The sequence below is a fragment of the Fundulus heteroclitus genome, chromosome 23 (genome assembly GCF_011125445.2).
Source record: "Fundulus heteroclitus isolate FHET01 chromosome 23, MU-UCD_Fhet_4.1, whole genome shotgun sequence".
Taxonomy (NCBI): Eukaryota; Metazoa; Chordata; class Actinopteri; order Cyprinodontiformes; family Fundulidae; genus Fundulus; species Fundulus heteroclitus.
In genome coordinates this window covers 4134830-4418068 of record NC_046383.1, presented here as the reverse complement: position 1 = coordinate 4418068, position 283239 = coordinate 4134830, and the positions used below count along the sequence as shown (strand labels likewise).

At 39.5% G+C, this 283239-nt stretch overlaps 20 protein-coding genes and 1 long non-coding RNA gene across 40 annotated transcripts; 10 read left to right on the top strand and 11 right to left on the bottom strand.

Moving 5' to 3' along the window:
* Nucleotides 1–20015: 20015 nt before the first annotated feature.
* vimr2 (vimentin-related 2) lies at nt 20016–46605 on the bottom strand. Of its 2 annotated transcripts, none has more exons than XM_036127468.1 (10): nt 46435–46605; nt 44792–44936; nt 44554–44712; nt 44260–44379; nt 39397–39492; nt 34475–34603; nt 33209–33331; nt 26745–26855; nt 26499–26623; nt 20016–20130 (listed from the first exon to the last, which is right to left on the bottom strand). In XM_036127468.1, exons 1-10 carry the CDS (start codon nt 46548–46550, stop codon nt 20088–20090), a joined length of 1167 nt encoding a protein of 388 aa, XP_035983361.1. In that variant the 5' UTR covers nt 46551–46605; the 3' UTR covers nt 20016–20087. The 2 variants fall into 2 exon arrangements, with proteins under 2 accessions (XP_035983361.1, XP_012717132.2); XM_012861678.3 differs by having other exon boundaries at nt 46441–46605.
* Nucleotides 46606–49960: 3355 nt separating this feature from the next.
* ocrl (OCRL inositol polyphosphate-5-phosphatase) lies at nt 49961–79320 on the bottom strand. 4 transcript variants are annotated; one of them, XM_012861786.3, is made up of 24 exons: nt 78894–79320; nt 78393–78472; nt 73672–73763; nt 72462–72500; nt 72001–72114; nt 67065–67244; nt 66719–66944; nt 66464–66634; nt 64659–64760; nt 64444–64558; nt 63491–63607; nt 63218–63399; nt 62933–63044; nt 62460–62569; nt 60878–61013; nt 59097–59207; nt 58809–58974; nt 58363–58592; nt 57689–57712; nt 56517–56636; nt 54098–54182; nt 53165–53292; nt 52596–52707; nt 49961–51734 (listed from the first exon to the last, which is right to left on the bottom strand). In XM_012861786.3, exons 1-24 carry the CDS (start codon nt 78933–78935, stop codon nt 51610–51612), a joined length of 2919 nt encoding a protein of 972 aa, XP_012717240.2. In that variant the 5' UTR covers nt 78936–79320; the 3' UTR covers nt 49961–51609. The 4 variants fall into 4 exon arrangements, with proteins under 4 accessions (XP_012717240.2, XP_012717241.2, XP_012717243.2 ...); XM_012861787.3 differs by lacking the exon at nt 57689–57712; XM_012861789.3 differs by lacking the exon at nt 78393–78472 and having other exon boundaries at nt 78942–79320.
* Nucleotides 79321–82210: 2890 nt separating this feature from the next.
* si:ch73-335m24.2 (protein eva-1 homolog C) lies at nt 82211–90089 on the bottom strand. Of its 2 annotated transcripts, XM_012861670.3 has the most exons (8): nt 89955–90089; nt 87782–87987; nt 87572–87695; nt 85901–86053; nt 85660–85803; nt 85505–85576; nt 85335–85415; nt 82211–82906 (listed from the first exon to the last, which is right to left on the bottom strand). In XM_012861670.3, exons 1-8 carry the CDS (start codon nt 90049–90051, stop codon nt 82521–82523), a joined length of 1263 nt encoding a protein of 420 aa, XP_012717124.2. In that variant the 5' UTR covers nt 90052–90089; the 3' UTR covers nt 82211–82520. The 2 variants fall into 2 exon arrangements, with proteins under 2 accessions (XP_012717124.2, XP_012717125.2); XM_012861671.3 differs by lacking the exon at nt 85335–85415.
* A 14929-nt stretch (nt 90090–105018) lies between these two features.
* clic2 (chloride intracellular channel 2) lies at nt 105019–113953 on the top strand. The gene is made up of 6 exons (XM_012861825.3): nt 105019–105356; nt 108206–108315; nt 108801–108926; nt 109042–109142; nt 111262–111443; nt 113060–113953. Exons 1-6 carry the CDS (start codon nt 105303–105305, stop codon nt 113216–113218), a joined length of 732 nt encoding a protein of 243 aa, XP_012717279.1. The 5' UTR covers nt 105019–105302; the 3' UTR covers nt 113219–113953.
* Nucleotides 113802–116805, bottom strand: urp1 (urotensin-related peptide 1). Its single transcript, XM_036127425.1, has 5 exons — nt 116645–116805; nt 116345–116473; nt 116194–116234; nt 115645–115750; nt 113802–113889 (listed from the first exon to the last, which is right to left on the bottom strand). The coding sequence occupies exons 1-5, from the start codon at nt 116745–116747 to the stop codon at nt 113858–113860; spliced, it is 411 nt and encodes a 136-aa protein (XP_035983318.1). The 5' UTR covers nt 116748–116805; the 3' UTR covers nt 113802–113857.
* Nucleotides 116806–120726: 3921 nt separating this feature from the next.
* On the top strand, nt 120727–126350 carry c1galt1c1 (C1GALT1-specific chaperone 1). Its single transcript, XM_036127443.1, has 3 exons — nt 120727–120773; nt 120811–120893; nt 124370–126350. The coding sequence occupies exon 3, from the start codon at nt 124384–124386 to the stop codon at nt 125341–125343; it is 960 nt and encodes a 319-aa protein (XP_035983336.1). The 5' UTR covers nt 120727–120773; nt 120811–120893; nt 124370–124383; the 3' UTR covers nt 125344–126350.
* Nucleotides 126351–128058: 1708 nt separating this feature from the next.
* Nucleotides 128059–131566, bottom strand: mcts1 (MCTS1 re-initiation and release factor). Its single transcript, XM_012861862.3, has 6 exons — nt 131371–131566; nt 129052–129204; nt 128845–128942; nt 128637–128770; nt 128410–128477; nt 128059–128329 (listed from the first exon to the last, which is right to left on the bottom strand). The coding sequence occupies exons 1-6, from the start codon at nt 131379–131381 to the stop codon at nt 128248–128250; spliced, it is 546 nt and encodes a 181-aa protein (XP_012717316.1). The 5' UTR covers nt 131382–131566; the 3' UTR covers nt 128059–128247.
* On the bottom strand, nt 130007–130959 carry LOC118557450. The gene is made up of 2 exons (XR_004927875.1): nt 130595–130959; nt 130007–130107 (listed from the first exon to the last, which is right to left on the bottom strand). It is a non-coding gene; the product is annotated as an uncharacterized LOC118557450 (long non-coding RNA).
* A 2490-nt stretch (nt 131567–134056) lies between the features above and the next one.
* On the top strand, nt 134057–158244 carry cul4b (cullin 4B). Its single transcript, XM_012861781.3, has 20 exons — nt 134057–135019; nt 141293–141408; nt 141489–141592; nt 141690–141759; nt 145993–146066; nt 146150–146312; nt 146515–146604; nt 149253–149335; nt 149416–149483; nt 150825–150943; nt 151057–151249; nt 151329–151433; nt 151507–151617; nt 151717–151802; nt 155003–155110; nt 155211–155324; nt 155413–155518; nt 155608–155780; nt 155862–156014; nt 157019–158244. Exons 1-20 carry the CDS (start codon nt 134551–134553, stop codon nt 157112–157114), a joined length of 2601 nt encoding a protein of 866 aa, XP_012717235.2. The 5' UTR covers nt 134057–134550; the 3' UTR covers nt 157115–158244.
* Nucleotides 158245–161058: 2814 nt separating this feature from the next.
* Nucleotides 161059–178235, top strand: lamp2 (lysosomal-associated membrane protein 2). Of its 3 annotated transcripts, none has more exons than XM_036126908.1 (9): nt 161059–161231; nt 165184–165296; nt 167505–167715; nt 167800–167964; nt 168053–168300; nt 168380–168496; nt 171438–171492; nt 171577–171744; nt 176559–178235. In XM_036126908.1, the coding sequence occupies exons 1-9, from the start codon at nt 161186–161188 to the stop codon at nt 176699–176701; spliced, it is 1266 nt and encodes a 421-aa protein (XP_035982801.1). In that variant the 5' UTR covers nt 161059–161185; the 3' UTR covers nt 176702–178235. The 3 variants fall into 3 exon arrangements, with proteins under 3 accessions (XP_035982801.1, XP_035982800.1, XP_035982802.1); XM_036126907.1 differs by lacking the exon at nt 176559–178235 and adding an exon at nt 175632–175789; XM_036126909.1 differs by lacking the exon at nt 176559–178235 and adding an exon at nt 172962–175506.
* Nucleotides 178236–182029: 3794 nt separating this feature from the next.
* On the bottom strand, nt 182030–189645 carry atp1b4 (ATPase Na+/K+ transporting subunit beta 4). The gene is made up of 9 exons (XM_036127367.1): nt 189452–189645; nt 189235–189291; nt 188516–188732; nt 186251–186379; nt 186036–186140; nt 185489–185688; nt 184014–184070; nt 182430–182522; nt 182030–182338 (listed from the first exon to the last, which is right to left on the bottom strand). The coding sequence occupies exons 2-9, from the start codon at nt 189286–189288 to the stop codon at nt 182177–182179; spliced, it is 1017 nt and encodes a 338-aa protein (XP_035983260.1). The 5' UTR covers nt 189289–189291; nt 189452–189645; the 3' UTR covers nt 182030–182176.
* Nucleotides 189646–195834: 6189 nt separating this feature from the next.
* tmem255a (transmembrane protein 255A) lies at nt 195835–213957 on the top strand. Of its 4 annotated transcripts, none has more exons than XM_036127229.1 (10): nt 195836–196209; nt 198305–198447; nt 200671–200733; nt 203557–203646; nt 206652–206717; nt 206844–206929; nt 207452–207520; nt 207894–208056; nt 210322–210486; nt 213002–213957. In XM_036127229.1, the coding sequence occupies exons 1-10, from the start codon at nt 196122–196124 to the stop codon at nt 213143–213145; spliced, it is 1077 nt and encodes a 358-aa protein (XP_035983122.1). In that variant the 5' UTR covers nt 195836–196121; the 3' UTR covers nt 213146–213957. The 4 variants fall into 4 exon arrangements, with proteins under 4 accessions (XP_035983124.1, XP_035983122.1, XP_035983121.1 ...); XM_036127228.1 differs by having other exon boundaries at nt 207888–208056; XM_036127231.1 differs by lacking the exon at nt 203557–203646 and having other exon boundaries at nt 195835–196209; nt 207888–208056.
* A 3802-nt stretch (nt 213958–217759) lies between these two features.
* Nucleotides 217760–222859, bottom strand: zbtb33 (zinc finger and BTB domain containing 33). Of its 2 annotated transcripts, none has more exons than XM_012861699.3 (2): nt 222773–222859; nt 217760–219758 (listed from the first exon to the last, which is right to left on the bottom strand). In XM_012861699.3, exon 2 carries the CDS (start codon nt 219754–219756, stop codon nt 217948–217950), a length of 1809 nt encoding a protein of 602 aa, XP_012717153.2. In that variant the 5' UTR covers nt 219757–219758; nt 222773–222859; the 3' UTR covers nt 217760–217947. The 2 variants fall into 2 exon arrangements, with proteins under 2 accessions (XP_012717153.2, XP_012717154.2); XM_012861700.3 differs by having other exon boundaries at nt 222710–222822.
* A 1070-nt stretch (nt 222860–223929) lies between these two features.
* On the top strand, nt 223930–229434 carry LOC105925725 (NFKB activating protein). Its single transcript, XM_012861702.3, has 8 exons — nt 223930–224472; nt 226116–226196; nt 226290–226354; nt 226490–226585; nt 226672–226711; nt 226805–226999; nt 227152–227301; nt 228977–229434. The coding sequence occupies exons 1-8, from the start codon at nt 224063–224065 to the stop codon at nt 229149–229151; spliced, it is 1212 nt and encodes a 403-aa protein (XP_012717156.2). The 5' UTR covers nt 223930–224062; the 3' UTR covers nt 229152–229434.
* Nucleotides 229435–229762: 328 nt separating this feature from the next.
* Nucleotides 229763–233069, bottom strand: ndufa1 (NADH:ubiquinone oxidoreductase subunit A1). The gene is made up of 3 exons (XM_012861708.3): nt 232815–233069; nt 232614–232703; nt 229763–229887 (listed from the first exon to the last, which is right to left on the bottom strand). Exons 1-3 carry the CDS (start codon nt 232914–232916, stop codon nt 229867–229869), a joined length of 213 nt encoding a protein of 70 aa, XP_012717162.1. The 5' UTR covers nt 232917–233069; the 3' UTR covers nt 229763–229866.
* A 726-nt stretch (nt 233070–233795) lies between these two features.
* On the top strand, nt 233796–240573 carry upf3b (UPF3B regulator of nonsense mediated mRNA decay). Its single transcript, XM_012861701.3, has 10 exons — nt 233796–234035; nt 234229–234335; nt 234425–234531; nt 234620–234718; nt 236674–236784; nt 236878–236921; nt 237626–237817; nt 237897–238054; nt 238135–238441; nt 238521–240573. The coding sequence occupies exons 1-10, from the start codon at nt 233925–233927 to the stop codon at nt 238668–238670; spliced, it is 1386 nt and encodes a 461-aa protein (XP_012717155.2). The 5' UTR covers nt 233796–233924; the 3' UTR covers nt 238671–240573.
* Nucleotides 240574–241487: 914 nt separating this feature from the next.
* Nucleotides 241488–244493, top strand: rpl39 (ribosomal protein L39). The gene is made up of 3 exons (XM_012861709.3): nt 241488–241633; nt 241921–242024; nt 244296–244493. Exons 1-3 carry the CDS (start codon nt 241631–241633, stop codon nt 244342–244344), a joined length of 156 nt encoding a protein of 51 aa, XP_012717163.1. The 5' UTR covers nt 241488–241630; the 3' UTR covers nt 244345–244493.
* Nucleotides 244494–246082: 1589 nt separating this feature from the next.
* On the bottom strand, nt 246083–248143 carry sowahd (sosondowah ankyrin repeat domain family d). The gene is made up of 2 exons (XM_036127338.1): nt 247806–248143; nt 246083–247673 (listed from the first exon to the last, which is right to left on the bottom strand). Exon 2 carries the CDS (start codon nt 247559–247561, stop codon nt 246590–246592), a length of 972 nt encoding a protein of 323 aa, XP_035983231.1. The 5' UTR covers nt 247562–247673; nt 247806–248143; the 3' UTR covers nt 246083–246589.
* Nucleotides 248144–252002, bottom strand: pttg1 (PTTG1 regulator of sister chromatid separation, securin). 2 transcript variants are annotated; one of them, XM_021316017.2, is made up of 6 exons: nt 251882–252002; nt 250572–250664; nt 250335–250474; nt 250166–250250; nt 249516–249665; nt 248144–248273 (listed from the first exon to the last, which is right to left on the bottom strand). In XM_021316017.2, exons 2-6 carry the CDS (start codon nt 250657–250659, stop codon nt 248197–248199), a joined length of 540 nt encoding a protein of 179 aa, XP_021171692.2. In that variant the 5' UTR covers nt 250660–250664; nt 251882–252002; the 3' UTR covers nt 248144–248196. The 2 variants fall into 2 exon arrangements, with proteins under 2 accessions (XP_021171692.2, XP_035983232.1); XM_036127339.1 differs by having other exon boundaries at nt 250166–250247; nt 251882–252001.
* Nucleotides 252003–252429: 427 nt separating this feature from the next.
* sept6 (septin 6) lies at nt 252430–275733 on the top strand. Of its 5 annotated transcripts, none has more exons than XM_036127337.1 (11): nt 252430–252563; nt 255009–255123; nt 258991–259186; nt 261194–261380; nt 263835–263996; nt 264409–264505; nt 266269–266437; nt 266525–266657; nt 266768–266958; nt 269212–269258; nt 274610–275733. In XM_036127337.1, exons 1-10 carry the CDS (start codon nt 252534–252536, stop codon nt 269213–269215), a joined length of 1284 nt encoding a protein of 427 aa, XP_035983230.1. In that variant the 5' UTR covers nt 252430–252533; the 3' UTR covers nt 269216–269258; nt 274610–275733. The 5 variants fall into 5 exon arrangements, with proteins under 5 accessions (XP_035983230.1, XP_035983228.1, XP_035983227.1 ...); XM_036127335.1 differs by lacking the exon at nt 274610–275733 and adding an exon at nt 270956–271951; XM_036127334.1 differs by lacking the exon at nt 269212–269258.
* A 1427-nt stretch (nt 275734–277160) lies between these two features.
* nkrf (NFKB repressing factor) lies at nt 277161–281810 on the top strand. Of its 4 annotated transcripts, XM_021316042.2 has the most exons (4): nt 277174–277287; nt 277322–277326; nt 277919–278049; nt 279507–281810. In XM_021316042.2, the coding sequence occupies exons 1-4, from the start codon at nt 277252–277254 to the stop codon at nt 281738–281740; spliced, it is 2406 nt and encodes an 801-aa protein (XP_021171717.2). In that variant the 5' UTR covers nt 277174–277251; the 3' UTR covers nt 281741–281810. The 4 variants fall into 4 exon arrangements, with proteins under 4 accessions (XP_021171716.2, XP_012717146.2, XP_012717145.2 ...); XM_021316041.2 differs by lacking the exon at nt 277322–277326 and having other exon boundaries at nt 277161–277302; nt 277922–278049; XM_012861692.3 differs by having other exon boundaries at nt 277161–277570; nt 277922–278049.
* The last annotated feature ends 1429 nt before the right edge of the window (nt 281811–283239 follow it).

The following is a 283239-nucleotide window of genomic DNA, read 5'->3' as shown; positions in this document are numbered from 1 at the left end:
TAATAACAAATGAGAACGTTGAAATGTTTTATCTCACTAATAAAGACAAAATTGTGCATTTGTAAATTATATGTTTTATGTGCGATCATAGTATTGCTTAAAAATACAAGGATATATGTAATATCTAAAACCTGCCTTATGTACTTAAAAAATTTACTGGATATTGCAAACAGCAGATGCTTCACAAGATCCTTTTTATAGATTGAAACCCATTATATAATCTTTAGAAAGGCATTAAAAAAATGTTTGTCTATCTGCGAGGACCCAGGCACCTGTTTGTCACCGTGCCCAGTTAACCAAACGTCTGCACAAATTACAGTGCAACACAATTCATCTCCACAGAACAGAGTATATTTCTGTCAAATACCCTCTGCAAGCAGATGTACTGATATCACCGCTCTATTTCATAAATGCCGATTCAAACAACTATCATTGTTTCTAAACACTTCTTCACAATGTTCACTGACAAGTTCGACCTCTGATAGGTAGTTAGAAATAGAATAGCGAATGTGAGTTACATACATGCTCTATTTTAAGTAGGATTTATGTCAACTACCAATTTCTAATCAATATTTGTTATAACTGGTCTGGCCTTACACTGTTTCATGCAGGATATAGAGAGGTTGTCTTAAACAGTAATCTGTGCTTATGAAAACTGTGCCTATTGGCATTTCTCACCTGCTGCAGTTCTTCATAAAATATGAGTTGCACACATGGTTCCAAGCAGGTTTTATAAAGGCTATTTCAACCAGCAGTCAGTGTTCATAAGCAATGCTTGGATTGCTAACCGGTACTTTCTACCTCTGACAGGCAGCTAGAAATACAACCTCAAACTGGAGTTGCAAACACTGTTGCAAGAAGGCTTTATAAAGGTAGATTTAAACGATAATCAGAGTTATGAACACCATTAAAAACACTAAGCAATATTATTTAGGTACGTTTAATAGTATTGTGTATGGGAGTTACACACACACTTCCAAGCAAGATGAACAAATAAATAGTTTCCTTTATAGTCCCACAGATGGGGAAAGTTGTCCTTTCCATTTAACCCATCTTTTAGGGAGCAGCGTGCTGCAAGACTGAGTGGTAAACAGGGAGTGGAGTGAAGGTTTCAAACCGGCAACCCAAAGGTTGACGATCTGAAATTGTCCCAAACACCTGGCTCTCCATTGACTAGGCCACCGCTCCCACATCAGGTGTTCTCCCCATTGTGTGACAGGTAGGGATACTCACCACTTTGCTGACGACGAGAACCCTCCGATAGCAGACATCAGCATTTGGTAGCTGCAAAAGACGGATGCACGATTATGAGTGGAACTGTGACGTGCGTCTTAAGACTTGGTCTAAAACAGCAGCTGCAAAACAGTGACTTTCAATTATTTCCTTGGAGGTAATATTAAAATAGACAGCGGGAAAATGCAGCATGATGACTGTCTAAGGTTTAAATCCTGATCTAAATTCCTCCAGTATTAAAGCTAAAGTGTTTATGTTTGTTAATGTCTAAATTAAGCTGAGTGGAAGAAAATTATTAAACAAATAACAGGCTGTTAGGCTCTATGATCTCTTCCCCAGCCCCCCTACAGGAAGCGTATTTACATTGTGGCTTGGAAAAAAGCTGAACCCATTATAGAACCAGTTTCCCCAGTTAGCATTGGTATTTCTGCCAAGAGTTAACTACAATTCAAATGGATAATATATTTAGAATTTTAGGTGATTTTTTTAGCAGGCTCCTCTCCTGTGGAACCAACTCCCAATTTTGGTCTGTGAGGCAGACACCCTGTCTACTTTTAAGACTAAGCTTAGAAATTTTCTTTTTGATTTGATTTTCTTTTCTCTCACTCTGCTGAGCTCTAGTTTGTTTTCGTGTCAACTTCTAACTTTTTGTTCTCTCTGTCTTTCTTTTTCTTTATAGTAGGTACACCTGGTCTGGCGTTTTGTTAGCTGTGATATCATCCAGGGGGGCAGATCATCCACTATTACCATCTAACATTGAAAGTACTCCTGGATCAATGTGTGCTTCTGTGTTTTGTGTCTCTGCTCTGTCTTCTCTAACCCCCAGTCAGTCGAGGCAGATGACCATTCACACTGAGCCCGGTTCTGGTTCTGCTGGAGGTTTTTCTTCCTGTTAAAAGGGAGTTTTTCTTTCCACTGTCGCTTCATGCATGCTCAGTATGAGGGATTGCTGCAAAGCCATCAACAATGCAGACGACTGTCCACTATGGCTCTATGCTCTTTCAGGAGGAGTGAATGCTGCTTGTCAAGACCTGATGCAATCTGCTGAGTTTCCTCAGATTGGAAACTTTTGACCAATCAAGGCACTTTACAAAATCTTAATTTTGTAAAGTGCCTTGAGATGACATGTGTTGTGAATTGGCGCTACATAAATAAAATGTAATGGAATTTAATTGATGCAGTTTGCCAGCTGTATGCCAGTCAACATATAGATTTATTTTTTTTACGTGTGCTGTGTGTGAAACAGCACATTTACAAGCAGTGTGTCAACTTTAGTGTGTTTGGTGAAAAGTACTGCTAAAGGTTGCATAATGTGTCTGGGACTGCCCAGAGCAAATTTGTCTTCTGTTTGGCCAGAGCGCCTTTAAGTGCAACCGAAGTAAAACTGAGACCTCCCTGATATGTGTCTGACCCATCAGAAGGGAATATTATTCTCTATACATCACTAACAACATGTCCTCCAGCCTGCAGAGGAAAAGAAGAAGCCTGCTAGTTATTAGCTCACAGTTTAAATAACATCCCGTGCACATCTGTTAAGAGCTGCACATCTGCAAACAGGCACATGGATTTTACTGGTAAACAGTACATACATGTTTCAGAACAGCATAAGCTGCCACCCAGTAAGACAAACCACACTGTGCATGTCTTACAAAAGCAGAGCTTTGGGGTAACAAAGTCCAGGTGCTATAGTGGGCTGCCTGCAGACCAGGTTTGTCCCACAGTGAAAAGAGGCGGTTCTTTGCGAATCTAAAAATACAGCTGCTGAGGTTCCTTAGCAGTGTAATGAAAAAAAGATTCAGCCTGAGTGTAGTAAACTCACAGAGACTTTTATTAGGACTTTAACGGGCTTTTTATGTGCATTGTTCGGCTCCTGCTATCAAATTTATCAAGCAGGCCACTTTGAACTTTGTGTGAAGTATTTTTGTCTCATTAAGCAGCTTCACCAAGAAGCAACACTAAGATAACAACAATTTATTTGCTTGAAATGACTTCCTCACAAAGTATTCATACACATTAAACTTTTTTTCCTTCTGCAAACCTTTTTATTTGGATTTTACATAACACACAAAGACAAATTATGGGACAACTGTGAAGTGGACGGAAATGATTAAATGTTTTTTTTTAATGTTTATGCAGAAAATTCAGAAAAGTGTGGCATAAAAGTTGATTCAACTTCCTTTAGTCTGATAATCAGTAAGAATATATAAAATAAAATACTGTTCAACTAACTGCCTTCAGAAGTTACCCAATTTAGTAGAGTTCAAACTTCCTCATTTGATCTCTGCATAAATAAAGCAGTGTACATGCGAAGTGTAAACTAGCATTGCTCTTCGCCTTGAACACAACAATCCAATGATGTAACATGGTGGTGGCAGCATTATGCTGTGAGGATATTTCATCAGCAGGGGCAGAGAAGTTCACCAGAGGTGATGGAAAGGTGGGCGAAAGAAGAAAGTGGGTAAATCTGAAAGAAAATCTGTTAGAGGCTGTAAAATATTTAAGATTGAGGCCAAGGTTCACCTTCGAAAAGAACAAATCTGATTGCATGCACTGTAAAACGCAACATTCAGTTTAATTAAAAACTTCAAGTGAATTTAATTCTCTTCAACTTGCTGTTTTTAACTCATTTTCGATTTGTGATGTAAATAGTTATATAAAAAATGCTTGATAACTTAAAATATTTAAGTTCAGTCCATGCATGAAAATTAAGTATTTGAAATAGATGGAGACTTGTGGAGATCGGTTTAACTGCAGATTTTTTTTTTTTGCCATGGGTGTGGCCAGACAACACCATGAGCAAATTTTCTGTCACGATTAATTGGATGTATTCAGTATTATAGAATAAAGGACTTCCTAAGAAGCTGAACACTTTGATCTGTGGGTTGTTTGAGGAATCAAACATAAATGCTTTACCCATAGAGTCCCAGGGACCTGAATAATAAGTCTTGTCAACTTGCAAATGCAGAATTCCATGAACAACAACATGGAAAAATAATAAGGATATATGGAAAGTAGCTTGGGATCCAGACTGGATGCTCCCAAGCAGATGAACTCTAAAGGCTAATTCTCCAAAAAGAGCTTACTGTCATTATTAAGTTAAGTCTACTCTAAATTATTAAGAACATAGAGTTGTGCAAGCTTAATATTTACAACTTTCACATACTAACATTTTTTAAGTTTACAATGATTTTTTTGAGGCAGCAAGTTGGCATATTTTTAAAAGCAAAGTCAACTTAATGCATCTTACAGCCAGAGATACAATAGAACGTTTTAGATCAATGTCCAATTGTAGCAAAGGCCTAGTCAAAGTTTACATCTAAATCCAATTTGCAATGAAGAATGAGCACAAGAAAAAACAAAAATTGTCTCTAGATGGACTATGCTGGTAGAAGCAACCCTGCTGAAGATTTTCAGATATCCTCTCATTAAAAAAAGTGATAAAATGTTTAGTTTTTCTTCCTCTTTACAATTTTTGCACGAAGTCATTTTTCAATGCAGAGCGAGACGCGGCACGATCAACATCACCATTTCTACCAGCCCCAGTTGTGTCATCTGCTGAAATAGTTTAGCCCCACCTGGGTGGCCGCAGTCATTTGGGAGAGAGGAAGCATCATTTAAAATATATTTTCAATTTATTTTCATATAAAGACCATTTCATCCCAAAACAAGCGGAGAACATTTAATAGTCTTTTCACATGATGGGAAAACAAATATTCCCACAAATGAGGACATCTTAATATAAAAACTACAGACAAATTACATCATTTTAGATTCAGTGTATTATTTTCAAGCTATGCTTTCCTTCTACGCGGGGTATTGCATTTCCTCAAATATAAATATGTTCCCATAGATATAAGCATGAACAAACAAACTGAAACAAGGAAGAAAACAGAGGTTTCAGTTTCCTCTGTTTCTAAAGTTAGCAGTATCTGGGATATATCCCAAAAAATTCACAAGGACATTGTGTGGCCATGTTTAAGGAGGCCAAGGCTCTAATTATCAATTAACTGGGTTATTATTCTCTCCTAGCTCAGCCAGGCGGCACATATGTGCAGCTACGTATGTGTGCAGGATGCATTGATTAAAGCTAATAAAATACTTTACTTGCACCATTCACAAGCAATTTCCTGCAAACGCAGTAATGTATCCGGTTTATTGTTCATTTCATGGTGCAAAAACAAATGTTAAGACAACCACATGAAAACGATTAAAACATAACTGATGTACTGTATGTTTCAGCGGTGAAACTTGCTGGAGGCTACCGGCTAAATTAGAAGAAAGAATGCACCTTTGACACCTCCTGCTTACAGTTGGCCGATAAAATGAGCGGTCTGAAATCCTCGGGGTGCAGATCTGATGCTGCTGATGCTTTGCATGCTCCCCCCTCTTTACGCATTTATCTTCATCTGCAGAATGGCTGCTGGCTCTGGCCTCGACGCCAGCTCCTTTTTGTTGGTTTGATGATTAAATACGTTTTGATTTGTCAGGCCATGTTGTAAACTTCCTGTGTGGTTGCACCGTCAGTTCTGTGTTCCACACCACCTCTCCCCAAAGGACTTGCATGAACACCATTATTATCCCTGCAAATTAGCCCAGTTAACCTGCCCCTGCTCCAGCTCACTCTTTGTTAACCCCTCATTTTTCACTGTGTCTGGATTCAAGACCAAAGGATAGTATGACCCTCTCCTCTACCCCCTCCCCTGCAGATCCTAACCTCTGTGAATATTAAACAGCACAGAGTGCAGGAATTTCTTGACTAAATTGGCAGCAGATGTTGTTGAGGGCGGCTTTGGTTTTGAGGTGTTTTGTCTGCAAGCTGAGCTGTAAAACATCGAAGGCCTGACGGCCGGGTCTTCTGGTGAGTCTCTAAGGTGAAATGGCACAGAGGCAACATTAGGCTTGGACAGTCAAATGTCTGTTGGTCTGCCTAATGGTCACTTATGCAAAAAAGGTTTTAAACATGAGAAATTATGGTCACAAGTTGCAACAGTTAAAAAAAAAAAAAAAAATGTCAGGCCTCGCTATTTACCAAAAATCATCCATTATTACAGCGCAGTGACAAAGTATCCTATTCGTTCCAGATTTAGACTTTTTTTTGTTTGTTTTTGTCACACATTTTTCAAATCATTAGACAATTATATGAGACAAAGATAAGGTAGATATAGATAAGAGTAAGTAATTGCCTCATAAATCTAAAAGCACCATTAGCCACCCTTGGAGGCAACCACCACCATCGACCATTTGCAAAAACAAAAAACTGACAATGAGTCTTTTCCATCGCAGCAGAGGAGTTTTAGGCCACTCTTCTTCGCAAAATTGTTTGAATTCATATGACATTTTAGGCTTTTTAGACCACAATAAAGTCTATTTTAAGTCACGCAAAAGCATCTCAACTGGATTTTAATTTGGACTCTGCCTAGGTCACCCAAAAACCTTCATTTTGTCTTTTTTCAAGTTTTCAACTTTTGTTTGTCAAGCCAAAGAATAAATACTAAAAGTATTGGGATCATCAACACTGTTTTTGGCAAAGGTAACAAGAGCTTTTCTGCTCTGCTGGTTTCGGAGCTCTCTCTGCATTTCTAAAAGTGTCTTTGTTATAGTAAAACCATGATCACTGACCTTATCTGAGGTAAGTGAGACCTACAGTTCTTTAAATGTTGTTCTGGGTTGTATTTGACCTCATTAATCCCTTGCTGATGTACTCTTGGAGTAATTTTAGTGAGCCAGCAACTTCTTGGAAAGTTCACTGATGTTCTATGATTTCTCCAAATGTGGATCATGGCTCTCACTGCGGTTCCTTGGAGCCCCAAAGCCTTTGAAATGTATTTGTGACCCTTTCAAGAATGTATCCCCTACTGCTTCTAATCTGTTCTTTAATGTTTTTAGATCTGGGCAGGGTGTGCTGTTTATATATATGTATATATATATATATATAATTCAATTCAATTCAATTTTATTTATATAGCGCCAAATCATGAAACATGTCATCTCAAGGCACTTTACAAAGTCAAGTTCAATCATATTATACAGATTGGGTCAGATTATACAGATTGGTCAAAAATGTCCTATATAAGGAAACCAGTTGATTGCATCAAAGTCCCGACAAGCAGCATTCACTCCTGGGGAACCGTAGAGCCACAGGAAGAGTCATCTGAGAGACGAGAGACAGACACAGAACAACAGAGGAGAAGAGAGAGAGAGAGAGAGAGAGAGAGAGAGAGAGAGAGAAGAGAGACACAGAGAACAGGAGAGAGACACACATAGACACATAGAGACAGAGAGAGAGAGAGAGAGACACAAAGAGAGAGACAGAGAGAGAGAGACACAGAGAGAGAGAGAGAAGAGAGTACACAGGAGAGAGAGAGAGAGAGAGAGTAGACACAGAGACAGAGAGAGAGACACACAGTACAACAGAGAGACAGAGAGAGATAGTAGAGAAACAGAGAGGATACATATATAGAGACACAGATAGATATATATAGATAGACACAGATATAGATATATGAGATATACACATATACATATATATATATATATATATATATATCATATATATATAGATATTATATCATCTATATATATAATATATATAATATTTATATAGTCTACATGTTATCAGACAGGTTCTATTTTTCAATTACATTGTTTTCAATTCAATTATATTCACATAGCCACCAATTCGCAACTTTGAAAAGAAAAAAAGACAAAGACAACAAAAGGTTAAAAGTTGACATAAATAAGGCAAAATTGGAGAACAGTAGGAGAACTCAGCAGAGTTAGAAAATTAGACCCTCATGTCCTCCAGCAGCCTAAGCCTATAGCAGTATAACTACAGAGATAGGTCAGGGTAACCTAAGCCAGTTTTGAGTCCAGTCCTAAAAATAGATAGGGTGTCTGCCTCACGGTCCAAAACTGGGAGTTGGTTCCACAGGAGAGGAGCCTGATAGCTAAAGGATCTGCCTCCCATTCTACTTTTAGAGACTCTAGGAACCACCAGCAGACCTGCAGTCTGAGAGCGAAGTGCTCTGTTAGGAACATACGGGGTAATCAGAGCTCTGATATATGATGGAGCTTGATTATTAAGGGCTTTATACGTTAGAAGGAGAATTTTAAATTATATTCTTGATTTAACAAGGAACCAATGAAAGGAGGCTAAAATTAGAGAAATATGATCTCTCTTGTTGATTTTCATCAATCAGGACTCGTGCTGCAGCGACTATTTAAGCAATTGTTTGATTCTTCAGCTCTGGCAATAATCAAACCTGAGTTTAGAGAGTTAGGGTGATCCCGGTGGTCCAAAGCATGTGGTTAAAGTCAGTTCAGTCAAAGGGGGCGATTACTTTTTTCACAAACGAAACGAGCAGGTTGATTTGGACATATATATTTTCCCTTATGAAATGATATTGATGTTTGAAAGTGACACTTTGTCTATAACCAGATCATTTTATTGGGATCCTTTGATAATCTGCAACGTGAGGGTGTGTGGGGGAAAAAAAGCAAAAACAGAATAAATCTGTAAAGGAGGAAATAGTATAAGATTTCTTTCAATAATACATAGAGCATAGTTTAAAATGTGGAAAACATGCTAACTTCCAATTAGATTACACATCAATGGCAGTAAAATACACTTAAAAAAAACTACATATGGTCCATGAATGGAAAACATTGCTTACATGTCAGTCATGTCAGTTTGAGCCGAAGCAGGCCTGAGATGTCTGAGTGTCTGGGTGGAAAAAGATGAATGACTGCTGCAAAGGGAAAATGATTTCGTACTTTCTTCCCAATTCTGAACCAGCTATTGCTCCAGGCCACGACTCTCGACATAAACTGTGACACATGTTTTTTTTTTCTCTCTCTCTCTCTCTCTCTTTTTTTAACTCCCATTCCCCATTATGATAGTTTGGACTACTGGTGCTCTGGCTCCGAGTCCTCAGAGGCGAAGCAACAGAAACTGTTTGTGGGCCAAAATGAATCGAAAGATGGTAACAGGAAAGAATGTTTTGATTGGCCTTGTCTTGATTTATTTGAGTGAATTTAAAGCAAACCTTAGCAAGAAAAATGTAAATTGGGCACTTTTGGTGGTAAAGCAAATAAACTAAGTGTATGGCAGCAGTAAAGCAGTGTTTTTCAAGGCTGTAATAAATGTGCATCAAAAAGATTTACTGAGTACAAAGAGAACGAAGCGTTTTTGATATTCTTGTTTTCCCCATGGTTAAACCACAACTATGAACTGCCTTTTGGTGTCTTCTTTACTGACGCTTTGAACTCACCATCCATAGTTGTTTGGATTGGCATCATTTTCTTACAAAGCATTTTTAGCGGCCCAACAAGAAACAAGAAAAAATACAATTTGTAGGACCAACTAACAATTAGCAACTTGAAAAGCACAGCTAGCAACAAGTTAGCTAGCAATAGCTCATGATAGGATTTTGAAGGCATTCCTGTTATGCGAAGAACAGACCATAGCATTAAACGTTTTCACAAATTAGTTTTCTGTATTTCATCAACACTGTAAGTAGGTAGCACAAGTAAACTTTATTACAGACTACTGGGTTTTGCTCAAAATTATCCCTGTATTTATTACCATCCACCTTTCCCACAAAAAGGACCAGTTCCCCAGTCCCTGCTGCTGAAGAACATCCCCACAGCATGATGCTGCCACCACCGTGTTTCCCTGTGGGTATGGTGTTCTTGTGTTGGGTTTGCTTCATACATTGCAATTTTCTTGGTGGCCAAAACGTTTAAATGCTATTTGACTAACTCAAAATGTGTCTTCTTATTTTTAACACTAAGTAATGGCTTCTTTTCTGGCCTCTCTTTCTTGAAGCCCAGCTCTATGGAGTGCAGGGCTTACTGTGGTCCTACGGACAGATCCTCCAGTCTCTGCAGCTCCTTCTGGGTTACCTTTAGTCTCTTTGCTGCCTCTCTGATAAACGTCCTCCTTGCCTGGTCTGTGAGTTCTGGTATTTTTTATAATCTCACCCTGACTTGTACATCCCAACAACATTGTTCCTGACTTGTTGGGTGAGCTCCTTGGTCTTCATGGTGTGATGCCTCTTGCTTAGTGGTGCTGCAGCATCTGGGGCCTTTCAGATAAGGAGTTTTTATACTGACAGGTCATGTGACCCTTAGATCGCACACAGGTGGACTTCATTTGCCTAATCAGGTGATTTTTGAAGGTAATGAGTTGCACCAGAAAATTCTAGGGGCTTTGTTACAAAGGGGTTGGATACAAGTGCACATGCAAATAATTCTTCTCATTCTTTTTTGTATTGTTTTAATTATTTCTCTTTACCAGCATAGACAATTTCATGCAGAGTGATCACATAAATAAGATTAATAAACATTTGAAATATTACAATGTATATTTGATATCTAATAAATGAAATAAAAATTATACGTATAATTGTTTTTACTTTACATTTATACTTTCTCTTTGGGAGAGCCTTTAATTGAACTCTTGCCCTTTTACTTATTGTCTTTGTTTATTTTATCATATTCTCCATGTGTTTTTATTTAGCACTTACCTGTTTTACTATGTAGCACTTTGGGATTTGTATAAATATAAAGTGCATTACAAATCCAGGTAAGACAGATCACCCGCTATTACCATCTAATGTAGAACAGATTACTGGATCAATGTGTGCTTCTTTGCTTTTTTGTCTCTCTTGTTGTGTCTCTGTTCTGTCTTCTGTAACCCCCAGTCGGTCGAGGCAGATGACCGTTCACACTGAGCCTGGTTCTGCTGGAGGTTTTCTTTCCTGTTAAAGGGGAGTTTTCCTCTCCACTGTCGCTTCATGCTTGCTCAGTATGAGGGATTGCTGCAAAGTCATAGACAATGCATACGACTCTCCCTGTGGCTCTACGCTTCTCCAGGAGTGAATGCTGCTTGTCGGGACTTTGATGCAATCAACTGGTTTCCTTATATAGGAAATTTTTTGACCAATCTGTATAATCTGATTGAATTTGACTTTGTAAAGTGCCTCGAGATGGCATGTTTTATGAATTGGCACTATATAAATGAATTGAATTGAATTGAAATTCAATGTATTATTACTATTATTATTACTATTACTACTACATTTACATGTACTATGAGGAGCTAGAGACAGTACATATCCCCTTACTTGTAGCTCAATACTACAATGTTTCTACAGTAAAGTAGAGAGGGCAAACTAAAGACATGGACAACAATGGGCCTTTCACGTTTAATGTGGACCACATAGATTGTGCTTCACATTTTAAAAGAGAAGGTGGATAAAAGGGAAGAAGGAGGGCTTCAGTTTCTGGTAAACGCTTATGTCACCACTAGAAGGCAATACGGTTTTCTCTTAATTGATGTTTAAAAATTTCAAATCATTTCATTAATATATTTTTGAAATATGCTTGTAAATGCACTTTTCCATCTTACCTCTTTAAGAAGTACACACTTCATGATTGAAATATATAATTTTACAGAACTTTATACAATATATCAACAGAAAAAAAAAACTCCAGAGAAGTAATCAGTTTAAGTGCATTGCAGGAAACGTGTAACAGCTTTTCCCCATTCCTTATGAGAACCCATTACATTGCCAGGAGATATGTTCCTGCATGTACTAAGTAAAGGCGCGGAGCAGCTCGTTTATTGACAAGGTGAAGCTTAACATGAGCACTACATCCAAGGGTGGCCAAGCTCCATGCAGGCCATCTGCCAAGAATCCAATTCAGCAAATGGTTGGATCTGCGTAAGCCTTAAGCTGAAAATAGAGTCACTGTGCTTAAAAAGATGCTAACATCCTTTAATGGGTATGAAAGCCGCTGCAGGAGAATACAAATCTTGCGTGTTTTCTCCTGCCTCCCAGACTTTTATCCCCCTTCCATCCAGCATGTCCTGTGAAGTTGATTAATTGAACTCTTTGGGACAAAGGCGAGACGTTTAACAACTTTGAAGTGACTATCCCACTGTGTGGACTTACAGGAAGTTAAAGAGGAGAAAAAAAAAAGCTTATTTTCCTTTATCTCCTGATCATAAGACGGGCCAAAGAAAAAAAGGAATGAATTATTATGCCACAGAAGAAGCAAAGATGAGGGTTCAGGATGAGGACTGGTGGTGTCTGCCACCTGCTCGGGGACAAAGGTGAGAGACGTTTGGGGTAAACGTGAGGCCGCTGCTGTCAGCGGTGTCTCAGTTATACAGGCCGAGCGAGAGAGATACGAGCGGGGGCAGAAACCGAAGCAGTTAGATGATGAGGGACATGGGGGCTGGTGCAGTCAGCGCCGCTACTTTCATTCAACTTTGCATGGCTTATAAACTCTGTGTGAGCTGCGGTATGTGTGTTTGTGTGTGTAAACATTCCTTTCGGACGGTTTTCTCTCAGGACTCGTCTTATACATAGTGCTCCCACAGTGGAAGGCTGTCCGTGACCCCTTTAAAAGGGAGAGAGATGCCCACTTCCTTCCACCCTCAGGCATGCCAGTCCGTCCACAGGGGAATAGGGGCCCCCTTAATTTATTATTTGTTCCCCTCTTGTTAAGGAAATACTTTCTCAATGGCTCGTTCTCCTTTGTATATTTTTACTGTTCTTATTTTCTTCCTAGATCCAACCCTGTCCTCTCTTATTTATTTGCTTTCTAAACACCGGCTTGGTTCGCTACACCCAAGCTGCCGAGAAGAGGCTTTAAAAAATGGCTTTTGTCCACTCTGAGGACAGTGTTTATTTGCCTGAGTGAACCTGAAGGGCTACAGGATCTTTTTTTAGCGATACCTATGCGTAGGTGACAACATGCAAGCTGACCTTGGTTAGAATTACCTCCGGCCTTAATCAGATTCCTGCGCTGCAGATTGAAGATATGTTGACTGATACAACGAGCTCACATGTCATAATTTATCAGCCCGGCCCTGCCACTCTTAATGTAAAGCCGTTCCTGCACCATGTGAACTTAATTGAATGTTATGAACGCAGCACATGTTGTGCGAAATGGCTTCTTTCAGCGAAATCAAACGGCACATTCAATCTTTTTCCAATCCAAAGCGCTCACTTCGGTGTTTGTTAGTATTAGTCAGGTTCTGCCGCCTTCTCCACCCCCTCCCCCCTCTTGCAGAGGGACATTTAAAACAGAAAAACCCAAGGCTGACCACCTCTCAGCTTTGAAAGTCTCAGCCTTCCACTCGAACCGCGATTCTTCAAGGAGAGGAGGCGCTGAACCCCTGCCCTGGGTCACTCAGTGTCACCGACCATCTTTAAAGGGGTTAATACGCATTTTCCTCAGTTATCACAGATGTTTGATGTCAGCAAAAGAAAATAAGGGTCACAAGGGTCACTACATAAACAAAATAAAAAAAACAAAATTTTTTTCAAACGTTTTTTTAAACTTAGATTATTTTTTTTACTTTTATTAGGGTAAATTTAAATCAGCTTTGTTTACTTCACCCTCATCTGTCACAAATACAAATAAATGTTTCGTCTTATTCTGTGCAACAACAAAAAAAATCACTCAGTTGCTCACACTGTCCGCTTTTGGACTCATAGAAAAACAATGAAGATGCTTTGGATTACCGTAACTTTTTAAAAGTCAGACCTTCCTGCTGTTCAGAAGATTAACCCTCCAAACTTTGTAGTCGGCTTACTTTAACTCGAGTGGAACAATGAGTTCTGAGTAAAACACAAATAAATGTTGCACATGAATTGCAGCCAGCTCTGATCTGTGAACAAAATGTAACAACATAAAACCGTGCTTTCCAGTGAATCATTAGTGCTAACAACTTTACAAAGCTCACATTATGTTCTAGGGTAAATATGTTTATTGAAGGTGCAACTCTTTCTTAGCCAGTTGTGCTTTCTAAATGCATCCAAGGGTGCTTTCAAAAGCTTTCCAAAGGCATGGCTAGACGGGCCCTAAAAGAAAGACATGAAGCAAGGTTTTCCCATCTGGTCACATGTCCCACATGTCATTACAGCAAAAAAAAAAAAAAAAATCGAAAACAATTGAGGCATAATTTGTAGCGTGTGAAAAAAGATTTACATGTAAAGAAATGTCCACACTTTTAAGGTAATGAATTTCACATTTTGTTACAGATTCTACACCGCCTGTATTTAACAAAGCAGTTTCGCAAGAGCTTCTCATTGGGTAATTAGTTCATGGAATATTATATGTAGCTTCTCTTTTCCTAAATATTCAAGTCACGTGGTGATGGAAAAGATGCTATACCATGCATGAAGCAAAGAAAATGTCAAATAAGATTATTGAAACAACTAAAATTGGGTTTATAGTCCAAAACCAGAGCTACCATCTTTGCGGAAAAAAAATATACACAAAGAATGATTGTTATCAGTAATCACTTAAACATTTGGTGAATAAAAATCATTTTTAAAAACAACAGTGGTACCCAGGGCTATGTTCGACGGTGAAAGTAAAACCACAGATGAGGAGGGGGATCAAGGTATTGGGACGAAACAGCTGCGTAGACTTAGGAAAACAACCGATCAGTGACAATAATCAGGGAGAGAAAAGGCTCCAATTCACCAGGGAGCACAAAGATTGGTCTCTGGAGCAATGGAAGGAGGTAATGTGGTCTGACGAGTCTACTGTAATTAGCTCGTGTGGCACAAATGAGGGAAAACATTTAAAATGCAATGCGAAAAAAAGGAGGAACCTAAGGTTAGCCTCCATATGTTTTGCTCATGGCTCTTAACTTTATAATTTCCAAATGTGAAACCTGTCTGTGCACGTTATTGCACAATGTAATTTACATGTGTCCACATTTTGCTACACAATGTCCACATGTGAAACACAATCAACGTGTGGAAAAACCTTCAACGTGTGAAATGTTTTCTCACACTTTAACACAGACTATAATTTCCACGTGTGAAACATGGTACTACGCATTACAATTTCCACACCTGTTCACATTTTACTACAGAATGTCCACATTTGAAACATTTGGTGTTTTCTGTTGGGGCGTATAATTAGCAAACAGGGAAGTGTCCCCGTGTAACAGCATGAAATACTTTCTAAATCTGAAATATGCTGAATTTCGTTTCACATGATACTTCAAAATAAGGTTACTCCACAGAATGATTGGCAAATGGGAAAAAGATGTAGTTCCACATATGTAGTTAAAACTCAAATTTGTATGAATTCCTTCATTAAATTATCTTATTCTCAGTCTTAGCGTATGATAATCTAAATGTGAAGGAAATGTTTGCATTTACCTTTTTCACTCACTACTGTTATCATTTACACACATCAATGGCCCAGGAGTGACAGATGCTATTTTCTTCTGTAGGGATCGCTTTGTATGATTGTTATTCTTGGTGTTGATGGTCTGCACCATCAACACCAAGTCAAATTCCTTGTAAGTGCAAACCTACTTCACAATAAACTTGATTCTGATTCTTGGTTTATCTGGTGGGATGGATGGTGCTCAGTGGGTTGAGTTGTTGTCTGGTTGTCATCTGGCTATGAGTTGTGAATTTGGCCGAGTTACCAAAGCCAAAGTAGCCCATTGGTCTGTATATAAATGATTATGGTCGTGTGAATGAGGCTTCTGTTTTTGTGCCAGGTATGACTAGAAAAGCACTGGGACGGTCCAGTCCATAGGTTTCACATAGACATCACATGTAGTTCCCGCAATGTCTCATGGGAACTCATATGATCTTCACACAATATGCCAACATGTGTTTTACATGTGATTTGATGTGAAACTTCTCATACGACTAATTACGTTCACATGTGGCTGCATTTTCACATGGGGTGCAGGGCCGGGGGTGCAGGGTGACTAAAAAATACAAATACTATTGACAGCAATAGAAAAAACAACAACATTCATGACACAACCAGGCAACATACAGTTCCCATTGGATCCATCAGGTGAAATTATTGACGAGACTGACGCTTAGAGGGACAAATTAATATTTGTACCTTTCTGGATTACACTTTACTGCCACGTATATATGCAAGCCAATGGCAGAAACCTGTAATTCTCATAAAAAAGAGACAATGGTTTGGGTCGACAAGGATGGTTTTGGTCTTCCTTTTGACGTGACAGCTCAAAAGTCTGATCTGTTAAACTTTGCTGTGCATCTTTACATGTGACATGTGCTGTTGTTTTATTTATCTGGTAGGCAGCCGGGAACTGATTTCTGGAAAATATTTTTTTTTTTACATAAATTTTTCAAATACATTTATAAAAAAGATAAATATTAACCTTTAATCTCACGCCTTGATTAACATCTTTATAAATATCAGTAAATGTTTGTTAGCGAATCACTTCCTGTAAAATGTCAGCGAGTGACTCAAATCAGTGTGGAAAATGTCTGCCTTTAGTTTGAAATTTGGTAGTTTAATCCTAAAATCCTACACTGTGCCATGTGTTGGGGGGTTCTTGGGTAAGATTATAAAACTATTAGAGGTTCAGACAGGCTTTGTGTAGCAAACACACACACACACAAAAAAAAAACAACAACTTAGTTCTGATGAGAGTTTAAAAACATTGTGGACTAATTCACAACTACACAAAGGAAACCCTTGCATGAGTGTTCGTGTGAATTAACAGGTAGAAAGCATGTCAGACAAAAGCTAAGAAGTGAAAACGCAGCTTTGATGATATCATCAGGTTAACTACAAAAGGTATTATTATATATTTTTTAAAGCATTAATACCTTCTCATTATGTGAGCTCGCTCGGTGTCCTACACATGCCGGTTTTTACTTTCCTCTGATCTGACTTGATTTTGGGTGGAGTTGGTAATTTAGCAGCTGTTTTTTTTTTTAAGTCTTTGCTGGAATAATCCCAATACTTCCCATTCATGTTTTTTTTGTAAATTGCCTTGAGACAATATAAGTTGCCAATTGGCGTTAAATAAATTGAACTGAGTCAAGGAAAACCTGACAGTGCTGGGACGAGCAAAAGAAACATGACAGAACCCAAGAGTTATGTAAGACTGACACCAGAGTGAGTGTCTTTTTGTTTGTTTTAACCAGGGTTGTTCGAGTGTGTTCACACGCAACTAAAGCAACAAACTACTAAATCCAGCTAGCTACACTGCAAAAAGACAACAAAAAGTAAGTAAAATGTTCTTGAAATTAGGGAATTTGTCCTTGATTTGAGCAGGTAAATAAGACTATCTGTCAGTGGAATTAGTATTTTGACCCCTAAAATAAGATAATTAGATATACTTCACTTGGAATAAGATGATGGAGAGGACTTGTTCCTATATTAAGTGCAAAAATCTTATTCTATTGGCAGACCATCTTATTTTCCTGCTCAAATGAAGGACAGATACACTAATTTCAAGAAAATTTGACTTACTTTTAGTTCCTTTTTGCAGTGTAAAATATCAACATATTCAGTGACCTGGGGTCAGGTAGGCAGTTGGCAACACAGAGTTGTGCCAATGCCAATATTTAGTAGGTATGTAAAACTTTATTTATTTTGCGCATCTCAACATAAAAAAACATAAAGTGCTTTACAGCAGAAGATAAAAAAAAGACAAAATAAAACAAAAGCAGACTTAAAAAGGTTTTTAGCTGGTATTTAAAAGAAAACACAGGAAAAAAGCTGCCGAGGAATATTTACCCGAACATTACTGGGTGTCTATGGATGTATTAGAGACGGTGTGTGGATTAGAAAAAAAAATCCATAAATCAAATGTGGTTCCTGTTTTAAGGTTGTTTCCACTTTATTAACCAAACAAATAATTAAAGGGGATATATCATGCTTTTTGGTTATTCTTTTTCAAATTTTAGTCATTCAGGTGTGGTCCATATGAAGTGGAGCTGCAATGCTTTGGTCTGAATTCCTCGTTAATTTATCCCCATGTGCCCCATTTATACACCTGTTCTGAGGTGCATCTAAGAGCAACTCATTTTGATCTGTCTCTTTAAATCTAAAGGCGGCCATTCACATCCCGTACCCCTCCAAGTCATAGAGGGTTCCACTCCACTCCTTTTACCCATTTTTAGAGTATGCCGGAGGAAGCTTGTAGCTTCAGTATTTTTCAGCTTAGACAACAAAATCACTCAAAGAACGAAAAATGACAGATTCGTGAGATTGTAAAGCTGGAAGTCCATGACCTTGTTTAGTAGCTCTACAGTAATACAGAACAGGGAAAATTGAATGGGTTGACAAATATGACCCAACCAGAATATAAAGATATCTACGCAGCACCTGGAGAAACTACATTCAACAATACAACAAAATGTAGGTAAGGGCTAAAAAAAAAGTGGATTTTGCATGATATGTCCACTTTAAACACCCAAAATTTATTTCGTATCAATCAGTTTATGTCAATTCCTTGAAATATCCTCCTATTTATGACCGTAAAAAGACAAGAACACTGATTAGACAAAAGGAAAAGGAAAGGTTAAAAAAAACTTTCCAGTAGCTTTTTTGCGCTAAGAAAACAGAGATCATCGTATTTTAGTAGACATATTTTAACATCGAGTATATAGTGCTTTTATAGTCATATTAATCCCTCAAGGCACTTCACATTACAGCCCCACTGACCCACAGATACGTAGATCAGTAGTTAGCCCAGGGTTTGGTGCATTGCCCAGGGGCGTGTTGACATGTGGCAGCGGCAAAGCTAGAATTGAACCCAGACAACTACGCTTCCCCCTGAGCCACAGGCATCCCTCAAAAAAGTCATCACTGCCAAGGACCTCTTCATCAGAGTCGGATCTACGTCATCACTCAGGTTCTCAAGTTCCCCAAACCGTCTCTGATCCGATCTGATCCGATATTAGCAGCATTTTTCTGCTCGATGCCGGAGCTAACAAGCCTTTGAGAACCTTAACAGCTGGGAATGTTAATAATCTCATGAAGAGGATGAAGATCAATGAAAGCTGGAGCGCTCCACATAAATCATTCTGCTCTCCTCGGCGTTTTACAGCACGCTGAAGGTCTGGTGTACGAGCAGCTCGCATGAAACCCATGGTTGTTATGGAAGAAGTCACACAGTGTGTGGAGAGTTTTTTTCAAGCAACTACATTTATTCAATCTAAATCTAAAGTACATTTTAATGCTTGTGCAGAGGCGGGAGCCATCCAAAGAAAAAAAAAAGGATGATTGATAACAGGCAGCTTTGATACAGTGTTGACAATAAGGAAAAGATTAGTGAGGAATGCATTACCGAACACTTATTCGTGAAACGACATCAAATTGGGACACTGCTTTTCAAAGAGGAAACAATGAATCACTCAGAGTTTTCTTGCGGACAGATCCAGGTGCTCATTTAGGAGAAGGTTGCACACAAAAACAACTTCACGAGCCATTTGCAAAGCAAACACGCCGCGGCGCACAGTTGACTCTCAAAGGCGGCATGAACACATGACTGTAAAAACAAAAGCAAGGTGGGACGCTTTCAGCGACTGAGGAGGAGCCTGTCGGTGTGTTTGATTACAGCGAGGGGGTCAAAGGTTAAGAGGCGGCAATCAGAAGGAGTTTGAGTGACGGACGAGGTGGGATCAGAGCAGGAGTGGCTCTGCGGAGCCTAACTTGGCGTGTGTCTGAGTTTAAGAGCGAATCTTGTTTTACAAAGAGGGAACAAAACATTTATGAATCAGCGAGCGGGAGGAGATAAAACCCACTTAAGGAAATATCAGTGCCAGATTTAAGTTTCAGACAGCTCCATCTTTCCCCGGGAGTTTCCAGGTCATCTGGACGCGACCTGTTATCAGCGGCGTGGCTCAGGGGCCCCAGACAGTGTTAATCTGTCCGGATAAGCATACAGCAGCTAGAACTGGTGCATCGGTGCCTTAAGCGTCATCAAAGTGCTCGTTTCGGGTCTATTTTTCATGTTTTTTTTGGTCTGTTTTTCTAATCCACGTGTCAGGGAAGAATCCAGCAGAAATCCATCGGATCAGTCCAAGTCACAGGCTGCAAAGTCTCGCCTCCTCTTCTTCCACCAGACTCCTGCATTAGCAGCAACAACACCAAATGTCATGTAAATAAAACAGGAAATGCACAGACAATTGCAGAAATTAGGCAAACTTACATGGTGTTTCAGAGAAAATTAAACACTATGTAATTTTGTTTTTAATATCAATTAGTCTGAAGTTTATAGCAACTTAAATATCAGCTGTAAATAGATAAAAACAGACTTTGAGGAAGACATTAACAAAACATGGCCAAAAACCAGATACTGCACTCGTAATGTTTTTGCCAATCAATAGCAAATAAATGATTAAACATGCAGTGTATAAATAAACCCTGTGTTTGTCTGCTTATTCGCTTATTTAATTTGTTTTCAAAAAACATTAATTAATACATATTTCTTTACTATTTTTAAAATTTAACTTTTCTGATTTCTCTGTCAGCTTATTACATGTGTCCTTAGTTTAAATGTAAAGGCTCGTTATAAATGTATGGCAAATATTTCTATAGAGGCCAGGCATTGAATATACATATAGTGGCTTGCAAAAGTATTCATACTCCATGAACTTTTCCACATTTTGTCACATTACAACCATAAACGCAAATATATTTTATTTGAATCGTATGTGAAAGACCAACACAAAGTGCAATACAATTGTGATGTATAGCAAAAAAATATATACATTATTTTAAAAAAATCAAAATAAAAAACTGAACAGTGCTGTCTGCTAAAGTAGTCAGCCTCATTTTCTCTGAGTGCAACCAGCCTTCAAAAGTTGCCTGATGATCACTAATGACTGAATAAACCTGTGTGCAATCTAATCTCAAACACAGCTGCTCTATGACGGCCTCTGAGGTTAGTTGAGAGAATATTAGGGAGTTAACGGCATCATGAAGTCCAAGGAACACACCGGACAGGTCAGGGATAAAGTTGTGGAGAAGTTTAAACAGCTTAGGCTATAAAAAGACAAAAAAAAAAAAAAACATATCTCACGGAGCACTGGTCAATCCATCATCCAGAAATGGAAAGAGTACGGCACAACTGTAAACCTACCAAGACAAGATGTCCACCTAAACTTACAGGCCGAACAAGAAGAGCACTGATCAGAGATGCAGCCAAGAGGCCCATGGTGACTCTGGACCAACTGCAAAGATCCACAGCTCAGGTGGAGGAATCTGTCCACAGGACAACTACTAGTCGTGTATTGCACAAACGTGGTCTTTTTGAAAGAGAGGCAAGAAGGAAGCCATTGTTAAAAGAAAAACATAGGAAGTGCTGTTTGCAGTTTGCCAGAAGCCATGTTGAGGACACAGCCAACACGTGGAAGAAGGTGCTTTGGTCAGATGAGACCAAAATGTAACTTTTAGGCCAAAATGCCAAATGGCCGAGTCAAAGTCAGGAACTAAACCCAATGATAAGACCTGGAAACTGCTGTTCACAGATGCTTTCCATCTAACCTGACCGAGCGTGAGCTGTTTCGCAAAGAAGGATGGGCAAAAATTTCCATCATTAGACGTGCAAAGCTGGTAGAGACGTTTCCTAAAAGACTTGCAGCAAATGGTGGTTCCACAAGGTATCGACTCAGTGGGGCTGAATACTTTTGCACAATGGCCTTTTGAGATTTTCTTGTAAAAAAAAAAAGAAAAAAAAAAGAAATCATGTATAATTGTTTTCTATGTCAGAATTGTATACCACTTTGAGTTGTTCTTTCACATGAAATTCCAATAAAATATATTTATGTTTGTGGTTGTAATGTGACAATATGTGCACAAGTTCAAGGGGTATGAATACTTTTGCAAGCCACTGTATAGCCTGAAAAAAAGCACAGGATAGATGGAGGCACTGCAAAAAGGGAACTAAAATTAAGTAAATTTTTCTTGAAATTAGTGCATTTCTGTCTTGATTTGAGCAGGTAAATATGATTATTTGCCAATGGGATAAGATTTTTGCACTTAAAGTAGGAAAAATTGATCTCCATCATAATTTTTCAAGTGCAGAATAACTAATTATCTTATTTTAGGGATAGAACTGCTAGTCCCGTTGGCAAATAGTCTTATTTACCTGCTCAAATCAATGAAAAATTCACAAATTTCTAGAAAATTTTACTTACTTTTTGTTCCCTTTTTTGCAGTGGGATGGATGGATGGATGGATGGATGGATGGATGGATGGATGGATGGATGGATGGAGTAAAATGAGACAAAGTGGGGCCTCCTGTAGCTACTGTGGTTTTAAATGTATTAGATCAGCTAAATAATCAGATGTATGCAGGGACTTCAGAAAGCTCTACTAAGACAATTATAAAAGATATAAATATATATTTTATAATATGTTAATATTTATAAATATAAAAATAATTTGTAAATATAAAAAAGTTAACCAAAAATGACTCACAAAGATTCAGATGTTATAACTCAAAGTTTAACTATTGCTGTTAATTTTACAAGCTACTACAACATGAGCTGCATTGCTTGTTTTCAAGAGTATTCTGTTTGCTGACTAAGTTTTCTGTAAATAGCCTTCATCCCTTGTGTCATCTCCATTTGTACACCTCAGGTTGTATTTACCTACCATTTAGGACAACGTGAAAACAGACTGAGGCAAGCAAAACCAGATGTTTTATCATAGCGTCCTGTTACTGTATGTGAACCTGAGCTGGGAGGGTGGAGCGTGACATAAATCAGGAAGGATCGCTGTGTCACGCAGCAGCACAAGAGCGACTGCAGAATGAGTTACGGCGTAATGTTGTTCGCATTCGCTGCAAACTAAAGCACCGAGCATCTGCCGGAACCGCTCGCAAATACTTTCACGGGCCATAAGCCACCCAGTAATGGCAAACTGGGCTATTTAGCGTTTGTGGTGGAGACAATTTGAACAAAAATAAAAATGTTTTCCTATTTATGGATCTAATTAAGGATAACAAAACATCCAGTAAATAAAGGAAAGTAGAGGAAAACCTTGGCTAGGCCTGTGAGGCTTTTCTGTGTGTGAGTCTCTGTTGGGCTATGAAGGGGAGCTACAGCCGTGGCGAATCAGTAAATGTGTCTAATGGGGGTGTGCTGACATTAAAAGGCTGGCACAGAGAGCAGCTGACTCCCATTCTCATGAGTCTCCCAGCCCCTGTGGGTCAGAGGCGGTGGGACGGGTAGCAGAGGGGGTAAGAGGATGTCTGTGGCAACGAGATGGGATGGCAGAAGTGCGTCACTTCACATAGCCGGATGGCAGATGGTTGACCAACCTCGGCGAACCGAGGGGAAATGACAAGAAAGCTTCAAGGCCACAAGCAGGAAACGGCATCACATCCAGGAGCTGTTTCCTGTGACCCACGCAGACAGGGATGTCAGCGCTGCCTGCAGGGTTTATCTTGAAAAGAAACCGCGGATTTCCAGGTGAGATTACGTGAGGTGGACCACGAAATAACCTTCGCATTTCTCCCGCTGACGCTTTTTGCAGAGGTTTTCACCGAGATGCCGCGAAAAAAGTTCAGAATCCTGGAGAAATAATGATCATATCTCAAAAATAAAAGCCTTTTAAAGATTAACAGAAACATTTAGATGTGACTCAAACGTCATTTTCAAAACAAACGCAAATTTCAGCAGTTAGCTGCACACTCTCTCATGAAAGAGAGTTAAGAAAAAAAAGGTGTTTTAAGAAAGTCAGGTCACACGTGGCAGAAGGTGCTCTGGTCAGATGACACCAAAGTTAACAATGAACACCCAGAACACAGCGTCTCCATGCGTTCCAGACCATAGATGCTCTTCAGGAAGCCATCTTCACCATGTGGAGCAACTTTTCCACCAGGCCACTTGCATCAAACATGACTAAACATATTTCTGAAGTAAGAGACAAGAACTGTGGCGCTGTCGACCTGTGAGTCCTTTTTTGGATGTTTTTAGTTTGTTTCTTTGGGTAATGGTCTTATTGATCCACCAATAAACAGTCTCTTGAAGTTTAAATGCAGTTTTTAAGCCAGTCTGCTTGTCTTTCTCTTCTTTTTCCATTCTGAAGCTCAGCTTATATCCTTATTACCACCCAACAGGGTAATACATGAGTACTTATTTTGGTCTTAAGATTTTTATCAGGAGCAATGGCAGCTTGTCAATAGGGGGTGCTCAGGTGCCACAAAAGTGTAGACGCAGTAAACGTAAATCATGAAATAAAAAGGAATTACCATATCTGTTTACTCATAAAATTGTGTCTGACTTTTGGTTTTTCAGCATTCCCATTCCATTTTGGGTTTATTTAGGCCCATTTATTTGGTGTATGCCTAATTTTAATGATTTAAAGCTGATGGATGCTGGACAGGTGTATGCATCCTTGTAACCTTTTGGCTTCATGCTGGTCTCTAATTGGTTAAAGATTCTCCTCGGGGTGCAGCTCTCTGCGCCCGTGGCCAATCAGCTTTTCTGTGTCAGTATTCATCCAATCAGATTAATTCAGGATTCCTGTCAGTCAAAGCCACACCAATGGCAGCTTTGATGTGCAGCGGCGAACGTCGAAGAGTCAGACAACAACAAGACGGGAGGCAACGGCGCAGCGAAAGAGAATACAAATCATTTTACTAGGATTTTGCTGGAGGACAAAAAGAAACTTGGACCAGACAGACCAGAATTAAAAGTCCAGCAGCAGGCAGGGGACCTTCTAGGTATTGTAATCCCCGACCTCTACACTGCAAAAACCAAACTAACAATAAGTACAATTTTGTATCTGTCTTTGATTTGAGCAGGTAAATAAGATGATCTGCCAATAGAATAAGATTTTTGCAGTTAAAATAGGAGCAATTCATCTCCATCATCTTATTTCAAGTGCATGATGTCTAATAATCTTAATTTAGGGGTCAAAATACTCATTCCATTGGCAGATTATCTTATTTACCTGCTCAAATCAAGGACAAAAACATTATGTTTAAGAACATTTTGCTTATTTTTAGATACATTTTTGCAGTGTTGTGCGCCTCCCCCCCAAAAAAATCAATTCACCAGCTGCCACTGATCAGGACTATTTATGCTTCACACACTTCCTATCATTTTCAATTCACGTATCATGTTCCTTATTTTTTTCCCAATCATGCACCAATTTGTATTGATCCATGATGTGAAATCCCCTAAAAATACAGAGAAGTTTGTGATTTCAACACAATTAAGCCACTATGAATGTGCATTTTTTTTTCTGGTGAAGAGCTACTCATCGGTTTATGTGTAAAAAATGTCAAGCTCAGCATCCAGTAGATTAAAATCTAACATAAACATCCCAGGACCACCATGAGCCTTCCATAAGACCCACCAAAAGACACGTCTTAAAGGGGAACATTGTTGAGCGCCATCTGTTTTCCTCTGACCCCCTACCATGGAGAAACAAATTCCCAAAAGATGTCAGAAACGGTTTGAAATCTGCGGGTTAACACAGCAATCAGACGTGATGGGGACATCTAAGAGGTTGACAAACCTAACTGTGAAATCCTTTCGTGTAGTGTTTTTCTTTTAATAAACCTCCCTCCTACATGCCTTCATTTTGACTGTCAGTCACACTAACATTCAAACTTAACTTTCCCCAGATCTTCTCGGGTCTCCACTATAAACCCTTGTGGCAACGGCGCGATGAGTGTCCTAAAACAGTTTTTCTATGTTTTGAATGATGGTCCACAGCTCCACTCTGTGAGCTTTGTATTCATGGTTGAGACATGAATCAGACTTTTGCTCCTTGGTATTGATGCCAAGAAGAAGAAGCTGGTCTTCCTGGGAGGAGGAGGCAAGTTTAGTGTTGTGTTTACCTCAAAACACGAGTCAAAAGCTGCTACTCACTGATCTATTTACAGCCACTTACATTGTGCATTGAATTTTTTCCTAGCCTACAAACAAGCAGAAGAAATTATTAAACTACAATGTAACAGTCTGGGATTTTTTTTTTTTTTTTGCAATAGCCATGGCCCATGCAAGCAAATTAAGCACCAATTCCGGGCAAATTTCAAACGATGGAGGTTTTACAGCTGTTGCATTTGTCAAACTGTGCTTTTTTTTTTATCCAAGTTATCTTAGGGTCCCTGGGTCAACAGTGGGCCCCAAAGCGGGTTGGACGTTTGGGCCAGCCCTGGATGGAGTACCACCCACTGTGTGCATGCAAAACCAGGCACACAGACACAGCAGCGACGGTTGATGCATCAGACAGCTTGGATAGGTAAGGGGAAGAGTAAACCATCACATTTAGCTTGAAAAATGGATCCAGCTCTCAAGAGGAAACTGTCGACTCTTCTGTGGAAGTTAACTCATTTTCCTGAAAGCCTCCTAAAAGTTCATGAAACCAGTTGCCTCTCAATAATTACATTTTGTTTGCCGACCCCAGAATGAATGGAGCTCAGTTCATTTTCACCTACAGGTGAGTCCACAGCAGCGGACATCAGACTTTCTTACCGATAGGCGGCTATCTCCATGTCTCTTGCCATCTTCTCAGCGAGCAGCTCCTTGTACTCCTCACACTGCTCTCTCATCTGGGATTTGAGGTCTTCCTCCTGCTGCTTCATTTCCGTTATAGTAAACTGAATAACAGGCAAACAAAGGTTTTGGGGGTGTATAAAAAAAAAACCAGAGAGATATATTTATAAAATCAGTTCAAACTGGTGCAGGTTGTGAAAAACATCAATCGTCCCATCTCCATACCTTTAACTCTGCAACCTCGTCCATGTAAGCAACCTTTTTCACCTCAGCTTCATCCAACAGCTCCTCGTTGCTCTTCTCAAGCTCATCAAGCTCCTTCTGCAGGTCTAAAATCTGCACAAATACATCCAACACCAGCCAGTCGTTTATAATATGGCTGCAAAACGTTTTCGGCTACCAATCTGTATTTTTGGAGAGCGTAAAAAGATTCAACAGGCAAACTTTGAATAAAAACATTAATGCATAAAATAATAATAGAATACCAGAATCTGGGATGAAGGATTTGGCTTGTAATTGTTTAAATGCTGCAAATGTGATGCTTATTGGATGTGTTCTGTATTTATAAATAACCCTGCTATTTTGCACGACCTGTATGGTCATATTTCTGACCACTTGATGACCACAAATCCCAAATTTTCTTGTCGTGCAACTCTTGATTTGGCCTCATTAGAGCTATTAAACAGTGCTTGCAGCCATGTCGGTACAATGCCCCAACCAATGTGATCCAGATGGAAATATCTGGATGCATACTTAATGGATTGCCATCAAAATTCACGCAGACCTTCATTGTTTCCAGATGGTGACTCCCACCGACTTTAGCGATCCCCCTGACGATTCATCCACTGCTACCACAAGGTTCACATTTGTGGTTTTAGGGTGAAATGTTTCAGCATTAATTGGATGAAAAGCGATGGTCAGCATGATTGTAAAACTTTTATGATTACTATCACTGTGAACAGGAAAGAGGCGAGATCAATTAGCAAATCATAAAAACCACAACAATGAGCTACAATGAGTGGGTTCTTTAAAACTAACCATTGTAACATATTATTATACTGCGCAAAAGAGCGGAAGTACTTTTTAAAGCCTTATGTTTTACTTGAATGCAACTTTCCTTTAAAGTGGTCTTGGCATTTATTTCTTGAGACTTTGTGAATCTTTCAAAGTTTTCCTTATGACTCAGGTTGGTTTTTACCATTTTTTTCAGTCCATTAGCCTATTTCAGACAAATATTTTGCTTTTATTTGTTGAAGTTATGATTGACCAAACCCTTTCAGGGTCTCCAACTAACCAGATGTAGCAGAGTCGCCTCTGCATATGTGGTCAACTTTGTAAAGAACCACTTTAAAAGCTAATTGTAAGGGAATATTTACTAGAAGCTTGTAAAAAAAACACAAATTGTTCCAATATTCAGTATTTTCTCATTGAGGGACAATGAAGGTATTGTTTTTTTTACCCTATATCATCATATCAAAATGTCAGAGTTTGGACAACTAGTCTATATGGACTAATCTTGCCAGAGTGGTAGTGTGGTGTGTGTGTGTGTGTGTGTGGGGGGGGGGGGGGGGGGGGGGGGGGCGTCGGACTATTTAGGATTAGTTTGGCTCCTACTGCAGGGGTTCTGATCGTCTTTAGTAACTCCTCCTATTTACTGTTAGGTTTACATTTACTCATCAGGTAATGTAGAAAAACATCAAAAGCAGAACCTTCAGGCTGCTATAAAGCCTTCTGCCCCAAACTGTGAAAAAATAACTGGCATAAAAAAATGTCTTTATATTATTTAACTAATTTGCATTGATTTGTATTGTTTTTCTCAGTTTTTTTATTTTTGTTATTGTCTTTTTGTATTTTTTTAACCATTTTTCAGTCTAATCTAAATTATTTGTGGCCCTCCGAGGGATTGTGGGGGATTGGCCCCTGAGCACAATTCAAGAATGGTACAAACTTGACACACCAACACGGGCAAATACACCTTTTAAATTTCCTTAGGGTAGGACAGAGAAAATAGAACCTCAAAAAGTTAATTATAACACAGCAGCAGATGTTAAAGGTAGTTCATTAACCATTTTAATTTCCTAGTGAAAAAAACCACGAACACACACAAACCTTTACTCAAAAGGAGACCTATGGTATTTTTTTTCCAAGGATGAATGGTCCATAAGCTGTTCTTGTTGATGATAATGGACTAAAAGATTTTTCTAGTTAAAGAAAATAGAAATAATTTCAAGAAATTGTATTGTTTTTGTTTAATAAGACTTGCTTTGGAAGTGTGATTTGCAGAACCCGTTTCTACAAAATTCAGACTACTTTGTTTAGTTCTGATTTTGTATGTTTAGTTTATTGTTGAACAAGTAAAAATAGAACATTTTGATGTAAAACTATTGTGCAGTGTTTAACTTTAAAAACGCGACTCTCTTCATGATGATTTTGACCCAGGTGACAAAAACTCTGGAAACAACAGAGTTATTATTGCCAGGTACGATGAATGGACCGGGAAAAGCTTTCACAGTGTCTAAAAAAACTACAGATCCAGACCTCTTTGAAGGATTACTTGAAGGTCTGGCTCCTTGGATGCAGAAAAAAAAATCTTTTATAGAGCACTGTACACAGAAATGTGTGTTTTTGTCCTAAAAAATGATGAAAGACTAAGTTGGAGCTACTTAGAATAAAGGCAACAAACCCAATTAGGCAAGGTTAGTTCATGTATCGGAGCATCTCTCTCTCTCTCTCTATCAGTGTCTGTTACGTTCTGCCATGAGTAATTACAGCAATCATAGAAGTTCAACAATTATCTGTCACAACCAGATGGAGATCAGGCTCGCATTTCAGAGGAACCGTCTGAGCAGAAGACAACCCGGTTCCTGCCTGCGCGCTTCCTGATGACTTCCCAAACTGGTCCGAGCCAAGTCCAAGTACTCTCCTTCCTTCGCCCTTGGCATGATAAGTGGAGCGCAGTCATGTATGTATATGCAAGCAGTGGCATTGGACGCCATCACAGCCTGCGCTATTATATACAGTCCTGAGTCAGGGCTGATTTCACTGCAACGTGTTTGTTTGGTCATGTTGTGTCTCGGTGAGAAACCAGACCCTGAGCATCCATCAGAGGCGGGAGAGGAAACAGAGCAGATCGAGCCGAGCTGTCCATCCGTCAGGCGGCGCTGACCTGAGCGGGGCCTCGTGTCGGGGAGAAGTAGATGATGTCGGAGGGGCTCCGCTGCGGTTTCAGAGGCTCCGTGTTTATTTAGAGAGCTGGAAGTGGAGCCGCGGCCTCGGTAATGAGAACCAAACCACCAGGTTTGTTACAGATGTGGTCAGGTGCCAGTTGTGGTGAGACCGCTGATGGATGTTGACGAGAGCGAGGCGGGACTGAGAAGGGAGGTGGTTTCTGCTTCCATCTGGTGACTTCACCTGAGCCACATTATCGTCCAGTAATCTCCTCAAGGCCTCTTCTGGGATCTTTTCTATCAGGGTGGATGAAAATAAATGTTTGATCGAGATTTATTCCCGCTTCTCCAACTGCAACAGATGTCTTGAGGCAGTGTGTATAAACTTTTAAGACTTTTATTACTCCTCTGCCAATCTGAAAGGCTGTGCTTAATAACTGAGGCCACTGGGGGAGATAAATCCTGTCTGAGCTGCAGACGGGCCTTTCACATCTCCTGCTGAAAGTGTCCTCAGAGTAAACACTCTGGTCAGCAGGATCTCCCACACTGCTGCTCCCCTGTCACTCAGCTGCTCTTCACTCCCTTCGCCCGCTGTGGGAAACCAATCTTTTTCACTCGATAGATGATATGAAGCCAATTGTTGATTTTACGTCTTATCTGTTCTTTGTCATTAAAGGAGCTCAAAATATATTATGAGAGGATCTGGACCAGTGTGCTGTAACAAAGGGAGATAAATTATGAGGTAAATATTAAGGTTTTCTCTCTGGCTGTGGTGGAGCCTTGCAAAATTATGTCTTATCAGCAATTTACAGCTGATAAAAATGTCAAAGACCTTGAAAAACAACCAACCATGAAAAAAAACAATACGTTTTTTCAACTTATTTGTTAGCCTATAATAAGACGGCAACTAAACAGAACATTTTGAAGTTTAAACCTTGAAAAAAAAGCCTTTCAAAAAGTTTGAATCGTTCATCTTCAGTGGTGGATAAGTGCTGTTTTAAAGTTTTTAGACCTCACTGTCGCCTTTGACCCAGTAAGCCATTGTGTTCTTGTATCTTGTCTGTAGTTGTTAACTCCATTTCATGCACTGCACCAATTTGTCAGACAGGATCTTCTCATTATTCACTCAGGACATTATTCGTCATCAGGTTCCACATTTATATTTAGAATACCTCAGGGCTCTGTTCCGGGCCCATTGCTGTTTTTACCCTGTTTGTTATGCTTTAACACACACACACACACACAAGAGTCTTAGATGTCTGCAACAGAATAACTGGTCCATTAGCTTTTGTCTGCCACCCAAAAGCCAAAAACGTGGTTCTATTTTTGATACACATTTCAAAATGTCAAAATTATTCACACATTTATCTCCTTACACTTTTACTCTTTGTCCAGTGTCTTGGATCAGTCTAAATTTAGTTCCCAATAAGTCCCTCAAAGCTCAGGTACTTGTTCTTCTTACCAGAGCTAAACAGCATGACCAATTTACCCCAGTTTTGGCTTCCATGCATCGGCTTCCAGGATATATTTACAAGTTCCTTGGTCAGGGCTAAAAATTAAGTGAACCAGGCATTTTTCTGCATGAAATCCAGGGAATGATCTTCCAGTTCAAGTGAAATTTGTCCAGTACCATGTATTGTCAACTGTATTATAACATTTTAGACTGATCTCCAAGCTGTCTTTGAAAAATGTTGGAGAGAAATAGTCTATATACAGTTGATGGACTTTTTAACGGCACATAACCTTTTATGTACAAAGTCATGTCACTGCACAGGATCTGCATTGCTCAGAGTTTTGTGTGATCTTGGTTTTATTGGGTTTAACAGCTGCATTGGATACTGTGGATCACAACATTTTAATTTCTCGATTAGATTAGGCATTCATGGGACTGTCCTCGAATGTTCAGGTCCTATCTGACAGAGAGGACATCCTGTATCAGTCTGGCCAAGTTTAAATCTGCTTCTATTTCCCTTTCCTGTGGGGTCCCACAAGGCTCCGTTCTTGGGCTTCTTTTCATTAAATCTGCTTCTCTTGGGCTTCATTTTTAGGAAGCACAATTGTGCCTTTCACTTTTACGCTGATGACTGCCAGGTTTATGTTCCCCTGAAACGAGAAGAAACCTTCTCTACACAATCACTGTTTGAGTTCCTTGACAAAATAAGAGTCTGGATGGCTCTTAACTTCCTTAAATTTACTGACAGGTTTGTTTGTTTTTTTAGTCCCGTTGTCTCCAGTGGGTCATCCTGCGGAGAGCTTGGCCCTGTGGCACAGTACATAAAACCCATTGTCACCAACCTCGTGGTAAAACGTGGACATTGGTTTTAATCTTGACAGGCAGATCAGTTCTGAGGTGAAATCTAGTTTTTACCAACTGAGACAACTGGCAGAAGTGGACTCTGAAACTGTAATCCATGCTTTTATCACAACACATCCTGATTACTGCAACTGTCTATACTATGGTGTCTCACAGATGTCCCTGTCTCTTCTCCAGCTGGCGCAGAATGCAGCTGCCCGCCTTTTAACTGGTACACGAAAGAGAGAGCACATCACTGCTGTTTTAGCCTTATTACACTGGCTGCCTGTTCAGTTTAGGGTTCATTTTAACATTTTTTATTTACTTTTAAACCTTTAAATGGTCTGGCCATGCCCTACCTCTCAGAGCTTTTGCAATTACATTGCCCTTCCCATTCACTCAGGTCAGCGGACGAGCTCCTCCTGGGTGTGTAGAGGACGCCTATAGGGGACAGAGCTTTTTCTGTGGCTGCTCCAAGGCTTTGGACCCTACTACCATCACACATCAGACAGGCCTTTTCACTTTCTATTTTTAAATCTGCTCTGGTTACTCATCTTTTTTCATTGACTTTTGACCCAGCATGAGAGCTAATTTTATTTATTGAAGTTGTTTATTCAATTCAATTTTATTTATATAGCGCCAATTCATGAAACATGTCATCTCAAGGCACTTTACAAAGTCAAGTTCAATCATGATAGACAGACAGACAGACAGACAGACAGACAGACAGACAGACAGACAGACAGACAGACAGACAGACAGACAGACAGATAGACAGATAGACAGATAGACAGATAGATAGATAGATAGATAGATAGATAGATAGATAGATAGATAGATAGATAAACTTTATTCCGGACTCATGGTCCAATAAATACATACATAAAAACATGAATAAATGGATAAGAAGATATTAAACAGATTGGGTCAGATTACACAGATTTATAACAACTTTTATGTGTATTCTTTTGTTTTAATGCATGTAGATGATGTTTGTTCATCACTTTGTTGAGTTATGCTGTTTTAAAGCGCTTATAAATAAAGTTGACTTTGCAGTAACATGAATATGAAAAAACGTCTTAAAATATGTCGCTTTAAGCACCATTTTTGCTTGCTGGTGGGTTCTACCTCAATGCTTGTGTGATTTTCTTGACACCTTTTTGACAATTTTAGTAATATAGAGGACTTTATTGTCTAAAGAAGTTAAAAATAGGAGGAAGCCCACTCACCAGAGTCTTCATCTCGTCCACATTAATTATCTCTGTTGGGTCTTTGACCGTTGACCCATCGGCTCCTCCCACTTCCAGTCCCTCTCCATCACCTTTGCCAGTGGAGGATGCCCCAAACTCCAGCTGGAGAAACAAACAATTAGGAGACAGTGCAGCTGTACAAGTGTGCAAAGTTGAAAACCCGGAGAGACCACAGGGGCATCTCTTTGAGTCAGGTGAGAGCTCATTGAGAGACAGAGCAAGTCCTTTCAGAGGGCTGGATGAGTAAAGCGCTCTCACCGTGCACCTGATTTGTAATTACATGGGAGGGACCACGCAGCCGAAAACAAGCAACATGAGGGGCCGCAGGTGTGTGGGAGAGGGCCAACAATCACCATTACCATTTAAATCCTGCAGCAATAATTTTTACATCGAGACAATCATGTCTCATAATGGAGGCCAGGCTCAGACAGGATGCTGTCCAGCTGGCAAAGGGAGACGCTGAGTCGGGGAGAGAGAGAGAGTAAATAGATGGGATTCAAGCGAAGAAACCAGAACACGGTCACTTCTAGTCAGACACGCAGATAATTCAAATATAAATGGACCAGAGATTCCTCTCTAATGCCTCTAAAACTGTCCACTCCAAAAGCTGAGAGGGAGCCTGGGAAGGCGGCCTGCAGTCTGATTACATCCCTGACCTCTGATCCGGCAGACATCCTCGCCCCAGATGGGGTCAGACCCACCGGAGTTCCAGCCTGACCCCGGTGCTGTACCTTTGAGCTGCTCTTCTCCTAACAGAGGTGGACTAAAGGCATTCTGTCCGGGCCCAGAACTGCAACCCTGATTCTCAGGTTCTCCCTTCTCTGTTGTGTTAGGAGGTAAAGAAAACAAGTAGGGGTGTCGCGCAGTGATTTGTGAAAGCTGAGATTTATGTGGAGACCCGACCGGGCCGTTATAGAAGGGGGGGGGGGGAAGAGGTGATCAGCAAGGAGGATGAGGAGCAGCTGTCTGAAGAACCCTGCTTAAATAAGAACCTGTGCAATAAAATTGAGCAAAACATTCTTTTAAAGAAAAAGACTTGAAATTTAGGGTTCAGAAATGTATGCTTCTCAGTATAAAATAAATTATAGGCACCAGAAGAATGGACATTATCTGCGGGGAAAAAGTACATCTTGTTTTATGAGGGTTGTCTGGACATATTCTCGAGTCTAAAGCCAGAAACAGAGCAGTACATTATTTAACCTCCTCTTGGCATGTTTTGTGTCTTATGTTACTTATGTTTTGTACCTGGAGGCTCTTGGCCAGCTGGCAGTGGTACTCCTTTACATCCAAGGCTGGGGTGATGTCAGGGCTGCCAAACCTAATCGCGGCTGCAGTCAGAGCCCTTTCATCTGGCTGCAGCAGGCTCTCCACTTCCTGCATGGACATCCAACATATACATAAACACACTGATGATCCTCTACAAAGCAGCAATTACATTCAGACAGTGCACCGCTCATTCAATACATCACACATTATCAGGCCCAAGAAGCGACGGCACTGCGAAGGATTGTTGAAAATTGACCTGTGACTTCCTAATTGTCTGTTTGGCGACTTTAAAATACTAGGAAGTTTACACAGTTTTGCAGGAACATGAAGCTGAGGGAACATTTTGGTGTTTCAACTTTACATGAAGTGGGCATGGTAAAATGGGTCATGAGAGCCCCATTAACTGCAGACCTTTGGACCAGTTTTATCTTAGAACCATGAACATTTTAGACTGCATGAGGGAGGCCAGAGTACCTGGAGAGAGGACACACGCGCACACGGAGAACACGCAAACGCCATGCAGAAAGAGCCCCAGCTGGGATGTGCTGCAAGGCACCCCTTAGGTTCAATGCACTCAACTTATTATGATGAGTTTTTGACGCAGAACTTAAGTTTGTGTGTTTTCTGATGTTTACCATATGGTTGTAAATTGTCCTGACTTTACTTAAAGGTACATAGCCACATTATTTGACATCTTTAAAATGTATACGTTGGTAGCTCACTCTGGTTGCATACAAAGCTAAAGCTGCTGATTACTCAGATGTGACTGAAGAGTTGATTGACATGAGTAAACCTCCTTATTAATACTGTGATAATAGTAATAGCAATGATCTTCTTAGCCTCTATAGTTACAAACAACATTATAAATAGATCGATTGGTTGGTTTTTACCTTGACGCTGTGTCCCCGTTTTCATTTATGAACGGGAATTTTCTTCCTCCTTGATGTTCTGATATGAGGATCTTAGAGCTGCTGTAGATCGGTTTATTTAATTAATACCGGTTGGTCTACAATCATTGGGGTCAGGCTCGGTCTGACATTACTTAGTAGTGATTCATTAGTCGCCATCTGGCTTTCTGATAGTTCTGCAATACTGCCTGTAGATGGCGCCATGTCCGTTTATCATCGCGCCTGGTGCTGGGTTGTATTTAGCCTCGAAAAGCACCATCAAGACACTATCAGGATGGACGCTTGGTGTATATAACCTTATTTTATCATGACCAAATGTTTTTATATATTATATATATATATATATATATATATATATATATATATAATATATGCACCTTTAAATTGGGAATATGCTAATCTCAAAGCCGACTTTATTTGCAGTTTTAAGGCAGCTTTTGAACTTTTGTTTCTACATTGCAGAGACTTAAATGTATTATTGTAGGTTCTTTGATTAATCGGCATTATTTACATCAGAAAACTGCGAATAAAATATGTAATACTGACACAAGTAAAACACAAAGAAAAAAGGAAACGAGTAGCAAGAAGCCAAAGATCATGTATAATAATCAGATACTGGGTAGGGTTCCTGTGGTTTGAAGGAGCTGTTAAAGCTGAACAACGCCACCAACACAGTATCCACCTCTGCATGGATTTCTTCAACTTTCAGTACATAGAGTTGCACATTCATTACTCAGATGCAACTCGACTAGCAATTTTCTGCTTCTCGTCGCACCTGAATAATGACACAGCTCCTGATTTGTCAGGAGAAAATCGGACGTGTGGGAGTGCCGACAACAACGAGCGATAAAACGAGAATTTCTGTTTTTCTTTGGGATTTGGCCACATTTCCCACGCGGTGCGTCACGGAGGTAGGTCCAGCGGGAGCAAGCGTGTTTCAGCGGCGGGCAGCAGAGGAAAACGGAGCGATGGAGTCGCTCCTGCTTCAGCTGTGAGGCTGGGCTGTGTCTGTCATCTTCTGGTGAGGTGGAGGATAACTGTGAAAGGTGCAGAGAGGCAGGGTGTGTGCAGCCATGATGCATGGTTGCAAACAAAGCTATTTTTAAAGGACCACTTCAACATTTTGGCAAAAGAACAAGTAAACAATTAATACTGCTGTATTGTGCATTAGTTAAATATGGAGATTTTTTGTTTGGCCCTGCTGCCAAAGTAAAGACGGCACAGATGTTAGCTGTAAAATAGCTGTCAACACAATGGAAGAAAATGTAAGTTTCTCTATTTTTTAAGCTCAAGTGGAAACCAAGATGCTCAGCAAGTAAAATATCTTAAATAGCCATACTTACTCCTAAAAGCTACTTCCAAATAAGATCAAATTCCACAGAATTTCACGTCATTAAACTAGAAAAAAAAGGTACAGACAGGCCCTTTAATTAATATGTGATGGGTTAAATTGACAATTATTGAGCGCTCATTAAGATCTGAAGCCTTTTAATGGTTTTAATATCTCCAAAGTTTGCTGATGGACAGCTCTAATTAACTGTTGTGTTGCATGCTTCTCTTTGTGAGTCTTCAAAGAACTTCTAGAGCTTCTGCTGAAGGGTTAAATAGGGATTTTTTTTAATACACAGATGATCAGTTCAAACAGATTTGTAGTGAGATAAAGGGGACTAAATATGCCTTTAGTCTAGTAGTTCATTATGTTTCTCATTATGTCATCTAATGCCCATTTAGAGGTTTATCATTTTAGGACTATAACTAATATATCCATGTACAATAAATTGCTGCTGCAACGCCTCACTAAAACTAAAAACAGGAGGCTAAAACATGTTATTAGTTAAAGGTGTCCCAGACATACTTTGAGGCAAGAAAATTGACAAAAAAGTTCAGAAACAAAAATAAATAAAAAAACCTTTTTTGTGCAAACTTTGGGCAGTCTAACTTTTCAGACAGTTTGGAAAGAAAAAGGGATAATTGCTATGCAAAACATGCATTTTAAATAGAACCCTAAAATAAAAACAGAGAAGAAACAGAAAAAAAGTGGAAATCCCCAGAAAAGAAACTGCTAGCTATTTACGGCCAAACCAGACGTCTGGTTACACTTTGATATAAAACTAATCTGTTATTTCCCTTAAGCTCCTTGGTTTCTCTCTCATTTTTTTTCTTCCGTTCTCTCCTTTAAAGTGCCGGATGTTGATTCATAAAGCAACGGATACGATCCAACTTGTTTCTCGAGGATGAAACAGTTACACTTCCATACAGGCTTTATTTTGACTCTTGTCTTCTAATTAATCTTTATTGACAGTTTTTACAGGAATTGACACAACAGCTGTCTAGACTTACTTTTGAAGTATATGCCCCATATATATATATATATATATATATATATTCAGGTTACCATAGTCTTCATAAAGTCCAACACCATTTGAAGCAGAAAAGCTTGGTTTTATGAACAGTAGAGTGAAGAAGGTTTTTTTTTTTTGCTCCCAAGCAGCCAGGATTTTTGCAATGTTTTGAAGCAGTCTTGAACAGCAACTCCCTGTACTTTTGTTGATTAAGTTTTTTTTCTTCAGACCAGTTGAAATTCCTGAGACGTTGAAACATCTCACTATGATAATCAGTGTGCCTGAACAGGCCTAAAACAGCCGTTTTGTGACAGTCCTGTCCTTAAAAACAATAAGAAGGAAAACCTCTGAGCATGATCTGAGAGATGGATCCCCTTCAGTCAGTTCATCTACTGGATCTATACGTTTTTGGGAATCACCATTTTGCACATTTTGTTTTTTTGGGTAAAGCCCAACCAAGAGGAGATCCTCAAATTAACCCCATGAGGGATTAAGCAGATCAGAAAATGAATGGATGGATAGATGGAAGTTTAATAACGTGTTTCCAATAAGTTTTAAATAGTATTGATCTTCCATGTTCTATCTCTTAATCTAGAGACAGATTATGGTAATGTGCAATGTGTCATGTAATTACGCATCCATATCAAAAAGCATAGACTCACATTTTCAAGTTCGCACAAGGCCTCGCACCTTACCTGCGACGGTCCTGGCCAAGAGGCCCATTTTTTTCTCTGGAGGAGCTGCAGAGAGCAACTGCTCACCACATATCTGGCCTTTATGTGTCTCAATCTAAAAACTGTTCAGTTTCTTTTCATCCAGTCCAATTTAGCTTGAGCTATTTTGCTGATAAGAAAGCGCAAAAATACCCTTCAGGTACTAAAGAACATTTCGGGACGTGGGATACCTGTGTAAACTCAGGGGTGGGGCAGGGGGGGTTAATAAAACTGCCTCCCTTCCCTTGCTCAAAGAATCTATAAGTAATACTGACACCTTGTGGCTCAAATCGGTACAACATCTTGTCAATCACAATAATCTAATATGCCGTTTTTAAACGGTGTGTTGCTGTTGTGTATTTTTACTTACACAGAACAGGCTGCAGCTCTTTTGTCAAGATATTATACCAAATGCTGCGCTCTGTTGTTGGAAACCCTGGGAACTCTCATATGATTGGCTCAGGAACCAGGAAGTAAACACGGGCTACATTCTGAACCCAAGTAGTTCCAAACGGTACCTCTTGGTTTGAAAGGGGAAAAAAACGTGACTAAGATATTGTTGATGGAGAGGACTGATTGTTTTTAGGAAATGTTACTTCCATCCCAGGTGAGGTGACAAGTGAGAATGATTTAGGTTGAGTTTACAGTAAATATCTTACTTCCAGCTCCTTTAAATATGCACTACTATTGTTGGTCAATCACATTCACACACACACCTTGTAAATTACAAAGATGTAATGTGACAAGATGTGAATGCTTTTCCAAGGTGCTATGATTCCCAATTTGGTTTATTAACAAGGTTGTTTTTGGCACCAACTCTTTAGCAAGGTTACTGAGGGTCAGGGAGCTGTTTCTCACCACAAGTATGGGAATCTTTCCAAATATTTGACTCTGAACTAAGAGCTAAATCTCTGTTTCATCAGAGACATTTCTCTCACCGTCTTGTGCTGGGCCTCCATGTTGGCCAGCTGTTCCTCATAGACAGCCCTTTGCTCCCTCAGCGCCAGACACTCTGCTGTCACAGCATCCACCGCCTGCAGAGACAATCAAGTTAGCAGAGAAAACTAAAAGGTGCATAAATTTGGGTCTTCAGTTTATTAAACCACAATAATGACTGGTTTTCTGAGCCATAACACCTGTTTTTGCATCAATAGCACAGGAAGAATAGACCAGGAAGTCGACTGCATTGCAGAGGAAAAGGAGGAGGGAAGAGATGAAAAGCAAAACACAAGAGCCTGGTTGTCCAATACATTAAACAGCAGGAGGTTCAGCTCACACACTTCCCTTTAAGATTAATCAGTGTTGGAGTCGGAGATAGAGCCTGCATTTGAGCACAAGAATGGGTGGAAGATGAGAGAATCCTTTCTGGGAAGATAGACTAAGGATTAAATTTTCAGCTATACGTATTTTGTGCTCTGAGACCGCATGAAAGACAATGGCACAAAAATTCAGATATGTGCATTTGTCCACAGATGTGCCTGTAAATCTGTGTGAAACAGCTCTGCTGTCCCTGTATGAGAAGTTTTAACCACAAAACTCTTGTGAATTTTTGCAGATTGTTTCTACTCATCAGGGCCTTAACCTGGTTGGACAGGGAAGCCCCAAGGGGGACAAGCAGAGATTACTGCCTTGCATTTAGAGTCCCAGGAAGAGTAGAAATTATGCATGCCCCAAGATGGAGAAAACTGATGCCCAGAGGTGCATATTTCTAAACAAATATTACCAATTATCCAAAACAAAATGTGCTGTTAAGATGTACTCATATGAAAATATAGACATTGAGAGGGAACATTTGCTTTTAGTCCGACAAGAGTTACATTTACACCGATGTTGTAGAGTTTCTCAGGGCGCAGCGTGGTGAAATGATGGAGAATGTCTCCTGCGTTGCCTTTTACGCATATATTTACCTTCTGCCACCAACATCAACTTAGAACTACCCAATAACAAGAAGGAAAAGGAGATAGATTGATTTCCAGGGATGAGACTCTGCTCAGCAGGACTCACAACACCAGGAGCCCTGGCTCTGCTCTGTAGACGCATAAATGTTTTTCTACCAATTTAAAAACCCTGTTAACAAATACAAACCATTTTTATACAAGCACGGACATTCAATTTACAACTACAACCCATATGTGTAAATTGTACATAGTATTAGAGTCATGGCCACATCCATACTATCCATGTTTGTATAAAAACACTAACTGCTCCAGATTTGTCCTATTCTAATAAAATTTAAGCTTCAGCATTTTGCAGATTTGGGTGATAATGTGGTTCATCACTGCATCCAACAAAACAGGTTCAGAACTTCAGCTTCAATCTTGCATCGATTCCCTTGCTGTAAAGTTGGTCTACAGTGTCTTCAAAATGTGTGTCTCCACATACAAAATTAGGAGGGCAAATTTGTTAAGTCCCAACATGAAACAGGTGCAAAAACACAGAATCAAAGGCGGCTTCTCTCGTGGTACTGAGAGAAGTAGAGCAAGTACAGCTTGTTGTGAGTTAATCTGTGCGATATTCCCTCCTCTCCTCCACATTGCTGCTCCTCATCTACTTTCCTGCCAATTTTCCCACCAAATCCAGTCGCCCTGCAGCTGCAACCAATTCAGAACCGAAGAACCGAGCCAGCAGCAGCTTCACGGCACCGTGTCATGAAAAGTGTTACATCTGTAAGGCAGAAATGAAAGCCTCTCTCACATCTGGTACAGCTGCGGGCAGATTAGTGCGGGCATGTGTGAGGAAGGGGTGGGGGTGTTGGGAAAGTTGGTTGCTGGGTGCTGCTCGCCAACTACAGGTGGACACCACAGATAATTCATCCGATTCAGAGGCTGAAACGCATGGCAGCACTGCCACCTGGTGGCCAAAAATAATTATTACAACAGAGGAAAGCACATGAAAACTAATCATTAAAAGCCAATGATACTGTTACAAAAGTATAGACATCTATTACGGAAATTAAGCTGTTAGTTTTGTTTTGTTTGGATTTTTTTTTTTTTAAGAATTCAGGTTTGTAAGTAACACATAACATAGCAATGAAATAAAAAATTTTGTTGTAAAGATACAAGTATTGGGAAATGTGTGTTGCAGCTTCACCAGATCTTCACCGCCGATGCTGCCTTAAATTTAGCATCGCTTTACAAACTGATCAGTGATTTAAAACTAAAATATGTTTCCCTACCTACCTCTTCCACACCTAAAATAGGATCCATAAATAACGCATATGAGGATCACTTACTGTATTTATTGTTTGTTAACATTTCTAAGATGATTTCAATAGAACAGCAGTGTGATTCCACATGTTCCACCATCAGATCAATCCTAAAACAAACCAACACTTTACAATTCTGCAATAAAAAAAATGTCTCCCCATTTTTATCACAATTAAATGTTTAACATTTTAATATCAGTTAAAGAAAACCAAAGTATGAAATACAGTTTGCCAATGCTATAGGGCAATTTTGACCTGCGTCTCTTCGCAGAATTGCATTTACATCAACCACATTAGAGGTTTTTGAGTAATACTACCTATTCAGTGTCATTCCACAACATATCAATCGGATTTCATTACAGGCTTTGACTAGGCCAGTCCAAAACCATTTCTCTACAAGCTTTTCGGAGGCGGCTTCCTGGTTTCATTTGCATAATTTTCCTGCTGCATGAACCAAAAGAACTGGAGTTAAAGGTCACAAACTGACGGGCAAACATTTTATCTTTTTTATCATTTTAGCAAATGTGAGATGGGCCTTTGTGGGGTTATTTTTTTGTTCCGCAGTGGTTTTGGCTTTAAACACTCCCATGGATTATATTTCTGGATCTATAGGTTCTGAGACCCTATATATCAGCTACTGATGACCCTAGAAGTAATTTTGGTAGGTCGGTGACTCCTTGGAAAGTTCATCACTGTTTCATATTTTCTCCATTAGTGGATAAATACTCTGATTGTGGTTCCCTGGAGTCCCAAAGCCTTGGGGATTATCAACCTTTCCAGACTGATAGAGGCTAATGAATGTCATCATTTCATGAATTTCTTCAGATAAAGGCATCAGGTGTTGCTTACCATACTTCATGTTTTCAGACAGGTTCTATTAAAGTGATTTCTCTACAGGTCTGGCATTAATCAAAGCCTGGGTGTGGCTAATTAAACTGAACTCATTAAGTGGTTAAATCAAAAGCAGCACAGATGGACAACCTTTGCACATCAGAAGGTAATGTGTCTATGCCTTTTGATTGTGGTGTGATCAAAGTTAAGTAAGCCTGCTATAATTGGTCAGTCCCAGATACAGACATGTACAGAAGCCTTGACATTATCTGCTTTTATGGAGACCAAGTGATGCCAAGAGGCCAGTGTTTGATGCAGTTCTCCAACAGTGAGGCCCAGATTTGTATTTCCCACTTTGCCTGGTGGCAAAATAAACCTGTGCTGCTTGTCACAGTTCCAGTTGTTTTAAGCTGAGCTAAATTACTTGGGTTCGTTTGTAGTTTCTTGAGGACAATTCCTGTCTTATGAAAGTCAGCGCACATCTGCTACCACTGAATATTCAAATTCAAAGCCTTGATTGTCATTGTACATGTGGTCACTGAAAAGCAATGCATACCTTGTAGCTCATTAAAAACACATCAAACAATGAGAATAAAATGGTTTTAAAAGTTTAAAACAAATAGTAAACCATAGGAGCAGCAGAAAGTGCAGAGTGACATCTTAGGTTTGCGTGATTGCAGGTAGATTATTGTTAGTTTATATGTTTAATGGCAGCTGGATAAAACCTTAATCTCTCAGTTCTATTGCATCTTCCTGACGGCAGAAACCCAAACAGATCATCTCCTGGATGAGAACGGTCCTGAAGGATTGCTTTTTGCTCAACGCAGGCATCAGACGTTACAAATGTCGGACTGTTTGGGTCGTGGCGTCTTTATGATGTCCCGGGCTTATGCAGCTAATGAACCACACCAAGGCATGAGTAATGATGCTTTTATTAGAACATTTATAACAAGACGTGTTCGTTTGTCTTTCTAATGCTGCAGAGTGAATATGGGAACTTGGCCTCTGTGCCACATCATATTTATACTGCAGGGAAACAAGAAGTCTTGGAGAACTAATTGAAAGTTTACTGACTCGCTAATGAAATTAAAATGCAATAAAAAGCTCCATTTGCTTTAAATTTTGTTATAATTCTAATACTGTTATTACTAGCCTGTTTTTGTTTCCTACTAAATTAGTTAACTCAGATTGTATGGGGTTTTTTTTCAGTGTGAGATAATGCTACATATAATTTACCCATCTTTACTAGAGGTACCAATAAGTGTTGATAAGTGTAGGTCCTCCTAGACGTCTTTGCAAGTATGTTTTTAAAGTTTCATTTTGAGAGTTTGGCTTTTTTTTTTATTTGTAAAATGCTCTTGCAGAGGTCTAGTAACATTTTACACAACTGAGGTTTGTTAGTTTTATGAATTCAGTAATAAAAAACCTTCTTGGTGAAAAGTGGGTTTTAAGCCAGCGAGCCCCCTTTAAAGGGGGCCTGAACTCTTTAGCAACAATAAGGAATAAAAGGAAGAAGTTTTGTATAAATACATCTGTTTCTTTTATAGGCAGAATTATTTTTTTGGGCATTTAAGTCTCATTTACTCAGGCCCAGAATAATTTACTCTCACATTTTCACACCCACACCATCCTTCAGGACCTTTATGTTAGTTGATAACAAGATTAGCAGTTTATGCATTGTACAAGTTGAGAAATCCCTTATAAAGCAGGCAATGTTTTGGGGGGAAAAAAAGGCTCTCGGGCTTAAATGGTGGGAAAATATTACCTCTGCAACATCTTGTTGTCCCTGCTGGACGAGGGCCCTGTGATGTGCAGCCTTCTCATACTCTCTCTGTAGGAATTCAAGCTCTTCCGTCAGTTCCTCTGTGTCGCAGATGATCTCATCCTGCAGTCAGGAGGCAGTGAAAACAGAAATGGATTCTGACGGGTCTTTACTGCCCGCCGTGCAAACAGAAGTGGACCGGATGGAATAGGTGGAGCTGGTGCAGCGAGCTTATCCTCGTCATGCATGGCAACGCGCAGAGAAACATGCAGCAGACACACCCAGCAGTACCCCTACCCTCTGCCTGCGCAGTCTTTCCACCGCTGCTTCCAGGCTGTAGTCAGGCTTCGCCAAAGTGGAGGTGATGCCAGGGGGGGCATGTTGACCGTTCAGATTTTGCTCCAGTTCAGTGATCTGGCAATCAAGAGAGTCGTTCTCTTCCTCCAAACAATGGGCCTGAAAGGAGCGGACACAGAGGTAAAAAGGCAGAAAACTAAGAAAAACAAAAGCTGTTTAAACTAGTGTCTGTCCACACCAGCTCTATAAGTGTGACCAGGCGGTCATTAAGGGCGGCGATGGCGGCTCGCTCCTGGAGAAACCGGTCCAGGCCCTCTTTGTTCACAGCTTTTGCTGCAACGAAGTCTAATCCATCGCAGCCACACGTGTCAACAGCTGCTCGCCTGCAAGAAGAGAAAATAACACAAAAGCTGCAAGTTGTGCATTTGTTATGCATAAAAACCTTAAGCAAAAACTTAGTAAAATCTGTACTTGCAGCAGTTTTATTAAAAAGCTTGGTATAATGCTGCTCTATCATCGCAAACACGCACTGCACACTATAATAACTTTTCTATTAGAACAAAATGCCTATTTTCACCACATCACTGTAACTTCCTGTTGGTTATTTACGTGTCCAGCTTTAATATATGCTTGTTTAATACATTCTTCGACACACATTCAGATATTGAAAGTCTCAGTTAATGCAGGACTGCAGGTAAATACAGGTGCACACAAGAAAATGTAAAATCAGCAAACAACGTATCTCACTAACTTCATTCAGTTTATGACACTCGTGTATTATATTGATACACAGACAGCGGGATATATTTTAAGTTTTAACTGTTTGTTTTGATACTTTGAGCTTAAAGCAAATGAAAAACATTTCGGTTTCTCTGAAGATTTTAATATTATGCAAGCAGGAAAGAAATATTTTTGATGTAGAAATGTTATGTTATGACCGAGTTTGTGCTACATAATCATGGGCCAGACTTCTGACTGTACAGTCACCAACACCCTCCACAAGGCGGGGAACCCACAAAAGGTCATTGCTAATTCCAGGCATTACAATGGAAAGTTGGATGGAAGGAAAAAGTACGCCAGCAACAAATATGGTCCCAACCCATGAAAGGATTGTGAAGTAATGTGGTTCTCAGGAAGGTGGGAGACAAAACTCTTGCATTCCTTGTGTTTGGCCTCTCAGAGCCGTCTCAACAGAACTAAGGTGGGGACGGACTTTACGCAGTACTTAATGCTTCAAAGTCTGTTGCTCAGATGAAAGTAAAGACATTTCACATACAAAACAAATGTGAAGTGTGTAAACGGCACAGTATGTATACATTAATACACAGGCCAAAATGTCTGTTTTTGTGTTCTGTAATACGACTTCCAGCTGAACTACATCTTCTAATGAGCTTCTTTTTTTAAAAGTACCAATATTAAAAAAAAGAATATTGGATTTTATTCTAATTTATTTTATTCTAATTTATTGTAATATTTTTCAACATCTTACAATCACTGTGACCAGTTCTTATGCATAATGCACTTAAAGAAATGTTTAACTGAGTAAAAGTATTGTTGAAATTGCAAATACTTTTCTTAAACTCTGAGGTTATTCTTAATATGTTTTGTAAAAGGGAAATTCTTTTAATATAAAAATCAACAGCAAGTCCACTTTTATTAGTTATATTTAATCTTGCAATGAGTTTACATGTGTGGCCCCCTTGAGATCAGATTAAGCTGAATGCGGCCCCATAAACCAAAATGAGTTTGACACCCCTGCTCTAAAAGGATGTTACCAAGTAACTTCACTTTGTAGCACAGAAAAACTCCAAAGAAATCAATCTGATTGCAAGAGATTTTAAGCCATCACAAGTATTAAAATATATATTGTGCGTGACGCACCCTGACCTGGCGGAGACCCGATACTGTCCTGGACGCTGCGACCTCAGCTCTCCGTTTGGACTCCACCTGTTGTCCTGGAACAGCTTGCGGTAGGAGGACACTCTGAGTAAGGCCATGGCTCCGGACCGCTTCTGGATTCAAACAAAACGGGCAAATGGTGTCGGCAGCTCCGAACCGGGTTTTATAACCACAGGGAACATGAATGTGGCGTCGAGGTGAAGCGCACCAGTTTTAGCATGAGCGTCACCCAGTGGGGACTTCACATGCACCCGAGGAGTAAACTACTAAATCAACTGGACAGTTGTTGGGGTTTTTTTTCCCCCTCACCCTTCAGTAACACCTCCTGCAACGACTGTGAATTTTATTAATCTCCATCAGTCATCGGTTTCAGTCACACAATGTGTCACAAATCAGTGTTGAAGGATTCAACGTGCTTTACAGAAAAATAAAGTGAATTTGATTAAAATATGAATAATCACTTCAAAGGAAAAGGTATGAAACTGTAAATGTCTAAATATGTAAGACCGGTGCAGTTGGTAGCACTGTTGCCTTGCAGCATGACGGTCGTGTGTTCAAATCCCAGGTTTGACCCAGGGTCTTTCTATAAGTAGTTTAGATGTTATCTCTGTGCGTGTGTATTTCAGCTTCCTCCAAACTGTCAGGTTACCTGGACTCTCCAATTTGCCCTCAGGGATGAGAGCATGTCTGCATGGTTGTTGCCCTGTGATGAACCGGTGACCTACCCAGGGTGTGCCCCGCCTCTCACCCAATGACCACTGGGGATTGGCTCCAGGCTGACCCTGCAGGGATAAACGGTGACTGATGATAGCTGGATAAATAGACAATAAAAATGATTAAATGTTTACTTCTATGGGACAGCTGTAGTAAACAGTAAAGTTTTCTTTCGTGAGTTTAAGGCACCTGAAGTTTGTAGTCGCCCTACTCAGCCTTCATCCGCTCCCCTGGATGCCGACGTCAGAAGTCCTCAGATGACTCTGCCGTAGTCGGCCACATCGCCTGTTGGGACGACTCATGGTGCACACTGCAAATGAAATTAGTTTATTTGTCCTTGGTTTGAGCAGATAAACAAGATTATCTGCCGATAGAATGAGTATTTTGACCACTAAAATAAGAATTAGATATACTGCACTTGAAATAAGATGATGGAGATGCATTGTTCCTATATTAAGTGCAAGAATCTGTTTCCTTGGCAGATAATCTTATTCACCTGCTCAATTCAAGGACAAATGCACAAATTTCAAGAACATTTTACTTACTTTTAGTTCCCATTTTTGCAGTGCAGAGAGGATGTTGTGGAGCGGCGCCAGCAAAACCACCTTCTGATCAACGCGGAGGAAACCAAGGAGCTGCTGGTGGATTTTTAAAGGTGAAGACCACCTCACTGACGCCAGTGAACATCCATCCTCTGACGGTGAGATAGTACCTGGATGCCTAATAAGTTAATAAGCGTATACATCCCTGCTGCTTTTGCAGTTTTTTTCATTCCCGTTAATCGTCTGTTGGTGTTGATGCATAAATATACATGCATGTTGTGCACAGGTGCACACTTCTTTAATTTCCAGAGTATACCACTTTTAATGACTAATAACTACAGGATTTGTTCTTATGTTGTAAATTTCCCCACTCTGGGACAACGGAGGATGTTTCTATTCAATTGTAACTGAACACTGCCTCCCTTTATCTAGTTCTGGTCCTGGGAACGCCGGGCCAACAGGCCTCTAATGACCTGACAGGTCTACACGCAACTCAGAAATGTATTTAGGCTCAACACTATCCATGCATTACAGATCATTAAAACTTTAATAAGCAAACTTTTTAAAAACAATGTGGCCGGTGAGGACTCCCAGTTATGAGGGATTGCTGCAAAGTCAACGACACAATGCAAGCAGCTGCCCGCCGTCGATACTTTCCTCCCACGAGGAGTGAATGCTGCAAATTAACTCGATGCAATCCGTATGGTTTCCTTAGAAAACTTTTTAACCAGTTTGAATATTAAACTGGACTTGACTCTATTGTTTGATAACCAAGAGCAATTGCAATGCATGGACTCTGACAGCAGCATCTCAAACAAGACGTTGCTGCCTGATAGACCGGATTCTCTGCATCCTGTGTTCACAACCTAGGTGGAGGTGCACTGTATTAAGAAAGCATGTGATAATGTAGTTGGTGAACGTCACCTTGACAATATGACTAGAGATCAGACAATGATGGGGTTGACATGTTTTCAGGAAGATGAGCTTGAATGGACATGTTTCAGCAGGTATCAGAGGTAATTATGCTCAAGTCTTTTAGCACCAGCACCTCAAACCTAATTTATGTTCCGAAGCCTTCACAGAAAAACACAGATATCTCTCCAAGGCGCTACAAATAAACAATTAAATTAACTTTGTGTATTATGTATAGATTGGAGCATCCATCTTCCTTGTATTATAAACAAAATATTCTATATACTGTTATAATTATTGTCTTAGTTTCTTTCCTGCAAATTTCCTTTAAGAGATTATTAAAGTAAAACTATATTATTCATTTGTAAATTAAACTGTTAACTAGAAAAAGCTGTTCCTGCGTAACAGCGAGTGAGAATGCCAATCTGCAAAATGATTAAGCAGAAGATGCAGAAAACATTGAAATCAGATTTGCAGAATTTGTAAAATTTGAGGAAATTTTAAAAATTTAAAAATTTTAAAAAAATGTAAAGGAATTTGAAAAATTTGAAGAATTTGAAGAAATTTAAAAAATTTGAAAATTTTCAAAAAATTTGAAGGAATTTGAAAATTTTTAAGAATTTGAAGATTAAGAACAATTAGAAGAATTGGAAGAACTGGAAGAATGTAAAGCATTTGAAAGAATTTAAAGGAATTTGCATTGATTTCAATGAGAGCAACCAAAAACGCACAAAAAGTGAATTATTTTAAAAAGTATAAACTTTACCATAACCATGAGTCATAGCAGGCTTGCCGGGAACGAGCCAAACGTTTTGACACCAAAATTGTTCAAATTGGTTGAAGTATGCGGGAGTAGTTAGACGCCGACGGAATAATAATAATAAAGAAAAACAGGAAAACAATAAGTTGACTAATGTCCTGCATAGACCTCAGATAGCAGCTGGATAGACTACGCACTCACTGAGGTTTCCAGCTCAACAGCATGGTTTATTCACAAAAACTGCATCTTGCTGCTTTGGCAGAGAAACAGCTTCGTTCTAGTTGAGGAGTGGCGGCCTAGTGGTTAGAGCAGGAAAGGTTCTGGGTTCTAATCCCACAAACTGCTACTCCGGGTTCCTGAGCAAGACTTTTAGCCCCAGATTGGTCTACGGCAACTTTCTGCAATAAGTTTGCACATAATAAGTGACATATGGTCAAAGTCCTCGTTAAGGTTAATAATGTTGTATTTTACACCACCGTGAGACAAGCGGCCTTCATCATAGCGCCAAGAGGCCGGCGAGCCCCACGTTTCAGGTAGTTGGTGTGATCTAAGGAGGAAAATTAAATTAAAAACACAACAATGAACTTTCACGTAGTTTTATTCCTTTTAAATAAATTAGAAAGTACCCAAAATAACATTAGAGTTGCTGTTAAATGTACCATAGATTTATGAAATAAGAAAAAATGGACAGTGATGACGTCAGTTAATGCTACAGTCGCATGTAAAGTTTTATATTTCTGATTACGCTGTCTTTCTAAAGAAACGGTAAATTGTTTCAAATAACTTTCCCCCTCTCAAGCACAAGTGACTGTTTGGCAAAACTCACATTAGTCTCCCCAATAATAACTGCCTGCTTTTTTTTTTTTCACCCTTTAAGTGTATATTCACATCGTCTCCCTGTAGCTTAACATGTTCCGTTTTCCTGTAACCTCGTGTTGGGCCTTCCTGGTACCAGCGCGGTTACGCAAGACACCGATCAGAGGAGACGAGCGCCATGATTATGAAAAACTAAAGCTGACGCATGTCGAGAGAAACCGTTAAAGAGGAAACATTGAATGAAGAGTGGGGGGAAAAAGTTCCTTATTTCTATAACCCCGGGTTATGCAAGAGTAGGAAACGGGGGGAGGAGGAAAAAATAAATTCTGCGGCACAGCTGCTTAAAACTGCACCGCGATGAGCCATTAAACCTTGGTATGTCTGCTCCCCAGGAAAACGCTGCAGCACTTAGAAGAGCTTAACACAGCAAACACTCAATACAACTACGGTATTAGACACGTTGGGGGGGGGCAAGGAGGACACATGTAAACAAACGCAGATATAAACAGTACCACGACGTCACAGAATCTCACCACCGGACAGTCCGACAACGCGTGAAACCCCAAAACCGTCCCTATTTACACTGTTACGACACGTCAAACACCCCGGTGGGGGGGTGTGGGGGGGGGGGGGGGGCAGATCTGCACCCGGCCAGGAAGTTAGTGTGATAAACTGGTTCTGTCAATCTGACAGAACTGAAGGTAAGGAGGACAAACTGTGGTTGGAGAGAAACACGGCAACAATACGCCGTTCTCTGCAATGCAGGTATAAAAGTAAACCAAACGGCAGTAAAAAGAAAAAAAAAAAAAAGGTGCAAACTCAGAAATAAACGTATAAATAACAGATAAAATACAACAGGTATGTTAGTTAATAAATTCAATTGTCTCCTCAGCTAAAATGCAGCAAAAACAAATGATTGTCATTTACTTATCTTAAGCATAAACATTCTTCATAACTGACTTCTATAATTATCCCATTTCAAACTAAATGATGCAACTATATGCCCTATAAAAGCAGGATTCAGTCTCAGCCACGGCAGGAAGCAGCACTCCCGTCTTTAGTGTGAGTCCTTCCCTATGTACACATAGTGTTTCCACATTCACTCGTTGATTTTGGCGTGAGCCCCTCCGGTGAGCTTCAGCAGACCCGACCAGGACCAGTCTCTGCTGGGGGTCGTTACAAAGTGCAGGGGGCGTCGGTTCAAACCTCTCCCAAAAAGCTTCCACATCCATCACCGTGTGTGAACAGAAGACATGACCCCTGCTCAGATCATCCTAGGAAGGTGTGGAGCAGAGAGGCCCCGCCTTGTCTCCAGCGGATGACAGAAATAAAAAGGTGGATCAGTAACACGGTGTGATGCGGGTCTGGGTCGATTGCACCGAGTTGAGCGCCGACGCAGCGAGGATCCCTCGGTTAGTCCTCGTCTGCCGACATGAGGAAACCCAGGATGAAGTTGATGGCTTTCTGCCTTTCGTGTCCCGTCTGCCTGCTGGTCATGCTGGGCGGCGGTCGGATGAGGAGGCTGGCAAAGAGGGTAGCTGAAACACAACATTCATCCATCATTATTCATTCTCATTACAGCAATTCTTGCTTATTTGCTCCGTTCTCATTCATTTCTTTCTTATTTTGTTCGTTTCCCCATTGATTTCCATTCTTTCTCTCTATTCTCTCATTCATCTCCGTTCAATTCTAGCGAGCTCATTTTTTTCCTTTGAGTTAGTTCTCATTTTTTTCCTCTTATAATTCACAATTATATTGGATTTTCATCGATTTGTTTGATTTCATTCTTTTTTATTCTTTAGTTTTCATTGTCATCAATTTCCACTGATTCACATTTGTTTATTTTCCTATTTTCGTTCCTTTTACCTGAAAGACATTTTAAAATTCACTTCTTTACTGCTGCTTTTATTTTTGTTTTGTGTGATTGTCTTTTTTCATTCATTCATTCATTTTCATTTATTTTTTGTCAGTCAGTTGATTTTTCCCACATTTAAGTTTATTCTCACTCATTTTTGTTCCTTTCCATTCGTTCTTCGTCATTCGGTTTCATACGATTGTTTTTTTTTTAGTAAATTTCTCTTCATCCTTGGTAATTTTCCATTAAGTTCACTTGTTCACATGCGTTCATATTCTTGTCAACTAATAGTGTCTCGTTAATTTTCATTTGTTCTGATTCGATTGCAATTTTCTTTCCTCCATCATCATTAACGTGTTTTGGTTATTCATTCATGTTCTTTCATTTAATAATTTTCATTCACTCTTTAACTTCTTTTATTAATTTTCATTAATTCGATAGCTCATTTTCAATCAGTCATTAGTTTTTATTCATTCATTCAGCATACCTTGGAGCACCTCTGCGTTGGGGTGCGTACATTAGACAGACGCGCTCCGTCTCTTACCTATGAGGTTAGCTGTTAGGTTGTTGTTGTTCGAGTGCTTCAGCAGCTCTTTCAGAAAAGACATCAAGTAGCGAAAAACATTTCGATGAGCCCGGGGCAGCTGGGAAATCAACTGTGAACATCAGAGACAGAGCTTGATCATTCAATTGTTTACTTTTTCACTTCAATTGTTCACTTTTAAATCACTGCTGCACCTCACACTGTAATTTAAATTTACTGTAATTTAAAAACTGTATTCTTGCACAAATGCCCTCTGCACAATCAATTCTGCACATATAAATGGTTTTAAAAATACTCACCTGTACACTGTGACTTCTCCTGCATTGTCTACATTTAAATTGTTTACTTTTGAATCACTGCTGCACCTTATACTGTAACTCAATTTTAGTGCAATTTACAAGCTGTACGCAACGAAATTTCGTTCTGTACGCACTCTGTGCATACAAGATGACAAATAAAGTTGTCTAAGTCTCTATTTAAGAGGAACATACCTCTTTCATTGCTATCTTTATCATCACATCAGGTTTAATTTATGTTTGGACCAAACAGACTTCTGGGGGTCTCGGTACCTGCTTGCAGAGGCGGCTGTCATGAGCGCTGTCAAGGCACCGTTGGTAGAGTTCATAACACACCACCGGCTCCGGCAAGGCCTCCAAAAAGATCAGCAGAGCTTCAGCTACAGAGTGGTTACAACCAGCTGGGTGAGAAGTTAGGGAACAACAAGTATTTATGCAGTCCAGTGGAGATGTTTGCATAAACAACTGAATTTTAAAACCCTTTCTGGCCACGTGTCTTCATTTCCTGTCAACAGACATTGAGCTAACTTAGGTTTTTGAATTTAAGGTTCTTTTTAAACAGCACCAAGAACTTAATGTACTAAAATAATACTTCAGTGTTTATTAGCAAGGCTGCATTTCAGTCAAGGTTTAATGCGAGACATCAGTTTGGGACACAAAGAATGCTACAAACATAGCAGGAATTGTGCAAAAGCAGCATTGCTGCCTAAATAGTAAATATTTATATGGGGTTTGTTTTAATTTTTGCCTTAGAGGGTAGCCCATGTGAAACAATGAGACTTATTTTGGTCCCAAACAGCAGTTTATCTCCTCTGAGTTGAGAAATACATCCTAAGTCTGCTGTAAACCATTATCTGTGTTTAGTTGGTAAACCACGTGTTTCTACTGCCAGTAAAGGTTTTTTGTTTTAGCAAACTATAACTTCACCACTGAATTTCAGGTTCTCCTGTAGCATTTTCTCCTAATACTGATTTCCAAATGCTTGGATGTAAACATTGAACAACCTAAAAAAAAAAAATCTGTCAACTTTAAACGCTAAAGTCAATATCAGCATGTGATGCCTGGAGGACTAAAGCAACTTTGTCCGTTAACATCTGAGTACATGATCTTGTTGCCCAGGACAACAACATCTTATTACATCTTTAAAAACAAGCACAGGATTTCATAAAATGCTTTCCATTGGACTGGGCGAGGGTTGGAGGATACGTAGCGACTCCGGGATGCTGGTGTCCAGACAGTCAATGATGCTCTGCAGCTCCTCCTGTAGACCTGGTGTCTGGAACAAGTCCTCCTGGGGGGGGCAGCAACATAAAGGCTTAAATACTTTGGATTTATTAGCAGCCCATTTAGGACCACTCTACTCTGACAAAACTCAATTTACACGGTTATCTATATTGATAATAAAAAATAAATGCATCCTAAAACACTGCTTCTTCAAGTCAATGTGCTTAGACAACAGAATAAAAGCAAAACTTTATGTTATATATCACTTATAAGAAAACATGTCATTTTACATCGCTTAAACTAATGCGAGTGTGTGCACCTCAAAGGTTTCTCGTTGTTCACAGAAGCTACAGCATTTTCTTTGGTATGCACCGCCTGGGCTCTTTTTCATAAAGTCGATGTAACGAAATCTAAATTATTTTTGTTTTTGATTTATTAGGGTAACATGGTCATCTTTAAAAAAAACAAAAGTGTGGGTTTTTACATAAATATGCTGATCTTTATAATTTTCTGAACCCAGTTAAAACTAACTGGCAGCATTTGTTTCATCGGCCTCTATCAACGCTGGTCTGCACCGCTTTACTATGTTGGTTCGGTTTATTGCCGTTTGTTTGCTCTACGGTTCCAGCATTTCAGATCAGCTTGACTGAAGCTGAACAGAACCCTTTATTAGTTTTTAACTTGATTCATTATCAGACTTGCTGCTGTGTTTGAGATTAGCGTTCTGGTGATGACCCAGGTCCTGCCCACACAGATGGCCCCCAAACTTTGACTACATGAATTAATGGCTGGTGTCCTGAGGCTGCACCGCCATGGTTTGACAGTTCATGTGGGCAGTTTATGCTTTTCTCGAAAAATGGTGCTGTGGATTATGGTCAAACATCTCTACTTTGGTCAATCAGATGTAACATAGCAGACTTAAACATGCTGCAAGTAAAACCAAACAAGTCTTCTTAAGCCTTTCTAAAACTGTCCTGTCATAAACGTTACAATTTAACCTAAATGACACCCGTTGATGAAGCTTTTGACTTTTTTGGCTATTTCTGTGGATGCTGATTGGTCTTAGCTTGACTGAATTTACTGACATGGAGACTGGCAGCTGTACCAAATACTTACCTACTGTAAATAATCCCTTTCAGTATAGAGTGACGCACTTGATTTTTTTTTGGAAATGACATTTTAAACCTTTCCAGATTGATGGGCAACAACAATCGTTACTCTGTGGCCACAGAGTAACGATCAGACAGTATAGAATATTTTGTCTCTTTTTGTTTAACTTGGAAGTCAAACTAACATTTTTACCTTAATGCATAAGTCTCTGTGATGATAATCTAAGGCCATTGGCAAATAACTTTTGACTTATTTCTGAAGTCTCTTGTAAAATTTGTGAGTGACAGGTTGCGGTTTATTGGGCTCATAAAGTCACTTATTTGGACAACAAAATAAACAACTACGAACAATAAATAGACTGGCTCGCCCTGCGTTACAGAGAGAGAGATGGCCACTATCCATTCACACACATTTCTCTCTCTGTCTCTGCTATTTTCAAACGATCCTGTAGGGGGAGTGCCACTCTCTACTTAATTCTGCTTTAAAGAAAATGTATTTTTAGCTTGATAACAACCGAACAATTTTTCCTAGGATCTTAACTGTATGTAATACATTATTGTTGTACATAATGTAAGCTATTAGTTGTACAGAATAGATCTAATAACATGGTTCTTACACACTTTTCATGTCAAATTTCTTAAAGTACAAGCCTTATGAACAAACAAAACAAAGGAGGAATAAAAAAGGAAAGATGGCAGGAATAAAACAAGTCACAAGGAAGTAATGTAAAACATATGGATGGAAGGACAGAGTGAAGGAAAGGACAGATAGAGCAAGGAAATAAGGACGTAAGGAGGGAGCTAGGAAGGATGGACACAAAAAAGGAAAGATCAAAAGGTAGGAAGGACAACATTTGACAATTGGATGGATTAAAGTCTGGAAATGCAATAATTTTTCCTCTACTTTTAGTTTCTTTTTCCATACTAGTCCAGACCGGTAAGTTGATGAAATGAAACTCCAGACTACATAGAAACCTTCTAAAAATATGTATTATTTTGTTGCTGAACCATTTCCTGTAAAAATAGATGACCTGTCCTCAGAAATCAGTTCAACTTTTAAAAAAAAAAAGAAAAAAAAAAAAGAACTGAAAGAACAAATTATCTGTTGCCTTTATTGCTTGTTCATGTTTAACAGCCTCTTACTGTTCAGCATAAAATCTTCTATCGTTTGTTTTATTACTGAGGTCGAAAACTGTTTGTTTTTTTTTTGTTCTTTTTTGTTTTTAATGGGCATAAACACATAAAAAAAGCATCTGCAGTTCATCATTTTTAATTAGCGTGAACCTTCTCACCTGATCGCAGGATTTGGTGAAGAGGTGGTTGACCAGGATCCACACCTCTTTAGGGATCTTCAGAGGTTTATCTTCCGGATTTCCTCCATCCACCAACAGAAGGTTCATCACTGACTTTTCCTGAATAGAAGAAAACGTTTCCATTTCAATCACAAAAAAGCTTTTTTTTTTTAATATAAAAACAACAACGCTTGTAAATAAGTGAGGAATAGTAAGGTGAGGATTATTTCTGAGATCCGGCGTTTTGAAGTTGAGTCATTTCACTAAGCTGGATATCATGTTCTTTTTGTCTCTGCAAATGGATCATTGGGACCCATGAGAGAAGTCCAAAAATATCCCCCGCTAGTCAGGCTGCTCATGTAGAAAAGGGAAAACAGGAGAGGACAATGAGGACGATTAATCTAAATGAAGAACAGAAGCTTCTACAGGAAAACAGGACTTTTAGAAATCTTCTTCAAATTACCTTTAACCCCTGGAGCACCAAAGCTGTGTAGGAGCTTCAAAATGAGCTTTAACGTGCGTCTAACTCTCACTGGACATGTTTCCCCTGTATCTTCCATGAGCAACATGATATTTAAAGGTTAACTGATCCATGCAGACACATACAACCTGGACTGGGTCCGTTCTGACCGGCGAGATCAGATTTTAGAAACAAATTACAAATAAGCTTAATTTTCTTGAAAAATCTGCTTCTCATGTCTGGTAACACTGGATATAACGATACCAGGTCAACTAGAGGGGATTATTAAGCCATATGAAGATAAAAGTTGGTGTATGAATGGTAGAAAAGCTAGCATATTGTTTTTTTAATGTTGGTCTCTAGTTATGGTGACATAATAACACAAACAGCTGTAATTATCTTTAAACGTAACGTGAATCTCTATATTAGTGGGGCAGGATTTTAAACTGTACAATAAACCTTTTACCAGTCAAATAAATCATTAAAAGCCTAAAACTAATGAGTTTCATGCCAGTGAACCAAAACTTTAGATCTGCATCATGACCCAACATCACTGATTTTAAAATTACTTGAACGCATTTGCTGTTGCTATGAGGACAAATGAGGTCAATACTGTGTCATAAAAAAAAAAAAGATAAACGCCAGACTCCTATCTGCGGTGATGCTGATGTCTTTGTGCCCGAGAGCAGATTGGGTTCTGTAAATGATTTACCTTCTCTGTACCGCTGTCCTCTCCCTGAGCAAGAAGTCAGCCCACAACCACAGCAGAGAAATGAGCAAGAGGAGGAGGAGGAGGCAGTGTAGGGAAAACAGAGAAGGGAGAAAAGAGATGCATAAAAGCAGATTAAAGAAAATATAATAATCTCTCAATGCTTTGATATAATCTGTCAAGAAGGGAAGTCGAATAGTTGGAAAACACAGGGATGATTGCACCAGCTTGTTCCAAGGTTTGATCAGGTAAGGTGGAAATATACTGAAAACCTAAAGGAGGTGACCGTGTGAAGACAAGACAACTCTTAATGTGACACAAACTACAGTGGGTCCAAACTGAATCAAATTTCCTAGCTTTTTTAGGAGGTCCTGTCCGATGTTTTTGCTACTTCCTTGTTCGCTCGGCACAAGTTGAGACATTTAATGGCTTCTAAAGATAGACCGATTTGTGACTGAGTTTACCCTGAAGGAAAGAATAGGCCCTCACATGTTTGCATGCAGCTCTCAGGTAGCAAAGCAAGTACTGGTCACAGCTTTCTGATTATATCTAAACCCTTTCACAACAACAACAACAACAAAAAAAATCTATTCCAATCAAAACAACGCACATAAGCTTGCTAAACCAGCAGGTTGTAAACGCTGTGACGGCATCCCACCTGTTATGCCTTCCCTTACCAGGTCAATGAGATTGGTCACCTCTCTGACCGGCTTCTTTATGCGACACAGAGTCTCCAGTGAAGTGCCAAAGCAGCTGGACAGGTAGTTCCCGGAGATGGTGATGAAGTAGTCTTTGCCGCGGTCCAAATGGAGCACCAGGATGTCGTAAATAGTGTCTTGTCCAGAGTTTAGCAGGGTGACAGCGTCCTTACTTACATACACCTCCAGATAGATTTCCAGGGTCTCACCTGTTCAGAGAGACGAGAAGCAGGAGGACATTTACTCTTTAGGAAGCGTGCAATGTTCTGGTTTTGCTTCCTTCTCATCTAGAGAAATACAAGATGCATGAATAGGATTCAAACTAAACCCTTAATATGAAAAAAAAAATACTTAACATATAAACTCTGGTTTAACAGGAGGAAGAAACTTCATTAGGATCATTGGGGGGGGAAAAAAGGACTTACTTGGTTCCAAGAACCCCTCGTTTGGTTCGGCACGGAGCCACGGCTTGCAATAGTTCGGATCGTTTGGTTTGGGGATGAAGGCAAAGTGACATGGTACCTGCCCATCGTTTTTAATAAGGAAGCGCTCCTTCTGAAGCTGCCGGAATTTGACATCCTTAAACGTGAACTGCAAGGAGGAAAAAGCATATTAATCTTAGCTTTGCAAAGGATTTTAGCTGATTTCTCTGATTCTGAGAAAGGTTTTACTGATGTTTTGGTTAATATCAGAAACATGTTCAGTATAATTACATCTATCCTGCTCAGAGATACAGAAGGAAGGCAGTCATTCTCCATTCGGTCCATGGCTCGAACAATATCCTCAAACACCCTTTTTTGCCGCTGCTCATCAACAACTTTCACCTGTTACACAAACAGACAGAAAACAAAATTGACTTACAATAAACAAATCCCTATTACCTTTTTGCTGCCAATAACATTCCTACCTTCATTACAGCTAAAAACCAATAGCCCCCTAAAACAACGATTCTCAACATACAAACTCCAACCTGGATTAAGCAGTAAAAATTCAACCATACAGCTCCTTTAACACCAGCTGTTAATAATCATGATGTAGAGATTGCAGTAGAACAGGTTTTGTACACGCGGTTAAATGAAGCTGCAAAAGAAAACGTGTCATTAACCGACTTTTTAAACAAGGCGTATCCACTGCAAAAACAGAACTAAAAATAAGTACAATTTTCTTGAAATTAGTGTATTTGTCCTTGATTTGAGCAGGTAAATAAGATTATCTGCCAATGGAACGAGTAATTTTACCCCTAAAATAAGATAATTAGATATAATGCACTGGTAATAAGATGATGGAGATGAGTTCTTCCTATTTTAAGTGCAAAAATCTTATTCCATTGGCAGATTATCTTATTTACCTGCTCAAATAAAGGACAAATACACTAATTTCAAGAAGATTTTAACTTATTTTAGTTCTGTTTTTGCAGTGGAAGACAGCTAACATTAGCCTAGCATCTTAGCAAACTTCTCCCTGTACAAAGATCTTCGACAGAGTGAGACGCTCACTTACTGAGACTTTTTTGCTCTATACACTATGTCCTTTTGGGTATAAACGATGAAGTTAGTTGTATTTTAGAGGAAATAAAGTCATGTCAGAACATTATAGCAGCTTTCTATAACAGAGTTAACGGCGGAGCAGAAACGGCTGTCCAGAAATCCCCAGAAGACAAAATATCAAAGTGTTTGGGGAAAAAATAAAATTTTATGGATAATTATAAAGGCATAGCACAATCAATCCTACTGCAGAAACGTAATATTGGTATGATGAAGTGGGAATTTTGAGTTTGCATCTTTCAGTTACCATCTTCTTTACTACTTTCTTAACAAAAACAGCAAAAGCCAACTGGCATGTTGATTTTTAAGAGCTATACAAAAACAATAAACTAATCCCAAACAAATTTCAATCGAGTTTGGCTAATTTTCAACACACCTGCAGGAGTTTCTGACATGATTACATTTCTTAATTTAAATTTTTTTTTTTTTTAAACTATGCATTTTTAAAAGTTAAAAGAAAACAAACAGGATTTGGTATTAAAAAAAAAAAAAAAAATTAGGCAGTTCATTCGAGGTACAAAATAAATAAAAATTTCCTTTTCTCCACGTCGTTGCTCTGTCTTCTATGATTATTTAGATATCTGTATGCTTTACCAAAGTTTTTAATCTTAAAATTTCTTGTTGCACTTCAGATCCAGTTTACATATTTTCTTTAGTCTTGTGTGGTAACAATAGGAACTTTATTAGCACTGTAAAAAACTGACCAAGTTAGATCAGTGTGTACAGTTTACTGTCAAGAATTACAAGAGCTTAGGGTCACAATTAAAACAATTAGACATTATGGTCCATTTGTTTTGCATGGAAACTATAGGAAAATGTATTATAAGTGATTCTCCTCACTACTTGTTCTGGACTTCTTGTTATCTAGAAATGTTGGACCTTTAAATGTAAAAATTTGACAACCGCTTCCCTTCAGGGAATCGTCAGATAGCTGCTATTTGACATCTTACCCCAATTTTGAAGAGAGAGCTGACAGGCTTGTGGTCACTCGTTTTCATCTGCATGTGACTCCTGTATTTAAGCTGCTGGACGTTGCCTCCCCTCCAAAGAATCCTATCACACCATGCAGGGATCCGGCACTTCCCACTGCAGGAAGCAGATAACGAGGAAAATGCGTAGAAACAGACATAAAGCACACAAAGAACTGCAAACTCAGGGCTGTAAAACGTTTTATCCGGTGAATAGTGAACTAACGGGCCAGTTTGTGGCAAAAAAATTAGGCAGAAAAGTCTAAGAAAAGAACCCAGGTTTAATTCGCCACTTCTCTTATTCTAATCAGTGGCATTCACCTAATAATATCTGACAACAGAAAAAAAAACTAGTTTTTCCTAGTTTTCTTCCAATATTGTATGGATTGGATAACCATTAAATGCGGAAATGAAACACTTTGTTGAGCTTTTGCAAAATGTTTAATCTTTTAAGTCAATTTAGCAACAAAATGACTGTTCCTGAGTTAAATTTGAACAATCACTTAATAAAAGACTAACAGAGGTGCACAGCTAATTTTTTCCAATCTGTAAACACACAACACTGTTAGCGCTACTAGATTATGCTGACAACGCTCTCCAGTGTAGATGCTGTTACTAAGGGAAAAGAAATTAAAGTTTGATTTTTTTCAGTGTCTGTGATTTGGTTAAAAATAAGTTAAAGGAACCACAGAATCTTAAGCAGCTTTTGAAAAGGAAACTGCTTTTAGTACGGCATGATTACAGTTTATTCAAGCGGCAGGAGAACAACACCGTCAGCAGAAAGCAGAGACTTATTTATAGAAGAAGTGCTTAATTTGATCTTTTTGGGCTTTCAGCCTTGCTGGATATGAAAATCTTGCAAGTCTTTTGGAAATTTCAGATGTAGGATAAGGATCTATATTTTTTTTAATATACAGGTTTGTGTAGGTAGAAAAATGGAGGGAATCCAAATGGTAAATTCATATTCTGGGTGGCATTTTTGTCGGGACTTAAAGGTGAGATAAGGTCAAGGACAGGGCCGGATGATAATTCAGTAATATATATAGATTGATAGATATGGTGTTGTCTATCGAGAGAAAAAAAGGGTTGATAAAAAGTGCAATAGAAAAACAGTTGCCCTTCCTTTTGCATTATAGCCTGTTATGTAGGTTATTACTGCAGGAATTAAATCCTCCCAACCAATCACAAACCAAGGAACCAAGCCCTGCCCCCTTCAAAGAGTTCAAAGAGCATGTGTTCTTTTTCTTTTTTCAAAAACTTGCAGTTTTGGTTAAATAAAGGGTTGAGTTTGAATTCAGTGTTTGTGTGTTCTTTATCTAAAAATGGGTCATTATAAAAACAGCAAAAAAATGGCATGGGCTACACTTAAATATATGTTTTGCATTTTTTGATAATCGATATCGATCAATATGATTTCTATTTTATCAATATGCTTGTTTCTATATCGTCCAGCCCTAGTCAAGGATATCTGTAATTGTGTTTTTATGTCTAACTGATTTATAAACCTTAAAACAGAACTCAGCAACAGAAACAGAAAATCTGATTAAACAAAATATGGCTTTACCTCGAGTCCCATCGATCCGTTTTGGTGTCATACTTGTATGTGGGAATGAAGTTGATTTCTCCCTCCATGAAGTCTGAGAAGGCCCTTTTGGTCTGCCTCTGAATGTTCAGCTACATGTGGAAAGGGCCAACAATTTCATTCAACTCGGAAAACCAGGTTGTTCTTTATTAACCAAACGCAAAAGGAATAAAACCTACGAAAATGTAATTATTCTACCTGTAAAAAAAAAAACACCTACTACATGCAAACTGTTTGAAATCTGCTTTTAGGTACAACTAAGCTTGAGCTTCTCAAATGCAAGCCAGAGCTCAACCTGAGCAGCTGCACAACAACTTCAGGTTAGAAATTCCAACCACAAAAAAAAAAAGCATAAAATGTTTGCCTTGCATTACTAATTTTAGGTCTAATAGATCATATAGGCAGGGACGTTTGTGTTCCAGCTTTCCTTGGTGCATGCTGACCGTGTCCATTACCTGATCAAACTCCTGCAGCTTCTTTAGCGCATTCTCAGCAATGAGATGTTTGACTTCTGCTGCATCGTACAGGAAGAGACGGTAGTTTAGGTCTCCAAGCCAGATTACTACACTGAGACACACAAAACCCAACATACCAGGTTTTAAACAAGACATGTACAGAATTCATTTGATAGTAATTATGATTATTCTCACAGTCTGGCTGGTTACGCTTAAATAAAGCTGTGCTCTAAAAAAAAAAAAACTAAACTGAAACAAGAGGACGTGAACGGTTGGGGGACTCACTCGTGTTTGACGATACTCAGAGGAGGGTAGTCCAGTAAGTGGAAGGTCATACGGGCACAGATGTCTCTGTAGTCCTGATTCCTGCGCTCAAAGTCTTCTGTGTGGGCCGCCAGGTGGCAGTTGACGATGCAGAAGCTGGTGTTGTGGAACACGAACCTAACAGCGACGCCTCCTTTGTTCCCCTAAAACAGCAATTAAACAATTCACTAATTCATCAGATCTCCGTCAGATTATTAGAAGGCAGCAAATTAGGCAACTTCAGCGTAAACAAACCATTTTCCCCATGATTCCTGTCCCCACGTGCTCTGCGGCCAACTCCTTAATGTACTTCTTGTGCTTCTTTTTGACGAAGACCACAAGCATCATCCCAACAAGCCGGATCGTCCGAATCTGCAGGTGGTATTATTTTTTATAATTATTCACTATTTTACACGTTTCTGAGAACAAACTTAGATTTTTTTTTACTTGCGTTTCTTTACCAACACTGTTCCAACATATTCACACTGCAAAAAGCTAACCAAAAGTAAATAAAATTTTATTGAAATGATCTTAATTTGAGCAGGCAAGTTTAAATAATCTGCCAATGGAATGAAATTTTTGTACTTCAAATAGAAACAACTCATCTCCATCTTCTTATTTCAAATGCAATATATCTAATTACCTATATCTCATCTATTGGCAAATAATCTTATTTACCTGCTCAAATCTAGGAAAATGCATTCATTTCAAGAAGGTTTTACTTGCTTTCAGTTCCACTTTTGCAGTGTACCCATCATTTCTAAAATCCAAGGTTAAAATTTTAAAGGGTTTTTTCTCAGTTTTGCTGCCCTTTTTAAAGCAAAAAACAATGTAAATGTATAGTGTACATTGTCCACAGCATGTGAACCTCATTATAATGTAATGTTTATTTTGTAAACCATTCTTGTTTTTGGTCTGGACAAACTTTGTCCTAAAAGCTACAACTGGTTTAATTAAATAGCTGTTTAAGCTCAATAAGTCTTGAGTAAATAACTCTGTAAATCAATGCCTGTGTTTTAGTTAAGTCTAATATGAAAAACAGTCTGCTTCTTTGAGCGATTTATTGTGTGAAATAGATTTTTTTTTTTTATCTTTTTGAAAATATAATAAAGTGTGGTAGCACTAATGCTTTCTGCACATGACGATACTGAAATAAATGCTATACTTCTGCACACAATCCAAACACTGACAACGAAGCTGTTACTCGCCTTTTTGTAGTCGGCCTTTCTATGCAAGTTCCTCTCCACAGCTTCGACCCAGACCTGCTCTTTGGAAGAGTCCATGTAGAAAAACGCCTCCGTGCTCAGGTCCAATTCTTGAAAACTAGAATCATAATTAAAGGTATTATATTTTTAATATGAGCATAAGGTAATCAGGTTTATTTCATGGGCAGAGAAAAGCTTAATCTAAATTGCTCACTGACCCAATGGCATAAATATCAGGAGGATCGGGGTCACAGCAGAGCCAGGGCTCAAGACTGCTGTCTGGAGACTGTCCGTTCACATTCCAGGTTCCTATAAAGAAACTGGAAAAACCACATGCAATGTTTGGTAAATTCAATCCTGCAGCTTTTAATGGGGAAAAAAATGCACATTTAAAATATTTCACCAATATTTGATACTACTTAAAAACAAATTTCAATAATTGTATTTTTTTAAATAAAAAATTAAACGCATCTGTTACCCAAAAGATTTGTCACAAAAATGTTCAATTGCTTTTTAATACAAACACTGACGTGGTCAATCACATGGCGGCAACTTGATGCATTCGGCAATCTATACTAATGCATTCCTGACTCAAAAGGCTGAGTTCTCTCATTAGCGCTCATTCAGCGCTGCAGACGCCTGGTAACAAGCCCCTCATTTGGAGATAGGATGCATTTAAAAACGTGCAGGACTGCAGGGCCCCTGTGAACGAGGACTTTCAGATCATCACCAAAGATAAATCGTCAAAATGCCACTGGAAATATGAGAAAAAAATATCCAAAAGGATTTTTAATTCATTATGGAGTATAATTTAACATACCATTGTTTATTGAAGTGTAAATTAAACTACTAGATGCGCCTTTCCATATTTTATTCTTTTAGGGGATGCATGGCTAATTTCCTATCAGAAATAAACTTTTGGTTTATTTTTAGGCTGAAAGCGCGATATACAATATTTATCTCAATGTTTTTGTTTTTTTTCATGAAGTAATTATTAAAAAGGCATCTCTGAATGCCTTTATTCCATATGCCAAATATTTTTTGATACACTAGAGTAAGGCTGGACAATTAATCACATTTGCAATATAGTCGCAATTTTTAAAAATGCATTTTGCAAATTGCAGGGGCCTGCAATTTTTGGATATGTAACAATTTAACGGATCAGACGCATTCTTTAGGTGTTGATGGTGTGTTTAAAGTGGGTTTGCCTCCATATGGAAGGGAAAAGAGTTGCAGCAGTGAGATAATGTAAATTTATTATTTGTTTTAGAGTATATATATATATATATATATATATATATATATATATATATAAATAATCATATGTTTTTACCAGAAACTTTCAGGAATCTCACCATAGCATTAAGTCGCGGTCAAACCGTTTAATACATAGACTTGTTTGTTGGTTGCACTTTATATTCAACAGAGTTTGAAGTCCAACTCAACAAGCTGTTCTCTTGAATAATAATATTCTGACTATTAAACACAGTTACATTTCTTGTTTTAAATGGTCCTCGTTCACAAACATCTTTATCTACGGGCCATTTTTGTTGCTTGTGGTAAATACAGAGAAAAGTCTAAATTAAATTGCAATTTTGATTTTTGGGAAAATCGTACAGCCCTACCCTAGAATCCAACAAAACTCGATGCATTTTAAAAAGCTGTGCTATTTTGGTGTTTTAACATCCGGAAAAATGAATTAGAAACTACACACAAACATTTTTTTATGTTCCTTTTTTAAAATACTGCATGTTGAATTAGTTAAATATTGTTATTCGTTGGAACATTGCACCCATGCCTGCTTTGTGTGTTTACTTTCTGTATCTGGTTGCATCTAGACTAGATTTGGTAGAGTTGAGCCGTTCTTCAGAATGTAAATATTTAAAAGATTATGGAGGCAGAGCACAAGCATGCTTTTATAAGGAGGCCATAAGACTGATAAACGCTACATTGGGTCCAGTTTAGCACCGGCTGTCTCTATCCATCCCTGTTTTAATTCACAGTGTGAAGGAGCTCCTCTCACCTGAAGGGCTGGATGTCCACATACTCCTTCTCCTTCTTCCCCAGGCGGTGTTTAATGAGGTACTCTCTTTGCCCGGCCTCGCTGGAGAACATGCTCTGTCTCATACTGTTGGTAGTTGGACTCTCAGGCCAAGACGTCGGCCTGTCCGTGTAGTCAAACTCAGACCTATAACTAATGGATTTAAAATGCTTAAATACAGTAATAATTCAGGCAAATTACACACCGGCCCTGAAATTGTAGTACAGGCTGACTTACTCTTGCTTAGTGTTCGGTATAGCAGAGCTGCCTCTGGCCTGCAAGGGTGCAACTGCTTCTTTGGGGATTGGTGCAGGAGGAAGAGGAGTTGATGGAGGGATGGAGGCTTTGCGCGGAGGTAGTGTGGGAATAGGAGGCGGCTCCCTGGAGGCAACAATGCGATTCTGCTGATTCTTCTTCTCTTCCGCTTTAATGGTGTTCTTTAAACTGTCGCTAAATCCATATTCTGAGGCAAACAACCCAAATATTCAGGAAAGATAAAAACAAGGTTTAGAATACAATCTCATTTAGTTTCAGGGGACAAACCTCAATAATTTAAACAGTAAACAAGCTGATCTAAGATTACCTGTGGCATTGTGATTTGCTGCTGTGCTGTTGAGGTTGGACATTGGCGCTTTGAGGGGTTTGGCTTGGTTCTCTCCGCTAGCAGTCTTGGTCGCCCTTTGTGGTGGGATGGGGACGGGAGCTCTGTAAGCTGCTGGTGTGAGGGGCTCCATCGCTTTAGGTTTACTGAGTCTGGTTGCAACTGGAGAGATCAAATCGTTTTGTCAGAACAAAATGATAAACAAAAATAAACATGCATGAATATTTAGCTCTTGAAACATTCATTTTAGGGCTGGGTATCATCTAGGATGGGCCGATTCGATGATTCTCGATACATAGCTCACGATACAATATGATTCTCAATTATAGCTCAGCTTGATTTTACTCCAATAATCAATATTTATTACTTTCAAATTAATGCTCAAAGTTATTCAATCACCAAAACCAGCCAAATATTATATTTATGTTCAATTTATTGAACACCGATATATTAACAGTAAAATAAAGCGCATTTGATTCAATGTATTTAACGAATCACAGAAGCCGAAAATGTGCTCAAACGTCTGATTTTAGGGACAAAGGTGCTTCTAAAATCCTGTCGGCCATTCCGCAAATTCATCTCACTTGCTCTTCCTCGCTGTGAACAGTAATGGTGCGCTGTAATGTCGCCCCCTATGGTTTGGGATGTATATCGATATTGAAAGCCAGAATATCGATATTAAATAATTTTTTAAAACATCAATATTAACCTTTGTATCGATGTTTATGCACAGCCCTAATTAATTTAGACCAATAAAAGCAAAACTGTTCAAGAAGTGCAAACGGGTTGAAAAATATGACCCAAATTGAATATAAAAATATATATGCAGCTACAGGAGAGACTAACTTCAACTTTTCTGCACTCCTATAGCACACTAAAATGTGTATTGAAGAATGAATAACATTTATTTTAAGAAATGGGAACAAAAAAAGAGAAAACAGAAGAAAAATTTAAATTGGATTCTCAGATTTGTTGTGTCATTCCCAAAGTGAATGGCCTTCAGGACATGTGTTTTTAAGAGGGTAGAGTTTATCTTAAGAATTAGTAAAACAAATAAAAAAACAAAGTGGCTAACCATATACATTATCTAATGCGAGTTAGATAGTGTTTAGAACAGCCTGTGCAGCTTTAATCAGCAAAGCAAAGCAAACAGCGTAAAGACACTTGTCAAACTGGATGAACAGGTTTAAGTAGGAAATTCTAAGTCTGTTCTCAAGCAAAACGCTCCTTTAAAATATTTGTCTCTCCAGGAACTTGGTCAAATGGGCACCAACCAGGATATGAATGTAAAAATCCTGTTCACTGGGTGGGAATGGAACAACTGAGTCATTATTCAGTTAACCGTAAAGCTCATAATTTTGCCCTTTTTAAAATTTGCATGCAATTGCTTTATTTTAACTGAACTATTAAAACTACCAGCAGAGATTACATAAGTCTAAGCTGATCAAAGAAATTCACCCAAAATGGTTCAGAAATGTTTTAAATAAGCATAGCGTCAATGTTTTTGCAGTGATCAAGCCAGTTTCTATCCACCATCTTAAAACTACAGACACAAATAAACTGTTTAACCCTAAAAATAATGGGAATTGACACAGATAAGAGCTTTGGCTGTACAATAAATAAAAGATGTCTCCAATTTTAACATCAAATTAACACAAAACATTCAAACTCACTTGCGTCTTTCATATTTTGGCTTATTAAACACTCCTTTGTGTTGTTAATATTCTGCAATCTGATTTAGTAATTATATATTTGCAATGTTTTGTGTAGGCCTAGTAGTCCTGTGTGATTTTATGCATGCCACACCTCCAGCAGGTGTTGCAGCCACGATCCGCGTGGCAAATTATTAAAACAACCACAGCCCATTTTCTTGCGCATGGCCTGCAAAACAGTAATAAAAGTTGTAAACATTTATCTTGCCCTAAAAGGTACTGTTCATGCTCGTTTAACCGGTTATCTCCATATGAATGTTTTTTCAGGGAAGAGTGAAGCCGAAATGCTACTCACTTCCTGTTAAAGGGCAGTGCTTCCTTTCCTGTTCTCACTACATGCATCCTCAGTACGAGGGATTGCTGCAAAGTCAGTGACACAATGCAACCGACTGTCGCTACATGCTCATCCTGCTGCAGAGACAGTGACTCAGATGCAATCTGTAGAGTTTCCTTAGATGGAAAACTTTACCTTATTTTATTGATAAACTGAACTTGACTGCATTGTTTGATAAGTAGGATAAATTTAGAATATATGAACTTGACTTGAAATCTGTTAGATTTGATTGAACTGACTCACTTTGTGAAGTGTGTGGAGATGATGTGTGTTGTGAATTGGTGCAACATAATAAACTGAATTAAACTGGACTATACGACATTAAAAGCAAATCACTAAGTTTATAAACCAAGAGAATATAACTTTCTATCAGTTCTGTTCACACATGACTCACTGGAACTAGGTTGAAATGTTTTACGATGAATTATCAAAAAGTTATTTCGAAACAAAGAGTAAGGAAAAGTTTAGGCTGATGAAAGCTACTGAGGTTTAAAGAATATGCCATGGCATTCATTCTTTTGTGCCTCAGTGGTTAAAGCAGGGAGCTTGCGTCCTGGAGAGGCTGCAAGTTGCCCGGTTCGAATCCCAGAGACTGCCACTCTGGGTCCATGAGCATAACCTTATGGGTTTGGGTTAAATGCAGAGGAAACATTTCTTTGGAATGAAAAAAATAAAATAAAGATGAGTATTAAAATCAGCATCTGAGTCAGACTCCGTGTTGGCAGATGCCAATTGTCAAAAGATGGATTAGCATCAGTGACAAAATCCAGATTAAAATAGCACTAGTTTACCATCTGAATTAATATTCCTTAATTTTCATCTGCAACATACCCAGAGAGCAATAATGCATCTCATTAAGTCTTTGTGTAAATAATAAGTATTTCAAAACTGGACAAAAATAATAGTGAGTATAATTTGACAGTTTTCTCCATAGAGCAGACGGTTGCTTATAGTGAGCTATATGCAGTGAACTGTCCGCTGTGGCTACATGCTTGTCCAGGAGTGATTGCTGTGAGTGAGTTTATCAGACTAAGAAAATTCTTTAGAAATGTGATTAATAAAACCAAACTGGACTGCTTTGTTTGATAAGTAGGATACATTGGTAATGTAATTGACTTTAAATTTGCCTGAATAAGTGAACTGAATTGACGTTTTTAGCAAACTGTCTTGAGAAGCGTCTTTGAATTGATTCTATAAAAATAAACCCAATTAAAACTGAACCGAATTGATAGATTTACACACATAAATCAGATCTAAATTGGCCCTACCTGTTTGACATCAAACAGAAAGAGAAATATTTACAAAATATACACAAATACTTTTCAAGCTTCAACTGTAAGACTTGTACTAGAGGGGATAAAAAATATCTAGAAATAACCTAATAAATCTGACACATTTCCACCCAAAAGTCATTTTACTTGATTATGAAGACGAAAGCATAGCTGGTAAAATAAATCTTTTGCCGTTTTCATCAAGTTAAATGACAACTTTAAACACCAGCATAATTTACACTTAATAGAAGTGATTTTACATTAGTTTGTTTTTAATTTCTCATCAATATAAAGCTATACTGTATTTTTTGGACAAGAAGTCACACGTTTTTTTCAGTTTGGCCGATCCTGCAACTTATAGTCAGGTGCGACTTATGTATTAATTTCAAATGGTAAATTATACTGACCAACATGAACCAAGGAGTATACATTACAGTCTATAGCTGCAAGAGGGCTCACTAGACTTGTGAAAACTATGTCCTGCTCCTGCACCACTTAAAACTTAATTGAAACATTAACTAATAGACAACAAAGATGTTGCTTCACGGTTTCAGTCTGCATTCACGCAGCAGAGCGTTGCGTGGTGCAGCTTGAAGGGCCCAGACGGTGACAGAACCCTGTTATTGAGCTGTCCATGAAGCTAATAGCAGCTAGCGCTAGCTTACAGGTCAGTCGTTCGGGCTTTTTACAACTTTGCTGATGCACGTGAGCTTTATGTTGCTCTCAAACATCCGCACTGTTAGCTTAGCACGTAGCACCGCTACGCTCACGGTCTAATTTCAGTGTAATTTTGATAACTTTCAATGTGCTGGCGAGAACGTCCCGGGTTTGAGTTGCTGGCTTGTTATGCTAATTTATCCTATTCAATCTCCCGTGTATGTTTCATATTATTCAGTTGGTTGTAGATGCAGCTGTGTAAGTAAATAAATTGCCTTACCAGATTAAATGTCAGTTTTTAGTCTTGGATTGTGTGAAATAAACTTCTAAATAAATGCGACTTGTAGTCTGAAAAATACGGTAATTACGACATACTGATCGACTGTGCCGAGAGGTATTACCACCCAGTGAAGTTCGTGTCACAATTACTTTAAGCAATGCAAAAAATCACAGAAAAGTCAATGAAATGCACCATTCTTATCCACAACACAGCAGCATGTTCCTCATATGTGTCTGACTAGGCGGGAATGATGGCATCTTGTCTCTGCCACTGACTCATCACATATTCCAGCATGCTGGAACAGGGTATGTTTCAGTGCTGCTACGTAAAAACTAAATAGATGCATACAGGGAGTATGCATCTTCATACAGCAAACTCCCTTTGTCAAAATAAGAATTCAAACGGCAGCTACAATTAGAAAACTTCAACGTTACAATAAACTGATGTCTAGATCTGATTGGGTGCATTAAAAGTAGTGAAAAAGTCAGTTGAAGATATTTTGTAAGTAGCAATCAAAGGTGTGTTTCCTTCATGTGCGCAGGAGGCGAGAACACAGAGTGATCAGCATGTGGCGAAATCCACCCTTAGTAAATAAATGTTAGATGAGTGACTTAATAATTTATCTCTGGCTCCTTTAAGTAGCCAACAGTCTCTGCAGTCTTACCTTGCTCTTGAGCGCTTTTCACCTGGATTAGGAACGTCTGAGTCCGCTCATCATCTTGGAGTTCCAGCACCAGCTCTGGAGCCTTTTCTCCTTTGATTCGTATTTTAACAGACGCTTCAGAGGGGCAAAAATATAAAAAAACAAAACACATGCGTGTAAGACACCTTTGGATTTTGCAAACGTACTAGAAATACAAAGTGGCTGGGAGAAAAAAAAGAAACATGACACAACAGGAAGGCAAATCAGCATTCTTTCAGCGAGCCCTAGCAACGTGTGACCCAAGTCTGCTACTAAATAAAGGCACTTGGCTGGAGGCATGCTCTAAACCTGTAAGGCTAGAAAAAGGAGCTGCACTGAGTTCTCTGCAAATAAAAAAAAAATCTACAAGTTGACCAGGAACAAAAAAAAAAAAAAGCTAATTGGATGCAAAAAGGTAACTCAAAGAGACAAAAAGTACTCACGATCGTCAGAGAAGTCGATGAGGAGAGCCTCTTCAGCTTCTGGAGGGAAATAAGAAAGGAAAACGGTTAAGTTCAAAGGTCTGCAGTGGGAGTGAACTTCTGAGGGCCACGGTCTGGGTTTATTTTCCTATTTCTCTTTGAAGCTAAAATTAAACACAAAAGACTCAGACTTTCACTTTTACAGAAGGGCAACCTTGAGTAAAAGGTCAAATAAAGTGTAAGGACACAATGAGTACATAGATATGAAATACTAAAAGGCTTAGGGATAAGTGTAACTAACGCTAAAGTAAAAGCCTAACCCCGCCCCCAGAACAATTTTGAAAAATGCCAGTTTATACAGTTTATCTGCACGTCATCTTGAAAGTATCTCATAAGAATATTTCTCGTTTTCTCATGTTACAGTGAACAACAACAAAATATTTTTGGAGATTAAATGTGACAGATGTACACAAAGTACTTTGTTATAATTGTGAAGTTGAAGGAAATATTTCTAATTTCCTTTTTTTCCCCACACTTTTAAAACCTGAAAAGTGAGGCATGCACTGTCCTTAAGACACAGATTTAATAAATTAAAATTTATTAAAACAATATTCAAAATGTGTTTCATCAGGACACAAGTTACATAAAGAAATTTGATTTTTATCACTAACTGCACATGGTAACAACATTTAAATATATTTTTAAATTTATTGACACTTATTGATGGCCTGAAGAAAATAGCTAAAATAATAATAATAATAATAATAATAATAATAATAATAATAATGGAAGTTTTTGGGGTTTCCAGACATTGCAAATTGGAATTTATCATTGTGAAGATAAACATAAATTATAATCATGATAACAAATTTTGCATGATAACAAAAAAAACGATATGATAAAGGCCCAGCCCTAGGTTAGTCTACAAAATATTTGTTTATGGAAGCTAATGCATATCATAGTTTTAAAATTTTCTAAGCATTTTTTATGCATCTTTTTCATTCCGATTCACAATTATGCATTACCTTCTGTTGGCCTATCATTGTAAATCCCAATAAATAATAAGAAAGCTTTTGGCTGAAATGCGATAAAAGCCAAAAAAAGGGTGTACAAATTTTTGTAAAACACATTAAACATGGATTAAAAGCCTCCCATTTAACATCCTAAAATTGTTCACTACTAAACATATGCAAAAAAGAAATTAACATTGAGAAGAAAACAGGTAACATACCTCGTATAATTTGAAATTTATGGTTTACAGGTATGGATAACTGGGCCACTGGACGAGACACGACAGCATCAGGGTTGGCCAAAACAACCAATCTAGATGAAAAAAGCACAGATTCTGACATACCATAAAATCTTGATACCTAAATATTACTGAAGCTATTCAGTTTTATTGACAAAAAAATAACAAAGCCTATTCAGATGTGCTAAAGAAACATGTATTTTCTATCATAAAATCCATCATGCAGCTAAAACTATATAAGGCAGAGCATTCAGAACAAATGAGGTGTGTGTGCTGGGAAGGTTTTACGATTATTAAGTGAACAAAATGCAAATTTAGTATTTAAAAAGCACATGCACTCATGCAAATGCATCCTCTAATCTACCTTTAGGTGACGACACTTGAATAAGCAAACAATGACAGAAAAATAACAAGCAAGCATTGGTCTGCATTCAATCCTAATGGTGACGACTCCACAGTGGCAACACTCAGTATAGTGAAAGGATAAAAAGCGTTTAGTGAGGACATTTTAAAACAAACAGCTTCAGATCTTTGCTCGTGTTAATGAAGGGAGGTTAACGGTCCACACTCAATATCTAACAAAACAGCTAGGCGGGGTCAAAGCGGCTTTCTGCCCACACTTCCCCTTCATTTCCCACTAAACGTGATTACGGTGGCGGAGAGGAAAAGGAGTCAGGCCTCCGGCACGAAATGTGTCAGACGAGGTTCTCCGAATCAACCCGGACAAACTCTGGTGTCAAAAGCTACGAAACATCCATGATGACGAGACAACCTCGACTGCAAAGGGGATACGTCAGATCACACGAGCAGCAGACGTGGGCTGGTACGAGATTCTCAGAGCAAAATAACCCAGATTATAAAAACTGGGTATTACAGCCTTCCAAAAAAACTAAAATAAAGATAAAAAATGCTTTAACTTAAAACAAAAAAGCTAGAACATTCAATATGTTTTTTTAGTGAAATATTTTTTTTATTTTCTGCCAAAGACAAACGCTGAAAGCATTAACATGTAATTTAGGCGTCAAGTTAACTTGCAGGATATTATCCCTCTGTCGTCTCTTTGTAGAGTAATGCTGGAGAAAAAAGAATTGGTTAGGCCTAATTTTCTCTCAATGAATTAACCTGCTGAACAGAGAACCGACTCTAATTTTAACATATTAAAAAGTTAATCAGTAACGGCACTCCTTTAGTTTCCAGCGCTTATATGAACGTGTCATATAACGGGGGTGCGGGGCCTCTGTTAAGCCATGAGTATAATTTAGCAGACCTGATAAGGCCTGATAACATTCGGACGTGAAGAACAGCCTTTCACCTTATATACTGAACTGCAGTTCTTATTTCAAACAGTAGATAGCGCTGCAGATACAATCTGTCACGTTCAACAGATGGTAGCACGCAGTCAATTTCCAATAAAACAACAGAGTCTGGCCTCATAACTGTTTGTTTTTTTAGCAGCTTTTACCAGTCAGCGTAACATTGTCCAATAATTGTTTATATTCAACCTTGCATTTGCTAGTCTGCTTTCAGACACGACCTTGCTGCTGTATAGGGAGCGCCACTAACGCTGAGAATAAGGGATGTGCGCAACCAGCCGAAATGACAAGGCATGGCGCCAACAAACAGCGAATGGGATTCTGTCGCAAAACTCAGGTCATTTTCCTTTTAAAAGGAGGACTTTAAAGTGCAACTTATTTTTAACAATTTGCTGAAATTTTTACTTTTGATACCAGAAACAAGCGCTGACTAAATAGCCAGGAAATCTACTGACCCAGAATCTGCCCATTGTTGACGTGTAATGCTTTGCGTCAGCAATATGTTTTATTTATTTGACTGTTAGTTTGAGGGATATATAGTTTTTAGTAGGGTTGCACAATTAATCGCATTTTCAATATAATCACGATTTTTTAAAAAAAACGCAATTTCTAATTCGCAGAGGTCTGCAGTTTTTGGCTATGTAACAATTAGGGAATTAGACACGTCCTTTAGGTATCTGTAAAATGTTTAAAGTGGGTTTTTGCCTCCACATGGAAGTGAAGACAGTTGCAGCAGTGAGATAATCTAATTTTATTACTTGTTTTAGAGTTTATATGATCATACATAGCATTAAGTACAGGTCAATCAGTTTAATACATAGCTTTCCTTGTTGGTTTCACTTTATGTTCAACAAGGATTGATGTCCAAATCAATTAAAAGCTGTTCTCTTGAATAATATTCTGATTAATAGAAACATTAAAAGTTCTTGTTTTTATGGTCCTTACTTACAAACATCTTTATTTAGAGGCCATTTTTGTTGCTTGTGGTTAATGCAGAGAAAAGTCATAATTTTGTTTGAAATATATTGTAGGCAGAACACAATAATTTCTGCTCCAAGTTTAGACGCTGTGGGTCTTATAGCAACTAACCTGCACGGCGAGGAAACAAAATGATTTGTTGTTTGTATATGTTTAAAAATACATAATAAATTAAAGTGGGGGGGGGGGGGATCAAAATAACATTATTTTCCAAACTCGTTCAGCCCTAGTTTTTAGTCCGTCCTGTTCTGAGCACATCAATTAAATACCATAACCCGGGACAAAGAAGATAACGTATCCAGTCATTTTGTATTTTGTACAGTAAGAGACTTGATAAATCAATAAAAGTGTCTATAGTGTTGTTATTGTTAAACAGTATTATATTCAGGAATGATAACATGTGTGTATTTGAGCTCCCATGGTTCAGTTTGGTCCATCTGAACTGCTCTCTTAGTTGAGTTAATGTGGTTTGAACACAGCTGAGCCCGAGGCTTTGTGCCCATGTGAGTCTCATTATAGCCCAAGACGAAGTGAAGGAATTCAGGATAATCTGCAGTGAGGTGGCCGACGGCGAAGCCAACTGTGACCTAAACTGATGATTGGACTTTCCACTGCTGTCACACCCAGCTCTCACTATCACTGAACAAACCCTGTGGCTGTCAAACAGACACTAACCGTCATCTACCACTTGACCTTGGGTTAATTTACAACGCAGAGCTAAAATGTGTGGAAAAAAACGGAAGCTTTTCACTCACATAACCCTGGGGTCGAATAGATACAATCCAAGGGGGGTTCTTATCAAACCTGGATGAGCTCGGCTGTCCACCAGCACATCCTGCCCGTGCTGGAAGCCATAATTTTGCTCATTAAGCAGGACGGTGGATGTTAACTATTAAAACATTTATTTTCTAGACAACCCCACATAGGTGACGTACATTCTGGCTCCCTGGCATCCAGTCCAAATAAAGCAAAAGCTAGAGTTATATCTCATGGTAGAAATGCAGAGAAACAGCTTCAGTTGCCTGTTGTCGGTAACAGAATTAAAAACTTAAAACTCAAAAGTCCAATCTTTTTTCCAGTCAGCGAACGAGCCACATCTGCCTGGCTGCACTAAGGAAAACACTCTTCAGTGTGGGTGCTGTTACTGAGCGAAAAATATGTAAAGTCACCTATTTTCAGTATTAGTGAGAGATTTAAAATTAACTAATTTTTAACTGCGTGAGCGCAAAAACAAAAAGTATATAAGACCGCTTGAAAGAGTAGATGAATAATGGTTTGTTTCGCCCTCACCCTTGTTTTCAACCTCAGTAACCTGGTTGGAGTTGAGAATGCTGGAGGCTTTCAGTAAACTCAAAGTTTAGGTAAAGATATACATTTTCTAGGGAATGCACACGGAGAATACTGTTTTGGTCATATTGAACACATTAGAATATGCATCCTAATGAGGTTCGTTTGTCAGATTAAAAGTACTGTTTGAAAGTAAACTTTGAGCAAGTATTAAACATACATTTCATTAAACCTATGTTTCTGTATTTATTACATCTTTATTGGTAAAATATAATATTCTAATCTAAAATGTCTCGTTTTCATTAGCTGTAAGCAGAAACTCTGCATGATTAAATCAGAAATAAAGGGTTGAAAACCATCTGTGTCTCTCTAAGCAAGTTGAGTTACTAAAATAAATAAACTTTTCAATGTTTGAATTTAGTTACTCTAACTGTACAACGCCGAAGCCTGCCTAAAATGTCCAACTCATAATTATTTTGGTTTTAAATGAAAGCCCTCCCACAATGCAACCCATCACTGCTAAAACGGATCTAAAAATAAGTAAAATGTTCTTAAAGTTAGTGTATTTGTCCTTGATTTGAGCAGGTAAATAAGATTATTTGCCAATGGAATGAGTATTTTTACCCCTAAAATAAGATAATTAGACATCCTGCACTTGAACTATCATGATGGAGATGAGTTGTTCCTATTTTAAGTGCAAAAATTTTATTCCATTGGCAAATAATCTTACTTACCTGCTCAAATCAAGGACAAATACACAAATTTTAAGAACATTTTATTTATTTTAGGTTCCGTTTTTGCAGTGCAAATATCGCTTCTGCCTCTTAAAATAAATAAACTTCAACTCAAAGCAGGATCACTAGAGAAAACTATTTTGAATGCAGTTTTTATATGCATATTTTTTTTCTAATATTACAGTTTTTCAAGAGACAAACAGGGTGAGCTAAAAATCTTTTACATCTGCATGTCCTTTGAGATTAGCCAAGAAATTCTGATTAGTGCATCACGGCACAGCAACATGTTTTTAAAATCTGCGACATCTCAGTAGATTTACCAGCTAGCAACACAAAAACCATTGTTGTTTTTGTTTTTTGTTTGTTTTTTTAGGAGATATCTGATACTTACATAAACTCTCCACTGCGTTCAATTAGAGTAAGCAGTCTGGGCTCCCTCTGGCCAGACCTCAGCTCCTGGCCTCTGACAGTGTGAGCAGCAACAATCAAGGAATCATCGTGATGGAGGAGGACAGAGGTGGACGTCACAACAAACGTCACCTCGCTGCGCCTTTATAAGTCGATTATTTTTTTTGCAATCTGACAGCGGACAGGTGTTAAAAAGAAAGCATGCAAACTGAAAACCGGGGAGGCAAATTAAACACGGAGAAACAGAAGATAGAAGAAAGATGTTTGGAAGCCATGAATGCAGCTCCATTAACCAGAATATTGACTGTTGCTATGAAACATAACTGGGTTCAGTCGATGTTAGCATGGTTAGCAGAGACTCGGGTTTTAAAGTAGGAGGTGTTGTTGTTTAACTGCAGTAAAGAGAGACATGGTGGTGCTAACGTTAGCCTAACTGAAAAAAAAAAAAAAAAAAAAAAAACCCAAACACGACTTAAAAGGATATTGCCAAGCATTCCTCGTTGCATATCCCCAAACTGGACTCCATTCTTACCCGGAACACATAAATGTCACCTCACTGTTGGCGTTATTTTGTGGGATCGGTGGAAAGGCAGGACGAAGATGGTTAAATCCCCACACCCGGTGCTGCTGCTGCTGCGGCGTCGGCCTCTTTCCGGGCAGCCGTGCGCTTGCTAACCCCGGCCACAACCGCCGCCGGAGGGCGTCTCCAAACGTTCAGCGAGGCGCAGCGACCCCCAAATCCCGGTCAGCGTCCATATCTCCGCCAGCTACTGCTGTATTATCCAGCTTTCCTCTAGTCCCGCTCGGTGTCAGGCAGCAAACCCGTCGGACAACACAGGGTGAGCGGGGAGTTAGGAGCAGAGAAGCCGCCGCTCCTCCGGTAAGGAGTTTGCTATGTGGACTCCCTCCCTCCACCCGATCAGCTTACTGCCCCCTGGTGGCGGGGAGTAGCCAGTGACATTTCCAAAAAGGACGATAGATAGATAGATAGATAGATAGATAGATAGATAGATAGATAGATTTGCATAATAATTAGGATTAACTATGAAAAGTAAATTAAATTTGTGCATAGTTAGATTACTGAAGAAAATTCTGAATCAAATGCAAATTATGTGGGGAAAAACATACACAACATGCAAAGACAAAAAAGGGGAATGAATTGTATTAATATACAAATCAATAAATAAAAATCTGATTATGTTCTCAAAAAAAAATCCATCCATCTTCTTCCACTTATCAGGTCACGTGAGTAGCAGCCCCTTGGTAGGGAGGCCCAGACGTCCCTCTCCCTGGCCACTTGGGCCAGCTCCACTGGGGGAACCCCAAGGCGTTCCCAGGCCAGCCGAGAGACATAGTCCCTCCAGCGTGTCCTGGGTCTCCCTCTGGGTCTCCTCCCAGTGGGACGTGCCCAGAACACCGCAACAGAGAGGCGTCCAGGAGGCATCCTAACCAGATGCCCGAGCCACCTCAACTGGCTCCTCTCGATGTGGAGGAGCAGCGGCTCTACTCTGAGTCCCCCCTGGATGGCCAAGCTCCTCACCCTATTTCTGAGGGAGAGCCCAGACACACTACGGAGAAAACTCTTCGGCCGCTTGTATCCGTGATCTCGTTCTTTCAGTCATGACCCAAAGCTCATGACCATAGATGAGGGTAGGAATGTAGATCGACCGGTAAATCAAGAGATTCGCCTTTTCACTGCTGTACCGGTCTGTTGTGGTGAAGCTCTCTCTTCACCACAACAGACCGGTACAGCACCAGCTTCACTGCAGAGGCAGCACCAATCCGCCTATCGATCTCCTGTTCCATCTTTCCTTCATTCAAGAACAAGACCCCGAGATACTTAAACCCCTCCAGTTGGAGCAGGACATCCTCCCCTACCCGGAGAGACGTTGACCAGAATCACTGCATATGAACACATTCCCCTACAAAAGGTAATAGTCCTTCATATAAATTAGAACAGCTGTGCAGTAAAATTTCCAGTTGTTTCAAGCTTTCCGCTGTCAGACATTTTTATCTAGCCAGTATGCTATTTATAGTAATGTTGCTATGGTTGTATCATCTCTCCAGATAACCTTCACACACACTTAAAACAGCAGAAATATTCTTCTCTCAAAGATAAGGGCACCCAACAGAAAACATCCAGTGAGACTATCCCAGTGTCTTGTGTCTGATCGAGCTGCAGAGGGACCGACAAATCAAGCCTGCTGCTAAAGTAATGATAAGGACGCTGCTCTGATGGTCATGGTTTACAAGTAATCATCAGCGAAGAGCTGCTGCTTCTTTACTCTAAAAAACAAAAACAATTAGCCTCTTGGACAAAGAGATTGGAGTTGAACTCCAATCTTTCTGAGCCTATCTAGTTGGATGGTGTGGTTAACAGTAGTATGAGAAAACAAAGAGGATATTTCAGATTCAAGTATGGTTCAACAATATATAGATAAAGAATATTATGGATTACGGATGCTTCAAAAGATTCAAATAATAGGAATGGTGTTTCGTTTGTAGTCCCAGAATTTAATTTTAAATCAGGTAAAAGAATCAGTGATGAAATTTCAGTTTATACAGGAGAAATGTTTGGTATCATGTTGGCCTTAGAATGGATTGAATAAATTAGACCATTAAGAAGTTTAGTTTGCTCTGACTATAGTTCAGCATTATATTCATTTAAACACAATCATTCAAACAGCAGACCGGATTTATTAGTTGAAATTCAGCAATTATTATTCAGAATTCAAGCAATGGGATTAATAGTTTCTTTTATATGGATTCCTTCTCATACAGGAATAAAAGGAAATGAGATGGCAGATAAATATGCAAAACAAGCAAGTAAACATAGTCTAATTGATATTATAGTTTCATTCTGTAAAGGTGAAATAAAATCAGTAATTAAGAAAAGTATTAGAGCAAGATGGCAAAAACAGTGGGGAGAAGAAATAACTGGAAGATGGTTTTATAATATTAAAAGAAAAGTGGGTTTTATGAGAAACACATCAAGGAATAGAAAGGAGGAAATGGTGATATCATGATTAGGCTTTGGTCATGCAGGTTTAAATAGCACGTTATTTAAAATAGGGAAACATGCTACAGGAAAATGTGATTTTGTTTCGAAGAAGAAACAGTGGAGCATGTTATATTATTTTGCAGTGAATATGTAATTGAGAGAAATGAATTGGTAAATAGATTACAAAACAGTAAATTAAAGTTAAATATAAAATACCTTTGACTCTAAATCAGAGGGTTATTCTTTATTATTGAGATTTCTCAAAAAGACTGATTTGATAAAGAGGATTTAGTTTTTTGTTTTGTTTTGTTTTTTGTGTAGTAATAGTAGTACGATATTGGACTAGTTCAATCCCGATCCACACTACATTTCAGTTGGTGGCGGTAATGCACCAAAAGTTGTTTGCCAACTGCCATAAAACCCAAGAAGAATAATACCACCGCAGATTTATTTGGATGGATGATGGATCTGAAATCATTCAAAATCTTTAGTAGAACAGTTTGTTCTCATTTGTAGATTCCTATTGGCCTGTAAACACCCTGGGATCCACCAGAATGAGTTGATTGGCTGGCTGACAGAAAATGATGCCAGTGTGTTTCCCACAGACTTATTATTCCAGCGACAAAATCTCAGATAAAAGATGGAAGGAGGGATGGATGGATGGATGGATGGATGGATGGATGGATGGATGGATGGATGGATGGATGGATGGATGGATGGATGGATGGATGGATGGATGGATGGATGGATGGATACAAAGACATTCCCCTTTGTACTCTGTAGAAATACATCACTGTAAAGAGTACTAACCGGTATTTATTAGTTTTAGTAGCTTACAGTGTATCCACCTCATTATTTTCAATCATCAGTCAAGTCAATCCAAAAAAAAAAAAACACTGTTAAAATGATGGAGGGTATGCATCTGTAAATATTAACTTTTACACCGCGATCAGGTTTGATTTTAGAATTTAGCATCCCACAAGCAAAACTTCTACTATTTTACCATAATTACATCAACATTAATGAGACACAGTCAAAGTTATATCAATTGGAATTTCCTTTTGTTTCTGTCATCATCTCAAATTTTGGGCAAAAATAATCTGACCTAAATCAGTCACTGTAGGTTTTAATCTTGTGAATTGCATAAGGACTGGAGTCCGGCTGTGGCCAGATGTCGCCATTAGGATGATCTCTTGTCTGCTGCACTTCTCGCTCCACCAGTTCCACTGCTAAGGTGGACGGGCTGAAGGTTTCCGTTGTACGGTAGGACTGGGTGAGGCGGCGAAAGGAAGAGGTGTCTGAGACGTCTTCGTCGAAGAGGTCGTCCATGAGCTCCGTGCGTTGCCTGCGGGAGGCTTTCAGCTGATCGTTCAAGTCAGAAACCAGATCTTTAACGTCTCTCACTAGTGTGGAGCGAAGCCCAAACAGACAGAGCAGGAACACCAGACCGGCACAGATGCCAGAGACGAAGTACAGAGCCACTCTCTCTGGGAGACCTAAAGGAAGGGGGGTGAGATGTTTAATCAGAAATCAAACACACTGTGCGCTCACATAGAACAAAGACTTCATTTTCTCAAAAGACAATAGGAATAAATTCACCTGAGATCCTGGCAGGTAAACATTGCTATCATCACACACAAATTGTTAAGGAACTTTCATTCAAAATACTTTTTTCTAAAATGCAATAATGCTCATCTAGTCCATATCTTCCACGGCTAAACGTGAACTTAAAGTAAAATTAACAAAACCAAAATCATTTTTGTTGGTTGTTGAACGTTTTTCACAACAACATATTTATATTTAAGCAGCAGTTCTTGCATGACTGGTGCTTGAGCACTTCCTTCTCTTCCCCAGCCACCAGAAATTCTGCTAAACATTAGTGTGATAAATGCTAATGATGACACTTTCTACCCACTGTACTGTTGTCCCTGAAAGCTAAACAGATATACCATAATTGTTTACAGATCTATTTATTTATTTTTTTGGCATGTTTTGTGATTTTGTAGTTGGACCAGACAAGAACATTGGATGAACATAGTGATGATTTATAAAATAAGAAAAAGTGCAAAATTATGAGAGAGAGCACAGGGAAAACAGGAGAAGGTTCACAGGCAGAATAATGGGCATAGAAATCGATGGTAGCAGGAAACTAACAGGAAGATCAAAGAAGAATGACCGACCATGAAGGGAAATACTGAGGGAGGTGTGGAGAATGGCATAAGATGCCGATGTGTAAGCAAGGAGAATAAGGGAGGACAAATCATTATTTCACAGGGAGCTGAACTAAGATGCAAGGAAACACTTTACCAGGGGGGAATAGATAAATACTAACCTAAGGAAATAAACTAGAATAACTAGAAAATAACACAAGAAATAAGTAAGAACTTAAACCCAAGGAATGAATCATATACAGAAACACCTTAGTGAAATAATAGACAGGGAAATTATAACAACAGAAAACCAAAACACCTAAAGGGGGTATGACATTTTTCTCCTTCACATTACACCACAACCTTCACTTATGGGGTTTTTATGTGAATGACTAACACCATCATTCCACCAAATCTGACTAGTTTTGCTTTCCCTGCCAAAGAAAACCAACCTCACAGCATGATGCCACCACCACCAGGTTTCACTGTAGTGTATTCTGGGTGCAGGCTTATTTTTCTAACACACATAATGTTTAACATCCAAGCCAAAAAACACATTAACAGTGCCTAATAGACCAGAGAAGTCACAGGCACATTTGCTGTGTCCACATGGTTTGTGGAAAATTGCAAGCAAACCTCTTCTGTTTTTCTTCTAACAATGTCTTTCTTCTTGCCACCCTTCCAAGACAACTAGTAGTTGTCTTGTCCATAAATTATCCAACCTGAGGTGTGGATCAATATAGTTCCTCCAAAGTTACCATGGGCCTGTACATAATTGGTTCTTTGATTAATTTCCTCCTTGCCCAGTATGTCAACCATGTCTTGGTGGGTTAGTAGTTATGTCACACCTTGTTTCAGATTGGACAGCACTCTGTGATGTGTCCAGTGTTTGGGATATTGTTTTATAACCTCAACCTGATTTAAACCGCTCCCTCTCTGACTTGTCCGTTGTGTTTCTTGGTTTTAATGGGGCTGTATGTTCACTCGTGTTCTCTAAGAAACTTCACAGAACAGATTTATACTGCACAGATTGGGTGCTATTAACTAATTAGATTATTGCTGAATGCAGTTTTATAGACTGAATTGTACTTAAGGGAATCAGTATAATAGGGGCTGAATAAAAATTCCCACACATAAAATATCGTGATTCTACTATTTTATGTTTGTCCGTCACATAAAATCACAATAAATATTTTTAGAAATTAAGTTGCAATGTGATCAAGTCTGACAAATTTCAATAGAAATCTATATTTTCCAGATGCAATGGAAAACTCCGAACAAGATTTTAAATTAAAGTTTTATCTGTAAGAATTTAGAAGTTTGATTATTCTAAGCCTTGACGGGTGAACCTGATTTTCCCATTTTACATTCTTCCACACATTTACACACAAATTTGAATATCTTCTAATGAATAAAATTCTATCTACATAACACAAGGGGGTGCTCACTGCCTATTAATTGGAAAGTCAAAAAAATAATTTTTGACAGCACAAATGCCATTGTTATTTTAATTTTTTGAGAGCTCATGTTTCCCCAAAGTGAAATGAGATACTGGTGATAGGGCTGTGAGCCACATCACCCATATGAAAGATATAAAGAACCACCCCTTTACCTTATTTAGAAGAATGAAAAAGAAGAAAAATGTTTAATAAAAGTCACATGCCTTAATTTTGCTTTTTGTTCTATATCTGGGATGTATGGGCAGATGCGTGAAAAGAGGCTTCCAAAAACAACATGACTCCAGCCTGGCCTCTCAGGGCATCAGTGCACATACCCAATATTTTTTCAATGATCTCCAGACAGTTGGTTAAGAAGACATTTTGAGACCAGTAGGTGGGGCCAGTGTACCATCCACCTGCAGGTGAGAGGGGTCTGGGCTCAGAGACCAGTCAGCTGGGTACATCTTACAACAAAAACCTATGAAAAACGTGATCAGGGCCTCACCATGTGTGAGGTCTGAGATCATGAAAGGATCTGTCGACCCTCGACCCACATCTTCAAGGAGATACCTGGGCACTAAACAGGAAATTAGATGTTTACATCAGGAGAAAGCCATGCTGTCTCAGCCGTGAACAATAAGATTTTACTCTGTTATTTACCACAAGTGAAAGAGACCCGCAGGTGCTTCCTGGTGCCGGGGAAGCAGGGGTCCCCAAAGGTTTGAGTATCTGCGAAGATTGAGCAGTTTTCTCTGCCGTGACACCTGCGGGACACCTTCCTCAGAGCCACAGCCGACAAACACTCTAAAACAGATAAAGATGTGTATAAATATGAATCACGTCTCAGGTCTGATCAACGACATTTAAAAATATAGCAGTGGTTCCCCTGTTTGTTCCAGACCCATGTCAGACTTTGATCCAGGCTCCTCGGGACAGTTGGGACTTCCGTGGAGGAGGTGTCCGAATGTGGCAGAGTAGATGGCGAGGACGGTCTCATTTTTACACGACAGCCTCAGACGCTCATTTTCACACACAAGTCTTGTGTGATGGTGCTCTGAAAAACAAATGATTGATATATCTATATAATAAACCATTTTCACAACAATAACATTTCAGGCTGCCAAAGGGTTTGTGACCCACTGAGTAACCGGACCACTCTGGGTGTCCTGCAGTGTCTGGCACCAGGAAGTCAGCAGTGGATCCTAAATCCTACTGGGTGTGGGCCTCAGGCCTGCTTCACCGCTTCCTGTGGATGCTCTCTGGGAATAAACGCTTTTTGGGGGCAGGGTGGTCACTGGTTTGATGCACTGATAAGGTGGGTGGTTCATATCAGCATGCCACTAACACAAAGTTTCACAGCAGAAGGTTTACTAGCAAAAACATGATCAAATGTGTTTTATTTAAATGTACTGGGTCATATTCAAAGAGATTAGGATGTTCATTACCCTCAAAGGAGAATATTCTTTGCAGTAAAACAATCAGACAACAAGAGGAGGCACATTAAGAGTTGTAAAATATAGAAACAGTTGACCAAACTTAAATTAAAACAACAAAAGTCAAATATAGCTCAAAATTAAATGAGGAAATGTGCTAATCATTGCGGAACAACATGTGTAAAGAAGGAAAGTGCATGTATTTGAGCTATGCATATTTACAGTGGAAATAAAAAGTTGACGCATCTCTACTAAAATGCCAGGTTTTTGTGATGTGAAAAATGAGACCAAGATTATACAATTTAGGAGCTTTTTTCTACCATTATTGTGACATTTATCATGTTGGATTCAGCAGGATTTGGGCATTATCCTATTTTTCTCCGGCACCAATTGTGTTTACACTCAGCTTGAAGTTGTTTCTTGCGAGTAATAATACAAAGTGTTGAAAAATGATGACAGGTCCTTGGTTCAGTCCTTCTTTATTTCTCCATTGTCACTTTGGCTTAAAAAAGACACCTTAAATGTACTTAAAAAGGAGTCTTTAGTGATAGCCGTGGGTCCATCGGGTTTGTTTTGGTGTATCTCATTAAAGCTGCACAATGGATCGTAATTCTGGAAGCTTGGTTCTGCCAGTCAACATTTTGCATGTGTTTAATTATAAAACAATGTTGTATTCATTTAGCACAGTTGCATGCCGAACCAAAAGGGCTTTACCATAAATTTCTGGTACATATTTGTGTACTGTTAAATCCCTAATATATAGCTTTTATCTATTAGAGGTGTACATATTAAATTAGATAAGTAAAAACCTGTCTAAATTCTATGGTTCCTATTTATTTTGCAGGTTAAAGTTTGTCCAAACTGAAACTATTTCTTTATTTCACTAAGAGTCCTGAGGCCACTTCTGATTTCCTTAAGGTAAACATATTATATTATTTAATATATAAGCCAACATGTTGTGAAAATTCACTGTATTCTATGTTTTATTTGAACATTTTAAGGATGAAGATTTAACTTAATTTTTGTAATAAGATATCAAAATATGGAAATAACATCTAACAATGTTGTTAGTGAAGCAACAAAATAAAGAAAACATCTGTTCGCCAGTTTGTTTTGACATTAGATACTCATTGATGCACCTGGTCTGCACTTGTAGGACACCAAGAGGTACTTGGCGGTGAGCGGACAAGGATCCGGTCCAAAGACAGGAGCGAGGACGGGAATATGACACGTCCGCTCGTCCTGACACTCCGACAGCACCTTCTGCAACAGCAAGGAAACATCCGCTGATGGGCCTGTTCTCCATGAATCCGTGACGTTATAATTCACACGACTGAAGTCTCGTTTACCTCTAAAGCGGTTGAGGAAGTGCAATCTGTGCCCTCTTCCACTGTCACGTTTGGGCTCGCTGCCGGACATAAGTGTTTATAGGGAACACGTCTTCCATAAAACGCTGACAGGACGGCTACAGATGTCCTGGAGGGACACTTGATGACGAGCAGGTCTCCTTCACAGGCATGAGCTGTATGGTTCTTCAGAATACTGTGGAGATACACTGAAACACAACTCTCATGTGATATTTAAACTCTTCCAGTATTTGTTCACTTAAGACAGAGTTTCAAATGTATTTATCAGTAAGGAGAAGGTCCTTTTAACCAATTAGTGCGCTTTAAGGCATAAATGTGGCTAGTTGTGCATGTGTATCTTGCCGATGCATGTTTAAACATTTCACGGCCTTGTTTTATGTAAGAAAAGCCAATTTTATTGTCTGTTGAAGGAAACCATGTTGTGTTGCTTTGCACATGAAATGTGCCATATGAATAAAGTTTGACTTTGAGCTTAATCACAGTCCATGTGACTCAGACCTGCCTCTGCTTGTGCACAGGGTGGTCACCCGAAGTCTCCGTCACTGGGTGTAGCTCTCCAAGACAATGTTTGGACTATGACCACACAGGCAATCATTTTTTTTACAGCAGCACAAAGACAGCAAACTGAAGTCTCCCCTCCCATCTGTATTTCCTGTACAGCCCCACTGTCGCTGTTGTGTGTACAGCAGTTACTCTGATGCTCTGAAAGCCTGGAATATTTACCCATTCTTCTTTACAAAACAAGGTCAAGTCCATTCAGACAGGACATAGAGCATCTGTGGACATCACTTTTTGCATCTTGCCAGAAATTGTGAGTCAGATTAAGATCTGGACTACAACTTTGAAAATGCTTTGATCTAAAACACTGCATTTCAGCTCTGGTTGTACATTAAGGGTTATTTGCCCAGCCAGAAGTTGAAACTCCACCCAAGTACCAAGTCTCTTTTGTACTTTTAGCAAATGTCCTTAACCCTACTGAGGAAAAGGATCCCCAAAACATGATGCTGTTACCACCGTGCTTCACCATGGGAACTGGTTGTTTGCAGTAAGTTGTGATGCAAATTTTCTGACCTGCATAGCTTATTGCATATAGGGCAAGAGGTTTGATTTTGGGCTTCTCCTCCTATTTGCTGTGTCTCCAACATGGCATCTGACTTTCTTTTTTAACATTGTCTTTATTGCCACCTTTGTGTGAAGGCCAGACTTGGGGCGCGTACGAGTAATTTATGTCCAGATTTTCCTACCTGAGGTCTACATTTCTGCAGCTCTTCTTCTCAGACTGTCAGTTTACTGTCTCAGCATGTTTGTAGTTGTGTCATGCTTTTTACAGTTTGGAAAGTTAAAAAGAGTTTAACAAAAAAAAAAAAAAGCAATTTCCCATTATGGTTATGCAAGTTTTGAGCCGGAAACTAAATTTAAGGCTTGGGTTGAAAGAGCTAATGTTTACAAAAAAAATATTGAGGCCCAAACTTAACATGTGGATTTATACTAAGAGTAATTTTGGCATACAAATAGTTTGCAGTTGGTTCCACTTGATTTTTTTCTCCCAGTGATATCAAAGCACGCCATCTAAAATATGAAACTATATGTCAATTTCCTTCCTTTTTTTAGGCACTACTTCTTGTTTGTCTGACATATAAAACCTTAACAAAATATTGTGCAGTTTATGGTTGCAACATGACGAATGAGGAAAAGTTTCAGAAGTGTGAATGCTTTTGCGAGGCACTGTAACGAAGGCAACATCATGTTTGTTTGCAGCTCCCTGGCCGTGCCAGGCACTTATCCACAAAGAACTAGTATTTGCCTGCTGCCAAACAAAAACTACTCAAATACATAACACTTGAAAAACAGTTCTGTGTAACAAAATCTGCTTTTGCCACAGCACAGCAATCAGTTTCACTGTCCAATACCTCAACTTAAATCAGAAAGTTATCTCATTCTCTCCTATCAATCTTTCTGCAGCCTTTTCACCCTGATTTTTGTGTCTCTTCCTGGTCATCAACAGCTGCTTAGAAAGAAGGATGTGCATGCTATTAGGAAACATCTTTCCAAAGCTTCCTGTTGTGGAAGCCCACACAACTGGAAAATTAGGCATCAGCATTTTTTTACCCACACATTAAAAAAAAAAAAAAGGAGAAAAATACAAGGAACTTACAAGAGAAATCAGGTGCCGAAAGAGCAACGGGAATCTTCGGAGATAGAAAAAAAGAAATAAAAAAGCAAGACGTGACGAAGGGCCATGCCTTTGTCATTGTTAGTGTTCAGTTACAGAGTGCTGGGGTTTGTTGCAATGGGCTGTCGTGTTTGGGAAAAGGTCAATGAGCCTTTGTATCTGCAAAAAAAAAAAAAAAGAGAGAAAAAATGTGGAAAAACACAGCCTCACAGTTAGCAGCAAATGTTGCTTTGGTGGCGCTACATGAGTCTGAACCCGCATGCATCAACATACAGTTAAAACAAGGTAATTTAAAAAAAATAGAAAAGCCCAGATAATGACATTATTGCCTTAAAACAATTGGGGTAAATAGAGACTGTGGATGTACTTTATTGCAATGCTTCAAACACACAGTTTGCTTATGTGACACCATGTAAAAACTCAAAGGAATCAGCAAAGTCCTGAGGAACCTCCATAACTCTGATTCCATCTTGTATTCCATTTCCAGATGCATGAAGACTCCACATTCCTCCTTTCAAACACGTATAAAACACCATGGGAATGCCCAGCCATCAAACTGTTCAGGAAGGAGGCGGGATATGTGTTCTAGAAATTGACCTGTTGCAGCATTAAATGTACGCATCAACCAAGGTACAAAAGCAAGTTTCATTGCACATAGGGGAACGAATCCTGTCTTGTCGTGGACGGAAAGGCCACTCAGAGAAGAAGAAGCCAGTGCTTCAAAAGCAGCACTTTTTAAATTCACACAGGTACAAAGACATTCATTTGTAGAGATCTGTCCTGTGGTCTGATGAAACTAAAGTTGCATTGTTTGGCCATAATGATCATTAATACATTTGGAGGAAAAAAGGGGGAAGCTTGAAAGCCTAAGAACAGCGTGCTGACAGTGAAGTGCGTGGGTGGGAGCATCATGTGTGGGTGCTTTGCTGAAAGAGGGACTGGTGCACTTTGCAAAACTGGATGGGATCATGAGAAAAGGACATTATTAAGGCAACATCACAAAACAAACGCACGGACATTAAAGCTTGGATGCCAATTGGTCATCCAAATGGCCAATGATAATATGCCTTAGGCCAAAATAGTTAAGTGATGTAAGGCTAAAAAAGGTTTATGGTTTTCAAGAATCTGACCTACAAACATGACTCAGTTACACCATTTCTGACATCTACAGGTGGAATGGGTCAATATTCCAGCAAATTACTGTGAGAAACTTGTAGAAGGAGACCCAAAACATTGGACCTAATTCATCCATTTCAAAATCCAAATCTTCCAAATATTAAGAGAATGTAGGGGAACTTCTTATTTTTAAGTAATTGTAATAAAATATAAAACAAAAATCAAAAATTCATCATTCTGGTATTTAGCTGACAAACAATTATGTTAATCCTGGCTCTAACTATAAGTGAATTACATTAATGTATAATATGATTTAATAATTGTTTCTTCACACACACACACACAAACACACACACAACAACAACAACAACTAAAGTTTTACATTTTCCCTTATTATTTGGAAACACCTTGTCTCTTTGGTGCTCTCTGTTTGTGGTATAATATAAAGGTCTGTTCTGTTTAATATTCTAAGGCTTCAGATGATAGTTCTGGACCTTTTCACTTTGTTATAAAGCATTGTCAAGATACACATTTTCCATTTTGTACATGCTGAACGAGGCACAGAAAGTTTCACTTTTGATTTACTCCACAATTTCTCTTTTGGTCAAGACATTGGGCCGCATTGTCACCACACATCTAAAACTATTTAACTTGTTTTCTCTGGAGGTCCGTAAGAAGACCATGCACACATCCTTTAGCTGAAATGTTATCTCTTCTGATCCTGTACAGATTAGCACCTTATTTGGGTTCATGTGGTAGTTTCTGCCTCATAAAGAAAACCAGAGTAGCATACTTTTCTAAAACAATGAGCATTTAAGGACATTATGATTAAAACGCGTAACATATTTAAGTGGAACGTTGTGACAGTCTGACAAACCCAACAGGCTCTTTCATGCTCTGAAGCGTCTAATAACTTAACTACATACAAACATGGACGACAGCAAAGAATAACTGCTGCTCTTTTAGGACGGAAAACAGAAACAAAAAAAAAGTTAGGGGGAAAATATATTCACTTTAAAAATATCCAAAGTCCAAACAAGAAACCAGAAAAACCAGGACCAGAGACCAAGAGGAGGACACTAGTAATATCCTGCACTGAGGAAAAGAAAATGAAAGATTGCACAAGAATGTGGTCAGTAGTATGGGAACCAGGAGAGCCCAGTTGACTGAATGTGAACATGAACTGAGAAGCTGGGAGAAAATGAATACACAGGGAAACAAAACACACAAGGATCTACTTAATACAGCTAAAAACAAAACTAAATTAAATCGTCAAGGTATGGAAAACTTTCAGTTCCAGAAGTAACTAAAACTTCTCCCAGCAAAAGGCATCAGACTCTGAACACAAAAATTAACACGTTTTGGATAATTCAAAGTAAGACCAGATCCAGATGTACAAAGATCATGCAACATCGCCAGATCCGCAGCACAGCTATCTGAAACAGGAAGTTAGCAAAGTGAGGCATTTGAAAGTGGATCTGAAACCTTTGTATATCAGTGCAGGGCTGGCCTTGTTTGTTTTTTTTTAACTGAGCTCTAAAGCAATATAATTGGCTACAATTTGCTGAGATGTATTTCTAAGCTAACTGAGTTGAGACACAATGAAAGTATTCAACTTTTAGCAAAAGGCTGTAAAGTCATACCATTAGGATTATCTTTTTGTCAGGAATCGGAGGCAACGGACCCAGAATTCAGCCAGACCAGCAGAGGTTCAGATCAGGTTCTTTATTAACAAAAATCAAAGACTGAGGCAAAAACCAAAAAAGACCTCACAACCAAAAGACGGCACCAAAATAAACAGACTAACGGGGCAGGCAGGACAGGAACCGACAGGAACAGGATGGCTCAGATAACTGGAGACAAGGGGTCAAAAATCCAAAAGTAAACCAATAAACAGAAACTTGCAGGAGGAGACTCACCCATACTCAAACAGACGACCTGGCACTGATGTCTGGTCTCAACTGTTTATATGGAGGTGGAAGCAGGTGAAACCGGTCAGAGATGATTGCAACAGGGGTGGAGTAAGGCAGGTGTGTAGAGTGGGTAATTAGACCAGACATCAGTGCTGAGGCTCAAAACAAGAACAGACAAATCTAAAAAGCTGACAAGACAAGAGGACAGAAACAAACTACACACACAACTTACAAAGAAACAAAATCACTCTAAAGAAAAAACCTAAAACAGAAAATAAAGCTTAGACTAAAACAGATGACAAAACCAGATAACCTAACAGTAAATAAAAACCCAGACAGGACAAAAACTCAAAGCAAGCAGAGAACCTAAAGCAGGAGAGTAAAATGACTCAAAAATAAAACCCGAACAGAAACCAGAATATTACAGAGCCCCCCCCTCAAGGGCGGATTCTAGACGCCCTCCAACGTCTACGGGAGTCCAGAGAAAACAAGAACCTAAGTCAAATCGGGTGGGTGGAGGGGGCTAAAGGCTGGAGGGCTAGAGTCTGAAGAAGAAAATAATATCTAACACAAGTGCAAAAACACAAAACAACCCTCTAAGGGCGAATCGAAACTGAAACTGAGTCCTAAAGTGGCCGGATGTCTGGCAGACAGGATGTCCGGCGGTCGCCCCGGACGACGGCCCCGGCGGGTCAGGATGTCCGGCGGGCGTCCCGGACGACGGCCCCGGCGGGTCAGGATGTCCGGCGGTCGCCCCGGACGACGGCCCCGGCGGGTCAGGATGTCCGGCGGGCGTCCCGGACGACGGCCCCGGCGGGTCAGGTTCTCCGGCGGGCGTCCCGGACGACGGCAGCGGAGCAGGACTTTCGGAGGCCTTCGCCTGGAGAGGGAGAAAACAGACCCTGGCGCCGGACTAAAGGCTACAGGAGGCGCCAAATTACAGGCTGAGGGGGGCGCCTGGCTACAGGCGACTAAAGGGGGCGCCTGGCTAATGGCTACGGGCGGCGGCGCCTGGCTAATGGCTACCGGCGGCGGCGCCTGGCTAATGGCTACCGGCGGCGGCGCCTGGCTAATGGCTACGGGGGGCAGCGCCTGACTAATGGCTACGGGGGGCAGCGCCTGGCTACAGGCTTCGGGCAGGACCTGGCTACAGGCTTCGGGCAGGACCTGGCTACAGGCTTCGGGCAGGACCTGGCTACAGGCTTCGGGCAGGACCTGGCTACAGGCTTCGGGCAGGACCTGGCTACAGGCTTCGGGCAGGACCTGGCTACAGGCTTCGGGCAGGACCTGGCTACAGGCTACGGGCAGGACCTGGCTACAGGCTACGGGCAGGACCTGGCTACAGGCTACGGGCAGGAGTGCTTTAAAGCTGCGAGGAGCTGGCACTGGAGACAGTGCCTTAAAGCTACGGGGAGCTGGCACAGGAGACAGTGCCTTAAAGCTACGTGGAGCTGGCACTGGAGACGGTGCGCTAAAGCTACGTGGAGCTGGCACTGGAGACGGTGCCTTAAAGCTACGTGGAGCTGGCACTGGAGACGGTGCCTTAAAGCTACGTGGAGCTGGCACTGGAGACGGTGCCTTAAAGCTACGTGGAGCTGGCACTGGAGACGGTGCCTTAAAGCTACGTGGAGCTGGCACTGGAGACGGTGCCTTAAAGCTACGGGGAGCTGGCACAGGAGACAGTGCCTTAAAGCTACGGGGAGCTGGCACAGGAGACAGTGCCTTAAAGCTACGGGGAGCTGGCACAGGAGACAGTGCCTTAAAGCTACGGGGAGCTGGCACAGGAGACAGTGCCTTAAAGCTACTTGGAGCTGGCACTGGAGACGGTGCGCTAAAGCTACGTGGAGCTGGCACTGGAGACGGTGCCTTAAAGCTACGTGGAGCTGGCACTGGAGACGGTGCCTTAAAGCTACGTGGAGCTGGCACTGGAGACGGTGCCTCAAAGCTACGTGGAGCTGGCACTGGAGACGGTGCGCTAAAGCTACGTGGAGCTGGCACTGGAGACAGTGCGCTAAAGCTACGTGGAGCTGGCACCGGAGATGGTGCCTTAAAGCTGCGGGGAGCAGGCACCGGAGATGGTGCCTTAAAGCTGCGGGGAGCAGGCACCGGAGATGGTGCCTTAAAGCTGCGGGGAGCAGGCACCGGAGGCTGAGTCTTTGAGTTGCTGGGAGCCGGCACTGGAGGCTGTGCTTTAAAGCTGCGGTGAGCAGGCACTGGAGGCTGAGTCTTTAAACTGCGGGGAGCAGGCACTGGAGGCTGAGTCTTTAAACTGCGGGGAGCAGGCACTGGAGGCTGAGTCTTTAAACTGCGGGGAGCAGGCACTGGAGGCTGAGTCTTTAAACTGCGGGGAGCAGGCACTGGAGGCTGAGTCTTTAAACTGCGGGGAGCAGGCACTGGAGGCTGAGTCTTTAAACTGCGGGGAGCAGGCACTGGAGGCTGAGTCTTTAAACTGCGGGGAGCAGGCACTGGAGGCTAAGTCTTTAAACTGCGGGGAGCAGGCACTGGAGGCTCTGCTTTGGAGCTGTGGGGAGCCGACACTGGAGTTGAGATTGAGGGCTGGTCCTCCCGGACCCCCTCTCGGGGCTTGAGCGGAGGCGGGTCCTCCCGGACCCCCTCTCGGGGCTTGGGCGGAGGCGGGTCCTCCCGGACCCCCTCTCGGGGCTTGGGCGGAGCCGAGGCGTCAGCCGGACCCTCGGGAACAGAGTCGGGAGCCGAGGCGTCAGCCGGACCCTCGGGAACAGAGTCGGGAGCCGAGGCGTCAGCCGGACCCTCGGGAACAGAGTCGGGAGCCGAGGCGTCAGCCGGACCCTCGGGAACAGAGTCGGGAGCCGAGGCGTCAGCCGGACCCTCGGGAACAGGCTCGGGAGCCGAGGCGTCAGCCGGACCCTCGGGAACAGGTTTGGGTCGGCTATAGAAATGCCTAAGAGCGGTTCTATAGTGGTCCTCAAGCTCTTCTAATTTAATCTCTAACTCCACTGAATATTGGCAGAGAAGAGCCTCCCTGAGACTTTTGATTATGGGAGCAAACGTCCTTATTTCATTCTCCAGGACCAGATATTCCTCCTCGTCACCAGCTGACGGCGGACCCTCCTGGACCTCCACGTCGCCCGCTGGCGGCGGACCCTCAGGAACAGGGGCGTCAACCAGACCAACTGCTCGACGACGTCTGCGGCGGCGGGACGGCTCCGCGCTCCGCCCTTGGAGGTGGCGTCCTGGACCAAACCCGGAGGGGCAGAGCACCAACCTGGAACCCTCAAATGACGCCGCCTGCACACCAGCTCTGCAGGGGAGAGAGCTCCAGGGTCGCAGCGGGCTCATCTTGGAGGGAAAAAAAAAAGCAGGGAAAAAGCTACAAAAAAAATGTGAACGTGCTGGTCTGGCGATGGATCCTAAATGGGCCAGGTCGTACTGTCAGGAATCGGAGGCAACGGACCCAGAATTCAGCCAGACCAGCAGAGGTTCAGATCAGGTTCTTTATTAACAAAAATCAAAGACTGAGGCAAAAACCAAAAAAGACCTCACAACCAAAAGACGGCACCAAAATAAACAGACTAACGGGGCAGGCAGGACAGGAACCGACAGGAACAGGATGGCTCAGATAACTGGAGACAAGGGGTCAAAAATCCAAAAGTAAACCAATAAACAGAAACTTGCAGGAGGAGACTCACCCATACTCAAACAGACGACCTGGCACTGATGTCTGGTCTCAACTGTTTATATGGAGGTGGAAGCAGGTGAAACCGGTCAGAGATGATTGCAACAGGGGTGGAGTAAGGCAGGTGTGTAGAGTGGGTAATTAGACCAGACATCAGTGCTGAGGCTCAAAACAAGAACAGACAAATCTAAAAAGCTGACAAGACAAGAGGACAGAAACAAACTACACACACAACTTACAAAGAAACAAAATCACTCTAAAGAAAAAACCTAAAACAGAAAATAAAGCTTAGACTAAAACAGATGACAAAACCAGATAACCTAACAGTAAATAAAAACCCAGACAGGACAAAAACTCAAAGCAAGCAGAGAACCTAAAGCAGGAGAGTAAAATGACTCAAAAATAAAACCCGAACAGAAACCAGAATATTACACTTTTTGCACAATTCCTTTAAATCTTACATTTAAAACATTATACTTTTTTTATCTTATTTAGCTAAAACTAAAATCATGTCACGTTTTTTAGGATTCTCAGAAAACATTATGAAAATCTTATATGGTCTGTGTTCAAGCACTTATGAGAGGCCCTTGATGCTTCAGGGGCCTTTATGTAATGATTAATGCTGGAGAACCCGATATTCAGCTGGACACACAGTCACGTTTTTAAAAGGTTTATTTTGAGGATGAGTAGTGGCAGCTGAGGCAGGCAAGCAGAACCAGACTTGACAGATGAGTAATGGATGACGATGCAGGCAGGCAGGGATGAGCAGGAGACCAGAAGCTGCAGGTAGTGACAGACCAGAACAGGCGATGTGGACCGGGGAACCACCAGAACAAGCAGGGTGAGCAGCTGGAACTCACAGGGAAACACGCAGACTTGTGCAGCCCGCAAACACAGACGCTTTTATCAGAAGAGTCCAGCTGGCTGAGCACACAGGAACTGGTAGATGCAGAGCACATCACACCAGACAAGACGAGGCAAAATGGGATGAGATGGCAGTGATTGGATGACTGAGGCAGGTGAACAGGTGACCAGAGTTGACAGTAATTACTAGCAGCAGGTGGAGTTGATGTGGGCTAATTGACTGGGGCAGAGCTGATAGGATCGTGGCTGATTCAAGTCCAAAATAAACAAACACAAACCTAAATCATGACACTTTAGTTATTTTATGCCTTATTAGTAGTATATCCCATCATCCAGGGAAGACAGATCAACCACTATTACCATCTAATGTAGAACAGATTACTGGATCAATGTGTGCTTCTGTGCTTTTTTGTCTGTCTTGTTGTGTCTCTGCTCTGTCTTCTCTAACCCCCAGTCAGTCGAGGCAGATGACCATTCATACTGAGCCCGGTTCTGCAGGAGGTTTTCCTTCCCGTTAATGGGGAGTTTTTCTCTTCACTGTCGCTTCATGCTTGCTCAGTATGAGGGATTGCAGCAAAGCCATGTACAATGCAGACGACTCTCCCTGTGTCTCTACGCTTTTCCAGGAGTGAATGCTGCTTGTCGGGACTTTGAAGCAATCAACTGGTTCCCTTATGTAGGAAATTTTGGACCAATCTGTATAATCTGATTGAATTTGACATTCTAAAGTGCCTCGAGATGATATGTTTCATGAATTGGTGCTATATAAATAAAATTGAATTGAATTGAATATACTTTAAGAAACTGTGTCACAAAATGTTTATGAAATTAATTTAACATGTAAGTTTTTGGACATGTACAGTAATGCAGATTTGTGACACCCTAAGGCCCCCAGATACTTGCGTGTTGTCCACGGACCTTCACGCGGAGTCCATGCATACTAGGCGGAGTCTGCGCGGACTCCGTGCGCAGGTACAAGCAGAGCTAAATTTTAAGACCGATGTCACACTATAAACTGCTCGGCAGCAAGATGTCTTCACATCGGACTGCTTTATATGTGACACCGAGCTTGATACATCGAGCTGCTCCAAGCAGGCGGTCACAAGGAACCGCGGCATCACAGTCCCTCTCTGTTCTCACTGACAGGTGTGCGGTGGGAGCCTGCTGGGAAAGAAACTCTAACTCTAAGGGCTCAGCAAGCTAATCACACATTTTACCATCCGTTACTCCGCTTCGTTCCGCTGGCAGAAAGTGTGGGAATTATAGGAATTTGCCGCAAGAAATGTAGGCAAAGGTACGCTCGACTATGAAGGGTAAAACGTCTGAGGAGAGCCAGCGCCCACTAACCAATTAGTGACCGGCGATCTTCTGACGTTGCATTTTCTGTGCAACTCTGTAAATTTCGAACCGCAAGCAAGCAGGTGCTCAAAACAGCTGTTAATGGAAAAGCCAACAAAGCAAGTCAGCTTGTAGCAAACCACTTCAAGTTGGAACTAGTGGAAAAGGCCAACATACATTCCTCCATTCAGGACAAGGACTGATCCATTGACCAGGAACGATGGTCTTAAACTTAGAGAAGCTGACTTTGCTCCAGGCCGGTTCACACTCAGCTGTGAACTAACTCAGGTGTGTGCTGAACGTCACGGCTCGAAGATGTCATAAGAACTACATTATCTCCAAATGGCACTGATGAGGCCATGAGGTTCCTAAAGCATGAACACCGTAAACAGGACCAAGGGCAATGGGTCGTCAAGGCGTAGTCCAACCTGCACAAAGAGCAAGCGTGTCTTTTTGTACAGAAAATACCCAAAGCTTTGTACCGAGAGTACCCCTTAAGTACTGCACACTCCTCTATACTCTTGATTTATAATGATTTCATCTTTAGATCTTTAAAACGTCAGAACTACGCCAGTGGCTAGTATCAGGACTCTATTGAAGTGAGTGCATTCAGTATATTTCCACTCTAGTGGCTGAATACAAGTAGTTGATAGCCACTGTTATCAAAGTTCCTTTGAAAGTGAGTCATGTTTACATTGGATTATCAACTCTGAGGAATATTAAGAAATGTCAGGGTTGGAACAAAAGGATATGCGGTGTTATAGGTCACCATTTAATTTGTAGAGTAGGACATAAGTGCTGAGTTTGTTGGCTGATCTTTCTGGAGAAGTCAGTTTCCGGTGTTACTGACTCCAAGATATAGAGACCCTAAAATATCGATCATCTAAACAAAAAAAATACAAATTCATAAAAACAATGGACTATTATTAAACATAACCCAAAAGTCTTGTTTAAAACATTGTTTTTTACTCAGAGAGCAGCAGAGTATCCTCTCAGCCTGGCGTGACTCGGTGTGTGTGCCTTGGCAAACTCAAGTGTCATTCTCTGGGACTCTAATGTCAGGGTCCTGTTTATGGAGATAAGGCTCTTTTCTTTCCAAGAGGTCACATCCAGCCGCTGTGTGTGGGGATATGCGTATCTCTCCCCATGACAGAGGGGCTTTCCTATTGCTTTTCTGGAGAATAGGAAGTAAAAGAGAGCAACCTATTTGTGTGGATTTCAAGCAGGGATTCTTGATAAACATCTCAGGCTGAACAGGACACAAGAGAAGGCACGTGTCAGCGAACAAACCCTAGATTTACTGTATCAGCGTTTAACAGATTAAAACAGATTGCTTGAAGAGTGAAACCCAGTTTTAAACATTTAAATGATTTCCACATGTGGGAGGGAGACCATCGTAGTGTGCTCCAACATTCCTTTCGCTTCTCAGGGGGAGTGTGGATAAAAAGATGAATCGTTCACTGGAAGTGCCTGTCCTGGATGTATCAGCAGAGAAAAGAAAACAGCAGTCAAGATAGTTCAAAATGTCAGGTCATCACCTTAGTAGACTTTTTTTTTTTTTTTTTTTTGTAATTGGGGAGGAGACCTCGGTCAGATTTTCCTGCGTTCTGTTTTAATGGGATTTGTTCATGTTTGACTCCTAGAGGCTTGTTAAAGAGAAGGAATTTGCCAAATCCTTTTAGGTCAGTAAATTAAATAAGCACATATCACATGTCTGTTATCCACTGGATGTGCTTTTTACATTCCTTAAAATGGATTTCACAACCTTTCTCTGTTATTGGACATGTTGCTTCAGGGAAGTTTTCACAGCACCAGAGGGGATTTTGCAATAAAGTTTCCACCCTTATGTGCAAATGAGGTCATTTTACAAGAAATCCAGTACCGAAAGCTGAGTATTTACCCCCTCAACCACTTTCGTTTTTGAATTTATCTCTTAGACCACATCAGTGTCCCGGGCAATGATAATAGCACTGAGCAGATTTTATTTAGTGTCCCATGCCTTATGCTGGAAAACAGATTTTTAATCTTCAATGTTTACTAAATGGGAGCATTTACACAGAACAAGTCAGCATCTGAAAGAAGCACAACCTGAAGGGAATCCCCAAATGGTTTCAACACCCTTCCCACAAAGAGGGAAAAGGAGAACTAGAGAAGAAAATGTTATGAACTATTGAGTTAAACACAATAATCGACTGAAATATTTTTGAACACCTGCTTCATGGTGCGTTTGCCCCCGTTTTGCTGCAGAAACACCCCCCGACCCATTGAGGCATGGACACCACTAGATCCCCAGAGGGGGGCTCTGGTATGTGCCACCAACAAGTTTGTAGCAGATCCTTTAAGCTCTGTGAGGTGGAGCCCCTGAAATCAGCATGAGGTTGTCTTTTCTTAATGAATACATGTTTTGCAAATGCTGTGTTTTATGAGTTTACTCAATAATGCACAAAGCCCATGTAGCTGTAAAGTGAATTTTCATTTTTATTAACAAATACACAATTAGTTAAAAACAATGACATCACAAAACAACCACTTATCTAACCCTCAACCCCAAGCCTGTCAAACGTAACAAGAGCAAGCACATACTCCTCATATAACCCATCCACTAATAGGGGCCATGATGGGCCAAAATTGTCAAGTCAAAGGAACTCGAGGGCCAAAAAATGAACACTAATTTTTAAAACCAAAGAAATTATGTTATTTTTATTTTTTATTTTTTACCTCAGGCAGGCCTCCTCTCTTTCAGAGTTCAAGAACCTTCTTAAAACACATTTGTTTGCTGAAGCCTTTTGCACATCCTAAGAGGTTGACTCTATTGTTTATTTTTAATCATTTTTTAATCATTTTTACTGTTTTCAACCTTTTTTTTGTCTATTTTAACTTGTCTGTGTTTTACTTTAACTTCACAGTTATTTTCAGTTGTATGTGTTCAGCACTTCATTGATCTTTGTTCTTGTAAAGTGCTTTATAAATAAATATGGTATGGTATGACTTTAACCACTATAACCATTAAATACCTTTATTAGTGGTGGTGGGGACTTTAGATTAGAGGGAGGAGTCTGCAGAAAATTAACTCAACATTGTTAGTAGTCATTATTTGGTAATGGTCTGTTTTTATCTATCTTTTTATTATTATTTTTTTCACAGATCTGCAGGACCTGAGAGTTTACGGGATATTTTCAGGAATGTGAAAACAAGACTGTGTCATACATCATCAGAAAATTATTGTGTCCAGCATGGGAACAAAAATATGTTATTGCACTGCGAAAAGTGAACTAAAATCAAGTATAATATTCTTGAACATAGTATATTTGTCCATTATTTGAGAAGGTAAATATGATTATCTGCCAATGGAATGAGTATTTTTACCCCTATAATAAGATAATTAGATATACTGCGTTGATGAAGATGAGTTGTTCCTATTTTAAGTGCAAAAATCCTATTCAATTGACACGTGTTGTTTGCATATTGACATATGTTTGATTTGCAAATGATTTGAAATCGGCGACATGCATTTAGAGTTGACGATGTCAATAGACGGGCGCAGTGGAGAAGTGGTTAGGACTGTTGCCATGCAGCAAAAAAAAGTCTTGGGTTCGAGTCCTACCCTAGCCCTGGGTCTTTCTGCATGAAGTTTGCATGTTCTCCCTGTGCATGTGTGGGTTTTCTCCGGGTTCTCCAGCTTCCTCCCACAGTCCAAAAACATGACTGTTAGGTTAATTGGCCTTTCTAAATTCTCCTTAGAGGTGAGTGTGTACGAGAATGGTTGTTTGTCTCTTTGTTGCCCTGCGATAGACTGGTAAGGGTGTATCTGGCCTATTGACAGCTGGAGATAGGCACCAGCACCCCTGGCAAAGGAATAGGCGTGTTAGATGGATGTCAATAGACACCTACCATTAAAAATGCAGTGATTGTGTATTGCATTTTAACAAGAAAAACAGATGTGCTGAACAGGAGATGAGCTAAAAACTAACAGAGAAATCTTAAAACTTGGACTTCATTGCTCATACAAGGCTTGAGCAACCTTTGGAAAACATGAGAAGGGGGAAATCTTAGAGACGCATTTACCTTTTCCTTTCTCTTTCTTCCCTGTAATCACATTACCTCTCCCACAGCTTTAGCATCTTGGCTATTATCATTTAAACTGAATGTGGGTATCAAGTGCAATTTGAGTCGATGTGACTGGCCGGATGCAGACTCTGTAGTCGGCATGCAGAATTTAAATGGACTGGAATATAATACCCAACCAAATATTGCAGTCCACGCTCTAATGCTATACTGATATTGTAATGAACTGGAAGAAAGTGCTGGGTTCAAATCCCGTATTCTGATCTTTCTGCACAGAGTTTGCATGCTCTCACATGCTCTGGCTTTCTCCGACAAGCAAAGTATTCAGGTATCTTTGAAGATTTCATCAGGAGCAACATTTTCTCTAATAAATATTGCATAGTTTTAAATCTAAATGCATGCAGAACGTTTATGTGTGGAACCAATGTCCATAACTCTACATTTCGTTGAGCTGCTTTTATAAGCAGCACCAAAACAAAGTGGAGTATGGTGACTCCCAGCTATTGCTTAAGTTTGCTTTTTGGGACCCTAAAGTTTCTCGTTCAGTTCCGGAAAGGATGGTGGAACGAACAACAGCTTATATCAGCATTTTTCAACAGCATTGACATACACAACTCACTGTTTTCTAAACTTCATTACTCACCTGGAAAATATCAAAGCCATTGTAAACATCACTGGTACTGAAAAAAATGGACTAAAAGCACAAATCCAGCTACCTGTAGCACTTAGAGCTTACTGAAAGCAACAGGAGTTTTGGCAGCAGCCGATAAAGGACCATGCATTGTGCTGAAGCAAGAAAGTGCTTATTTTCCCCCCAGCTACACATCTATCATCAATGGTGCATGCAAGTACAACTTGCATACTAGAATGATTATATGCCAAAACAACTCTTAAAGTGTTTTTTGTATACTGATACCTAGGGCTAGGATTCACTTTCAATTCTTAATGTTTATAATCAAATCTTTTCGATCCCATGCAATCTCAAATTGGATTGCTGGTATTAAAAAAATTTATTTAGCTGTTTGCTGAATTACATAGTATTATGTTAACATTCAACAGAAAATTAATAAAGTTATGATAGTTTATGGCGGCTCTAAGGACCAAACCATCTCCCCTGAATGTTGAGACAGCTGCTTTAACAAACATGCTGTTGGGTAGAAAGCCCAAACAGATTCAGGATAGAAAACAGAAGACACCAGAGATATCTACAGCTGCTATTTGGACACTAAGCTGGTGTATTATTAAAAATACAACATTAAAAATTCACCTCCCTGCGTGGAGTGTGAGATGGAAATGCCGGCAAACACGTTTAAGTTCACAGTGGAAAATGCATTTTTTAAAAGCGATTTTTGGTTATATGACTCAATCTTTAGGAATTAATATGAGAATAGATTCAGAATTAGAAAATGTTTTTTAACACAGCCCTACTGATACTGCCCCTTATGGATGCTATGAGGTTCAGATACTTCTTAAAAACGTTTAAAAATGTTTTGAACTAATTAACAGTTTAAGTCTTCTATGCATTCTCCCATTATTCAATCGGTAAAAATGTTTTGCCTGAGGGCTTGCTGTGTCCGTGCATCTTTCCTAAAAGCAAAATCCATAGTTGCTGATTTGACAACTGTACACTGAAACTGCAGTCTCAAGGGACAAAGCTGAGAGTCCCAATGAGAACAATGAACAGCCCAAAACAGAAGTGTGATCTCAATGAACAATGTGAAAATGCTGTGGCAAGAATAAACAGCTGTCTCAAAATATGTCCAGTTTTAGTTCCTAAATCAGATGAGTGAAAGTAACTATGGGAGAAAGACCAGGTTTTATTTACTTCCCTGTATCCAAAGCAGATGGGATTTCTTTATTGATTATTAATCATCTGTATTCCAGTGTTACCTAGCTCCCAGTTTGTTCTTCCATAGCAATAAGGGTGTTGCCATCTGAGCAATATGAATTGTCTTTTTTTTTTTGTGCCTTGAGTCACTCTTCCTTATCAGTTCCTGTGTATCACAGTAAGCAAAGGGAACTATTTTAAGCCTTTCTCCTCATATAGTTTGAGTATATAAGAGAGTTGGACTGTGCTGTTCTCCGCCCATTTTTCTGCGATCCTCCCTCCACCGGGGTTGCTTCATGAAGCCAAGTGCGATACCCTAGAAGGAGCAATCAAACACAAGCAGGCGTGAGGCGACACCGCTTCTCCTGACATCCACCATTACTTGACCGACCTCTTCGAGAACACTTTCATCCGCTTCTTCTCTGTTTCTTTTAGAGGGATTTTTTAGCACCTTTTTATCAAAGGAAATCTTTGACAGCAAAGTTTTTGTTTGATTTTTCTTTTCCAAAAAACAACGTCTTGTGAAGCTTTTTTTTTTTTTTCATTTAAACATGGCACTTCGACAAAACTCAGAAAGGGAGCCCAACATTGAGTTGTTCATTAAGGTCAGTATTGTCTTTCTTTCTTTTTTTCTTCTAACAGCTGTACATAGTGAGAGAACATAGCATTGAAGTGCAATGAAGACAAAAAACAGAACCAATCAGAGGACAAGTCTCCTTCTCACTGGCTCTGTTTTCAGACACCATGTGAGGTACATGTTGGGGTGTTTGTATCCCTCCACTGTGGGTCAGAGCATGCTGTTATCAGTGAATTAAGGCGACAGACTGAGCTCACGTTATCACTGCACGCCCAGAAGAAGAGAAGAGCGTGGAGAGAGCCTGTGTGTCCTCAGGCCTGAATCCATGGGCACACCCACTTTAGACCAGCACACATTCACAGACAACCAGCAAGCATTTAGAATATTTTGTCACACAGTGATAGCTGACACACAGCATGTTCAAAGGTACTTTATTAAAGGTACATAGATGTTTTTTCTTGTTTTTATACTGCTTAATTGTTATTATGCTGCTTGATCTTTACGATGTACTTTAGTGCTCTAAACGGCGCGTTTAAAAGAATGAATAACAATAATAATAATAATTATTATTATTAAATGTTAAATACATGACAAAAAAATGTTAGCTATCTTAATAAATAGATTTGAATTCTCATTAATTTTCCAAAGACTAAACAAAGCTAAGTTTTAACCATCTCTCGGATGGGATGCCATTTTCTGGTGGTGAAAGGTCCGGCATCCCCTGTAATGCCCTGGCACTCTTGAAGTTGTGAGTTTGGAAGTGATGGACATTTATCCATAGAAGGGGTGAGCGGAGGACCAGGATGGAGGTTTTTCGTAGTGAGGAAAGAGTAAACGGATTTGGCCTCGTTTAGTGAACAGGCTTAGGTTACCTAGTCTAAGGTAAAATTAAAATAATGTGCACATAGGAACCTAAAACAGTCTTTACTTATTTAGTTGAACCCTAAATTGTATACAAATGCTAAAACTATGGTCTTGAGTGACAAATGCTGAGTTGTGAATTATTCATACTGATCATTGATAAATGTTTGCATTGATTTTGTACAGCCCATTAATCGAAACTGCTTTCATTGTGCTGTGCCATTGGAGCACATCAACAGGGGGGCTGTTAAGGATTATGCAATCACAGAGGCTGGAGCTGCAGAAAGCAGTTAACAGGGAAACAGATGTGGCATGCATAAACAAATGGACAGTTATCTCAGGGCAGAACAATGAGGTGTATGCCAAAGACAACACAGGAAGAATTCCTTCAAAACTATTATGCAACAAGTGGAGTTCGCTTAAGGGGAAAAGAGCCGGAGCCCATTGGACCAGGGGTCACCAACATGGTGCCCGCAGTCACCAAATAGCCCCCACAAAAAAGCACAATCCACCAGTGAGCTGCATCTGAAACTTCGTTTTATTCCCTTACCCCTCCTGTTTATTCACACTTGCATTCATCTATAGATTTAGGAATGACTATCTATAACAAAGGATGAAAAATATGTTTATTTTACACAAAGTTAAGGTGAACAGTACTGGTAGCCCTTGGTATGACACAACAAGTGAAGTAGCTCTGGGTGTTTGACTTCCAACAAGGTCCGGTAACTTTAACACAAGCCAGGCAGGGGTAGTTCTTAAATGAATGGTGCCCTGGCCAATCCCCTTCTTTTGCCACCTCACAAATAACTGGTGAAGCACAGTCTGTAAATGAAAAAGAAAAACTACATTTATTATAAACTTATTAAAAGCATTGAAAATTAAAAACTATTTATGCATCTGAAGTGTGACCAGTCTAAATCTGGGACATTTTAAACCAGAGAGGGTTTAAAATGTTCAGGAGTCCAGGTGCCTATAAAACAAAGAAATTACCTTTTAATTTAACACTGAATCATTAACCTGACTCCGCCAGATGGATTTGCTCTGCATATCCATCTGGAAACCTTCCGTTGAAGTAATTTTGGGAAGGGGCGAAAATACTGGTTGGCTGATTGGCCTATGTTGGTGATAGACGGGCCAAATAAACCAATCAGATCAACGAAGCATATGACGTACTAACAGTGACGATGAAAACCCAACCACAAGCTCTTGCCGAAACCAGTCGGGAGAAGAGCAAAAACATCTTTTCCTCTGAGAAAAGTCTCCAGAGCAGCGTTTTGCTCTTCTTTCAGTGAAGAAATACTCTGTAATTCTGATAAAACTTGCTCGATAGCCGCGCTAACGCTAGTTTCATCGGCTGAAGCCGCCATGTTCTTTAGACTGAACTGTCGCGCTTCTCGTTGTGTCACACCAACCCGCCTCAAAGCCAACGCTGATTGGACGTTTGTTTGGTGAACTGCTCCAAATTTTCTTTAACGGAAAGTAGCCAGACTGATCTGCGAGTGAAACCTTGAAAGCTCGCGAGATCAGGATGGTCTCACGAGGCTACTGAATCATGAGGTTTGATTTAAATAACAAATTCAGTATCATTAGTTACTCATGGCCCGCAGCCACATGCATTTATTTATTTATTGCTTTGAGGAGCTCCCTCTGGTGTGTAACACTGGACACATAGCCATATTACTTGTACCAGAGAACACCACCGGACCCATGTACTTTGTTGATTCAAATCAATAAACAGATATAAAACTGCATCTTATCTGAGTCCCAGCAAAAATAGTGGCTTTGATCACAGGTGGCTAAAATTGGACTGGAGATGTATGTGCCCGCATGTCCGCTGCAACACAATGCCTGCATTTCCTTTCCAAGCAGAAAATGGCCTTTAAATGTCCCAGGCACTGGGTCTGCTGCCAGAACATTAGAATCAGCAGGAAAGCTTGGTGAGAAATAATTGACTGGATAAGACACAGCATTACTGTTGAGTAATAATCAACTAATTATTTGTGTTTTCTCTTACAGGCTGGGCATGATGGTGAAAACATTGGGAACTGTCCTTTCTGCCAGAGACTTTTCATGGTGCTGTGGCTGAAAGGAGTCAAGTTTACAGTGACCACTGTTGATATGAGGAAGTAAGCCCCCCTCCTTCTGCTCTTTAAAAAAAACACGTTTCCTGAGCATCTGGCTATGGGGACTTTCACACAGAAGAAACACTACGTAGATGTTTTATAGTAATCCAAACCATTTCACAGCAGTAAGACAGAGCGCTGCTCACTCTCCCAGTGGAGCCAAAAATGTACAAAGACCTCTCTGTGGCTTTCAAGCAAACACCTTCTTTAATTGAGAACTTATTGTGTGTATTTCTCAGGTTCAAAACCAACGAGTAAATAAGGCCAGGAAACTATGTAAGGATGTAGATAATGAGTGATTCATTACACACACAGGCAGGCCTTTCAGGCGGACGACCACTCCTAGAGTTGTGTAAAAGCAACAGCATGTTAGTGTTATTAATCCAGAGTGACACGTTGGAGTTTTACGGCCCTCAAGAGCCAACTCAGGCTTAGCTTTGGCACGCTTGATAACAGAAATAAAATCCATCTTTCTATGTCTTCTCTAGGAAGCCAGCTGAGCTCAAAGACCTGGCCCCGGGTACAAACCCCCCTTTCCTTCTCTACAACGGCACCCTTAAAACAGACTTCATCAAAATTGAGGAGTTCCTTGAACAAACACTGGCCCCTCCAAGGTGGTAATGGTTTTAATCATCACTCAAATACCAAGTGACGTGGGAGTTTGATAATGTTGCTCACTCACTGAACAAAGTAAACATGAATGTTTCTAATCTCTCTTCTCCATTAAAGGTATCCCCATCTCAGCCCGGTGAACAAGGAGTCCTTTGACGTGGGTTCTGACATTTTCGCAAAGTTCTCAGCTTTCATCAAGAACAGCCCAAACAATGCCAGTAAGTTTGTTTGTGATTAATTTGTCTGCTAGACTCAAATACGGTGGAGCTCAAGGCTCTGTCATCACCCTTGTTGTTTCTGTTGTACATGCTTCTTTTTTTTTTTTTTTGGCAGATGTAAAATCACTTTAAAGGGATTTCTTATGAAGGCTGAGGGTGATTTTAAATTATACGTCTCTCAAGCTTCTTGAGGTTTCAAAGATCCCTGCTTTGTTTACGTAAAGGTTCAAAATGTTACGTGGCCGAACATTTTCCTAAGCTCATTGAAGAAAAAGCTGAGATCCCTTTGTGTGCCTGTTGTATCTCTAGATGAAATTACACCTCAAGCAAAGGAGAGAATTGGTCCTCTAACCTCCTTTGCTAAATCGTCTCCCAAGAACCTTGGGGTATACTATTACTCAGGTTTTACATTTACACGTCCAAGTCCAGTCTCTGGTTCGTTCGTGTTTAGCATCACTCAAGATATATTGTAAAGCTGAGCTACAATCAGAAGAGGAACCTGTTGCCCTGTGTTCATTTTATGAGGACTTGTAACCTAAACAAAGCACGTCGCAACATTTCTAGTGCAGCCACACTGGCTTCCCTCCTGCTCCAGGGAACATAAGATAAAGTATATAGAGCAGGGGTGCCCAAGTGCAGAGCTTAAGAGCTCCTATTCTGCAACTATCAGATGCATCCCTTCTCCAACATGCCTAAATCAAACGAGTGGCTCGTCACCAGAACACTGCAGAGCTGACAGACAATGAAGAACAATTTCAGGTCGATTCAGGTGTGTTGGAGAAAAGATGCATCTAAAAGTTACAGGGTAGTAGCTTGTGAGGGTGGACTTTGGTACCTCTGATCTAATTAGTATTTACATGCTCCCCCAGCTCAGATAATAACAAACAGGATGAGTCACTATGCAGACGACGCACAGCTCTACATTACAATGTCACCAGGTGACTATGAACTCATTCAAGGGTTGTGTGGATGCAGAGAACAAATCAATGCCTGGATGTGGCAATATTTTCATTGGTTGAATAAAAACAAACCCGGAGAATGTTTTTTTTTTTTTTGGACCAAAGGAAGAGCAACCAAGAGTTAGCACACAGTTTCTGTTGTTTACAGCTAGAAACCACCGATCAGGCCTGAAACAAAGTCGTCCCTCTGTCACCTAAAGATTATTTCCAGGATTACAGGACTAATGTCTCAGCAGGAAAACTAACTTTGGTCGAATCAATTACTGCAACAGTGTTTTCACAGGTCTGCCAAAAGATTCAATCAGACAATTGCAGCTGATCCAGAACGCTGCTGTCAGCGTCCTCACTAAGACTAAGAAAGTAGAGCACATCACACCAATTCTAAACTCCTTACACTGGCTCCCTGTATCTCAGAGAATAGACTTTAAAATACCCCTGTTAGTCTATGAATAACTTAATGTCTTAGCGGCAAAATACATTAAAGACCTGTTTTAGTTGAATCGACTGTTCAGGTCCTCTGATTCAAATCTAATACGCATTTCTGAATCAGATCCAAACATTAGGAGCTGCATCCAGTTTTTATGTTTCATTAATCTGGAACAAACTCCCAAAAAATTGCAAACAGGCTGAAACACTGAACCCAATTGTCCAAAGCTGCCTTTGACCTTTCTATCCAAACCATTAACTGAAATATTAATAATTTCAGTGTGTAGTCCAACTTTGCTTTACATTGCCACGGCAGTGGACATTTTTTTTTTTATCTGTTTTCTTTTCCAATGTTTTTATCATGTAAGGCACTTTGAATTGTCTTGTCTCTGAAATGTACTGTAGAATTAGTTGCAAAAATAGTCCCCGGACTCTGGAAATTGCTCCCTCCAATCTTGAGATGACTGGACTTAGTGTTTTATTTTAAATCAGCTAAATTTAAACTTCTTTAAAATTACTTTTAATTAATTGTTGATTGTTTTCACATATTTTTAATGTTTGTTTTTTTTTTTTGTTTTGTTTTTTTGTAAAGCATTTGAATTCATGTCTTGAACTTTGCTTTATAAATATATGTCTTTCTTTCTCTACATACAAGCTTACTCACCCAAAAAAGAAGTAAGATTAAATGAAAGATAATTACAGTGCAAAATTTCTGTTTGTTGCTTATCTTACAGCACAGGAAAAGATTCTCCTGCGGGAGTTTCGGCGTTTGGATGAATACTTAAACAGCCCACTCCCTGAAGAAATCGATCACAACTCTGCAGAAAACATCACTGAGTCCGAGAGGAAGTTTCTGGATGGTGATCGTCTCACCTTGGCGGACTGCAACCTGTTGCCCAAGCTGCACGTCATCAGGGTGAGGCGTGTGAGCTTATTTATTCAGGATGGAGAAATTATGACTTACTTAAGACTCCGGGGGGATACAAATAGTAGTAGTAAAAGCATCAACGTAGACTGCAGTTCTCAAAGGCCTGCTATTGGCTGAACTAGGAATATTTAAATATTAAAGTTTTATACCATCATGTTCCAAAGGAAAAAAAATCTTTGTAGCTTTAAACTCATCAGAAATTTTTTTATGCAAAACAGTTTATCATTTAATAAAAGAGATGTTTAAAAATAAATAAAATAGCTTTTACTGGCTTAATGTTGATTTTAGACATTAAAATAAATGTAGTTATTGTTGTATTAGGCGAAGTAAAATCCTCTAAAGAATCCAGATTCGCCCCAAGGCACAAGCAAAACAAGATGCTGTTTACAGTACTGTGGCCAGCAGGGGGCCCCTAAGATCACTTGATTTTACACACCAAATGAAAATATCAAAAAATCATATTTATTGTCCAGTTTATAAAGAACTAACCTAATTTTACCTTTGCTGAAAAGTTTTCTGAATAATGGATTCAAAATATATCTCATAAAAAGAAACATATTTACATTTTTTTAAGGTTTGAAAAGGGAAAAGTAACCATTGTGCAAACTAATAATGCCATAGTTTATTAGCTATTTAAAGATGTAAACGACACACAGAAAACAATCCAGAATTAGGAAAAGAAAAAGCGACAAATATAACAATAAAGACATGCAAAAAGCAGAAAAATAATTATAAAAATAGGAAACTATATGGCTTTAGCATGAATGATTTAGTTTACATATCCAAAAAGAAGTACAATGTAGTTTAATATCTCATTTAATCCCATTGTGTCATTGGGTATTACTATCATTATAGAATATTATTTATAAAATCTGATTTACCATGAATTAACAACCACGCGACTGAAACGTTCACTGAATTTATTGCTACTATGTGATTTCTATTGCTTTTGTCTGTAAAGTGGATACCTTTCATGCTCAAAATACCTGCTTCCACACAAGTCTGGAGAAATGATTTTAAATTTTTCCATGCTTGCAAGAAAGCACCGCTAGTCAGACAATGCTTATCCTTCATATTTAATAGCATTTTATCCAAAGTGCCATTTATCAAAATAAGTAATTGGAACTGACTGATGAAGTCCCTTGCATACCGTAGATTGAAGGAATTTGATATTAACATGAGATATTAATAATGCAGAGATCTTAAAAGTGAAAGAGCCCATACAATTTTGGGTCGACTCCGGTCATGCACATTGAGAATAAGTTATTTTACAGCTTAAAAACACCTAATGTTCCCAAGAGCGGGGTAGGAGCCCCACTCTAGGTCTCAAAACACCAAGTGCAAGTTTTTAAACAGCAATTGTTCAATGGGTAAAAACATCTGGATGGTTTTTAATTCTGTGTGATTATTACCTTATAAATAACGTATATGTCAGTTATATTCAGGGCTGAATCTCTGCGCCTGTTATTTTGTTCATCTAACGTTGAAATGTTTGATAGCTATTGCTTTCACACAAGTAATCACTTTCCTCCTTTATCCATAAGTGTTTTGGTAAAACCAGAGATGCTCCACGAAGAAGTGCTAACTCCTGACTTCCCTTTCAGGTCGCTGCCAAGAAGTACTGCGATTTTGAAATCCCAGCCGAGTTCAAAGGTGTCTGGAGGTACCTTCAAAACGCCTACGAACGGGAGGAGTTCAAACAAACGTGTCCGGCCGACATCGAGATAGAGAAGGCCTACTTGGGCGTTGCCAAGAGGAAATAAAAATTCACATCTAATAACGTTACGTTGGCCTGTTCTCACCAGATGTAACCTGGATGGTAATCTGTGGAGGCTGCTGTTGTCCCTAGAATGAGCTCTCCTGATGAACCAGATACATTCAGAGCCCCTCAGCTGATTGCACTGCTTTCACAAGTTTATCTTTAGTTACTCACTGATGGAAAATGGCCCAGAGTGCAATTAATCGTTGGTTGATATTTCGTAGAGTTATTGTTTATAGTGTAAATATAAAAACTTTTAATGCTTTTTAAGAATAAATCAAAGGAAAGATATATACATGTATATGACAGTTAATTTTTGTGCAAAAATATGTAACACACTCCTCCGATCTGAATAACTCTAACAAACACACTATTAAATAAATGTACTTGTTTCCCTTCGGTGTGGCTCAGCAAGCAAGTAAATCCAGATCAATACCCTTGGACGCCGTTTCACATGTTCTAGTTTATTTTCAGTCACAGGAGAAAAAAAAAAACTGAGAGAAATTTTACAGATTTAAAAATATATCCTCTTTTTTCATATAGGGTACAGACAACATGTGCATGTCGTTTGATGGTAAAGAAAAGAATAATGATGAAGAGTGGAATAGATTTCCCAGAGCCGGGGAAACCCGCCTGCTGGGCTCTAGTTGGTCACACAGTATTTCCAGAAACACGCTGCAAATGCAAAAAAACAAATCAGGTTAAACACAGGAAGAAGAGAAAACTATAAACCTGTTGGGGGAAAAAAAAACAGTTGAAGTTCTTCGGCAGAGCTTCCTTAATTTTTATTTACGTAAAGATATCCTCCACTTTATGGCTAGAGAAAAAAAAGTATTAAAAACTAAACAGTGAATAATTTTACTATTTTTTTGGATAGATTAGTTTGTTTCTGTTTAAATTGTGATAAACATCTTCATAATTTTTGTGCATGTCTTGAAAAACATCCAGCTCAACAGAAACGGCTCAAATTCTGAGAATAAAACAAATTTCTTACATTTCATTATTAATAAATTAAAAGAATTGTTTGAATCTTTTTTAAATATTATCTTCCGGTTTCTGTGCCCTATTAACAACAAGAGTAGTCTGTGATTATACAAGTCGCTATTTATAGTTCTTAAGTGCCATTTCAGTGGCATTTTGCAGCTTTATGTGTCAGCACACTTAGCAAATCTGAGCAAACGTTTAATATATGATGGATTTGGTTGTTAACTAAAGTTTATGGGTTGAGAACAAAGCAAAATGGTGCTAAAAGGTTTAAATGTTTGAACAATAAAATGTATAAAATAAAGCTGATGTGTGTAAATCTACTTATTTTTATTTACATTGACTGAGACCGATATTTGATTAAAAACACACAGACTATGACAACCTGAGAAGACAATGACGCTATAACCTGACCTGCCTTTGCAGAAAAGGTTAAAAAAAAGCAAATGCTGAGTAATTCCTAGGTTTAATGTCCCAGTAATGCTGCTTGATATGTTTGGTTCTCTTTTGCTTATTAAAAAATGAGGTTGACGTTTTGTTTTATTGTCTTGTTTGTTTGTTGCAATTGAGTTACACATAATTTCTCACATTTTTGTTGCTTTACATTTATGGCAGCCACTGTAAAAATGTCTGTAAATCTTTCAAATAAATTAATATTTTAATTTCACAAGTGTAAAATCTCTCACTGAAGCATCCTAGATTTACTTTAAGTACTTTCATTCAGCGGAGGGAAAATAAGATGCTTAGAAACAGCCTTTTACAAAAATCCCATGAGTAAATTTGTTGCCATCCCTTTCAAAGGAGACTTTTTAATTTATGCCTGATATTCATGCCTATCTGTTTTACTGGGGAATACATATAACGTGACACAGAACCCCATTTCTCTTGGCTACTTTTTTACCTTGGGAAAGACTAGAGAACATGCTGTTCAAGTAAAGCAGACATGTTTTAATCTTCATTAACCAGGAAATGGCAACAATGTAACAGTTTAGGTAATACTTTCAATAACCACTGTCAGAGCAATAATAAAAAGGTTCAAAATCATGCAAACTGTGACAAGCAATCCTGCAGGACCCTGCCACCAGGAGCAGTAAAGAGGAAAAAATCTACAAAACGTATTGTTGTGGAACAGCAGCAAATCTCTCAGCTCGAGATTTTGCTGCTGCAAAAAATGTTAATTTATTCTAAGCCTTTTACTTATCTCTTGACAATAAATGTGGTGGGTGCTGTACGGCAGCTTGAAGTTTCTTTTATTTCAAGAGATATTCCTGTCCAAGGTGATAATTTTTGTTCTGTTTCTCTCTTTTATTTCAAATACAAATCCTCCGACTCCCTCGTTAGATGGACAACTGGAGTCAAACGTCCTTTTTACTGAATAAAATGATAATGTAATTTTGTCTCAAAGGAAGGGAAGTGTGCCATATTTACAGAATCGTATCCTCTCACCTCTTTTGTTTGTTTTTGGCAGACTCTGCTCTGACCTGACAAAGCCCTGAGAGCGCAGCTGGTCGGCGGCAGCCAGCTTCAGTACAACTTCCTTCAGGTCCTCTACCTGGAGAAAAAAAAAAAAAAAAAAAACAGCACAAATAAATGAGATGAAGAATTAAGAGTTTAACTAAATCAATCTGAAGAGATGAAGTCTCCCAGTCTTTTTTTTATAGTCAGTTTATTCTAAGCCGTTCCTCCCAAAGCAAGAAAACATTCGTGAAAGTTTTGGCCAGAACATTTCTGCTTGTCATCTTTAAATCTGCATTGACATTTTTTACAGTCATCCTGATCCTTGAGTCAAAAAAATATATTTTTCCTTAAATTCTGGAGTTTTCCTAAGAAACTTCTAATAAAATAAAATAAAAAATGCCATTTTGGTGCCTTAGTGTTGTCTTTTTTATTTCATTTTATAAATGTTTTTTGTTTTACTTTGTGATTTTTGCAACTAATTGATTTAACTGCTGCATAAAAAGTCATTACTTACTAGAGCACATATACTAGTCTTACCATATTTGCAAAATTTTCTCGTGGTGGTGAATCCTTTGCCCCTAAACGGAAAAAAAGGTAATTGAGTTAATTTCATACTATTGATTTCAACACCTTATTAGCCTCATTTGCCTTTTTGCTTTAAATGTTTGTATATTAATGCTGGTGTCACCTTTATTCCAGGAGTCTCTCCCTCCATTCTGATGCATCATTCGAGGATAAAGGTTATTCGCCGCTCTCTGCTCCTCCTCAGCTGTGTTGGCTCCATCTTCCACCTCTGACACCAACTTCTGAATGAAATCTGTTGAAATAAATCAAACTTTTTTGTTTATTTTGCCGTTTCATTGCAGGAATTTGGTTATTGTAGTTTAAGGAAAACAGTAAACTACTCTCTTTTTTTAAATCAAAACCTTACTGTAGTCGATTTAAAAGTATCTTTTTTGTTTTTTCAGGAATAAACTTTGAATCTTACCCGCTTGCGGCTCCATGTTGGGTTCTGGATAGAGGGGCAGAGCATGTGTCCATGTTGCAGAACAAATCACCGCTAAAAGGCAACACAGAGCGACAGAAAGCATGGTGTCTCTACCTTCAGGTGGCCGGACCCGGACTGTTTTCAACTCCACCAAGAAGTTCACTTATATCTCGTCCGTGGCCATCCATCACAGGCCGATCAATACATTATCATCACACCCAGTCTTCTTCTTTAATGGTTCTGACACGAAGGATCGGGCGTCAGCGACACAATTTAGGGCACCTTGTCAATTCAGCTGAGGCCTATCTGTGCTTGTACAGAGGAGCCAAACAAATGTTTGCTCTCCAGCACCAATCAGAGCCGCTCTGATGGTTCGTGTTTGGGCTCTTGGTCATTGCTCATGTCTGTGGCCGGAGCATCTGGAAATGTGTCACTGCAGGTTTCTACATCATTCTGCGACAAATGAGTACCATTTCTGAAGCCCTGAGCATTCAGCGATACATTATAACATGATCATGACAGGCCTACATTTTGCAACAAAACAAGCAAATTGTGTGGTGTGAAGTGCAAATAAACCATGAAAAGGACAAAAACATCGAGAAAGGATGTTAATTGATGAAACTGCAGATCATCTCAACACAGAATGTTGAGTTACATGGCCTTGCAAAAGTATTCACACACCTTGACCTCTACCACCTTTATTTAGATTTTATGTCATATACCAACACAGAATAGTGCATAATTGTAGAGTAGGTGGGAAACGATATATGGTTTTCAAAATTATTTGCAACTAAATAACTTTATTCTAAGTTCACATATCACATTTGTTTCAGATTTGATTCTTAAAACTGTGGTTTGTGGTTGTAATGTGACAAATGTGAAAATGTTAAAGTGGTATGAATACTTTTTGAAGCACTTTAAGGTAACACCGTGTATTATTATTTTAAACTTCATTCTACAGTAAAAGAAACTCAGAATGACCCGCTGACAAGCAATGAAGCATCTTTCAGATCTATCAAACACAAACGTGTGCTTCTTTAAACCAAAGAAAGTGCAATGCAAAGAAGAACAGCAACAAAACTTGCTAAACCGTCACAAAATTAATACTTATAGTGTTCTTGCTTTCAACATGAAGGATATGCATTCTGGTGAAGATAGGAACGCACATCATGACAATTTTTTATTTATTTTTTTACAAGATTAGTGACACAGATAGTGAAGATTAGGGGGAAGGAAGCAATTTAAAAAATATGCTCTTCACAAACTGAAACGGACACATTTTTTCCGTAGTTTATAACAACAAAACAGCAGGTTTACTCCAGAAGATACTGTTTTGAAGTCCATTTCATGCATGAGAAAATGAAAAAAGAAAACAGGTTCTCTGAAGTGTAAGGGGTTGATTGTGAAAAATATATTTTTTTACACAGCTGGACAGGATTGACTCAGAAGCTTGGGACTTTGATGGACTCTTATTGCATGTTAAACAGAAATATATAGTTGTGTATCGTCAACATATATGGCAAATAATGTTAAAGTACACTACCAGTCAAAAGTTTGGACTCACTTTTGTCATTCAGTGGCTTTTCTATATTTTTATGACCTTCTCCAACTGTCTTGAAGGAGTTCCCAGATGTCGTATCATTAATAAAAACAAACCATTGAATGAGAAGGTAAGTAGTGTATTCCAAAATCTGACCTATGTGGGTACTGCAGATGTTGAATAAAAGTGGCACAATGATGGAGCCTTTCAAATCAATTCAATTCAATTTTATTTATATAGCGCCAAATCATGAAACATGTCATCTCAAGGCACTTTACAAAGTCAAGTTCAATCATATTATACAGCCTTGAGGAGCCTCACCTGTGATCTTTGTTCACTCAGATTACTAAGTGATAAATGACACAAAATAGTCATGGTCTGCCTAATAAAATATAAATTAGTTTAGCACTGCACCAGATATCCTACCCACATTTCAAGTCCATCAATCAAGATATAATAGTCAGCTGCAGCAATGGAATCCATGCATTTTACTAATTATTTAACATTAACTGGTTGCTCTTGAAAAATGAGATATTGTGTCCACCAGATACCTGAGAGATGTATCTGTATAAATAAACGGGTAGCAATAAAAGTAAAGCCAACGTGTTTGCTTGTATCCATCCAATAATGACTCACAAGTTTAATTTGTCACAAAGCATAATATTGCATACCAAATCCATGTGTAAAGTGAAAGTAAAGATCCACGCAAATAATTGATAACTTAACTTAGAGAGAAAATAACCATATACTGTTTCTTCAGCTGCAAAAGTAAAGTGTCTAAATTAACCCAAAAAGTTTAAACATCCTGGGAGATTGTAAGGAGTTTTTTTTTTTCTATAGTAATAATTTTTGATTGAGTGGGAATCATATCTTTATTTTTTTAAACTGCAGGTTTATTCATAAAGCAACAACAAAATCAAAAGGGACTAAAGAAAGATAAAGGACTGTTTTGAGTTCCCGTCTCCTCATCAAGTGTGTGGCCTGTGAGGCTCTTTGTCAAACTGAAAGCTCACTAATGTTCTTCAGATGAGAATACGGAGCCTCAGATGATTTATGGTTTCCATGTTTCTTTGTCTGCTGCTAAAAAACAACATTTGATACATCTCACTGCCAAACAGTCAATGACAAGAGACAAAAAAAAAAACTGCTAAAAGGTGACTTTTTTCTGTCTTAAGGTATTTTGGGCTCATCAAAATGGACTTTTATCTTTCTAAAATCAGCCGTGTTTCAAAGCTGACCTCTGCTCAGCTCAGAACGGGAGAACCATTTCAAACGAAAGGTGAAGTTTTCCGATTACAGGAGGAAGTTCATTAAAGATGCTAATAACAGCGAGTCCAGTTGCCTTTTACTAAAATGCTCAAGACCACTGACATTGAGAGAAATCTAGGGCAAAAGTAGATAAGGTGATATTTTTTACATGAGGCCATTGTGGCTTTAAAATTGGGCTGACAAGGATGAAGAAGCATGCAGCTAAGGAGTGGATCAAAATTTTGGAATCAGGTTTTCCCTAAAATGTTCACCAATTATCAAAGTAGCCCACATCGTTCTTTGAAGGGGGCGAAGCTTGGTGACAGAGCATTCCCGTGTCTGTGTTTGTGATTGGCTGGGAGGATGTAATGACTGTAGTACTAACCTGATGAGCAAGAAAGCAAAAAAAAGGAAACCTGCTCTCTGTTGACCTTTTTTTTTTGTTTTGTTTCTATTGCACCACACGTATATCGATTGTCGTCTGGCCCTAATATCAATCGTGAAGCTACAGGCTAAAGGGATGCCAAATATGGAAAGTGTGTGTATGTCGGAAATACTTTGATTGATGTTGGAGCCATATGTTGACGCTGCATGTTTAGAGGCCAAACGTGTATAATTGTGTGTGTGTGATATCTGTATAACTACAAAGAGAGGCTGTGTTTATAGTTCTTTAGGAATTCTTCGGTAGTCCGCGTAATATCTCCACCGATCGGTGAACAAATCTGTTCTGCGACAAAATGTGAAAAATTATGCTGCAGCATTTTCTCAGAGACAAATGGGCAAAAATTTGAATCTCTATATGTACCAATTTTGTATACTCACAGCAGTAATTGCACCAAAAGATGTCTCCATAAAGTATTGACTCGTGGCGGCATGTCAGTTTTTATTTGTAAAACATTCTGAACTTTGTGTTGGTAAAAGACATTTGAATCTCAAAGTTAATCACAGATTTATTTGTACTATTATTATTGTTGTTGTTGTTGTTGTTGTGATATAATGTGGATATAAAAATACCAAATAATGAATAAATTTAAACTATAAGAAACGACCTACAAAAAGGAACAAAATGTCTAAGGTGAGGCAATGTATTAGCGTAGAATAACTTAAAAACAGTTGTTTATTTAATAGAAAAAGGGTTTTCTTTTCCTGTTTTGTATTTTTATGCACGTCGTTTCAGTCACTCCATACCAACTGGTGGCACTAAGGCATACCTTTAATTTTAAACCGCGATAAAACTCTAATAGAAGAAGAAGAAGCTGTATTATCGTTACCGTCCTGAAGGGGGCAGCATACGGCTACTAAAACAAATAGAAAGAGAAGAAGAAGAGGGATTAGGCTGACGTTGAAACCATAGACATCATATATATTCATGTCTGTGGTTGAAACCAAACAGGAAAAGTGTGAGCGGAAAGACAGTCACAGCGAAGGCACCAGCTGTCAGGGCAGGAATAATCCACCGAGGTAGAGTTGAAATAAATCTTCCATTTTTGTCGTGTTTGTTTCGCGAACAGAAGCCTTGAGCTAGCTGGGCTTTAGGGGCCAGAAGCTAGCTGTTAGCAGAGGGCTTCAGTTGCTGTCTTCAAGTTACCTGTTAGCTTCTCAGCTGCTATCGAAATGTTAAAAGTAACTAAAATATGTCTGCAATGTTTCATCGGCATTTATTTATCCCCGAATTTAGGAAATGTAAAAGAGATTAAGTATTTGTTGTTCTTACAAAGTTGATTTTACAGTATGCATTTAAGATAAACTGGGTTGTCTTCTGAAGGAATGTGTGATCAAAAATCCAAAAAGAGATCTTTAATTTCCAGGTTTGATTAATCTGCTTATTATAAAATCGAATTTGTCAATTTTGGAGCAAAACGCTGAATATTTTTTTTCCGTTTAGAATTCTAGTTCTGTTTTGTTTTAGTTTTTTTTTAACCAAAGGAACATTTTAACTTTTTGTTTCTCCTGTACCTGAGCAGGGACAAAAGACGCTAATTGCAGTGTTTATTGTTGGTATTACCTGACGCACAGGTTTATTTCACTTACCTGACGTTCATGAGAAACTGTAATTTCTAAATCTTCTCATCAGACACCATCCTAACCTTTTTTCAATGTCTCATATATATATATATTCATGTCATATATTTAACTGAACTTAATTCAAAGTTTTAACAAGTCGCCAGTCAGTATATTTTGTATAAGGTACAAATGTCCTTTTGTGTGGTCTTTCCTGTCAAAATGAGATCTGGTCTAACGTTCAGTCAAAATTTCAAGGAATGAAGCAAAGAATTTAAAACAAAAGTATGTAGGATGATCTAATTGCTTTTAATTGAAACTAAAAATAGCACATTTTGTCGGTTAATAAATTACATTAGGAATGATTATTATACACATTACATATTATTAGTATTATTATTTAATTATTACTATTGTATAACATTTATGTACTGTAAATTTTATACAGACTTGACACTAATAAGAACATCAACTAGATTTAGTTGTAGTAGTCATTGTGTATTTCATAATGTCGCTTATTTTTCCTCTGTATTGTGAAAAGCCTAACTACAGAAAAGGATTGCACACCAATCAATCCCTTTAAATCTTGTATATCGAATTAGTTTGTTAAAATGTTCTGTTTGTGTTGCCCTTGACAAATAAACCAATGACTTTGGTTGTTCAGACACTTTCTCCGGCATGATCTATATAAGCATTATAAACTGTAGGAAGCTTATGAAAAAAAACTTTTAGCAGTTTTGAAACCACAATGTTAAAACCCTTATATATAAAGAAACCAGTAACCGGTTTATAAGACACACAGCCTGGTCTACAACAGGAAGATCTTCCTTTTTATTTGGTTTAGTTAGCAAACGGTTGCATAGTGCTTGCATGTCCTGGTTTTTACCCTTGTGGCTTTGTTTACAGAGTCATAAACGCGGTTCTTTGGCTCAGGAGCTTTCAGCTGGTACAAAGTTCTTCATGTCAGCTGATTTTACTATTTCCATTTTGTTACTTATTGAGTGTTTGTTACCAAGCTGTAGGTCTGGGCGATATGGCTTAAAAATAAAATCTCCGGTTTTATTATACCAAATCCGATTAATTGTTGTTGTTGGGGTTTTTTTTTTGTTTTTTTTCCCCTCCTTTTCATTTCACAAGAATAAGTTATTTGAAAAACTTGCTTTTATCTCAAACATTTCATTTGGGAGTTGAATTCAAAGTGACGTAAAATCTAAGCTGTTAAATATGCTTGTAAAACAAGATTCCATTGTAAACAATGGCATCTATCAAGTGTAACAAAACGTTTGTTGATAGTGCTTTTACACAATGAGCTAAGAACAGGCTTAACTTCACGTGTGTAACTTAAAACAAACTTTTTTACAAAAAATTAATTAATTAAATAATTAAAGTGTCTTGTATTATGGTAAAAAAAATTTCCTTTTTACAATATTTTGACAATATATTTTCCTAAACAAATATTCAGCATTGCAGGTTATTCTCTTCATGGAAGCCGAATAAGTGCATTTGCCAAAAATGTAATCTTAATAAATTGTAAATTTTAATTAATCAATTAAATCAATTTATCACCTACCTCTATCAAGATATTATAGTATTTAAAACCTTCCTCAGTTCTATTCTGATAGGTAAATTAAGATCAGTAATTGTCACAAAATATAAGCATCCTCAAATTTGTATTTTCTCTGATTGTCTGCCTAAACCTTTACGCTATAAATATTAAGAGGCATGGATTCCTGAGTTGAAAAATGATTTGATGCAAATTATTAATTATGACGTGCACTTATTTTGTTTTACAAGAAAATAGAAATGTTTAATTATTTTTTGCTATTTTTCCAGCTTTTCAGACAGAAAAAAATCTGAAGTGCAGTGAAGGTCTCCAGCATGAACTGGAGTTTATAGAGTGAAGATTTATATGGTGAAGATGCCATTAGTTGTCCAACCGTAGTCGTTTGGAGATCTAACAAACCAGCACCCTGTGGAGGGACTCAAAAGCGCTGTGTTGTGAGCACAGTCCGCCTGTAATTCACCACAGAAGTGGATGACTGGCAGTAGTCAGATAAGACTCACTTTTGTCAACGTAATCAGTCTGTTTAGTCATGCGGGGTAGCATTTTTGAGTAATTTCTCTCTTTCATTTAGATTTTATCGAAAAAAGGTGGAAAAGCCCACATTGGCATTACAATAAAACCTTCTTTTAATAGTTCAACAGCTTTTTCCTTACAGTGCATCTTTCACGAGGAGCTCCAAGTCTCTTCAGCCTAATCTTTAGATCCCTCTTACAGACTCTCTGTCAGATTCAAGTCTGCACCCCCACTGCCAGTCAGAAGAAACGCGTAGATCACATTAAAAGATTACTTTAAATCTCAATCTGTCAGGGACATGTTTCATTCGGAGCGTAACCGTAGGACTTGATTTTAAAACAACTTGTTTCATATCACAAAAAGTGATTTTGAAACAAATTTTTGTTCTTTACAAATATGTTGATTTGGGTTTCATCTTTTCAGTATTTACTGGTTTTATGGCTCTAAAACATTTAAGCTATAAATAGGAATGTCCCATTGAGATGTCTCTTCTGCCAGGGGGTCCAGGTCAAAGTCGGTGACCAAAGTTTAAAGAATAATAAAAACAATCATCAGTTACACAAAAATAAATGTAAAAAAAAACATAAGAAATGGAAGAAGATAATAAACATGGCAAAAAAAAAAAACAATTATAGGCACTTATATTAATTTTCTAGTTGTTTTAAAGGTTATTTTTGTTTAACTGATAGTGAATCCAAGCATGTCGTGGATATTATTTAACAAATTAACAGAATGTTTGAGAAGCAGTTTGACTAGCTTTGTACCTGAACTATGAAAACAAACTTTGACTGCAGATCCAGTGCAGGGTCCTTCCCACCCATGCGTTTTTTTATTAAAATGTCTCGTTTCTCCTCTACAGCCTCTGCCGCCATCATGTTGTCCGAAGGAGGCTCTTTCATGAAGGGGATGGCCTTGGGAGGCGTCTTCTGCTTGGTGCTGTCGCTGCTGGGCAGTTTCAGCCCCGTCACCGAGTCCAGGACGGAGGAGGAGCACCACCACCACCATCACGTCAAGGCGGCGAGCAAAGACGAGCTCCAGCAGCTCTCCGACAGCAGGCTGCGGGAGCTGAACGACCAGCTCAAGGTCTATTGCGTCATCATGGTCCAGCCCAAAACCCTGGTTTACTGGGCCACAGCTTTGGACACCTGGACCAAGCACTGCGACAAGGCCGAGTTTTACACCTCGGAGTCTTCCAAGGCGCTGGAGGCGGTCGACCTGAAGGAAAAGGACGACTGGGCGAGGCTGCGTAAAGCCCTGCAGCACGCCTACGAGAACGCCGGGGACATCCGCTGGTTCTTCGTGGCCCAGCCCTCCACCTTCGCCATCATCGAGAACCTCAAGTATCTGGTGCTCACTAAGGATCCGGAGCAGCCGTTCTACCTGGGGAAGGCGGTGAAGTCCGGGGAGCTGGAGTACGTGGAGTTCGGCAGCGGCATCGTCCTCAGCTACGAGGCTCTGAGGAGGCTGGTGGACGTCTTCCAGGACGAGGACAAATGCCCGGAGAGGGGACGCGCTCTGTGGAAGCTGAGCGAGGACAAGCAGCTCGCCGTGTGCCTCAAATTCACGGGCGTGTTCGCGGAGAACGGCGAAGACGTCCACGGGAAGGGCGTGTTCAACAGCAGGAGCGTGGACAGCTTGATCTCGGAAAGCATGAAGCAGAACCCCAACAACGTGGTGGAGGGCTGCTGCTCCGACATGGCCGTCACCTTCAGCGGCCTGTCGCCCAACCAGATGCAGGTCATGATGTTCGGAGTTTACAGACTCCGTCCGTACGGACACGACTTCCACGACCTGTTGACATTTTACCCGCCCAAGGGTTCAGACAACGACTAGTCTCACTCAGTCAAGCTGGATGCGTCCTTTTAAACATTTTGCTTCTGTGATGGCAAACCTGACTTTGGATATTTTGGGGTTTTTGTTTGTTTCTGATGATGTTTTATGATACTTGATCCTTGGTGGAAAGAAGTTTTTGTTGTACACATGTAACTTTTTGCACTTGATGCAGTCTGATGTCTGTGGAGTCCTCCCCCAGCAGCAGGACTGTGGGTTTGAGTCTGGGTAAACCCAATATGAAGTTTGGTTATTGAAATTTTCTTCTGCATCTCCAAATGTCGTTTTGTTCTAAATCTGTGGAGACAGACGCATCGTGACAGTTTAGCTGTAATCCAGCTGCTTTTGTGTTATGATTGGTTTTGTCATTTTATCAAATATTGGCTTTAGGACATTTTCAGAGGACCCCACCTTCTTTTCTTCCTGTGTTTTACATTCACTGCATTTTCTTTTTTTTTTTTATAATAAAAGTGATGGAAATTAAATCTTTAGGGAACTTGTATGAGTTTTGGCAACAGGGAAAGATTGTTGGTATGTTTCTGAATCATTTCTACCTCCAAAATTACCGTATTGGATTATAAAAGTGAAAATACTACTAAAAACAACAATCTTTAGCAATTATAATTGGACTGAGATAACTCTGTCAATTGTTTTTTTTTTTTTTTTATGCCACTGTCGACTTAAGCTGATCCAGACAGTAACATTTCACTTTGATAAAGAAATGTGGAATTTAAAATGAAACAAAAACATTTGACAGTTTGTCCATAGAGAAGAATTGGACACTAGAAGGGGGGGAAAAAAGAAATGTAATTAAGAAACATGAAAATATTATCATAGCCAGCTGTTTTGTTTTATTACCTAATCATATTCACACATTTCCCCAGTTTTACACCTAAATGTTAATGTTGATCAACCTTATTAGATTTATCTGTGAAATGTCTACAAGAAAAGGAGTTTTATATGAAACCTTCAGATCTGAAGGCTTAAACAATTAACAGAAATTAAATTCTCCACATTTTACCGGGCATATAAATATTTGGGCATTGTTTCCTGTAGGTTGGGAAGGGGGGGGGGGGGTGAAGCTCTGGGTCTAGCGTCTTGTTCACAAGGGATTGCAGGTTTGTGTGGGAGTCTCAATAAATTAGAATATCATCAAACGGTTGATTTATTTCTGTAATTCAATAAGAAAGGGAAACTCGTGGGTCCTTTACACAGCTATATATTTCAGGTTTTCATTTCTGCTAGATTGTTAAGGCTTCAAGCTTATGACCACCCTCAATAAGACCTGTCTGAAAATGATGTGTATTTTTAATAAAAAATAAATAAATTATGGTTCGCATAAATCATGAGGAGTGCTGATTTGATTGCTGTCCAACAGACACCATGAGGGTAAGTCACAAAAGGTTCCTGCTAAAGAATCTGGCCGTTCTGGTGCACAGCTCGTAAAAACGATCACCGTCTGAAGAGGGTTGTGAAGCCAAGCCTGTTGGGTTCTGGGAAAATGTAGATGTTTCCACAACATGGCCTACAACTTGCATTCCTAGCATTAAGTCACTCCTGAACCAGAGATCATATCAGGACCAAGTTGCCTAGGCTGAGGGGGAAAATAACTCGACTGTTGCTAAGGGATCCAAAGTCTCTCTTTTCGGATTAAATTAAGTTTGCTTTTCATTTGGAGATCAGGTTCCCTGAGTCTGGAGAAAGAGTGAAGAGACACAGAATCTACGTTGTGTGAAGTTTCAGGTCAGGGATGTTTTTGGAAGCCGTGATGTTTGCTGCCATTGGTCAACACAGCCATTTACCAGGAAGTTTTAGAGCGCTTCACGCTTCCTCCTGTTGAACAAGCTTTACGGACATCCTTATTTCATTTCCAGGACCTGCCAAAACTACCAATACCTGCTTTAACAACCACACCATCACTGTACTAAAGCAGCATGGCCTAAATACCATCAACTATGGAGTCTAATCAAGAGACGCCAGATCCTGTAATGCACGCGAGATGTAATTCAGTATAAAAGCAACTTTTTATTATAATCCCAGCAGAGCACGGACTGATTGCCTTCATGTTGCGATGCATTGCTGCACTAATGACCAGTCATTGAGTCAAAATACCGTTCAGACGTACTTTAAAGCATTCCAGCTTTGAAAGAATTTTAGCAAAATTAACAGAAATGCCTTAAATATATTGTAAGGTGTAATATTTCCTTACTTTTTAAATGTTCTTAAAAACAATTTACTTTGTAATAGTCTTCGAAAAATAATGGATGCAACGAAAACCTCTATGAAACCTGTGTGTTGCTACTCAAGCATTATGATAACTACACCAGGATGAGTGTTTTTTTTAAATAGATAATCTAAAGTCATTTTGCAATATTTTATACTTAAAAAATATTAGTCAACCGCTATAGTCACAGTTAGAGGCCCCGAGACCACTTTCTCTAATTTAGAATTTCTTCACTTCCTGGAGGTTTTATTCAGTCGCCTGGGATTCGTTTTAAAAACAACTCTTCATTATCATAATTTGTATCTTTTAATATTTGACTTGCTCACCACTAAAGCACGCATTAAAAGCAGATTAACAGGTCTGACAGTTGCTCAGTGTTCCACTTCGGCACTCCCTCTGTCATTGTGTAAATATATTTGCATCCTGCAATCTAAAACCGACTGAATTTCACATCCTTAATCTTACTTAGTAATTAAAAGAAAACAACCAAGATAGTGGTTTGAAGCAGGATTTTTTTACTCTCATTTATTTGTGCATCATGGTGGTTAATTTACAGCCTCTAGCAGGTTACAAAGCCAAGCGTGTCGGTGTAAACAGTGGAGGTGCTGCTCCCGTCTCAACGACAAAAGCTCCCCGCGCGTATCTTGTGTGGCCCGGTTTGGGCGGTGCGGGTGCTGACGTCATCATTTATACGTCTTCATGTGCCACAAACCGTCGTTCAGATAGTGGACGTTCTCGATTCCGATTCCCTTGTTGACTTTTTCTCTGTTTGTGACACAAAGATTAGGATCTTAGAATCATAAGGTCAACGGTGAATGATTTGCTCGGTCAGACACGAGTCTTACATGTTTTCAGCCGACATCTTCATCACACCGACACAAAGTGCATGTTGCTTTCCCTCTGCCATAATAGCCTGCACGGACTTGTTAAAGACAAACGGGATGTCTGGAATTTTATTCAAAACTTAGGTTCAAATTTACATCTGGCTTCAGAAAGGGGCTTTTAAAACTGCAGTAAATGAATATTGTATCATACACAGCTTGAATGTGCAGCGTCGCGCATAAAAGGATACAACTACTGTGTCGGCATCAGAAGGGTAGAGTTTGGCACCTGGTGAAGTGAGCCCCGGACACATGATATTTGCTCCACTCAACACAAATTTTATAGCCCCTTTGTCCACTTGCTGGTGTGGGAGAATGAACGGATCTGAGTAGAGAAGGAGAAATTACTGAAATACAATCAACTACACCTCTGAATACTGTGGTATCAGGAGAGCTTACATTTATGGAGCAGTCTGAGGGTGGGATAGAAGGGTCCTTCCCTTTGTCTGAAGAAAAGCAGTTCTCCATTCACTGTCAGGATTTCAATGTGTTCATGGCTGAAATGCAAGCAGAGGATAAACTATAGAGAGTGCCCAGTTTATATATATATATAAAAAAAAAAAACATTGATCTGTCACAATGAAGGGAGGAAATACATGATCGTACCATCTCACTATTTTAACAGGGTCCTTTTTTGGCATTATTTGATTGAGCCATGGTTCGATTTCGGGGAACTGGTCCAACAGCTGATTTTTGATGCCTTTGATCACTGATGTCTTCAGCTGGATGCAGTTCGACACATTTTCCTTCTCGTCGAATCTGAAAAACAGGACAGCTGATATGCATTTTGCTTTAGAAGTTATATTCAGCTAAATTTCGTTTTTGTCATTTTTATTTGAAAAATTAAGCATTGACTTTGAGCACAACATGTCCAGTATTCAGATTAAGTGGAATCCTGTTCTGACTATGCTTCTGATTAATGATGTTTATTAGGACTGGGTATCATCTAGGATGGGCCGATTCGATAAGATTCTCAATACATAGCTCACGATACAATATGATTCTCAATTATAGGTCAGCTTGATTTGATTTGACTCCGATATTGATATTTATTACTTTCTAATTAATGCTCAAAGTCATTCAATCACCAAAACCAGCCAAATATTATATTTATGCTCAATTTATTGAACACTGCTATATTAACAGGAAAATAATGTGCATTTGGTTCAATGCATTTAACGTGTCACAGGAACCAAAAATGTCCCCAAACGTCTGATTTTAGGGACGAAGATGCTTCTAAAATTCTGTCGGCCATTCCGCAAATTCGTCTCACTTGCACTTCCTCGCTGTGAACAGTAATGGTGCGCTGTAACAACGCCCCCTAGGGATTGGGAGGTATATTGTATTGAAAGCCAGAATATCGATATTAAAGTTTTTAAAAACATCGATATTAATCTTTGTATCGATTTTTATGCACAGCCCTAATGTTTGTACTGACCTGTCTTACCACTGCCATACCAGATTTCCATATACAGTACCACAGTGCTTTGTCTTAGCACCCTGTCATGTTTTCTCAAGATCAAAAAAAGAAAAACAGTCTAAGAAAATGTACATCTGCATGTTTTTTTTTCTCCTCAGGATTAAGTCACACTTATCCTCACTGTCCATCGCCATACACATCATCCTTGTCAATAACACCAGTACAGTTCTTCTCAAGGTCCCCTCTTACTTAGCCTCGTGAGACCACCCTGATCTCGCGAGCTTTCAAGGTTTCACTCGCAGATCAGTCTGGCTACTCTCCGTTGAAGAAGCCGTTCACCAAACGAACGTCCAATCAGCGTTGGCTTTGAGGCGGGTTGAGGTGTGACGCAACGGGAAGCGCGACAGTTCAGTCTAAACAACATGGCGGCTTCAGCCGATGAAACTAGTGTTAGCGTGGCTATCGAGCAAGTTTTATCGGAATTACAGAGTATTTCTTTGCTGAGCTAACGAGCCTTTACCTGCAGCAGCAAGAGTAGCTTGGCTTGTGGTTGTGTTTTCGTCGTCGCTCTGTTACGAGCGACGACGAATCTGATTGGTTTATTTGGCCCGTCTATCACCAACATAGGCCAATCAGCTAACCAGTATTTTCGCCCCTTCCCAAAATTACTTCAACGGAAGGTTTCCAGATGGATATGCGGAGCAAATCTATCTGGCGGAGTCAGGTAACCTCTTACTCCCAGGTATTGTGCTAAACTATCAAATTAAAAAGTCCATCCTCTTCCCAAGGCATCTGCACAGAAATATTGTAATTTTAAAATTGAGGAGCAAGAAAAATCACTATTCTGTGTGCAACCCGGCGCTTAGATTTTGGAGACAGCATTTGTATGCTTTTCAATGTTGATGTCTAACTCTATTCATGCTTGACAGCCAAGTGTTTTAACGAGCTACCAGAAAATGGAGATCCCGATCATCGTTGCTTTTATAGTGAATTACCTTAACAGTTGATTAATTGGAACATATGGGAATTTCCTGTGCCACACATTGCTGTTTTTGGTTACACGTTGTTTATCTTACTTTTTGACAAAAATAAAATAAAAACTGCTGACCACGCCTGTCTTCCAGGAAGGAGCTCCACTCAAAAGATGGCAACTCTGCATGCGTCTACTCTAGACAATACTTTAGCTATCATGCTGACAGCACTCAATCCCTTAAACAAGTTCGTCCACGGATTTTGTGCACCTAAACTCTAACAGAAAATGACGTAGCTTAAAATAACTCAAATCGGCTCCCCTTAAATCAGCACAATGTGAGCTGTTAACCGACGTAAACGCTGCTTAAACCGAATCTGGGGCTGCCGAGGTTAGGGTAGAAAGTTTAATAGCTTCCAGTTCCGTCTCGCATCCTAAACATTATCTTTCTATGAAATCAAAAACGCTACTGCTAACAAATTAGCAGTGGCTACTCCGGTGTGCAGCTAGCTAACGGTGCCGAGCGGAAACGTACTTTTTAAACATCCTTTCTGGTCTCCGGTGCCGCCGTCTTCAGGTGTGTCAGAGCTCGTCCCAACGCAGTTCACCAAGTCGGGCGAAGCGGTAAAGAAATTCGGCAAATAATAAAGTTCATGTATTAGCCGTTGCTGCTGCAAATTTCCACGCTGTTTTCTAGCTGTGTGAGATTTGCGTGAGTTTACGACAGTAGCCCCCAGTCAGCCACGGTGAACTCTCGTTACCCAGGCAACAGAAAGTCCTGTCGCCTTGGTAACATTATGTGACGGAAGGATATTAGTGCTGCAGTTTTCTACGAGGGTTGCTGCATATTAGAGTTAAACGCAGTTTATACTGAGAGATTTTTTTTTATATTTTAATTCATTCCTTCACCTTGCGACATTAATTTTTTAGAATCATTTCTCTCATCATTTAGGCTACAAAACAATTTAAATCAAGTGATCTCTAAACCACATTTCAACAGGTTTATTATAAAACATGTTGCTTTAGTAGATTATGGATAATATGTATAGGTTTATTTTTTTACCACTACAATCCTACAGAGAAAATTATAAAGGGTTGCATTGGAAATTATTATTACAGTTATTATTGGTAGGTGAAACAGAACTAAAGCACAGACACCAACAGGGCCTTTTTTATGTATTTGTGGTTTATTGTTTTGATATTTCCATACGTAAATGTTTCAGCTCATCATACAACTTTTGATATCAGACAGACGCTTAATGACAATAATAATGTTTATGATTATTTAATTAACTAAGGGAGATAACTATTCCATCTGACCTGGCCATATGTGAAGAAATAATTGCCTCCCACTCCTGTTAAATCAGGAATTAACTGCAATCAACCATTGTCCTTGTAAAGAGTAGTACAATTCCACTTGTCACACCAAGGCCTGATTACTTCCTGTCATGTAGAATCATAAAGTCACCAAATTAGAACCTGTCTGACAACATGAAGTACATAAAAATTAATCTAAAAAAAAGCAACATGCCATGCCACCGATCTACAGAAAATCAAGTACAGATAAAAAAAAAAAAAAAAAAAGAAATATTTATCAGTCTGGGAAGGGTTAAAAAGACATCTAAAAGGCAAACACCACTGTGGGAGCTATTATCCACAAATGGAAAACACATGAATGAGTTATAATGTTTTCGTGAAAGGTCAAAATCAGAGCAAGAACTCATGAAGGAGCTCACAAAGTAAACTAGAATAGCAGCTAAAGTACTGCAGGTCTCATTTCCCTCTGATAAAGATTTTTATTATTTGACAATAGGAAAGAGATTGGGTAAAAGATCATATCAATAGGAGACATCCAAGTCCAGACCGACTACTGACCAAAAAGAACACACACACACACACACACACACACACACACACACACACACACACACACACACACACACACACACACAGATCTCCCTTTTGCCCAAAAGTAACACATCTCAATGATCCCCAAGACTTTTGGGGAAATAATCTGTGAATTGACTAAATGAGAGCTGAACTTTTATGAAGGTGTGGACCTAGATACATCTGGGATAAAACTGACAAAAGCATTTCAGACAAAGAACGCCATGCTGACAGTCAAGCATGGTGGAGGTATGATAACACTGCTTCCTCAGGGCCCTAGTGATTTGCTTTAATTAATGGAAACCTTGAATTCTGCTCTCGAATGGAAAATCCTGAAGCAGAACGGGATGTAATCAGTTTTATGACCTTAACCCCCTTGGGTCATGGAGCGAGACAATGGTTGTTATTATTGTAAACATGTGATGGTCGTCACCCCCACTAAAGGGTCACAAAACAGTTAAGTGCTTTAAGATTATTATTGCATTTATAATAAAACAATTTTAAGTATGTCTAAAAATCAGGAAAAAAATATGACATTTAAATCTTTTCTTTCAACAGCTGTTACTATCTTTGCAGCTGTTGGGGGGGGGGGGGGGGAGAGAGAGAGGAGTGGTGGCCTACTGGTTAGAGCAGCGCGCTTGTGCTCAGAGAAGAATGCAAGTACCCGGTACCCACTGCTCCCCAAGGGTGATGGGTTAAAAGCAGAGATACCACATTTCGTTGCTTGTACTTGTGACAGTGCAATGACAATAAAAATTGAATTTTACAAGGACAGACAATAAGAGATACTGTGCGTCTCTTTCTTTATGGTAAGATAAGATAGTCTTTATTGATCTCACATTGGAGAAAATCACTTGTCACATAATAGTCAGTAAATAGTCAGGAGAAGGTGCCAAAAGTAGGAAAGGGTGCATCAGTTATATACAGTGCATCTTTCTATATACAGTGGATCAAAAAGAAAATGAGAAAAAAATAAGAATAAAAATACAAAAGAAATCGGAGTAGGCAGATGATGTCTTGTGTACTTCCCGGTTATATATATATATATATATATATATATATATATATATATATATATATATATATATATATATATATATATAAGAAATTCAATTTCTTTGGGTAATGCCGATTCTTTTAAACTATTTGGATCAACCCAAAACACAATAAGAGGCACGACTAAAACCGTAAAAAATAAATAAATAAATCAATAAACGAAGTATTGTCCAATCTAACACGATTCTCTGGCGCCATCTAGTGGCAAAGACAAGCACAGCACCACGGTTGATATAAAAAAAAACACGCTTGTGCAAAAAGTACTTTTGTACAAAGTACTTCCGGTGGGGTCACCGACTAGCTTTTTATGAGTGATGTTATTCTAGCTTGTATTAAGGTCTGTTTCGCCATCATGTGCGCTTGTTAGTGTTGTACTCGGATAAGTTTAGTAAATTATCGCCTTTAACGGCCGCTTGGCTCAAACCGCTCCCGCTGAACGACTTTGCGCCGCGGTTCGACGACGAAGAGGCAGGGGGGGAAAAAGAGGAAGCAGTAGCCAACCATCTTTATTCTCCTGCCAGCAATAACAAGAAAGGGACGAGGCTCCAGACCCAAGACGCGTTGAGTAGTTTCTAATTATTTTTATTTTTTTTCTGTTTCAAACTGGATAAACGAACCTGGTGGGGGGAAGAAGAAGAAGAAAAACCCAACAACAACAACTGCCCGTGCGAAGACAGACGGAGGCCCTGGGGACGCGGAGCTCTTCCCTCGACAAGCCTGGAAGTTTCGGATCAGAAGACTGGCTGTGAAGAATTAGTATTCCCGTTTTTTCATGTTTCCAACAGGTTTATCTTCCCCTAATCCCCCACCACCGCCAACCCAGGAGGCTAGACCCGCGGCTACTGATGTCAAAAGCGACAGTGGGAACATCACATCTCCGAAAAAGAGGAAAATAAACGGCTCCGAGAGGGACGACACGAGTGACACCATCTCCTCCTCGCCTCCCAAGACCCTCAATTCCTCCTCCTCCTCTTCCTCCTCCTCCTCTCCGCTGCACATCCAGAAGAAGTTGAGGTTCGAGGACTCGGTGGATTTCATTGGACTAGATGTGAAAATGGCCGAGGAGGCTGCCGCCGCCGCCGCCGCTGCTTCGTGCTCCAATAACAAAAGCAAAGCCATGTTCCTGGCCGGTGGCGTGGGGGGACACCCCGCCAACGGACTGACGAAAACCGCAGGCTCCGGCACCTTCTCCAGCAGCAAACCCGGTGCCGCCAAGAAACTAGTCATCAAGAACTTCAGAGGTACCCCACCGGCGGAAAGGCTCGGTGGAAGCTGCGGAACAGCACCGCCAAGCCGCCACGGCTTAGACCGCTCACATTAACCGGTCCCTGGTAGTTACGAGCCGGGGCTGGATCTGGTTTTTGGTCAATTAGCCAGTGGTGCAATTAAGAAGGATTTAAGTAAAAGAATAAAATAATTCACCGAAGTAGCCAGCTGGGCCCCAAAAATACGCCTTGGTTAGAGTTTCACCGATCCAGCACCGATTTTTTTATTAATTCTAGTTCTTTCTATAATATTACCCTGCCCAATATTACGCCAAGTCAAGTTATTGGCCTTTTTAGAAAATTGTTTTGTTTTCTTCTTAAGAAATATGCCGCTGTGGGTTTCATAGTTTTGATGGGTCATAGATTGTACCTGCTTACAACCAATTTAAAGTAATTATCTGCCACTTAAAGTCTACCACACTTCACAGCAGTTCAATGCCCCAAATATGGATTAGAACCCCAAGTCAATGAAAATAGACCATAATTCAGAGTCTTCAGAAAATGCTACTCATTAAATCAAGCTAAATATGAGATTTTGGGGTTTTCAAAGAAGCGACTTGACAGCAGAAAGACTAATTGATCTGCAGTAGTATCAAAGTGCTTTGGTGCAAAAGGATTGCACAAAGTGTGAAGCGTTGGGTGTTTAATGGGAGCAGGATTTGGCAAAAGACCTCACCTCACTTTTTTAATGTTTTTAAAGTTTGTGTTAAAACTGCAAAAGAAATGTTTTTTTTTTCCTCGTACACCCCATAACCACAATTCAATTCAGTTTATATGGTGCCAGTTCACAACATGTCACCTCAAGGCGCTCAAAAATTGATTAAATCGAATCAGAAGAAGCGAATTTACCCTAAAATATGTCTTAATTTCAGTTTCACCGATCTGCGTTTTCTTAGCCAGTACCGCTTTTTAATGAATTCTAGTTCTTTCTATATTACCCTGCCCTTACGCCAAGTCAAACCTCTCAGTTTTTGGCCTTTTAGAAAATAATTTAGTTTTCTTCTTATAAATGTGTTGCTGTGGGTTTCATAGTTGTGATGGGTCATAGATTGTACCTGCTTACAATCAATTTAAAGTAATTATCTTTATGCCACTTATAGTCTACCATATTTCACAGCAGTTCAATGCCCCAAATTTGGATTAGAACCCCAAGTCAATGGAAATGGAGCGTAATTCAGAGTCCTCAGAAAATGCTACTCATTAAATCAAGCTAAATATGAGATTTTGTGTTTTTTAAAACTGTTGTTCAAAGAAGCGACTTGACAGCAGAAAGACTAATTGATCTGCAGTAGTATCAAAGTGCTTTGGTGGGATAGGATGGCACAAAATCTGAAGCGTTGGGTGTTTAATGGGAGCAGGATTTGGCAAAAGACATCCACTCACCTCACTTTTTTTTTTTTTTTATACGTTTTTAAAGTTTGTGTTAAAACTGCAAAAGAAATGTTTTTTTTTCTCATACACCACAATTCAATTCAGTTTATATGGTGCCAGTTCACAACATGTCACCTCAAGGCGCTCAAAAATTGATTAAATCGAATCAGAAGAAGCGAATTTACCCTAAAATATGTCTTAATTTGAGTTTCACCGATCTGCGTTTTCTTAGCCAGTACCGCTTTTTAATTAATTCTAGTTCTTTCTATATTACCCTGCCCTTACGCCAAGTCAAACCTCTCAGTTTTTGGCCTTTTAGAAAATAATTTAGTTTTCTTCTTAAGAAATATGTCGCTATAGGTTTCATAGTTTTGATGGGTCATAGATTGTACCTGCTTTGATGACCACCAATTTAAAGTAATTATCTGCCACTTAAAGTCTACCATATTTCACAGCAGTTCAATGTCCCAAATATGGATTTTAACCCAAGTCAATGGAAATAGAGCATAATTCAGAGTCTTCAGAAAATGCTACTCATTAAATCAAGCTAAATATGAGATTTTAGGTTTTTTAAAACTGTCATTCAAGAAGTAACCTGACAGCAGAAAGACCAATTTATCTGCAGTAGTATCAAAGTGCTCTAATGCAAAAGGACTGGGGAAAATAATGTGAAGCATTGGGTGTTTAATGGGAGTAGGATTTGGCCAAAGACATCCCCTCACCCAGCTGTTGCTTTACACTAATTGTTTAATAGCTGAAGCAGTCCAGGTACGGAGGCTAAGGAAGCACCAGTCATACCATGAGTGGGCAAGCTATGATCTAGCTGCACTGCAAAAAGGGAACTAAAATTATGTACATTTTTCTTGAAACTAGTGCATTTTCTTGATATCATTTTTTTCTTGATTTGAGCAGGTAAATAACATTATTTGCCAATGGAATAAGATTTTTGCACTTAAAGTAGGAACAATTTATCTCCATCATCATGTTTCAATAGCAGAATATCTAATTATCTTATTTTAGGGATAGCACTACTAATCCCATTGGCAAATAGTCTTATTTACCTGCTCAAATCAATGAAAAATAGACTAATTTCAAGAAATCTTACTTACTTTTAGTTCTCTTTTTGCAGTGTGGCATTAATTAATTAGTTATTTTTATGATTTTAGAGTTTGTGTTAACACTGCAAAAGATGTTTTTTTGTTTTTTTTCCTCATACTAACCCAATAACTAAAATTCAATTCAGTTTATCTGGCACCAGTTCATCTCAAGGCGCTTAAAAGCCGATTCAATTCAATCAGAAGTAGCAAATTTGCCCTAAAATGTTTAATTAGAGGTGCACCAATCAGAAAGACTGTCACTGATTTCTGATTTTCTTAGAAGTTTGTCTTCCCCTGTTCCAGTTTTGACCAATTCTGATGTATTAATTTATATTATGAACTACAACACATGAAGGGGGGGGGGGAAATATCACAATGTTCCTAATACCCAGTAGGGTTGGGAAATGGCGGCTTAAACTTTATCATGATGGTTTTCATTGTGATGAAGATAAAACAAGTGTTGCTTGTAATCATCTTTCTTTTTGGCTATTAATCTTTCAGCCTTACAGTCAGAATCTCTCACAAAAAAAAACGCTATTAAAAAATAAATCTTGCTCACTGTCGAAAGTCCAACCTCACAACAACTGAGCATTTGTTAGGGATCTCAGTGAACCGAATAGTTTACATGGAAAAAGCAGCATTCACAAATCATAAGTTATATGGGAAGATGGCTACACTGCAAAAAGCGAACTTAAAGTAAGTAAATTTTTCTTGACATGAGTGTATTTATTCTTGATTTATTCAGGCAAGTTTAAATGATCTGCCAATTCCAACTCATCTCTATCATCCTATTTCAAGTGCGGTATATCTAATTATCTTATTTTAGGGGTAGAAATACTCATTCCATTGGCAGATAATCTTATTTATCTGCTCAAATCAAGGACAAATACACTCATTTCAAGAAAACTTTAATTACTTTTATTTCTCTTTTTGCAGTCTGTATCTTATCTCTCAAAACGTGCATCCAAGAAGATGTTGCTGGGAAATCTGTTTCTATGCTGAAATAATTGAGGAATAGGAAGGAGAAAAAATTGTCTTGTTACCCCTTATTTGTTTTCATTTATAATCACAAAAATTACAAAGACACTACTTATCACCGGGCTCTTGCGCAATCTTAAATATTCTGAAAATAAGCTTTCCCAGGTATGAATAAGGACAGAGCAAAGCAGCACAGAGCACCGATCAATAAGCGAGGGATTGAAATCGGCCAATTTCCCCTTAAACAGCGGTCCAGATACTGAAAGACCTGTTTTTCCTACTAGTGCATCTAAACTAATAAATCACAAAATTTTCTGTATGTAAATGCATCAACAGACAACACGTGTTTTAATGCACTTTGTCTTCAGTTTAGAAAAATTAGATGAAGGTTAGGCCCATATGCTTTCACCAATACTCTTAGATGCTTTATTCCTTAATTTTCCACAGTATTTCTAATTTCTACCTCTGTTGATCATCTTACTGCTAATTTTCTTTGTCACAACCAGGTTGCACCAATCAGCCAATTTTCTGTTGAGCTCTAAGTTGTCCGTCAGATACTGAACATTCTGAACTGTTTTCTCATATTTATGATGCATCAAAACAGAGAAATCCCACTTTAAAAAAAAAAAAAATAAGTCTTGAAACACATCAGCCCGTAAACATGTAGCATATACTTTTGGATACATACAATTAGGATAATTTTGACATTCTGCTGGATTTCAAACAGCTGCCTCAATCAAAGAACCTGCAACACATTTTGTTCAGTTTTATGTGTTATGGTCCTTTAGAAAATTAAAAAAAAAAATCTGTAGGTCATAGCTAAAAAAAAAAACTATATCAAAATCTGTTTTTGCCGGTGGATCATGATCTGTGCAGCTCTGACTATTATCTATACTGTCTTTTAAGATATTAAAGTAGAACAATTTGGAGCAGAAAAAAAGACATTGAAGTTTTTATGTTAAGAGTAAATCAAGTTATTAAGTTAAATTATTTTATGTGTTGGTTATGATCTTATATCCGAATGCTTTTAAAATGCCTTGAATTGAACTCACTGAAAGCTGAAGAAACTTTGTGTTACGGTTAATGTTTGTTGCAAATAATTACAGAATACAGCAGTCACGCCTAATATGTGATTCTCTATTTTATTAAGTTAGTTTTTAAAACAGAAACGTAACAGCTATTCTTACTGCTGCTAGAATCATATCCTATATTATTGCAGTTCTAAGAATGTTATAACATTTGTATTTTGTTTTATTTCATGAAGGGGGTAAAAACAAAAAAGAATACACAAAAATTATTTGTGGTTCATTAGTGCTTAATGCATCGACTATATAACTGAATGTCATTTATTTATTCTTGAGCAAAAATATTTCCAAAAAGTTGAGCTTGTCTTTTTTAGTTAAAAATACATCAGCTTTGGTCCATTTTGGTGGCCAGCAGTGTGCAGCAACAAGTGGGGGAGGGGAATGCCTTCCCACAGGCAAATTAAGACTCATTAACAGCATCATAAGAGTAGGAAGAGAACATTTAATGCCACTTTAAAACTGTAACATCCAAGAAACTCGTACCTTGATGCCAATAACCAGCTTGTGGCTCACGGCCTCTAGTTTTTAAACTGGAACAGCGTTTTTTTGTTTAGTTGTATCTAAAAGGCTTCAGACATCAAAGATGGCACAAAATGAAGTTATATTTAGGATAGGGTAACGGTCCAGATTTCACAAATCAAATTGAGATTTTCAAATTAAATGGATCCAAGTGATTCCAGCTGCAAAAAAAAAACTTCAGTTCAGCCTTTAACCACAATTCAACCTGTTTTTTTTTTTTTTGTTTTTGTTTTTTTCCCCAACCTACTTCCAGGATTCGTTGCACTTACAGATAGAGGGGGAAAAAACGACTACACAGTAAATGCGAGATTTTAAAAATGTTTTTGGAAAACTGAGTGTAGAAAGGTATTGAATTTCTTAAACATACATTCATCAATTTAGTTAAAAAAAAATTTGCAAATAAAGGAAGAAAACAGTTGAAAATGAACTGGGTGCAGTGGAGTAAAAGGTGTAGAAGCGGGCTATTGGAGCATCTAAAGCATTAAGCCAGATTTATCACCTAAATAATGCAGTAAAGCACCCCTGTGACAATACTTCAGCTCTAAATCTAAAGAAAGACTCAGCAGACCCTGAACAACAACTATACATTAAAAGAATAGTTATATTTAAAGGGTTGAAGTTCTTATCAGGATGGCGTCGCAGTGATTTGGCATAGAGAATACACTGCTAAAAGAGAACTAAAGTAAGAGTTTCTTTAAATTTGTGTTTTTATCCTTGATTTGAGCAGGTAAATAAAATGATCTGCCAATGGAATAAGATTTTTGGACTTAAAATAGGAACAAATCATCTGTATGATCTTATTTCAAGTCCAGTATATCTAACTATCTTATTTTAGGGGTCAAAATACTCGTGCCATTGGCAGATAATCTTATTTACCTGCTCAAATCAAGGACAAATATACAAATTTCAAGAAAATTATACTTATTTTTAGTTCTGTTTTTGCAGTGTATTACAGGACTTTTAACTAATATCTTCATGTATCTTTAAACTTCGGGGCTACGGTAAATAAAACTGCGCTGAGCTCGTATCTTTAGCAAGGCAGTCCGGCAACCAGATATTTGATTTTTTTAAGATAAAAAGATGCATTTAAAAAAAAAAGGTTGTTGCTTCATAAATGTCCCCCGTATCAGTTGAACTCTGCTGTCCTGGCCTTGTTGCGTGTCGTCACAGCGGGCTGTGTTGTTTTGTTTTCCTCACAGAAAAGCCCAAGTTACCAGAAAACTACACGCAGGAGACCTGGCAAAAGCTGAAAGAAGCCGTGGAGGCCATACAGAACAGCACTTCCATCAAGTACAATCTAGAGGAGCTATACCAGGTACCGCCTCTTGATGGGAAGCCGGCGGCGCGCTTGGCTCCGCGGGTTTGACGACACGTTTTTCTCGTCTGTCTCCTCAGGCTGTCGAGAACCTCTGCTCCCATAAGATATCCGCCAAGCTTTACAAACAGCTGAGGGCCGTGTGCGAAGACCACATCAAGGCGCAGATCGATCAGTTCAGAGAATATCCTTTGCACTTTGTGGTTAATCGGGAACGCGGATCATAATTCGAGGTTAGAAATCTGAATTAAGGAGGTGTGTTGGCTTAACTTTGCTCTTACGGATGCCCTGGACAGCGTGCTCTTCCTGAAGAAAATCGATAAGTGCTGGCAAGATCACTGCAGACAAATGGTGAGTCCTTTCACTTCGGCACATATAATAACCCTGTATAAAGTGTATAATAACATATGTGCAATAACCTATTTATACATAGGAGTGTATAGAATTGTATATAGCTGTATAACTGTATCTAACTGATTCTACTTACCTACTTTGACACCTTCTTCTGACTTTTGACTATTGAGCCGATGGGACAAGTGAATTTCTCCACTGTGAGATCAATAAAGCTTATCTTATATTATATGTTCTGGCTGTTGCGGTGCATTAAAACATCACATGAATTGGTTTTTCATTTATAATAATGATAATAAATGGAAACGGGGGACAACTCTAGGGGGTTAGGATGAAAAATGTAATAAGGCCAAACAGTTTTAAGGCTTTTTTTGCAAAATATAACAGGAAAATGTAAAGTACATGTAATTTAAATCATGATGCAGGACGTTAAATCAGGTTAAACCTTTCCTGTTTTAGGTCAGTAAGGATTACAAAAACATTTCTGTTTGCTCCCTGCCAGAATAAGGAAACGAGTCTAAGAGATAGTTTCTTTCATTACAACTTTATTCAAAGTTGGACGTTTATTTATTGAGATTAACTGCATTTTACCGTGATTTTCCAAGCTGTATGAAAACGAAATTTCGTTCTGTACGCACTCTGTGCATGCAGGACGACAAAGTTGTGATTTTTCCAGGTTCTGATTGGTTTATTCACAACATTTGAGGAGCTTTTGGGGAAACACATCTAACACGCTGCTTCCTTGTGTTGACATGATGGAAAGAGCAAAATAAATCCAGAAAGATTTCAGGGAGAGTTTTGTGATCCTCCACAAGCCTGATTTAACTTTGCTTGACATTTCCAGATACCTTAAAGCGCCACCTTCAGGGCTCTTATGTGCAAATAGAAGCAAAAAAAGTTCAGAGGTCATACTGCTCAGAAAGGAGCCAGAGAGATACAGTGCTTTATAAAAGTATTCAGCTCCTTTGGCATTTCTTCAAGTTCTGTTGCCTCGCAACCTGGAATTAAAGGATTTAGGAGTTTGCACAGTTTCATTTACAGAATATATCTACACTTGTGAAGCTGTGTTGTTTTATTGGGAAGCAAACCATAAACAGGCCAAAAACTTGAGCGTGCACAACTGTTCACCCCTCTAAAGTCATTATTCTGTAGATTTCACATTTTGCAGCGGTTCCAGCTGTGTTAGTATCTCTGGGCTCACCACATCTGGCCGTTCCTCAGTGTTAAACTCATCCAGCTCCTCCATGCAGGATAGTTTTCACTTGTGAACAACAATCTTTAGGTCTAACCACAGGTACTCAACTGGATTGAGGTCTGGACTTTGACTAGGCCATTCCAACACATTTAAATGTTTGCCCTGAATCCACTCAGGTGTTGTTTTTAGCGGCATGTTTTCGGGTCGTTGTCCTGCTGGAGGGTGAACGTCTGTCTCGGTCTCAAGCAGAGTGACAGGTTCTGCTGAAGAATTTCCCTGCATTTGGCACCATCCATCTTTCCTTCGACTCAGACCAGTTTTCTAGCCCCTTCTGCTTAAAAACATCCACAGAGCACGATGGTGCCACCACATCTATGGACAGATCCTCCAGTCTCTGCTGGGGAGCTCTGCAGCTCCTTCAGGGTTTGATTGGTCTCAGTTTTATTTATTATTTTTGACATACAGTGAGGGGAAAATTTTCTTTTTACCTTTTTTGTCAAATGTCATGTGCAGGGTTCCCACGGGTCCTTGAAATCCTTGAAAGTTTGTGAATCTGAAAAAATAAATTCAAGGCCCTTGAACGTTCTTGAAAACAGCCAAAAAAACACCTTGTCCTTGAAAGTCCTTGAATTTTTTTGTGGGGTTGAAAGTTCACATGGATGACGACTCGTGTCATTATTTTACTACCACACGATCTTTTAAAATTATGTTGATTCCGTAGACTTTTAGTTTGCAAATATACGTTCACGCTTCTTCGTTAGTTGGTAGGCTACGGTTTAGGCCTACGTGCGTCCAATAGGTTACATTTACGCAGTGTTGCCAACTCAGCGACTTTGTCGCTATATTTAGCGACTTTTCAGAGTCAAAGTCAATAACTAGCTTAATCAAAGATGAAAGTAAGTGAAACAAATTGATATAATTCTGAACATCTCAATGCTGCACTTTTTTCCATAAAATTCCATGAAATGGTAGACTAATGAACATCTTATATGTAATGTAGTATGGCATAGCCATGTACTGTGGAAATAAATGTAGGTTATAAATTAAGTCCACTTTCTTACATTGCTTCTGACCCAACAATTTCTATGCCGTTTAGTCTTTTATTGAATTTGCACTGTATTAAAATATGATAACCTATTCAGCGGTCACAGTAGGTAAATGCCGCCACGTGTGGTCCTTGAATTTGAGGAAATTGGTCCTGAAAAGTCCTTGAAAGGTCCTTGAATTTAATGTTCACCAAGGTGTGGGAACCCTGCATGTGAGAAATTACAGTGAACGTGCACAAAAGATTTTAAATTTGTCCCCTGAAGACATTTATGCCCTTTCCAGTTGAGCTGACAGAAACACAAGAGATTTTCAGATTTTTAATGTTGTAACAAAAATAAAATCCATGAAAACTTTTAAAGTAGCTGTTTATGCTGAACCTCAGCCAGTGTGTCAAAGCTGTGCTTGTTTCTTTGTTGTTGCAATGTGAAGGAAGGAAGCTGCCAGGGACGAGACGTGCAGGTTCGGTCAAAAAGCTGTGAAGAGGCACTTGTTTACGCTGCTGCACAGCTGAGATCTCTAGACTCTGAATTTCACCCCCGTTAGAAGCACTGACTGAAAACGATGTTGACAGGTTGACCCCTGCAGCAAGATTTCACATTTTAGAGTCAGAAAAGTGTCATGGAAAACCAAAATCAGGGTGGTTTTGGCACATCTCACCTGATTCACCTTTTTCTGTCCCAACAAATTAGCTTTTTAGCTGGAAACTGCTTTGTTACCTTCTATTTTTCATGCTTATGAACTTTCAGCCCCTAGATGTCAAACCCAGATCAGAGGGACTGAATACAAACAATTCGGATTCATTTAGACAGTTTCACGATATCCTTTCAAGTGTCAATTTTAAGAATTAAATCTAAAATAACACGGAAACATTAAGACTTGTGTACCCTTTATTTAAAAATGTTAATTTGCTTTTCATTGTAACATTCACACAATGGGACTCTTGGTGAGGTTCAGGGTCAGATAGTTGTTTCAGAACCACTGCCATCAAAGTGTTTTATTTTTACTGGACTTTTACTGAACTTAATGTTGTGGTTTTGGTTTTTATTGTTTTAATTTTTTTATACACCCGTTGATCAAGGGTTTTATGTTTTGAGCCAAATCTCCAAGAACCTTTTGATGGTTTTTAGTTTTGAACAAGATGATCAATAACATAACAAGAGCTGCAGGAAAACCTTTTATGTAAGATAAAAAAAAATCTTACATAAATGGGAAAACATAACAAGAAAATAAATAATTAGCTAAACAAAATTAAGCATCAAAAGCAAGAATAAAATGGTTTAAAGGACAGAAGAAATGCAATTAGTTTATTTGGTAAGGACAGATACAATAAACATGGATCATTATATAAAAAATAATCTGATGTCTGTATCATAGTACTTATAGCCATAGCTAATTCGCAACACCTGACCCTTGCAGGGCTTTTAACAGTTAAAATAAATGAGAAATAAAAACAATTATAATAAATGCAATCAGAAATGTCCAGTTATCACTAATAAATTGTTAGTGATGGTGATGAAGAGGAGGGGGAGACACATGAGGAAGCATCTATCCTAATATACTGATAAGTGAGATTTAAAGAGATTTAATGAATGAATACATAAATTAAAGGTAAAAAAAAGGAATGTATGTAAATAAATGAAAGCAATGCAAATGAATGAATTTAAGGAACACATAATATATATATAAAATATACTGCGGGACAAACAAACAAATAAAGATAATTGAAATTCATGAAAAAATGGATGTTTCAAAATAAATGTTTCAATTTTAAGAAATAATCTGTTGCTGCTTCTCTTGAAATTTTTAAGCTGTATGGCAGGTAAAATTCTTTGTTTTAATGAGAAACAGCGGTTATACTCACCGCTGGTTGTCAGATGCTTGAAGTCACAGCGACCTTTAGCTAGACTGGAGGGGCGGGGGGGTATAAAGTAGTTTTGTTTCTAGTTGAGAATGTGTTCTTATTCTTTAATATTTGTGTTCTCGTTTCACAGATCATGATTAGGAGTATATTTCTGTTTCTGGATCGCACCTATGTTCTACAAAATTCCATGCTGCCGTCGATCTGGTGAGTGTTTTGTAGCTGGTTGTCGGCCGTACGTTTCCCCCATGCGTGTGAGCGGGTGCTGAACGAGCCGCTGTGGCCTGCAGGGACATGGGCCTGGAGCTGTTCCGGTTCTACATCATCAGCGACCAGAAGGTCCAGAGCAAAACCATCGATGGGATTCTGCTGCTCATCGAGAGGGAGCGGAACGGAGAGGCCATCGACCGCAGTCTGCTCCGAAGCCTGCTGAGCATGCTCTCTGACCTCCAGGTAACAATCTGACGCCGTGTCTCGTTGCAGGATTTAACCAGCCTGGGAAAAAAAAATGTGTCTGAAGCGCCTCTCCGGTTCGACCCAATAAGCTCCCGCAGTGTGTCGGTGCTTTTTAGTCGGCGCGGGGTGTTGATGAACTGTCAGTGTTCTTGTTGACAAATGGCCTTAATGGGACCCATGTTCCTTCTGTCTGTACCAGATTTATCAAGACTCCTTCGAGCAGCGCTTTTTGGAGGAAACTAATCGGCTGTATGCTGCGGAGGGACAGAGGCTGATGCAGGAGAGAGAGGTGATTGATGGGACCCGCTACTCTGGAAGCACTCACTACTTATTGTTTGCTTTTTATTTTTTATTTTTTTTAAGAGAAAATGCTGAATGCTTCAGGCAAGGCAAATTTATTTATATAGCACAATTCAGTACAGAGACAATGCAAAGTGCTTTACATGATTAAAATATAGGAAAATAAAACAGAATAAAAGCAAGTAGGGATAAAATGTAGAAGCAAAATAGAACATTAAAAACAATTGGGCTAAAAAAAAGTTGAACTAATGATGTTTCAGTAAAAACAGTTTAACTAGAACAGTCAAAGGCAAACCTAAACAAACGTGTTTTTAATCTTGATTTAAAGGAACTCAGGCTTTCCGCACTTTTACATTTTTCTGGAAGTTTGTTCCAGATAAGCGGAGCATAGGAACTAAATGCTGCTTCTCCTTGTTTAGTTCTGGTTCTAGATATGCAGAGCAGGCTGGAGCCAGAAGACCTGAGTGGTCTGGAGGGTTGATACACCGATAACAAGTCTGTGATGTATTTAGGTGCCAAGCCATTTAGGGATTTATGAGACGAACAGAAGTATTTTAAAGTCTATTCTCTGAGATACAGGGAGCCAGTGGAAGGACTTTAGAACTTACAGTCATTATATTTATGTAAATAAGGCAGTGAAGCTGCAGAGGAATCAGAACGGGCTTGTTTTTTTTTTTTTTTTACGCTGCTCACAGATGAGAGGATTTGAAGATTTTCCATCTCATACATAAGTACCAAGTATTATATTCTGTGGGCCAAGCAAGATGTCAGGTTGGTTGGTCTTAAGTTTCGGGCGACCGATTGTGAGGAAATTGCACAATTTCTGCCCACATCATTCATACAGTGCAAAGTCATAATGTTGAAATCTAATTTGTATTGAGAAATATACAGTTGATTCTTTACATTACAGTTTCTTCCAGTTTCTTGGCTTCTCCAATAATCGGTCAAATAATCAGGTTAAAATGTTCAGTCTGAACGTTTTAGATTTATTTCTTTAACACAGCACCTACAATGACTGGATGCCTCACTCTGGTTTTAAGATGTCCTGCTATGGCTTGGCTGCTTTTTTTATTTCTCCGTCCTGTGTCCTAAGACGTTTGAGATCATTTTTCCACTAAGCTGAACTGATTAACAGTTTACAAACCAAAAAACGAGGTGCATTGTATTAAGTTAGGGACCAAGAGGACCTTTCCAACCTAATAAATACTTTCTTAGCCCTGTCTACACGAGGATGAAGTGCCGCATTGAGAAATACTGACAGATGTGCAGTACAAGGATGCCATTACTTTGCTCATAAAACAGATCATCAAATTAAATTTGTGTATTTTCTCATTTAGCTTTTTTAGCAGTCTGAGAACACAAAATTATAGATTGCATCTTTTTTAATACTCACTGGGTAATATTGAGTAAATTACCCAGGAAGCAGGTAATGTATATAAAGATGATTTTAAATAAAAAGGGGCTTTAGAGAGGTTCGAACAATCACGTAGAAGACATGTTGATGATATAAAAGGAAAGTTTCTAAGTTAGTAGCAAGTCTTTACATATGTAGAGATATATTAAATTACAAAGCCTTGCCTGTAACTTATTTCTTGCTAATTTTATCTTATCGTTCATTGAGGGTCAACCTCTTAAAACAACTTTTAGGTTGAAAAATCCTTGGAGGCATATGAGAAATATCTAAATTTGATTGATTTGCTCAAACAACTTCAGTTTCTGAATTCTCATGTTGTGAAATATCATGATTTTTTTTCTTATAAAATAATCCAAACATGTTTAGAGCGTATAATGTAACTTCTGCATTCAGGTCAAATTTTTTTTTTTTTACCTCCATGGAACGAAAGAAAGTGTGAACTTAGAGGTATCTGTAAGCTCACTTTACAAAAAAGAAGAGAAAAAATTGTGGAGAAAAATTGTAGAATACAGCTAAATTTGCTCTGGGATTTATAGAAATTGTTTAGTAAAGCAAGTTTTTTTTTTAACTTCTTTAAATTATTCGTCTTATGGTTCCTGCCATTCTGACGGGTTGCTGTTAATGTTGAATATGCAGATTAGTCACATTTATATGCACATTTTGCTGCTGCATAAACCTGTTCAGTCATTCAGCTACATGTAGCTTTACTGATTGTATTTACCATATAATTACTGGAAAATATACTACTGCCGCTACTAAATTAGCAGATTTCAGCAAGTGGTATATTGGTTGGAGGATTATTGTCACAGTTTAAAGCAATAGGAACCAAAACCCTAACCAGAGAGTGTTGTCTTGTTGAAATGAAGGTGTTTTCCCATCTGTTTACATTCACATTTGTTTCCTTTTTAAATGGCAGCAAGTTTCACTTTTAGCTGGCAAATGCAATTGAAGTCTAGCCACAGCGGATTTGTTTTAAGGCCAATAAATGGAGAAAAAAACAACTTATAGATGTTTTTGATTCCTCTTCGTTTTCTGCAAATTTCAGTGAAAAGAAAAGTTTGATTTTAATACGGTTGTTTTTAAATAAAAAGATTTTCATTGATGCTTTAATGTAAATCTAAGGCATGTGATCCACATTATGACATATTTGTCCAAAAATCTTTGTCTCCTATAGAGTCCCAACTTCAGGTGATAACCAGCTATTTCTTCATTTCTTTTTTTAGGTGCCAGAATATCTCCATCATGTCAACAAACGCCTGGAGGAAGAAGCTGACAGAGTAATCACATATCTAGACCAGAGCACACAGTGAGTGTTGGGCTGCCGCATTGAGTTTGTAACCCAAAGCCAAATTAGATTCAGCTGTTAAACCAAACTTTCATTCTCAGAAAACCGCTCATTGCTACTGTGGAGAAGCAGCTGCTGGGGGAGCATCTCACTGCGGTTCTCCAAAAAGGTACCAGTCTGTTAAATATTTCACTTAATCATACAGATGAAAAGCTTGTCTTCATTCAGTAAATGGCTATAATGTACAGGGCTCTGCAAAAATAACTTGTTTGCTGTAAAGTTTTCTACAATTCTTCACGTTAAAACCAGAAACAAATTATTTTTTATTGAATTTCATGTGAAAGACAAACACAGGTTAGTAAATGGTTATAAAGCTGAAGGGAAAATCACCAGGATCTAAAAATGTTTGTAAATGGAAATCTGAAAAGTGCGGTGTGCATTTGTATTCAACCCCATTTACTTTTATGCTCCTAAATAAGATCTAATGTGAGAAAAAAGTAAATGATTAGATCCACACAGAGACGGGATTAGGTGTATCTGCTAAGGTGTTTTGTTGTTTAGGCTGTGCCACACGAGTCCGGCGTTTTGGGAGACCGTAAAACGATCTTTTTTTAAATAGAGTGGAAAATTTTCGAAATACCAGTTTAATTTTTCCAAATGTGGATGTGAGACGCACCTTTTTTTTAAATGATGACGTAGTCGCCTCTCTAAATAACCCTCACAGCAAAGATGGCGAGGTGTGGTGGCAAGACTTTTAGCCCGATCTTCCCTCCCAACAGGCCCCCGACTATCGAGCTCTGAAGATAATCTTAAGAGATATTACTGCCGAGTGTGGTGTGTTAATCTGGTCTCTTTGGAAGAAGACCGCTCCGACCTCAAATCAGGGATATTCGACATGTTGGATGGTCTTGGCCTGATATCTTAGCGTGTGCCTTGTTTCTCCTGAAGACTAACGAGCACGCAGCCTGTCGAATGTGACGTGCAGCCAATCAGAAAGCGAGGTGACGGAAACCCAGAGAGAAAATAAATCACAGCTCACCTCCAGCGCCTTTTATTTTTATGTTTTTTTTTCTTAAAAAACTGTTAAAGTCCACAAACTATCGCCGTTATTCCTCCTCCTCATCCACTTTTAGTCTGAAATAATCTCGTATAATCTTGAGAGGTTTTGCATGATTCCCCGTTGGACCTCTGACTCATCCTGAGGTGAAATCTGCGCCGTGCTCGCCGTTGACCGGACACCCCACACCGAACGAGCAAACCTGTTTTATCTCCGATTTATTTTATTGTCGCTTGTGCAAATCGGCCGACTATTTTAAAAATCCTGCTGCGTGAACAACCAGCCGTTAGAGATTTTTATCTGTAAAACGCCAATTATGTGCCAATCTCCGGCCTATCACCAGTACATAGAAGATGGTGCTTGTTACATGACTGTGACTATTTTGTGAAGCCCGGTGTTTAACCTGGCTCCTGAGAACGTGAACCTGACTGATTTGTTGTTGGAAACTCGCAGGGCTGACCCACCTGTTGGATGAGAACAGGATTCAGGATCTGTCTCTTCTTTACCAGCTCTTCAGTCGAGTCCGAGGGGGTGTCCAGGTGCTCCTGCAGCACTGGATAGAGTACATTAAGGTATGAGAGGATCGGATACCAGGAAGGAGATGAGCGCTGGCTGTTTTCATAACTGTGTCCTGTTCTTTTTTTTTATTTTTTTTTTGCAATGTCCAAAATCAACCAACATGCAGGCGTTTGGAAGCACAATCGTGATCAACCCTGAGAAAGACAAAACAATGGTCCAAGAGCTGCTGGACTTCAAAGATAAGGTGGATCACATCATTGACGTGTGCTTCTTGAAGAATGAGAAGTTCGTCAACGCCATGAAGGAGGCTTTCGAAACATTCATCAACAAGCGGCCAAATAAACCTGCAGAGCTCATTGGTTAGTCACCGAGCTTTTCCGCTGTCCTCGTGGCCACGTTGTAGGAGTTCACGTTTTGTTTTATTTCTTTTTTTTCCAGCCAAGCATGTGGATTCAAAGCTGAGGGCAGGAAACAAGGAGGCAACAGACGAAGAACTGGAGAAGATGCTGGATAAAATCATGATTATCTTTAGATTTATATATGGTAAATAAATGATGGTTCATTTTTGTCCTTGTTATAGTAGAACAGGTTCGGTAATGTCTCGTCGTCGTTGCAGGAAAAGATGTCTTTGAGGCTTTTTATAAAAAGGATCTGGCCAAGAGGTTGCTGGTTGGAAAAAGTGCCTCAGTGGATGCTGAAAAATCAATGTTGTCAAAACTGAAACACGGTCAGTCCAATTAAAAGTTTTCACAATATGGAAAAACATTTGAAAATCTTCACGTTGGCCCAATGACGCACGTTTACTTCTGTTTTGTTGTTTCCTCAGAATGTGGAGCAGCGTTCACCAGCAAACTAGAGGGAATGTTCAAGGACATGGAGCTCTCTAAAGACATAATGGTGCAGTTCAAACAGGTAAGGCTGCGCCGCATTTGAAAACCCCTTAAGCCCTCTTTGTTGCCAGGTTTACTCTGCAAAACCAATTAACCAGCGTTTCTAATTGAATAACCATTCAATTAAATCAGTCCGCGTTTATTTATAGAGCACTTTTTCCCTCACAACAAGGGCAACACAAAGAGCTTTACAGCAGATAAAAACAAGGAGGCAAAAAAAACAGCAGACCTAATAAATAATAAATAAAAAGTACAGAAATGTATGTGACAATGGACTGAGGTATTATAGTTGTGTTTCATAATGATGATTAAACACTGGAGGGAGACAAACATTAGGGGGCATAGATACATAAGTGCTTAGGAGTGAAGAAATCTTACTAATTTGACAATTTTTTGATAACTTCTAAAAGTATATATATGAAGTGTTAATATAAAGTGACGTTAAAAATGTTATCAAACTACAGATAATCTTATTTAAGAGCAAATTCTTTTCTTAAGTACTAAAATTCAGCTAAACGCCAGCCAGGAGAGGAAATTTTGCTTTTAAAAACATCAGCGGTCTCTGTCCCACCAGCCAGGTCTGTAAGAAGGAAATTAGGCCTTAATGTGGGTTTTTATTCTGACTTTTATTGTTATTAGAGGAATAGAGGCTTCTGTATGACGTTTAAATCTTAAATATATCTGGGGTGGAACGTGTATATAAGAGCAATAATAATTTTAAAAGAACTTAAAAAATTGCACAATCAATTTTCAAGCATACAGGGAGCCAATGACTGTAAGTTTCGATGGATGCATCCCGCTGGTCCTCATCAAGTAATAATAATAATAATAGTAATCAGTATTCATGCAACTCAATTCAGGGATAAAGACAATATCCATTGTACTAAGATTTCTGTGATATGCAGTCACAGCCATACTGTTACATAAAAATACTACTAATAAGCTGTAAGTACTCTTTTCTCATCACTTTTATCGTTATGACAATATTGCTGCAAAATGTTGTGATTAAATTTGATGTTCATGTCAGCCACCCCCAATACAACCATTAAACTTTAATATTTACCAAACTGTAAACTTGTGCAAACCATACAACTATCAGGCAGACTCATTGTTTTCCTGTTGGCCAATCCACAGTTGTATTTATTTATTTTATTTCTTCAGAGCGGTAATATTTGACAAAAGCAGTATATAATTCAAACTATTTCCAACTTTTTAACAACTCGAGTGACTAAAACTGTAAACCAACTTCTTCAGCTGCTAATCCTCGTCTGTCATTTTTTGTTTTTAGTCAGAGGTCGGTAAATTTAAGGATTGTATTTAATTTGTCACCTAAGAAAACTGTTTTCCTCACAGTTTTGTTTAAATAGTTTTTTCAAACTCCCTCAGAAATGAATATTATTCCAACAATTGCTGTTATACCAGCAACTTATTCTGTTTAAAACGTTATAAATAATTAAAATAAGATGCTAGCATAAAAAGTTTTTTCTACAGTACCTTGAAATAGCATTCATACACCTGAAAGTTTTCATAATTTCACACATTACTGGTATTTTTGGTATTTCTGCTATATGTTCACACCTTGGGAAGTTTTTTTTTTTTTTTTTATATCCCTGGTTTAAACTTATCCACAGCTTTCCTGTTCCTCTGCTTTTCTTGATGGTGTTTGTTCCATAATGTTCTCTAACAAGCCACTTACACAGAATAACGGTGCTCTGTCGGGAGGGCAACACTTTTCAGATTTTTATTGGGAAAAGAAGTACAACAGTCATGTCTCATTTATTCTCTCCATTTTAAACCATGCACAACTTTTTGTTGCTCCATGATACTAAAATACATTTAGGTTTGTGGCTTTAAGGTGAGAAAACGTGAAAAAGTCTTTTCTTTTTTTTCACACTTGTAATTTGTCTTGCTTTTCAGCTAATGCACTGCAACTGCTTGTTATTTTTAGCCCCAATTACCAACTGGTTTAATAACTTTTTATTTGAAATGTATGACAGGAGTCTTCTAAAAAAATAGCGTAGAACAAAATGATCACCGGTGTAGGTACCAGATTGACTCGGGGTCCTGCGCTTTCTGATGACGTCACTATACATGGTTGGTTTAACGTTTGCTCAATTGCGCAAAATATTGTAATTGGTCTGGACAACTTACTAAAGTAATTATAGCGGGGTGTAGGTTTTATTCGAGAGCAGGATTGCGGTTTGTAAACGAACAATTTTACAAAGAAAATCACCGGTCCCTGCGCCTCCCGATGACGTCACATTATGGCAACGCCACTCAAACAAACTACATAGAGCCCGCGGTCTGCATTTGTAACAAATCAATTTTATTAAGTTAATTTAGCGGTTTCTTTTTTCTCAAAAGCTTGAACAAATATTCAAGCCATTTTACAAAAAAAAAAAAAATCAACAAATATTTGACAATTGGCTCAATGTTTGGAAGAATATTGTTAACAAAAACGGAAGGGCTAGCCAGACTAATTTATCCAGCATATATCTTAAATGTACCAAATACCACAATAAAAAAATAATCAAATTCATCACAATTTCATCTGGAATAATAAAAAAACATGTGATCAGAAAGAACAACATCAGTACAAAAAGGAGGAATGAACGTTATTGATTTTAAAGTGATGAATGCCGTGATAAAATTAAATGTGGCTGCTGACTTTTATTAAAAATGAAATGAGTTTATGGTTTAGTTTCCCTGCACAACTTAAAAAAAATTGGAGGAATTAAATTTCTCTAAGGTTGTAACTTTGATCCTGTAAAATTACCGATTAAATTGTCAGACTACCACACAAGTATTCCAAAATGATGTTAAAAGTTTTCATGCCTCGACTAATTTACAGGAAAATAACCGTAAATTAACAAAATAAAATTGATTTCTAACAAATGGAGACCGCGGGCATAATGTAGTTTGTTTGAGTTGAGTTGCCATATATAGACGTCATCGGGTAGCGCCCGAGCCAATCTGGCAGCCCGAGACGATCTGGTACCTACACCGGCTCAATTTCCAGCAATCATGTTTCTTCACCTTCTCGCCTCCATCCCCGTTTTTTTTTTTTTTACACCTCAGATTGACTCCGTTATTTTAAACCTCCCCAGTCTAAGCCCTGCTGCAGACCTTTATATTCCTCCAGAATTGACCCATTCCTGCTTCCGCTCAGAGATACATTTGCGCAGCGGCACAATGAGACGTGTGTTTTTTGCTCCTCCGTAGTACATGCAGTGCCAAAACATTCCCGGCAACATTGAGCTGACCGTCAACATCCTCACTATGGGTTACTGGCCAACGTACGTCCCCATGGAAGTCCACCTGCCTCCTGAGGTTAGTGCTGAGCAAATATTCAGATGCTTGGAACATGGCGCTTTTATAACACCTCATGCTATAAATATACTTCGTTACGACCGCTGTTATCTTTGTCCAGATGGTCCGCCTGCAGGAGATCTTCAAGACTTTTTACCTAGGCAAACACAGCGGCAGGAAGCTGCAGTGGCAATCAACATTAGGTCACTGTGTCTTAAAAGCAGAATTCAAAGAGGTTATTACCGATTTTCCTAGAATGTTCTTTGTGTCTTTGCCCTCTTGGCGAGGCCCGCTATCAACTGCTTAATGCTTTCAATTAACAGGGCAAGAAGGAGCTGCAGGTTTCGCTTTTTCAAACACTGGTGCTGCTGATGTTCAATGAAGGAGAGGAGTTCACTCTTGAAGAGATCAAAATAGCTACAGGAATCGGTTGGTTGTGAAGTCGACGTTTGGTTTGCTGCCTGTCGTCTTCATGTCGAACAAGCGGTCTGAAAAACTGTCCCTTTTGCGTTCCACAGAGGACAGCGAGCTGCGTCGGACATTGCAGTCCCTCGCGTGCGGGAAAGCGCGGGTCCTCACCAAAGTCCCGAAAAGCAAAGACGTGGAGGACGGAGACAGGTTTTCCTGCAACGATGACTTCAAACACAAGCTCTTCAGGATCAAAATAAACCAGATTCAGATGAAAGAGACGGTAAAAAAAACTGATTTCCAGCCGCTGACTTTACATTATTAAGTCAAAGGGTTTTAATGCAAATAAATGTTTTTTTTTTAGGTGGAGGAGCAAGCGAGCACCACGGAAAGGGTCTTTCAAGACCGACAGTACCAGATTGATGCTGCCATTGTGCGGATAATGAAGATGAGGAAGACCCTGAGCCATAATCTTTTGATGTCTGAGGTGTACAACCAGCTCAAATTTCCTGTCAAGGTAATTATTTCTAGCCTCCTTCATTTTTAATCTCATCCATATTATTGTTTATTGTTAATTCAGTGAATGTAACAGTAGAGGCTTAGCGACTCTAGACTCTAGACTGAATTTGCTGCAATGTTACAAAAATTGGATGAATAATTACTTTTGTATCGATACATGTTATAAAGGACAGACAAATGACAGAAACGTAACACTTTTGTGTTGTTTGCATCTAATCTATTCAAACCCATCATCACAGAAACATCCTTTATGAAAGAAGTGTAATAAATTATTATTTAAATGAAAACTACCTACATACTTTACTAAAAAAAACACCAGTATTAAAAATTGTTAGCATAATAGGTTTATTTTTTTATCATTATACTGATCTCTAATCTGTCTTTCAAAAAGAAAATAATAAAATAGCTAAAAAATGGCAAACAAGAACAGATTAATTAGTCCAACCATTGTATTATCACCACCCACCTAATATTGAATAGGTGCCCCTTTTACTGCCCGAACAGAACTGCATAAGGTAAATGTATAAACAGCCTTACAAATGGAGCAGCAAACAGAGAGCATGTCATTATTATCCCCCCATATGATTTGTCAGATTTTTCTTTGATTTAGTCATTTCTTAAGGAGACCCTTCAACACAAACCGTACATGTTCAGTCTTTTTTTCTAATTGTAGAGCAATTCTAACATTATTACTTGCTAACTGGGGTCTGTGGAGCCTATATTGTCTCTTTAAATCCAAACTGATCTAACTCACCTCCTCGTTTTAAGTCCTTTTAAACTAAAGTAATAGTAATATCATCTTTATTGTCATTGAAACATGCATACAACATACATGTTGCATAAAAACTGCTTTCACACACATACAAAGTGTGTGTGAAAGCAGTTTTTATGCAACAAGTTTCTGTGGGGAAGGTGGAGGGACTTTTTAGAGAAACACAACAAAGTGCTTGCGTGTACAACATTATGCGTTACCTTCTGTCTCCTTCTCCTCTTCCCTCCCAGCCTGCTGACCTAAAGAAGAGGATAGAGTCTCTTATTGACCGGGACTATATGGAGCGAGACAAGGAAAACTCCAACCAGTACAACTACGTGGCCTAGATAAAGGAAGAGAAAAGCAGCCGTTCCAGTTAGAAAAAGAAAAAAAAAAGGTGTCCTGAGTGATCGGTCTTTAAATCTTTTGCTCCCGTGGATGTTAACCATTATCATCTTCAACCCAACGACCGACAAGTTGAATGGCTGCCGCTCCGCAGGGTTTTCGTCAGGGGTCTTGTGACCCTGTGGACTGCATGCCCGTTTAAAAAAGAAAACAGAAAAAAATAAATAAAAGGAAAGAGTATCTCCTCCATATTTTCTCAGTGCCTCTGAGAGAGTTGGGACAAAGAAGACACACAGTTCTGTTTGCTCTTTTTTAATGGAGAGGAAAAATATTTATTTTCTGACCTAGATCCTTTGTCCATAGTTTAAAACAATATGCTCTTTGTTATCAAATCATTTTTTTTTTTTTTTTCCTTTTTATCGATCCATCCTCCCAAGCTAATGCTGACGCGCCTATCAGTGCTCTAAATGTATCACATGTCGGGAAAGAAAAGAAAAACAATCCAAAATATTAAACTGATGCCTGTTTCTTCAGTTGTTGTGAAATGTTGGACAATGTTGGGCTGACATTTCAAAGATGGTATGTGTTGGTTTTGGACGTGTATGCGTATTGTGGGGTCTGCAGTTATGTTTTACAGTCTTAGCAGCCGGATAAGCAGATGATGAAGCGGAGAGCAAACGAGCACCCATTGTTCAAAGCGAAGTTTGTGCCAAAATGGTGCACTTCTTTCTGTTAAAAGGTGTGTTGAAGCTGCTAATCCAGTTCACTTGTTCAAGTATATGCATACAATATTCTTGGTTGCCTTTTATTTCCTTCATACATTTTTATACACCCACCACATGTGATATTTTAAGTGGCCCATCTGTCACTTTACTGCTCAGTAGTTTTGTTTTTTTTTTCTTTTTGTTATCCTTTAGGTTTATTAAAAGCACAATGCTATAAAAATCCATTGTCATGCTACACAGACCACTTTTATTTCTCTTATCTGCAAGTCTCCGTGTGGAGCTTGGAGAACTTACTGAAAGGTTTAGGGACTACACTGACACACAAGGAAAGCCGATCCAATTAAACACTCTTAATTTGTATCAGTCTTTTCGATTTCCTGCTTCACATAATAAATGTTTGTGTCATATTTTTATTTAGGGTGCCAATCTGCTGAATGTTGGGGCTTCTTGTAATGTTTCTTATGAAAATACTTTTGCAGATCGAAAGGAAAAACGGTCCATGATCGGAGGTAATGAGCTTTAGATAATGATGCCCGTACAAGAAACTGTGTTTATTTTAAAGTTGTTAAGCTTTTTCTCATCAGTGGATTCTGGCCAAACCAGAGGAAAATCAGACAAAATACAAATTGTGAACACATTATGGAACGATTGAGGTTAGCAAATTTTATTGAAATGGTTTCAACTTTGTTTGCGCTGTCACAATTAGATTTTTAGCGTTTTTCTGGGTGTTTTGATTGAATAATGGGCTTAAATCATCTTAAGCTCTCTGGATTTTAACCCTGTGAAATACATTCTGTCAGTTTTTCCTCTACTTGCAAAATTATGCATCAAAACAAAGGCTTCTTTGTCTTACTTTAACCCATTGCTATGGAACTTAGTTTTCTTATAAACCAGCCATCCTTGGGTTAACCCACAAACTAGATTATCTAATCAAACTGGAAGAGTCTCTTCGACCCAGGAGTGCCCAAGTGCAGACCTCAAGAGCTGCGGTCCCTCAGCATGTCATTCAGCTCTGCCGAGGCCCGGTAACAAGCCGTTTATTATCATCATCTGTGCTGGAGAAGGGATACATCCTAAAGTTAAAGGGTAGTCTGGAGGATTTAAATTCTTTAAACTGTCAGGAGTATTACTCTATGGCTTTAATAATTGCTGTGCTTAGTTATTAGGTTAACTGCTGTTACCAACACCAAATAACAATGTTTTTCTCCATTTTTCTAAGCATTGAGACACAAAAACATGTTTACAAAAAATGCTGTAATGACAATGTTGCAGAATTGCAAAAAATGGAGCTTTTAAGATTCTCTGTTTGTGTTGTGTGGTCTGCATTTCAAAATGGCGCCACAGGGGAACCATGGCCACCGTTTAACCATTGTGTTGTGGTGAAGTCAACCCACCGCTTTCTTCAAGTCATCGCTTTCATAAGCAGATAAGCTTATTTATGCTATATTGACAAGTATTGGCTCATCCATCCAGATAATCGAAAGCCGATGTTCCAATCACCTCCATGGTCACAGGTGTATAAAGTCACGCACCGACGCACGCGGACTGTTTCTACAAACATTTTGGAAATATGGGTTCGCTCCCAGGAACCTAGTGATGGGATGCCACCTGTGCAGCAAGTACAGTCGTGAAATTTCCTCGCTCCTGAATATTTTATTTTATAAGTGGAAGCGGTTGGGAATGACAGCAACTCTGCCATGAAGTGGTAGCCTACGCTACCTAAACTGATCAGAGTGGGGCCAGTGGATGATGAGATTACAGACTTTCTGCAGAGTCGACTGTTACAATCCTCCAAATTTCATGTGGCCTCCAGATTAGCTCAAGGACACGGTGTAGAAAGATTAATGGAATGGGTTTTTAATGGCTGAGCAGATGCATCCAAGTAAAGTCATTAAGTGTAACTCAAAGCTTTAGGTGCAGTGGTGTAAAGCCTGCTGCCACTCGACTCTAGAGCAGAAGCTTTTGCAGTGCAGACGTGTTCTCTGAAGTGACGAATATGGCATCTCCATCTGACGGTGGGCTTGGCCCCTTAGTTCCAGTGAAAGGATCGCTGGATGCTTCAACATACAAGAGATTTTGAACTCCAAACTTTGTAGGAACAGTTAGGATATGACTCCTTCCTCATCCGACATCAGCACCAGAGCACAACACAAGGTGTCTGAGAGAGTTTGGGGTGGACGACCTTGACTGGCATGCATGAAGGTGTTGTATCCTAACCTCATACAAAACCTTTGGGATGAATTTAGCCCCAGTTCTACCGCCATGGTTTGGCCTCACCAAACGGCTCCGCCCACTTGTGAGCGTTTCAGGAGCAACTTTTTTCAAGTCCAGTCTGGGTTTCTGGCCCTGCTCAAGAGCCGGGTCAAACCGAGCGGACCCGAGCGGAGTTTTGCCGTGAACACACTGATTTTCAGTAATTGACAGAGGGCTGAGGAGAAATGAGAAGGCTTTTCTCCAAGGAAGTCCAGAAAAAGTGAAGAGCGACGACATAAATATTAATGACCACAATGAACGGAGTGGGTGAAAGCAAAACATGATTTTACTTTTATAAACCATGAACCATGCCCGAAAAGAATACAATAAAAAGGACACTTTTTTCTTTTGCTCTATTAATGTATTCTAATCGCTCCCAGCTGAGGCAAAAATCCCATAAAACTCAAAATTTAGAATTTCAACTTACAATTTAGGAACCAAGACTTCTATGCATGAACGGTAAACACCCTTCCTGGACACTTTTTGGCAAATAATAATAATAATAATTAAAAAAACTGTTTCCTGTGTTTCTCTGTTTCACAAAGACAGTAATTGTCAAACCAACCAGTGACTCAGCAGCTATTATATTATTACATGATGGCTACCCTCCTAAGGCCATACCAATTTCGTGTTATTTCAATTATGAATTATTGACAAATTAACAAATCAATCGGTATTTATTAGAAATTTAAAGACGGCAAACAAAGAGCACTTGTGTGAGAGTAAAATAAAGCTAGTGCTTCAAAATAAGAGTATGACAGCTTTTCTCTCCTTTTTTTACACGAGGAAATTCAACGATTTTAATTGCCTATTTTTTAAAACGCCTTTTTTTTCTTTTTTCTTTTACTGCTATTTACATATTCCGCTACAATTTCACAAAATAGGGTAAATAAGCTTCTTTAAATTATAGGGGACGGCATTTCCAGCCTCAGAGGGACTTCCGTCCACACCTCCCTCAGCTTTTGACACATCGTTCACAGTCATATGACTTCTGTTTCCTGGCACAGTCAACCCGCCTGACTGAGCGTCTTTCTCTCTTTTCACTGTTTTTATTTGTCTCTTCGGCGACTGAAGATCCTAAAACCCGCTGCAACCATGTCCCGATATGCTGCATTTGTTCTCTTGCTCTCTTTCGGGTTGGGTACGTATCACCGCAGATTTCTAGTCACCGTGTGAGAAATCGTAAAGAAATACAGAGAAAGTTCGGGTCGGTTTCTCAGAAGTGACGCGATTAAACTTCTGGTATACCTCAGGCCTCCATAGGCTAAATTTGGATAATTGTAGTAGATCTTTGTTGTCGTAGCTAGTTTTGTATTATATTGGTGCGAATGCCCGTTTAAAAAGCGATTTAGCTCCTCACAAAAGCATTAAAATCGGATTATTAAGCGCTGTCGTGATGTTTTGCAGCTGCAGCCTCACTTGCTAATTGTTACCTACGTCAACGTAAACCTCACTGAAAATTATGTCGCTTCAAAATATATTTAACCAAACAAAGATTCGTATCGCCTCCATCTATACGTTAGAAAGGCTTCCATTAACTTAAATCCCCCAAATAAATAAACAATTTTAATACACGAGCTAAAGTTTGGAGCAACTGATGCTGGCTAGCTTAGCCGTTAGCTACCTTAGCTGTTAGCTGGCTTACCGATTAGGTAACACTTCTGGCAGCTTAAGCTCGTCGTACAGGTAGATTCCCGAACATTCTTGTCTCAACTAGAAATTCAGAAGCCGAAAACGCAAACATATAATGCTTTTAAAATTTTGCCTGATGATTTTTTTTTTTTTTACATCATAGCCTCACAGAGCTAGCTGAGCTAATGTTAGCATCTTTTGGCAGCAAGTTAGCTCCGTCAAGCTAAGATTTCTGTTATGACGTTAGCCTTTATTTTATTACACTAATAGATAATATATTTATTTTATTCTATCCACCAAGCATCGAAGGGCTTTATTATAATGTATACACTATTTCAAGTAGAAATTATGTTAGTAAATAAGTGGCTACATGTTAAAGTCCAAGATACTTATTTATGCTCATCAGTTTACATTAAAAATGTAATAAAAGTAGTAAATTTCCATTTTCGTGTGTGTGTGTGTATATATATATATATATATATATATATATATATATATATATATATATATATATATATATATATATATATGGGAACAGGATTTTATCATTTACTTTGAACATGTGTGCACTAATTGGCTGAAATGGCCTGGTTAATGCAGCAGCCTCCTCCTTTTTCCTGTTGTGACTAGATTTGGTGGTGTTTTTTTCTTTAGCTCCTACCCTGACACGTTGGATGTAGGTTTCTTTCTTTTAGTTTCCACAACAGGCTGTTTTTAACAGTAACAAACAGTAAAAATGTGCCCATTTGAAAGGGTTGGAGAAGTGTAATAGCCTTCTTTTAGCCAGCTGCAAGCTGGTGTGCAGCAACATGTAGGGAAAGGGGTAGGGCTTTGTTAGCCATGCAGAAATAACCAGCAATGGCATCTTGAAAGGATTCCCAGGTACAGATGAAACCATCAGAGCTACTTGGTTGGAAGCAATTCCTCACTAAGCTAACACTTATTTAAGGCTTTCAATTAATCTAGCAGCGCAGCGAAGCTGACCAAATGTGTCAAGGATCTCTGCCTGTAGCTTCTTGTCTGGAAGTTGTAGCGTCACGTGTTTTAACACTTTTCGTGTCAAAACAGCCACAGCAAGACTGCTGCTTATAACCACGGCTCCTGTTATCGACAGAGTATGGTAAAGTGAGATTAATGACCAACATTTAGAGAAGACAAATATCAATTTCACTGGCCTTGAAACATGTTTCCCCACCTCCTAAGATAGTTTACTAAAAGTTGTTAAATACTGTAAACTGCATGGAAAATGACAGCTTAGCTTCAGATGTTAAAAATGCATGTCTGTTGACTGGCAGGTGCCCTAGTTATTTAATCTTGGTCATAAACTTCAGCGCCGTTGCAGCTGTTAGATTGTCCCAGATCTGCTGTCATGTGACTCTTGTTTTGGCTGCGACGTTGTTGGTACCGAGAAATCAGTGCTCACTCTCCACCTGACCTGCACAGAAAACGTCTTGGTAGTTGTTTTTTCTAAGAAAAGGATTTATAAACATCTGGGAGAGTTTAAACGCTTTATGCCTGTTTTGTGTTTATGCTAGCTGGAAATTCATGCGGGCTGTTGAGTTGATGACAAAGCACAATGGTGAAACCTTATCAGTTATCTAAATGGACCTTGTCCTTTCTGTTAACCGGCAAACGGGCAGTCAGTGTGCAGTATCAGTGCACTTTGCTTGAGACTGTGTTTTTTTTTTTTTTAACCAGTTCAAGTATTATTGGGACAGGTTTGGTTTTGTTTCACGTGTATTTTTTTCAGTTAAACCAAGACATTTGAATACGTTTTGTAACTGTGGTTATAATGATTTACCGGAATAAAAACTGCATACAGGAAACTCTGGACTCTGGAGCTCCTAGTCAGATCTCTATTATTAGGGTATTTTGTACATTTTACATTTCATAACCATCTGTTTGTTGTCAGCAGATCTGCAAGTTGCTGCGAGCAAACTGTTTTGTGTCTGTGCTGTCTGTTGCTCTGTAAACATTTTTTTTTTTTTTTTTTTTTTTTTTTTTACCTGACCAGCCTGTGGTGATTACAGCGTTTGCTCCCTTCAGCCTCTAAAAGAGAAGAGGCACAGTCAAAAGAACTGCCCTTTTTTATTTAGTTTTATTTTCTGCCATGTTACAGACCTGGTCTATAACTAGTTTTAATTTAAGAGGGAAAAAATTACTCAAAACAATCTATTTAGACAATTTGTGGAAAATTTTAAATATTGACATGCTGGTTGTTAGTATTCACGGACTCAGAATTGAACTCGAGCGCATTGGATTTCCCCTGATAAGCAGATTTCAGATGCTTTTGCTGCTTGACTGCAGTCCGCCTGAGGTGAAGTCCACTGACTGGACATGATCAAAGCAATGACGTCAAAACAATGGTCTGTAGACTTCCTAAGACTGGATTGTGCCAAAGGATAAATCTGGGGGAATGAATCATAAAGCAGCTTTGAGCATCCTAAAAAAACACTGCGGTCCTTATTGTTCAGAAACAAAAGGAGTTTAGAGCCACCAGAACCCTCCCAAGATCTGGTGAGAAACTAATCGCAGTAAAAGACTGAAGGCTCTCACTAAGGCAGAGCTCCTGTTTGCCCTTGTGGAGACACATTCATCCAGATGTCAACCGTACCTTAAGCGCTTCAACAGTGATACATTTATGGTAGAGGAGCCAGACGGAAGCCAGTCCTCACTAAAACTGGGCGACGAGGGCCCATAGGTGAGATAGCAGGAGCTAAATATTCTTTAAGAGTTCCAGGAGGCAGTTTAGCCTCTAGCACAATAACTAAAAGGTAACAAAGCAGTGGCTTCATGAGCACTCCGGGGAATGTCCTCACGCAGCCCCAGGAAAGACACGACCAATTGAACATCTATGGACAAACGAGGCTGCTCATCCAGCCCTCAGGATCTGCTGAGAAGAATCTGAGAAAATACCCCAAAACAGGTCTGCTAAGTCTTTATGGGCACGTCTAAGGAGGCTGCTGGCTGCTGCCAGAGGCGCTAAAAGAGTATTTTAAACCATACCCAAAATATATATGATACACTGACTGGATTAAACAGCTTGTTTGTGGACCTTTTGAGGAAAAAAATATTCATATTTTAGCGTAAATGTCCGATGTAAACTTCCAAAAAAGTAAAAAACAAAACAACTGGACTTTTTTCCGAAGTTTGAAGACGTTTCGCTTCCTATCCCGGAAGCTTTCTCAATTCAAAAAGTCTGGAGTAGACTTGTAGTAGAGTTGAATTGAGAAAGCTTCCGGCATAGGAAGCGAAACATCTTCAAACTTCGGAAAAAAGTCCAGTTTTGTTTGTTACTGTTTTTGGAATGACCATGACCTGGATGACTGAGAATCTTCACCAGCATGTCCGATGTAAAGAAATGTGGATACGTTGTAGTAATTTAACTTTGTATAATGTGTATTTAAGATTTTTTTTAATTTATTTTTTTCTTACTAAAGTGCCATGTGTTTTCTCTTCAGTGTTCCGGCTGTCTCACGGCATTGAGGTGAACGTCACAGATGGTGGAAAGTTGTGTCTTTATGCCAACCTGACCCTCAGCTTCTCAGTCTCCTATGAAATAGCTGAAAAAGAGGTGGGTGTCTGGCGACAATAAACACTTTACTTTTGGTCCTCCGCTCTCCTTTCTTACAGTCCGTTTCAAAAAACAGATGAGGTTTTTTTGTCATTTTGTACGCGGAGCAAACACGGGCTTCAGACGAGCTTCACAAATGGTGCCCAAGTAATAATAATAATAAAAAAAGTACAGTTAAACAAACTAAAGGAACTCTACCACATTGCACAATCCCAGAAGAACCCACCACCCCTCCCGTACCCAATTAACATGCACACACTAAAAAATCCCAACACTGCAGCAGGAGTAGTGATTGCTTTTAAGAAAAGTCCCGTTCCCAGCGTTAAGTTGTTTGCATTGCCTTTATGGCCGAGCTGGTTCCCTCTTATCAGGCAGCGTGAACCTCGTGGTTGTCGGATCACTGTGGAGGAAGCAAGTGTCATCATGAAAAGAGGAAACAAGGGAGGTTAACACAAAAGCAGGCGAATTCCTGCGATTCAGCATTTTATTTGGTGTACATCCTGATGTACATCCTTTTTAGTTCTTTCATCGAGTAATTTCACTTCATACATTTTTAAACTGAACATTGGAAATCACACATTTTATCAATTAGGGGACAGTTGTAATCTTGACAACAGAATGATGATGGTAAAAGTTAGAAAAGCATTAAATTCAGTGTATTATTTATATTTAGTGTCCTGATAAACATGATCTGTTAGTTCTGATAGACCTCCTTCCCTAAACTGTCTTAAATCCATAAAAAAACAGACATGGATGGATTGGGCTGTATAGATGTCGTGTAAAAATATAGAGGCGGTAAATTTGCTGAAAGCCTCAAATCTTTGTACACACAATCGAGGGAGCTGCTAGTCGCCACTTTGGTGTGAAAAGTGGTGTCTTTGTCATGTTTTATTTCCTTCTTTTGACGCTAAGATTGCAATTGATTAACACTCCTTGGTCATAAATAGTCTTCAGTATGCAGGGTGAGGAGAAATCTTAACCACTTTTTCCATCATTTTTTGTTGGTGCTTTAAAAATAAAAAGGCTGATTGTGCTTTTTTTTCTTTTTTGTGTTTCTCACTTTTTTTAAGCCTTTAAAGATTTCTGGCTCAAAAATATGACAATTTGCTCTGTTCCCGATAGCAGGTTCTCTAATCTATTGATTTCAAAGTTCTTTTTTAAAAAGGTTCTAGTAGTATATAATTAAAGTGCATTATAAATCTAAACTTTCATTTCTGTAGACAAACATGAATAGTCAGTTTTTAATAATGATAAAGATTTGTTTCATTTGCACAATTATTTCCATCTTTTGTAAAGTTTCCCTGCTGACTTGTTTATATCAAGGTTAAAGTGTCACAGCTTGCAGGAAAGGGGCTAGTGTTAATAAAAAGCAATGGGTCAGAGAGGCTGATGTGGTCTAGACCAAAAACAAGGAAGTGCAGGGGAAGTTTATCAGGCAGCAGAAACTCATGCTGGTCAGATTAGTCAAAAGGGACAAATGAGCTCAGTCAGGGGAATATGTAGCAGCATTTAGTTATAGAAAAGCCAACAGCTTTCACAACAATAGATGAATCATGGCTGATTTAAAATCTAAACCTGTAAAACCTTAACTGCACTCAACAGCAGAAAATTAATACCTGGAATATTCAAGTTCTGTTGATGACGATGAGTCCATAATTGTGACGTTTCATCTTGTGTGAATTAATCATTTTTTTAAGGGCAAGAATGAAAACTGTCACTTTGATTTTAATTTAACTAGAGTTGTCTCATCTTTGCAATGTTGAAAATATGGTTATTCTATTGTATTTCTGATGGTAACTCGTCTGCAGTGATGGGCAGTAGCGCCGCTACATGTAGCGAAGCTATTAGTTAAACTACATTTTCCAGTAGCTTGACCGTAGCGTCGCTGCTTTATGAATCAAGTAACATTTAATAAATGTTTTAACCAGTGTATCAGACTCATTTTGAATTGATCTGACATTGGGTTGGTACAACGTTAAGTAGCTTCTGATGTAGTTAAGCTACTTTTAACACATTTGTGTAACTTAGCTTGCTATATTTCTATAGGTGGTAGCTTTTGTGTAGTGAAGCTTAATTTATTGTTGAGTAACTGATAGCTTAGCTCACTACACTGGACAAGTAGCTTGCCCAACACTGCTCGTCTGAAGGTCAAACTGGAGCACTTGAGTTCTTCTTCGTCACTAAGCAAACATGAATTCTCTCTTTCAGAGCAAAACCGTTGTTTTTGAGATTCCTGAGTCCGCCTCCTCAAAGGATAGTAAATGTGACGACACGAGCCCGATTCTGATGCTCAGTTTTGGAGAGGGACACTCCTGGAGCATGAACTTCACCACGAAAGACAAAAGTTACCAGGCAGATGTTATAACCTTTACTTACAATCTCAACGACTCATCCGTCTTCCCGGATTCTTTAGCCAACGGTAACGTCTACCTTCACCTCTCGGCTCAAACGCAAAAACACGCTCAGCCGAGAAAACTTCGTTTAACTCTTGTCTTGCTTCTAGGAACTGTTACCGTGACGGCAAAGCCTGACATTACAAACGTTGACATGGATACGTGCTACTCCTGCAAGAGCAAAGACGAGATCCAGGCTTCGGCAGAGGTTAACATGACGCTGTCAGACGTGCTCATACAGGCCTTCGTCGTTGATGGAAGCAGGAGCCAGAACCGTAAGTGCAGATCAACACGCTTCTCTCCTCCAGGCAGAGTCTTTGTCTCCCTAATATCAAGTTCTGATTCGTCCTCTCCGTTTTCCAGTAACAACTTGTGCCGCGGACACTCCCACTCCCGCTCCCACTCCCACTCCCACTCCTACCCATAATGTCACCAATGCGACCACTGTGGCACCGACCACAAACGCATCGACCACTGCCGTTCCCCCAACCACCCCAGCCCCCACCCTCCCCACCCCCGCCACCGGGAACTACTCCATCAAGTCTGGCGTCAACGGCACGGCCTGCCTGTTGGCCAACTTCGGCCTGAGGATCGGCTTCAAACAGAACGAGGTGCGTTCATCGGCACAGAAACATGGATTATCTTAAATAGAGCAGTGTCGCTTATTTTTTTATGTTTTTGTGTGTTTAGAAATACCAGGAGGTGAACTTTGAGCCTCCGTCTGAAGCTTCTGGATCATGTGGAGTCAACAGGAGTGAGCTGGTGTTGGTGTCTAATGACATCACTGTGAAGCTCACATTCGCCAATGTAAGTTTCTAGCTGTGTCAGCAGTTTAGCTTTACAGTTTGTTTCATATTAGGTTTTTTTTTTTTTTAAGTTTCATTTTACAGGGGTTCCTCTAGGATTATTATTTTTAAACTGTGGTGGCGTTTAAACAAATATGCAAATAATGTAATTTGCATATCTGTTCATACATTTGTGTGGCCGTAGGAGAGCTGTTGCCAAGACAAACACAATTATTAAAAATAGTGATTAAATGTGTTTGTAACTACAAATTACCTTTATAAAATTATTTATGATTTTTAATACATTGCATTACATCACACTACATAAAACAAAGTGTACTAAAAAGACAGCTATCAGAGGCACACAATGTGAACAAGTGATTGAAGCTGTGTGTGACTCTAATTCACAGAATTGTTTTAGGGCAACACGTTCTGAGACAAAAAAAAGAGACTACTTTAAAAAGTCCATTTATGTGACGAGGCAGCAGCAGCTGTGGTGTGCCTGTGAGACAGCACTGAGGGAAGTATAAACCCTCATAGCAGCTCTCGCTGCTGCCTCAATACAGTGACTCCAGAGCGACTGGTGCTTTTAGTAAGGTCTCCATTAAAACCAAAAAAAGTAGCAAAAACTCATTGTTACTAGTCGCTTTTTGAAAGAAACTTTTTAAAAGTCGTTAAATATAGCAAAAAAGATGCTAAATGGATTGTCCTCTCTAGATTTCTTGCCCTCCAGCACAGTAGCCACCAGCCAGCTTTCAGCCAGACAGGAAGGAGCAGGCAGTGTTGGTTTTTCAAAATAAAACGCATCTTAACGTTTCATGACATTAAAAAAACTAAAACTTCATTTTGAAGACGTGGTGCACCACAATCAATTACATGTAGCAGAAACCTTGTTTTATAATTGTATATTCTCTGGAGCTTTTCTTATTACAAATAATCTGTTACTTGAGCTGTCTGTATAGAATATTTTTCCCGCTCAAAGTATTTTTATTTTGAGCATTTGTTTTTTGTTACAACAAAAATGCTCAATATGACACCTCAGTCCCACCAACAAAAACACAGAGCAGAACATATTAATAAAGCATTTCCTTAACAAACTACAACAAATAACCGACATAAAATATAAATAATACATTTTCTCCATTGATGCACATTTTTTCTTTGTAGCAGGGTTGCTTGATTATGATTAAAAAAAATTATCTTGGTCAACATAAAAATTCCCCCTTTTTTTTTCACAATTGTTATTTTTTAGGTAAAACATTAAATTTTTGCCAATTTTTGCTCTTGGTTACTAAGTCATCTTTTGTTAATTTAATACACCCTTTTTTTTCTACCCCTTGAAATTATTAAATATAAAAACTGAAATGTCTTGTTTACTTATTTCCAGATACATGAACCAGAGCATGAAGTAACGAGTTTGTGTGTATTATGGAGTTATGAAAACAATATTGCAACCCTGTTAGATAAATATTAAATGTGCATGGAGATTACTTTGACTCTCTTTATATCTAAATATTCATGACCAATTGTTCAGGCTCTCTGACGATCGTTTGGCATATTATATTTTTTCCAGAATTTGGCAGCTTTTTTTTTTTTTTTTTTTTTTAAATGTCAGTCCTTGCTACCTAAAGATCATCACTAAATCCTCCACCAATGACCACGGTGCCATCGTTTAATGATAAATCTGTATTGTCAGCACAGAGAACTTGGCCGAGAACACTTTGTTTTTTTCCCTCCCCTTTTCAGCTTGTCATAAAACACATTTCCTACGTTTTAGTTTAGTCTGCATAAATACCAAAAAGTAACACAACAGCTTTTATACAAATCAAGTGATTCGCACAGAGCTTTTAGTTGAAGACTTTACATACAGTAGATGAACTGAATGGGTCTTTCAGGTCGTGTATCGACTCTTTCTATTCTTTTTCCGGGTCACCAACCTTTTTGAAACTCAGAGCAACTTCTTTGGTGTACGAAGGGCTACCAGTACTGACCATTTGAACTAGAAGAGTCAAAGCTCACCTTAACTTTATTTAAAATAATGCATTTTTCAAGCTTTGTTACAGATAATGTCATTTTTAAATCTAAATGCTGGAGTCATTGGGTGACCCCAGCATCTATAGATGCAGGTGTGATTAAATAAGCAGAGTAACAGAATATAATAAAGTTTTTAGATGCAGTTCACCACCTCATAAATTCCCACTGTCTTCAAGGACTTGCGTCACATCAGTGCAAGTTACGCTGTGTTTTTGACTTATGCTTTTAGGCATCAGCAGAGCTATAATTTTTAACAGGTTTGTTTGCAGCACGGGTGTTAGATGATTAAATGCATAAATATGGCAACTTCTCAGAGTGAAACAGGAAGTAAGCATATATAAAGTATCTATGATAATCATATCTTCACAACCATAAAAGAGAAGGGTGAAGTTTTATGAATATGCTATGGGCCAGCCCTACCCAGTCCGACTCCCCAGGCAAGATTCACCAGATTGCACACAATAGCTGTATACATAAGATAGATTTACACTGTGATAACTATACACACCATATATAACTATAAGCTGGACAAAAAAGGCGTTTTACACGCCCCTAGTGGTGCTTTATGTTACTGCGTCCACATAATTTAATATGCTGCTACCCACTCGCCTGCTGTACTTTCCCAGATTATCTTTTTATGAATTATGGGATTATCACTTGCATTATTATTAATTAGGCATTGGTTTACATTTGAATTTGTTAGAATTTCAATTTTAAGAGTTAAAAGTAATGACTAGTTTTTATTTTGTTTTATTAAAGGTGCACCCACCCACGCTGATTTTTGGGGTGCCCCCTAGTGGCCAATGGCGCCTTTACCATTTTTCGGGATAGCTGGCTCAGAATATTCTACGTATCTGGCTGTCTGATATTGTATGTGAAGTCTTAAAGAAGAACAATTTCCAAAAAAAAATGTTTTTTTTTTTTGACAGGATACAAAGAAATTTCGCCTGCAGGCAGTAAACGTCAACATCAGCACAAGCTCCGGTAATTACTCATATCCATCCGTGCCTACCTGGAGTCTGCCAGACAGCAGCATTGGTGCAGCGTTGTCTTTGTCTCGTCTTCCAGGTGTCTTTGTTCAGAGCAACAACAACCTGAGTCTGTGGGAGGCGACCGTCGGCAGCTCCTACATGTGCAACAAGGAGCAGAACTTCACCATCACCCCTCTGCTGTCCTTCTACACCTTCAGCCTGCACGTGCAGCCGTTTGACGTGAAGAACGGTCTTTACAGCACAGGTCAGTGATTGTTTCATCTGTCCTTAAACTTTTGTTCCAGCAGGGCCTGAAAAACTGCAGACTAACTTGATATTAATACAATTAGTTTTCTTAAAAAGCTTTCTATTCAATATTTCCTTTGCAAACACAGGAATTAAACGCAATAGAAGAAATGTAACAACAATTAGACATTTTTTTTGTAAGGGAGTTTTTATATTCCTTTGACTTTATTTACAAACTTGTCATATTACAACCATAACTTTCTGTGTTTTATTGGGAATTTATGTCATGGAACAAAAATCAAATGTGCTTACAATTGTGAAGTGGAGTGAAAGTTATTTGAAAAAATCTGAAAAGTGTGGCATGCATTTATAGACAGGGCCCCCAGTGTGTAGAACCGAATACAATTAATACTTTTTTCCTAGGGGCATTTCTCTACCAGCTTTGCACATCTATAAACTGACATTTTATTCTATTTTCTGTGCAGTTTGCCCACAAACTGTTGGCTTTGGACCTGGACTTTGACTAGGCCATTCTAACTCCTGAATATGCTTTGATCTGCACAGTTATCAAATTCTCAAAAAAAATAAAAAATACAGAAGAGGAACTTTCGTCTTTGCTAAAAACACCAGATTTGCTTCCCGACGTATTTCTAGCACTTACCAACGCGGAAGTGCGGACATGCGCACTTGGGTCAGTTTGCCACATTCTGAATAACTTGATCCTGACAAGCGTCTATATGCACTTTAATCGGATTATCAATCTGCATAAACCACCCCTCTCATTCGATTACAATTTCATTCCAGTTGAGGTTAATCTGATCATCATTTTCCGATTGCATTTTATTCCAATCGGCCCTTTTATTCCGATAACTTTTACCCATGTAAACGTAGCTAATGCTTTATTTCAACCATGCCCTTCCTCTTGCCCCTCTTCAATAAAAAAAAAAAAAGAGTAAAATTGAGTCATTCTGTCGGCCCCAGAGTTGTGGATCTTGGCTGCTTCTCTAATTACGGCTATCCGTGCCCATTTTTTTCAGTTTAGGTGACATAAGTCTATGACATAAAATCCCAGTAAAATGCACCGAAGGTTTGTGGTGGGACAGCTCAGTTGTGTCCCATAATAGTGAATGACTTGTTTTGTTTTTCCCCTGCTGCTTCATTCTTGCCTCAAATTTGAATTAAGGAAAAAAAAAAAATCACTTCCACCCGCTGACTAACTCTCCTTTTTATCTGCAGCCCATGAGTGTTCACTGGATGACTCCAGCATCTTAATCCCAATCATTGTTGGCGCTGCTCTGGCTGGCTTGATTCTCATTGTAGTGATCGCTTACGTGATTGGTCGAAGGAGGACCCATGTTGGATATCAGACCCTTTAAATCCTGTGTGCGTTTGTTCCCGAGATGTCGCGGGGTTCCCAAGCCTGGTCCTTGGGTTTGATTTGGCAAATGTATTTAAAATCTAAAAATGACGACTTTTTAAGGATGGAAAAATTTACCGTTTTAGTCTCAGTTGTTAATAAAATCGAGGATAAAAAAAACAACGAAACACAGTATGTGCTGTATCTCTGATGATTTTAACAACACAATAAAATCAGCCCAAGGAAACATTCAATCTTTCCCTCAAGGACCAAACTTGTTTATCCCCAGAGTTTGTTGTTATCCTGTTGTCTTTTCCAGTTTGCTTTTTTTTTTTTTTTGTCAATGCTCAAGTTCAGGCAAACACCAATCCGTGTGCTGTGTGTACGATGTGCAGGTGCAGAATTACCTGAACATTTATGGCCCCCCCGCTCAATCGGTTTCCACACACACATTCAGCTTTGTGATCCTGCACTTGCTCAGCACCCTCATCCCCTGTTTTGTTTTTATTGTTTTACTTTTCATCCCAATAATTATCAAACTAAGATACTCGAGCTGCTTTCTGTTTTTTCCTCCCAGACTTTTCACTAACATGGATCAGTGAGGTGGGGGTTTTGGCCCGTGTTGTTCCCTGTTGATCAGGAGAAATCTTGGTTTAGTTCAGTTTAGTTGCGTTACTTTACAGACGTTCTTCTCTCGGTACAACCATCAGCGTCGGGCAGTTCAGGTCCAGATAGAAAGGATAATTTAAACGGCTTATTCAGATAAAAAATGCAAAATAGTTTATAAAACTACATGTGGTGAAGCCATTGTTAATTTAATTAATTTTTCTCCGGGGAATCTTGTTTTTTTTTCTCTTTGCAAACACTCCAGTCAGAGCAAACTAGAAAGTAAGAAAAGAGCCACTTGTTCCTTTTTTCTTTTAATTTTTCTTCAAACACGTGGAGGCATTAGCGATAGAAAAAGGGAAATTATGTTCGTCACTTTCAGCGCAGATGATTCTGAAATCAGGATATTTGCATAGAAATGCACTAAGAGTCTTTATGTGTCGCCCGTTGTCACATTTATCTCAGCTGTGTGGAGGTCAGGGGCTTCCGCTGGAACGAGAGGACGCTCAGAGTCCTGGAAACCTTTCACCTCGTCTTTTCAATATTTGTGACTTAAAAAAAAAAAAGAAGTTAAAGATTCAGAGAAAATAAGAGGAAAAGTTTAACAACTTTTGGGTCGTCTTGTCACGAATGGAGCTGAACGGCCTCAGCCAGACGCTGCTCACCTTGAAAACTGGAAATGACTGAAGTGAGCTTGATTTAGTTTATAAAAAAAAGAAAAGGATCTCAGTACAGTTTTAATTAGAGACTGAACTTCTAATTCCTTCTTTCTTAACCAATTCTCTAAAATAACGCACTATAGGGAAATGCATAAAAATAAAAACGTACTGCAGGCTCCTCAGGCTTTTCCTGACATTAACAAACTTGCTGTTAGTTTAATACGTTCAAAGACTGAAAATGGAGGAAATTCTTAATTATTTTTGCATTTACCAAATTATTTAAGGAAAAATTATTTAAGCGTTTGACCTACTGAAAATTGGCCAGTTTGAATCTCCATTTTGTTTCATCTATGTTACCAACTCGCTACAAACAAGTAAAGCCTCCCAACTTTTGCTGTTATTCTGCTGAAAGTCCAGATATCCTGCAGGTTTTATTAGATTTCCAGTAGCACACAGCCGCCGTCAGCAGATTTTAATCTACTGCCGCGTGCGTGCTCACACATAATCTCTTAAAATTTCCTGGTTTGGAAACGCCGGTCCAGGCCGGAGCGACGTGGGATCGACCAGGTTTTCAGGATTGAGGGCGGGTGAGGGTTTGAGCGGCTTCAGGGACGGCGCGTTTTTAAAAGCCGCCGTGACACGGTTGTGCGTTTTAGTTTTTAAGCAGAGTGCGGTTTACTTATTGCACAGTTTGGGCTGAAGAAATTAGCTTTTCCAGGTTTATTGTACATGTGTATGAATAATTGCTTTTAATCAAATCTGAGCTTTGATTTGTTTTTGTGTGTTTTTGTTTTTTTTGTCTCTTTGTAAAAATCTGTTGCCTTAATTCTAAAGATGGTCCGGTAGCACCAGCAGAGCTTTTAACTGGGCTTGTTTTGTCGTTCTGCCGTCACATTGCTCTGTAATGTGCATGTTGCATTCAATCAGTCACTGATTCTTGTGTATTTGTGTCAACATTTACATTTAATTGCACACGGGGGTTTTAAAAACGAAAAAGGGAATCGGTGCTGCAGGACCATCTCTATGACGTGTTCTGACTCCATCTTGCCCTCGCCTCGGCGCTTTCTTTCTGCTGCATCACGTTTGATTTGAGTTTGTGTCAATGAAGCGTTTTCAGCCTCTGCAATGGAAATAAAAAAATTGTTTTGGAAAAATGTAACGAAGGGATTCCTCGTTGTTGTTCCTGCTTTTGTAACAGACCGCTTCCTTTCAGGTGTCTTTTTTTTCCTTTTTATTTAAGTCGGTAAGACATTCACTCCTGTGCTCTCTTCATTCCCCGTCTAGCTGAGGAATGCCTGGCTGATGCGGAGAGCTACCTTGTTCCCATAGCTGTCGGAGTTGCCCTACTTGTTCTCATACTTATTGTTCTGCTGGCTTATTTCATCGGGAGGAGGAGAAACATGGCGACGGGCTACCAGTCTTTCTGATCTTACTTACCCCGCTACGGGGGGGTGGTGTGGTGGTCGCGGCCTCTTTAGCTCGCTGCTTTTTCACTAATTAGTGACCAGAAAACTGTCATTTCACTCTTTTTTTGGGTGCTGACTGATAACTTTAATTTTTGCAAAACACTTTTCTCACTGAATCACATACAGCAGGTTGGCTTTGTGTAAAGACTGGAAACGAGCTTCAACACAAACACCACTGGGAATTAGTCGGATCAGCCATTTATACTTTAAATATAATTGGTGTCACCAGAAGGCTGGCATTTTTTTTTTTTCTTTGTATGTTTTAGATTAAAGGGCCGGTTCAGGTTATGTTGCAGTGAGCTTGTAGAAAAGTGAATAAATACTTAGATCGGTGAACGGCTCACTCACAGGAAGACTTGTGAGATTTTTACGCATTTAACACAATTTAATCTAAAAGTGTTTGAATCCGGAGGATGGAACGGTATATTAGCGGATAAGTCAGAATATTTAGTTTCTATTAGATGAAGACGTTTCCAGTTTTTACACTTAGTGCCACCAACTTATGGCTTCAGGTTTAAAGTTATCTGTCAAACTTAAAACTAAGTTCCCCATACACTGCATGCCACTGAAGTAATCCCTCCTCTTGTGCCTCTCTCTAATCAACGCTACCTTGCTTCCATGTTTTTTCATAGGTTCTGTTTTCGCCCTGCTGCTTCTGCTTTTATTTCTAACCTGTATCCTCCTCCGAGTTGATTTTCTGCTCTAACCTCCTGTCTGTCTGTGTGTGTCTCTCTCTATCCGTCAGCTGAGGAATGCTTCCTGGACTCTGATTTGAGCTTTTTGGTGCCCATCGCCGTGGGCGTGGCCCTCAGCTTCCTAATCATCCTTGTGCTTATCTCTTACCTGATTGGTCGGCGGAAGAGCCGCACTGGCTACCAGTCCGTTTAAGTCCAGCTCTCCTGCTTCTGCCGCTCGTACCTTTTTTCCTCCCTCTCTGCTCTTGAATAAAAAATAAATAATAATTAAAAAAAAATAAAAAAAACATCCGCCCTGCTTATCGGCGCATCAAGAAAAAACTTCCTGGATTTTTCTCAGTTTTCCGCTGAGGCAGCATTTCCTTGCAATAACCTTTTAGCTTGTTTCTCACATCCAGTTTAAGCTTCTTTTTTTTTTTCTGACAAAAGTGATTAAATCAAAACCTTTATGATCATGAAGGATTGTTTTAATATTATAGCTGCATGTTTAAAAAAAAAAAAGAAATAGGTTTCTGGCTGTGAATTAGCCCTCCACTCCCTCAAAGAGCTCCCTTCCTCCTTTCCTCCCTCCCTCCTTCCTTTCAAACCAGAGAGGCTTTTTGCCCTCGCTCTCTGTGCTATACTATAGTATATGTGTAAATTAATCTCTTGTATAGAATGACTGACTTTGATTTTTGATGAATGTAAGAGCGAGCTTATTTCTCAGACATCAGTTTTTCACAGTTTTGTTTTAGCTTCCATGTAACGTGTGTAGACGGCTAAACTTGTTGCACAAATTGTTGCTTGCTGAAAGGGAAAATGATGTAACAAACACTTTACCAGCATTTTGACCAGTTTCTTTCTTTTTATTGTGATTTGTCACTCGAATGTTCTGCAAATGCTCACATAAAGAAAGTTGGAAATTAATCTGATTACAGTGTTTTAAGCATTTTACTTTAATCTGATGGATTTTCCAAACATATGACAGCAGGATTAGTTTCACATTAAAGTAAATTTTAGTCAAAATTGGTCCATGAATGTTTTGGTAAGTAATTGTCTCACTAAAGATCAGTATTGGAAACCAAGGAAACAAGTGGTCATCTCAAACACTCTAAAATAATAGATATTGCATTTGCAAAACAAGCAGTTTTCTTTTTCTTATGGTCAAAAATGGACCCGATCATTTTTTTTTTTTTAAAGACTGAAACAATTCAAATACTTTTTTTTTTTTTTTCAAACTCCAAACTTTATATATGTACATTTTCTTATTTATTCTTGGTAAAAGATGTTTTATGAAGAAGAAAAAAAGTGGGAGAACATTTTGAGGTGTTCTTGAGAAACGGCGCCATCTTCAGTTATTTTTTAATGTTTTATGTAACCATAAAACAAAGACGAAAAAGAAAAAATCTAATTTAAATGCCGTTTTTGTTTGTTTTTGACCACAAAAAAACACAAAATACTGCTTGTATTTCAATTTAACGTTCAGCCTTTAAAAAGTTAAATCAAATTACTCCATATTTGCTCTTGATTACTGGTTTCTGATGGGAACATCCTTGTACCAAAACAAGCACGGACCCAAATCCACCCGGTTCTTGGGCGTTTTAAAGCCACCCCTACAGTTTCCGTGCCTTTCTGTTGTACACCTCTGCGTTGCTCGTCTCCAGCTGATGAAGGAATGTGACACGATGGGCTTGTTTTAACACGAGTGGGAAACAAATTCAATAATAAAGTTTGGTTCTTGTTTTGTATCTTTGTGCTTCTGTGCATTTTTTGGGGGGAGTGGAGGAACTGTGTCTGAATTTCTGAACTCCTCTGGAGACTCAAACTGTGTTTTGGACTTTGATCAGCTTGGTCCTTTTATGACCGGGTAACACAGAGACATGACTCGGTTCTAGTTATCACAAAGGCAATCTGATTAATTTGTTTTTTGTTTTTTTTATGTGAAGCCTTGTAGATTTGGTTGATATCCATCAAATAATGGAGTTAACCTGAGCTCTTTAATATTCTGAGGCCAGATATACAGAGCTGTGAAACAGAATCCGCCTCTTTTGTTTTTGCTTATTTTATCACTTAAATGTTTTAGATCAGCAAACATGCTTTTTATTAACCATCAAAGATAACCTGAGTAATTATGAAACCCAATGTTCAGGTAATGGTTTAATTTATTAGAGGAAAAAGCCATATAAAGCAGCTTGGCATTATGGGAAAACATTATTGTCCCTCTTTGTAAATATTTACCTGTGGTTAATCACGTTGGTTTACCTTGCTACACGCAGGCTTAATTGCTGCCAGCCCTGTTGGGTTACGAAATCAGGTAAAGTGAACCTGACTGACAACATGAAGTAGGCTAAACATCAAAAGGCAACACATCTGGACCCGATCTGAAGAAATTCAAAAACAGGTGGGAAGCAGTGCTGCAAAGCGATTTCTAAGGCTTTGGGACTCCAGAGAAACACGGTGAGATGAGACCCATTAAAAGGAGGAAATGTGGAACCATTGTGAATCTGTCCAGCAGTGGCTGGTCCTCTAAGATAAGTCCAGGAAGTCACAGAAGAACACGACGCAACATCTAAATTACTGCAGGTCTAAATGACCTCAGTTAGGTTCACGGGTCTGAAGAAAGAAAGAGACTGGATAAGAATAGCAGTCGAAAAGGATCACAGAGGCATGTGTCTTTGTTCCTAAGACCTTTAGCAAAAAATGTTATGCTGACTGGTGAAAGTTACAAATGTTAAACTTTTAACTTCATGACTGTAAGCAGCTGGGATGGCTCAGGAAAAAACGAAGGGTTGAAATGGCCTAGTCAAAGTCCAGATTGAGATGGTATTCTAAAACTCTTGGGTATGGCTGAATTTAAACCATCCTGCAACCAAAAGTTCCTCTATGGTGGTGTAAATGTCTCACTGCCAGTTATCAGAAACACAGGAGTGGTTCTGTTGCCACGCAGGACAGCCAGTTATTAGGTTTAATGGGGTGGTTGGAAAGGTTCTTTTCAATTGATTAATAAAATTAATTGAAAACTGGATTTTGAACTTTCTCTGGTTATCTTGGTCTAATACTGACGTCTTGTTCATGATCTGAAACATTTAAGTGTGGGGATAAATCAAGCAAAAAACAGACATCTGTAAAGGAGCAGATACTTTCTCCGCATTTACATTAATATGTGTTTTATGTAAATTAAATTTTTCATCATTATGTTTACTGACCCTGCCTTAAAATACCAGGATCACATATTTAGGTAAGAAATAAGGAGCGTTAAAGTGTTTGAGTCTGGGTTTTAGAGAAGATGAACTCAAGAGTGTGTGGTTGTTTCTGAGCAAATCCATCATTTTATTGACCATTATTTAATAATCAATTAAGAATTTTATTCAGAAAATAAACTATGGGATTCTCCAATAACTAATTGATAAAAACTTATAATTCAGTAGGTGATCCACTGAAGGATGATCCACCTCCCATATGCAGGTAAGCAATTTGTTTTAATTTTTATTGTGTATCTTCTAAACAAAACAACACGTCTTTCAGCCACTATAGATAGCTTTTTACACCTGGTGTTCTTTTCTCCATTTTTATTCATTTTAAGCTCACATTACATTAGGCTGACATCATTAGGTACAGAGAAAAAAAAAAACAATCAGTGAAAAAGGCAGCAAAAAGTCCAGAGAATACATTAAAATGCCTTTATAAATGTGATTATTGAATCAAGAACTCTACAAAAGATAACGAGAAATCAATCTGCATGGAGGCAAAACATCTAAATAAACGTGGAGGTGTTTAAGAAGTGAAAATTTGAGATTCGGTGACCAAATCAATATAAACTGAATCGATTGGAGGACTTTATTGCCTTAAAAAAAGACGTAATGGAATCATTTACAGTTAATATGACTTGTGGAGTTTTATTGTGCATCAATTAAGTTGTGTTTTATGAATGACATCAAATATTACTGAGAGCTTATTGTAGAAAACTGCTGATGTTGTAATGATAATAAATACAATACTGAGACCATGTTTAATAGAACCATTCAAAGTGGATTCACAGCACCTGTTTTAAAACAGCACAAACCTGTAAAGAATTATCACCACCATATTTTTTTCTTTATTGATCAGTCTGGTATAGTATTTTACTTTTGCAAAATAAAACAAGCATATAAATTTAAAATATTGCTCTGTTCAACAAAAAATATAGTAATCATGTATTTGCATTTATTATGTCATTTTCTTTTCTGTATAAGTACAGCACAAGTCTTTTCCGCACTTGCATGATAGCTCTTTGAATTCTTACAACTTAATTGAACAATATAATTAAAAAAAAACAAATTAGTACTTTATCACCATTTAAAAAATAAAAATAAAAATTGTGCAAGAAAAACCATCATCTATCCTGACGACATTTCTAATTTCTTATTAATGCTTTAAGTCAGAATTGGATTTGCATAGCCAGAAATGCTAACTAATTGGGCAGGGTTTAATTTAGTTTCGATTAATTTGTGCTAATCATTATAAAATGTGAGGAAGTGAATTGTGATTCCCACTCTGCAAGCGGTCCGGTGCTCAGCACTGTCTGTGCTTAAGGTTCAAGAAACAACAGATGCAAACAAAAATGTATAAATCTAGTTCCTTGTTCTTTTTTCTTTTTTTTGTCACAATAGAAGATATGGGTATTTAAGAGAAAGAGGAGGGGAGGGAAATACAGGACTGTCTCAGAAAATTACAATATTGTGATAAAGTTCTTTATTTTCTGTAATGCAATTAAAAAACATGAAATGTCATACATTCTGGATTCATTACAAATCAACTGAAATATCGCAAGACTTTTATTGTTTTAATATCGCTGATTATGGCTTACAGCTTAAGAAACCTCAAAATATTAGAATATCGTGAAAAAGTACACTAGTAGGCTATTCAACTAATCACTTGAATCGTCTAATTAACTCGAAACCACTGCAGGGTTTCCTGAGCCTTGAAAAACACTCAGCTTGGTTCAGTAAACTAAATCACAAGTATGGTAGTGGTTAAGAGACGACATAAGATTCTCACAGTAACTGGTGTACTGACCATGGTATTGCTGTCCTTGATTGGCCTGCCAATTCCCCTGACCTGAACCCCATAGAGAATTTGTGGGGTATTGTGAAGAAGAAGCTGAAAGACACCAGACCCAACAATGCAAATGAGCTAAAGGCCGCTATTGAAGCATCCTGAGCATCCATAACACCTCAGCAATGCCACAGGCTGATTGCCTCCATGCCACGCCGCATTGATGCAGTAATCTGTGCAAAAGGATTCCCAACCAAGTACTGAGTGCATTAATGGACATTTTCAAATGTTTGATTTTGTTTTGCTGTTATAAGTTTTTTTTTTTTTTACTTGGTCTGAGGAAATATTCTAATATTTTGAGATAGGATTTTTGAGTTTTCTTCAGCTGTACGCCATAATCAGCGATATTAAAACAATAAAAGGCTTGCAATATTTCAGTTGATTTGTAATGAATTCAGAATGTATGACATTTCATGTTTTTTAATTGCATTACAGAAAATAAAGAACTTTATCACAATATTCTAATTTTCTGAGACAGTCCTGTAATTTAAGAAAAAAAAGGGGTTGGGGGGGGGGGGTTTCAAATATTTCTTCTCTTGTACACGTTTTCCTGCCTCTGTCACGGGAGCATCCCGTCGGCAGCAATGTCTTTGCCTCACGCCCCGACCTCCAGGGTGAAGGTCACGCTGCCCAGGTAGCGGTCGGTGACCGAGTCGTTAATGATCCCCTTTCCGTTCAGTTTGCATTGCACGTGGATGTGGGCGTCCTGCTGCACCCCCACGAAACGGACGGCCACCACCGGCGAGGAGTAGTTCACCTGAGACGGGCACACACGGACACAAACGGGCTCAGATCGTTCCGGTTGGGCTGAGCGTCAAAGCTAGAGGCCGAGAAAAGGCGTCACTTACGTGCCGGAGCTTCCCGTAGTAAGGGTAGTAATTCATGTCGAAAATGCTTTTAGGGAAAAACTGGATATCTCCTAGTGCTTCCGGAGGTCCTCTCTAGGAGAGAAAATGTATTGTTTTCTTAACGTCTCAAAATTATTCGTAACCCGGGAACATTTTCACATTTTCTTCACATAACAAGCAGAAACGTTTAACTTTTTAATTGGGAGTTCATGTGGTAGACCAACAGAAGGTGAAGTGGAAGGAATCTTTTTTTCTTTTGTTTATTTATTTATTTATTTATAAGGATTTTTTATGACCTAGAACACGAACCAAACACGGAGAAGCAGCATTTAGTTCCTATGCTCCACTGATCTGGAACAAACTTCCAGAAAACTGTAAAAGTGCGGAAAGCCTGAGTTCCTTTAAATCGAGATTAAAAACACATTTGTTTAAAATTGCCTTTGAATGTTCAAGTTAAACTGTCTTACTGTTTTTAAATGTTCTTTTTTGTTTCTACATTCTATCCCTACTTGCTTTTATTCCTATATTTTAATCATGTAAAGCACTTTGCATTGTCTCTGTACTGAATTGTGCTATATAAATAAATTTGTCTTGCCTTGCCTTGCCTTAAACACCTGATGGAAGGTGAACCTCTGATCCTGTCTGTAGTCCCATCAAACTCAGTAAGGGTTTACATCCCTGATGGTTTATTATCATTCTTGTAAATAGTTTTCTGTTGTTTTCTCATGCATAAATAGACATTTACACACCCAGCTCAGTTGCACATGAGTCTAATCTGAGCATGCTATTAACTATAACTAATAACTGTACAGAATTTTTGTCATGTTTTAAATTTGCCATTACTATAGAGTCTGATAATTATTACTTACTTTACTTATTATTATTACTTTTTGCATATGTGTGTCTCTATATGCTCTAGCTCCCTCTCACTTTGGTCTGCACCTCAATCTCCCCGCTGTTTGAGAAATAACCATTTTTTTTCTTTTCTATTCTATTCTAAAAAGTTTAATATTGTTCTCATCTGGCCAGAGCACCTTCTTCAGTTTGTTTGCTGCATCCTTCGCATTTCTTATGAACAACTTTAAATGGGATTTCGTTCAACAACAGCTTTCTTATTGCCTCTTCTATGAGCATCAGGAAAATAAATTCCCCCACCTGAGCTGTGGATCTCTGCAGCTCCTCTAGAGTTACCATGGGTCTCTTTTGTTTGTTCATAAATGTTTTTTTATGAAACCTCTGAAGCCTTCACTGAACAGATGCATGGAAACTATGATGAAATTACTCTCAGGCGGATTGTCTATAACTAGAAAGCACTTAGTTTCGTAAATTTCTGATGTTGGAGGGATTGAACATACTGTAGAGGGGGGCTGAAAACAAAATACCACACTTAATAAATAAATAAATTATTTCCACTCCACAGTTATGTTCTTCTTCATGTTGTTCTGTCACATAAAATAACAATAAAGCACATTAAAAGGTACGTTGTGGAAAGGTAAAATGCAACAACACTTAAAGAGATTTGATATTTTTGTAAGGCACTGAATTTAATACAATGTAATTAAATGATTTGATGGTTTTCCATACCTTAACGCCACAAGTGACATTTATTGGTTTACCCTGGCCAGGTAGGTAACCGAGAATCTATGAAAAAATGAGTTGAAATACATTTTAGCACACAAAACCAACACAGATTTCCTATGATTTATGTCGCTTTTTGTTTTAGTACATTTTTTCCAAACCAAACACATCTAATATTATATCTTTTCACACTAAAAGTCTAAAAAAAAAACTGCTTAGATCTGTACAATCCTCTTTTTTTTTTGTTAAATCTGTTTTGTACTCAGAAGCTGACTTTCAGAATGAATCCCGAGCCAAATTCATTTCACAACTACATATAACTCAAGAGTTTCCATATATACACACGCCGTATTGCCACAAGCTTTTGGTCATCTTTCTTTACACATACACACATTATGAACTTGAGCTATTACCATCTAATGTAGAACAGATTCCTGGATCAATGTGTGCTTCTGTGCATTTTTTGTCTGTCTTGCTGTGACTCTGCTCTGTCTTCTGTAACCCCAGTCGGTCGAGGCAGATGACCGTTCATACTGAGCCCGGTTCTGCCGGAGGTTTTTCCTTCCCGCTAATGGGGAGTTTTCCTCTCCACTGTCGCTTCATGCTTGCTCAGTATGAGGGATTGCTGCAAAGCCATATACAATGCAGACGACTCTCCCTGTGGCTCTACACTTCTCCAGGAGTGAATGCTGCTTGTCGGGACTTTGAAGCAATCAACTGGTTTCCTTATATAGGAATTTTTTTGACCAATCTGTATAATCTGATTGAATTTGACTTTGAAAAATGCCTTGACATCACATGCTTCATGAATTGGTGCTATATAAATAAAATTGAATTTAATTGAGTGACATTCTCAATCCAAATGATTTAATATGATGAAATCTCAGCTTCAACTTTTGTGGGGAGGCGTTGCACCACGAGTGTGTTTATGGGAACGCTCAACCAGAAGCACATCTGTGAGGTCAGACACTGATGCTGGACGATAAGGCCAGGCTTGCAGTCATGATGGATGAATTACTTTATCCTTTACTTGGATGGGGGAGAATATGCTGTCAATTTAGCATATATATATATATAGATATATATATCTATCTATATATATATATTATAATATCCTATATAATATATCTATATATATAATATTCTATATAGTATATATTATAATCTATATATATAATATATATAACTATTATTATACTATAATTATATTTATTTTCAGTTCTATACATGCAATAACCAATAAGGGGCACTTTGATGCACTTTTTGTAATCGGACAACTAGCTACTCTGGACTATATATATATATATATATATATATATATATATATATATATATACATATACATATATATATATAGTCCAGAGTAGCTAGTTGTCCGATCAGGGATCAGGTACACAAGCCCACCCTGTGTGCTCCTCATCTTTCATATTCCCCTCTTCTACCTATTGTGCTCAGCCTACGGCGACTGGTGCTCTCCTTACCCGGTTCATTCGAAGCAGGATGCATGGCTTTCCCTGAGAATAGCCATAGTGGGGGTCCTTCAGCCCTGAACAGTCCCCCAACCAGGACCGCTTGAACTGACACGCTTTCCGCTCCGCGCTCTCCTCCAGGTCGTCCTGCATGAAGTACGACTCATGTGGGCAACGAATATTCTTCCTGTCCTGAACGGCGTCATTATACGCTGGAAGGGGAGAGCAGAGGCAAACCGAGGGGAAAATGAGGGTTGGAGGGGGAGGGAGTGGGGCATAAATAAACCTTTGCAACAGCAAAAACCCTGCCAGGCTCAGGCCTCTGGCAAAAAAGGAGCCTGACAAAAGCTGGGTGTGAAAAAAAAAAATTGTACTGAATGGCTACTCTCTGCCCACAAAGAGGCTTCCCTTCCCAGCATGCTCTGCAGGAAATGAATGTTAAAAACTGAGACAAAGGTAGAAGAAGATGAGGATTAAGACTCTCTGGAGTCTCTTTCATTTTCAACAAACCCAACAACCTCGTCGTTTCAACAACGCCATCGCGTCCAGACTGACTTACGTCTTAGGTATTCTTCCATGGACCGGGCGTACTTCTTCCAGGACTTGCGGTCCGACGCATTGAAGGCGATATCGTGGCCCTCTAGGTGCGGGGCCATCGTCAGACCTGCCAGTGGAGACCCAGAGACAGTCAACTGTGCAGAGCAGAGCGAAGAGCGACGGGCGAGCAGAGACAGGGGAGAGGAGGGCGGAAGCTGCCTGGGGGGGCTTATTTACCTGGTGGCATCACTCTGTCGTTGTAGGTGGGATGGTAGGGGCTGATGGACCACATGAGACAAAACAAGCAGCCGCCAAACATGGCTGCCAGAAATGTGTAAAGTGCAGCATAGAACAGCAGGATGAGGCCTAGACAGAGAGGGTACAATCTGCTATTACATACATCTCTCAACAGATTATGTCTGAAGGCAAATTACGATCCTTTTTTTTTTTGTGTGTGTGTGTTTGTGTTGTCTGGAGTCCAGTTCCTGTCTATGATGAGTACCGTCTCTGATCTGTTTATCTAAACCCAAAAATAACCCTAAGAGCAAATAATAAAGACTCCATTACGAAGATATCCTAAAGGCCCCGCATTGTTCTTTAATTGTGATTCAGCGGTGAGTTTTCTGACTGATCTAACTTAATGTGTCCTAAATGAAACGGCTTTTGCTGTGAGTGCAGTTTTACAGGGGACCAGCCGCGGCCAGCCTCGCGTCCCAGCAGCCACAAAGGCCTTTCTGTTCGAGCTCAGTGAGAATTCTCCCAGCTTGTTCTTTCACTCAGGAACACAGTGAACCTCCGGTTGCCATCGTAGTGAAGGTTTTTTTTTTTTTTTTTTTTTTTGTGCAGCCATAGAGGCCCAGCCAGCTCCAAGGAGCCCCAATCACCCCACTCTGGTATTGTGTCCTCTCTTGCACACTTGCCTCACAGGACACGCAGAGCAGACTTCAACTCAGGGCCTTTTCTTCAGCGGACACATGGGCCCCACTTCTCCACGAGTGTGCGCACACTGGTTATGTTGCTTCATTCAGCTCTTATCCCCCGCCTGAGGGTGCAGCAGCTCAGTTTACTCCGTGAAACGCTCTTTTCTCGAAATGCATTTGTCCACGGCAGCGCTGAGGACGGGGACGCTCCTGCATCGCATGGCAACAAGTGGCTGTTTCATCATCTTTGACTCAACGAGCTCATCCCGTCTGCATCAAAGCAGGAGGAGGAAAAGAAATGGGGATGCACCAATCCCATGGCCAGAGAACGATAAGGGCCGATTTTTCTTTTACAGGAAAAATCAACCAAATGTTTTTTGTTTTTTTTTCATTTCAATCCAGTTTTTTGGAATTTAAATTCAAATTCTTTCACTTTTATGTTTTATAGTCCTTAGAAAAAAGTTACTGCTTAAAAGTCTTCCCTTAATTATCTCTCATTATCAATCAGAAAGTCAAATTCAGCAGAAAAAATCCCAATAAATGTATTTTTCTTGTTCAACCAATGCGCCAAAACTGTCGCCGCACACATTAACCAACTTTATGAACAATGATGCACTTTTTCTGAATGTAACGGGGATATAATCTGCAAAAGTTACAGACCTATGCTTTGATGGGAATCTTCTGATTCCTTCATTATTTTATTTATTTTTTTTGGATGGATTTTAAAATACTATCTCTAACAAAAAAACCTGCAACAACTTCTTCCCCTGTTGTCGGAATCGGGCCAGAAACATCTAAAAATGTTCTTTCACAAAAAGCATGAAAACAATTATTTTCAGTCTATACATGCAATAACTAATAAGGGGCACTTTTTGTAAGTTATTTAAAAAAAATCAGATGAAGATTAGGAACAGATACGCCGATGCGAAAATGATATATTCCTGTAATCATATAATTTTAAATTATCAAGTTAAAACGGCTTGCTCTGTCAATGAATCTCAAGCAACGTCATTCACTTTCTTTTGTGCTCCTACGTCCCTAAAACTAAATATCAGAATTGGTCGATATCGGAATCAAAGAAAACTGGTATTGGCCCGGAAAAGCCTGATCGGTGCGTTTCTAAAGACGCATGAGCACGGTTACGTGTTTTACTGCAGCCGAGGGGCCTTGTGCATGTTCGGTTCAGCGGCGAGGTCGCCGAGGCTTTGGGAACAAAACTGTGGAGGGCATGGTAAGATTTGGAGGAATGTGTTTCCTGGCCAATGCGAGGCCAAGAACAGTGTCCACCCGCTGGGGACGTGTCCCCAGGCAGTCTGTTTTTGTCGGGACTCTCTGAATCGTCCACGCACCTATGTAAACATCAAGCATGAGGACGCACACACACTGGACCGGAGGAACATTTCCCACCCTCAGTTTACCCTTGAACGCTTCTTGTAAAAACATTCGGACCCCATGCATCCTCTTGAGTTTGTGTAGAATTACTCATCTATGAGACGGCTAACATTCAAGGTTGATAAAAAAAAAAAAAAAAAAAACAGAAACAACTTTTGCAACCGAACCCCTCGTTTGCTCATCAACTCACTCCAACTCTTGCCAGAGCGGCCCATGAACTCCTTGGTCTCTGCATTCCACAGGTACTTCTTAAGGTCGGCGATCTTCTGGTGGAGCGTCCTCTTGGGAATGGGCCTGCGCTTCCACCTCTCGAAGTTCAGGTCCTCCTGCTCCAGGGGCTGATGCTCAGCCAGCTCCTCCTGTTCTTCCTCCAGCTCCACGCCATGTTTGAGGATCACCTTGGGCGGCTGGTGGAAAGAAGAGAAAAAGCCCTCACCGCACATGTTCCAAACTGCTGCGATCTGCAGTCGACCTATTTTCTTTTGCCGCAGGAAAAAACTGGCATGCCTCCTGATCCGAGTATGACCGATAATGTAAACTGCAAGACAGTGCTCTGCATGTTAATGGACATCACACTGACGGTCCTGTCCCCTGTTTCTGCAAATTATAAACTCTCTGGTGACCTTGTGGCACTCGTTGGGAGAGCTGACCTCCGCTGAGCGGGACCCTCCTGCTTGGAGCAGCAGCTGCAAGACAGCAAAGCTGGAGGGTCAATCTTACATCCAGATGTTACTCACTGGCTCTCAGCGTCCACAGACCGCGGACGCACAGGTCCCAGAGGAAAACCGCGGGACACTTTAGAGCGTCATAAAAAACAGACATCCTTGATTCATTGATTGATTTATAACCTTTTTCTGTCAGTCAAATTTCGATCTGTAAAAAGCGCATTTGTTTAACCTGAATACTTACAGGAGTTTTAACCAGCTTCTCCTCATTTCCCTCTTCTGTGGTACTGGGGTCCATGTTCTACACAAACAGAAACAGCATTTATTCACTCGCTTACAATCACAGCTTGTTTTATTTCCTTTTTGCGAAAGAATCTCCGAAGATTACCCACTATAATCAACAGAACTACATTTTTACACTCACCCTTACATGTCATTTGTTGAAGAAAGCAAGAACCTACCTGGAGTTATCGTCTCAATAAAAAAAATGCTGATAAATTAGTCGGAAAGCCTTCTTCAGCCGCAACAGAGTAATAATGTTCGTCAAAAAGCGTGTGGGGGTTTCATTAGAAAGTTTGGGGCATGCAGAGGGGGGACCGGGTACGGAGAGCCTCCTCCAACTAGGCGCGCTTCATAGTGAATGAACGCTAGACAGAGAAAGCCCGGGGGTGGGATGCAGAGAGCTTTTTTTGGGTCCCAGAGTGGATTTGGCAGCGGCCCTCAATCACAGCGCTGCATTCTGTACACGCACCCCAACCTCCATTGTCTAGAAGCTGGACAAGGAGTCGCAAAAAAAAAAAAAAAAAAAACCTGAATGCAATATTTACAGCTCATTCCAGGGCAAGATACGGGCATTCATTGGCTGGCAGCGTCATGTTTGCACGTAAAAAAGCATCTGTGCAACTAACTTCATTCATTTCTTCTTGTTTATTTGAGTGAATGTGATGTGATTGAGAATGAAACGTAAACCACTGACTGCTGATGTGTGGATGTGCATTTTTCTTGCATAAAATGCATCAGCTACATGGAACCTATGAGAAACAGCAACTGTTTCCCATAAGTTCCTGTTCGAAAGTTCATGTAGTCCTCAGTCCTGATTCTATCTGCACTCCGGTCACGTAAATCTCTCTTACCCCCCCTCTAAAAGTGGGAGGGGGGACTTCTGAGGCTTTTTTTCTGTACCCCCTTTACATGAAAAGAGTAATGGCGTCATGGAAAAATCTCTTGTTTGAGATTTGCGCGGCAAAAACGTGCACACGTGCTGATCTCCGTGTATTATTATGGTAAACTTAACAGCTTTGCCACAATAAAGACATTTGTAAGGAACATTTAGCTGTTTTTTTTCCTTCTTTTTTATCTGCATTTGGATGCCGAACGTTGTTTACTCTGCTGCAAAGACCCCCAAGCAGTTTCAATTATGCATCTTCGGTTAATTAGATGTTCTCATCATAAAGCAAATAATGTAAAAACAAAAAAAGTGGTTATTTAAATTTTGTTTTAAAATGTAAAATAATTAATTGAAATACAATTCATTGTCTTTTTTTGGCTATCACACAGATTAGTAAAAACTTTTGTTTTTGTTTGATTTTCTATGAAGAAAAAAAAAAATCAACCCCCATAAAGATACAAGGATTAGAACATTTTTTATTTATTTTTTATGATTATTCTGCAACAAATATAATCTGTGTAGAGAGCGCTGCTTCTTTTGTACACTTCAAAAGTGTCCCACTTTTTTCGCACCAAATATAGATAAGCAACTAAGTATGAAAAACAATTAAGCATGCATCTAAATTTTGCATTAGTTTGGACAGAGGATAAATATTTTGAGAAATAATCTGTTTTAAATCTTAAGATTTAAAATCAAAAGGCAAATCACTGATGACTTTGTCAAGATTTTATAAATAAACACCATATTGCAATACAGTCATATATTTTCTGCATTCAAGTCATGGTGTGACACAAACATCAAAAACTATAATCACAGACAACGCTATAAAACAGACATAAAAGACAAAAATATTTTTATATATACATTTTAGTAAATTATTGGTAACATTTCAATACACTGAAGTAAAATAGACTATTTCCTAACAGAAAGGGTTTAAAACTTTTCATTTTCTTATGAGGGGTACCAACATGGCATTCAGTTTTCCTCTCAAAGCAGAACTTCGATATGGGAATAATGTGACATCTATTGATTGTTCTACTTGTTTGTTTGGATTTTTTAATTGGATTATAAATAAAATGATGAATTCTGTTTAAACCCAGCAACTAGTTTTTCCGGGTTACTAGTCAGAAATACAACTAATCTGATTTGTAAAGTCAGAGGCCTCTGACCAGCCCCTGGATCTGCATAGCAGCCGAATTTGAATTTGGACCTGGGGCTGGGACCATCTCATGTTGCCCACCTGTTTCCCTATGAAGTCAGATATATTTTTTATGAATATTGTTAAATAGCATTTGTTCCAGTTCCAAGTTATTGACTCTTGTGGTGCTAACTGCAATTTACGATACAAGTCAATAAAATTTTTTTTATTCCAGTTTTATATGTTCAAACACTGAAGTAACATGACAACAAATATAGGATTGTACAGTATGTTAGCACAACTAATTTAAGCTATGTATTACCGCTTCTGACAGATTGTATATTATTAAAGTGTAATGTAAGAGCATAACGCCACCCCAAGACAAATTTAGAGAAACGCCACCCACCAAAGTCCCAAGAGACCCTGAGGGACAGGGCTAAGTCTGGGGAACTAGAAACGTTCAAAGCAGTAACAAACGTGAGCAATGCTCGAGTCTAACTTGCTATGGAGTCGTGTGTCTGACTGAGGACCTCTTAGACCAGGGTGTTCAAACTCATTTTGGTTGAGGGGCCGCATACAGCTTAATCTGATCTCAAGAGGGCCACACAAGTAAACTCATTGCAAGATTAAATAAAACTAATAAAAGTGGACATGTTGATTTTTATATTAAATGAATTTCACTTTTACACAATATATTATGAATAACCTCAGCGTTTTTAAGAAAAGTATGTGCAATTTCAACAATACTTTTACTTAGTTAAACATTTACTTAAGTGCATTTTGCATAAGAACTGATCACAGTGATTGTACAATGTTGAAAAACATTTATTCACATTTTTTGGAACTTAAAAACACTGTCCTGCATGACAAAATACATCAAACAGATCAAACTTGAGAAATTATTTAAATCAATTTTCCACATCTGAAGCTCAGTGCTAACATCTGCTGATTAAAACACAGCCCCTCATGGACAATATATCAACTGCAGATTTTCAATTAAATCAAATACAGTTTTTTTTTCAATAATTGTTTTTATAATTCTCTTCCTTTTATCTCCTCTTTCTTTCACCTTTTCTCTTTTTCTTCTTGTTCTTCCTTTCCTCTCCTACTTTCCCATTGTAGTGTCCATATAATTTGAGATTTCCCTAAATGAATCATAATAAAACTATTCACATTCATAAATCAAGCGGAGCACTATGGCGAAAGCAGTACTGCTCCACTTGTGAAAGTCAAATCTGATGAGCTCTTTTTGGCATTAAGACAACAATTCTTATTGCCACATTGCCAGACCGGATACTGGAGGAAAAAAATGACAATGCATTTAGCCACCGGGCCGGACTAAATTGTTCGGCGGTCTGGAACCGGCTCGCGGGCCGTATGTTTGACACCCCTGTTTTAGACCCAAAGTGGGGCTACAGTGACAAAAGCATGAACCGTTTGAGCCAATAGAAAAATTCAACTGCAATAGCAACCACTCCATCCTAAGAGTGCAGCACTAAGATGGTTTTAAGACTAATATTTCAGAACTAAACAAGTACACATGAAAATGTTAAAAAAAATTGCACGGTAACATTAAAGCCCACATTAGGCCCACTTTATACGATTTATCTGGGGGAAAAAAATTATTTTGAGGTGAGTTACACTTTAAATCAGCAACTTGTATTACATTTTGTATGCATGGCAGCCATATTGGGCTGTTTGGAGATCTGTAGCATGGTTGGTTCTGGGTCTTCCCCTGTGGTCTCCTCCCAGTGAGACGTACCCAGAAAAGCTCCAAAGGTAGACCCCCATGGGGCATCGTGATCAGATGACCAAACCATCTCAGCTGACTCCTTTCGATGTGGAGAGGCAGCAGCTTTACTTAGGGCTGGACGACATAGAAAAAAATCATATCGATAAAATAGAAATCATATTGATAGATATCGATAATTATCAACAAATTCAAAACATATATTTTAAGTGCAGCCCTGGCCATTTTATACTGTTGTTTAGCGACTTATTTTTAGATACAGAACACACAGAAACACTGAATTCAAACTCAATCCTTTATTCAACCAACTATTTACCAAAACTGCAAGTTTTAAAAAAAGAAAAAAAGAACATGTGCTCGCTGAACTCTTTAATGGGGGCGGAGCTTGGTTCCTGGGTCTCTGTTTGTGATTGGTTGGGTGGATGTTATGACTGTAATATTAACCTGCAGAATAGGCCAGAATGCAAAAGGAAGGAAAACTGTTATTCTATTTAACTCTTTTTTTACCCTTTTTTTCTATCATCGAATCGATCGATATATATTGTTATTGAATTATGGTCTAGACCTAGTTTTGCTTTTAGCTACTCTGGATGACAGAGCTCTTCACTCTCCCATTCCATCCTACAATCACTCATGAACGAGACACCAAGATACTTAAACTCTCCTGCTTGAGGCAAAGACTGACCACCGACCCAGAGGAGGAAGTGCACCCTTTTCAGGTTGAAGACCACAAAAAGTCTCTGTCTTTCATTTGCACTTATGTTTATATATTATTAAATAATTCACTTGGGCCAAAGCGCTGTTTTTTGAAGGCACTGCCAAAGATTTTGTATTTATAACTGCTGAAAAATAATTAGTTTTTGGCTGGAGCTGAAAACCGTATTATGCCACGGTCACTGGCCAACACTGTTAGCAAAGCCAACAGTTATTCCCTTCTTAACTAGAGGAATTTCAACTGAGAATGAGGTAATAGTTTTATGTATTTTAAACTTTATATTTGCTGGTGTGGATATATTGCAAAAGGAGAAAGAGACACTAATATAGAATATGTAGATCAGTTATGAGTGTAAAAAAGAAGGAAAACTATATCATAACTACAGAGTTTAGGGTTTGCAGGAGGCACAAATGGTTAACAAAATACCTCAAAACAAAGGCTAGGCTATAATTTTATACATTTGTTGATGATACCTATATAGTAGTATCATATTTTTTGTCACTTTCTCATTTACAATTAAGGTTAACATATGTAAAAGCAATTTCAATGTACAAATAAGTTGTTGCAATTTGTTTATTGGCTGCTAACATTTTAATTTTGTGTTTATGGAGCTTACCTAAAATCATGCAAAAATCTGGAAAATAGAGAAAACAAGTGTGATCTAAATTATTCCTAAATTAAAAGAATACTTCCATCCTTAAATTAAACAGTTTTACCTCTTTTCCTTGATAGGAAGATTTGCCTCTCATGAGAATAAAGGTCATACATATGAATTCTAACTTTTGACATAAATGGAAACTTTTTTCCTGTACAGCAGTCAGATTTTCAGTGCACCACTGTCTTCCTACCAGGTGGGGGCGCACAACGCTTATGGATTCCTTTGACAATTCAGGCTGTCTTCTTCATATTTTTGCTTAAAAACTGGTCCTAGTGCTGTGAAAAAAAAGATTAAAAACGTTGCATTAAAACCTAAACTCTAAAGATACTTTAAGCTGGTCCATCACAAATCACCACTTTTGTAAGCTAAACCCTTACACCATATGGAGGACTGAAACTGACAATGAAAATAAAATCAGAAATTGCCGCTATATAACAAAAAAACTTAACTCACTTAAAAATATTTAAATGATACAATGAATAAACAAATACATTCAAAATCATTCCTTTTGTTCAGCACTGTGGTCAATGTCTGCTGTTTTTAAAGTGCATAATAAATAAAGCTGGCTTGGCTAAAATCTACCAACGGATTTAAATAAAGAAAAAATATTTTTGATTTATATGTCTTTGTTAAAAGTATCCCATTCATTAATTTTACCACGCGCTTTAGAATTTAATTCACCTTTACATTTTTTCTTTATTTACACATATGATTTTAATTTTACTCTGTTTTTTTCTATTTACAATCTATTATGTATATATCTTTCAATAACTATAATTCAGCTGCTAAACAGAGGACGCATATGCACAATCAATCTGCACATGGATCCCACACCTTGCTTTTGATTGATCTAGTAAAGGTGACCCAAGGAAGGACAGTCCACCTTATTTGCACAATGAGCCAAAAATGTATAGGGAACGGTAAAGAAAAGGTGACAGAAAGATGTAAAAAAAAAAAAAAAAAAGGCTTGTGGCAAAAAACAATGATAGAAAATTCATGCCAGAAAAAAAACGAGACATGAAAGCAGAAAGAAACATGAAAAACTGTCAGATTAAAATAGAATAACATAATAATATAATATAATATAATAATAAATAGTAACTAAATCGGATATTTTTTAAACAAGACATAGGCTATTAAAAAATCTAAAAATAATGCTGATTTTTTTTTAACTAACTGGTACATTTTAAGTGTATTTTTTTATTTATGCATTGGACAATTTTGATATTGTTGCTTTTATTTTTAATTCTGTCAGTTTCGGTCCTCCATATTTGCTCTGTAACGTTAGCATAAATAAAGGCTGCAGGTTGCTGTGTTGTTTTTATTGTGTGTGTGTGTGTGTGTGTGTGTGTGTGTGTGTGTGTGTGTGTGTGTGTGTGTGTGTGTGTGTGTGTGTGTGCGTGTGTGTGTGTGTGTGCGTGCGCGTGTGTGACATGCGCACACCCAGCCGGCCGCAGCACCAGCGACCTGCTGTCCTACACCGACGCGTCGCGAGGACGCACGCCGAGAGACGCCGCCGCAGCCGCGGGGATGTGAAGGAGACAGAGTCGGGCTCAGCGGGGACTGGCGGGGCGGTCCTGGCTGTCGGTCAGAGAATGCCGCAGCAAGTGAACGCGTCCTCGGCGTTGGATCTCGATCGTGACCCGGCTGTCGCTCAGATTCCTGTCCCTCCCTGAGTAGCGGTTGTTATTGTTCGTGTTTTATGCGTTTGATCGTCACCGAACCAGAGATGCCGCCCCGTTCTCACAGCCTCCAATCCAGCGGACTGACGCTCTCCGAAACAAGCATGGGTAGGTGTGTGTGCAAGGTCACACTGCTGCGTCTGCACCGGGGCTTTTATTATTGTATGAATAACAATAACCGCGGGTAAATCTACACATTTTTAAGCCGTTTGGGAAACACTGGTGTTGTTCACAGTGGCAGCTCCATAATCATCCATATCCGTGCACGTTTAGAAAACACAGCTAAAAGGGAAGGTGGGTTGCACAAGCAGACGGGTCTTCTGCTCCATGGCCAGGCCGCAGCGCGTCACTGCAGGCGCGGCGCCGTTGGGTAACCAGCACAGCACCCTGGATGTGTGCCTCTGATTATCAGATGGATGGCTGATGCTGCACGGATTTCACCAGGATGCTTTGCAACTTTATCCTCCCGGGATTCAATCAAGACACGCAGTCGCGCTCGAGAAATGAATGCTAATGTTTTTGCCTATAGTGCAGACCGCAATACACCACAACATTGTTTTTATTTCTCATATTTAGCCTAAGCTGGCGTTGCCTTGACCGTCTCCCATATGTTGGGTAATATGGTGACAGAACCGGGGCATTTATTTCTAATTTATTCACGCAAAACTGCCACAGCTGACCATTTTGATATAAAATAAGAGTTGAAAACATTGTAATGCAGACCACAAAACGCATCACAGGTTAAATTGTTATTGAAATGTATCCCCCAGCTCTGCAAACTTGTATTTCTGGACTGCTAATCTCAGTGTCTGTGTCCTTTGCTTGTCCCAGTTGTAACAGTGAATCCCTATGGTTACCAAAGATGTCTTCCTATCTATCTGCAGATATGAGCCTTAATGTTCATGCAACAGTAAAGTCCTGTCCTTTGCTGCTTTTGTATTGGTAAAAAAGAAAATGGAGGTTGCTGACGTTGGGGTTACATGATGTTTTGGCCCAGATGAATCAAGAGACTGATTTGTTAATTCATTTTCATTACTTTAATCAAAGTTTCACACGAGTCGCCCCATGTGCAGAAAAAGCTGCAAGAAATCTATCTGTCAAAGGAAAATGGTTTGCTTTTAAGTTATTGTCTTTAGTTTCTTCTTCTTTACATTGGCTGCTTTCTTACATTTTATACTGAGAAAAAGACATTTACATTTGCCAATTTTTCCGCCTATTAACTAAAGAAGCTGTGACTTGTTTAACAGGATTCCTGCACATTTTTTGTTGAAAATGTTCTTTAATGAACAAATTGTTTTTGTTTGTTTGTTTGCCCATTTTCAAAATGCAACAGCCGAGATTCATTATGAATATGGATGGATGAACTCAGATGGATGGACAATGGACGAACGGACACAGACAAACAGTATCTCATAAAGCAGGTGTTCCCAAAGTGGGGTTTAATCTTAGATAATATTATTTATCTGCTCAAATCAAGGACAAGTACACTCATTTTAAAAAAATATATGACTTATTTTTAGTTCCAATTTTGCAGTGCACCAATATCAAAGTATAACTTTACAACTTTACAGAGGAAAGGCAGCACTTTTCTGTATGAGTTCTTACAAGAATATTGCTTTATTCCCACAATTTACACCTTTATTCTCATAATAAAATAAATAAATAAATAATAATAATAATAATAATTATAATAATAATAATAAAGAAAGGAAAAAATCCCACTCACCAAAATGGAGTCCCCCGTCTCTTGCACTGTTAATTTAGGGGTCAGCAGGCTGAAAAGTTTGGGAAAGCTCTGTCATAAAGGATATTCACAGGATAACAGCCCTGAACACACAATCAGAGTTAGTTTCATGTGTTGAAATGGCCTAGCCAAAGTCCAGATCTAAATTAAATTTAGAATCTGAGGCAGTTTCATCATGAGAACTGACGTTCACAGACGCTCTCCAGCCAATCTGACCAAGTTCAAGTTGTTGTGCAAAGAAGACCTGGTGAGATTTCCTCTCTTTAGACGTGCAAACTCCTGTGCTGGTCCATGACGTAAGCTCACGAATAAAATGCCTGGAAGGCTGTGGTTGTAAAGTGACACAAGGCGACAAAAGTTAAAGGGATTTGAATACTTTTGCAAGGCACTGTAGATCCGAGCGCTGACGAGCATCACAGTACGTTGGTAATAATGCACAATTATTTGTTGCACCTGCAGGTTCCTTTAAGAGAAGGAAGAGGAAATCCATCACTGTGACGGTGATGCTGCTCATCGTGTCTGTGCTCATCCTTATTTTCGGCCTGGCGGCGACCACCAGGACGCAGAACATCACAGTGGGAGGCTACTACCCAGGACTCATTGTGAGTGCAAATTCAAACCTGTAAGTGGCAGAAACAGACACGGCATGGCAAAAGCTTGTGAGCCTTCACAGTTCATTATGCGAGTAAAGTGTCTCCAGCAACCCTTTGCGACTCCCGGATTCTAATGGACTTCATTAATACAAGTCCCCGAAGGGTTCAATTTCCCCAAATTCATTATTAATTACTGCAGTGATTGGATGCTGAACGAGCTCTTCCAGTCAATACATTTGTTTTCAGCACAAAACGCTGCTTTAAAAAAGGGCCAGAAAACCCACTCTGATCCAGCTCTTCAGACTTCAGGTTTAGATAATTAAGGGTAACATCACAGTTTCTCTTTAAAGGACCAAAAAGCAAAATGTCATTATTTTAGATAGAAAAAGCTATCTAAAGGTAGATAGATGCGAAGAACTAACGGTATCTTTTTAGATATAGTTTGAGATCACACACCATCTCTCTGTGTTGTTCTCCAGTTTTTTGTTTACTCCAGTGTTGTAGTCAAGTCACTATGCCTCGAGTCCGAGTCCAGGTTCAAGTCTCCAGTGTTCAAGTCCGAGTCAAGTCCAAGTCATTAAAAAAAATCCGAGTCGAGTCCACTACTCATTCGAGTCAAGTCCGAGTCGAGTCACTATTGATCAAGTCAAGTGCAAGTTCCGCACTAAAGTAAGCATAGCCTACACGTTTTTAAACTAAAAAAAAATCCACACTGCACTAATAATTTAGATATTAAAATCATACATCAAATAATATTGTAATGACATATTAAAATTATAGCCTAATGATATAAAAAAATGTCGAGTCTTTTTCTCAATTTCCGAGTCAGAATGATCTGAATGTAGGAGTCCGAGTCCAAGTTCGAGTCATCAGTGCTCAAGTCCAAGTCAAGTCACGAGTCTCTAAATTTAGCTAATGACTCGGACTCGAGTTCGAGTCTCGGACTCGAGTACTACAACACTGGTTTACACTACCGGGCCGGCCGCTCGTGCACGTACGTGCAACAGCTGGCCCTCAGGGCTTAGCCCCTCCCCCTAAAATGCCACCACAAGAGCTGTGTAGCATACCTCAAGATGGAGGAGGGCACGCCCGGCGGATCAGAATGTTCTCTTGCTAACAGCATTATAAAGTTATGAGTTACTTACGTCTTCACTATGCATGCTCCTCTGAAGGGTGATGCCGTTTTGCTGTGAATTTATCCGTTGGAAATATGCGCATACGAGGCGACGGGTCAGAAGGGTTGCAGGTTGCAGCCAGAGTGGAGGCAGAGAGAGGCGTGGCTTGATATATGTCTAGTTTTGGTCTACAGGCAGTACTCAAGCCCCACCTAGTGGTGAAATATCGCTTATTGCTCCTTTAAACAGGCCTAGATCCACCTAAATATTTAAAAAAAAAATTGGCAATGTGATTTTATTTATAGAACACATTTTAAACAACAGACGTTGACCAAAATAATAATGATAATAATACATTTTATTTGCATAGCGCATTTCTAAAAACTCAGACACTTTACAAGAATCAAGTAAAATTACAAAATTGCTTTGAAGTTCAATAAAACAAATCGGTTCAACGGTATTATAAATAGGGGTGTAACAATACATCGATCCACATCGATATATCGATTAAATGAGTAACGATCCAATTACATTGATGCAGAATTAGAACATCAATCATATCGTCATTTCTAACATATGCCTTTATTTTGAAGTTCAGGCATGAGACTATAAACAGGTGATCTATTATTATTTCAGAATTAGAACAATGCTGTTTTTGATTTAAATGCCTGATACCTGTAAGAGCTTATTAATAAAAAGGTCAAATCATGCTTATTTTTGTTTTTTGTTTTGTTTTAATATTGTAAATAATACTGTTAGATGGGCAGATGATATCGGCTCATATCGATCGCATTGATCAAAAATCGTAAAAGACTGTGATATCAGCAAATATCGTGTCGTCATCCAGACCAATTGATATAACATCTTATCATGCTAATGCTAGTGATTTAAAACTATAAAACTAACAAATGAAGTAGATAAAATACCACCGAGATTTATCAGATCTATTTGGGTCTCATATTCTGCTTCAGTCAGACGCCAAGGAGAAAAGATTCAGCTCTCTCAGCAGTCCTGATAGGAATGAATAATTGGTTTGGGAAGTCTGCTTTAAGCCTAAAAATAAAATAAAGTCAAAACAGATATATCCCTAACATTACTTTTTTCTCCCCCTTTCCAGCTCGGCTTTGGCTCCTTTCTGGGAATCATTGGAGCTCATTTGATAGAGAACAAGAGGCAGATGGTAAGAGGATTTATATCCATTTAGTCCGCTGTGATCACTTTTTGTGCTTAGTGTTTCTGTGAGCGCTAACTGGGCTGAGGAGATTTGTGTCGCGTACTGGTGCAAATATCCCGGACTGTGAGGCGGAGGAAGGGGGCCGGGAGGGGTTGTGGGTTGACGGCGAACACGGCCAGAAATAGAAACAGGGTGTAAAAGGAGGAGGACAGATTTCAGCTGCCAAAGCGAGGAAGGCAGGAAGCTGCGGATGAGCAGAACAGGTGGGAAGTGGCAGGTTCAGCGTGTCAGCGTGGATGAATGGGTTTCTACTGCGGCAGCCGTTACCTGTGGCGCAGCAGGAGGTCCATTCATCCTGATACTGAGCTGGGGCACATTTCATCACTCCGCTGTAAAATGTTATTGCAGGTTACATAAAAGGTGATGACAGGCTGTGCAGCCAGACGATTTACATCCATTTACAAATATGAGAAATGGATAGATTCATTTATTTTTTTTAAATAAATGAATCATGTTTTGGCCAATAACCCCTTTTAAAAGTTACATTTAATAAAAAAATATCCTCACAGTTGCTGTGATGTTTTTTCTTACTTTTTTGTTAGCTTGAAACTATCCTCTTTAAGAGAATCATTTATGATGATCTAATTTACATAATATAATATGTCAGACCTTCAGTATGTCATTACTGTTAAGACCTAAAACCTTATTTAAACCTCTGCTCCCTCCATGTTTTTTTCACATCCCTGCTAAAGGTATAGAAGGCCGTTAGATAAGCACAGTTTTTTTGTTTTTTGTTTCTTTACTGCAGGAGCATAATCTCAATAAACAAAATAGATATCCTTATATTTAATTTGAGGACATACTCACTGGAAAAATCCCAAGTCAAGAAATTATTGTGTTTTTTAAACAAAAAGATCACAATTATTGGGACGATTCCTTTAAATACATGTAATTGAAGCCTTTTTTAAATAAATATTTCACATCGAAATTATTCACCGGACACAAAATATCCATGTTCCATGCCCAAAACTACTATCTAAACCTTGTTGAAAACCTGTAGCTTCTTCACTGTGAGATTGTGCTACAATAAAAGATTAATCTTTTCAAAGTGTTTTTACACATCTTTACCAGGATTCCTGCAATCTGTAAAAGTATAAAATCTGATGTTTTCCAGGTCTAGATAAATATATATAAAAAAAGAAACAGATTGGCAAAAAATATTTTTACTTCCAGACTTCATTCCCTATCCCTTTATTTTGGTATTCCTAATTCCTTGTGTCCTTTCCTCCTCCCTCCTTCTAGTCCTTTCTGCTTTCTTTCATTTCTTCCTTGCACCGCTGTTTCCCTCCTTCCTCCCTTGCTGTCTTTCTTACCTCTTTTTTGTCTTTCCTTTGTTTTTTCTCCACTATTTCCTTCATTGTGTCCCAATTCTTTCTCCTGTGTCCTACCTTTATGTCTTGTTCCCTTCCTTCCTTTCTTGTATCCTACCTCCCTTCTTTCCTGTTTTTCTTTTCAATTTCCTGTCATAAATCTGCCACACTTTTAGGGTAAATACTGGTATTTTAAATACCAGTATTTCAAAACTTCTTGCATCATGCCTTATTATTTTATGGATATTTGTGCTTTATAAGAAAGTAATAACAAACATAAAAAAATGTTGTTTCTTCACTTTCAGGAATATTCAGCACTGGAAGATTCAGGACATGTTTTTGTAAATGTACAGTAAATAGAAATAATTAGAAAAAGTTACCTTAGCTTCTCCACTTTATAAACCAAATTCAAATCTGCTTCAGCAAAGCTGACTGACCTTGCTTGGTGATAAACAGGCCTCTGCGGGACTCAATGACAAGCTGTTGACGTAATTTATTCCTTTGGCTGTGGTGTGTTGGAGCAGGAAAACATTTAAAACACGCAGGACAGAGTGCCAAAGTGTTGGAAAACACATCATTAGATCCACTGCATGGCAAGAAAAAAAGTTTTCTTGCGTATTGAAGACCAAGTCTAATTTTTAAAGTATGTCCGAGATCCACTCATTTGTTTCGATTCACGTTACTCCGTATTTCCTCAGTAAGTGGCGTCACTCGGGTTTCTTTCCTCTTTCAAGGCAGAGCTTCTGTAAACAGGGATGTAACCGAATACATGCCGTTTTGTTAATCAGTGAAAAGGGGAGAGCTGTGTAACTGAAATACGGAAACTCGTTCGTTTAAAAGTGTGCACAGTGCGCGAGCGGAAGGGTTGCGCAATATTAGAAATGTTTGCAATGAGGATATATCAGGTGCAGAATATCCCCATTTTCTTCTTACCTCTCTTCCTCATCTGGGCTTCCATCACTCTGTGACCTCTAGCATCCTGAGCGATGCTGCAAGGAGACCAAGTCCAACAGGCTAAATATTAAAGCAGCATGTACAATTCATGTTCATAACACTTAGAACGTGTTAGCCAACAATTATTGTACTCCAAACAGTCCCTTGTAACACACTGACATGCGGTCCTAATCAGTGCTGCTTCTTGTAGATTTCCCACTTATTGTGAATGTCCTTAAAGTAAAGTAAGTAAGTAAAATTTATTTATATAGCACTTTTCTCAGATAAAAATCACAAAGTGCTTCACAGTAAAATACAAATACAAAAAACAGTATACAGCAATACTAAACAGCATTTTAAAACAAAATGAAAAAAAAAAAAAAATGAAAAAAAAAAAAAAAAAAAAAAAAAAAAAATATAATTTAAAGTGTTGAAGTATTCAAGTGGCAGTAAAACAAATGTAGCATACATTTAGCCATCCTGATAAGGACTCATAAAGCTGATGCATATCTGTTTCCTTCCACAGTTGGTTGCATCTATTGTCTTCATCAGTTTCGGTGCAGTCGCTGCCTTTTGCTGCGCTATTGTTGATGGAGTTTTTGCAGCGAGGCACATTGTAAGTACTACCAATAATTTCAGGTGTTCTAGGAGCCTAAAAAAACATTGAAAACATTAGCCATAGCTAATTAAATTAGTAAGGCTCAGCGTGGCTTGGTGAGTTGGTCTGCAGTGAAGGGGTATGATATGCCAGGCTGAGGAAGCTGCTGCACGCTCTCAGCGGGACAGACGTATTTAGCGGCGGGGGGAAAGTACTCCTCACAAGGAAGAGTAGGAAAACAATGAATAACCCACTAATTCACGGTTAACACAATTATGCTGAAAATGATCGCAGCTGAGTGAAAAGGAGAATCCCCATTAGCAGGTTCTCCTTTACCAGTAAAATGGAAAATTATAGCAACCGCACACTGGACTTCACAGGAAAAATCTGTTGAATCAAAGAGAACCACCAGCATTAAAATGGTTCACTGACAGGCATGACGTTCATTTTCAGGTTTTAAACCAGATCGCATGTATACCCAACCAAATCCTGCTTTTTTCTAGATTAAACTAAGGGTTAAAGAGGTGAATCCATTTCCACTGGGGCCTATTCTACTCAGAGGTCCTCCCAAAAACTCCAATTTCTCATTAATCAGACTATTTGGGATCTGCCTTTTCATTTCTGTGGCATAGGAAGACACAATGCCATATTATATCTATTCAACTAGTATTAGTATTCAGACCCTCTGGATTTTCTAAAATATTTTGTGACATTACAACCACAAACTTCACAGCATTTTACATGATAACTGTCAGGTCTAAATACCTAAAACATCATACAACACAGGGTAAGAAAGGCACAAAGACAATTAGTTTGGTTTGGCTCGCGAGGAGAGTAGGAAGAGACCGTACAGTTACAATCTCCAACCCACTCTGCCGGTCTCAGGGTTCTCCTCGGTTTTATTAAGTTTGGGGCGTTTCCCTAGTTACAGTACTGAGGCTGTACTGAAGGGTGGGGGAACAGATAGTTACAGCCTCAGTTGCCAACAAAGATACACAGCTGAACAATCACGTCCAGTCAGCACATAATCTTGTAGCTGAGCCTTCTTGTTTCAGGATGGGAAGAAACAGAGTGTCTTCTGTTTCTTCGTACAGACATGATTAAGCTATCATGTGAGTAATATGATTATATCAGAAGCTTACATTACTACATCATAACAAGATAAATCGGTTAATGAAGTATAAACATTAATCCCAACAATAACCAAAAAGGAAAATAATGCATGGTTTTCATTTTTTTTGCAAATTGTAATCTGAAAAGTGTAGTATGTGTTCGTGTTCAGCCCCAATTACTCTGATACCCCTAAATAAAATGTAATGGGTTTCCAAAAGTCACATAATGGGCAAACTGACCAGGTCAGGGATAAAGCTGTGTGGATCTTAAACCAGGGTTGTTTTCTGAAACAATACCAAGCTCTGAACATTTCACAAAACACTCTTTACCCCATAATCTGAAAATAGAAGGAGTATTTCCAGATCCTGCATTTTCTCAATGTGGCATATTAAATTATTTCTCATTCTTATGGCACAACTATAAACCTAAACTGGCAGGGCGGGAAAGCGGAGCATTATTTCGAGAAGCTGCCCAGAAGGCCATATAGTAACTCTGGAAACACACGGAAGAAGGTGCTCTACTTTGAGACCAAAATGTAACTTTCTAGCCTACCTGTGAGGAAAAACTCACATCGGATATTATTACCTTAAACATACTTTCTTAACCGTGAAATGTGGTGGTGGCAACATCATGCTGTGGGGGAAGCTGGTTGGAATTGAAGCTTATATCAATAACTCTGTTAATCTATCACAAATCATCATAAAATGCATTGAAGTTTGTAGCTATAATGGGGGGGTTCAATGGCTATAAGGCCTTGATACTATACCAGTTCTAGCATTAGCCTCAGGGATGCATCTTACCGCGTCTGTTTTTCATTCTAGACACAAACATGTGCCAAAGTCAGCACGGGAATCATCACATTATTAATTTTGCTGATGATTCTGCCATCAGTCACTGGCTGTTTAAACAAACTGTAGGGTCAGGACCTTAAATCAGGTCCTGGTTTAAGATCACTAATTGCTGCTCTTTATCTTTAAACTTAACTTCATCTTCAGCTTTTATGGTTAATTTTTACTTCAAGTCTCAGCTCCATTCTTTTACCTTTTGCCAATGTGTGTTTTAGATCGATCTCCTTTAATAAGTCACTTCTTATCCTTCTGTCTTGTCTGTTGTCTGTATTGTTTGTATGATTACGTGATGGCTGCTATTATTACTACTATTACTTGCTACAAATGAATTCCCCTTCAGGAACCTAATAAAATAAAGTCTAAAAAAAAAGTCTAACTAAGACCACCCATCAGTGCGTCTTTAATTATGTTACAGTTTAAATTGAGTTAAATAGTCCAAAACAGCTTAAAAATAGCCTCGGAAGTCTGACTAGACCTATAAGCCACAAGTATCCAGTTCTGCTCCACGTGTAGTGCTGCCATTATGGGAATAAAAATAGAAGTTCAGCTCTGAGCCTGTACTGGCTGATCATTTTTCACTCTTTAAGCAATAAACAAGCCTAAACATGCAGGCCCAATGATATATTTTCCCAGAGAAACAAACACAAACAAACCATGAGCTGTGACATAACTAACCAACTTCGTCTTGTCCGTTGTGTATAATTTGATTTGATAAGATTCACATGTCAGAATAATATGAAGATAAATCATCATTCTTTAGATGTGAAACACAGTGGGCTACATTGTACCTAGAATATTTGATTTTAGCTCATTGGCTGATTTGGTCAATAAACCTGAAGATGAATTAATTTCCTGACAGTAACTGACCCAATAATGCAAGTTACTGACTTATTGAAATATATAATGTCAAATATATAGGGTTTATTAAAAGTTTTACTAAAATTAGCTTTGTAGCCATTGTTATTTGTGGGAAACATTTATTGGAGTTCATTTTCTGATACAATAAATATAATTTATTGTTTGAAAATCAAATCCTACACAATGTGATCTGTCATCCTGCAGGATCTCAGGCCTTTGCACGCTGGTCGCTGCGGGTATCTCTCCAGTGAGGCTGCATCTGAGCGGGACGTAAGAGCCTTCATTTCCATGCACTAAATCTCAAATTCACCCTCATTAAATTGTCTGCGGGTGAGGCTGTTGTTCCCTCACAGGGATGGAAAAAGAAAGCAACATGACGTGGTTTGTGACCCTCAGGTGCCGTGCCAAACGCCGCGTTCATCGTGTAACCTGCGTGTGAAGAGCAACACCTGTTACTGCTGCGATCTCTACAACTGTGGGAGGTTAGTACGACGAGCACTTGAGCAAAAACAAACCAAAAAAAAAAAAAAAAAGTGTGCCTACTTGGTTTGCTGTGTCACTTTCATGGTTTCGATTTTCTGTAGAGATGCACCAATTAACCGGCCAGATATTGGAATGAAAGATCGGCTTTACGGTCAGCTGAAAAAGTAAAAGAAAATGCATCAAAATAGAGAAATCTCAGAGGTTTCAATGTATAAATGCTTCGATGCACTAAAGGGACAATCCTGGCCTTTCTTTGTTTTCTGTTGGATTCAAAACTACTACCTCTGTCAGAAATCCTCCATTATATTTTTCTTTCTCATATGCTTTAGTGCTTGAAACAAAAAAATCTGACCTGGTCAAAATCGAAATCGGCGGGTCAGACGTCGCAAAGAAAATCGGTATCGGCCGGGAAAGTGCAATCGGTGCATCTCTAATTTTCAATGGAAGATTGATTTGCATTGCAGCTTTGATTGTACCAGAACAAGAATGTTTCTTTTTTCTTTTTTTGACTTTTGTTTCAGAGAACCTCTTATGGGACTTCAGAATAAAGATGTTTTGAAAAAGTTTAGAAAGTCATCCATGATTTGGAAGTAGGTCACCTTTTCTAGACCTATAATGCCCATTGTAGAAGAGTTCAGCATTGTCCTTCATGTAGATGTAGCTTTCAATAAAAACCATCGTAGAAAAAAAAAAAAGTGTTGCACATTTCATCTCCTCTGCATGTTCTGTTTGTGGCTGACCAAACATGTATCCATTCATTTCAGTTTTGCTCGACTTTCCTAAGCCTCAGTGGAAACCTTTTTACACGATTGCATCCATAAATCAAAACCTGCTATCCGCCTCTAACCGTTTCCCGGTATCCTGTTGATAATTGAAGAAAAAAAAACTCTGGCTGAGCCTCTCAGTGACCATTGTGGCTTGACTGTAGGCTTGTTTCCCTCTGTGTCCCACTCATTGGCCTAGCCGTGGAGAGGTGATGGGAGGCTACCACGAATACACAGACGTGAAAAGCTGCCAGGACGTCGTGCACCTCTACTACCTGCTGTGGTCCGCCACCATCATGAACATCGTGGCCCTTTTTCTGGGCATTATCACTGCAGCTGTCCTGGGAGGCTTCAAGGACATGGTAGGTTCAGATATTAATACAAGTTGCATTTGTGACCTAAGTCACTGAAACTTAGATCTGTAGTTGTGTGCATTTTTAGATACCTGTGCGTGCCTCTATACTACTCACCACTCGTGTTCCCTTTTGGCAACGGCAGCTTTTAATCTTCCTCTATATAATTTCCACAGGTTGGAGCATTCAGACAGCGGAGTCTTTGACTGTTTCTTTCTGTAAAATATCTCCAGAACATCCAGCACTGCAAAAACAGAACTAAAAATAAGTAGTCTTTTCTTGAAATGAGTGTATTTGCACTTTATTTGAGCAGGTAAATAAGATCATTTGCCAATGGAATAAGATTTTTGCACTTAAAATAGGAACAACTCATCTCCATCAACTTATGTCAAGTGCATTATATCTAATTATCTTATTTTAGGGGTAAAAATACTCTTTTCATTGGCAGATAATCTTATTTACCTGCTCAAATCAGGGACAAATGCACTAATTTCAAGAAAATTTTACTTATTTTTAGTTCTGTTTTTGCAGTGAGAGCCCTGGGTCTTGTTTTATGCTCTCTACTCTTCAGCTCATCCAATAGACTATAGGATTTAGGTTTGGGGACTAAGATAAGCGCGTAAGAAAATTAGAATTGAATCTAGTGATCCCTTTTTTGGTGGTTTCAATTATCTTTACGCTGTCTTGACTCTGTTTGTTCTTCTAAGAAGCAGTTAAAGACCCACTTGTTCCGACTGGCTTTTAACTCGTTTTATGCTATGGTGTTGCATTTATGCTGTTTTTATCTTCTTATATTGTGTTGTTTTATGGTTGTTTTTAATTGTGCAGCACTTTGTGGTTTTTATCCTGTGAAAGGCGCTATATAAATAAAGCTTACTTACTTACTTACTAGGTTTTTGTATTTTAATGGACTCTGACAAGGTTCTTCTGGCCTTAGCGAGAGAAGGCCGCAGCATCACAGATCGTCCGCCGTACTTAACAGTGGGCATCAGGTGCTTTCCTCATATTAATCGTTTTTTTTTTTTTTTTTACGCCAGACATACCTGGAGCGTTCGGTGCTGAAACGCTCAATTCTAGTTTCATATATCGTCATATATTGGCCATAGCACACAGGTCTGGTTAAGGTCTCATTAGCACTTAGCAAATTTAACAAAAAATACATAAACTAGTTGGTTTGTAAATAGCATCTAATAGTTATGGACCATAAAATGCCGTTCTTTGCTACAGTTCTCTAACAGGGACCTTTGAGGATTTATTTGTGATTTTTTTTTTTTTTTTACATTTCTTGGTATACCTCTCCCTGTGGCGGTAAAATAAAACTCCTGTCTTTGTCACTGTTGTTGTTTTGAAATTGTTCATTATTGCTCTCGCTGTAGATATTGACACGTTTGGGCGAGTAGCTTTGTTTTTCTGCCAAAAGATAAACGGTCTTACTTGAATGATGTAATCAATTTTCTTTTCCATTTCGAAGAGCGGCTAAGAAAAATGAGCTTCTACATGATCTTATAATTATGTCCCGGGGAAAAAAAGGACATTGTGAATTTTTTTTCTTTTGCAGTTTTTAGACGCTATAATCAACAACAACAAAAAAGTAAAATATAATTTTAACAAATGCTTCAGGGGCGGTTCTAGACAGGGGCCAACAGGGGCCCATGCCCCTGTAGAAATGGCCCTGGCCCCTGTACTAAAAGCATGATGTTAAATAAACTTCTCATAATTATTTGCAATGGCAAAGAAACCATAACTGATTGGTCACTTTGACCAACATTATTTTTTACCTATACAGCTTTACTCTAAAAAGAATTTAAAACTTAAGATGTTCCACGTTTAGCTTTAACCGTATTGAGCAGGGGGCAAAGTTTTCAACTGCTTGATCAGGGGTCTGAAACCTGCAGTTCCAGAGTCACAAGTGGCTCACTTAATATTATTACACAGTTAAATATTGCCATTTTATTGTTTTTAAATTTTTTTGTTCTGTGCCCCTGTGAAAAAACACTGGCCCCCACCTTGGCCCCCTTGTAAATTTGGTCTAGAACCGCCACTGGCTTCAGCCCCTTTTCCTTTATAGAAATTGTTAGGAGTGCCAAAAATTGAGGTGACTTTAATATATATAGAGATATAGATATCACCGTGCAGAAGATTTTCCTACTACACAAAATAAATGTACATGTTTTAGAGGCTACATAAAAAGAAATCACCAGCATGTCTCCAACAGGGTTCCTATAATAAAGGAGATTACTGTGAATAAACAAGAACTGTTGTTTTTTGTTTCAGACGCCTGCTCCTGCCTCAGAGAGTACATCTGAACCAGAGGCCATAGCTGCTCCAGTCCCCTCTGCTCTTCCTCCTCCTCTTCCTCCTCCTCCTCCCAGCACTTCTCTCAGCCCTTATCATCACACTGCCCCCTGCCTGCCGCCTTACACCGCCTACGACCTGCAGGTACGCAAACGCAGAGAAGATGACAGAAATAAAAGGAGTCAGCGTGAGGGATTCAGATTACATTCATTGCATCAGTAGATATATTAGGGTTGGTATCCTTCACACTAAAAACGAGGCTAAATGTTACCAGAAATTACTTCCTGTAAGTGATTATTCTGTTTTATTCATTCCAATGGAATAGATCATTGGGTAATGTTGTTTTTTTTTTTTATCTGTAGCCGCCACAGCCAAAAGCTGCTACTTAAATACCATAAAACAGAATATTAAGATACTATAGTCCAGTGTTCTCCCAAGGGAACGCTACCTTTCAGGTTTTAGATGTTTGCCTGCTTCAGCACACCTGATTTTTGTTGGGTACCAGCACATGAAGGGGTGAAAGGAAATGAAAAGACAGACAAATTAGCAAAAAGGGCTTTAGAGGAGGCAAAAACAATTACAATTCCTTTAGGGAAAGGGGAAGGAAAATCATTTATTAAGAGGAAAGAAATTGAAAAATGGCACAAAAAAAGGTGGAATGAAGATAAAAAAGGAAGAAGATTATATAAAGTACAAAAGTCAGTATTAAATAGAAATATTAATGAGAGAAACCGAAGGGAAGAAATAATAATGATCAGATTAAGAATAGGTCATACTTATTTAAATGACAATTTATATTTAATAGGGAGGAAAAATAATGATAAATGTGAAGGATGTGGAGAGATAGAAAATATAGAACACGTATTGATGAACTGTAAAACATATGAACCTGAAAGGGAGATATTGAGAAGAGTAGTTGAAAGGACGGGCCAAGAATGGAGTCTTAAAGGATTATTGGGAAATATAAAGCATATTTATAGATTAAGGAAAGCATTATTTATTTATCTTCAGAATACAAAATAAAAAAAATAGAATTTAATAGATGTAAAACAATGTTGCCACACACTCATGAACAGTAGGTGGCGGTATGCACCTTAAAGTTGCTTGCGATCCGCCATGATAGAAAAGAAGAAGAAGAAGCACACCTGATTTAATTTGATGTCTGATTAAATGCCGAGCATCCATATAGGAATAAAAGGAAATGAGTTAGCAGACAAATATGCAACAAAAGCTACAAAAATATTAATATTGATATAGTGGTAACATTTAGTAAGGAAGAAATTAAATCTATTATTAAACAAAAGGTTAAGGAAAGATGGCAGAAGCTGTGGGAAGAAGATAGAACCGGAAGATGGCTTTATAGTATTCAAAGGAAAGTTGGTGCAATGAGGATAACAGGAAGGAATAGAAAAGAGGAAACAATTATATCTAGATTACGTTTCGGACATACAGGGTTAAATGGAAATCTATTTAAAATGAGAAAACATCCAACAGGAATTTGTGACTTTTGTTATCAAGAGGAGACGGTGGAGCATGTTTTGTTGGTTTGTTATAAATATTCTATGGAGAGAAGAGAATTATTACGTCAATTACAAGAAAATAAATTACAGTTAAATTTAAAAGATATTTTGGGAAAAATTTCTAATTCTGAGTATTTTGGTTATTTGATAAGCTACCTTAAGAAAACAAAATTGATAGGATATAAGTATATTAATGTAATTATTATTATCATTATATTTATATTTATTTATTTATCTAGTTATTTATTTTTTGTGGGAGAATATATATACATAGCATCCCGATCCACACTCCACTCTAGTAGATGGCGGTAATGCACATCATTAAGTTGCTTGCCAACCGCCATAAAACAACAAGAAGAAGAAGAAGAAGAAGAAGAAGAAGAAGAATGCCGAGCATCTGAATCAGGTGTGTTAAAGCAGAGAAACGTCTACACCAGCGGTTCCTGCCTCACTAGCACGCAGCCAAGCTCTGCAGAGCTGTGCTACAGAAAGAACATCTGATGAAGCAGAGATGCATCTGAAATGTTGCAGGACAGACGCCCTCAGGGACTGCAGCTTGAGACCACTGACCTTAAACATCCAGGCTTGGAAAAACACTGACTCCAGGCACGCTGCTCTGCATATTATAAATGCTCCCCTGCTTCAGCACAACCGATTCAATGACTGTAGCACTGCAAAAAGGGCGCTCAAAGTAAGTAAAATTTTCTTGGAATTTGTGTATTTATCCTAGATTTGAGCAGCTAAATAAAACTATTTGCCAATGGAATAAGATGTTCTGCACTTAAAATAAGAACAATTCATCTCCATCTTATTTCAAGTGCGGGATATCTATTTATCTTATATTAGGGGTAAAAATACTAACTCCATTGGTAAATGGTCTTATTTAGCTGCTCAAATTAAGGAAAAAATATACTAATTTCAAGAAAATTTGACTTACTTTGAGTTCCCTTTTTGCAGTGAGTTCAGCAATAGTCTGTTTTTCAACCACCAAGTGTGCTGAAGCAGGGCAACACCTGAAGCATGCCGGTCTGTGTGCCTCGAGGACCAGGGTTGAAAAACACTGCTCAATACTGGAACATTTGCCGTCAGCCCTTTTTTTTAAATGTTACTCCAGTTGATGTTTTTGTGGTTTCCCGCAGGGCTCCTACATGTTCCCTGACTCCTCGGGCCTTTCGGATGACTCCCAGTCTGGAGCCAGCCACCTATGGCCCACTATGATCCCTCCCCGCTACTCCCCTCCTCATGAACACCCAGATGAGAAACCGCCACCATACAGCCCGTAGGAGGGCTTCAGGAGAGAGAGGAAAAAACACACCTGAGGACCTTCCAGGTGTCGGGAGATACTCGCTCAGATCCTGTGGGCTTTTCTTCACAAACACTCAAAGGTGCGTTGAAGAAAAGAGGGAAGCATGGCCACAGGACGGGCCGATATGGCCCAGCTGAAGGGAACAAGCGGCCCCCCAGGCGACACTCACCCTCTGGCCTGCTCCATGCGTCCATATCTGTGCCGAGAGAGATACAGCCTGCTCAGAGGCAGGTTTGTTTACACATCTATCTGCCTTAATGCATAATGGACTTCCAACACTGTAAAGACTTTGGGCTTACTCTGTACAGAAACTCTCCTCCAGCTCATACTTTACGTTCATGTGTCGTCAATGGAAACTTAAAAAAAAAAAAAAATGCTTTCTGCCTCGACTGGAGTAGAAGAAATTGGCTGAAAGAGACTCTACTGCTGTCAATAATATCAATTTAGATGGAAATGTTGGTGTCCAGAGATGAATCAAGTTGAAAAACCCAACAAATAATTTCTTTAGTCTCTGAGCATTACTAAATGGAAATGTTTGTAGTGATGGAGGCATTAATATGCCCGTGTTTGTACAGCGGCATGTTGTAGTTAGCAGAGCTAGGCCTAAGATGTAAAACAGACCATGATATTTATTTCTGTTCTCTTCTGTGTGGTGAACAGAGCAACATTATTCAGGAAATAAAACTAGTGAACCTATACAGGAGCTGCTGAGGAGATGCATTTAACCCTATTTATTGTCTTTCTGTCAAAAGCTGCAAAGCAGGTGTGCATAAAAATATGTTTCACACTTCGTTCCATTTGAGTCAGAAATTGGATTTTCTCCTGAAATCGATGTTCCCAGATAGCATAATGTATGAAATGCAGTAGAAAAGCCGTGGAAATATACGTCCTTTTACTCTTCTGCCGGTCGGTGTAAGCTTTGAATGAGCCACACTCATTACTGTACAGCTATTCAGAAACATGTTCCCTAGTTGTTTGAAACAGAATATCACTGAGAGAAATTTGGAAAGTTTAACTCCTACGTGTTATAGATAGCGTGATAATGCCTTACAGCTAACTAAATGTAGTTTATCACTAAAACAGAACATTTATAACATTAGATCATTGTTTTTTTTTTCAGTTTTAACTAAAATATTGTGACTGACAGGTTTACATTAGTCACTGACTTGCTCTACAAGGTCGGGCCGCAAAATGTCATTGATGAACCCGCTGGCTGTGCACAGAGGCCTGGATCTGAGAATACCAATGGAAAGTTTGGTGAAAGAAAAAAAAAGTGTGTCCCAAGCAACAAGGATAACTACAACCGTGAGAAGAAGCCCGTTCAAGAGATCACGATTCGCAAAGTGTAGGCCGCAGCCGACGTCGGCGCTTCACCAGAAACTACGCTGAAGACGTGGGAGTTTAGCCGCGTTAAGCTAACGCCGAACCAGAAGCTTTGTGAGCAGCAATACCTGGAGTTTTACCTGTGGTCAAAGGTCCTCTTTTCAGATTACTGTAGTTTGCATTTGATTTCACTGCAAAAAGGGAACTAAAAGTAAGCAAAATTTTTATTAAAATTAGTATAATTTCCCTTGATTTGGGCAGCTAAATAAGACTATTTGCCAGTGGAATGAGGATTTTTACCCCTAAAATAAGATAATTAGATATCATGCACTTGAAATAAGATGATGCTGATGAAATATTCTAATTTTAAGTGCAAAACTCTTATTTGAGTGGCAAATAGTCTTATTTAGCTGCTCAAATCAAGGAAAAATACACTTTTTGCAGTGTTGGAAAGGAAATCTGCCTGTAGAAAGAGTGCAGAGGCAGTGAATCCACGCTGCTTGTGGTCCAGTGGGAAGTTTCCACGGTAAGTGGTGATTTTTCAGAGCCACATTAACCTGCTGGCATCTGACCTCTGAGCTTCATGAAGATCAGGGTCAGTGCGGCCATCGAACCGGAGATTTTAGAGCACCTCATCTTTCCCATCTACTGACGAGCTTTTTGAAGATGCTGGTTTTATTTTCCAGCAGGACCTGGTACCTGCCCACACTGCCACCACCTGCTTTAATGGCCACGGTAACACTGTGACACTACACTGCATCCAGCTGGCCTGACCACCATAGAGGGTATTTTCAAGAGGAAGACGAGTCGCCAGACCCAAATACTGCAGAGGACCAGAATGCTGCTATCAAAGCAGCCTGGGCTTCCTGGACCCTTCAGCAGAACCACAGGCTGATCGCGCCTCCGTGCCACGCCGCATTGATGCAGTAATTCATGCAAAACGAGCAGCAACCAAGTTCTGAGTGCATAAACTGTACAGTACATGAGAATACTTTTTAGTAGGCTGACAATTCTGTTAAAACCATTGTCTTGCCGTAATTTTGTGAGACACATTTTTTTTTTTTTTATTAGATATAAGCCACAATCATCTAAATCAACAGAACAAAAAATACGACCTAGACCAGTTTATAATGAATCTGTGAGTTTCACATCTTGAATTGAGTTACTGGACAAGTTCTCCAATGATATTTTGGATTTACTGAGGCGTGTTTTCCACATTATGTTTTCAGTAGCCCAGCCACTGAGCACACGGTAAGTTTTTATGTTTACGGTAAGTTTGGGCCGACGCCGCTCACACATCAGCACATCATCACGTCTAAGAGCTGAAACGTGTTGTACATTTGTGCTGGATTCACTGGTTTGATTAAAAAAAAGAAACCGAAGCATCAGTGTTCATGAACACAATCCCTGTCAAGTTTCTTTTTTTTTTTTATAATTTTAGCATCTTGTCAGGAACAGATGAAGGATCAGCTTCCTCCTGGTCTGTACCAATAAATCATTTGTGACTTGTGTGTGTTTTTGCTTCACCAAAGCAGACTTTGTGACTTTTGATCCTTAGATTTTAAATCTTAGGCTGGTGCATCTGATTCTGGGGGATAAAAACAGTCATATGGGTTGAAATAAATCTGGTACAACTCCAAACGGCTGCTGGTTTGTATTATAATCAGTGTATAGTGAAGCAGATGATGCTCACGACTACAGAAAAACTGATCTATGTGTTTTAATACAAAAGTTTACACAGATTTTTCATTCTGTACTCTTAAAAAAAAAACAGGAAAATAGAGCAAATAAAAAAACCTACAGATAGTTTAGTGTCCACAATTTCTCAGCACAAAAATCTCACTAACATAATTAAGCCTTTTTTATTGCTAAAAGGCATTTTAGTGACTGATGAAATAAAAATTTAGTATCATGGTATAACAAATGTAAACTTTTGAACCATAAAAAAGTAGTTACACAATGAAACAGCACACCATACGCTGTGGTTTATCTGTTTATTAAAAAAACAATCTGTAGCATTTCATTTGATAGGATAGATTGGATTCAAGAGTTAGCTCTACCATTATTGGCAAAAAGTTCTAATTTCTAACATTGTGAAAAAAAAAATCTCAATTTAAGTGCTAAATACTTACAAATCTTAGTTAATACCCCTACCTTTACATTAAAAAAAAGAAAAATAAAATCCAGCTTTGTGAGTAATTAACCACAGACTTTTAAAGCACTGTACATATTTCCTACTACAAGATCTGGATGTCACAAAATATATATAATTTACAAAAAAAAGTGAAATAAAAAAAGCTATTCATAAAAAAAAAGGGAAAAAAAAAAACAAAACACCATATAAAAGGTCCTATTATTAACAATTGACGCTCTCGATGACATTTAGTATTTGAATAATCTTATCGGATTCAGTTATTTGTTTTTAATACATCTCTTTCAGAACAAAAAAATGAAGTAAAACATGAATACGCTGACCAGAAACGCGTGAAACCTTTCAGTAAAGCAGGTTCTTATTGTTAAAACGGGTCCGGCTGGTTCTGCTCGATGAAACGGGTCAGCCTGCAACCGCTTTAGGCTCCGCGGCCTAAAAGTCACAGATAAACTTTAATCACATTTCAACGTGAAATACGCCGATTATTCAGGCTGACCCTGAACGAGACGCCCCAGCTTTAAAGGAGCAATAAGCCAAATTTCATTATCTTTGATAAAAATAACTAAAAAATAGTTTTGTGAAGAACTAAAGGTATCTTTTTAGCTGGACTATGATTAAATGTCATACACCATCATCTCTGTGTTGTTCTCCAGTCTCCTGTTTACATAGAAAAGAGAAAATGGGCGGAGGGGAGACAGAGAAAGGCTTCATGTCTTGTTTTGGTCTCTAGACGGCGCTCAAGCGCCACCTAGTGGTGAAAAATCACTTATTGCTCCTTTAACTTTCAGAAAAGTTCAGTAAATTCAACAAATGATTGTGTTTTTTTTTTTTTTAATCGATGCAGAGTGATCAAACCAAAGTGAAATGAGTGATTCAACAGATTCCTGTTCTGTTTCCAGGTAGTGTCCATGATTGCAACGACAATTACTAAACCAAACAGCCAGACCTCAACTATTATGAACAAAAGAGACTTTCCTAATCCAGTTTGTTTTTTAAAAAAAGGGTTGCATGAACCTCTAAAAAGACACATTGTCACGATAATGTGCGAGCAGTAATGACAAATCATTTGGCATGGTTACATTTACAATAAAAGCTCAAGGTTTAACCCTTCAAACGTTTTTTTTTTTTTTACCATGACTTCCTTAAACTTTCAGTAGCAGAGAAATTACAAACGTTTAGGCTTTCCTTTACAGGCCTGTTTTGCAGTGGGTTCAGATTTTAATCCCCTTAGATGACAGGAATCTGAGGACTAAAAATGGAAGAATAAGCAGGAAGGCACAGGGTAATCGGGGACAGGTCGTCTCTCAGTAGGTCTCCGGTGTGATATACTCAAACTCCGTGGCTCCCTGTGGAGAGGCGCTCATCTCTGAGAGCGGCTGCGTGTGCGAGTGCGAGTCCGGCTGCATGCGAGCGCCGGGCTCGTTGAAAATGTCGTCCCAGCTCAACACCCCGCCCTGGGCGCCGTGCTCCGCGTCGTCCGAGTTCATTTCCTGCATGCTGCCGTCCTCGGACACGCGGGGCGAGTCCGGCAGGTCGGTCACCCACGACTTCTTCTTGGACGTCCTAGTCGGCAGCAGGCGGTACAGGTTGCTGCTGCCGTCGTCCTTCTCCTTCTTCCCGCTGGCGTCCTGGTTGTGGACCTGCTTGCAGTGGTAGCAGAGCACCTGGTAATTCACGAACATTTCGTTACACAACAGACACTGGTAGCGCCGCTCGCCTGTGTGGGTGACCTCATGTTTAGTTCTGTACTCGGCCAGGGGGAAGACCTTGTTGCAGAAGCGACATGGGTACTTCTTCTCCCACGAGTGGGTGTTGAAGTGGCGGCGCAGGCTCGTGATGCACACATACGGGCGCTTACATACGGCACATACGTAGAAAGTCTTACCATCCATGATCAGCTCGTAGTGATCCTCGAGCTCCGTTTTACTCTTCTTCTTGTTCGGGCCGAGCGTCGGCGACACCGGCGATTCGTTAAAGCTTTTCGTGGGCGTCGCCATGAACGCCCGTTTCCCCTTGCCGGGCTTGGAGCCTCCCTCCCCGGGATCCTCTTTCATTTGGACGATGTCGTAGGTGTCCTCCCCGATGTTGGCGTACACCTTACAGTCCGATGAAAGGGAACCGATGCGCGCGCCCGTGTCGATGGTCACCGTCTCCGTTGCCTCGATGGTTTCCGTGGGGTTGTTGGCCGAGAGACCCGAGTTCTCGGAAAAATCCAGGAGCCTTATCTTGGAGTCGCCGTGCTGGGATGAAACGGCGACCTGCTTCTTGTGGACTACCAACTTCTCGCTGTTTTCGGACGGCTGGGAAGCGGCGGCGGGCTCCGGGGTGGCGCTGCCCGACGCGGCGGGGGTTTTGCTGGCGGCGCTGTCCGGCGTGTGTAGAGGACTGTTCGCCGCTCCGCCGGCGCTGGGGCTCTTGGAGCCGTTGGCTCTCGGGACGGCCGCCGCTGCGTTCTCTCCGTGTGCGGCGACGCCACCCGACTCCTCGCTCGGCTTCGGCTCGCCGCCCTCCGACTCCACGTTGTCCAAATCGATGATCTCAGACGGGTCGGCTGCCCGAGCCGCCGCTCTGCTTTGAGACTCGGTGCTTGAGACAAACACGACGTCGTCCGAGTCGTCCTCGTTGCAGGTCTTAGTCTGATTGAACTCCTCGGCGGAAATGGAGAAGGACTCCGTGATGACGGGCATGATCTCGGAGGAGGCGTCTTTGTTTTCCGCCTCCTGTGACAGATCCAGCAGACCCTTGACTTGGGACAGCGGCGAGTGCAAGTTAGCGATGAACTTGACGCCCAGTATCTTCCCGGCCTTTATGAGGTCCTCGAGCATGTCGGAGCGGACCCGCACGATCTTGGAGCTGTAGATGTAGTTGAGGATGTGCTCGAAGATTTCCGGCTTGATGAAGTTGAGCTCGACCACTTGTCCGGTGACGGAGAACAGCTGGTGGAAGTACGTGCTCGAGGCGGACAGGATCGTTTTGTGCGCCCTGAATTTCTTGTCCTGTATGATGATGGTGATGTCGCAAAACAAGCCATTGTTCCGCTGCTCGTTCAGGGACTTCAGGATAGCTGCCGAGTACTGCGTGTCGGTCGCAGATATCAGCTTTAGGCCCGGCATGGCTGCAGAAACGGAGGGAGGGGGGAAAAAAAGCAGAGATACGAATCAGAATCCAGCCTGTGTAGCAATTTGTTCCTTTTTCAGAGCGTAAAAAATTACATCTGTGGTGGAATTTTATGGTGAAATTCTCCTTAACATCCCAACCACAAACTTCAATGTATTTGTATCTGGATTTTATGGCACAGACCAAAACAACGTAGTTCTTAATGGTGAAGTTTGGGATAAAGGGTCTTCAGAAATAAAAGTCTTGACAAGTTGTTCATTTGTTAAACTTAAAGTTTTTTTGCACCCATTCATCTTTGAAACGTAGCCCAAGATCAGTCAGATTAGCCGGACATAGATGTCTATTCCAGAAGTTTCCTAATAAACAGAGATGACCGACACGTTGTAACACAGTGAAATGCTCTGATCTAAACCAGTCGCTGTTTACAAACTTTTTATAGCCTCGTGAGACCATCCTGATCTCGCGAGCTTTCAAGGTTTCATTCGCAGATCAGTCTGGCTACTTTCCGTTAAAGAAAATTTGGAGCAGTTCACCAAACGAACGTCCAATCAGCGTTGGCATTGAGGCGGGTTGAGGTGTGACGCAACGAGAAGCGCGACAGTTCAGTCTAAAGAACATGGCGGCTTCAGCCGATGAAACTAGCGCTAGCGTGGCTATCGAGCAAGTTTTATCGGAATTACAGAGTATTTCTTCACTGAAAGAAGAGCAAAACACTGCTCTGGAGGCTTTTATCAGAGGAAAAGATGTTTTTGCTCTTCTCCCGACTGGTTTCGGCAAGAGCTTGTGGTTGTGTTTTCGTCGCCGCTGTTAGTACGTCATATGCTTCGTTGATCTGATTGGTTTATTTGGCCCGTCTATCACCAACATAGGCCAATCAGCTAACCAGTATTTTCGCCCCTTCCCAAAATTACTTCAACGGAAGGTTTCCAGATGGATATGCGGAGCAAATCCATCTGGCGGAGTCAGGTTAAACTTTTTAACCACAGCAGCTAAAATCGTCGAAAGCACAAGCGGGCCACAAAAGTCCAAGCTGGCTTTGAGTAAAAGTTGCTGGATGTTTGTGGTTCTGTTTACTCCAAAATTAAGATGAAAGCAGAGACCCGGTTTAATGAAAGTGTCCACCTGCACCAACGGATTGTTGCTAGAAGCCCAGTCCATTCAAGAATTGTGGTCGAGGGCTGTTAAAATCGTTCAGAGGGCCACCAAATGGGCCCCGGGCTGCAATCTGGACACCCCTGATCTAGACCACCCACTGTGCTGTCGAAATGGGAACTTCTGGTCCAGCCTCAAGTGTTCTGCAGGCCTCAATGGTTCCCTCGTATGCGCTAGAAAACTATGAGAGTTATGTTAGAGAGGAGGGTGCTTGCGTCCTTGAGAGGTTGCGAGGTTCTGGTTATGAATCCCACCTACTCTGGCTCTCTTAGCAAGGCCCTTAGCCCCAGAAAGCTCCCTGGGCACCACAGAGTGGCAGCCCCCAGATCCCTAAGGGATGGGTTAAATGCAGAGGACAAATCTCACTGGAATATATGCTGCAATTACAGGAAAAGAAAAAGTCATGCAGCTCCATCCATCTTCCAGTGGACTCTGACCAGCTTTCCTGTCTCTGCTAAAGTAAAATATCCCCCACAGCTTGATGCTGACACCACCACATCCCATCATGGAGATATTTAGAAAGATATGCAACGTTAGGTTTTACGCCACATACATCATTTTGTATATACGGCAAAAAATAAATAAATCCCCGTTGGTCACGTCACTGCATGTGGTTTGTGGCGAACTTCAAATGGGACTTCTTGTTGCTTTCATTTAACAACAGCTTCCTTCTTGCCACTCTTCCATAAACGTTAGTGTTGTGGAGCGCTTTACAAAAAGCTGCTATAAACTCATGAGAACAGAGAATATCCACACTTTCTTCTACATGGGCTGTGGATCAGTACAGCTGCCTCTTTGAAAAATTATCTCCTTCCCTGGCCTCTCAGTTTAGCGACACATTCCCTGGTAGTCTTGCAGTTGTAGCCGACTCTGTCAGTCTAACGGTGGATTAAACCGTGCTCTGAGATGTTCAGATTGTTTTGTGACATAGCCGTGCTTCAATCTTTACCACCACTGTCTCCCTGATTGGCCTCCTGTGTTCCTTGGGTTTCATAAAACTGTGCGTTCACCAATTTCACCTTCACAGACCAGCTGTGTTGTTACAGAATAAAAGAAACACGTGTGGAATAATCCCTAATTTAGTGAATTCTGACTGCAATTGGGTCCACAGGATTTTATTAAGGAATATCAGAGTAAAGGAGGTCGAATACAACAACAAACCACCCCTTTCAGAGAAAAACAAAAACTAAACATTGTTTGCTGTCGTCCTCACATTTATGCACAACTCTAAATAATAATAATATAGTAAAAAAAAAACAACACCCAAATAGTTAAAATTTATAAAGTAGTGCAAGGGTTATAGATTGGCATTTAAACAAGCTGTATTTGATCACATGCACTGTCACTAGAAATGCTTATTTATAAAGGGGAACGCGAGAAGAAAATGATTTAAACTATTGAGTGAGAAAGAAATTTTTTTTCTGTTTCAGGGCTGCTTGGTAGAACAACAATGAGGGCTAAGCTAACAATTAGCAAACGATAGTACAGTTTTATCAATAATACGTCAATCGTTACCTTGTATTTAATCCCAGAATTTAAGAAGTGCTATTATTATCAATAGTATATGGCGGTTTAATTAATATTGTGACATTAGATCGTAACATATTAGTAAGTAAATATTAACCGCTGCTGTTAGCATGCTAACAAAGGTAACGACGGCTCCTCTGAAATGCAGAGGAAGCGCGGCCTGCTTCTTAGCATCTTGACAGCGTGCGGCGCTTCAGCGACACAAAGCAGAAACAAATAAATTAAACTGGATATTTTTTTACACAAATACAGTGGAGGGTAAATATTTACCTGCACCCCACGTGCTCCAGCTAGATCTAAACCTTAAAGTTGTTACAAAAGCTAGCGAGTTACCTTCACTACCGACTGTCCGCAGACCGGAAATCCCCCGCTCTCAGCTGAACCGCCGGAAGCTGGTTGACTTTTGCCTTCAAAATAAAAGCACCCAACCCTGGCTCTCACGTGCTTTGACAGTTGAGATTATTGGGTTAAAAAGGAAGTAATCTATTTAGGCATAACCATCACAAACGATCGGAAAAGACGAGGTTTTTCTGGATTTCAAAAGACTCGTAGGCTTTATATCTTGAAAATAATAATGAGAAAGAAAGAGATAAATTGCTATTAAATCTTATCTGGAAAGCTAAGACTCGCTATATTAAGAAATCGACTCTAATGAATACTTCAACATTATCTTACTAATATTTTGTATTTTGCATAAAATATTTAAAGATAAATTGGATTTATCAATTTTTCTAACCACATAATTAATATTATTAATTTGGAGTCTCGGGGAGCCCTTGCCAGCAGACAAAGTTCAAAATTGGTACAAATATAGAAATCCAGTAAACCCATAATATTAAATACAATGCTAAGAGATTTTTTTATTATTATTATCTAACCAGTACTTTTGTGGGAGGGGTCCATGCATTAAACACAGCAAGTGTTCCCAAAGAAAAAGTGGCACTCTTTTTGTTGCGAACAGATCTTAATTATTACAGGCAAGTAATTCAACTGAACATTTTGGTACGCACTGCAAAAGGTTCAAATATTAAGGAAAATATAACTTTTTTTTAAACTTGTGATCTCTTAATAAACAAAGAAGGAAAAAGTACTGAACATTTTTTCAAACGGTTAGGAGCATAAATGGGAAAAGTACATTACTACTGAACCCCTTAGTCTATACCACAAAAAGCATTCTATTCACTTTTAAACAGATTACTTCAGAAGATGGTGCTTGTGAGAACAGAAGGAAAAAAAGAATGCATTCATTACCAAAAAAAAGTAAAATAATCAAAAAGCAATCAACATCAGCAGACTGCTTTTTAAAAGGGCTTTTAAATATTAGATCATAAGAAAGAGTGAATACTTTTATATTTCTTCGTTCAAAGATAATCATGCAATGAGCTCTTCAAAAAAAGCGAGGACATATTTAACAAAAAACTATTATTTTACACATCCTCAAACGTTCACGCTGAAGGAGGAGTCCCCGGAACTACTGTTTGGTGGGTGTGGGAGCGAGACGGAGCTGTTTAAGAGTTGGACCACTTATCTCTTCCTGTTATTGATTGCGTACTAAAACCGTAAGCAACATCCTCCGCTTGTATTTACCTCCATTGAGCCGTAAATCCACGGAGGTCAGCGGGGATGCCTCTGTCTGACCGGTCGAGCTCCGACAGCGGCAGGGACTCCCGGAGCCCCCGGGCCCGGAGACCCCGTTCTCGATCCCGCAGCCGAGAGCGCAGCCTGTCCCCCGACAGCTTCGGGCCCAAACTCCCGAAACCCCGCAACAAAGAGAGGGAGCGAGAGGAGAGGGAGCGTCGGTTCAAAGAGGCCAGAAACATCCGAAGAATCCGCATCGGGAGTCCCGGTCGAAGCCGCTCCAGATCCAGATCCCGTTCCCGGTCCAGGGAGCGCCACAACAACGGTACCGACAACAACCACGGCCACTGGTCAGAGCAGCGGGACGGAAAACACGGCGGCTTCAAAGACGAGTATTATTACCAGCAGCAGAGGGACGACGTTCAGAGGCAAAGACAGGAAGCTTTTATTGCCAGGTGAGGAAAAAAGTCCAGTTCAAGGAGTCCTGACACTCCGTAACGGGTCACCGAACCACCCCGTCCTAAAGCGGGACCGTTTGTTGTCCATTTTAAAGATGGCCGCGCACCGGAAAATCACTAAAGAAGAAAAATAAACATCAGATTTTTTTTTTCTTGTTTTTCAATGATTTTGCAAACATTTACTGTTTGACGGGAGGTTGTGGTTTCTTTGGAGCAACAGCGGTTGTTTGGCATCCGGCAAAGTGGAAGGTGATGTTGCGTTCCAGTTTCCTCGGAAATACCAGCTTGAACCTGGAAACGGGATAAACGCGAGTAAAAGGCGTTCCAGTTAAAACAGCCGAGAAGTAGGGATTCTACGGAGTCCGGGAGAGCTCACTTTAAGTGATATTTTTTTCAGGTCGTGATAATTTGTGAGCACGTTTCCTTTAATTGAGCCCTCGAATTAATAAAACGTGAGCACGTTTTCTTTTAATTGAGTCCTCGAATTAATAAAACTTATTTGAGGACACGTTTTAATTATTCGTGGGTGCGTTTTGGTAGATCGAGATCTCGAATATACTATAACGTGCTCATGTTTACATGTGTCAAGACAATATTGAGTGCACGTTTTACATATTGTGGCCACGTTTAAGTAGATAGTGCACACAATGTTCTATAACCATGTTCACTAAATTGTGTTCTCGTTTTAGTAAATCGTGCGCTCGTTTGAGTAAATAGTGCACTCGTTTAATAAATTGTGCCCTCGTTTTACTATGCTTAAAATGAGAGCTCAATTTAGTAAAATGAACTCACACTATAGTAAAACGAGAGCACAATATAGAAAATTGTGCACACGATTTAGTTAAACGAGCGTACGATTTAGTAAAACGAGCGCACATTCTCTCAACATGCAAAACATTTTGCGATGACCCCTCTAGGGCTCCGTAGGAATCCGCAATAAAAAAAATAAAAAAAAAAAAAAAAATATTAGGATTCCAGCATGGCGGCGGTCAGGAAAGCTGTTGATCTGGTAGAAATCTGCAGCTAGGAAGCATTGAAGCACAGTAACACCGTTGTCATTAGAGCAGCTTTTGGTAGCCTTTGCAGGAGTTTGCAGTCCTGTTTTCCGTTTTCTTTCAGACCTAAAATCAAATATAAACTTCCATCTTTACAGAAGACTTTGAACCTCTTGAGAAACAGTCCATTTTTTTTCTCGTCAGGACGTTTGTACCCCATGTGGAGGATTCGTCTGCGCATACGGGCTTTTTATGTGTTGACTCCAGCTTCAGTCCGCTCTTGTGAAGCTCTCCCAAATGTTTAAATGGGCTGCGTTTGACAACCCTCCCAAGACTTTCCCCATTGCCAGCGCACTTCTTCCTTCCACTTAACTTTCCACCAGTATGCTGGGATTCAGCTTCTTTACCCATGACCCTCCATATGGAGGAAGCCAATGACACGTGCCAAGTCTTCCCCACGACGATATAGCCGGGTGACCCAGACTGGCATGCCGTTAAAATGATAATACCAAATATTTGCACTTTTTTTATTTTTTTTAAACTAATGTAAACTGTCGTTCTTAACATTGCTGGGCGCTTTTCTGATATTAAATCCAGCGACACGTTTTAGAGCAACTGACTGAAATCTCTGCGTTTGCATTCAAGGCGCCTCCAGGAGCGGGAGCGGATCGGGGAACTTGGTTGTCCTGAAGTTTGGGGATATTCTCCAAGAGTGAAAGAACCAGAGTAAGTGAAAGCTCCCCAAGATAGACACGCGGGGGGGTTTATTTTGCTGCTTTGGGAGAACTTTCTGTGAATAATGCTTTTCCTCTCCACCAGCTCTGACGAACACACACCAGTTGAAGAAGACAAGAAAAACAGCAGCTCTGAATCGAGCTCAGAAGGTAGGCAGCATTTGACTAAAAATGAGTCATTTTTAGAGATCTTTTCTGATTTTGGTACGTAGGAAAATGACTTGCCTGCAAATCTTGAGTACTTGTATTTACCGCATCTTAAGTATTCCTGTCTGTGCTCAACAGAGGAGAAGAAGAAGAAAAAAAAGAAGAAGAAGAAGTCAAAGAAAAGAAAGACCAAGAAGCACTCAGAGGACAGCGAGCTGGAATCGGATTCAGAGGGTGAGATGTTTGGCTTTTCGTTTCTTTGTTCCACAAATCTGAACTCTGTGTTAGTTTTATAAGCTGAAGAGTTTCTTCTAACGCAGAAGACGTAAAGAAGAAGAAAAAGAAGAAGAAAAGCAAGAAGTAAGTTCTCAGTTTAGCAGGTGCCGACCGACCAACTTAATTCTCTGTGGCCTTTTTGTTTGTGCTTAGCGAAGCCTCTGGGTTGTGTTGCAGGTCTAAGAAGTCCAAGAAGAAGAAGGCGAAGAAGAGCCGGAAAGAGTCGAGCAACTCCAGCAGCGAAGAGTCGGAGGAGGATGAAGAGGAAGAAGCCGGCGGGCTGTTATGGGTGGAGAAAACCGCCGTTGACGAAAACATCGTTGGCCCGGAGGCGCCGCTCACCATTATGTCACAGGATGACAAACCGCTGGAGTGAGTCTCTGAGTTTTTGCCTTTTTCCTCACGCAGATGTTTCGATTCCCTTCAGGTCTTTCTGCAGACCCTTCTGGAAACTGGACATACAGTTTGACAACCGCAAACCCCTAAAACGATTATGTTTCCAACCCTGCTTTGTCTTCCTCCAGTTTTGGTCATGCGCTGTTGCCGGGTGAAGGCGCTGCCATGGCGGAGTACGTGAAGGCGGGCAAACGTATCCCCAGAAGAGGAGAGATCGGTCTCACCAGCAACGAGATCGCGGACTTCGAGAAGTCCGGTTACGTCATGAGCGGCAGCAGGTGCGCACATTTTAAAAGCCGCAGTGGAAATTGCACGTTTGTTTTCTTCCACCTAGACATGCGTGACAGATAATTTTGATACAGCAGAGGGAGTTCTCTGAATCCTTTCAAAAGTATTCGTATCTCTTGAAGGTTTTTTCAGCTTCACTTTTGTTGTCGTTCACAGTCGAACCTGTTTCCCTGCGTAGTGAAACCCGTTGTTTGCTCTACACTCTGAACGCCAATAAACAGGATAATACAAATTGAAAAAAATACATACAGGGAAATTGACATATGGGAAATCAGGTGGTTTGCCAGCAATATACTAAAAAAAGAAAGATTGTACAAATGTTCCTAATCAGCTGTGTGCAATGAGCAGAGGGCGATGTGCAAAATAAAACGGTAAGACTAGTGGGAGTTTCTACTTTACGTGATTACAGGTGACCGTCGGCGGGTTAGAGGCCCGTTGGCAGAGGGCTTCACGTTACACCACTAAGATAGACAAAGTAGCTCATGACTGGAAGCAAAATGATACGTTTTCAAATATTTAGCAAAAAAGCTCCACAGAAATCTCAGTGGCATATATTTGTACTCAGCAGCCTCTGATTCCACACACTGAGCCATAGTGGTGGCAGCATCGTGCTGTGGGGATATTTTTCCTTCCTTTTTCAGATGTACAAAGCTTCTTTTTAAGCCATAATATCAATGAAAGAATATTCACTCAGGGGGGTTAGGCACTGAACAGTAATATTTCATTTCCTTTTCAGTCAATGCTCCCCTCTACTTAAGCTACAGATTAATTAATTTAAATGTGTTACCTGTTGCAGGAGTCATTAAGAGCTAGACCAGCCTTTGACTGAGAATCGTGTTTTTGGATCAGCAGAAAACCACCAATAGTGGATAGAATGAGGAACTAGATTAGGGCGCTTTCTGTCTGTTTTACAGATAATTAGCGTATTCTGGGGTAAAATACCAACAGAAATTAGGGCAAAGGGGAGAAACTACATCGTGTTTGGGTTTTATTGCAGGCATGAAATCATTTCTATATCAGATTATAAAAGCCTCTGTGGAGATTTGGTTAATCTGAAGACACGTTAGTGTCCCGATTTCCTGCTAAACACCAGGTCTGTCCTGTTAAGGTTTGAATATCTGCGTTGCATAATTTTGATCCAAAACAGTCGAGTTTCGTAGCTAAACCAATTGAAAGAGCGCTGCTGCTTTAACCGTTTATCTGGGATCAGGAAGTCAAAGAGCTTTTTAAGAAATGGTTTTACAAACATTTCAGTGGTTCAAAATGTCTCATCCTGTGATTCTTTGACACAGCTGTGTGCTGGCCAACAAAGACAGCTGTTAATCTAGATGACCAGGCTAACATTTTACCAGAAATGAGCAGCAATTTCAAAGTTTTATACCACTTAACTTTTTATTTAAAAGCTCAGATATAAACGTTCACAAGGTGTCTTTCTCACATGTTCTTGTCAATGATTTAAATCTGGAGATTAAGGGGGAAAAGTCCACGGGGTGACCAATAGACACGTTTAGCTGTGGCGCAAACACAGCCTTTTCTCTAAACCCACGGCAGCGGGTTCATCTTCTACTGACCGCTCTTAAAGCTTTTTTTTTTTTTTTTTTTTTTTTAGTTTTCCATGTTTTTACTTTCTGTGACACTGACAGACGATCTGTTCACCCCCTGCAGACATCGGCGTATGGAGGCTGTGCGTCTGAGAAAGGAGAACCAGATCTACAGCGCGGATGAAAAGCGAGCTCTGGCCTCCTTCAACCAGGAGGAGAGGAGGAAGAGGGAGAGCAAGATCCTGTCGAGCTTCAGAGAGATGGTGTACAGAAAAACCAAAGGCAAGGAGGAGAAGTGACTGTTGCAGAGTCCCCCTCGAGTTTCCCACTGCTGGATGTATTTTCGTGGCTTAGTGTAGTGTCGTGTTACTAAGATCTCCTAAAATCAGTTTTCCTTTTTTTGAGGAGGAACTTTTACTGTAAAGTTCAAAAGTTCTTTTATTTCTTCTTATCTACACAAGCAGACCAATAAAAAAATACCTTCTTATCTTTAAGATTCTGTCTGCATTTGGTAAAGTTATGCTGATGAAAATATAAATGTCTAAAATAACAAAATAAAAAAAGTCTTTATCATTCCTGTAATTTTTTCCCATCTTATTTATTTTCAACCTACCCTGGTTTTGTACACTTAAATCCAATAGAAGATATATTTAAGAATAACTGTCTTTTCACCAATCAGTATTGGGAAGAAATTAGATGCAGCATTTCTAAAATATTTTGAAGTTATGTGGCCATAATCAATAAAGTATACCATATTATATATATTTTATACCAGAATGATTTAACAGAACAAGCAAAATACTAATTCCTACAACAGAAGCTACATTTAAAGATCTAATTATGACAAAACTAAAAAAAAAAAACCCTCAGATTTCATGTGTTGGCTGAAAAAAGAAACCTTAGAACTCTAGGGTGAAACATTTTTATTTAATCAACTGATTTTAAAAGACAAAAGCTTTATTTAATTTACAACATGGACACTTCTGCTCTTCTCAGTCTGCATTATCCTCTTCATTATTTGATGTTCTCGAGTCCCTGAGGAGAAAGAAGGAAAAACTGTTATTAGACTCATTTATAATCTTTACACACAAAGAGCCCCATTGAGTCTTAAATTTAAAGTTAAGTCTCTAGATTAAAACATTTTGGATCGTATTTCTCTTCAGCTCTATCTGCAGGTGATGTGTTCTTAAATCTGCCTGATAATCTAGACGTTTGTGCAAATAAATACTGTTTTAGTTTGTAAAATCTAGAGCTGTAGCCTAGAGAGGATTAATCCAACCACGCTATTAAAAAATATATATTTTATTTCTGATTAAGATGAATCTCATTTTGGGATACTTTCGCTTAGATTTGATTGATAAAAGTTTTGATGCAGAACTGGAGGTAGATCAACGTGTCGTAAATGTCAAACGGCATCAAAACTGCTGATTATATTTTCAGAAATCTGGGTTTTGTAGAGTGTTAAAAAACCTCATCTCAGTTGTAGGTCCTAAAAGAGAGGTTTCCTTAGATAGGAAACTTTTTGACCAATCTGTCTGGATGACTGAATTTGTAAAGTTCCTTGAGATGACATGTTGTGAATTGGAGCTAAATAATATTTTACTAAAAAATATCAAATGCTCTCAGATTTCCAAGATATTAAATTACATGGAGTTATATCTCCAATTTGCATGGTAATTCATTCTTTTAATTTTCAGTTATTTAATGTGTCGTCATCCAGGCAGAGAAAACACTGAAAAGGCAGCAAGTCATTGAGGGACAAAAGTGCCAGAATCTTGACTGATAACCTGTAAAATAAACACGTGTGAATATAAATATCATAGTAGACGAAACAATTAAAAACATTTACTAACATTAAGTAATTTATTGAATATAAAATTCATCTGTAAATTTTTCACAAAATCAGTGACTGTTCCACAAACCCAAACTGTGTGCTCAAAAACCTCGGTTCAGTCTAGAACTTTGTCCTCGTTAAGGTTGTCACGATACTAAAATTTCAAACTCGATATCAATACCCAGGAAAAAATCTGATACCATTTTCAATACTATTGGGGATTAAAAAAAGACAAATGATTAAAGGCATAAAAAATATGTTAGCAACATGAAAAACTCACTTTTTTCAATCTATACATTAAATTTAATTTATATAACGCTAATACACACCAGGTCATCTCAAGGCTCTTTACATGGAACGTGCCTTAAATAAATGCTGAATAAAAACCCCAAATATAACATGCCTAGTAGCATGCCAGCCACAGCTGCAGACCACCAGCCGCGCTAACATCAGTAATATCTTTAATGTATTACATTAAATTATGAACGTAACTTTCATTTATCAATCTGTGGGAAATCATATTGAAGGCCAACGCAAACTGGTCAAGATCTTTGGGTTTTCCTTGTATGTATGAAGATTCACTGTATATAACTGAATGGACCTTCCCTACTCTGCACCTTCTTGTATGAGCCGATGTGACGAGTGAATTTCTCCATTGTGAGATCAATAAAGACTATCTTATCTTCATCTGCCTCCTATGCTAAAATATTTAGTATCGATACCTAGGCCTGTCACGATAACAAATTTAGCTGGGCGAGAAATTGATTATTTATTATCGATACCATGCCAAATTAGTGTTGTATCTGGACACAGCATTTGAGTATAGACACTTTTCAGAGTATAGATGTTCTTGACAACCCTAGTCTTTATATGTTATTGTATGAAGACTAGAGTCATGGTATATATATATATATATATATATATATATATATATATATATATATGAAAATAACCGATTTGTGTTTTATTAGAGATGAACTGAGAAATCAACTTGAGTTTTTGCTTGACTGGTCCTGATCGGCTGTTCAAAGCTAAAAATGTGGTCTTCCCCCGGGGTCAGTGAACACATCAGATCACATTGTGTTTGCATACAGAGGTGTGTGACGCTGACTACTCCATTTCATATATGTGCATATGTTGTGTGAATCGACTTTATGTCCTTTTATAAACAAACACTGCTATATGATTGCTACTTTATACCATGGAACAGTTGATCAGATGTTTTCTCTCTCTAATAATAAGTTAAGCAAGAAGAAGGAGAAGAAGTAGTAGAAATAAATTCAACATCTTCAATGCTAAACTTGACCTACTGGATTTTGTGAAGTAGAAAAAATAAAGTTAGGCTGTGTCTTATAAAGAGGAAGAGGGTCAAGCTGTAATTCCTTGGTAGGGTCTATTTGTACAGATAACTCTGTCCCAGAATAAAGTTTTTTTTCCCCTTGTAGCTTTTCAGTGATGCAGAGCGCAACGGCTCTGTAATTTTGTTTTTTGTTTTTGTTAATCACTGTTTAATATTACTTTAAACATGTTATCACCAGACAGAACCTTATTTTTTTTTTATCCAGCTAAATCACTTCTGGAAGGTCAGACCCAGAAACTTGTGACGCCCCCACAGCATGATGCTGCCACCTCCGTACTTCACAGCTGGGATAGTGCTCCTCGGGCTTCCCTCCAAATGCAACACGCTCATTTGGAGGCCAAACATTTGTTTGAGTTTTAGCACGCCACATGTCACCGGAAATGCGTCACTGCTCTGGCTTTCAGCAAATACAAACAGCTTCGGTGACCCCTAACCTAGCTGACTTACAACAGGGGAAGTAGCCAGTAGACTCCAACTGTTTGTATGCAAATGCACAAAATCCACCTGCAAATAAAAGCCCAAAAGACAGAGGAACACGTTGCCTTTCAGCGTGAAAGCAGAATTCACCTTGGAGTTAAAGTATTGGCCCGTTCCGGACACTCTGCTGTCCCTCTCCATCAGGTACCACTGCCACGGAACCCGGGCGATCCTTTTCTCCTGCAGGGGTAAAAAAAAAAAAGACAAACAGAACAGAGCATCTCAGTGAAGACGGTTCAGAGCAGAAGTGAGCGTTCAGGCACCGTTAGCTCGGCCAGAGGCAGCTGTCACCTTTCCTCCGTTGGTGATCCTGTGGCATTGCGTGGTCACAATGCCCGGGAGAATCAGGAAGGCGCTCATGAGGCCGAGGCCGGGGAGGATCTCATACCACATGTCCGCGCTCTGTTACCGCCGGGGGCAAAAAAAAAACAAGCGGCGAGGACTATGACGGTGCCCTCCGAGAAGCAAGGAAAGCTGCCTGTTATGCTAGCGCTGCTAACAAAATGTCGTCCTCGGCTCCGACCCGACTTCCGTCATCCAGAAGGAAGGACTTCCGGTTCAACTCCTTTCAAAGTTAAAGCGTGAAGACTTCAATGGTTTTTTCCATTTAGACAGAAACGGTTTAACAAAGCATATTTCGAATAACACCTAGACGTCTTTATCCACTCAGTTGTTTTAAACGCAAACAGCAATCACAACAAAACCTGCTAAAATAAATACCAACGTATAACAAGAAGCAATTGCAATCATAAATGAGGAGTCTTGAGGTAAACATGGAACAGCTTTAAAAAGTCAAAATATCAACAATAACAAAAAAAGTTGAAATAAAAGTGCCTTTAGAATTTGATAAAAAAGGATAAAACATAAAATTATATTACGCTTCATTTATAAGTTGTGCTGGGTCGGTTTTATTTATTTATTTATTTATTTATTTATTTATAACATACATTTACAGCGTGGGATATAAAGAAAATTACCGTACGTATAATGTTATTTTAGCAACGCAAATGTATACGAGCTTCTTGAGCTTTTATTTGGTACCTAAAATAAGGCGGAAGCTGCACCAATTTTGGGGCTTTTCCTACAAAGGAAAACTTTTTTTTTTTAAGTAACTTTTGGAATTTAAATAACCAGAAACAACACATGAGAAGACAAACGAAACAAAAGCAAATGTTAAATAATTTTTTTCTTTTTTTTTTAAATAAAGTCAGAATAATACTGTCGATCAACACCGCCATGGGTTTCGCTTCCGCGCCCCCTGGTGGATGGGAGCTAGAACAGCCGCTTAGCCGTTAGGGAGGAAGTTGACTAGTTCGGCGGCTACTGGCTACTGGCTAACTTGCTGAAAAAGTAAACAAGTCTGTTGGCTGGGATGAAAATAAACACCATAGACGTTCAGCTATGAAGGAAGACAAAGAAAACACCCGACCGAGGGAGAAAAGGGTGGAGATAATTTGTGAAGACGGAGAGAAGACGGAGAGGTGTAAGGAGAAGAAGGAGGCCATGACAAAGGTAGAAGTTGCTAACAGAGCTATTGCTGCTACAAGCAGTCGGTTTTATAAAAAAAAAAATAACAGCATGTGTTAAATCTTTTTAAAATTAAAAGATGTTTGAATAGTATGAGGAGCTTTACTCTGCGGCGCTCTTTCTGTTTCATTATGAACCTCTTAATAATCTAAACTGTATTTAAACTATAATCTCCTAGATTGTGATTAGGAGATTACCTCCAAGTCTGACTAAAGAGGAGCTGGAGGAGCAGCTGCAGCCTCTTCCGGAGGTGGACTACATGGAGTTTTTCTCCAACGACACCAGGTAGTTTCTCCTGCCAAGCCTCCCCTGTGTTAAAAATCTACCCTGACATGTTTTATGTCACTAAACATGCTCTCTGTCTCTCTTTGCAGCCTCTTCCCCCATCTCTTCGCAAGGGCTTACATCAGTTTCAAGAATCCAGAGGACATTGTTCTCTTCAGGGACCGATTTGATGGATACGTGTTCATCGATGGCAGAGGTATCGTCGAGGCCGTGTTGGGGCAAAAGGGGAAGTTTCTCAAAGAGTGGCATCCGTGCATCGTTCTCGTGTGTGTGTGTTTTAACAGGACAGGAGTATCCTGCTGTTGTGGAGTTTGCACCTTTCCAGAAGACAGCCAAGAAAAGAAGCAAGAAGAAGGACTCGAAATGTGGAACCATTGCTGAAGGTAAAAAAAATTTCTACTTTTCCAGTCTGAACCGTGACAAAACAGAGACCTGTGAGGTTCAACATACCCTGGTTTCCGTAAAGTACCTGGTTTGATGCCTGTGCCAATTTTCAGTTATCCGGATCATCGCAGGAGACAACAGGCTTAAATCAGAGGCAACTGGACTTTTGTTCAGTTCTCATTCTGAAAACATTTGGACAACTATCCAGGAGTCTTTGTCATTTGAGGTACCTGCACTTGAGCGAGTCACCAGAGCTGACAAAAACTCCTGGATAGGTGTCCAAATGTTTTCACAAAGACTGAACGAAAGTCCGGTTGCCTCTGATTTAAGCCTGTTGACTATTACCTGGTTTAATTAATGATAATTATTCAGGTGGAGTTTTGCCTCTATAAGTTACCTGAGCGATTCTGTCACAGATCTGAATGAAATACTGCAGAAAAACAAACAAAGCTTGTGCATCTGCAAATTAATCTTTGCTTTTTCTGCTTTCCACACAACCTTTGAGCCATTAATTTTTGGTTTACCATAACAGCTGTCCTAAATGCTCGTTGTAATAAATAAGATAATATAAAATATAAAAGACATTCAGTCCAGCAGGCAGAGCTTTGTTTTTCACCTTCCACAGTTTTTAACAGCTATAATGTTATATTTAGCGTTTTAGTTGGCACATAATATTAAACATCTTTAGAAAAAAAATTAAGATTACTGCAGATATGAATTTAAACACAGGCTGCATACCATATGCTTTTAAATATAGATAAATGGAAAGGGGCTATTTTAAAATTTAGAGATCTTCAATTATATTAAATTAGATTGTAATCTTGAGCTCTGAAAAGGAATAAACATTAGAATATTGTTTGTTTTAGGTTACACACTACATGAAAAGACCCCCCCCCCCCCCCCCCCACACACACACACACACACACACTGTTTGACATTAAAACGTTTCCTGCTTTAGGTAAGTTACAAATAGTTTTGTTGTTTGATTTGTTTATTTTAATCATTCTTTCAGTCAATGCCTGTTTTCATATATTTTAATCATGTAAAGCACAGGGATAAAGTCCCTCTGTACTGAATTGTGCTATACAAATAAATTTGCCTTGCCTTGTTGTATTTTTATAGAGCTTTATGAATAAAGTTGGCCTGGCTAGGGCTGATGGATTATTACCATTTGCTAAATTCCAGAATCATGAAATTTGTATTATTCTTTAAAACCAGACCTCTATATATACTGAGATCGCTGTGCCTTTAAGAATGAATGTATATTTTATTTCAGACGATCCAGTGAAATTATAAATGTAACACATACAAACGTGTAAATAATGATAATAATTATCTGGATAATTTAGTGATTGTCTGAAAAGGGGAAGGAAGAAGCTATTTGTGAAGATCAAATGATGATGTCACGGCTAGGCCTCTTATAGGCTGATGCACAACATTTGAGTAAATTGGAGGAACAACACTGGAAAAAATGTAAGGACGTCAGTCAAAGAAGTTTTCTGACAGAGGCCACCAGATTTTACTTTAAGATATTGGTATTTTTAACCCCCGCTGCATGATAGATAATCCACTTTACGGTAGGAATGAGGTAGTTATTCACCTTTCTTTCCCACCAGACCTGCCTGGAGTGTTTGTTGCAGAAATTAGCAATATTGGTCTGATCCTGTTAAAACACACGGATAAAGTCCCAGCAGTTTACATCTGTGATGACAAAATAAAAAAAATAAAAACAGACCTTTTTCTGTCAGGGTTCCCAAACAGTTGAAACGTAAATGGCAGAAAATCATCATTATAGACACTTGGTATACCCAAGATGCCACTCTTTGCTTTTAATTAAGCTTTTATTTTCCACACTTACCACCATCCTTACTGTGCAGTTCCAAATAAAGAAAAAAAATAACTTCTGTGCTTTGAATGCGTACATACATGTGGCTTTGCTTTTTTTTTTTTTCAGATCCTGATTATAAACGGTTTCTGGAATACTACAATGGAGATGAGGAGAAGCTGACATCCACACCCGAGACTCTGTTAGAGGAGATCGAGGCGAGATCAAAGGAACTTGAAGGTTTGTTTCTATTAGCTGCACAAGAAGCCTCGCTGTATGAATGACCGCCGCTCATTAACGGAGCGCTAATCTAAGATATCTTTGTCTGTCTAGCCAAAAAAACAACTCCGCTGCTGGACTTCCTGAAGAATAAACAGGTAAACGCCGTACAGTGCTTTGAAATACAAATTTCCTCCATTCTTTATCACAGTAAATGTTTCAGATCCTCAAATACGTTTTAAAGGTTAACCCGCCCCCAAATCAACTTTGTTTTCCTAATAAACTGTTAACATTGTTGTTTTATAGTGCTGTCCACATATCCCGGTGATTATTTTAACAATTTACTGCATATATGTATAAATCCTGCTTTTGTGTCTAAAACTGTCAGTTTCATTTGGAGAAACTGACGTGTCAGCAGCTCTGCCTTCGTAGTGAGTTTGAATAGTGAGTTTTAATTGCTTTCTATTGATTTTCAATGTTAGCGATTAATTAGCTCAGCATTAAGCTAGTTTATTTAGCATTTATTTAGCATTTACTCGTAGCCCAGCCCTCACCCCCCTTCACGTTTCCTGGTTCGCCGGGCGCCGCCTCCTCTCGGCACATTTTCCAAGTGTGAGATTGGGCGGAGTAAGGATCTGGTACGGGGGTGAGCTACACTTCAATAACAAACAAAGATGACCTGAGTAAACACTAAATGCAGCTCCCAAATGACTAATACATTTAATAAGTGGAGAAAAGCTGTCCTAATGTTTGATCAATCTGAAACATATAAAACAAAAGCTAAAGAAAATCTGTAAGACGGCAAATACTTTGTTTTCCGGGTTTTGATTGCTTCAACTCCTGTTTTAATTATGTCGTTCAGAGACTGAGAGAGGAAAAGAAGGAGGAGAGAAGACGGAGGGAGCTCGAGCGGAAGCGTCTGCGTGACGAAGAGCGCCGCAAGTGGAGGGAAGAGGAGAGGAGGAAACGGAAAGAGGCAGACAAGATGAAGAGACTGGAGAAACCACTGGAGAATAAAGACAAGGACCAGATTAGGACGGAACCAAAAATTAAGGTGCGTGCTGCAAAGCAACCGAGCCTTTCAAAAATCCGTCGTTTCCCTCGTTTCAGCGCGTTACTTCCTTTATTTTCAGCTCCTGAAGAAGCCGGACAAGAGTGACGACGGAGAGTCCGAAAAGCCCAAGGAGAAGTTCAAGAAACCGGAGAAGCCACACAGAGAGGACAGACCCCCGGGAAGCGCCGACCACAGGAGGAGACAGAACCTGGAAAATAAGGAGGATCGAGAAAGAAAGTCAGTCTTTTTTCACGCGTTTCCTCCGCTGAGTTCAAGCGGCTGTGGCTAAAACTAAAAAGTGCTGATTTCACTGGCAGAGGGAACGAGGACGGACGGAAGGAGTTCAGAGAGCGCGACGCGGACCGCGAGCGCGAGAAGGAGAGGGAGCGGCGGCAGAGAGAGAAGGAGCGCATCCGGCGGCAGGACGACGAGCGGCGCAGACGGAGGGATCAGCAGGACGGCGAGAACACGTCCCGAAAACGGGAGGAGGAGCTTAAAAAACAGAAGGCCTCGGAGAAAAGGACGGAAAACTCCGCGGACTCCCCTCACCCCGAGAAGGTGGAGAAACCAGCCAGAGAGAACAAGAAGGAGGACGGCGGTAAAAGGGAGCGACTGCGTAACAAGGTACGAGAACTTTCAGATGGTCTCGTTTCGTCTTACTCTGGTTTTGAGTATTTCTGAGCGGCTTGTTCGTTTCTGCCAGGACCGGCCAGCCATCCAGCTGTACCAGCCAGGGGCCAGGAGCCGCATCCGTAACCCTGGAGGAGGAGGAGGAGGAGGAGCGGACTCCGGCTCTGCTGACAGGAAGGCGGATGCTGAAAACAAGAAGCCGGTTGACAAGGGAGATGACTGAGCGCGTGTCTGATTTTGGTGTTTTGAGTTCGGTGAAAATAACGGCCTGCGAGGCTCGGCGTGTAGCGGCTCCCAGCACCGAGCGGCGCTAAACACCGCAGCGCGGCACCCGGCTCTCCCAGTCCCAGAGGAGGAGGGATGGTTGAGCCTCCCAGTGCCTGATGGGGACGCTGTTTAGTTTAATTTTTCAGGAGCGTTTACAGTAACGGTGTGGAGGAGCGCGGCTGTAGGTGATGCCAAAGCTTTCCTGGGACCATGTGATCTCAAAGTGGCCTTACGTCATTAATGTTGCTCCGGTGGGGAAAATTGTTTCACGATAAACATTAATTTAGATCAGATTCTGCAGCTCCAGATTATCTCCCAAGACCCTATATGCAAACTCTGCTGTGTAACTGCGCGCTTTAGATCTTCACTTTCACAGGCCCACCTTGTACCGCGCTCTACACGCAGAAGGACGATCCAGAGGTGCAGAACCACAGTGGATCTCAAAAGTCTGTACACGCCTCGTAAAATGCCAGTTTGGTCAGACATTAAAAAAAAGAGTCCAGGATGAATCCTTTTAAACTTTAATGTGACATATTTCCTGTATAATTCAACTGCAGTCATACTAATCTGATTTATCAAAAATGTACAAAATAAAAAAGCGCTGATAACCTGTTTTCTGAAGAGTACACAACCTTAACCTTAATACTTTCTTGAAGCATCTGATTTATTTTCAATAAATCAGATTTTCCCTTCAGTATAGAGTCTGTCCACATGTTGGCTGGGCAACATTCATGCCCTCTGCGTTCCAAGGGTCCTCCAAATCTACCCGCAGCCCCCTTCAAGTGACCCAACACATTGTCTGTAGGACTTATTTCTGACCTTTAGACTGTTCCAGAGCTATAATTTTCATACGCTGAAGAATTTGTTTGGTTGATTTGGACGTATGCCTGGACTCCCTGTAACGCTGCGAAATCAAATCCCGTCTTCAGCGTCCTTGCAGACGGCTGAAGGTTTTGGGCCAGAATTAACTGGAATTTGAGAAAGTTTATGGTTTCATTTGACTTGGAAAAACTGCAGTTCCAGCTGAAGTAAAATGATCCCAGCACCTGATGCTGCCACCACCGTGCCTCACTGTTGGTACGGTGGTATTTTTGGTCATGTACTTTGTTGTTTTTTTTTTTTTTTTTTTTTTTTTTTTTGTGTGCAAAACTCACAATTTGAAATGATGGCGGCAGCATTACGTGTTCTCCCACAAGGTTTTGGGAGGTTTTAACCAGGCCTGGTGGATTTCTTTAACATAAAAATTCTGCTTTGCTTCTTCTTACCATACATGTGGAAAATATTGGACATATCCACTTGGAAAACACAACCGTCAGTTCCTGCAGTTACCGCAGTGCTGCTGTTGGCCTCTTGTCAGAGTTTCTGACCAATTTCAATCTGTTCATCAGTTTTGGAGAAACATCAAGTTTTTGTAATGTTCCTACTGTACCACATGTTTTTTTTTTTTTGGTTGAAATGTACAAGATATTGGTCACATAAACGTTTTGAAACAATTCATAATGGCTTCTTATTTTATATCATTAAAACATGGCATTATAATATATGGTTCCTTGAGCTTTTAGGATTCACTGTATTTCATAATTCATCGTTCATTATATGTGCTAAACAACACAACCTGCTCTGTTGTGCTCAGATATCATTTTTTATGAAACTGCTGGGGGAGAAAATTATTTCTAACCACACTGCCATATGACATCTATGCTTGCATGAAGACTTGCTCAGAGGGATCAACATGTGGCCTTCCCCCATTTTTCTAACTTGGACATTTAACAGTTTTTGTAAACTGAGTACAGCATTGCTGGTAATACTAACACAATTACACAATATCTGCCTGGAAATTTAAAAAAATATTTGCTGAAGTCTGCGTCTCTGTTTTTACTTTGCACTGTTTTCCATCTTAAATTTGGATTTTCGGAAAAAAAAAATTTAATTAATGGAATATTCCTAAACAATTTAGTGACTGAACAACATATTTGCAAATGCTTATTTTATGAGGCAATGTGTGAGAACATATGTGCAGTTTGAATAAACTTTGATATTTGCCTTTGAACAGCTAAAAATGATTACACCATTTCTTTACAAACCTTAATGAATGTTCAAGAAATTAAATTTCCAAGATATCTGTTTTATGCAGAGATAGAAATAAAAGCGTCTTGATTGACCAATCTATTGTGTTATGATTTTAATTTCAAAAATAAATCATATCTAGGACAGAAGTCTGCACGTGGCTCTTTAGACCCTTCACTGTGGCTTTTAAAGCATTGCTAAAGAATTAAGCAATGACTTAAAATGTAAAATTAATCAAAAAATACTAGCTTGAGTGTATTTTCCTACATGTTTTCATGCAACAGTCTGTGGGTGTAACATTTGCACAAAAAATTACTAAACATGTAATGATAGGTGCCATTCTTTTTTCCTTTTTTGTAACAACTTACAAATTGTGTGCTTTTTTTTATTACTTTGTTTTCTCTAAAAATTAAGCCACTGAAGAAAATGTATAAAACTTGGAAAAAAAAACTCCTTTAATAAAAAAAAAAACTAAACAAATTTTCTTTAATTGATAGTAAACGACCCCGCCTCTCGCCCAGTGGATGCTGGAGATAGGCACCAGCAACCCCCGCGACCCAATGAGCGATTAAGCGGGTTGGAAAATGGATGGATGGATGGATGGATGGATGGATAGTAAACAAAAACAATCGATTTTGTTTCCAATATGCTGCTTTGTGGCTCAATTTTTATTTAACTGGACCGAGGTGAAGGTTTCTTACCCCTGATCGAGGATCATAAATATGCATGCAGTTCCACCAGTGACCGCGTAGCGTCGCTGCTCCGCGGAGCCAACTCCTTAAACCCGGCTACGTCACGTCCTTCTTTCTCTTCCACTACCGCCATAGTGGCAAAAGGATTGTGGAGAAAATGGTAAATATAAAATCATCAAACATCCATCTCGGCAGGGTTTCTAATCCACAATTGATTTGCGAAATGAGTTATAAATGTCGCACTAGTGTGTAAAGTGTCCGTATTTTTAGTTGAGCTGCGCAGATAATGTGATTAAGTTCACTAAAACACGGAGCTAAGCGTGCTAGCGCCGAACTGCCTCGGATGATTTAAAAACGTTTTCACCGTAAAACGTGGGGTTGAAGCTTAAGTTATAAAATCGTTACTAACAATGTTCTTCTGTGTTTTATTTTATTTTTTTTCTCCAGTCGTCCCACAAGACTTTCAGGATCAAGCGCTTTCTGGCCAAGAAGCAGAAACAGAACCGGCCGATTCCTCAGTGGATCAGAATGAAGACCGGCAACAAGATCAGGTGAGTTCCCAGGTTCTCTGCTTTCTGATGCTGTTTACGACTGGCGACACGAACAATCCCCACAACTTTGTTCTGGTCAACAAAACCAAACATGTAGGATCGCTTTAAGCAGCGTTAAGTGAAAACTAATGGAATGCTAAGCTAACAATACAGCTGTAGGTTGTTATGGTGGATGTTAAATATTTCTTACATCTGTGTTCAGGCTGCACACAGCAGCAATGTGGACGTTAGTCTGATGAAACATTACAACATTCTCATCTAGACGTGCATCTTTAAAGCAGGGGTGTCCAGACTTTCCTTCATGTGGGCCTGAGTGGTCAAGTCAAAAATACACGAGTCTCTATAAAACTAAAATGGTTTTGCACATTTACCAAATTAACATTTGGTCATGCAGTTTTCAAATTTCGGGATTGACTTTTTTGTTATTGTCTGCTCTCATCCATAAGAACATGTTTTGGGTCAGTTTTATTTTAAAGCGCCTGTCGTCTTTAACCCATTTTAATTAATGAACTAAAAGAATAATTTGGTGCATGAAGGTCTACATTTTAAGTCATTGGATGGCTGTGGTCCTCTGAAATTAAAGAGGTTGTGAAAAGTGTAGTTGTTAAAAGACAAATAATTTCTGTTATACTTTAATATTTTCAGTTGAAAGAAGGTCTTAACTTGTCGGTTCACCCATTTATAAAGCAGTGCCGATGGGGCCAAATCATTTAGGAAATTGCAGTTTGGGGCCGCACACAATCAGGCCAGGGGCCGCACTTTGGACACCCTTGTTTTTAAAGGATTTTTATTCTTCTTCTTTAAAGTATTCGATTCAGGTTATTTGTATTGTGGTAGTTTACGATAAATGTCAGAAAGCTAATCACCGGTCCAATTCTTATTAGATCTTGGAGTGGTTTGATTAAAATTTACCCATGTTTGGTTTGGTCCTAGTTATACTTTTAAAACTTTATAATACAATGACTTGCGGTGCGTGCGGTATCACAGTGATTAGGGACCGCTATGGCACAATATGTGATTGGATATTCTGGATTCATATATCCGTGCTGCACATCTCAGTGATGAATAGTCCGGGGTTTAGGCCATTTGTGAGACCCTAAACTTATTTCATGTGTTCCTTGGTGGAAATTTAAGAATTAAGCAAGTTATAGAGTTGGTTGAAGAGGGACTTGGAGCACATTTATAGATCTGGTGGCCTTGTGTTAAGTATATGTGGACAGATTTGATCCCCTACAATGAAATGACAGAGCTTTAGTATTTTATGTAGATCATTTTTGGATCTGATAAAGTAATATAGCCTACACTGTTATAAAATACAGATATATTTTTGTGGCTGTTTTGAAATATGCATGAACGAATACCTGAATTTTTAATTAAATCACTTTTTTTTTTCTTTTGTTGCATAAAATCCCATGAAACCATCCTGCTTACACAGCTGCATTCAGCAGTCATGCTTTCATGTCTGTCCTGCGTAAAAATGTCCAGGAATCTGACCGTCCCTGCACAGTTAGGCCTGACGTTCTGTTTTAAAGCGAGACGTCCTGGTGTTCGTTCCCCTCTGAGCTCAACAGGGAGACTCCACCAGACCAGCTTCTTCTACCTTTGGGTGCTTCTAATCGTCCTCAAAGTATTTATAATCAGGCGTAAACCAATGATGGAGTGTTACTGTTCGTCCATCGTCTCTTTAGGGATTGGTGGCCATTAGTTGTAAACTGGGTTTCCATTTCTCGGCTGCTTTGCTGAGCTGCTAACATTCAGAGATTCCTGGCTGACTAATGTATAGAAAAACGATGCAGGAGCGCTATAATTTAAAGCAGGTCTGCAATTGCAGCACTCATCATCAGTAGAGTGTTGTCATTAACCCTGCTGAGAGCATCTGTGCTGCTGCACTCCTCCTCCTCCTCACTGCACTGTGATGAGGAAGCTCTGCAGCTGCAGGACACTTCTGCTGGATCAGCTGGTGACCCTGAGGGATGCATTGCTGCACTAAAGTGCCTGTAGAAGGTGGTCCGTCATTTACAATCTGATGCTTTTTGTCGTAAATTAAACTTTTTTTAGTAATGTGCTCATAACATGGTGACGATCCAGAGAGCTGAAGCTGCATCAGGAGAGTTGGAATATTTTGAGCTTTACCTTTCCTCAATGTCTGTTTTGTATGCTCCAACTGGTGGTGTACAAATGAATTGGATTGTTTCATTAAAAAAATATTTTGTTTTTATTTGCAGAAATGCTTTGTGTTTGTGTTTTTAAGCAAACCTGTTTTCATTTCAGGTACAACTCCAAGAGGAGACACTGGAGGAGGACCAAGCTCGGCCTGTAAGCCTGAGGGCCCGTTGGATCCAAGCGACCCAGGACCTTCAGCTGCCTGGCCTGAGGATGGAGCTTTACGTCATCTGGAGCAGCATTTGTTTTGTACAGATACTCTGGCTATGCTCATGTTTGACAATAAAAGATCACATTTGAAATGGAGAGATCAGTGTTTTTTTTCCCCCTCCTTTTTAGGTCATTAAAATACCTGAAGTTAGTTTTCAGGGGGGATATTTTCCTGTGCTCTATTACTTAATTTAATAACTGGAATTTCTTTAAAAGCTGGACTTACTTTAGATCTGGCTGGGTAACAGTAAGGAGAAAAGTAAAACATTTTCCCCCCAGTAAAGCAATGTTAGTGCAGTGTCTGGATATGAAATAAACGTGGTGTACACTGAAATAAGCACCACTTCATTAACTAAAGGGCCTTTTTTTTTTATATCATTAAAACAATTTGAAATGTTAGGGTCTCTTGCATTCAAAGCCTTGTGCACCTCCAACAGTTTGTGCTTAAGACAAATCTTTCAATACTTTTGTGTGAACCTGATGCTACAGCGTTTGAAAAACCAAAATGCAAAAAGATAATTTACTGTTTAGCTTGAAAATCATCCTCAATTTCCACTGAAGACTAATAAACATTGAGTGGAATCAGTGGTACTGATTGTACCACAGTAATGTGTCACAGTTGGAGCCTATTTCTGATGCTAGGTATGGAAAACTGATCTGTGGTTCTTTACCATTAGTAATATCTTAATTCTCATTGAAACGTACATTACGACATTTGTTCTCTGCTTTTAACCCATCACCCTTGGGGGCGTCTAACAAATTTGTCCCCAACTTTGTTAAAGACAAATCTAAGGGGTTTTACAATATTGTATATTTTGATGATTCTTTAATTTCCTACGTCAAAACATAACATCTGACTCAATAGTGACAACTTCCAAATGACTTAAGGGGGGACATTTCACTGCTTGGTCCTTAGATCCTGTTGAATAAAGGTCTTAAACTAGACCGGCGGTTGAACTGGGTCTGGTTTAGATGCCATATAAACATCTTTGGAGTTTCCATCTGTTTTGGTCTCTTCAAAAGTACCATAGATCCCAAACTTTGAAAGACATCAAATTTGATAATCCAGTTCAGATTTAGTGAAACACCAAATAATCATTCTTAAATAACAGCTTCAGGATTTCTACTTTGATTTGCAGAACATCTAATGAACTGGGAACAAGTACAAGTTTTATACTCATGTTCTTCCTGAACACGTGAGTACTTCTGCTTCCTCCCACTGTCCAAAAACATGACTAATGGGTTAATGGTTTCTCTAAATTGCCCTTAGGTACAAAGGTTTGTTTGCTTGGTTGTCCTGTGATGGACTGGCTACCTCTTGGGTGAACCACTCGCCCATGCAAGGATAAGTGGTATAAACAGGTGAACGAGCAGGGAGGGTTTCTGATGCAAACCCATTCATCAGGTGCTCAGACAGTTCAGCAAAATGAAATGCATTAACGCAGAGCGTCCTTTAAGTTTGCATTTATTTAGAATTTGACAGGTTTTTATACAGCAGTTATTAAAAAGGCTTAATCTGGACTGAATGCAAAGTTAGTGTTTTGGTAATTGGATTTTCTCATTAGAAACTAGTGAATACTTGAATAACACACTGTCTATTTCCCATGCATTGTTTACATTGGTTTTTCACTTCAACTGTTTACATAAATCGCTGTTGCATCTTTATCCTGAAAAATAGTGCAATCTACTGTGATTTTTTAGAGTGATTTCTAGAGTGACTTTTTCTCAAGCTGTATGCAAACGTAATTTCGTTCTGTACGCACTTTGTGCATACAACATGACAAGATATCTATATCTAATTAAAAACACCACAGTACCTTTTTCCTTGAGAAAAAAAATAGGAGAAATTTGTTTAATTTTCACACCAATTTTCTGAAAGAAAACATTTATCGTTTTCTGATTAGTGCTTTACCTTGGGATATTATCACATCCCTTTTATAGTATAACTCGTTCACAACGCCATCAATATAGGCACGTTAGGTACTTATTCGTGTAAAAATGTGTTTATATTTATGGTGTAAAAAAAATAAATAAATAAAATAATTGAGGAATACAGAAGAAACCACAGTACCATGGTCATAGACGTGCCTAAATATCAAATTGGACCCCTAATCATCCTTTTATAACAAAAGAAAATCAGTTATTTAAACTTATTGAAATTGCCATAACAGTTATATTTTCACACGCACGTCTCATGTCTTGTATCCAACAAATGAAGAGGATATCAGCTTTCTTAAAGAGCTGAATCTCCAGCCGCTCTTCTTGGTCTTGTAGGTATTCACCTCTTCGGGTTCTGCGCCATCCACCTCGTCACACGCGGCCAGCTCCACTGCGCCAGCGCAGTTATTGTTGACGTTCTTGTTCAGAAGTTGCGCAACCCCGCAGCTGTGCTGCTCGTCCCAGGTTCCCAGCAGCTCCTTCATCTCCAGCGGCGCGTCCTCCTTCAGGTACTGCCACGGCCGCCTGCCGTTGTAGTCCATGGCGTCCACGTCGGCGCCGAACGCCCCGACCAGCAGCTTGATGACCGCGAACCGGCCGTGCATGCTGGCGACGTGCAGCGGCGTGAGTCCGCCGCTGCCCCGCAGGTTCACGTTCACGGCCACGTCCGCCCGCTCCGCGTAGCGCAGCAGCTTCAGCAGAACCTCGTCCTGGCCCCTCTTGGCCAGCCAGTGCAGAACCGAGTACCCGCTGATGAAGTCCCTCCTGGTTAGCAGCTGCGGGTCCTCGGAGATGAAGTCTAGGATGGTTTCGTAGCTCCCCTCCACCGCTAGGAGCATCCAGGCGTGCTCCATGGGATACAGAGCCCAGTCAGCCTCCTCCTCCGCCACCTCCTCCTCGGGGAGCAGGCTCTGGCTCCGGGAGCACTGCAGCACGCTGCTCCAGCCGCTGCTCGCCGAGCCGCTCAGCAGCAACTTCAGGTACTTTCTGCGCAGAGCCGGTGGGATCGACTCCCTCTCCGGAGGGTCCCTGCTGAGTCCTCCCGGAGCGGCGCCGTCGCTGACTTCTTGCTGCCGCTGCAGCCTCCACCTACGCTGGGAAGCCCCGGGCATGACCGGCATGCCATACCGAGACAGCCGCTCCACAACGGAGCTCTGTCTGGGTGGCCCGCTGCCGTGGGCGTCGGCTGGTTCCGAGCCAAAGCTGGCCGACCCGCTTTCGTACATGTCCGCCTGGCCTCGCTCCGCTGTTTGCGAGGCTACTTCCCTTTTAGACTACACCCTGAAGATGTCTCAGATCAAAAACAACTATTTCTCCCAGCTTTACTGCAGCCATTTCCTGTATTAAGAGAAAAATGCGTTTATACCCTGGAGTTGAATATATAAAAACAAGAGAATCCAGAAGTTTAAAGCGTCTTTTCTAAAAGCCCTGTAGGTGTCGGAGCACCCTGCCAGACTGGCGATAACTCACCTGTTCTGCTACCAAAAAGTATGTCCTCAGACACGCACAAAAAAAATAAAAAAATAAAAATAAAAAAGCACACCTGCGTTTTAACAGGTTAGCATTATAAAAAACAGCCGGTGTGAGAGGACGCAGACTATTTTATTCTTAGTTCAGAACGAAACAAAGCCGGAGATCCTGCTTTCCTTTTGTAAAGAGGAACCGAGACAAAGTTCATTCTCTGACAAAACCCGATAGCAAGGATCCCTCACATGTGACCACTGGTGGACTTTAAAGCAGGAAGTGATAGTATACTCCCCCGAAACTTTCACAGGCTGCTAATTATAAACGAGTTGGAGGGAGCCCAGTGAGAAAGGAGTAAACTTTTATTCAAACAATAGAAAGCATCGATAAACATACATTAGAACTCAGATTCTGAGGGAAGGTCAGGGATTTCCTCCAATGTTTGAAGAAACGCAGACAGCTCCGGGAAGTTATCTGAAAAATGACGACAGTCGGGTTAATGATACTCTTCCAACATGTACTCCAGACTCAAAGGCTATAATTAATTTCAACACAAGCGTTTTATTATTTTAAAATTAGGTCATAAGTCATGTGTCTGAGCCCAGCAGTTGCACTGAGTCAGTCTGGACTTTTATAAAAAGTTTATAAATATTAAAAACTAAATCTAGCTTGGATACAGACTCACTTTCAGGGGAACCAGGTCAAGGTGGCAGGTTGAACTATAACATTAATTTATTTAACAGGCAGAGTTTATGCAAAGTGATAAAAATGATTTTGACTAGGAGTTTAGAGGTGCTGATATTAAAAGTTGCCCCCAACTTCCTAAAGTTACAAATGAACTTGGTCTCTGAAGCCATCATTGGGCATCCATGAAGAGAACAGCATCCAACGGAGTTTCATTTTCCAAATACAGTTGTAGCCAATCAGAGTTCAGTCAACTAGGTAGAGCAGAGCTGCGTATCATTACCTCAACCAAACTTTTTACTGAGAAGGGACAGTTGGTCTGACAAAACAAGCTCACGTGTGGAGAATTTACACATGCAGCAATATCAACTACATGTTTGATATGAATAAGAATGTAAATGAGAAATTTACATTCCTATTTCCTTTTTCGGTATTCTTTGACCCACTGTATATATGAAGATTCACTGTATATAACTGAATGCACCTTCCCTACTCTGCACCCTCTTGTATGAGCCGATGTGACGAGTGAATTTCTCCATTGTGAGATCAATAAAGACTTATCTTATATGACATCTTTAAATTTATAAAGGCCAACACCATTTAAACCTTTGTAATAACTTGTTTTACAATACTGTGACAAGACGACTTCCTTCCTGGAATACATCACAAGTGGTTTGATAAAAGTTTTCTAAGTACTGGATGAAAATTATACTTTTAGTGCTGGAGTGTCTTAAAACCCCAATGTATAGGATTTACACACACACTCATGCACAGTTTAATGTGTGCTAAAGGAATTACAAACGACCTCGCCATTAAGCCACGCTTGTGTGAAAAATGTATTTGGTACCCAGCTACTGCTAATAGCTAGTCATCTGAAATGTTTTTCTTTTTGCACTTTTGCCAAGAAAAAAATAAAAATAAAAAAATCCCCCTTCTGAAGTCGCTTGTAAATTCTGAGTCACTTTTTTGGGCTCGTTTCTGGACGTGCAGGAATAAAACATTTTACTTTAACCATGAATAGGAAGTCCATACCTGAACATCGTGGGATCTTCAAAGGTGAAGGAACTGGGAGATCCTCCAGCTTGTCCTCACCCAGGTTGGGAAGGTCGTATGTAAAACATGCCAATCCAGCCAAGCAATTAAGAGGAACCAAGACTTCAGGTTTGCTGTACCGCTCAAATTCTAAAATGCATAAACATATGTTAGGATTTATAAATCTTCCTTTAGCCAAGTTATTCAGAGTGTTAACTGTGCTCCAACTCCTGGATGAAGGAGCCAATGATAGTTTCTACCATTACACTGCCTTTATTTGAGTCGACCTTTAAATCTGTGGCTCCAGACCCTGGTTCTCAGGGAGCCCTGTCCTGACACACACTCACACACACAACTCAAATGAATGGATGACTAAGAGGCTTCTGCACCACTTGATGGTACGCAGGGGAGCTCATGCAGTCATTTGAGTCAGGTGAACTGGAACAGAGACGTCTAAAAACATCCAGGACCAGGGTTGGGAACCACTGCCTTAAATTATGCAAAATTTAATTTCTAAAGTATTAAGTTTGTACTTTAAATAAGGCACCTTATGTCAGAAGTTCCTGGAAAGAAACTCAACTTGAGGGGATAAAAAATAAAGTAATCTAAAAATATATATGTCAGTATTTTAAGTGGAAGGACTAATTCACCTGATGGGTCATAAGGGATAAACAGCTCTATTTCTGGATATTCCTCCCCTTCAGAGAGAGGAGCTGGCATCACTTTAGTCTCCTGCTGGGGGGGACAAAACAAAAAAAGAACCACAAGGTTGTAAATATTGATAAATAAATAAAAATAAGTGAAATTCTTAACCCCAACCTGTGGCTTTAAGAGTTTCTTCTCTTGTGGGTTGACCAATGGAGTTGAAATCTTTTTGTTCACCAGTCCAAAAGCCCTACGACCAGATGGCCGTGGCGTTGTAATCATCTTGCCAGTCATGGGTGACTTTAGTAGTTTCTCTGGTGAGAAACAAAAGCAAACGTTTGCTTGCATTCCAACAGAGTGGTAAGAGAGAGGAGAGAGGGCGGCTGCGATTGCCAAGTGAAACGTCTATACCTGGAGCAGATTTAAGTCGTTGACGCATAATCTGTGACGGTACATCAAGGCGTGCATTTTCTTGCTCGGCAAAGATTATGTTTGCCATTGGATCTGAAAAACAATTAGATATTAGTTTCTGCAGACAACCTGAAGGGGCGTTTTCAAGAGCACAGAAGAGATCATAGACCATCAGCAGACTAATGCAATTCTCTCGTAAAAATAGAAACGTTGACATTGCATCAGCTACATTTATAGGAGAACTAGCTAGAGATTTTCTGCCATTGTGAATTCTGCATTATCTCTCATTACTAATGACACCAACGCAGACTGAGACCCAAACAGAAACATTTAAATTGACCTAAAAGAAAAAAGAAAAAAAAGAAAAGTGTACCAGTTTCTCTATATCACATACTACAATACAAGTTTTTGTCCAAATATTCCAGTGCTTGAAGCCATAAAAAGGTGAATATAATCAAATACCTATTTTTAATGCCTTCAGTGTCCTCATGTCAACACTGGAATGCAGAGACCAAACTAATCTGTTGCCCAGTTACAAATATGGTTGAAACACCCCAACAGAATTTTAATATCCTTCATCATTTTCCCCCCTCACAGACCACATCATTGAAATTCTTAAACTTTAGCATTCAGACATTTAATTTCTGTCAAATTTCAACTTTGTGGATCATGCTAATTTAAATAAAAACGTTAACTGCAAAGATCTTTTTTGGCACCAATGTAGCCAAAAATGCTACACAGAGCGTAAGAGATGTCAGTTTAGTCGGATAAAATAAATAAATATATAAAAGCATTTTAACCGTTAATTTGGATGGATAACACTAAATGAAGAGACTAATTAGGCCCCTCAAAAGAATTGCTACTTTTCCAGCATTCTCAAACAATGCTGGAACGTTGACCAACTGAAAACTAGGTCATTATATGCCCTTTTTATTAACTTTAAACGTGGTATTCAAGTTTACGAGAGAGCCATGTAGAATCCAGAATGACCGTCTTTTGAAACTAAAAAGGTTAATAGGCTTAAGCAAACAAAAGCACGCCAACTTTGACTAAATACATTACAGTAACAGCGTCTTTCTTTGTATTTTCAAGTATAATTTAACGATAGTGACCAGTAAAAACTGACCGTTTATTTAACCGCTGACCAGCACCTAGAAATAGCTACTTAAACGTTCGCTTTTAACGGACGTTGACATGTTAAAAGCCTAAAGTCATTCAAAACAATAGTGTGGAGAAGGTATCATGAAAAATTAAAAAGCTATTCAGCTTATTGACTTTCAGCCGCTGTCGCAATGCTAGTGTTACATTACCGTCTGCTGTCTCCTGCTAGCTTGTTGTGATGCAAAAACGAACCGCGGCTCTAATTTAAAATCCTTGCCTTGTTCCTATTGGTCGCGCTCGGGCACGTGACTAAATAGGCGTTACTGTACTCAGTTAGCTCATTTGGCTAAAACTGAATGATCAGTGATTTGGCTTGCAGATTGTGATTTATGATTGCTACTGTCATCATCATTTACTTTGATCAGGATTAGAATGTGCGCGTCAATGGACGCTTCTTCGTGGTTTAATGAGTTATATAAAAATAAATATAAGCAGCATTCTCGAAATTGGGCTACTTCATGTTGCTAATTTCCGTTTGAAACGTTCACAGCACTCATCCACCAGCCGTAACCATGGTGGCATCCTGTGCTGGGGGGGTCGGGGCGATTCGATGGATTTCAGTCTTTAATTATTTTTTTCCTTTAATTATAAAACACATAGACAAAAATAAAGTCATAATAGTTCAAGGATATATCCATGATAAAGTTATTAATAAAATTCATTTTCTTTATATTGTGCGTAAAACGCCTCAAAAATGGTACGTTCCGAGCAGGCCAGCTTTGGGTATAACGTAAACGGCGCTGCTTCCTTTGCTAACCTCAGAACGGTGGAGGGTTTGTTCTCCAGCTAACGACACTCACCATGGCGTCCACTGAGATAGCAAGGCAAGCTGTAAGTCGACCGTTTTACACGGGGATGCTCTCTTTATGCATGCATTACAATTTCGAGCTACACACATAAAAAATAATAATATGTAGCGTTTCGTCTGAGGGTGAAGTAGGGGAAGAGATATCTTGCTAACATCCGTTTTCGTGCTACACTCCATCAAAAACCCACCGTAGCAACGTAAACGCGGTTTATTAAATATATCTATATATATTTTACACCTTTAAGAACTTAAACGCCCAGCATACGCGATTTTCAGTGGACTCGACGTCAATCTGTTGATTATTATTATTTTTTTTAATTCTCATTTTTACCATTTTAATTTCATGTGCGGCTATCTTTAGCGTCATAATTTCGAAGCAAAATGTCGACTCGTACTTTTAAAAGCGACATACTGTCTAAAATGCAACGTAGTAGGCTCTGTACCGTTTAAAAAAAAAAGCCTACATGGAGCCAGAGGTAGGCCATTCATTCTCAACGCCCCCATTTAACAGCAGCTTCGGTGCTCATTTCCGTTATGTTGCTTCAAGTCCCGTTAACTTTGGTGCGGGCGTCGTCTTTTGCTCGCGTTAGAAATGCGAGCTGCACATGGGATTAAAAGCTTGCATTTTAAAAAAATGTTCACTTGGCCTTTTTTTTTTCTTTTTTTCTTTCTTTTTTTTTGTCGTAGAAAAGGAAGCCACTTAACCCAGAGGGAGTGCTTAGAATAGCAGGCTGTGCAGTCTGATTTCCCTTTGTGGCCCTATGAATGAACCCGGCTGTGTGCTACTTGGCTGTGAGTGCCATGGAAAGCGAGGAGGATGATTTGAGGAATGCTGCAAAAAAAAAAAAAAAAAAAAAAAAGGAAAAATAGAGTTTGCTTGTCCTGCTATGTTACCATCAGCTTCCCAAACTGTCTCCCAGCTGTTTTAACCCGGCTCCAGCCATCCGAACAATCCGCAACTGTTTGGTGCCGTCAGCTCACACAGTTATTTTGAATTTTACCCCGAGAGTAGGGTTTTCCTTTCAAAGCCCTTTTGCCAAATTGGACAACGGCACTGTGTTATGTTAAGCCACATAATGGCCGGGTTGTCTGAGGTTTAGCTGGTGGAGAGGTTTAGCTTTTTTTTCTGGCATCTTATGCAAATTCTTTGCTTCCCTACGGCTCATAATATAAACGTAGCACAGCAAGTAGCAGCACTCAAAAATGCGTACTGAAAACAACCGCACATGTTTTAAAAAGGTGCACAAAATGATTTCAAGTGTGTGTACTGTGTCTTGCCAAACTATTTTATGTTTTTTCAGGTTACAACCACAAAATCTAATGTATTTTGTTGGGTTTTCATGTGATGGACGAGCCCAAAGTAGAACAAAACTACAAATCTAAAGGGAAAAGCAGACATGGTATTACAAATGTAAATCTTAAAGGTGTGGCGTGCATAGATATTCAGACCCTCTGAGTTAATACTTTATAGAACCAAAAAGGCTCGTTTAGATTTGGTGAAGATATTTAAACATAAACTTTCGAGTGTTGCTACAGATTTCCAACTGTTTTTTTTTAGACAGTTGGAAACTATCAGTAGCATTCTGATACAGGAATATAGTTTGATTTAAAACCAGAGGTCTTAAACTCCAGCTGATGTAGCTCTCTATGAATTTTCCAATAACTCTGAGCAGTCCCTGCTGGAGGAGAAACATCCCCACAGCATGATGCTGCCATCACCGTGGTTCACAGTAAGGGTTGTGTGTTCAAGGTGAAGGGCAGTGTTTGTTTTGTAAAGAAGCGAGTGATTGCAGGGGGTGGCATTAAATTAAATTGTTGCCACCTCCATGTTTGAACCTTCATAAAATAAAATAGCTGTTTTTATACAGAGGCTCAAATTAACGGGGACCAAGGAGAGTTAGTCAAAGTGGACACTTGTCCAATTCTGAAAGATTTTTGGAAACATTGCACCATCTTTCTTTCACTGCAGAACCTGGCACTACTTTGTGTCGGGCCATCACAAAAAAAACAACAACAACCTTTTAAACTACATTTTGGTTGCGATGTGACCGGGTGGGCAAAACCGTTTGAGGGTTACGAACAGTTTTTGAAGCCTTTTGTTTTAAGCCTCGCAGCCTGTCGTCATCGCTCGTTTTGTTTTACACGAGCAGCCGTAGCTTTCCATATATGTACTTTGTGGTTTCGCGCCGTCTCGGTCGACGGAAGAGAGAGCTGCAGCTCCAGAAACAGGAAGTGAGTTAGACTGCACCTGAATTCAGTCTCGCTCTCTAACCGGCGGGTCTGATGGACGATATGATGCGAGTCTTGGCTGCTAATGCAACGGTAACTGTTCCACTGCAGGGCACAGATAAGTGGGAGCTTACGTTTTTCCGATGCCGAAGAAAATTCAGAACGTTTTCTCAGACATGGCAGCGATACGTCTGTAGAATTAATACTGCAGAGACTAAACTGATTTCTTTTGCTTTCAGGGCGATGGAGTTCGCGCTGTGCCTCTGGCCGGCCATGTGGGCTTTGACAGCATGCCGGACCAGCTGGTCAACAAGTCTGTCAACCGTGGTTTCTGCTTCAACATCCTCTGCGTCGGTGGGTGCCACACACCTCTGCATGCTCTCATGTCCGCCTTAGCACCAGACATTTGTTTCACGTGAGAAATCCCAGTATGCTGACTGGACTCGCCGATGGGCTGTGTTGGTTAGCAGAGTGAGGAAATGCCCTCTGTTCTGATGGGGAAGTATACAGGTGGTACTATTACACTACTATTACACAGATATGCAAGGTTTATATGGAAGCTGGCAGATTATTAGATACTTAGCAGTTTGTTTTATTAGTTTTTACTGAGCTTATCGGGAGCTGTACTTTGCGACGTTTCATGGTTTGTACTGTAATTAAGATCAAATTGTGGTGTTCCCAATATTTTTGTTTGGTACATTGAAATCGCAGCATGTCCGGCTTTGCAACGTGCTTTTTGGTGCATTTTCTTCTCAGAAGCACACAAATTGCAGATGAAATGTCCAGAGAACAGTAGTCATGTGTTGTTTGGGACCGCCGTGCATTTAATATTGAGCTGGAGCAAAGTATGTATGTTGGTCTAGTTCTGTGTAAGACTAATGCTGCGTTCAGACCAAGCACCTTTCGAGCATCAAGGGCATCAGATTTACATGCAGTCTATGGTGGACGTGCCTCGGGGGGCTTTGAGAGGCGTCTGGCGCTGCACGTTTTGAAGCTTTTTGCGCTTTTCGTGCTGCAAATTTGGGTTGAGGACTGTTAAGCGCCTCTAAAGCGGCCGATGCAAGAGTTGGTAAATCTGAACTAAATCAGAGAGACTCCGCTATGTGACCTAGTGTGAGTCTCTGATGCCACTCAGCAGGTTGTCAAACTGGGCTCAGGTCAGAGGTAAATAGCGCTGAAACCGACCCTCTTCAGTAGGTGGTGAAAGTCACCAAACTCAAAACGCCTCTGAATTATTTGTGAATTCAGACCCAGTGTGGATTATATTATATTATTCAGTAAATAAAGCCAAGCCACTCCCTCGGCAGAGGGACAGAGCAGGGATGCTCCTCCCCATAGCAGCCACTTCGCCAGACGCACTGTCTGGCACCTCTACACTGACGTGTGCCTGTTTTTGTGTGCAAAAGCATCCAAGTTGAGGCGTTAAACGCCTTTTTGATGCTGAAAAGGCGTTAAGTCTTGACGCAGCATTAGAAATCATTGAAATATTTTTATGTAAAGGTTTATTTATCTTCCATGTGGTTTTTGGCATCCTGCTGAAGAACTACAAACAAAAACACTCATGAGAAAAACAAATTCAGCTAAATCCTTAATGAATTCCTAAAAGTAACCCCCTATTCTCTGCCTCTTGCTCTCTTCCTTGCTGATCTCAATAGCTCCAATATGCTAAATAATAAACATTAAGAATAAATGTTTGCATCTTTGGCTTGCTTCCAAGTCTATAGCACTTTTTGTTTTTTTGTTTTTTCTGCTAAGCATCCCAGGTAGGGTGGTGGTAGGGAGACGCATTTATACTTGTTTATAAATGTATCATTTGAGAGTTTTTACGAACTAACACTCAAAACATTTCTCCACAGTTTTATTTATGATGAGTGGCTAGACCCGGTGAAGGGGTACACCTAAAGCTGGGCCATAAATAATATCTCTATTTTTAGACTATGTCAATATGTTTTTCCTTTCTCAAAGTAATTATAAAAAGTCATCTCTGAATCAAAGCTTTATCCCAAATGTCTCACAGTCACATTTTTAACAAACTGTAGATAAATATGAGTAACAGCTGGAAAATAACCTACTGGAATACATAAAATTATAATTATAATGCTACGTAGACCATCTTGATATTTTTAAAATCTCGATATGTTGCCCAGTCTCCGAGACACCTGGGGTATGTTGCCACTTTTATCACAGACCCAAATCTGCAACACAAACAACCATTTAGGCTGATATTCAGACCTCGTGTCCTGCTTAGTTTATACCCAAAATGTAAGTTCCTGCTTTAAAATGCTGGGAGAGAAAACCTTCATCTGCAAAATTTGATTGTGATCAACATTGATCACAAAGGGGTGCTTAACAATAGAGTTAAAAGAAAATCAGACTTCCCTTACAGCATATTGTGGAAAACATCTGAGAAGAGCTGTGTCCACATATTCAGCCCACTTGAGTTAACTTTCGGTCAGATTATCTTTCATTGCAAGTAAAGCTGCAAGTGTTTTGTGCTATGGCTCTGGCTGCTTACCACACCCAGAGACTGAAACATTTGCCTACTATTCTTTGCAGCATAGCTCAAGCTCAGGCTGACAGTGTATGGAAACATTAGTTTATTGTACGGCAGGACTTTGACTGGGACATGAATATGCGTTGAAAACATTCATATGTAGCTGATCTGGCTGCCTCATATGAATACTTCCTCCCACTTCAGTTATACACCGCTTTGTGTTGGTCGGACATAAATCCTAACAAAGTAAACTGAAGCTTGTCTTTGCAATTCGACAACGTGTTTAAGGTTCAAGATGCATGAATAACTTTTCAGGTCAGTAACTTCTTGATTAAAATAAGCAGAACAAAAGCTTTTTGTTATTTCTGTGGGTATAGTTTAAAATAATAAGGCAACCAAAAACATCTGGTGGATTTTCTCAGTCGTTTTTTTCAGGCACCTTAAACCTGATGCCTTCTTACTATCACTATTATATGTTTGAAAAATGTCAGTTGTTGTATTTTGATAGAAAAAAAGTAATATTCAATGCATAGTTCATATTTCCTACAGACTGTGGGTCAGGTTGGGAAGAATAAAAATAGATGTTCTTGCTGAGGGACCTTCCTATCTGAGTCATCTGACATCCTCTAACACATTACAGGCGTAACGGGTAACCTAGAAACAGTTTTTAAGCATTTAAAAATGTGGATTAAAGCACCTTTTAAAATCCACACCATTTATTTCTCCTTTCTATCTTAATTCCATCAAATAGCCGCAGGAGCTTAAACTAAAGCTGATTAAATGAGCCAGCATTGCTGAGCTAATGTTCAAAGGGTGTCACCATAGACCAGGGGTGTCAAACTCATTTTGGTTGAGGGGCCGCATTCAGCTTAATCTGATCTCAAGAGGGCCACACGAGTTAACTCAAGATTAAATAGAACTAATAAATGTGGACTTGTTGATTTTTATATTAAATGAATTTCACTTTTACACAATATATTATGAATAACCTCAGCGTTTTTAAGAAAAGTATGTGCAATTTCATCAATACTTTTACTCAGTTAAACATTTATTCACATTTTTTGGAACTTAAAAACACTGTCCTGCAGGACAAAATACATCAAACAGATACAAATTAAGAAATGATTTAAATTTTTCCACACCTGAAGCTTAATCTGCTAATTAAAACACAGCGCCCCTCGTGGACAATATAGGAACTGCATATTTTCAATTAAACGAAGTACATGTTTTTTTTTCAATAATTGTTTTATCATTTTCTTCCTTTTATCTCCTAATTCTTTCACCTTTTCCTTTTTTCTTCTTGTTTTTAATTCCTCTCCTACTTTCCCATTGTAGTGTCCATATCATTTGAGATATTCCCCACATGAATCATAATAAAACTATTCACATTCATAAATCAAGCGGAGCACTATGGTAAAAGCAGTACAGCTCCACTTGTGGAAGTCAAATCTGATGAGCTCTTTTTGGCATTAAGACAACAATTCTTATTGCCACATTGCCAGACAGGATACTGGAATTTTTTTTTTTTTTTTTTTTTTTTTTTTTATAATGATAATGCATTTAGCCACAGGGCTGGACTAAATTGTTCGGCGGGCCGGATCCGGCCCGCGGGCCGTATGTTTGACACCCCTGCCATAGACGTTTACGCCTTTTGAAAGCGAACGAGGACACTGAGATGAGAACTTCGTGCTTTTTTTTTAAAAGCTCGCCTTATTGCTGTCGTTCAGGTGAGACGGGCCTCGGCAAGTCCACTCTGATGGACACGCTGTTCAACACCAAGTTTGAGGGCGAGCCCACCCAGCACAACCAGCCCGGAGTGACGCTGAAGTCCAACACCTACGAGCTCCAGGAGAGCAACGTGCGCCTCAAACTGACCGTCGTCAACACGGTGGGCTTCGGAGACCAGATTAACAAGGAAGACAGGTAAAGAAGTCTGCGTTATTGTGTTTTAGAGCACAGGTGAACTCTGGTTCTAGTGTGCTTGGACCCTTTACTCTGTCCTAAGGCTTTAGATCAGTGCTGACAGAAAACACAATGGCTGAGGGAGCTCTGAGGTTTCTGGTTTGATTCCGGCCGTGATCTCTATATCTCATTACGTTTTAAACTCCACAAAGAAAAATCAGATATAGGTGCTTCCCAGGCTGGGTTCAGAGAGACGTCACAGCCCTGCGGCCGGTCTGTACACACCCGTAAGATTTTGTTACCACACATTCACAGTGACGGCTAGCTTTGCTCCCCCCTAGGCAGTAAAAGGTATCATGGGAACACTAAATCCGTAGCTGCATCCAGTGTTTGCTTTGTTGCAAGCTCCATAAGAAACAACCCACAGCGTATCGCACAAGAACCAACGCGGTTTTAGTCATGTGACCTGCGGACCGCTGCAGGACAGGTGAGACTGGTGCGACCTCACGCTGTCCTCCTTACCTGAGATTGTTATTCCCTCATTTTCAGATTTCAGTCATGTACAACACAAGTCCGCGTGAAGAATAAATTCAAGCTTGCTGGCATTTTTCTGGGTCAATTTTAAAGTTTCTGGTAAAGTGAAATCTGCTAAAAACCGGGTCAAGATTAATTCATGAGTTTGAATCTTAATGGGTGACTGATAATGGTGTCAATAAACTGAATGTTATTAGTAACCGCTGGGCACTGGCTGCAGCGTGACAATACCAGGGTTTTATGGGGTTCTCACAAAAAACATAAAAATCCTTAATGTTGCTAGTAAAATGACACTTATTATAATGCAACATTTAATTATTTTCTCATGTTGATACAGTTAAAAATGTTGCATAACTAAAATTAGTTTAGTAAACAGACTGAATACATAGAGCGCTTTTCTTGTCATCCTGACCACTAAAAGTGCTTTACACTAGAGCCAGACCCACCCTCATGATGCCGATACACAGGTTGGCAGGCGTTTTGGGGTTAAGTGCCTTGCACAGGGGCACATCAGCCTGTGACAGGGGAAGCTGAAATCAAACCCACAACCTTCCGATGGACGATGACTAATTTACCCACTGAGTAACATTTAAGTGCCTATATCTGAGCTATCTGCTCAGGTAGCCAGTCTGCACCCAGCTGCTTCATAGACGAGCTGCTTGCAGCTCACCTTCTGTACTTTGTTTAGTTTTTATTTATTTTATTTTTTATTTTTTTGCGACCAGAAAACATTTTCCAAACAGCTAAATGTATCTTTCTTCAAAGCGAGGAAAATCTGTTATAGTTGGCCCTCTTTTAGCCTGCTGGCTAACCGTTTGAAAAAAAATTACAACAAGGCAAGGTAAATTTATTTATATAGCACATTTCAGTACAGAGACAATGTAATGTGCTTTACATGATTAAATTACAGGGGAAAAAAACAAACAAACAGAGAAAAGCAAGTAGGAATAAAATATAGAAACAAAATAGAACATGGAAAAATAGAAACTAAAAGCAAACATTAAAAACAGTTGGACTACAAAGTTGAACTAATGATGTTTCGGTAAAACAGTTGAACTAGAACAGTCGAAGGCAATCCTAAACAAATGTGTTTTTAATCTTGATTTAAAGAAACTCAGGCTTTTCGCACTTTTACAGTTTTCTGGAAGTTTGTTCCAGATCAGTGGAGCATAGGAACTAAATGCTGCTTCTCCTTGTTTAGTTCTGGTTCTGGTTCTAGGTATGCAGAGTAGGCTGGAGCCAGAAGACCTGAGTGGTCTGGATGGTTGAAAACAAGATTATTTTTAGACATATTTTCTAAAATATGTGTTTGTTTTCTTATGTAAAGTCTGCATATTAGTTCCAAAGTTGTGTTTATTATTAAATTAGGTCCTTTTGTTTGTTGAAATGACTCTGTGGCTTGTTCAGTCAAAGTATGCGTTCTGCTGCTAAAGAGCTGCCTTAACAAAAGGAGGAAATACTCAGTAATGCTTCCCCGTCCTTCTCATTGTCCAGCTACAAATCCATTGTGGAGTTCATCGATGCCCAGTTCGAAGCATACCTCCAGGAGGAGCTGAAAATCAAGCGCACGCTACACAGCTACCATGACACCCGCATCCACGCCTGCCTTTATTTCATCGCCCCGACGGGACACTCGCTGAAATCCCTGGACCTGGTGACGATGAAGAAGCTCGACAGCAAGGTGAGCTCAGATAACAGCTGCATGAAAGAGTTTTTAATGAAATCAAGGGTTTCTTATGTGTTAGCGACGGTAAATCGCTTCTGCCTCGCAGCGGATCTAACGGTTGCGGGTTGTAAACCTCTTCTGAGTCATTTCCCTTGAGCACTGGCTCTGTTATTTGTAAGCGTAGGTCAGCCGTGAAATCGGTGTGCCCGGAGACGGCTGCCTGGGTTCTTTGAGGTCTTTTTCTACAGTAGTGCATCTGCACGGAGCTCTTTGCTTTCAACAAAGAGCAAGTTTGATCTTTAAGAAAGCAGCTGTGCTTTTCAGCCACTGAGCTATATAATACACTGGAGTGCTAATCACCGTCTGTTAGAACGAGTCGCTTTGAAGCCACCAGCCGCCATATTGGTACTCCCTATTTTCCTCCAGTAACTAGGGAATATGTGCGCTACAGCATCGAATAACGATGATTTTCTCATGTTCAGGGGGGGCTTAAGACTTTTAAAATGTCAAATGCCATATAGTTTTATGTTATGTTCTAAAACTATCAAGTACTGAGAAAGTCATGTGCTGAAATATTTTGCATTTTATTCATTTAAATATATGTGTTTAACATTTGTAAATATATAAATAACAATCAACTGTGTATATATATATATATATATATATATATATATATATATATATATATATATATATATATATATATATATATATATATATATATAATATTAATAACATGTAAAATATTTCAGCACCTAATTTGCTAGTAGTTGATAGTGTTAGTACATCCACTGACTGTAGAATTACCTGTGAAACGTTTTCACTCAGCCAGAAAACTGCTTGTTGTTGCAACCAAATCCTATGGGATTCTGTGAGAGTAGGGAGTAGCAAGATGGCGGCCAGTGACTTCAGTTTTTCAGCAAAATCAGCACTCCAGTGTATTATATAGCTCAGTGTTTTCAGCCGGCACTCACAACTGTGTGATCCAGAGCAGCGCTTCCTCTGTCGAGCTATTCATCCTGGGAGGCATTTAAACTGCGACCTGCCGCAGGGAGATGCAGGACCCTCCCTACATGATAGGACGACCTATTTTTTGTTTACATGACCCGGAGCATTCGCTGGTAACAGTTATAGGGGCCCACATGTAGTTAAAAAGACAGAAAAAATGTTGTGTGGGAGGAAAATGCTCATTTTCTAACTCCCAGACCTACAACAGTACCAGAACAGACCCAGCCTGATCGTCTCCTGCCTCTGTAATGATGTCTTAGAGGGTTTATTTGGACAGCTTGCATAAAATAATTGTTATTCCTTCTCGATTTTTGGCTCTTTTATTCTCCTCCTTCATAAAAGTGTAGTTGTATGCTACACATTAAGGCCTATTTTGTAGTCCATGTAGAGCTAGAGAGACATACTGAAACCACACTGACCTGTTAATACTGATTTTAACAGATTAGGATTTCTTTTTAAATACAACAATAATTTTTTACACGCTAACATAATATTTAGTTAGTTTGACAGAGTGTCTTCTAGCAGATGCTTCCACTGGACACAAATGAGAAAAAGCTTAAGATCACAGATGTAATGGGAGCACAGCTGGAAAAAGAAAAGGAGAAAATATCCATATATTGCAACTGATATCGTTATTACAGTATTTACCAATATGATCGCCTTTGCAAGAGTTTCTAATATTTTGCAGCCTTAATTTTAAGCATCTCTGATACAGAACATGGCCAACCATGAGTCTTCTTCTTTCAGTGACAACATCCACACTGAAGGGTGTTGTAGTAAGTAGGGCTATTGGTAAAACTTGTGATGATTAGTATCAGGTAACGTATATGACTACTTTCTATTTTTCTGTCCTTGTCATCTATGTTTGCGACACTCTGCGGTCTTTAGCATTTCGGACAATGTCATTTGTGTTTTGTGTCAGCATCTGACCAGCTAGCTAAATATAATGTGTAATATTGTGGCACTCTAAGCAGTCTTTTGTGATGTGACTATTGCACACACTGATGTTGCCATGGCAACATATTGCGCAGCCTAAGTTGTAAACGAGATCTAGTAGTTTTTGATACGTTGCATTTACTGATTGGAAAAAGTCCAATTTTTGAGTTTACAGCAAGTCAGGGCAGACCGGGGGAAGAATCGGCCAATTCCAGTCATCAGCTGATTTCTCTGTGCATCTTTAAGATGTACTGAAATATTAAAGACAAATTCAAAATAATTTCCCCACAGAAATAATGACTGATACAGATTGGAACGTCTACAGCAATAAGATTAGCTGGTCTGTTAAAATCTTCCTTTAGAGCCTTTATAAAAATACACCAGAGCTTTTCTAAATTTGGACGACAGAAACAGAGCTGACAGCATTTGACGAGAGCTTTAAGAGAGTCTATATTTATCTGGATAACTGATGTGATTATTTATTTATTTATTTTTTTTAAGCCTTGATTTGTTTCCCTCTTTCAGGTCAACATCGTCCCCATCATTGCCAAATCAGACGCCATCTCCAAGAGCGAACTGGCCAAGTTCAAAATCAAAATCACCAGTGAGCTGGTCAGCAACGGGGTCCAGATTTACCAGTTCCCCACCGACGACGAGTCTGTGGCAGAAATCAACTCCACCATGAATGTAAGGCGGACATTTCTACCTGATTAATGTAAAGCCATGTTAGGGTTTACCTATTTAGATGTATAATATTATTATAAGATCTGTTTTATCAATATAACACGTGGCGTGAGTCAGGACAGACGTTGTTGTCTGTGCTCGTACGGTCTGGACTGGAGGCCGTCCCACGTAGCGAGAAATGTTTTCAAAGCAGCACAACCAGTCGACTCACACTGCAGGAAGTCGGCCCGCGTCCAGCGGCCGATGAGCCACAGCTCAGCTGGCTGTACAATAACCCGGATCTGTGCATTCCCACAGTGCTTCAGTGACTTTATAAAGATGTATCAGACTTTTCTCATTTTTAAAAATCCAGCTAAGCCCTCCTAGTTGTGTGTACAGCAGCACACTAACAGTGCCTTCCCCCTCTGCTTCTCAGAGCCATCTGCCCTTCGCCGTGGTGGGGAGCACAGAGGAGGTGAAGATCGGGAACAAAATGGTGAAGGCCCGGCAGTACCCCTGGGGAACGGTGCAGGGTAAGCCTCCGCTGCCTGTGGTTCAGGAAGTGACGGCATGCGCTCTCTTTCTGCAGAGCTACCGAAGCGACTTCCTGACTCTATGCTTCCTCTCAGTTCTGACTGCTAAGCCGTTACGTAACCTCATTAACTCCCAAAATCCTCCCTGTCATTATAGTGGGGATCAGAGCAGCACCTCTGTGCTCCTATTATGTCACTAATGACTTTCTATTGATCGGTTTCTTGTCCAATCCATAAACGAGGGTTTGTAATGTTTTGAAAATGCAGCATCAGTTCTCGGCGCTGACGGGGTTATGAGATATAGAGCAACGTTAAAAGCACACTGATCCACTCCACAGCTGTTTGGGACACTTTGAACCAGTAAATTATGCATGTTTACCAGCTCTATATTCTCGCTTTGGTGTTGTCTGCAAAACTATAAAGCCAACTTTGGCCCAAAAATAACAGAACACTCAAAAATTTGCTTCTGGGATAAAGAGAAAAAAAATCAACCGTTGAGATAAAAGATGCGTAGGAGCCGTGATGTCTGATAAATACTGACTTGGTTAATTAAATCTTTCACATTTTTTTATTCAGAAAGTATCTCAGTCAAAGCAAGACCAGAGTTGTTCCAGGCATATATGCTTGTTATTCACAGATGGGACAACGGGGCTTAACATTAATTCAAATTATGGGCCCTTGGCTCTCTGGGTGTACACATTCTGAACATTTGGTGTCCGAATTCCACAAAACTGCGTCATTTTTCTCTTTTTCCATCAATCAAAAACAAATTAAAGGCAATTATGCTTCAATAAACTTAACACCAAACAAATGCCTTCATCGTTTTTTTGTTTTTTCTCTCTCCCCCTAGAGCTGGGCGATAAATTGATTTAATCGATTAATTCGAATTTACAATTCTTTAAGATTTCATTTTTGGAAAATCTGGATTTTATTTTGCCAATACACTCATTGGGTTTCCATGAAGAGAACAGCATGTGATGCTGAATATATGTTTAGGCAAATATATTGTCAAAATATTGTTAAGTGGAAACTTTTTTTTACCATAATACGAGGTACTTCATTTACTTATTTCCTTTTTTTTTTTTAACTTAGTTTGAAGTTCACAAGTGCAGTGAAGCCTGTTCTTAGCTCAATGTGTAATACCACTAGCAGCAAATGTTTTGTTATATTTTCATTGTTTATAATGGCACGGCTGCCATCTTCTTTTGCATGTTTCACAGCTTGTTTTTAGTTGCACTTTGAATCCAGGTCAACTCCCTGATGATATGCTTGACATAAAATTTAATTTCTTTTTATGAAAGAAAAAGGAGGAAAAAAATCGATTAATCGGATTTGGTATGATAAAATCTGAGATTTATTTTTTAATCCATATCGCCCAGCCCTATCTCCCCCCATTTTAAATGTATTCAGATGGGTCACAGTTGAAGCTCTGCCACATCTGTCTCAGTTATACAGCCTATCTGAATGAAGGCTTGATCTCACATCGGGTCCGTTTACTTCAGGCTGGCTGCCTTCCTGCTCACATGCTTTCACATGGCCGACCGGTGGAGGCACATTGCTCAGCTCGCTGCAGCAATAAACTAAAGACATCTCATGACACGAGCACCACTGGGCTTTCCCACTGTAGCTGTTTACTAGAATTTGGCTCTATTTTTACAATCCGAGTTCAGTCTGCTCCCTGTTACACTACTGCCCCATGATGGACGCCTATTCATTTAGACGCAGTCTGACACGTTTGCTGTCTCCCTATGTGTTTCTCTCAGTGGAAAACGAAAACCACTGTGATTTTGTGAAACTCCGAGAAATGCTCATCAGAGTGAACATGGAAGACCTGCGAGAACAGACCCACACGCGCCACTATGAGCTCTACCGCCGATGCAAACTGGAGGAAATGGGCTTCAAGGATACAGATCCTGACAGCAAGCCTTTCAGGTAAAAGACTCGCCTCTGGATCTGTGATTTTTCTTCCATTTAGCTTTTTTCCCCAGCATCATTTTACCTTTTCCTTTCTTGGACCAGTCTGCAGGAGACGTACGAGGCAAAGAGGAACGAGTTCATGGGCGAGCTGCAGAAAAAGGAAGAAGAAATGAGGCAGATGTTTGTCCAGAGAGTTAAAGAGAAAGAAGCTGAGCTCAAGGAAGCAGAGAAGGAGGTAAAAGTGAACTTGAACGTCACTCTTCGTCAAAGCTTCGGTTTCTGCTCCTTTTTTTTTTTTTTATACTGAGCGACGCAAGCTTCCCGTTTCTGTTTATTGCTCCTCAGCTGCACGAGAAGTTCGATCGCTTGAAGAAGCTGCATCAGGACGAGAAGAAGAAGCTGGAGGAGAAGAAGAAGAGCCTGGACGACGAAGTCAACACGTTTAAACAGAAAAAGACTGCAGCAGAGCTCTTGCAGAACCAAGCTCAGCAGGCAGGGGGCTCCACCACGCTTAAAAGGGACAAAGAGAGGAAAAAGTGAGTATCTGTTCCCTCTGATTCTTTACCCGCACAGCAAAAACGCAGGAGGACAAGCTTGGCGCTCAGAGTCTTTGATGACATTGGTCCGAGAGCAAAAACACTGATTTATGTTTATATAGAAAAGTTTTTAAAACATTTTACACACTTACTGCCATATCGCACCTCTCTAAAGGTTTAGGTAGAGGATCAGAGCTCCATTTTACCCTCTGTTTAAAACACTACATAGCTTTTCTGGAAGAGAACCCACTAGAATCTGACCACTGCTTTAGATAAATGAGAGGAGCAGGAAGGGTGGACAGTCTGGTGATGAAAGTTAGCCGACTGTCAGCTGAGTTTGACCAATAACGTGACAGCGAACACGATCAAACTGGAAGCAAACAGCGCCGTCACTCAAGCAACTTAATTATTAGATGGTTGTGAATATATTGGCTTGTAAAACTCCACGATAATACTTAATTATTCAAATCCTTTATCTGCGTATAGCTTAAATGTTCTTTCCATTAAATCATGGGTTGTATTAGATTTTCTTCCAATGTTTCTGCACCCATATATTTTCATTCTAATCATTTAGGACACATTTATTGGCCCACATAGTTGAAAAACACTTTATAAATATAAATTAATCTTTTATTCCAGTTTCATAATCTTACACAGAAAACTTTTTAAAAAATCAAACCTTTTAATTAATAGATTTATTCAGGTTGGTTCCATGTTAAGAAATAAATACTATTTTAAATTTGTAAATTAGAGTTACTAAAACCATTAGATGCTTTCTGTGAGCCAAATGCGTGTTCAGCAGGCAAGACAGAAAAAAGCCTTTTCTGGGGTAAAACACAGGATGAATATGTGGGAAAGCATCTGAGCCCCACTGTCGATGGAGAGGATCAGTGATGCTTTGGGCCTGTTTTTCTTCCAGTGGCCCTTGGAGGCTTGTTAATTAGCGTCACACCGTGAGCTGCTTGTAATATTAGAATATTTAAAATAAAATGTTGGTGATCTCTGTCTGTAAATGGATCGACATCAGGTCTGTCAGCAGGATTCAATTAAATTTTATTTATATAGCGCCAATTCACAACACATGTCATCTCAAGGCACTTTACAAAGTTAAATTCAGTCAAATCAGACAGATTGGTCAACAAGTTTCCTCCCTAAGGAAACCCAGCAGGTTGCAGTCTTGACAAGCAGCATTCACTCCTCCTGAAGGAGCATAGAGCCACAGGGACAGTCGTCTGAATTGTTGATGGCTTTGCAGCACTGATCCAAAACATAATATGGCAAAATCAACCCAGAAATGGTTTAAGTGTAGTGCCAGCTCAGCACCCAGACCTAAATGCTGGAGAAAACCTGAGTGGTGAGCTCTGGAGAACCCAGGATGCTGGATAATATGGAGGGACGGGTGGGAATAGTGGAGGATCCATTTTTCTCTGTGCTTCAACCTTTTGAAACGCTGCTGGAGAAAACTTTCAACTATTTATAAATAAGTTATTCTTCGAGAACTTTATTAATAGGCTTTTTATCTTACAAAATTACAGAACAATAAACAAAAACAGGACAACCCCCCCCTTAAAAAGAATACCCACCCCTCATAGGCAAAGGAAAGAAAATAACAAGGTGTTACTATGTATTTAATTACACTTTTAGACATATACCTGTATTCTTCCAGCAGTAGAAAGAGGAGACTTTGTTCCTACACACATACAAATCAATAAATCCTTATAAAAACAATAGTGTTTTTTTTTTTAAGATTACAGGTTTATTTTTCTAAATGTTTCAGTGTGAGATGATTTTACTGCAACAAAAGGTGAATTTCTTCATATCTTTACTGGCCTGCCGTCAGATATTTCTCTGTTTGTTGTCAACTTTAGTGATGCTTTTATGCCGATAATAATCAACTCCCGGGTGTTGAAGCCGATGTGCCTGCTACGAAAAAGAAGGCAACACTTGCACTGAGAAACTTCCCGTAGCTTTATTTATTCCCTGTTTTTTTTTTTTTTTTTCATCACAATTATTGCCTGGAGGTCTTCTTTTTCTTTCAAAAGATCCAGTTGAGCTCGATCAGTGGGTCAACGTCACGAGTTCTTGCACTCGACGCACTAATGAAATAATAATAATCGCATCTGTTTTAACCCTCAGCCTAATTCCTGTTTTCAGTTCACAGGAGGCAGAGTTAGTTCTCGCTGCTTGTTGTGTAGATTGTATGTGTTGTGAGCGCACGGTGTCACCTTTTATTGCATCCATAATGTTTTCCAGTTAACTCCTCCCACACTTGATGCATGCTGCATGAGGCTCCTTTTCTGGTAAGACTCCCTCGTTCCGTTACACCAGATCAAAATCAAAAATTCAATTCAACATTTGCATGAGCTAATCTATTTGGGAAATGTGTTGATTCTGCCATATGCAAAATAAAATACAACTGGCTAGTGGACAGTAAGTTATACGTGGTTTTCTACTTCTAAAAACCTTAAAAGTGTTTCATGTATTACAAGCTGATGATCAGATGTATGGAGCTAAAAACGGGAAAATCTTGGAAGAAAACCTAATAGAAGCTGCAAAAGACTTTAGACTCGGGCAAAGGTTCTCCTTCCATTAGGACCGCGGCCATAAACCAGGGGTGCCCAACATTTTCATATCAGATTTTCTTCTTCCTTAACGGATTACTTTAAAATAATAACAGCTGAAGCCACAAAACTCAGGATCTTGTAGGGAAATATTTACTAACCAGCCTTACTGGGGCCTTAAGTGTGACTCAATTCGGCCAAATTAGTATTAAAATGGATGGGCAGACCCTTAATAGATGAGTTATTAAGTCTGTGAATGCCCTTTCTTCTTGGAAGAAGGGGGGGTGGGGTTACAGAGTACATGTGTACTGTACAGACAAACTGCCGTGACTTGGTTATGAAGTGATAGAAGTTTCAGGTTTAACTGGGCTCCCCCTAGTGGATCAGTTCTGGTCGTTGCGAGCTGCACAGGACGGGCAGACCTTCGCCATCCTGGCCCTAAACATTCAGCCCAATGGTTTAGATCAAAAGCATATTAATGTGGCAGCAGACAGATTGGTCAAAAAGTTTCCTCTCTAAGGAAACCCAGCAGGTCGCATCAAGCAGCCAAGGCCCAGACCGATCGGGTATCGTCTCCTTTCCATTTCCCAGTTATGGGATGCTTTGGGTGGGTCAGTCACCTGAAATCCAAATTAAATTCAACCGCTCTTGGTTCTAATGTGACCAAATGTGGAAAAAAAACTCAATAAGTGTGAATAGTTTGGGAAGACACTGTCTTATTTACAGTTGATTGTTCTACAACAAATCTTTAAAGTGGAACTGATCAATAACATCACCTTTGTTAAACGATATTTAAGTTAAGCACATTTACTGTGTCAATCGATTTTTACATCTAATAAAACCTATAATTTAGATCGGGTGGGTGCTGCAGACTGAAGAGGATTTGCCGACTCCATGGAAGCTTTTAAATCATCCAGTTTATTAAAACCCCCAAACACCCACGTTTGATGCTCTGCTCCCATCTGCCTCCCTAAGACCACAAAAGTCTCTTTTTATGTGGCTCTCCGGAGCGCGGCCCCGCCCGGCCCCGCCGTCACACAATGGACCATTCAAGGCTGAGCTGAGACCAGCGGGTCACACCAGAGCAGCGAGCAGCCTCGGGCCACCTCTCTGTTTTTTAGAGGCTTGGTCGATCCCCTCGGAAATGTTTAAGACCCATCCTCTTGCTCTTGGCAGGATTCAAAAGTGAAATGCACACAGAAGGAATTAAGGTTTCAAAAACCGATTTACTCAAAACGTATAAATAAGTAAAAAAAAAAAACATCTAGTTAGTTCGGTCCAATATTCTAAAATCCCAGTGATGATTGACAAGAAAGACAACAAAACGGCTAACCCTCAGACATTAATAGCATGTCTTCTTCTGAGTCTAATGTTAATGTGCTGATTTATAACTGTGTGTTCAAAAAGCATTAACAGCCCTTCTCTCTCGTTTCCAGCTAAGGACTCCTGTAGAAAAAGTCCTCCCTTGTGGCAATCCTGCTGTGAATGAGCTTCCATCCCCATCATGTTTTCCAGTACCCCTCCCTCACCTCCGCCCGCACCCAATTCCCATAACTCCACCCTCCTCCACGTGTCCCCTCTCCCCCCTCTGCTGCTTTTGTGGAAGACGCTGGGCATTGCTATCGATTTGACACCACTGTTTTTTTTTTTTGTTTTTTTTTTTATCTGAATGATGCTCGTTGGTTTTGTTCAACTGATCATTCAGCTAAAGTCCCTTTTTTTTTAAATGCAAATTTACATTCCATATTTGTTTCATATTCAGCGATTCTTTGCATGATGTGAGCTTTTTTTTTATAATGAAAAGATATTAACATACATGACTACTGGTGTGATGGGCAGGAATGTGTTGAGGCTAAAGAGAAACATGCATCAAATTTAGTTTATCTGGAGATTATAAAGAAATTTAGGTATTATGTGAGTACTGCCATTATAAGTGTAATACGCCAATAGCAGTAGAGTACAACCCATGAACTCAAGCTCTGTCAGCTTGATTAAAATAAAGCAAAATAATGTGAAATATAAGTTTTACTTCTAGGAAATATTTTTTGTGTTTTTATCTTGCCATCACAGTTTAGTTTCACGCTGACGTTGTTTCACTTTGGCCTGACGCATGAGTAGATGCGAGCCCGATACCTTCTGCCACTTCTCGCATACCTCATTCATTGTCATGTTTTATTTGCATACCTGTATTAGCTTTCGTATTTGCACTTTGTTTTATACTCAAATGTGATGTGACATGTTTTTCGAAGTGTATTTCAGTGTCATCAGTGCAATTGTATCTTTCTTTTTGTACGTTTTTTTATATGTAGGCACATTTAAAGTCAAATAACCATGATGTCCGCTGTCCCTACAGGGACGACTGTTTGTATTCGTGCAACACATAAAATTACATTTTTCTAAAGAAAATAAAGGCCAATTTTTCACCAAACAACGCTACTGTGGCCATGATCATTGTGTTTGACGAGTAAACTTAGAGGGATGATTTCTGGTGATGGCGGGGTTTAAATTAAGGTGGTTTTAGTATCAGGACCATAGATTTGTTCAAACTCAAACATTCATATACTGCATCTTGGTCTAATCCCCTCCATGATGCTAAGGGGCCTCGCCGATCTGTTCCTTTTACTTATTCTCAGTTATTTTGACACTCAAACAGCAGTAGATTTCAAAGTATGGAAGCCCATTTCCGCCACTGGGATGGAGAGGAGGGGGGAAAAAGTCTCATAATTATGAAAATGCCAAGTCATAACTTCAACATAAACTCAATCATCTATTTTAATGACATACCGTCTCATAATTATGTCTCGATTGTGGGATAGCTAAGTCATTATGATATACTTTAACATAATTTCATGGTTATCTCATAATCAGTCCATAATATCTCAACTAAGTAATTGCAATATACTTAGGAGAATGTACTTCATCTTATATGTGCTAAATGTCTCAGAATATTGTGAAATTATTAAGATACTTTCATAACTAAGTAATTCTGTGATACCTTGTTGTCTCTGGATTAATAGAAGCCATCTTCATTATAATGTCGGTCATATTTCAGTTATATCATAACCTATCTCCTAATATAGCATGTTTATCTCGTAATTAAGAGACATAATCATTGACAAGCTAAAACAAATATCAGATAACCATCTCATATGTATCACTTGAGACTACCTCTTTTTTTTTTTTTTTTTTATCCCAGTGGCAGTAGTGGGCTTCCATAGAATGAGCCAAATCCAGGGTGAAATAACAGTAAAGAAGCTTGACATCCATCTGATTTTCAGCTCACTGGTCTGTATGTTTTGACTTTCCTTTGCAGTAATCCATGGCTCTGCACTGAGTAGGTCCTCTGCCCCGCCAGCTTTGCTAAGGGACCGGGGGTACTCTGTGCCTCAGGTGTCACCCGAAGCTTTGTGGACCCCCATCTGCTTCAGGGTTTCCAGTCATTAGCTTTTCTATAAACATGTGTTGATATGTGTTGCTTTTCACCGCTGCTGTAACCTCGAATGAAGCTTTCTAATTCTTCGTCTGTACTGTTTGACGCTGGTGTGACTAACTTACTTCCCACTGCAGCTATGGCACGTGTTATCATTGTATACGGTGTTTTATACACCAAAGGTTCTAATAATTTGGAGTGCATTTACAGTGTTCGGGGGGGGGGAAGTATTTGCGTCTTACAGAATTTCTTTTTTTTTTTCTTCTTTTTTTTAAGTTATACTGTTTTAGATCATCTATTAATATCTGAAAAAATAAGGTGAGGAAAAACCAAAAGCAGGTTTTAGGTTATTATATTTACGAAGAGGAAAGGCTATCCAAACCAAACCGGCCCTAAATAAAAAAAAGTAATCTAAACTTGCTGTGCTATCTATAACAATTCCCATCAAGCCTTTCGTTAATAATCGTCTCAGGTTTTCACTGTTGCGGAGGAAGTTTTTGACCTACTCTTATTGGCAGAAGGGTTTTGGAGTTCGACCGGTCCATTTAATGTCGTGCCACGGCATCTGTACAGATTTAAGTCTGGACTTTGGCCAGGCTACTGCAGAACCTTCATTTTGTTCTGCTTTTTGAGCCGGTCAGAGGTGGACTTGCTGGTTTACTTCAGGTTGCATATTTTGTATGCTTTAGATGGAAGTCAAGTACTGATGGTTGGATGTTCTGTGTCAGGATTTCCTGACAGAGAGCAGGATTTATGGTTCTATTAATTACCGAAGGTCCAGGTCCTAAAGCAGCCCCATGCATCCATTGGATCTATTTAGCATCTTTAGTTACTTTAATGGGATTGTTTCATGTCGTACCCTGCTGACATGAAACAAAAAGACCCTCAAATAGATCCAACAGATCTTTTTTTGAGTGCAGACCATCACACTACCTCCACAGTGCTTGACCCTTGGTTCGTTAGGTCTGTTAGTTTTATCCAAAGCTCTTAGAGTTCATCGAGATGTTTTTTGGTAAATGTTTTCTTTTCGTTCCCCGGTGGTGTTTTACCTGGGGAGGATGCGGTGTCTTTCCTATAGTTGAATGCTTAACTCTGTGGTTCGCTGGAGAAATGGCTGCCTAACCATATCAAAGTCTGAGAGAAGTTAATGGCTTCGCTTTAACAACTTTTTTTCCCCTTATTTTTCTTATGATGAAGTGTTTTTGAGATCTTTTTATCTGACTCACATCAGACAGTTTATATTTATTCTACAGGTTTAATAGTAATTAGACATTGGTGAGGCTTCTGAAATTGATCGTAGTTGTTGTTTACGTATTAGTTGATTAATCGTTGAACCAAGGGGGTTCAGATGTATTTTTCAGATGGTTCTAGGTTGGTTTGGACATCCTTTTTCCTTTAATATTTGAAATAATTTGTTTTATGAAAAAAAAAAAACATTTATCTGTAATAAAAAGCAAAAAAAAAAAAAAACAGAAATGGAGTAAAATACATCTTCTCTGCATTGTAAGTATCTATCTGGGTTTAGGAGGTAATATTATATTCAGATGGAAGTTATGTTGAACTTGGAGTGTTGTTTTTTTTTGTCTTCTCTCTCGCTCAGACTCACTTTGGCTCTTTTTCTGCTCTAACCGGCCGCTTTGTTTTCTCTTTGTCTCTTCAGCTTCTTTTAATCTGTCTTGACCACCTGGAGAGGGGATTGCAGCTTCAGCAAGAACTAAGCACCCTTTACCTCTTCCTGCTTTTTTTTCTCGTTGTATCAGCCTTTTTATTCTCCTTACCGCATCTTCCTTTTGTTTGATATGGCCTTATGTGGACTCGCATGGTATTTCTGGCCACCTAGTGAAGCTCTAAAACCAGGGACAGATTAAAATCTGCTTTTATGTCTTAATGTACATAGAGAGACTCTTATAGCTAGAAGATTTCGGGGGGGGTTCACACATGTTCAGGATTCACGGGTAAAATCATTTAAGTGATCTTTTTTTTTTTTATTATTACTCAACATGGCCTGCACTATGCACTCATTTAAAAGGGTTCAAAATGTGAAATGCATATTAAATTCAACTAGAGAAATGTTTGTGCGGTTGATTGGATGAAATCAGGAATAAATGAGCAGAAGTCTTTTAAAAATAAAACCCCTTTTTTCTCCACTTCAAAATAAACTAGTCCAAAAAAATGCCAAAGCAGTTGTTACGGTTCCCATGTTCAGGTATCACCATTAAATACCATGGAGATAGTCACATGTCAGGGGCTTTTACTACACGTTGTGCTTTAAAATTAACCGGTCTACTCTATATTTTGCATGCATCTTTTATTTAAGTTTCATAACTGCTGTGATCTTTCTGGTTATTTCTCCCTGAACATCTGAGCTCTGCAGTCTGTTCCTTTCATTGATGTTTTCTTAAAAAAAATATAAAAAAAAAGTTATGGTGCATTTATTCATTGTATATTTGCTCTGTCCCATGATTTCAGCTCCCAATTTGCCAAATGACTTGAACAGATACCCAGATAAAGAGTATTAAAAATACTCGCCCATTTATATAATTTATAAGGATATATTTTGTGTATTGAAGTGGAGATTTGTTGTTTATTACCTATGATGTTTGGATGTGGTTCTTCGGAGTGTAAAGGTGACATTTTGGTGTCAGGAGTTGCCATACATGTTTTTTCTAGTATCTGCCATTACCACTTGTTGTTAAAACCTCTATTACACTACAAATGATTCAGTATCTTGCTTTAGTTTGAGTCCATTGATGTACATTTTGAATAATAAAAAAATAAACCCAACACTGTTGTGCTGTTGTCTGACAGTTTTATTTTATTTTTATTTATTTTTTTGAGTTGGGGGTGCAGTTTCTGTTGAACTTGAAAGAAATTGCACCAAACACTTTAAAGTGTAGTTAATACAGAAGACATAGTTTTATTAAACTGTTCAAGATTAAGCATGTTTAAGTAACATAAAAGCAGCATGGTGGAACGATATATTATTTTAAGGACAAAATATAAAAAAAGGAAACTTTCAAATGTAATTTACTGTTAAGATTTTATTAGTCTTACGTCGAGAAAATAATCAACTTACTGGTAGTTGGTAAATTACATACTTTAGTATCACTGAATGGCTTTCACTTTATTTAGATTGAAATGAAATGCCATCTCAAGGCGAGTTATGAGAAAACACCTCAAGTTTATATCCAATTAGAAATAATTCAGTGCAGTTAAGATTCACTTCAAATTCATCCCAGTACAGTCCAATTATTCAGGCAAGTTATGGTCCAGTTACATACAGTTTAATTCAATTCAAAGTTATAAAACAATACAATCAGATTAATTTGATCATTTATTGCCAGTTCGTACATGTTATTTCCTATCTAAGGTAGCCTAGATGGTTGCATCAAGTTAATCGCTTTTTTAGCAATTCCTACAATTGCTTTAAGCAAACGTGGCAACAGTGGTCAGGAAGGGAAGAGAAAAAAACTGGAAATATTCTGTTTCAAATAAAATTTTATGTTGATTAGTTAATATTAATACTTCATGGATAATTCCAAAATAAGAATTTTTTTACTCGTAGGATAGCATTTATGTTGTAGAGGGAGAGTATCATTTAGTCAATATATATATATAGATATATATATCTATATATATATAGATATATATAGATATTACAATTGCATCTTTTTTTTATCATCCCTGCCTATTGACGTAATTACTAAATGTAGTGTACATCCCAGAACTTTAGTGAGAAAATGGAGTTAAAAAATTTAAAACAGAAGGGAAATGTAAAACTATATAGATAGACATTTTTTTTTATGTTACTGGAAATAAAGGAAAATGTACACAGACAACAAAAATTTTAACAGCTCAGTTGAGCATATACCTTCAACTGTATCTGTTTACAGATTAAACTATTAAAAGGAGAAATTAAACAAAATCAAGAAAGAATATATATATATATATATATATATATATATATATATATATATATATGTGCAACTTATGTTGCATATTATACACAAAACTGTCAAACACGACAACACAAATACTATAGGCTATGTTTACATATGGCAGAATAACTTTTTTGCCTTAGAATAAATAACCTGAATTACATGCAAAACAGATATGAGAGAGAATATTAGAAGTGTCAGTAGTAGAAATTTGCTTTCGTGGATTAAGTGAGTGGGTGGATTTTTCGCATAACAGTTGTGCCGTCTGGAGCACAGACACCGGGCTGATTGAACGGAAAGCCTTTCCGGGCCAGCAGCGGGGAGACAGGCGCCATGATTCACCTGAGGATGCGGCGGCCAGAAAATGGTCGCTTCCTGCTTGGATGAATGCGTAGCTGTAGCCGACGCTTGGGAGGTTATGCTCCGTTTTAAAGTCGTCGTTTGAAACACCCGCCCGTTTCAGAGACCAAAATGGATATGTTTATTTTGTATAAAATGCTGAGAGTCTCGCGACTGGAACGGGGCAGCGTAAGCTAGGTGGCTAATGCTACGGTGTGTTGTCTGGGAAGCTAGCTTAGCAAGGCTAGCACATGATGCTAACTGGTTTTATCATCAACACAGCACGTTTTCTTCTGCTTGGTTAAATGACGGAGGTATTATAGGACCAAAGCCCACGCCTTAAGGTAATTTAACTTCAAACACGGCTCAAGAGCTTGGTAACTATCAGCTATAGTGTTGCTTAGCTTGCTAAACGAGACAACTTCTGAAATATTCATAAACTGCGCCACTCTGTTAAAATAAGCTGATGTTGACATGAAATCTAAATGTCTTGATTAGCTTTTTTTTAATTATTATTATTTATTTATTTTTATTTATTTTTTTTTGGGAAGGGGGGGGGGGGGTAATATTAAGGCTTTATGATATCAAACCGTATAATTCATGTTTTAGACTGCATGTCTATGCCGTGGACAGGCATTCATTCATGGTATTTGGACGTCTTGAGGTCTCACCTGGGTCTTTGGCTCCTGTAGCAGGTATGGCCCGGATCTGATTTGGACAGTCCTGGTGATGGCAGAGGGGGTCCAGGCTGGCGGAATGCCCTCCTTTGACCCAAGTCCTGGTGGTTCTGAATCTAAAAAGAGGACTTCTACTTCAGATGGCAGTGAGTTTGTTAGAGCTGTGCTGCATAATGTTTGTGTGTGTTAGACTCTCCTGAGTAATCTTTGATTAAAAAAATAAATAAATAACAACAGAATTTGGCCAGGTTGTTATTGATGTGACTTTTTTTAATTTAATTTTTCACAATTGTGTATTGTTGTTTTTTTAACCTGCATTGAACACACTCTGTCCCCTCAGCACTTTTTGTGCAAATGACTTCCATTAGAATAAATGTTCTAAATACACTTCCACCAATATTAAACTCATTTCAGTTTTATATAGCATCCATTCACAACAACAACAACAACAACAAAAAAAACAACAATCCAAGTTTGAATATATCAGATTTTTATAAAAAAGAGATGAAATAAAATAATTTAATCACCAAAACTTAAAAAAAAATATTGATACATTATACTTCTATGGCAACTTTAAAAGAGCATTTTCTTCTGTCCATGGGAAACGGGTGTAGCACAACATGACCACATTACCATATATTAGAAATATATCATGAAATCAGTAAAATACAGTCGGATCATATAGAAAGATTCAAATCCAATTAATACTATTCCAATTCTCTAATAGTGCAGTCAAATTCAGCTTATAGTTTGCAGTTGTTAAAAATATATCTTAAGGAAGCCCAGCCAGTAGCATTAAGAGTTTTAAATCTTGGGGAAATTGTTGCTCTAAAGAACTGAAATATTGCACAAATGTCTGGCCCTTTTTAAAGCAACAGTTTTTTGTGTGTGTGTGTGTGTGTGTGTGTGTGTGGGGGGGGGGGGGGGTGCATGCATTAGAGCAGCCCAACCGGACTCTTTACTTGAGTCTGATTAGAGAATCGGTGGAAGGAACTAAAGATTAGGGTCATGGCAAAGATGTCTTCCAAACTCAAGGACTTGGAGCTTGTTGGCATCCTAAATAAAATTGGAATTATGAAAACAAGCTAATCAGCAACTAGAAGATGGGTTTAATTGCTGCAATGCTAATAAAATAAAGATTTTTTTTCAGCGTACATTGAGAAGGGTATAAATCATTGTTGATGTGCAGATTATTTTCTAATGTAAATAAAATGGAGAATGTTTAGCTTTTTAAAATCGAGACTCCCTTTTTATTGTTTTATCATCTTTCAAGAGATGCCCGTCTCATTTGCTGCCAGAAGCAAACATCCTGCTCTAAAGAAAACAATTAGAAATCCCAACCTTTTCAGGGTTATGAATATTTTGGGCTTAACTGTATGTGTTTATGATTGTTTATTTAGTAAACTACCGGCATTTTCTCCAAATGCAAAATCTACATTTTATCCACATTTGCAAAAGATAACATTTAGTTAAGTTACCAAAAAAAATCTGCGCTTTCTTGGTGTTTCTTTCTAGCTTGTTTGCTGCAGATTATTTTCAAACAGGCCCTCCCCGAGCTTCGGAAACTACCGAGATTGTAAGACTGTGTATCTTGTAATTGCAGGAGACGAGCCCATGAGGAAGATGCCTGTGACAAAGTTTGGATCCAGACCTCGATTTGAGCCCGTGCACTTTGTCAGCGGGGGAAGCAGCGGAGGAAGCGGCACAGATGAGAAGGAGAACGATAAGGAGCGCAGGAAGAGTGAGTGGCACGGTGCGAGACAGTGGGACTCTCATCACTCCTCCTACAGCGGCCGGGCGCAGGGCTTCTCCTTTCTCAGGCCCGCTTTTGACCAAGTGCCATCGTACTCGAGCGACTTTTGGGGTTCCCACAGAGACAGAAATAGTTCCTCAGGCGGCACTAGCGGACTGGGCTACGGAGGCCGTGGATCCTCCTCAAACTACATGGCGAAAACGCAGCAGGACTACACAGCCAAGTACGAAGCCCACGGCTCTTCTCACGGTTTAAACTCCTATTATAAGCCCCAGAGGTATAACGGATACGGGGGAGGGAGCAGAACTAGCAACTGGGATCCAGGACGTCAGGGTTTGGGGTACGGCCATCAGGACAGGCCGGTCAGCAGAGCTTACAGCACTCCAGGCACCAGCGGTCCCAACGCCTCACAGCCAGAGACGGCAAAGCCTCCTCCGATATCTCACTCCACGTTGGAGGAGAAGCAAAGGCTGATCACCAGCGTCGCCAACGCGCTATGCGTTTCCTTTAGGAACCCTCTGTTGATGACGGGAAGCGACTCCCCGAACTACAACTTCATGTTGAGCCGCAGCATCCAGGCCTGCAAGACCAACCCGGAGTATATCTACGTCAACCTGAAGGACATCCCCCAGGCTGACCTCCCGAAGAACAGGAAGGTGCCGACGGACGGGTACGCCTGCGAACTGAGATGTCAGGGTGTGTACCTCGCCACCGGCTACTCCGGCAGCAAGAACGGCGCGAGGGACCGGGCGTCCGAGCAGGCCGTCAAGCTCTTCCTGAAGCCGGTCGAGGTCCGCGTCGTGCAGCGTAAGCACAGACACGCGGTGGTCAGCGACATGGTGGTGTGCCAGACGCACAGCCCGACGCCGGCGTTCCTGCCGGCGCTGCGCAACCCGGAGGACAAGCCGGCGCCCAGCCCCAAGGGCCAGCACGAGCCCGACCGCAACAAGCACTGGACCGAGTTCGTGGTGATGGAGAACGCCCACGACGCCATCTGCATCCTGAACAACTCCAACGCCTTCAACCGCATGAAGATCGACTACGAGTTCGTCCAGCTGCCCAACAACCTGTGGCAGTGCAGCATCTTCCTGCAGGACGAGCTCATAGCGCAGGCGACGGGGACGAAGAAGAGCTCCAAACACGCGGCGGCCGAGGACGCCGTGAGGAAGCTCCGGCTGAACCAAGCGCAGCGGGAGCGCTGGCAGAAACAGACGCAGCAGCTCGGCGGCAACAACCCGCCGGATTCTGGCGACTGCTTCGGCCAGCAGTCCGACTCGTTCGGGCCGCAGGCGGCCGCCGCCGCCGGCAGAAAGACGCAACTGAGCGAGCTGGTGATCCTGGAGAACTCCGACAACGCCATCTGCATAATTAACGACACAGCTCAGTTCAACAAGGTGACCGCCGATTACAGGTTCTCGGTTTTGCCGGACCACCGCTGGAAGTGTGAAGTGTACCTGGAAGGGCAGTACGTGGCGGCGGGAGTCGGGCCAAAGAAGTTGGTGAAGCACATCGCGGCGCAGGAGGCTCTGGCCACCTTAAGGCAGACCCAGGCTGTGGTCAAGTCCAACCTGAGGAAGGAGGGGCACGACGACGCTATATCCCGTTCTCAGATCCTGGCTCGCTCGGGCGAGGAGGCGTTCAAGCAGGAGATCAAAGAGGACAACATCGGCAACCAGCTGCTCCGCAAGATGGGCTGGAAGGGAGGCGGCCTAGGCCGGGACGGGGAAGGCATCGCCGAGCCCATCAGGGTGAAGGAGCAGTTCTCCAGGGAAGGCCTGGGTCTGGAGATGGAGAAGACGCGCAACCAGCTCAGCAAGCGCGACATCGAGGACATCATCCGCAACTACGTCAGCTCGGACCGAACGGACGACCTGCGGTTCTCCAGCGAACTCACCAACGACGAGCGCAAGCAGATTCACCAGATATCCCAAAAATACGGCCTCCGCAGCAAGTCCTACGGACAGGGGTGGGACCGCTTCCTGGTCGTCAGCCGGAAGGTGCACAAGGACCAGCTGATTGGTCAGCTTCTACAGGAAGGGCAGGTGGGCCGGTACGAGCTCGTCAAGCCTCAGGCATCTCACTAAACTGCATGAAATGTTGGACTTTAAAGCGTATCGTTACCACGGCTGGGTTCCATCATGCGTCCTGGCTGAGAATATATCTGGTGTTAAAGTCCCTGCTGAGGGATCAGTTTCCTGCTTTACACGCAGAAACCCATGTTGAGCTGTCAGCTGAAATTTATTTACAGTTTGAATCAAACCGTTAAACACACACACACTGCTCATAACCATTAATACGGTATTCATTTCACGGGTTAATTAAGTATTTGAACCATTTTCCCCCCCCTCAGGGTGGAACGGGAATACAACAACCGGCAGAAGTGACTTTTGAAAACAAGACTTAAGTTCACAATAGGGCTGGGCGATATGGATTAAAAAATAAATCTCAGATTTTATCATACCAAATCCGATTAATCGATTTTTTTTTTCCTCCTTTTTCTTTCATAAAAAGAAATTATTTTAAAACCTTTGCTTTTTATGTCAAGCATTTTGTCAGGGAGTTGACCTGAATTCAAAGTGCAACTAAAAACAAGCTGTGAAACATGCAAAAGAAGATGGCAGCCATGCCATTATAAACAATGAAAATATAACAAAACATTTGCTGCTAGTGGTATTACACATTGAGCTAAGAACAGGCTTCACTGCTCTTGTGAACTTCAAACTAAGTAAAAAAAAAAAAAAAAAGTAAATAAGTAAATGAAGTACCTCATATTATGGTAAAAAAAAAGTTTCCACTTAACAATATTTTGACAATATATTTGCCTAAACATATATTCAGCATCACATGCTGTTCTCTTCATGGAAACCCAATGAGTGTATTGGCAAAATAAAATCCAGATTTTCCAAAAATGAAATCTTAAAGAATTGTAAATTCGAATTAATCGATTAAATCAATTTATCGCCCAGCTCTAGTTCACAAGCGTTAATTTACTGTGGATTTTCTCTTTAAAACTTTACAATTATACATCCAGTATCAAATCTATGCATACAACCCCTCTAATTTCTGGTCAATAAATTACACTGTTTTTTTGTAGCCTTCATTAAATATCTTTTTTTTTCCAGGATTAATTGACAACGTTTGGCAGAATTGGTGGCGTTCATTGAAATCAGTTGCTTTCCTGCCGCTGACCTGAGTTTTGAGCATACTTCACATATTTCAATAGCTCTTGGTTATCCCACAATATTAATGTCAGCTTGCTTTATCCATCTTAAGCCACCTTTGATGTGTATTTGGGAGGATTGTCTTTCACGAACACCAAGCTGTGTCCAGGTTCCAACCATCTGACCCCAACTTTCCACCTCTGATGAATGCTAATTGGTTATTAGGTCTAGAAAACAGCCCAAAGACCACTATTAAACTTCAAGCCTATCATGAACCGGAACCCAGTTTCAGGAAAGAATCAACTTCAAATTAATTTAGCCGCAGCCCAAATGGACAAACTGGGCGTGTTGTGCAGTAAAAAGATTTCCTGGGCAGTCGAGAGACAGATTTTGGGTATCTGTCAACATTAACGGCAATGTTT

What these genes read in the sequence shown, in the direction of transcription:
- ndufa1 (XM_012861708.3), bottom strand. Translation starts at nt 232,916, where the DNA reads ATGTGGTATGAGATCCTCCCCGGCCTCGGCCTCATGAGCGCCTTCCTG. An exon ending in GGATCACCAACGGAGGAAAG is followed by an intron (nt 232,704 to 232,814) that starts GTGACAGCTGCC and finishes TTACCCCTGCAG; the next exon opens with GAGAAAAGGATCGCCCGGGT. An exon ending in GCCAATACTTTAACTCCAAG is followed by an intron (nt 229,888 to 232,613) that starts GTGAATTCTGCT and finishes CTTTCTCCTCAG; the next exon opens with GGACTCGAGAACATCAAATA.
- rpl39 (XM_012861709.3), top strand. An exon ending in AAGACCGGCAACAAGATCAG is followed by an intron (nt 242,025 to 244,295) that starts GTGAGTTCCCAG and finishes TTTTCATTTCAG; the next exon opens with GTACAACTCCAAGAGGAGAC.
- urp1 (XM_036127425.1), bottom strand. Translation starts at nt 116,747, where the DNA reads ATGCTTTCTGTCGCTCTGTGTTGCCTTTTAGCGGTGATTTGTTCTGCA. An exon ending in GAGAGACTCCTGGAATAAAG is followed by an intron (nt 116,235 to 116,344) that starts GTGACACCAGCA and finishes TTTTCCGTTTAG; the next exon opens with GGGCAAAGGATTCACCACCA. An exon ending in GAGAAAATTTTGCAAATATG is followed by an intron (nt 115,751 to 116,193) that starts GTAAGACTAGTA and finishes TTTTTTCTCCAG; the next exon opens with GTAGAGGACCTGAAGGAAGT.
- sowahd (XM_036127338.1), bottom strand. Translation starts at nt 247,561, where the DNA reads ATGTACGAAAGCGGGTCGGCCAGCTTTGGCTCGGAACCAGCCGACGCC.
- ocrl (XM_012861786.3), bottom strand. Translation starts at nt 78,935, where the DNA reads ATGGAGTCCAGTTTGGGGATATGCAACGAGGAATGCTTGGCA. An exon ending in CCTGATATTTATGCCATTGG is followed by an intron (nt 64,559 to 64,658) that starts GTCAGTGAGCAA and finishes TTATGATTCTAG; the next exon opens with TTTTCAAGAATTGGACCTGA. An exon ending in CAGGAATCATGGGGAAAATG is followed by an intron (nt 63,400 to 63,490) that starts GTTTGTTTACGC and finishes TTGCTGTTTTAG; the next exon opens with GGGAACAAAGGAGGCGTCGC.
- clic2 (XM_012861825.3), top strand. Translation starts at nt 105,303, where the DNA reads ATGGCACTTCGACAAAACTCAGAAAGGGAGCCCAACATTGAGTTGTTC. An exon ending in ACATTGAGTTGTTCATTAAG is followed by an intron (nt 105,357 to 108,205) that starts GTCAGTATTGTC and finishes TTTCTCTTACAG; the next exon opens with GCTGGGCATGATGGTGAAAA. An exon ending in CCAAGCTGCACGTCATCAGG is followed by an intron (nt 111,444 to 113,059) that starts GTGAGGCGTGTG and finishes CTTCCCTTTCAG; the next exon opens with GTCGCTGCCAAGAAGTACTG.
- upf3b (XM_012861701.3), top strand. Translation starts at nt 233,925, where the DNA reads ATGAAGGAAGACAAAGAAAACACCCGACCGAGGGAGAAAAGGGTGGAG. An exon ending in TTTTTCTCCAACGACACCAG is followed by an intron (nt 234,336 to 234,424) that starts GTAGTTTCTCCT and finishes CTCTCTTTGCAG; the next exon opens with CCTCTTCCCCCATCTCTTCG. An exon ending in ATGTGGAACCATTGCTGAAG is followed by an intron (nt 234,719 to 236,673) that starts GTAAAAAAAATT and finishes TTTTTTTTTCAG; the next exon opens with ATCCTGATTATAAACGGTTT.
- lamp2 (XM_036126908.1), top strand. Translation starts at nt 161,186, where the DNA reads ATGTCCCGATATGCTGCATTTGTTCTCTTGCTCTCTTTCGGGTTGG. An exon ending in ATGAAATAGCTGAAAAAGAG is followed by an intron (nt 165,297 to 167,504) that starts GTGGGTGTCTGG and finishes TCTCTCTTTCAG; the next exon opens with AGCAAAACCGTTGTTTTTGA. An exon ending in TGAAGCTCACATTCGCCAAT is followed by an intron (nt 168,497 to 171,437) that starts GTAAGTTTCTAG and finishes TTTTTTTGACAG; the next exon opens with GATACAAAGAAATTTCGCCT.
- si:ch73-335m24.2 (XM_012861670.3), bottom strand. Translation starts at nt 90,051, where the DNA reads ATGACAAAGGCATGGCCCTTCGTCACGTCTTGCTTTTTTATTTCTTTT. An exon ending in GTCCTACAAGTGCAGACCAG is followed by an intron (nt 86,054 to 87,571) that starts GTGCATCAATGA and finishes TTTGTTTTTCAG; the next exon opens with AGCACCATCACACAAGACTT. An exon ending in GATCATTGAAAAAATATTGG is followed by an intron (nt 82,907 to 85,334) that starts GTATGTGCACTG and finishes CCCTTCCTTTAG; the next exon opens with GTCTCCCAGAGAGAGTGGCT.
- atp1b4 (XM_036127367.1), bottom strand. Translation starts at nt 189,288, where the DNA reads ATGGACCCCAGTACCACAGAAGAGGGAAATGAGGAGAAGCTGGTTAAA. An exon ending in CCGCTCTGGCAAGAGTTGGA is followed by an intron (nt 186,380 to 188,515) that starts GTGAGTTGATGA and finishes CTCTCTGTCTAG; the next exon opens with GCCTCATCCTGCTGTTCTAT. An exon ending in ATGTCACTTGTGGCGTTAAG is followed by an intron (nt 182,523 to 184,013) that starts GTATGGAAAACC and finishes TTTCTCTCCTAG; the next exon opens with AGAGGACCTCCGGAAGCACT.
- LOC105925725 (XM_012861702.3), top strand. Translation starts at nt 224,063, where the DNA reads ATGCCTCTGTCTGACCGGTCGAGCTCCGACAGCGGCAGGGACTCCCGG. An exon ending in CAGGAAGCTTTTATTGCCAG is followed by an intron (nt 224,473 to 226,115) that starts GTGAGGAAAAAA and finishes TTTGCATTCAAG; the next exon opens with GCGCCTCCAGGAGCGGGAGC. An exon ending in TACGTCATGAGCGGCAGCAG is followed by an intron (nt 227,302 to 228,976) that starts GTGCGCACATTT and finishes CACCCCCTGCAG; the next exon opens with ACATCGGCGTATGGAGGCTG.
- zbtb33 (XM_012861699.3), bottom strand. Translation starts at nt 219,756, where the DNA reads ATGCCGGGCCTAAAGCTGATATCTGCGACCGACACGCAGTACTCGGCA.
- nkrf (XM_021316042.2), top strand. Translation starts at nt 277,252, where the DNA reads ATGGTCGCTTCCTGCTTGGATGAATGCGTAGCTGTA. An exon ending in GACTTCTACTTCAGATGGCA is followed by an intron (nt 278,050 to 279,506) that starts GTGAGTTTGTTA and finishes TTGTAATTGCAG; the next exon opens with GAGACGAGCCCATGAGGAAG.
- c1galt1c1 (XM_036127443.1), top strand. Translation starts at nt 124,384, where the DNA reads ATGTTGTCCGAAGGAGGCTCTTTCATGAAGGGGATGGCCTTGGGAGGC.
- pttg1 (XM_021316017.2), bottom strand. Translation starts at nt 250,659, where the DNA reads ATGGCAAACATAATCTTTGCCGAGCAAGAAAATGCACGCCTTGATGTA. An exon ending in AGAAACTCTTAAAGCCACAG is followed by an intron (nt 250,251 to 250,334) that starts GTTGGGGTTAAG and finishes TGTCCCCCCCAG; the next exon opens with CAGGAGACTAAAGTGATGCC. An exon ending in GAAGATCCCACGATGTTCAG is followed by an intron (nt 248,274 to 249,515) that starts GTATGGACTTCC and finishes GTCATTTTTCAG; the next exon opens with ATAACTTCCCGGAGCTGTCT.
- cul4b (XM_012861781.3), top strand. Translation starts at nt 134,551, where the DNA reads ATGTTTCCAACAGGTTTATCTTCCCCTAATCCCCCACCACCGCCAACC. An exon ending in AGTCATCAAGAACTTCAGAG is followed by an intron (nt 135,020 to 141,292) that starts GTACCCCACCGG and finishes TTTTCCTCACAG; the next exon opens with AAAAGCCCAAGTTACCAGAA. An exon ending in ATCTAGAGGAGCTATACCAG is followed by an intron (nt 141,409 to 141,488) that starts GTACCGCCTCTT and finishes CTGTCTCCTCAG; the next exon opens with GCTGTCGAGAACCTCTGCTC.
- tmem255a (XM_036127228.1), top strand. Translation starts at nt 196,122, where the DNA reads ATGCGTTTGATCGTCACCGAACCAGAGATGCCGCCCCGTTCTCACAGC. An exon ending in AGGCTGCATCTGAGCGGGAC is followed by an intron (nt 206,718 to 206,843) that starts GTAAGAGCCTTC and finishes TGTGACCCTCAG; the next exon opens with GTGCCGTGCCAAACGCCGCG. An exon ending in AAGTCATCCATGATTTGGAA is followed by an intron (nt 207,521 to 207,887) that starts GTAGGTCACCTT and finishes TCCCACTCATTG; the next exon opens with GCCTAGCCGTGGAGAGGTGA.
- vimr2 (XM_036127468.1), bottom strand. Translation starts at nt 46,550, where the DNA reads ATGGCCTTACTCAGAGTGTCCTCCTACCGCAAGCTGTTCCAGGACAAC. An exon ending in TGGACGAGATGAAGACTCTG is followed by an intron (nt 26,856 to 33,208) that starts GTGAGTGGGCTT and finishes GTATTTGTGCAG; the next exon opens with ATTTTAGACCTGCAGAAGGA. An exon ending in ATGGAGATAGCCGCCTATCG is followed by an intron (nt 20,131 to 26,498) that starts GTAAGAAAGTCT and finishes CTGCTAATGCAG; the next exon opens with GAGTCTGGTGGAAGAAGAGG.
- mcts1 (XM_012861862.3), bottom strand. An exon ending in CCTGTTAAAATAGTGAGATG is followed by an intron (nt 128,943 to 129,051) that starts GTACGATCATGT and finishes CTTGCATTTCAG; the next exon opens with CCATGAACACATTGAAATCC. An exon ending in CTGATGCCGACACAGTAGTT is followed by an intron (nt 128,478 to 128,636) that starts GTATCCTTTTAT and finishes AAGTCCGTGCAG; the next exon opens with GCTATTATGGCAGAGGGAAA.
- sept6 (XM_021316012.2), top strand. Translation starts at nt 252,534, where the DNA reads ATGGCGTCCACTGAGATAGCAAGGCAAGCT. An exon ending in CTGAGATAGCAAGGCAAGCT is followed by an intron (nt 252,564 to 255,008) that starts GTAAGTCGACCG and finishes TTTTGCTTTCAG; the next exon opens with GGCGATGGAGTTCGCGCTGT. An exon ending in TGAAGAAGCTCGACAGCAAG is followed by an intron (nt 261,381 to 263,834) that starts GTGAGCTCAGAT and finishes TCCCTCTTTCAG; the next exon opens with GTCAACATCGTCCCCATCAT.